Consider the following 229,991-nt stretch of genomic DNA (forward strand, 5'->3'; position numbering starts at 1 on the left):
TTGCGACAATCTTGTTCTTTTTCAAAAAGAAAAAAAAATTTTCAGATTTTTTTATTCTAGTTTGTACATGTAAATAGTATGACAAATTGGAAATATAATTTTGAAAGACTTTCTAAACACAAATATGTTGCACATATTATACATCCCAAGAAAGTAATATGCATTTGTGGTAAAACAATAACACTCAACCGAAAATGGGAAGAAGATTATTTTAACCGTCATGTTCGGCGTTCTGGATGTAAAGCTGATGAAGGACAAAGGACACTTTATAATTGGTTTAAACCAAAAAAAGAGCGACAAATTGAAGAAGCTAAAGATGTTGAAGAAGAAGAAGAATATGATTCTGACGTATATGATAATATGGATGATGATGATCTAATCCAAATTGATGAAACATTAAGCGAAGATCAAATGCAAGAATTATCAGCTATCGAAACTTTAAATATAAATGAAAAAAATACTAAAAAAAGATATTATTGTATTGGTCTCCGATCTGCAGAAATATCAAGATATATTCAGCGAACTCCTGCACAATTTGGTGGTTCTCGTCGTGTTGAGGTTATTGCACGTGAACTTTTTCCAAATTTATTTTCACAGAAATTTAGTAGGAAAAAATTGAATGCAAAACAAAAAAGGCTATTGAATCGTACATTATTTGCAGAATCTGTGTGGAAAATTGATCGAGCAAGTATGCATTATATTCTATTTGTCATAATTAATACATTATTATTAACAATCCTTTTAAATAAGGTAATGCTGTTCGTGCAAAAAGTTGTACTGGAATTTCTGGAAAAGATAATGTGTGTGCTGAATGCTTTGCTATTCGATACAATCAAATTTTATGCAATAAAATTGTTCGTCCCTCACCATTACCTATTAATGTCAAGTTTACTCCGAAACACTATTGGGAAGATAATCCTTTAAAATATTTTCTCCAAAATCTTGATCTTCGTGATATGTGGAATGTACTTAATAATGAATCAGAAAATGTACCAGAAAACCCATGGATTGTTCTTGCTGATAAGGCATTAAAAGGTGCTTTTAAGAATACACCAGCATTTACTGGTCTTTGTGAAGTAATGGGCAATGCAATTGAGAGAAAAATGAAAAACAAAAGCAAAAGAAATTTGAAATATAGTGAAGAGTTTACAAGTTTTCTAGTCATATTAAGAGGATTTAGTACAAGGGCCTTGGATTTGTTTCGCCAAAATTTAGAAGGCAGAACGATTCAGTCAATCCGGTATATTAATTTTTAATTTTTTTTTTAAACTCCAGTAAATAGCAAATTTATATATGGATACGTTAAGAAAATCATTTTATATGCATGTTGTTAATCTTACATAATTTTGATTTTAAATTTCATGTTTATAGACATTTGAGAAGGAATAGTGAAGACCATTTAACCAATCCAGATTTGTGTTTTGAAAATGTTGCTAGGTTTAAGCGGTTAATTGATTCAATTCAATATAATGGTCCAGTAGTAGTGATGACTGATAATACCAAGTTAAAATCTCGTCTTCGATATTCACCTACTTTTGGATGTATTATTGGATCCGTATTTCCTGTAGAAGAGACAAAAATTAATGTGTATGCTGATATTCCCAATATAATTAGTAAAATTAAAAATGAAAAGGCTATTGCTAAAGATGTTCGTGCTTACATGTTACAGGTATTATTAAAATGTTTAAATTTTATTCTTTTAAATTTAATAAGAAAATTAATTTAATATTCTAATGGTAATAGATTCCTTTACCAAAATTTCCGCCTATCGCCGTCGCACTAATACCAAATAAAGGAAATGATAATTCAAAAACTATTAGTCAATTGCATAAGAAGCTTATTCAAGAAATTGCTTTTCAGCTTGAAATCCATATATTATCCATTGGTTCTGATGGTGCTATTACTGAATTTCAAGCACAACAATCAATAATAGATATTCAAACTTCCCAAAGACTTTTTATTCGTGAACCAACATTAAATATTAATTTTTCCTGCCCCATTTTTGATAAGATTGGTCCAGTAGTTCGGGTTCAAGACCCAAAACACGCAAAAAAAACTGCAAGAAACGCGATAATATCTGGAGCTCGGCTTTTAACTTTTGGAATATCTTCAGTCCGATATGATCATCTTCTTACTTTAATTAAACAGCACGATTCAATTATGTACAAAAATGATGTAATCAAATTAGATAAGCAAGACGATGCTGCTGCTTATCGAACTTTTTGTTCTGCAAATTTTAAGCAATGTCTTACACATGATTTTCAAGTAAAAGTAGGAATGGAAGGAACTATAATATATTTATTTATCATGGGTACGTAATATTAAACAAATTAAATTAAAATTGATAATTAATATTATTTAAATTAATTTTTATTTTAAATTAATTAATTTTTTAACTTTTCATAATTAGGAGAAATTGTAGATTGCTATTTAAATCGTACTATTTCACCAATTGAAAGAGTACGTATGGCAATGACAGGTTACTTTTTTCTTCATTTATGGCGCTTTCACATTACAACTCTACACCAAAAATATCCGGACTTTGTATCTATTAAACAAAATTTCCTGGCCGACCAAAGTTTTGCTATTTTTTCTTCTCTCTGTGAATCAATGGTATTACTTGTAAAAGCTCATCGAGACTATTATCCTCAAGTACCTTTTCTTCCTTGGTTGCATGGATCAGAGTCATGCGAGCATTTCTTTGGTGTAGCAAGGTAGATAAATCCGGACTTTGATTTTGCTGAACTTATTCAAATGTTGCCTAAGATTTCACAATACACAAAAGCTCTACGGAATGGAAAGTTAAATTTTGATAAGGAAAGATCAGTACGTGAGGGTATATATATTTAACTATAATTAGTATTATAATTCTAATTATTAATAATAATAACTGAAAAAAAAAATTTTTAGGCTACCTTTTTGACTATACTTCTGAATTGGATAAGCTATCTTTAGAAAAACTTCGCTTATGGCCTAATGACAAGCAAATATCAGATACTATTCATCATTCATATCGTCTCGCTCAAGATCTTGCAGAATATGTTGGCATGATTCAACCATTTGATATCTCTGTTGATATTGATACCTCACAGATCCTTATTGAATCACATGAAATTGATATTTCAAGTTTTGATGTTGACAAGCAATCCCATGATAATAATGATGATGAATACGATTTATCAACTGCTATTGGTGAGGCTTCTTTAGAAATGAAACAAATTGCTGAAACTAGTGATGATAATGGGTGTGAATTCAATGATGATTTTACTGAAGGCCGTTCACAGTTGGATGGAATTGTTAAGCCTCCTGAAAATTTGTATATTTTAAATGATGGGGATAGTGGTAAGCTTTATATTAACAATGAATATAAAAATTATATTTATATTACATTTAATATTAATATTACCATATTTACTACAGTTGATTTATCATGTCGGTATTTATCCTTCAATAAATTGGATTTTGAATTCTTGTATAATCAGCGAAAATTCCATGAATCATATAGTTCAAGACCTCTTGAACGAAAATTTAAAATTGTTGGAGCAAATTCAAGAATAATAACAGAAGATCCAAATTCAATTCAACCAAATATGGCCAGTCATTTTGTTGCATATTTCACTAAAAATGAAAATCCAGAACAAAGATTCATAACTCAAAGGGAAAAACGATGGAAGGATAATCGAAAAAATATTGCTACAACATTAGCACAGTTACACGATCAAGAATTAGCCAAATCTAAAAATGGAAAGAAATTAAATAAAAAAAATGTCCAAGAAAGTTTAATTAAAAGTAAGTTTTTTATATTAGTTTATTAAAGAAATTTATGTTTAAACTATTAACATACATTTTAAAAATAGTTCCAAATATTGAAACTGCAAATATAACTGAAGATTTTCCATTAATAAAGGGAGATTATTTATTTGTTCGATATGGTTCTCAGATGTGCATCGGACGAGTAGAAGCTTTATATTTTGAGGCTTATAATCACCATTGTTATACTGATATGCCTATTAAGGATTTGAACGATATTTCATATATTTCATTACATGTATTTGTTCCTTTACATTTAGAATTATTTACCGATATGGTTAAAGAGGGTTGTTATATACTCACACATCATATTCCTTCAAACATTATATATCATATTAAACAGAATAGAGTAGTAATTTAAGGAAATTTTCTAAGATTAGTTGGAGATGGAAAACAATATTATTTTGATTATTTTGGCAGAAAAGATATTATTGAAAAAATGGTAAAATAGGTTGTTTTTGTAAATGATAAAATTCGTAATACAATAAATCATGTGATCTTGAGGTCTGAAATTTTATTTGCGTATTTTTGCAGGATTTTCAATATCAGGTGTCAATTTTGCGTACCGTTCATATAAAAAACCCTTGCGTACAGCTCATAGTAAATTTTTTTTTCGCCACCTGACCCCTATATGTATATTTCTGGGTCCTATCTTAAACTACTGAAAAAAAAAAATATGAAATAAAAATTAACTTATATTCACCTAAATATATATAGTAACTTAATTTAATAATTAACACTGGTCAAAATCAATGTTATCGGGTACATATCAGATACTGATATGTATGCAATATATGTGATATTATTTAACAATACTACATTTATTTATTTATTTATTTTATGTGAAGTCGGGAGGGAATACAAAATGGGCATGATTCCGCAGTAATACAACCCAACTAAATCCTACCATCGAATTCCAGAGGAGCCGGAACCCAATCTTAACTTCTTGAAAAAAAAGACCTGTACTACTACTACGTCCGATAAAAGTCCAGGCGAACATACTGGGTAAAAGAAAAAAAAGTGGAGAGGACAAGTTCTCTTTCTGAGAAATTTGTGGTACGACACATAAATATATTCTATCCTAAAAATAATATAATTCTGAAATTCGTAGAACTGCTAATAAAAGCGTAGGCTAAACTAGTTTCTGTAATAAAGTCAAAATTTCTGCTAAAACCGCCTTGTTATCTTTATTATTACCCTTTTTCTTTGAGGAATTCTTTGCCTTCTTCTGAGTATTCAGGTGTTTCTTCTTCTGGTTATTATTTTTAGAGACTTCTTTCGAGGATGAAGGTGTATCCTTTTTCTTAGGCTGATTATGATCCAAATTCTTATCAGACTTACCTGACATTTTTGCATTCGGTGTATTTTTAGCCTTCGGTTTACTTTGTGCTTTCTTCAAGGTAGGAATGGAGTGTCGACACCATTTCAACTCCTTACCATCAGGTACGAAAAACTGTGGCGTATCTAAGGCCCTTAGTGTGGTCTCCCAATTCTCGAAATAGGCCACAAGTTTCCTCCTTCCTTTACTTGTTTGAATAATTTTAAATGAGCTAGCACCGCACTTCATTAAAAATTCACATGGTTTACGGTTCATCCACAAGGTAGCCATCATCATATCCTCTGAAATGTTATGAATAACGGCTTGGAACTTTTCACGTTGTTTTCTTTTTCGTAAGGTCCAACTTGCAGGGAACCATCTAACGGGTATACCTCCCAGGTCTGTTGTTTAATATTTGTTAAACTGGGGAAGGCTAAAGGAGGAAAGTGCTATTTTAACTCGAAGAGTCTGGTACTTATGTTGCCGTTTAATAGAACATTTAATAGCGTTCCCCCAAAGTTTTAACTCTGCTAGTATTTTCTGCAGGTTCCAGGTATACAAAATATCGTAAACTATTATGTCTCAGATTCGCTCAAGCTCCTTTCCGACAGCTTCGTATCCTGTCAGTATCTGTATAGCTTCCAGTTTGGATGATTTCTTTCCCTTATGGGAATTTTTGGCTGATGTTTTCACAACAGGTTTTGCCTTTGTTGATTGGTTTGCGACTTGTTTATCATCTGTAACACGCGCCTTTTGTTTATCTTTCTTCCGGGAATTTTCGGGTATCACAGTTTGATCAATAGGGGGTCATTACTATATCAGGCATTGATAGAAGCTTGATAGGTACTGGATCTGGTGGTTTTTGGAATCCTTGGCGTATTAGATCATCTACATTTTGCTCAAGAAACGGTGACGCATCCATTAGGTAATCATCAGTATCCTGAGATTCCCTATCTTCATCGTCATCATCATCGCCCGTATCGCCAAAATTGCAATAGAATTGGGTAGAAAAATTATCCCAAGACTTGGACGCAGCATATAGCGCTATAGAAAATATTAGCGAAAGGTGGTGGGTTGTATATTCGTAGCTTGAGCTTGAGTAGTGAAGTTCGCGGGGTTGGCTGAGTCGCCAAACCTTTCTATCAGTATCTGGACTTTATCTTTAGGTACTGAGGGGTTTTTTTCAAATAAGTCCTTGAGGAAACCGTCCTGTACAAAAGAACTTAAGTGATATGTAACGGTGTTAAAATAATGTTCGTTAAATTTGGAAACGAAGTCTAAAGCTGCGGTGTTCGACTCTTATCCATAGACATTTTTATATTTATGTAATAAAATTTAATAAAGGAAATTATTTTTTTAAAAAAAATTATTACGCAGAAATTTTCATAAAAAATGTATTTGGGAAAGAGTTCTTATTTAACAATACTACATATATCGGTGCCCAATAAGTATAGTAGAAATGTAGAAAATCGGTGACATATATTGTAAACATTATGTATATATCTTATACATATCAGGTAGTCAAATATCAGTCACATATCATAGATTTATCAGATACCCGATATATTATAGTAAAATATCATCAGGATCATTGTACTTTCTCTCCCGTTAGGCTTTGCCCATTTTTTCCTAAGCAGATATGAATGAAAAATATGAGGATTTTTTGCCTTGAGTGATAGTAAAAGGACTTTTGGATGTTATATGAAGTTATTACCGAGGTCTTTAGTTTCGCCTGAACTCCTTACGGCTTATATTGAGTTAGGACCATTATCATGAGTCTTAATAATAATTTAAGATGGCAGTTCCATACAAACGTTCTCCTGGGCTTTCTGAAAGGTTGAAAAGTAGTGTGTCTTGGTTCCTATGCCTTTAAAGTCTAACTGGCCAAGTGGTTCGCAGGCCGGACTGTTATTTCTTGGAAGAAGCTCCTAACTAACGTATTTTTTGTTAGTTAATGTTGTTAACGGGAGAGTTAGTCTTCTAAAATAAGGAGACAGAGTTGAGGTGTATGTTTGGTGATTTTTACTCAAGTTTTTCTTATTGCACTTCGAGTTTTCCTGAGGTTTGTTTTTATTTTTTGCTTTTTATTTTTCTTGGTCATTTTTTTTGGTGTAACCTTATTTTCTTTGGGAGTGAGGGATACTGGAAAATTTGATCGTCATGGTAGTTTGGTGTTACAATTTCAAAATTGATGATCACTCAGGTGATAAGGAGAGTGACAGGTTGGGTACCGCAATTTTTGTAGTATGCTGATCAAAATGGTCACATGTTGGACTATCATTGGATTGACTTATCTAGGTAGATCTTAAGTCGAAGGATTGTTCGCAATGAGGTGGGTGTCCTCCGTTTGGGATCATTTGGAATGAGATGGGTAAAGCTCCGAACGGGTCGGTTTGGTCCGGATTATAGACGGTTCGGATTAGAGCCGAAATCCGTAAGAACTGAACCGAAAAACCGGCGGTTCGGTTCGGTTTAATCCGATTTTTATAAAAATGCGAAAAATCGAATAGCCGGCCATCTAGTGATCGTATAAAGTCGAGCCATATATCATTGGATTCGTCTCGACAAGGCGCGTCGAATGGTGGTGAGATCATGTCTCTAGCATCGATAGACCACACGTTAACCCACGCTAAATGATTTATAAATAATTAGAATTAGCAAGCTATCTATCGGTGCTAGAGACATGATCTTAGCACCATTCGACGCGTCTCAGTGAGACGAATCCAATGAATATAAATTCGTTCGTGTACGACCACTGGATGGCGAATAATATCAAGTTTCGCATTTTTTTAAAATTTTCGAAAGCGTTAAAAATTAAAAATTCCGATACATGAATTTATTCGTCGTCCAATGGTCGTACAAATATGAATTAGGACTCATTGGATTCGTCTCGATGAGACGAGTCGAATGGTGGTAAGATCACGTCTCTAGCATCGATAGATAGCTTGCTAATGCCAATTTTTTATAAATTATTTAGCGTGAATTAACTTACGATCTATTAATGCTAGAGACATGATCTCACCACCATTCGACTCGTCTCATCGAGACGAATCCAATGAGTCCTAATTCATATTTGTACGACCATTGGACGACGAATAAATTCATGTATCGGAATTTTTAATTTTTAACGCTCGAAAATTTTAAAAAATGCGAAACTTGATATTATTCGCCATCCAGTGGTCGTACACGAACGAATTTATATTCATTGGATTCGTCCCACTGAGACGCGTCGAATGGTGCTAAGATCATGTCTCTAGCACCGATAGATAGCTTGCTAATTCCAATTATTTATAAATCATTTAGCGTGGGTTAACGTGTGGTCTATCGATGCTAGAGACATGATCTTACCACCGTTCGACGCGTCTCGTCGAGAGGAATCCAATGATATATAGCTCGACTTTGTACGATCACTAGATGGCTGGCTATTCGATTTTTCGCATTTTTATAAAAAATCGGATTAAACCGAACTGAACCGCCGGTTTTTCGGTTCTAATACCTGAACCGAACCGAACCGAATTTTGAGCCGGTTTCGGATCGGTTCCCCGGTTTGGCCTGAACCATTTGGAGCTTTAGAGGTGGGTGTTCCTTCGGGAATTGCATAACACTAAAAAGCGGTATGTAAAAAATATGTCATGTATACAACCCTTTGTATGTCACGTATGGTGTTGTATACACGTATACGTATAGTTATTTTTTTTACCATACGTACATACATATTTATTATATTATAAATATTTATTTATTTATTTATTTATTTTATGTGAAGCAGGGAGAGAAATACAGTATACAAAGGCATGACTAAATATAGTACAATCTAAACGAATTTACCATTGACTAACAGAGGAGCTGAAAACCAACCCTAACTTCCTGAAAAAAAAGACCTGAACCACTACCACGTCCGATAAAAGTCCAGGCAGACACACTGGGAAAAAATAAAAAAAGTGGAGAGGACAAGTCCTCTTTTCAAGAAATTGTGGCACTACACATAAATATATTCTATCCTAAAAATAATACAATTCTGAAATTTGTAAAACCGCTAATAAAAGCGTAGGCTAAACTAGTTTCTATAATAAAGTTAAAATTTCTGCTAAAACCGCCTTGTTGTCTTTATTATTACGTACCCTTTTTCTTCGAGAAATTCTTTGCCTTCTTCTGAATATTTAGGTGTTTCTTCTCCTGGTTATTATTTTAGAGACTGCTTTCAAGGACGAAGGTTTATTCTTCTTCTTAGGCTGATTACGGTTCAAATTCTTATCAGACTTACCTGACTTTTTCGTATTCAGTGTATTTTTAGCCTTCGGTTTACTTTGTGCTTTCTTCAAGGTAGGAATGGAGTGTCGACACCATTTCAACTCCTTACCATCAGGTACGAAAAACTGTGGCGTATCTAAGGCCCTTAGTGTAGTCTCCCAATTCTCAAAATAGGCCACAAGTTTCCTCCTTCCTTTGCTTGTTTGAATTATTTTAAACGAGCTAGCATCGCACTTTATTAAAAATTCACATGGTTTACGATCCATCCACAAGGTAGCCATCGTCATATCTTCTGGAATGTCATGAATGACAGCTTGGAACTTTTCACGTTGTTTTCTTTTTCGTAAAGTCCAACTCGCAGGGAACCATCTAACGGGTATACCTCCCAGGTCTGTCGTCCAATATTTGTTAAATTGGGGAAGGGCAAATGAGGATAGTGCTATCTTGACTCGAAGAGTCTGATACTTGTGTTGACATTTAACGGAACACTTGATAGTATTACCTCAAAATTTTAACTCTGCTATAATTTTCTGCAGGTCTCAGGTATACGGGATATCGTAAACTATTATGTCTTGGATTCGCTTAAGCTCCTCTCTGACAGCTTCGTATCCTCTCAGTATCTATGTAGCTTCCAGTTCAGATGATTTCTTTTCCTTATGGAAATTTTTGGCCGATGTTTTCACATCAGGTTTTGCCTTCGTTGATTGGTTCGTGATTTGTTTATCAGCTGTAACATGTTCCTTTTGTTTATCTTTCTTCTAGGAGTTTTTGGGTATTACAGTTTGATCAACAGGGTCATTACTAAATCAGGCATTGATGGAAGCTTGATTGGTACTAAATTTGGTGGTTTTTGTAATCTTTGGCGTATAAGATCATCTCCATCAAGCGTTAGTAAAGGTGACTCATCCATCAGATAATCATCAATATTCTGAGATTCTGCATCATCGTCATCATCATCATCACCCATATCGCCAAAATTGCAAAAGAATTGGGTAGAAAAATTATCCCAAGATCTGGACGCAGCATATAGCGCTATAGAAAATATTAGCGAAAGGGTAGTGGGTTGTATATTCATAGTTTGAGCTTGTGAAGTGAAGTTCGCAGGGTTGGCTGACTTGCCAAACTTCTGTATCAGTAACTGGCCTTTATCATTAGGTACTGAGGGGTTTTTTTCAAATAAGTCCTTGAGGAAACCGTCCTGTACAAAAGAACTTAAGTGGTATGTTAAAGTTTGAAAATAAATTTCGTTAAACTTGGAAACGAAGTCTAAAGCTTCTTCGTTAGGTGTTCAGCTCTTATTCATAGACATTTTTATATTTATGTAATAAAATTTAATAAAGGGGATTATTATTTTTTTTAAAAAATTATTACGCAGAAATTTTCGTAAAAAATGTATTCGGGAAAGAGTTATTTGGTGCATCTTATATTATAAATATTAATAAAAATGTACGTATGTATGTATATATAGTGAAAATCATGTGACCATAAATTGTTACAATACAAATGTAACGTAAATTTTTTTTTAAAAAAATTTTTTTATGCCTCGGCAGTTAAAACAGTTTATTTTTACAATTATGTGCTAAAGTGCATGGCGACCATTTAGTCGTCATATTTTAAAAATAAATTATACATTTTTTAAACTTTATTGAAATTTTATAAAAACATTAATTAAACTTTTTGTTTTTACTAAACTTTCTGTTTTTGTTGAAGATTAGCTAATTCCAATGCCTCAACTTCAGCTTCTAGTATTCTAACTTCGATTTCAGCAGTTCGTGCTTTAATAGTACGCTCTCTTAACCCATTTTTCTTTCTTCAATTTATAATTCAAGTATTTCATTATCATTTTCAGAAGGTTCTTTTCTACTTTTTTTTGAAGATTTCCTATTAGTAGAGGGAGAAAGTTTTCTTTTTAATGAGGATTTATTGGATAACTTGTCATTGGTTAAATCAATAACAGATTCTTTATTTTTTTGATTATGAAATCCTATATATATTAAAAAAAGTTAGTTTTTATATAAATTAATAACTGATAATTATTTTTGTGTTTATTATTACCTTTACGTGTTATTGATCCACATGTTCGTTTGATTTCACTTTTATCTATATGTGTATAAGAAACACCTGCTTTATTGTGAATTTCAATCGTTTTATAACACCTTTCATCATATCTTTTTCCCCTTTACAAAATAAAAATGTTTTAATAATTATGTATAATAAAAATTATCAAAGAAAATATAAAATAATTCACCTTAAAATGGCTGATAGTAATTTTAATTGCTTTCCCTCTCTATTTACCATGAAATGAGCTGCTTCTGCATTATTTGTATTTCCTCCACTTTTACGCCAAATCTCATAATCAATATTTGAAATAAATTGATTTAAAGAGGACAATACATATGGTTGTTTATAATATTTTAACTAATCTACGAAAAAAAAATATATTTATTTAAAATAATATATTACTTAATTTATAGTATTAAATAATTTAATATATACCTTCTATTCCATCATCATTTGTATCTTTTATTTGTTGTAACAGAATATTTACTTCATCTTTACTAGATGTATTAGGAATTTGTCTTATTAGATTTTTTGTATTCTTTTCAAATGCTTTATGATGTAAATTACTTGAAAAAAATAAATAAATAAATTAATTAAATTAAATAAATTAATGCAAACATTTAAAGGTTTATAAACTAATAAATTAATAAATACCGTTCAAAGTGCACAAGACAAGATTTAAAAATAAAGGTTAAGTGAGTCTCTTAATCTCTTTTATGATCCAGATTATGTAAAGCTAATCCTAAACCTTTGGCTTGTGCATTATCTAAATCTGCCAAAATACATCCAATACCTTCTTTGTGAATATGTTGAAACTTAATGTGTTGTCCACTTATTTCATAAATTACTTGAAACAAAGATGAAAATAACCTATGATATCCTTCAGCTGTAAAAACATTTGTGAAAACTCTACAAAATGACAATACTTTAAAATAAAAATTATATATATTTAATATATATTTTCTAATATATTTATTAAATTGAATTTAAAAAAAAAAAAATTCACTTACTTAAATGATGATTAGAATCATATGTATTTATTTCAAATTTATTAATCTCTCCTTTTACTCGTTTGAAACTAACATCAATTTGAAACCATTCAAGTGCAATCAACCTTATTTGTAAAAAGATCTAAAAAATAGTAATTATTAATTATATAATTTACAGATGTAAATTAAATTTAAAAACTTACCAATTTTATGAACATAATTAGATAAATTAGAATTTGCTGTTAATACATTATGATATATACCCATTACTCCTTGACCAAATGGATGCAAATTTTTATAGGCTTTTCCTATCAAATAACGTAATTTATCTATATTATTCAATGATACATGTACTTCTGCTAGGATATCTTTGTTAAAATATGCTTTGATTAAATTTCCTATTAATTAATATAGTATATTAAAATATTAATAATACAACAATAATAAAGTATTCACTAAAATTCAATATTATACCTGATATAATAGATCTTGAAGTGGTAGTATCATCCTGATAAATTGCCTGTTCAATTAAAGATTGTAAATTGTTTTAATTCCAGCAGGTGTTCTTTCTGGAGGAGGTGAGGATGGTTGTGAACACCAATACAAATAAGAGCAACAAATGGACATTTAGCAATATTGTGAGGAATAATTTTGATAAATTGTACTAAGCAAGATTTTTCAATTATATCACCGCGGACAGCAGTTCCATTGTTTAAATGAGGAATATCTTAAATTCAAAAATTAGATAATTATATATATGGCACTATATATCAAAATACAATATAAGACTAAATAATTAGATACATTACCACATTTTTTGCATCTACAATTTCTAGGAATTATTATACTACAATTTGCCATTTCTCACGCCTAAAATAATTAATTTAGTTTTTAGTTTTAAAAAAAAGAAAATGCAAAAGATTTAAATTAAGAAGTAGTACTTACAGATGCAGTACCAGAAAATAGATTTTGGAGAAGTGAAATATCTATTTCTTCTGGTTTAATTTTAATAAATCGATGCCATTGATCACCCTGTTTGAATTTATCACATCCAATAAAATATGTAACTATTTGAGTTTAATAATTAGTCATTCTTCCAATACGAGCTCGTCCATCACAAGGTATATTCTCTTTTTTAAAAGGGCAAGAAGATTCTTTTACTGCCAAAAATAAACTAAATAAATTTATAAATCATTAGTTCAAAATAATAAACAAAATCAAAGGAATAATTGTTAATATCTTACGTGTATGTTTTAGCTTCTTTGGAATTAATGTCTTGCTGTTGTGTATACTTTTTAAAAGTTTCTGAATCAAAATCAACGCTACAATGCTCTTGGTTGACAAATTCTTGATCAGTAAACTGACAGAATTTAATGCCCTGGCACATTCTTTTGTCTTTTTTAATTGATATTCCACCAAAAAAGGGACACTCCTTAATATTTGAAGAACCACCTGAACCATTTGTTGAATATTGAATCTTATCATAATAATAGAATTTTAATTAAATATATATATTTGCTATGAAATCAAATTCAATATATACTTACATCTGAAAAGGCATCCATGTGATTCTTCCAACCAGTAACATTGTATATTGTTGCAACTCCCTCCAGTGAGGTTTCTGGGTATTCTACAGGAACAGTTGTATAGATTATTTTTGGAACTTGTAGTTTGGAAGTAAAGAAAGCAACTGTTCCATTATTTTCATCATCTTCACTTTTATCTTCATTAATATCATCTCTATCCTATTTGATTTTATTTATTAGAAAGAATAAAATATTATCTTATTTCACACATTATTTACCTTATCTTTATTAACTATTTTTGCAACATCTGCAAAATCTTCTGCATTATATTCTTCAATATCTGAAAGCTCAATAATAGATGACATTGTAAATTTGTAATTTTGAAAAATGTAAAATTGGAATAAATTGATTTTTTTTAATAAAAAAAGTATTTTGACACGTTACATTATTTAGTACGTGTTTTTGATTTGTGATCAAAAATAAGTTACTATTCAACTACTTACCATATTTATTTAAAATCAAGTTGGATAATTTTTTTTTTTATTTTTTAAGATAAAGACCAGTATTGGGGTTGCACAATACATAGGAACTGGAACCTACAAAGTAAGACCATTATTCCAAATTAATGATCAATCCAACCTCTCGAATGAATCGAAGGGGTTGCCTAGCCTCGCTCCACAAGGAACGCAGGCTTGGCCGCAACTCAAGCTACGAACCAAATAGAACAAAAAAAAAGACATCCAAACACTAATTTAGCGAGAGTTCCCAGTCAAAAAAGAAAAATTAATTAATTCTGCCTATTCTGAATAAAATCTATTATTCTATATAACTACTAAATCTTTAAGAAAAAAAGTAAGAATCGCCAGCATTTAACCAACAGAAATATAGCTATACTAATTTTTGCAGTAAGGATAAAATTTCTGCTAAAACCACCGTGTTATCCTTATTACCTCCTTTATTCCTGGACTTCTTATTGGACTTCAACTTCTGGGATTTGGGATCCTTCAACGGGTCTTTAGTAGAGTTGGCTTGTTTCTTAGCACTAGTCGAGGATTTCTGGTCCTTCTTTTTAAGGTTAACATTACCAGACTGTTGTGCAGTTTTTCTGGGCTTCTTGTCAGGAACATTCTTCGCCTTTTGCTTGGTTGGTGCTTTCTTCAAGGTAAATAAGGAGTGTCAACACCATTTCAACTCCGGAGAATTCTCCCAGAAAGCTTGCGGAGTTCCTAAGGCTTTGAGCGTAGCCTCCCAATTCTCGAAATATCCTACGAGCTTCCTCTTACCTTTACTTGTTTGTATAATTTTAAACGCGCTAGCACCGCACATCGCTAAAAATGATTGTGGTTTTCAGTCTGCCCACAAGGTAGCCATCGTCATGTCAACCGGAATATCGTGAATGACAGCTTGAAACTTTTCACATTGTTTCTTTCTCGTAAAGTCCAACTTGCGGGAAACCATCTCACCGGTATACCTCCCAGGTCAGTCGTCCAGAACTTGGTAAATTGGGGAAGGGTAAATGAGTTTAAAACTATTTTGACTCTAAGAGTCTGATATTTGTGTTGCCGTTTTAATGACAACTTAATAGTTTTGCCCCATAACGTTAATTCTCCTAAGATTTTATCAACATCCCAGGTATACGGAATGTCATATACAATAATGTCTCTGACTTGCTCTTGCTCGTCATCGCTTTCTTTGTATCCTGTCAGTATATGTGTGACCTCAGGTGCGGTAGTTTTTGCCCCCAAAAATAGGGTATTTTGTTTGTCTGGGGTTTGTGCCTCAGGATTTGCTGTAAATGATTGGTGTATGATTTGTTTATCAGCTGTAACACGCGCCTTTTGTTTATCTTTCTTCCGGGAAGTTTCAGGTGTCACAGTATGATCAACAGGAGTCATTTCCACATCTGGCAGTATTGGAGGTGTAACATGTACTGGTTTTGGTGTAGTTTTCGGTGTTGATATGTATGTAGATCCAAATTCGTCTTCAGCAGAGGGACATTTCGACTCTGAGTCACCCATGTCACCAAATCTAGTATAGGCGCGGGTAGCAAAATTATCCCATGACCTGGACGAAGCGTAAAGGGCTATAGAAAATAATAGTGAAAGGGTGGTTGGTTGTATATTCATCGCCGCCGCCTGTTGAGCGAAGTTGTTCAGGTTGGCAGACTCGCCAAACATATCTACTAAAAGCTGTGCTTTATCCACAGGTTGCTATGGGTTTTTATCAAACAAAGTTTTGAGGAAACCGTTCTCAACAAACTGTCCAAGCTGAAATGTTGTATGAGATAGGAACGTTTCCCCTATCAAGTTGGATAATTGATTTATATAGATATAAGGATGTAAAAATTATTAATTATTTTAGTACATTGTGGTCAAATTTTGATTTAAGAATAAAATCAAATTGCTACTTCTTACCATTTTAGATACTAACAATTGTGATTTTATTTAAAATAATCTTTAATAAATAAATTCCAATATTTACAGTGATTTATGGAAAAAGATTCCAATATTATAACAATATAATTGTCGTGATTAAAGTAATAGATCAGTAATCTAAAAAATTACATATTTAATAAATTAACTTAATTTGGTTAATAAATAATTAATAGACCAAGTAATAAATTTTCTCACTCCTATTCAATTTGAATACTGTAAGATTGAAAATTCAGCTAGTTATATAGTTTGATGTTGTACAATAAATCAGATATATCAAATTATCAATTGATTTAACTTGATTTAGCATATTAAAAAAAATACGAATATCATTTTTTTTTAAAACAAAAAATATTGTCTTGTCCCAATTACAATTAGTTTATGATTACATCAACAAAAATTAATTATATTTGTTCTATAACCAGTTTTTATTTTCTCATTATTAATCGTTGAATGCAATGTTTTAAGTCAATTAATTAAAAAACTAATAAAAAAAGATGGTCATATAAGTAGGTTAAATAATAAAAAGGTCATATTTAGTTTTCACGTACATGATAATGAAAGAGATGCTGAAAGATTAATTAAAAAAATTAATGAATAAGCAAAAAAAATGAAAAATTTTATGTAAACAAAAAATCTTCATAAAGTTACAAGTTCAAAGGTCTACCTCAAAAACATTTCAATTATTTGATCCTATTTAGATGACGCCAAGTTAAAGTTAACATTGCAAATTCTTTTTGTTCAGTTTCTAATTCTTAGCATTGCTTAATAGCCTTTGTACCTTTTAATTCTTTTAAGATTGTTAATGTTAAGATTGTTACATGTTTAGTTATAATCTGTTTTTGCTTAATTTATTTTTTTATTTTTGACGTGCTTTTCTTTCTTTAAAACATTAAATTGACAATTTGGGTTTGTTTTTAAAGTACTTTGTTGCAACAAAGCACGTCAAAAAGTTTTTTTTTAAAATTTTTTTTTTTTTTTTTGCTATTTGTATAGCATAATACTGTATAACTGTATAGGTAACAATCTATACACAATAATTTTATTTGTCGATTGTCATGTATGGAATAAAATTGTTACATGTATGATGCACATCACCATACGCTACATACATAGGTGTCTATACGTAATATCTTTTCTATATAATCCTAAAAAGTTTCCCATCAGCTGGACTGCACGACACTAAAAAGTTCCTGGAGGCCTTTGTGAAAATAGGTTTGTTATCCATAGTATGTAGTTAAATAGGAGAAATTGAATTTTATGCGTTTCTGATAGTGCTAATGGTAGCTCGGAGGTTCTTTACCGATTCTAGGAGTGTAGATGGGTTACGTATAGCATAGTCAACTTTACCCATTTTGAAATAGATTTGGGGTAGTAGCTGTAGTTATTTATATAGAGAGGGTGGGGTTTATAATCTTAGCTTTTCTTTATTTGTAATTCTGGAAGATTATTTGTTTTTGTTTTTCTATTAGTTCTGCACTTGTTGTGGTTCTTTTTAGAATACTCTGTATTCTCTAAAGTGACTTATGGCGATTAATTAATAAAATTCAAGTTTCACATGCTTTGTCACTAGTAAAATATCAGCATAGTCGACTTTACCCATTTTGAAATAAATTTGGGGGAGTAGCCGTAGTTATTTATATAGAGAGGGTGGAGTTTATAATCTTAGCTTTTCTTTTATTTGTAATTTTGGAAGATTATTTGTTCTTTGTTTTCTATTAGTTCTGCACTTGTTGCGGTACTTTTTAGAATACTCTGTGTTCTCTAAAGTCACTTCGGCATTAATTAATAAAATTCAAGCTCAAGCTATGTTTGTCTATAGTAAAATATCGTTCTTCTTTTGTCTACTCTAATAGCCAGCTTTATTATAAAACTACGAATTTTGAACTTTGGGCTATTATTGAACGAACCATCCTCTCCAAGAATTTGACTGTTCTTCCAATCAAAGTCAAAGCCCATTCTGGCAACTATTTGAATGATTTTGCCAATTTCTTGGCCAATATTGCTTATACCTCATCATTTAGTATTTTAATCTCTGGCTTGGATCTTGCCTCTGCTCATGATTTTGTCTTAACCTATGATAATGATGTCATCTGCGAGTCTAATCTGAGACATCTTTTTAAACAATATTATCAAACGCAGTTGATGTGTGAGTTATTACATTTAACGCGATTTCACTTCACTTCTTTATTATCATCTAATATAAATTACATTGTTGATTGGGATCTTACGTGGTTTACTTTGAAATTTGAATCTTCTCATGATGCTTCTTTTACCTTTGAACATGCTTCACGGCACCATACCTTCAAATTCTTACTTTTTTTGGATGAATTACCCACGTTGGAAAAGCTTAAAAGAGCACGTCCAGACTTATACATGGACGAATTAACTTACCGTTCCTGTATTGACTGCATGGAAGACTTAATGCACCTCTTTATGTGTAGATGACGTTGTTTGCCTATGCAACAAATTCTCCAAGAAGCCAGAAAACTGGCTGATATTGATCCTACTCCATTTATTACCAAACTCGCCTTTTTTTCATGTTGGTCCTTTTCCTCTACAAATTGGTCCTCCTATGCCTCGATTTATCTATTCCTCGAAATTCTGCGATGAAGGTTGTCACTGCTATCCATAACAATTTTGTTCAAAAATTCAGAAGACGAATTTGGAATCCGCGTTCTTATGACATCTATAGATGGAAAATTTGCGATGAATATTACTTTTAAGTTGAAAACTACTCTTAGGCCATCTAATTTGCCATTGACAACATACACACCTTACTCATCTTTACCACCCCGACCCTATCTTTCCAAGCGTCGCCCCAAGATTTTTCACCTCTACGTGACCTGCATAAAATGTCACCCCACGTCACACCTCACCATTTTCATTTTTTCATAAGTATTCTGGGGACTTTCATGTGAGGGTGGAATTTCACTTAGAAATCTTGGGGTGATGCTGGGTAAATCTCCAACCCTACATGATTCATGTGACTCCAGAACCGATTGGTTAAAGAATTCGATAAAATATGGTTTGCCTTGGTTTAATCACTTTTAGGGTTTTATGGGTCGTCTAATGGTGCTACTTAATAACAGCTTTTGCAGGATGTTATAGTTGGCGCGCTATTCGTTATTTTGTTAGCATAGTTGCTTCTACTTTGATTGGAATATATCAAGGGGGAAGATCTGGGGAAATTTATTGTAATGCGATTATTCTTTTTAGATTAATTTTTACTTTATTTTTTCTTAGGAGACTATATAGCTTTGTTTTTAGTTAGTTTTATTTTTTTATTTTTCTTTTTATTTTTGTAAATTGTAAAGTTTGAATAAATTTAATAAAGATAAGGCTACTATGCCACATTTGCCTATAGTAAAATATCACTACAGATCAGCTCTGTGTTCTCTAAAGTCACTTCGGCATTAATTAATAAAATTCGAGCAAAAGTTTATATTTGTCTATAGTAAAATATCGTGGTTTTCTCTTTTTCTTTTAAAAAGGATTATATCGCTTGCACTATTGCTCTCTTGAATTCTACTCCTTTACGCCTGCTTCAAACCCAACTTTTGAAGCTCCCAAATTTATCTTTGCTTGATGGACGCATTCCTTTATTTGATTACATGATGCCCAAAGCTTTTAAAGCTTATTATCCTATCCTACGTAAATGACAGCTGTTTTATTTATCTCAGCTCGTAACTCCTCAGGTCACCCATTTAATTTCTTGGAAGGCTTATTATAGCAATCTAGTTGGACAATGCAGCCCTGACCACACTCCCTTCTGGTACAAGGACATCCAACGACAAACTACTATTAGTTTTGATTCTAATAATCGTTTAGTCGATGGATATATCATTCCTTTACCTGTGAACAACCCCACATACTTTGACCTTGAATCCTGCCTTTCTTCTCCTCCTACTACTATGAACTGGATTGTCACGTTGGATGAATTTGGTTCTCCCATTTTTGGTAAACAACTTTTGGTCCAACCTGTTCGTGGCATCTGCTCCATTGTACATTGGATTTCTCCTGATTGTGAATCTTCACCTGGTGATATCATTAAACTTCTTCCCTGCCCTGGTTGCGCTGCCCATACTCCTTTACTTCCTTCTAAAAGACGGAATGCTGATTTGACCCTTTGCACACTTACAACATTCGCTCATCCCGCCTACCATTAATGAGCGGATTAGATGTGATACAACCAAAGTGACTACCCCTTTTACTTGGACTGATATAGAAGATGGTGTTCATCTCCATTATAATAGATGGGATATTGCTCCTAATTTCTCCCCTATAGATGCCATTGAGGCTTCTGTTATCCCTACCACTGTTGAATTCTCGGCTGCCGCTGTTTTTGCTAACTCTCCTTTAATTCCTTCCACGGATTCACGTTACTTATTTATTTATTTTATGTGAAGTCGGGAGGGGATACAAAATGGGCATGATTCCGCAGTAATACAACCCAACTAAATCCTACCATCAAATTCCAGAGGAGCCGGAACCCAACCCTAACTTCTTGAAAAAAAAAGACCTGCACTACTACCACGTCTGATAAAAGTCCAGGTGAAAACACTGGGTAAAAGAAAATAAAAGTGGAGAGGACAAGTCCTCTTTCCAAGAAATTTGTGGTATGACACATAAATATATTCTATCCTAAAAATAATACAATTCTGAAATTCGTAGAACCGCTAATAAAAGCGTAGGCTAAACTAGTTTCTGTAATAAAGTCAAAATTTCTGCTAAAACCGCCTTGTTATCTTTATTATTACCCTTTTTCTTTGAGGAATTCTTTGCCTTCTTCTGAGTATTCGGGTGTTTCTTCTCCTGGTTATTATTTTTAGAGACTTCTTTCGAGGATGAAGGTGTATCCTTCTTCTTAGGCTGATTACGATCCAAATTCTTATCAGACTTACCTGACATTTTCGCATTCAGTGTATTTTTAGCCTTCGGTTTACTTTCGAAGGCTTCTTTTCAGCCGTAATTAGTTGTCAACACCATTTCAACTCCTTACCATCAGGTACGAAAAACTGTGGCGTATCTAACGGCCCTTAGTGTGGTCACACCCAATTCTCGAAATAGGCAACAAGTTTCCTCCTTCCTTTACTTGTTTGAATAATTTTAAATGAAATTAGCTACCGCACTTCATTAAAAATTCACATGGTTTACGGTCCATCCACAAGGTAGCCATCGTCATATCCTCCAGAATGTCATGAATAACGGCTTGGAACTTTTCACGTTGTTTTCTTTCTCATAAGGTCCAACTTGCAGGGAACCATCTAATGGGTATACCTCCCAGGTCTGTCATTTAATATTTGTTAAACTGGGGAAGGTTAAAGGAGGAAAGTGCTATTTTGACTCGAAGAGTCTGGTACTTATGTTGGAACATTTAATAGCGTTCCCCCAAAGTTTTAACTCTGCTATAATTTTCTGCAGGTCCCAGGTATACGGGATATCGTAAACTATTATGCCTCACGGATTTGCTCGAAGCTATCTCCCCTGACAGCTTCGTATCCTATCAGGTATCTGTGTAGCCACCAGTTCGGATGATTTCTTTCCTTTATGGGAATTTTTGGCTGATGTTTTCACATCAGGTTTTGCCTTTGTTGATTGGTTCGCGACTTGTTTATCATCTGTAACACACGCCTTTTGTTTATCTTTCTTCCAGGAATTTTCGGGTATCACAGTTTGATCAACAGGGGTCATTACTATATCAGATTATCAGGCATTGATGGAAGCTTGATAGGTACTGGATCTGGTGGTTTTTGGAATCCTTGGCGTATTAGATCATCAACATTTTGCTCAAGAAACGGTGACGCATCCATTAGGTAATCATCAGTATCCTGAGATTCCCTATCTTCGTCGTCATTATCATCGCCCGTATCGCCAAAATTGCAATAGAATTGGGTAGAAAAATTATCCCAAGACTTGGACGCAGCATATAGCACTATAGAAAATATTAGCGAAAGGTGGTGGGTTGTATATTCATAGCTTGAGCTTGAGTAGTGAAGTTCGCGGGGTTGGCTGAGTCGCCAAACCTTTCTATCAGTATCTGGACTTTATCTTTAGGTACTGAGGGGTTTTTTTCAAATAAGTCCTTGAGGAAACCGTCCGCAATACAAAAGAAGCTTAAGTGATATGTAACGGTGTTAAAATAATGTTCGTTAAATTTGGAAACGAAGTCTAAAGCTGCGGTGTTCGACTCTTATCCATAGACATTTTTATATTTATGTAATAAAATTTAATAAAGGAAATTATTTTTTTAAAAAAAATTATTACGCAGAAATTTTCGTAAAAAATGTATTCGGGAAAGAGTTCTTCTCCACGAATTCATGTTATATCTTTTTCACCAATGGATCCCTTATTAGCTTAGGAACTCCTGACATTTCTATGGGCTGTTCTTGGATGCAAATTGTACCAGATGCTGGCTTTCCCAACTCTATTGCTACTTATGCACATGGCATTATTTGGGATAATCCCTCTTCTTCATAAGCTGAAGCTGCTGCTATCTACGCAGTTTTAACTATTTCTCCTCGCGACTCAGAAGTTACTGTTTATACTGACTCACAAACTGTTATTGACAGCCTCTGAGGTTGTTCTTCTTCTATTTACTCTAATAGTTGGCTTTATTATAAAACTACGAACTTCGAACTCTGGGTTATTATTGAGCGAACCATTCTTTCCAAGAATTTGACTGTTCTCCCAGTCAAAGTCAAATCCCATTCTGGCAATTATTTGAATGATTTTGCAAGCATTGTCGCTTACCTATGCAACAAATCCTTCAATCTTATCAAAATCATTTGATTTTTAAAATTCAAGAAGCTGGTAAATTAGCTGATATTGATCCTACCCTGTTCATTGCTAAACTTACTTCCCTTTCATGCTGGTCCTTCTCCTCTACAAATTGGTCCTCTTATACCCTTATTTGTGGCTGTCTGCCCAAGCTCTTTGCCGACTTATTAGTCAATTTATCTGTCCCAAGAAATTCTGCGATGAAGGTTATCGCCGCTATTCACAATAATTTTGTTCAAAAATTCAGAAGACGAATTTGGAATTTGCGTTACTATGACAAAGGTAGATGGAAAAATGTACTCATAAGTTAAAAACTACTCCTTGGCCATCAAATTTGCTAAAGTCTACATACTTGCCTTACCACCTCCGACCTTACACGATTCACGTGACTCCAGAACCAATTGGTTGAAGAACTCAATGAAATATGATTTGCCTTAGTTTAATCACTTTTTGGGTTTTATGGGTCGTCTAATGGTGCTACTGAATAACAGCTTTTGCAGGATGGAGTGTCAATTTTTATAGTGGGCGCGCTATTCGTTATTTTGTTAGCATAGTTGCTTCTACTTTAGTTGGAATATATCAAGGGGAAATTTAGTGTAATGCAATTTTTCTTTTTTAGATTAATTTTTTACTTTATTTTTTCTTAGGAGACTATATAGCTTTGTTTTTGATTAGTTTTATTTTTTATTTTTCTTTTATTTTTGTAAAATTGTAAAGTTTGAATAAATTTAATAAAGATAAAGGCTACTATGCCACGTTTGCCTATAGTAAAATATCAGATAGATATTATACATTTATCAGATAGTGCCAATATATATGTCCGAAGTATATCTAATAGGCTTAATAGGCTAATAGCTATAATTTACTGATATTTAATGCAATAATATGAATGCTAATAAATTTATAATTTAAATTCAATTATAATATTAATTTATTTATTTAATTGTTAATTAATTACAAATAAATAAAATTACAAAAAATCATATAAAAATTATTCTAGCTATATAAAAAATTAGAATTATGTGTATCAAATAATGGGTTCACTTATTTGCTGCATATTTTTATCTGTTTAATATTTAAAAGAAAGAAATAGAAATAGTAAAGTATTTTAGTAATAAAGATATTAGTATGAATAATGTTAAACGAAATTGTTAAAGAAAAGGAATGGTATTAGAAAATGTTAGTAAAAAAAAAGAAAAATAAAATGGATAGAAAATGTTAGTATGTTTAGTAGTATTAGTAGAAACAAATGTTAGATAAAGAGTGTTAAAAAAAATATTAATAATATAAATAAAAATTAGTAAAAAATATGCCTTTATATTTATTCCAGTTTTATTCCACCTCTTTTTTTGAAGTTTGCTATTTAAAGAGAAAATAGATCTGTTTATTATATTTTTTTTAATAAAATAAAAAAATAAATATTTAAGTTACGTTACTCTCATATTCTTCTGAAAATACATTATATCTTCTTTTTCCTTGGATTTACTATATATAAACCAAATTAATATTTGATTAAATTTTTTTAAAAAGAATTACATCCTTGATGCACAGTATCAAAAAATGTCCACCCTTGATGTAGAAGATACTTAGGAACTACCTCTTCTTGCCTATCAGGTACAAGTACCCTACAACTTCATCCCTAAGTAGTCAAAAATCTCAAGTGGTTCCAGATCACAGCGTACTACACAGTGAAATTCGATAAACCGGATCTATCGGTTCCACTAAAAATATCCGGTTTATCAGGATATCCGGTATAGCGAATATATTAAAAATCTATTATACTGAATTTTTTTGAAAAATTCATGCTAATAAAATTAATACACATTATATTTTAATTTTTTATCTTAGTTTTTAGTCATAGAGGTCATGAAAATAAATATAAAATATTTTAATTGAATATATAAGTAATATATAACTTTGGCCGGAATTAAGATTTTTATAATTCTGGCCAAAATTAAGATTTACCGCATCACGTTACTTAAATTTTATTGGTTAATGATCACGTGATCCGGTTTATCGAATCATTTTACTATAGCTGGTTAGAAAATTAATCCGTTTTATCGAATATCGAGCTTTTACTAGTAAACTCCTGGTTCCAGCAAAAAAATCCGGTTTAGGCCCAAATCCAGTTTATCAAAGATCCGGTTTATCGAATTTCACTGTGTACATGATTAGTCTTTGGACATGTTGGGATTTGATGAGTGAGAGAAAAAATAACTAAAAAAAAACTCTTTCCCGAATACATTTTTTACGAAAATTTCTGCGTAATAATTTTTTTTAAAAAATAATCCCCTTTATTAAATTTTATTACATAAATATAAAAATGTCTATGGATAAGAGTCGAACACCGCAAACAGACTTCGTTTCCAAGATTAACGAAATTTATTTTCAAACTTTTACACACCACTTAAGTTCTTTTGTACAGGACGGTTTTCTCAAGGACTTATTTGAAAAAAACCCCTCAGTACCTAAGAATAAAGCCCAGTTACTGATACAGAAGTTTGGCGAAATAGCCAACCCTGCGAATTTTACTTCACAAGCCCAAGCTACGAATATACAACCCACCACCCTTTCGCTAATATTTTCTATAGCGCTATATGCTGCATCCAGGTCTTGGGATAATTTTTCAGCCCAATTCTATTGCAATTTTGGCAATACGGGTGATGATAAATATGACGACGATGATGGATCTCAGAATACTGATGATTATGTAATGGATGAGTCATATCCGCTTGAGTCTGATGAAGATGCTTTTTTATGCCAAGGATTTCAAAAACCACCAAATCCAGTACCTATCAAGCTTCCATCAATGCCCGATATAGTAATGCCCCTGTTGATCAAACTGTAATACCCAAAAATTCCCGGAAGAAAGATAAACAATAGGCGCGTGTTACAGATGATAAACAAGTCGCGAACCAATCAACAAAGGCAAAACCTGATGTGAAAACATCAGCCAAAAATTCTCATAGAGGAAAGAAATCATCTGAACCAGAGGCTACACAGATACTGACAGGACACGAGGCTGTTCTGAGAGGGAGCAAAGAGCGAATCCGAGACATAATAGCACGATATCCCGTATACTCCGACATGCGAGAAAATTTTAGCAGAGCTTAAAACTTTGTAACGCTATTAAATGTTCCGTTAAATAGCAACATAAGATCAGACTCTTCGAGTCAAAATAGCACTTTCCTCTTTTGCCCTTCCCCAGTTTAACAAATATTGGACGACAGACCTGGGAGGTATACCCTTCCTGCAAGTTGGACTTTACGAGAAAGAAAACAACGTGAAAAATTCCAAGCCGTTATTCATGACATTCTGGAGGATATGACGATGGCTACCTTGTGGATGGACCGTAAACCATGTGAATTTTTAATGAAGTGCGGTGCTAGCTCATTTAAAATAATTCAAACAAGTAAAGGAAGAAGGAAACTTGTGGCCTATTTCGAGAATTGGGAGACCACACTAAGGGCCTTAGATACGCCACAGTTTTTCGTACCTGATAGTAAGGAGTTGAAATGGTGTCGACATTCCATTCCTACGCTGAAGAAAGCACAAAGAAACCGAAGGCTAAAAATACACCGAATACGAAAAAGTCAGGTAAGTCTGACAAGAATTTGGAAAGTAATCAGCCTAAGAAGAAGGATAAACCTTCATCCTCGAAAGAGGTCCTTAAAAATAATAACTAGGAGAAGAAACGCCCGATTACTCAGAAGAAGGCAAAGAATTCCTTGAAGAAAAAGGGTCATAATAAAGATAACAAGGCGGTTTTAGCAGAAATTTTGACTTTATTACAGAAGCTAGTTTAGCCTACGCTTTTATTCACGGTTTTACAAATTTCAAAATTGTATTATTTTTAGGATAGAATTTGTTTATGTGTTGCACCACAATTTCTTGGAAAGAGGACTTGTCCTATCCACTTTTTTTCTGCTCCTTTTTTTTACCCAGTGTGTCTGCCTGGATTTCTATCAGACGTGGTAATAGTGCAGGTCTTTTTTTTTTCAGGAAGTTCAGTCGGTTTCTGTCTCACTCTCGGTTGTCGATGGTAGAGAACTTTTTTGGGTCGTATTACTTAGTAATCTATCCCTATAAAATAAAATAAAGAGAAAAAATAATTCCAGTATTAGCATTTTGTAAAGAATAATAAAATAATATTTTTAAGTTAGTTCTTTCTTTAAATTTTTGAAAAAGTTTTGTTTCTTAAAATCATAATATTGTAAAAAAATGCTGGTTGCTACGACTGACGGACAACGACAAATTGTCAAACTACCCCCAGACAATGTCAATAACAGAAAATGTCCAGCCCTATTTCATAACATTTTCCTCTAGGCTAAAGCAAATATTACAAAAGAAATTGCAAATATATTTAACAAGCAATAGATACATGGCCGTTGAAAAATATATTCACATTTATACCACAAAGAAAGACTCAAACCACAACAATATTGTAAAGAAAATATGAAAAATACATGTATATCTTATTTTCATACCTTGCTTAACAGCTCCACTATTTATTTTAAATTGGCTTTTCTCTTTTTTGTATGTGGGTAGGTGGGCATTTGTAAATTTTAATAAGAAAAGAATTGAAAATAAACAAAAAAAAAATCACACGATTTTATCTATTTTTAGATATCACATGCATGTAATCATAATAATTCTAATTGGTTAATATATATCATTAATTGATAAGTTCGGCTTAAGTCGTAAGTAACTTGATTATAACAATGATGATTATTGGAGAATTAAGTTGCAACATTTTTAAACATTTTTAATTTATAATATTATTGATGTAATTATTTATTGATATTGATGAGAATGATGAAAGTGAGGGAAAGGAAATTTCAATAACGATGTAAATCTTAAACAACATGGACGTGACATAATAAAATTACGTTAGCAAATTTATATTTCAAAATAATCTGATTGAATAATCATATGTGATATACATCCAAAATCCAATATGAATAAATTTAGCCGCTACTTTGCATCAGGTATTAATTGATAAATAAGCTTATATTAATTAATAGTCATAATTATGAGTTTTAGCAAATTGTATTGATTTTACAAAGTCATTTTATATTTGAGTAAATTGGTACTTTTTTTTAAATTTAACTTATCCTTTGTTTTTAGCTTTATAAATAATATTTTTAAAAATATTAGTTTCGGGGTCTGGGTCATATTTTGGCCAAAATTAAGTATAATTCCGGCCAAAATTAAGCATAATGCGGGCCAAAAACCGTCCGTTTAGTTTCGCAACATTTATTTTTTAATAACTGATAATTATTTATTTAATTTATTATTTTTATTAATTATTATTTTATCTATAATCTACATATTTTAATTATAAAAATTGGCAGTTTAATTTATATTAATCATTTATTTTTTTATTGATAATAAAAAAAAAGATTAATTATTATTAATTCATATTTTGAGTTTTAGCAAATTAGTATAGATTTGAAATGTGATAATTTGATTTTTAGCAAATTAGGTCTATTTTAGCAGGAGCAAAAAGTACTTAAATTCATGCAGATCAGTTATGAGTTATATATGTGATGTTTGGGGTCCCATTATCACCTACATAGGTCAAAAAAGAATCTATCATACAGGTACATATCGGGAGGACCCTGGATATTACATATATAACTCAGTGGTAACTTTTTCGCAGATTGACCATAAATCGGATCACTGGATACTGAGATAATCGCAAAAAATGGAAAATAAAAAAAGAGCAAATCTGAAATTGGGAAATATGGTTAAATTACCAGATGTCCAGGTACCTGATATGTGTATGATTTTTTAAGTTAAATAATATTCTGAAATTACATGTTTGTTAATTAAAATTTTTTTCCAATTAATCTATTTCGATATTTTCTATAAGCTTATAATAAATAAAATATAACAAAAAAAAAAATTACATTGTTTGCTAAATGCTAGCTAATATTTGGGTTTATGCAGATCAAATCATATTAGATCTGTTCGATCTAAAGTTTTAATCATTCAATTTATTATATAATCTAAGTAAACTTATTTAAGACTAGATTATAATAAATATTACATAAAAAAAAAGAATTATTTTGATTTATGTTTCATATTTTTTTTTCGTTTTGACCTTTTTTTGGTTTTTATTTTTCTTTCTTTTACTAGAATTTGTTCTATTTTGAATTTCTTTTTCATTATTACTTTCATCTTCAATATCATTATCACTATTATCACTATTATCTTCAGTATCATAGTCATATACCGGAATATTAACATTTGAATAGTTAAATCATTCAAGTATTTTCTGATTAAGGTACCAACTTGGTACACCTATGAGTGGCATATTAGATGTATCGTATTTTGATTGACTTGATTGAGCTCTTTTACGTTTTAAAGTTGATGGTTTCTTTTTAATAATTTGACTGTTGGATCAATATTAGTATTTTTAATAAATAAAACAAGACATATACACTATGTGTTTGAACACCATTTCCAAAAAAGTAAATTTGTATGCTGATCATTTAATTATACTAAGAGTATGAACACAGATCAAGTATCAATGCCTGATATAGTAATGACCCTGTTGATCAACTGAAAACTCCCAGAAGAAAGATAAACAAAAGGCGCATGTTACAGATGATAAACAAATCACGAACCAATCAACGAAGGAAAACCTGATGTGAAAACATCAGCCATAAATTCCCATAAGGAAAGAAATCATCTGAACTGGAAGCTACACAGATATCCGACAGGATACGAAACTGTCGGAGAGGAGCAAAGAGCGAATCCGGCATTATAGTTTACGATATCCTGTATATAAGGACTTGCAGAAAATTATAGCAGAGTTAAAACTTTGGGGGAATACTATCAAGTGTTCAGTTAAACGCCAACAAAAGTATCAGACTCTTCGAGTCAAGATAGAACTTTCCTCCTTTGCACCTTTCCCCAGTTTAATAAATATTGACGACAGCACTTTTATAGGATACCCGTTGGGATGGTTCCTGCAAGTTGGACTTTAAGAAAGAAAACAACGTGAAAAGTTCCAAGCCATTATTTACGACATTCCGGCTACTATATGGATGGACCGTAAACCATGTGAATTTTAATGAAGTGCGTACTTTCATTTAAAATAATTCAAACAAGTAAAGGAAGGGAAGGAAACTTGTGGAGGGCCTTATTTTGAATTGGGGAGACCACACTGAAGGGCCTTAGATACGCCACAGTTTTTCGTACCTGATGGTAAGGAGTTGAAATGGTGTCGACACTCCATTCCTACCTTGAAGAAAGCACAAAGTAAACCGAAAGCTAAAAATACACCAAATACGAAAAAGTCAGGTAAGTCTGACAAGAATTTGGATCATAATCAGCTTAAGAAGAAGGATAAACCTTCATCCTCGAAAGAAGTCTCTAAAAATAATAACCAGGAGAAGAAACGCCTGAATACTCAGAAGAAGGCAAAGAATTCCTCGAAGAATAAGGGTAATAATAAAGACAACAAGGCGGTTTTAGCAGAAATTTTGGCTTTATTACAGAAACTAGTTTAGCCTATGCTTTTATTAGCGGTTTTACAAATTTCAGAATTGTATTATTTTTAGGATAGAATATATTTATGTTTAGTGCCACAATTTCTTGAATAGGGGACTTGTCCTCTCCACTTTTTTTTATTTTTCCCAGTGTGTTCGCCTGGCCTTTTATCGGACGTGGTAGTGGTTCAGGTCTTTTTTCTCAGGAAGTTAGGGTCAGTTTCCAGCTCCTCTGGTACTCGATGGTAGATTGATTCATTTAGGTTGTACTTATATCTAGTATATTTAGTCATGCCTTTGTATATTTTCTCTCCCCGCTTCACATAAAATAAATTTTTAGGATAGAATATGTTTATGTGTCGCACCACAATTTCTTGGAAAGAGGACTTGTCCTCTCCACTTTTTTTCCCCTCCTTTTTTTTTTATCCAGTGTGTTCGCCTGGACTGTTATTGGACGTGGTAGTAGTGCAGGTCTTTTTTTTTTTCAAGAAGTTCGGGTTGGCTTCCAGCTTCTCTGGTTGTCGATGGTAGATTTTTGGATAGGTTGTACTTATATAGTCATGCCTTTGTACATTTCTCTACCGGCTTCATATAAAATAAATAAATAAATAAACCAATGAATTTATTTTTAATAAAGTTTAGTAAACTCCATTAACAACACATTAATAAAATCAATTGTGCTACATGTGACATACAAGTTTGTTCTCTACAAATTCTAATGCTTCTAACAACTCAAAAACTTCAACCTAACAACTTACCAATTCTAACTAACATTCTTAATGACCAACAATCCTAACAACATCATTCTAATAATCCTAATTACTTAACAGCTAACATAACGATTCTCACTAATGCTCCTTCCTGACAATCAATAATCCTAATTTCTAACACTCCTAACGCTCCTAATGCTCATAATGCTCCTACTAAATCCTAACGTTCCTAATGCTAACATTATAATAATCTAATAACTCTAACATTAGTTAACGTTATCAAATTTTAACAACTTGAACTCAAAATTTTAATGAATCACGAACCTCTAGCCCAAGATGATTACATCAAGGTTTGGCAAGTTTTAGCATAATGTCCATACTGTTTGCATTTCTTACACTTACGTCCTTTACTACCTTCTGCTGCATTTTCATCGCTATAGATATTGATTTGCTGTGTGTTATTTCTTGATACATGTTTTCCTTTAGAAGAGGATTGCTCAACATTTGATTGCAACCTTTTTGGTGGACGCCCTTTATGTTTAGTAATGTTGGAATTATTAGCATCAAGAATGTAATCTGTTTGCTTTTTGCAAAATTTGTTTTGTATATCACAAAGAAATATTTTTAACATATTAGATAGCTCTTGGTACATGTCAGCTTTAATAGCTGAATCAATAACTTTTTTTGATAATCCAAACAACTCCGCATATATAATTTTGTTTGGTGTTGTTGTTGAACTAGAATTATTGTTTGATATGGATCGAATTGAAAACAAATGTTTAAATGTACCATTAGTAAGAGGAAAATTTTCTTCTGAATTAGTTGTAGAACATAATATAATGGCTGGCATTTGTTGTAAAAGTGCTTCTTGATTGACATGAGGTTCAAGATACCAGCGAGATGGTATAAGAGTTATATGATAGGTAGCTGATTGAGAATAAGTTGCCACACGAAAGAAATGGTGACATATTAAGCCTTTATTTATTAATAAAAGACATGTACACAAATGTGTACCATCATTTAATAACACTACATAATGACCGATGCCTGATGTTCCTGTAGCTCGAACATGCCACACTTCCAATATTGTTTCTTGAATTACATCATTAATCAATGATTTAAAAAGAATTTGTCAAATATCTTGCTCTTGTTCTCGACCAATATGATCTCAATATTAAAACAAAAAAAAAATAAACAGTATTCATTACCTTACCTCTAATAACTGTAGCCAATCCACAATACGATTCAAATCATAACACACAGATTGGTTCATTTGCATTCTCTGTTTTCACAACATAATAGGATAAATATTGCTTAATGATATCATCTGCCCGCCCAAAAAATCTATTATGTAACATCGGTAAACCAACAGTTGGTAAATCGTTACATGCAAGTTCAAATTTTTCAAAATGCTCTTCGCATTTAACATAATCGTTCATGTTAATCACTAAAACACATAAACTATCGACCCTATCATGAATTTGCTTGTTAATAGATTCAATTCTTTGTGTGCTTTGTACACCAGCTGTAAATTGATTACGAATCCATGGGATGGCCCATGACTCTTTATTAATATAAAGAGTATTAGACATGTATTTAGCTGATTCAGGGTATTGTTCAAGTAATTGCACCCATCGAGATTCAAATAACTCTTCACATAACGAATTTCGACAAGTATAAAATTTGTGTTAAAGCGAACCCCCAATTTTCCTTTAAGTTTTTTGCGAAGATTCAAATCGATATGAAAAATACATAACAAATGATTTGTGTTGGGATGTATTTCCTTAATTGCACTGATCAAAGATGGATCTGAGTCAGTAAATATAACTCCGGGATTAACACCTGTTTCTTCAAATAATGTCATTAACATCCATTGAAATGTATCTAATGTTTCATCTTCTATAATCGCGGAAGCTACAATTCTTGTCTTGAAATGATTATCAATGACGATAATAACACAAAGCATCATCCAGAACCGATTGGTATTTGATGTGGTATCCAAAATTATAACGTCATGGAAACTTTCGTATAAAGATTGTTGTTGTGGTGACATCCACAATAGATGGCTCAACTTTCTTGATGAAAGTTCTAAGCGTGGTTTAACAATTCATAATGGATCTAAATCTTTCTGATTTAACAGCCTGATCTGTAACATTTAAGATGCATCTAAACCACCTGGATTGTTTTTTAGCCGAAATTGGTATACTGCATTGTATAAATCTTTTTTAAAGATAGTATTGTCAGGGTAGTCATGCATGAGTAATGGATAAATGGATCCAGAATCCATTCGTCCTTGTATGACATATTTTTTTATGTCGGATAACATTTCTGGAGTTAATTTTCGAAAACGTGGAGCCATTTCTATTATGATCATCAATGAATGAATTAATTTTAACAATATTACTTGTCTTAGGACAAGTAGCATTAATTTTCCATGGGCATTGTCCGATCTTGAACATTCGTAAGTAATATGACGTATTACTTCTCCTTCCATTTGACTAGTCCTAATCTTATAGTTAAATCCTAAAATCATCAATCCAGGTATTAAATTCTTGCCAATTTGTAAAGGTAAGTCCAGTCTTTAACTCTAAATCGTCTATTACTTCTGAATCAGAATCAGAACCATCATCTAAAGAATGTTGCTGCTTGGTTACATCATGCTGATAATGATCACCTCCAAATTCGTCACTAGAATTGAAGTTATACAAAGACCGCTAACAAACAAAATGAAAGTATTAGTGAAAGCAACTAAGCCAGACATAGTTACTAAAAAACCAAAAATTACTTGAGAGAAAGCAGCATCACAGTCCATATTAATATCATCGCGAATTTCTTGTTCTAGTTCTTTTGAATAAGCATTTATACTAACATCTTTTATTTGATCGTAAAGTTGATGATCATTTCTAAACTCATTAAAGTCGTACAAATGTTGAATGGAAAACTAACGAACAAAAAAAAAATAATAGTTGGCAAAAAGCAAAGAAATATGATTAAAGTTGAGCAGAGTTACTAAAAAACAGAAATTTTAGTACTTGAGAAATAGAAGTTTTATAGTTTATATTTCTATCATCATAGATTTCTTGTTCCTCATCAATATCGAATATTAATAGGTTTGATATATCTTGCAACATTTTAATATGTGGTTTTTAACTCTATGAAGCTTTTTTTTGTATTTTTGTAAGACAAACAGAAAGACTGAGAATTTAGAAGGAAAGAAGAGCGAGTAAGTATGACAACATATGTAATTCGCGTAGTAATGATATAAATATACCCGCGTAACGTGTTTATCTAACACAAATCATATGATGAGTGTTTTGCACACTAGTTTTATATAAAAATAAAATAAAATAAAACTAGTGTACGAAACACGCATTTTAATGTGTTTCGCACACTAGTGTACAATAAGAAATCTTCATAAAACAAATAAAATAAAAAATATGAGAACGCCACCATTTATTATGAATGTATATTGATAATGACTTTTGTTTTATAGCTTCCTCAATAATTTCATCATCTTCAACTACTGCAGATTGCATAATAAGCCATTCTTTTCAGGATCAGTTTCTTAAAATTCTCTTACGAGTTGGTACTAATCCTTAAGAATCTTTCGAATCCTTTTTCCAGATACCTAAGAATATATTTATTTTTGCATGCGTTCTTCTTTTCTTTTTCTAATAATGTAATTATAAATCTATTTCATATTAATTAAATATTTACTTACCTCTTGCATTCTTGAATTTTAACTTGCTCTTCTATTGTCTTGTTTAACTCTTTCATCTCCTTGATTTTTAATATTACTTGTACGATGTCTAGAACACCACCATCCATATAACATTTTTAGTAATTTGCTATTCATAATGCTGTATTTTTTATTTACAATCTTATATAGAGGTGGTAGTAGCTTTGTAACTATATTTTCCTTTTGTTTGACCCAAGTTTGTTTCTCATCTATTTTATAGATATCTTTTAATTCTGAATCGACCCATATAAAAACTTCTTGCTATAAATAATAGGCAAACGTAAATAAAATAAAAAAAAATAAATAAATTATAATAAATAATACTTGCTTTAATCGTTTTATATGATGATAAAGATGAATATGAAGAGGAAGCTGATCACTATCTATTATTACTTATATATTTTAGTTGAAATATAAAACTTTGATTGAGAAGAGGAGAAAAAGGTTTGTGTGTAAATTTATATTGATTTCAGAATCATAAAAACACGAAGAACATGAATATGTAAATGATTGCACAATTGCACAAGATGTGTGAACAAGAATTAAACACAAACTGATTCTAATCTAAAAAAAAAACTAACTGCGAACTGATTCTAATCTAAAAAAAATTAAACACGAACTGATTTAATCTAAAAAAGAATTAAATGCAAACTAAGAAAAACGTGACCCTAAAAGAAGAATTGAATGTGTAATTGATCTCAAAAGGTATTGAACGCGAATTCTGATTTTGAAAATAAGCTTCATTTAAATAATTGTAACTTTAACTTTCTTGACAATTTAACAAAATACACTTGCATTTTAGTAAATATATTTTAATAAAATGAATAATAAAAAAAGCAAAACCTCTATCTCTACCTCTGTATCTGATTTAGTAAAATCCAAAAAAACTAAAATCAAAACTTCTGTATCTGATTTGATAAAATCCAAAAAAAGATATCTGTATCCATGTTTTTGTATTCGTTGTGATGGCGCAGAGGTTAATTTTCGCACTCAAGAAAATCACACAAAGGAGAAAAGTTTATGGAACTCAGAGAATGCTAGAAAAAATCAGGCAGATACTATTATAGCGAGAAAATAAAAAAAATCCATTATTATCAGATGCAAATCCTACAAAAATGCGAAAAAGGGCATTAAGTCTTAATCCTAATTCTTTCTAACAAAATAATATCTTTAATCTTTCCAATGAAGAAACTGATTCATCCCAACCAAATAATAATGAAAACATACATATATTATTTTCATCATCACTATTATTGCCAAATCCTTCTTATTTTCATGTTCCAGCACTTGATGAAAACAAGGATAACAATGAATATATATATTATAATGAAGAAGAAGAAAATGATGATGATGAGGATGACGGTAATGAAGATGATGGTGATAAAAATGATGATGATGAGAATGATGGTGATGAGAATGATGGTGATGAGAATAACAGTGATGAGAAAAAAAAAAAACTCTTTCCCGAATACATTTTTTACGAAAATTTCTGCGTAATAATTTTTTTTAAAAAATAATCCCCTTTATTAAATTTTATTACATAAATATAAAAATGTCTATGGATAAGAGCCGAACACCAAACGAAGAAGCTTTAGACTTCGTTTCCTTGTTTAACGAACAATATTTTCACACTGTTACATATCACTTAAGTTCTTTTGTACAGGACGGTTTCTTCAAGGACTTATTTGAAAAAAACCCCTCAGTACCTAAGGATAAAGCCCAGATACTGATAGAAAGGTTTGGCGAATAAGCCAACCCCATGAACTTCACTACACAAGCTCAAGCTACAAATATACAACCTACCACCCTTTCGCTAATATTTTCTATAGTGCTATATGCTGCGTCCAGGTCTTGGGATAATTTTTCTACCCAATTCTATTGCAAATTTGGCGATACTGGTGATGATGATGATGACGAAGATAGGGAATCTCAGGATACTGATGATTACCTAATGGATGCGTCACCGTTTCTTGATCAAGATGTAGATGATCTAATACGCCAAGGATTCCAAAAACCACCAAATCCAGTACCTATCAAGCTTCCATCAATGCCTGATATAGTAATGCCCCCTGTTGATCAAACTGTAATACCTGAAAATTCCCGGAAGAAAGATAAACAAAAGGCGCGTATTACAGATGATAAACAAGTTGCGAACCAATCAACAAAGGCAAAACCTGATGTGAAAACATCAGCCAAAAATTCCCATAAAGGAAAGAAATCATCCGAACTGGAGGCTACACAGATACTGATAGGATACGAAGCTGTCAGAGAGGAGCTTCGAGCGAATCCAAGACATAATAGTTTACGATATCCCGTATACCTGGGACCTGCCAAAAATACTAGCAGAGTTAAAACTTTGGGGAACGCTATTAAATGTTCTGTTAAACGGCAACATAAGTATCAGACTCTTCAAGTCAAAATAGCACTTTCCTCTTTTGCCCTTCCCCAGTTTAATAAATATTGGACGACAGACCTGGGAGGTATATCCATTAGATGGTTCCCTGCGAGTTGAACTTTACGAGAAAGGAAACAACGTGAAAAGTTCCGGAGGATATGACGATGGCTACCTTGTGGATGGACCGTAAACCATGTGAATTTTTAATGAAGTGCGGTGCCAGCTCATTTAAAATTATTCAAACAAGCAAAGGAAGGAGGAAACTTGTGGCCTATTTCGAGAATTGGGAGACCACACTAAGGGCCTTAGATACGCCACAGTTTTTCGTACCTGATGGTAAGTAGTTGAAATGGTGTCGACACTCCATTCCTACCTTGAAGAAAGCACAAAGTAAACCGAAGGCTAAAAATACACTGAATATGAAAACGTCAGGTAAGTCTGATAAGAATTTGGACAGTAATCAGCCTAAGAAGAAGGATAAACCTACATCCTCGAAGAAAGTCCTGAAAAATAATAACCAGGAGGAGAAACACCCAAAGAATCAGAAGAAGGCAAAGAATACCTCGAAGATTAAGGGTGGTAATAAAGATAACAAGGCGGTTTTAGCAGAGATTTTAACTTTATTACAGAAACTAGTTTAGCCTACGCTTTGATTAGCGGTTTTACAAATTTCAGAATTGTATTATTTTTTAGGATAGAATAAGTTTATGTGTATGCATCACAATTTCTTGGAAAGGGGACTTGTCCTCTCCACTTTTTTTCCCCCCCTATTTTTACCCAGTGTGTTCTCCTGGATTATTATCGGTAGTGGTAGTAGTACAGGTCTTTTATTTTCAAGAAGTTCGGGTTGGGCTCCAGCTCCTCTGGAATTCGATGGTAGGATTTAGTTGGGTTGTATTACTTCGGAATCATGCTCAGTTTTGTATCCCTGCCGGCTTCACATAAAATAAATACAGTGATGAGAATGATGGTGATGAGAATGACGGTGATGAGGATAATGGTAATGAGAATGATGGTGATGAGAATGATGATGGTGAAGATGAAGATGATTATAATGAAGAAGAATTTTTTGCATCTCCTGAAATTGATAATGATGAAGTATTTGTGATGGAAAACTTAAGTGATTCTATTAATACTGAAATTATAATATGGTTATTTAAATTTCAACAAAGATTTCGATTACCTCTTGAAGCATTAATAAAATTCTTATATATTATACTTATTCGTTTAAATAAATCGCAAAAAAAATGTTAAATATCTTTCAACCAAAAATGCAGTTAGCTGTATGCAACAATTTTCATGAATTATATAATGTTAAAAATATTGTTGAATACAAAGAAGAAGGAAAAGCTGCTATTGCAAATTTCCTACATGAAGAATTCCCAAATAATCCAGTACCCAGTCATCGTAATAAATGCAATAATCCACTTTCTATTCTTAAAAAAAGAGAAAGTGAAATAATTGTTGAATCTCGTATGATTTACCCTAAACCAAGTATTCGTCAGCAATTGAGTATGTTATACCAATGACCTGGTTTCAAAAATATGCTAAATTATCAGGAATTCAAAGAGAAGGGGTTAATATCTATTCAGATATTTATGATGGTAATGTGTGGAAAACCTTTTCTTTTGATGGTAATCCATTTTTTACATCAGAAACTGCTACCACCAATTTAGGTCTTCTTATTAACCTTAACTGGTTTCAACTGTTTACATATACACAACACAGTACAGGTGCTATATATGCATCTATTTGTAACTTATCAAGATCAGAAAGGAATAAACCTGAAAATATTATATATTTGGATTTTTTGCCAGGTCCAAAAGAGGTGAGATTAGATCGTATTAATCATTATTTAGCTCCTATTGTAGATGAACTTTTAGAGCTCTGGAAGGGCTGGAGGATTCCAAAAACTCACCATTATCCTGATGGTTTAGACATTAAAGTTGCATTAATTGTTGGATCATCAGACATACCAGCCACACGAAAGAAACGTAGTTTTTATAGTGAAGAGTATAGAAAAAATCACTATGGAGGAGATCATAACTATGAGTTAAGTAACGCAGAATCACATAGAAAACATGCATATGAATGGTTGCAATGCAACTCAAAAAATTCTAAGGAATTGCTTCATCTTCCATATATGGATCCCATATGTTTTGCTGTAGTAGATCCAATGCATTGCCTTTTTCTTGGCGTAGCAAAGTGGATAATTAAATCTATTTTGTGAACAACTTCGAGTGGCACAAAATAGAATGGATCATGTTATATTACCATCTGATATTGGCCGTATTTCTCCAAAAATTGCGATTGCTATTTTGTGGGATATGTTGGATGATAATGACAGAAAGATTTTAGGATATTTTGTTTGGGCATGTAATCTTTTGGTAACAAGAATTATTACTGAAAATCATTTAAAAGAAGCACAAGAGAGATTAAAAGATATGGCTTACCTTATAGAAAACACATATGGACCAGAATACATAACAAGTAACATACATTTTGCACTTCACATTTCTGATTGCTGTCGTGATTATGGTCCTATATATAGTTTTTGGCTTTTTCCATTTGAGAGACTTAATAGATATATAGGTAGGGTACTTGATTATTTTATTATCTTCTGGTATCTTTTTTTTTAAAAAAAAAAATTAATAATCTATTATCTTTAGGATTATATCCCAATAGTAACCGAAAGATAGAGCCTAAAAATACTTTGATTGATTATCATCTAACATGTAAATGGACATCTGGCCTTTTAGATGAATCTCTTTGCTTTCTTATAAAAAAAAAAGATGTAGGTAGTTTGGCACTTACAGCAGAAAGAGAAGAGTTACAATATTTCCTATCCATGAAACATAGCATATCCAAAATATATGGTACTGAAGCAATACCAGGTCAACTACTTAAACCATCATATTTAAGAGTTGTTATTCCTTCAGAATTGCAAATGTTTCTATGTAAATGGTATGAAATGTTGTATGAGATGAAATATTAGGATTTATGGACCTACAAATTAACCAGCATGCAAGATTACAAATTGGCTCAGAAATATTTGGAAGGTCATCATGAATAAATTCAACTATTCTTGCGAAATGGAAAGCATTTAGTGATGAAACAATTGACATATATCCAGAAGAGGTTTAATATTACTTTGAATATACACTTAGGTTACCTAAAGGGTCAAGAACTCATCTTTTGGCATACTGTATGTCAAATGGTATAAGAATGCGCCTTCCTCTGATATTTGATTTAAACATAGGTTTATAGAACCAGAATTATCAAATACTGAATTATGGAAGGGTGAATACTATGAGGAAGGTTGTGATTCACTAATAGCGGTCCATAGAATATTGTGTAGAGCCACAAAAATTAGAAATATTTGAGTTGGTAAATAAAATTATATATCAATAATGCCGTTAAATAGAAAATTTAATTTATAAAATTAATTCTGAATTGAATGTATTTTACAATTATACAAACGATAAAACGTGATGAAACATAGTTGACTAAAACATTCCTTACAGCAGATTGCAAAATTGTAAGACCACCCTATGATTTTTTAATTTAAATTTGATATTTTGAATTTTTCAAAAACCAGTAAAAAATCAAGTTAAAAACCTGTTTATTCAACTCCTTAAATAAAAATAGAAATATATCATATGATTCAATATAAATAAATTACTTTAAAATTTATATTAATTTTAAAGAGTTAAAGTTATTACCAAAATAGGTATTTAAACTTGCTTTTTTACTAATTCTTGAAAAATTCAAAATATCAAATTTTCAAATTGAAAATCATAGGGTGGTCTTACAATTTTGCAATCTGCTGTAAGCATTACAAAATAACTAGTCTTGTATTTCTTTATCTTTACTTTCATATTCTTCTTCTTTTTCATCTAATTCCATGTTAGATATCTCAATATTTACTATATGTTAATGCATTTCTTTACATTCAGTGGCAATTTCAAAGATCTTGTTTTATCATTTGGTTTTTCGTAACTAATCATTACCATTAATAGTGTACTTGTAATTTAATACTAACAATACTAACAATACTAATAATATGTTTATTTTTTTTCTTTTTCTTTATTCCTTTATTCTTTTGTTCAATTATTTTGCAGGTATAGAAATATTTATTTATTAATACTAATTATTTTAATATTAACATATTTTTTTTTACCTCTTTGTTACTTTATGTCGTAATACTAACAATACTATCTACGTTTCCTTTTACTTGTACTTTAATATTAACAATAATATCCATATTTCTCTTCTTTTACTGTTTCTTTAACTCTTTTTACCTTAATACTAACAATAATAATAATATTTCTTTTATCTTTATATCTAAGGTTGCTTGCTGAAATCTAGGGGTTTAGGCAAGATGGCATTTCACCGAAAAGCGAAATTCTGCCGAAACTATATTAAAGTTATATTAAAAAACTGGTGAAACTTTGAAGAAAGGCGAAACTGCTGAAACTTATTATAAATGCTAAAACTGCCGAAATTCTGCCGAAACTATAATAAATCTATAGTAAAATTTTGACGAAACTAATTGTAGGATTTTGAAGAGGTTTAGACAAGCAACCTTATTTATATCTAATACTAATGTTACTATAACTGTTTCTCTTCTTTTTACATCTAATAATATTGTTACTCTTTACTTTTTCTTTTTTTACTTTTATGTATTTTGTATATATTAATAAATACTTGTAATTTTTTATGGTTTAATAAAATTATATCTAATAAAACATACATTATATATACTTATAGTACAGAAAATGAAGTATTATTTATCGAAATATTTTGAAATATTACAAAATATTACGTTATCTAAAATCACAGAATATTACTAATCGTTAAATTATGAAGCATTACGCATTATAGAATTTTGAAATATTTTAAAAAGTTGCGAAGTATTACACAGTAAAATTACGGAATATTACGAATCATAAAATTACGAAGCTTTACATATCATAATATTTTGAAATATTTTAAAAAGTTATAAAATATTACACTTACACAAACTTGCAGCAGGTCTAAAAACTTATGAAATATTATGTAAAATTATGAAATATTGTGAACCGCAAAATTATGGAATATTACAAATCATAAAATTACGAAGCTTTACATATCGTAATATTTTAAAATATTTTAAAAAGTTACAAATTATTATGTTTACGCAAACTTGCGGTAGATTTGAAAACTTATGAAATATCATGATGTGTAAACTTACACAACTTTTCGCACTATATAATTTCCTGATGTAATTATATCAATTATTTTGATTATGTGATTTTATAGTTAAGATTTTTTGCTTTTTAAAAAATTCTAGTATGAGACCTTATGCACTTAATATATACTATAAGTCAAGAAACCTTATACCATGCATGTGTATTTTTGACCATTTTACAAGTTTTTTTAATATATCAGAGGGATTTAGAATATCATTTTTAACTTTTATATGTAACATATTATAAAAGTATGATATAATTAAGGTTGCTGGAAAACTAGAGGGTTTTGGCAAGTTGTCGAAATGCCAAAATGGTGAAACTTTGCCAAAACTATATAAAAGTCTTATTAAAAAGTTGGCGAAACTCTGGAGAAAAGCGAAACCTGACGAAACTTATTATAAATGCTGAAACTGCCAAAACCTTGCCAAAACTATAATAAAACTATAGTAAAATCTTGGAGAAACCAATTATAGAATTTTGGAAAGGTTTAGGCAGGCAACCTTAGATATAATACAGGTGCAATAAAAAATAAACCCTTATTTTATTTATTTTATCAAATATTTTTAGAATAAATATATTTGTAACAGCCTGTTACATATCTTATTTGTAACATCCTTTTTTTATTTTTTTTTTAATAATAAATTTAGTATGTGATTTACAAATAAAATTTTTATATGCAAAATTTAATTTGGAAAACTTTTACTTAATGTTTTTAAAAAATTCTTTTGTCTTGGTTACATAACTGATCTTTTGTTTTTGTTTACATTACGCCTGATCTTAAATTTTAATTGGATAAAATTGGAGGTTGTTACAAATAAGATATGTAACAGGCTGTTACAATTAGATTTATCCATATTTTTATTATAAATACTAGTATTAGGATTTTACTCAATTGAAAAGACAGATAGTTTTTGAATAGTTTTTAAATAGTTTGATAGTTAAGAATTGTGTTGTAGTAATTGAGTTATACAAAAAGAGTATTATTTTTAGTAATATAATTCAAGATAGTTAATTTCACAAATAAAAAATTATCTATATTTTTTTTTATCATATCTAAAATCTTATATAATTTTAATGAAAATCTATTTTCTTTAACTGAACATCTAATGTTATTTCATATGATTATTTGTGATTAACTTAAGACTCTTCTATTAAATTAGACTTTAGTTAACCTGGTAAAGCATTAAAGTTTTTTGGTTACTTTAATCATTATCAGGATAACAGTATATTTTAAGAATATTTTGAATATATAAAAAATACTTTTATATTGTAATTTAAATACTTGAGTAAAAAACAAATACATTAAAAGTACATTTTAAATGTATTTTAAGTAGAATTAATTTAACAATAACTGGTAGTTAAATTCACCGGATGGTGAAATTCACCAAATAGTAAATTTTATCATAATATTTAAATATTTAAATTTTTTGTTAAAATAGTGAAATTCACCATGTATAACAATTGTGATACTAATGCATAATGCAATTTTTTTTATTTTTTTTTTAGGAGTGTCCTATGAAAAGTTCTTATACTTAAATATACTTAAAATTTTATTAAAATATACTTAAAATAAATATTAATTTTAATTCGCGATATACTTATAATATACCTAAAATATATCTAAATACTCTTAAAATATATTTTTAATAATATACTTGTTATTTGCCCAAGTACTTAAATTATACTTAACTAAAATTTAAGTACAATATAAGTGTATTTTTATATGGATTAATTTAAAATTCATCTCCGATGAATTTAAAAAAAATTCACTGAGGTGAATTTCACCTTATTTCTGTTGTATTACATAAATTTTTTAATAAATTACACAAACGGCACGGTGAAATTCACCTCAATTTCTATTGTATTACAACAATAAATTATACAATAAATTACACAACAGTATGGTAAAATTCACCTCTGGTGAATTTCATTTTTGTTTAATTTTCGTAACATATAAACTCAACTAACCTTTAATGTTTACTCTACCACCACTTTCCTTCTTTTGTTTTTTTGTGTTCTTTAAAGAAAAGGCCTTTCTTTTCTTAGTAATGAATAACGTTAAATCATTAGCTTATTCAAATAATCATGGTTTATACTCTTTCTCACCATATTTTGAACCTTTTAATAAAAACCTTTCACTATATTCACAACTTTTTAATATAAACTCTTTATCACATAAGTTACTACCATCTGAACTATTTTCTAAGTCTTCTGACCTACTTGCTAAACCACTTTTTGAGTTACTCTCTGAGCTTCCTTCTGAACTACAATCACCTTTTAAGCAGTTTTCTGAACTGATACTTTCTGAACTACTTTTTGAAATACCATCTGAACTACTTCCTGAAATACCATTCAAACCACTTCCCCGAAATACCATCCGAACTACTTCCCCGAAATACCATTCGAACCACTTCCTAAAGACCTTCGAACCACTTCCCGTACTTACTACTTTACTTTCAGAAGCCACCTTCTGAACCACGTTGAACCACGTTTTGAAACATATTTTGAACTAGACGAAAATATAGACTCTTTAGAGCAACCTGATAATTATCAATACAATCTTGATATTGGAGATACTTTGATAACTGAAAGTCTGTTAACATATTTATGCATCAATATTGCTTGAAACGTGGATTTGGATACCAAATCTTCTGAAGTGACAAATAAAGACCAAAATGATCCAACTATCATTCAACACAAATCTTTTCGTTGTTCATCAAGTGGTAATTATGAAGTTCAAAAAATAATTGATCAAAAATCACATCGTTTACATGGTACTATCAAAACAAATTGTGAATGGTATTGTAATTTCACATTTCCCAAAACTGCGCATTGTGTAAAATGTATAATGATAAAAGACGTACATAACTATAAGATAGTAAATCCTTCTCAGGTACCGTATATAATCGCCAGATATTAGCGCTTTAGTGAAGAAATGATGCAAGATCGCCAATTTTTTATAGATTGCAAAGTAGCACTAATTGTAACATTAGAGATGCTTAAAAAAAAGTATCCTCAGCATGTATTCCATAAGCAAGATGTATACAATACAATTTATAAATTATGTCAAAGCAATAATCATGAAAAATCATCAGATTCTACATCATTACTTGATACTCTTTTTGAAAAGGTATCTCAGGATCCAACTTGGAAGGTTTTTGTTCGATATTCTGGTAATGAACATTGTTTATCAGGCGTCACCATCCCAGCAAGAATTGTACTGAAGATTTTCTAATATTGTGCTTAATGATAACACTTGTAAGATCAATAAATTTAATATGTATCTAAATGTATTTATGGTAAAAGATAATTATGGGAGATTTTGAAATATAGCTAATGCGTTGATTGAAGATGAACTTTCATCAACATATGTATGGATACTAAAGTGCTTAATGAAAGCAACAGATAATATTATTTCAAAATCTATTTGGACGGATTTTGAACCTGGACTTATCAATGCTATTTCTCAAGTTTTTCCAAATACACAGTATTTTTTGTGTTTATTTCATATTTGGCAAAATATTATAAAGCATTTGAAGACACCTTTAGGTTCAAATTTTAATAATTTTAGTAAAGCATTTTATTCATGCAGAAATTCATTAAATATAGAGATCTTTGAACAGCGCTGGGAATTTATGATAAAAATATTTCCAGAGTGTCGACGTTATATGATTAGAACACTGTATTTAGTTAGAATGAATTGGGCAAAGCTTATACTTCATTTCAATTTAATGCCAGTATTCAAAGTACACAAAGTGTGGAGTCGTTTAATGGTATTATTAAAAAATCTTTAAATGCCGCTAGTACACTCTATGATGTTCAAGCAGCAATTGATAAAAGGCATAAAGAAAAAATTAAGTATTATCAATTAGTGGACCTTAAAGCAAAATATACATCAATTGGACTCTCACATATTTCATCCCAATTTTTTCAAATGTTGATGTGATTATTGTGAAATTTTTGACATCTCTTATATTATCATTACAACAATTTCAAATTTTGCAATCTTTTACTTATGAGAAACAGATAGCACCTGAGGTATATATTTATTATTTAATAAAGTACAATAGCGTGATATTACAAAAACTTTATTAATTTACTTTTATTATATAGGATCTCAATCTACAATCTAATACTTTAAATGACAATTTTATAGAAGATGTAATTGATGAACCTCAAACAACGCTAAAATCTCTTTAGATGGTATGGATACATCAAGTATCATAGTAGAAGTATGGAAAATTCGTTGAATAGGAGGTTTACTATCTTGTAAAGAAAATTTAGTAGCTCTTTTTCTGATGGAACTCATATATATACATGTATGGAAACTGTCACCAAGGGGATTGTTTGTCGTCATTTTTGGAGAGTAATGCTTTATTCAAGTAATGCAAGGTTTCATATTAGTCTTATACCTGCTAGGTGAAATTTTAATGAAATTGGATGTTGCTCTTGAAAATTCACCAATAATTAAAGCAATAGAATCATCTAGTGAAGCTACAACAGTACTACTGACAGTGGATTTCACTCTTCAAACTTTACAATATTTTCAAGGATTATTTCACAATAAAGAAAATGTTCAACATATTATTCCTCAAAGAAATCGATTTGGAATAGTGTTTTTAACGGCTAAAACTGCAATTAATATTGCATTAGAAACTAAGAGCGATAATGAATTGGTGAAATTACTGAAGAATTTTATTTTAGCTAAACAAAGAAGTTGGAATGGTGGTGATTCAGAAAATAATGTTAATATAGAAAATTCTGAGCATAACGAAAATGATAATGTTATTCCTTTACAACAGCAGTTAATTGATCAGATAACAGATCTTCATGTTACTAGAATTCAAGGAGCTCCTTGTAAAAAAAAAATAAAGAGCGCTATTGAAATGTTAGGAAAAAATAGGGCAATACGTGAAATTACAAGTCAAGTTAATGTACAAGAGACTGATGATGGAGGTGCAATATCGAGATCATAACAAAAATGTTTATTATGCGGAAAACCAGGTCATTATCAGAAAAAATGTCCTGGTAAAAGTAGTATCAGAGAAGAAAACTAATGTTTAAAACTTTTAGTATTATGTATATACAATTTATATATTGTTATGTATGCAAAATATGATACTAGCTAGTTATGTTCATTTAAGACGGCAAAAACTTTATTTTTTACGTTATAATATGAATTTTTTTTTCTTATGATTTTATTTGTATGAAACATTTATTTTTACTTGACCGTTATAATAAATACTTAATAAAAAGAATAAGTATTCATGCTTAAAATGTAAACAATTTAAAATATAAATTTTATTATTTTTAATACAAAAATTTTTTGTGATGCAGTGAATTTTACCTTTCGGTAAGTTTTACCTCTGGTAAGCATTAAAATTGTCCTTTTTATATAACAGATAATTTAAGTACTTAGGCAAATAACAAGTATATTATTAAAAATATATTTTAAGAGTATTTTAGGCATATTTTAGGTATATTATAAGTATATCGCAAATTAAAATTGATACTTATTTTAAGTATATTTTAATAAAATTTTAAATATATTTTAAGTATAAAAACTTTTTATAGGGGTGGCTTTAACGCTTTGATGCTTTAAACATTTGCTTAGACTTTAATGTTGTAAGGTAAGTAGCATTTCGTTTTTTTTTATTTGTTTTTATTTTTTTTTTAACTTGAAAATATTACTAACATTTCCTCTTCTTTTTTTTTAGGAATGGTTGAATGACTCCAGAAATCAATCTGGTCCAGTTTTATAATTAAAGGTATTTTTCATTTTACACTTTTGGTTTCTTTGTTTTTCATATTTCATTTTTACTAACTTTCTTTTATTCTTTTCTTTGCATTTGTTATTTCATTTTTGCTCCATTTCTTTTGCTCTGTCTCTTTACCTATATCTTTTATTTCTTCCTTCTGCCCCATTTTATTCCTTTCGCTCTATTTCTTCACTATGTTCTTTTTATTTCTCCTAGTTTTGCGATCAAAAGTATATTATTTTCATTTGCTTTTAATTTTTTCTTTCGTTCTTTATATTTTGTTTTTATTAACTTTATTTTATCCTTTTTTTTACATTTACCATTTCATTTTTGCTATATTTTTTTCGCTACATTTTTTTGCACTATTTCTTTTATTTTTTCCTTTTGCCCCATTTTGTTCCTTTCACTCCATTTTTTCACTACGCTCTTTTCATTTTTCCTAATTTTACGATCAAAGGTATATTTTTTTATTTTGCTTTTAGTTTCTTCTTACACTTTTTATATTTCATTTTTACTAATTTACTTTATTTTATTCTTTTCTTTATATATATATATATATATATGTGTGTGTGTGTGTGTTTGTCATTTCATTTTTGTTACATTTCTTTTCATCTCATTTCTTTTGCTCTAATCCTTTTGCTTTATTTTTTTCATTCCATTTCTTTTAATTCCATTTCTTTCAATATATTCTTTTCATTCTGTTTTTTTCACTTTATTTTATTTTCATTTTCATTCCTTCCATTTTTATATTTCTTTTCTTTTTTTTTATTTCATCTTCTTTCATTTTATTCTATTCCATTTTCTTTATTTTCTTTTTCTTTCTTTCCTTTCATCTTTTTTCATCCTTCATCAATACTATTATTTCTCATTGGTTTTCTTATTTTTTGTTGTTTTGTTTTATTATTTTCATTATACTTTATCACTTATGATTTTTTTTCACTATTATGCAACTTTTATATTCTTTTCACAAGTTGCAAATAAATTTTATATCTCTTTTTCTACTTTATTTTTCTTATCTTTTTTTGTTATTTACTACTAGTCCTGTTATAAAATCAACTTAAATTAATAAATAAACGTATATGATTCTAAAATTTAGTTTAACATTATAAGTTTAATTAAGGTTACCTGCCGAAACTCATTTGGCCTGGTGCCGAAAGCCGAAACTCTTTTATTAGTGCCAAAACTGCCGAAATGCTGAAACGCCGAAACCTGCCGAAATGCCGAAACTGCTGAAACTATTTGCAAGTTTCAGCATAGTTTCGGCATAGCTAATACTAACATCTTGATATAGTTTCAGCATAATTTCGGCATTCTATAATAATTTTTTTTCATTAATTTAATTCCAATATATATATACGTAATTAAATATTTTATTATATTATTTATTTTATTGTAATAAACCAATTTTTATAAACAATGGTATACTATAAGAAACACACTCATTTCTTCGAAGCAATTAAATAAAACTTTCCATATAAAAAAGTCCGGTAAAAAAAAACAAAAAAAATAGAAGAAACGTTATAACGTTTCTTCAATATATTAAAAAAAAGATTCCTTCCCCTTCCTTAAGCTTACATACCAAGTATCTCAAGTTCGGGTTCTTCAAGTTCCTAGGAGTCCGGTAACCTAAAAAAACAGAAAAAAGAAACGTTAGTACGTTTCTTTAACACAACTTAAACACAGTACCCCCATATACTTACCGAAGACCAGTTCTTCCAGCTCGAGTCCAGTATCCTAAAAAACAGAAAAAAGAAACGTTAGTACGTTTCTTTAACACAATTAAACACAGTACCCCATATACTTACCAAAGATCTGTTCTTCCAAGTTCCTATGAGCCCGTAAACTAAAAAAAAACAGAAAAAAGAAATGTTAAGTACGTTTCTTTAACACAATTAAACACAGTACCCCATATACTTACCAAAGACCGGTTCTTCCAAGTTCCTAGGAGTCCAGTAACCTAAAAACAGAAAAAAGAAACATTAGTACGTTTCTTTAACACAATTAAACACAGTACCCCATATACTTACCGAAGACCGGTTCTTCCAAGTTCCTAGGAGTCCGGTAACCTAAAAAAACAGAAAAAAGAAACGTTAGTACGTTTCTTTAACACAATTAAACACAGTACCCCATATACTTACCAAAGACCAGTTCTTCCAAGTTCCTAGGAGTCCGGTAACCTAAAAAAACAGAAAAAAGAAATGTTAGTACGTTTCTTTAACACAATTTAAACACAGTACCCCATATACTTACCAAAGTCCGGGTTCTTTCAAGTTTCTAGAAGTCCGGTATCCTAAAAAATAAGAAAATAGAAACGTTTGTACGTTTCTTTAATACAATTCAAGAAAAAAATTAAAAAAAATTAACGTTAGTAAAATATACTAACATTAAAATAAAGGGTGGGCGGGCGATCATAAAATTCAACGTTAAATTATCTTTTTAACGTTAAAAAAGTTTTTTTTAAAAAAAAATAACGATAACAGTTTAAAAAACCGTTTTAGATTATCAATGATCAGTTAAAAAACTGATCAGAGCTTAACTGAATTAAGAAATGCCAAAACTATATGTATATCATATGATATACTGTGCCGAAACGCTGAAACAGTTTTGGCAGTTTTGGCAGTTTCGGCATTTTGGCATTTCGGCATTTTCAGTTGCTTGCCGAAACCTAGTTTCGGCAGTTTCGGCAGTTTCGGCATGCCGAAACTCCCTAGTTTCGGCAAGCAACCTTAAGTTTAATATTGTTTTTATAGATTAACATTGCATTTATAAATAAAACAATTTCGTTTATCTGATAAAATTTTTTGTGTAATAATTTATCTTTATATCACATAATCGTTTAATCACAGTAAATAAATTACAAGCAAATTCACTATCAGTTAACATTTTTTTATATTCAAATGAAAAAAATTTGTAAATACATAATATTAAAATTTACCAATTTTACTGGTAAAATTCACCTCTAATAAAATTCACTAGGAGGTGAATTTCACTCCTAGTAAGCGTTAAAATTGTCCTATTTTAAATATAATTTAAGTACTTGAACAACAAAAAACAAATACATTAAAAGTATATTTTAAAAGTATTTTAGGCATATTTTTTAAATATATTATAAGTATATCATGAATTAAAATTAAATATATTTTAATAAAATTTTGAATATATTTTAAATATAAAACCTATTCATAAAAAGGACTTAATAAATGTAAAAATGCTTATCAAACCTATTTTTTCAAAATTTTAGTTTAGTTAAAATTTAATCTGAACCTATTTTTTATAATAAATTTAATTGTATAAACTATTTTTATGCTTTTTTAAAACTAATTATAATTTAAGAAAGTTTCAGATTTACCAATTTTTTTATTAAAAATAAAGTTTTTGAGTTTCAGATTTTTAAATTTTATTGTTAAATGAATTTTAAGAAGTAATGCTACAGTTAAGTGAGAATGATTATTGATTTAGACTTATTTCTGATGTAAGTATATAATAGAATTCTTTATATTTAACATAAAAATGACTAAAAAAAATTTATTAACTATGTTAAGAGGTAATAATTTTACAATATAAAAAGATAAAAAATGGTTAGTAAAATTTCTAATAATGATTTATTGATATATAAAATGCTGATTTAACTTTATTCAACATGATTCATGTATTTATAGGATTTTTTAGTTTGAGTTTTTATAAATTAATTGTAAATTGTTGATCTTTATTATTATTATTTATCTTATAAAATAAAATTATTAAATATTTATTTTAATTATCATAATTATAGGATCCCGGACATCACATATATAACTCACATTTGAGTTTTAGCAAATTCAATCAAAATTAGGTTAAACTCATAATTTTAGATAGAGCAAATTGATTGAAAATTAATTAATAGTCATAATTATGAGTTTTAGTAAATTGTATTGATTTTACAAAGTCATATTTTATATTTGAACAAATTGGTACTTTTTTTTAAATTTAACTTATCCTTTTTTTTTAACTTTATAAATAATATTTTTAAAAATATTAGTTTCGGGGTCCAGGTTATATTTTGGCCAAAATTAAGTATAATTCCGGCCAAAATTAAGCATAATGCGGGCCAAAACCCGTCCGTTTAGTTTCGCAACATTTTATTTTTTAATAATTATTTATTTAATTTATTATTTTTATTAATTATTATTTTATCTATAATCTACATATTTTAATTATAAAAATTGGCAGTTTAATTTATATTAATCATTTATTTTTTTATTGATAATAAAAGAAAAAATCATTAACTCATATTTTGAGTTTTAGCAAATTAGTATAAATTTGAAATGTGATAATTTGATTTTTAGCAAATTAGGTCTATTTAGCAAGAGCAAAAAGTACTTAAATTCATGCAGATCAGTTATGAGTTATATATGTGATGTCCGGGGTCCTATAATTATAGTTAACATTATGTGAAATAGAAAGTGCAAATTATTTTTTAATTTGAATTAAAATTGGATTTATTATAGAAAATGTATAATAATTACTATCTTTTAAAAGGTTTATAATTTCTAAAAAAGGGGGTCGTCTAAAGCGGAGTCAAATCACGTGATTCGATATAATATGAGTGAACTAATTTTTTTATGAATCAAGTTTAACATAAACTTGAAAATCATAAAATAAGTAGTATCTTACCCGCTACTAGCTTAAGGTTAAAAGGTAGATTTTGAATACTGGTTTTCACTTTATATATTAGCAAAAGCTTTTTTGCTGATCATATCCAAAGATGGATAGACAAAAATGAAAAGTCAAATAAATCGAAAACAGCATTCAAAACTCATTTTGTCATTCTAAGTAAACTTGCAGAAAGAGCCAAAATACACTTAGTATATATGTTTAAAAGGTCGTATATATATATTGCGAAAAATTTTATTTAGAAAATAAATTTTTTTCGAAGTCACGTGATTTGACTCCGCTTTAGACGTCCCCTAAAAAAGGTCATAAAATTAGTTCTAAATTTTTTAATAAAGTTCATTCCTCTGAATTTAACATTATACTTTTGAAATTTTTTTTTGAATCTAAATCAAATTATGATTCTAATGTTTGATTCATGATATGGTGTAATTTGATTATTTCTGAAGAATAAAAATGTATTTTGTGAATAACTTTTTTTTATTTTGATTAGGGCAATGAGAACTATTGATTAAAAAAAAATCATTAAAATTAAATTACTAAATTTGAGATAATTATTTTTTAGGTCAAATCAAGTTCAAATCAAATCCGAATTGAATCAAATTTTAGAGAAAAAATTTGATTCATACGGAATACTATATTTGAATAAGTAGTTAAAATTCAGGACCCCGGATATCTAATATAAAGGTCATAATGGACTTTTGGCCAAAAACACCCCTTTTTGCTGAAACTCAAAAAATCGTTTTTTGTAAATATCTCAGCATCTAGTAATTCAATTTTAATGAACTTTTTTTTATTTTGTAGCCCTCATTTAGCTCTACAATTTAAAAAAATGTTCATCAAAATTGGACCACTGGATGCCGAGATATTTACAAAAAACGATTTTTTAAGCCCCTGAAAAATGGGCCAATCTGCCGAAAGTGTGACTTATGACCTGTTTTGGAGATATCCGGGGTCCTTAAAATTCAAATATAAAAATTAAAAATAAAGTTTAAAATTAATAAATAAATATAAATCATATAATATAATAATATATTAATATATTACAGCTAATTGTAAAATTGTACAATTATCTTATAATTTTTCAATTTTTTAATTTAATATTTTTGATTTTTTAAAAATCAGTAAAAATTAAATTTAGAGGATTTTTTTTTAATAATCATATAAACCATTTTTTCCAAGAAATTATCAGTAACTTTTTCATTGAAAAATAGCTTCTGATACTAACAACAGATCACAAGTTGACTATTTAAAAGTCAAACAACTTATTAATAACCTTGGAGATAGTTTTTTTCTTAAATTTTTAAAGGTTGGCTTAAATGTATATAAAGCTGACAATATAAGTGAAGCACATATAGTAGATACCATTAAACTTATTAGCAAAGAAAATTTAGCTTCTTATAAAGTTTTTTTTATAGAGTTCTAAAATATTTTCGCAATCTTTAAAGTAAAAAATCTTAACAAATTTTTTCATATTCTCAACATTTTCAGCTTTTAATTGGTCAGAAAGTTAATGAAATTTGGAAAGAAAGTTTGTTGATATCATCACAACAATCCAATTATACGTCCAGTTTCACAGAAAATGTCTTGATGGATATAAAAATTTTTGCTTATAATAAGTACTAATCACCAATTGATATAGAAGTAATATAAATTGAAAAGAAAGTAGCACAAATCAAAGTGTTATCTGTAACTCTTAAAGTAAATGCCACTCCTTTTACTTCTAAAGAAAAGCTACTAAGCAAGTTTTTATACAGAAATAGTTAAACAGGACTCAAATAGTGACTTCAGTAGATTGAATTCACCTTCTAAAACTAGCTTGACTAGTACTAATCATAAGACTTCTAAGAAACAACTAGTTATACTAGCACCCAAAACTATTAATACTATGATAACTGGATACAAATCTGGAGATAGAAGTTATGTTTGTAAAATTACAGTCTATGACATTCTCTTCAGATAGATTCAACTTAATATACTTAATTACTTAAAAGTCTGAAATTAAGTGATTGTGATTAAATTTAAATTGTAACAGAAATACATTACTATTATCGTATCAGTAAACTTTAACAAAGCAGTATTAGATTTATGAAATAGTAGAGCTTAAATTGCTCTACTTGAAAGTTTACCTATACAATAGTTTTTGGCTAACTAGGATTTTAAGTAAAGAAAAAAATGAGAAAGATTTCAGGTAGTGTTGATAAGAGTTCTTGCTTCTACCACTATTGCATTTTTATATTCAAATAATTCTACTCATTCTATATTTATATCCACAGGATATAAAGCATTTAAATTAATTCAAAATAGAGGCTACTTATTATGAATCATAGGCTAATTTGGATAAAATCATTGGTAAGGCTTTTAGCTTGAATAAATATACTGGTGATTGGAAAAGGTATTATACTTCTAACTTAAAACAAAGAAAAAACTGCCATCAGAAGCTTTTTACATTCCTTTTTTGTTTTCAATATTTTTATAATAATAATATGGTCTATATTAGAGTTAATTTTGTAATTTATTAAGCGTAAATTACAGTATATAGGGACTATAAGGATCCATATTTGTATAGCTTTATAACTGCCCAACTGTGTATACATAGGGTTTCTAAATGTAATGACAAGTAGTTTATTTTGTATAAATAGTCTAGGTAGCTTGCTTATATATGTTCTGTACGTATATTTGTAATAGCTTTGACTTGTTCTTAATAAAAAGTATATATAATATATTTTTATTTTATCTTTTAACAGAATTTAGCATATTAATCTATAACTATTTATTTTAAGTTAAAGATGATATTCCTATTTTTTAATTTAAAAACATTCATATAATCAATAAATTTAGCCAATTAAAACACTTAATATTATATTTAATTTTTATTTATATTTTATTTTATATTTGATTTTATTATTTTTTATATTATCTGATAATTAATATATAAATATATTATCTAATTTAAAATATTTTGTTTTTTTCATTATATAATCCGGTCAAATAATTATATATAGATATACCAAAAAAGTAATTGATTTACTATGTTTATTATTAATTATCATTAATACAATTTAGCTATTTAATAACATTAAAAAGTTAAATTTGTGGCGATAACTGAATAAGATTCAAGATTATATTGTGTCTATATTAGGTACTATTGTTTGTAGTGTTATGTAGTACTATTGTGTACTTGTGGCTATCGTGGCGACTCATGTGGCTGTTCTGTATTAGTATAAGCATATGAATAATGTAGAACAATAGTACCTTTTGAACAAAGACTGGCATTATAAGCTAAAATTTAATAATGATAAAATAAACCTTTACACTATCTATTGATCAAATATTCGCATATTCCGCATGAAAATTGTAAAAAAAATGCCATACATGGAAAACAGTGCAACGAACTGTTTGTGCCAACTGCCAAACCGCCTAAACCTCACCTATCTCGCTTGCAATAAGCTTCTTCTATGCCGAGTCCTTTGTGATTTATGGCCTTGCAAATTTTTGCATTCCAATATGTTTTTACCTGTCATTAATTTAAACTATTAGTTTTTTGATTTAAAATTTTTACCATCTGCTCTTCAATTTTGTAAATATTTTCAATTTTGGTCTTTTAAACAATTCCGCCAATTGTAATTTTTTTGAATTCTTTTTAAGTCCCATACATTTAACTTCATCTGGTTTATTAGTTTGGGCTTTTAGGCCCGCTGTCTTATTTTTTTTTACATAAATACTTTGTTATAAAACAAAGTCATCATGGGAGGTGGAAATATTAAAGTAGTTGTTCGATGTCGACCTTTGAATTCTAGAGGTAAATAAAATTAGGGTGCATTTATACATTTGAGAATTTTATTTATATTTTTATTCTTTGACGATTTAATTAGAAATTGCCCGGGGGGCAAAATGTCTCATTAGAATGGAGGGAAATCAAACGTTTATTACCAGGCCAGATTCAAATGACCCTGGAAATTCTAAAGCTGCTAAACGAGATGGTGTTGAAGATGTGAAATCGTTTACGTTTGATAAATCATATTGGTCTTTTGATAAGAATGATCCAAATTATGCCACCCAAGCAATGTTATATAACGATCTCGGTGAAGAACTTCTCGACCACGCTTTTGAAGGGTACAATACATGTATTTTTGCCTGTAAGTCGCTACACAATTTATTAAATTTAGTCAAAAATTCTGTTTTGAATAAACATAATAACTATCATTGAATTTATACTTTAGACGGTCAAACTGGCGCAGGGAAATCTTATTCTATGGTGTGTACTGTAAAATATTACATGCATAAGTAAAAAACTTTTATTAATTTTTCTAATATTACATGAAAAGATGGGTTATGGAGAAGAGAAAGGCATTATACCTCTCACCTGTTGTGAATTATTTAACCGCATAAATAATAACCAAGATCCTAATCTCACATATCAAGTACAAGTCTCTTATATTGAAATTTACAATGAGCGGGTTAGAGACTTATTAAACCCTAAAAACAAAGGCAATCTTAAAGTCAGAGAACATCCGGCTTTAGGTCCATATGTAGAAGATTTGTCAAAGCTAATAGTTAACTCTTTTAATGATATTGAGAATTTAATGGACGAGGGTAACAAGGTAAAATTTGAAATCATTTAATGATATGAATAATTTTAAGTACCTAAAAATTATGAATTATTAGGCGAGAACAGTAGCTGCAACAAATATGAATGAAACATCAAGTCGGTCGCATGCTGTATTTACCTTATTAGTAACACAGAAAAGGCATGACACTCAAACAAATATGGATACTGAGAAAGTAGCTCGCATTAGGTAAATTAATTTTATATATATTTTTATTTTAATTCATTTAAATTATTAACGTTTTCATAAATTGTATATTAGTCTTGTGGATTTGGCTGGTTCAGAACGTGCTAATTCAACTGGTGCAACTGGAACTCGGCTAAAAGAAGGAGCAAACATCAACAAATCACTAACAACATTGGGTAAAGTTATTGCCTCTTTAGCTGAACAGTCGTCTGGCGATAAAAAAAAGGGCAAGAAAGAAGTTTTTGTCCCATATAGAGATTCTGTATGTTATTTTCATAACTAATGATCTAATTTGTCGTTGAGAATTTTTATTTAACTATATTAATGCATGTTTTTTTAATCAAATTTAAATATGATACATTCAGGTTTTAACTTGGTTGTTGAAAGACAGTTTAGGTGGTAACTCTAAAACCGCCATGATTGCTGCCATTTCTGCAGCTGATTATGATGAAACGCTTAGTACCTTACGTTACGCTGATGCGGCTAAACGTATTAAGAACAAAGCTGTTGTTAACGAAGATCCCAATGCAAGACTCATTCGTGAACTCAAAGAAGAATTACAGATGTTGCGTAGTAAACTTGGCGGCGATGCCTCTTATGATTCAAGTGAACCTTATGATCCCAGTGTTCCTCCTTCTCAACAAGTTGTTGTACTTCAGGATAAAAACGGAAATACTATAAAGAAGACAAAAGAGGAATTAATCGATCAAATTCAAGCTTCTGAAAAATTAATGGATGAAGTTAATGAATCTTGGGCGGAAAAAATACGAAAAACCGAAGAAATCCAAAAAGAACGTGAAAAGACATTGGAAGAACTTGGTATTATGGTTGAAAAGAATGCTGTTGGCGTACATCCTCCTAAGAAAGTACCGCATCTTGTCAATCTCAATGAGGATCCTCTCATGTCAGAATGCTTAGTTTACCAAATAAAACCTGGAAAAACACGAATTGGTCGTCTAGAGTCTGATACTCATTCTGATATACGTTTAAGTGGTGAGAATATAATAGATGAGCATTGTTATTTTGAAAATATAGATGGAGTTGTTACGCTGTATCCTCACGAAGACAGTACGACAATGGTAAATGGCATGCGTATAAATAAACCAAAAAAATTGAAATCCGGGTTTCGTATCATTCTTGGAGATTTCCATGTGTTCCGTTTTAATAATCCTGAAGAAGTTAGGCGCGAACGAGCGAAATCGAAACAACTCAGCATAAGTATTAGTGGACCAATAACTCCAAATGGAAATGGAGAGGATAGCGCTAAAGCACCAGATTCTCCTACATCTACAGCTTCTTTGATGTCAGAAGCGGTCATAGATTGGAACTATGCAAGGAGAGAAGTAGCAATTAATTGTTTAAACTCTGGAACTGATACTAACTTAAATACGCTCGGGACTTTACCAGATGAATATTTACATAGGTTGATGGATGATCTCAAAAAAATTCAAAGTGCTCGGAGAACTCGACCTGATAGTAGAAGTAGTGATTTTGATGATAGCTCTAATGATGAAATATACTCCCAGGATATACCAGCTGAATTAGAAAATAAACTTAAAGTAGTTAAGGATGAAATGCAGCAACAACTTGATTTGCAAAAACAGGAATATAGGGAGAAGTTAGATGAATTAGAAAAATCAACCCTTGAAGCTGATGAATTAAAAGCCGAGAAAGCGCAATTACAAGAAAAACTTGACATGATTCAAAAAGAAATGCAAATGATTCAAGCTCAGGATCAACGCAAAGAGAAAAGATCGTCTCATACTCCCCATGAAGGATACAACTCAGCGCCTGATCCTCCTTATACTGAAGAAGAATTACGTTTAATTCATATGGCCCTCAAGAAATGGAAACGTCAGAGATTCGTACAAATGGCCGAAACAATTCTTAGTAATGCAGTAATATTGAAAGAAGCCAATGTTATAAGTAAAGAACTTGAAAAAAAAATTCTTTATCAATTTACTATTATAGAAGATGAGCCCTACACTAATCCAGTATCATTATGGGAAAGCACAAGTGCACTTAACCAATTTTATAACAACGAGGATTCATCACTGCATGCCTCTAAAAAGCCTTGTGTTGGAGTTAAGGTTATTGACACAAAGAACGATGTTGTTTATGTATGGTCTCTTGACAAGCTTAAAGCTCGTTTACAAAAAATGCGTAATTTATATAATTTCATTGACCGTCCCCAATATAGTAAACATTTCAATTGGGAAGATCCATTTTATGAAAATCCTTGTCCAAGCTTCACCTTCATTGGCAGTGCTAGCGTAGGATTAACATCTTTACTTATGAAAACTGAATATGAACAAAATGCACCTGTAGTTTGCAGATACTCCGGCAAAGTTTATGGGTATTGTAAAGTGCATATTAAATTCCTGACTGATTTTGAGGATACAACCTCAAAAGATCCACAAGTCATTGATAAACAAAAGGAGATTTCTACAAAATTATCAATTGGTAGCCAAGTAGTTTTTGAAGTAACAATTTTGGAACTCACTGGCATAAAAGAATCACAATTCAGCCAAGTTCATGTACAATTTAAGTTATCCTCCTTCGGTAATGTTCATCCTTTAACACAAAGCGAACATATATATGCGACAGATCCTGTAAGTGAATTCGGAAATAATCCAATTACTTATAATTATGAAAAAACTTTAAAGATGGTTGTTTCTCCTGCAATGATGGAAGTGCTTACCAGTGGCACGTTGACATTCGAAGTATTCGGTCATGCAAAACGTTGTATATTGGAGGATATGGAGCGGTGGGATGGTCATAACGAGCGACCACTTCATCGTAGTGTCAATGGAATCGGTTTATCTGAAACTTCAACTTCTAGAGAACGACGTTCTGAGGATGAATTAGTCGCTGAGGAAAAACATGATGTAGTGGCCTGGGTTCAAGTTTGTGAACTTGCTCCAACGGGAGAGTATGTACCGGTACAAGTTCTGTCTCAAAATCCTCTAGATCCCGGTGCTTTCTTTTTACGACAAGGTTTACAACGACGTATTATACTTACATTAACACATAATTCTGGTCAGCAATTTCCTTGGAGTAAAATCACAAAGATGGAAATAGGACGAGTTCGATTATTAGATGGAAAAGGAAGATTATCTGAATCACCAGTACAAAATGATATACAAATGAACCTGTTGCTGGCTCAAAATCCTCAATTTAATGCAGATGGCACTAGCGTGATAATTGCTAAAGCTTCATGGGACAGTACGCTTCATGATTCTATATTTCTTAATAGGACTACTCAATCAAATAGTCGTGTTTTATTAGGTTTAAATTGGCATGTTGAAGCTGAAAAATGTGTTGAACCAATTTCTTTCCATATGGATATTGCAGTGCAAATCCAAGGTCGTGAAGCTCGACCACCATCAAAGTTAATTCAATTGTTAAATCAATCGAAGGTTTTATGGAAAACTAGTGGTCTATTCTCAGTAGTTCTTAAGCCACCCATGACTCGTAAAATTTCTGAACTATGGAGATTAAATACAGCTAATAAATATGTTCGTGGTGAAGAATTTTTGGGTAATTGGAAACCTCGTGGGGTATCACTTGTTAAGGACTATAAAACAATTAGCGAACGTATTCGTAGGTTAGAAGCCGTCGAATGTACGAAGCAAGTTCTTGCTTTACACGGAGCACGCAAAGGATCTTCTGATGAAAAACCTGAAAGTTGTTCTAACTCTGATGATTTGGCCAAAAAAGCTGTTACACTTTGGAATAAAAAGTGGGGTATAAATAAAGAGGTTTTTATCCGTATTATATTATGATTCAACTTAATATAAGTATAAAAGAGAATTCTAATATAACGTTCATTATAATAAATAGATTGTCATAAATCAAGAACCCCCTCTTTCGGGACCGCATCAAGATACAGATTCTTGGAAAACCACCAAACCATCTAAATTGGTTGCACAAGTTCGAATGGTTGCCAAAACGTATGTATATTTTTTTAAACCACTTTTTGTTTTAAACCTAATTATTAATTATCACACTTTATTTACGTAGGGATACAATAACCAAAAAGGGTCATTTACTTACACCGGAAAATGCGGGAGAAAATTGGGTAAAGCGTTGGTTTGTCTTGAGAAGGTACGTTATTTAATTTATATAATCTTATTTTCACGACATTATCCAATTTAAGTTTATATTCTCGGTTTTTATTAGACCGTACCTCTTTATCTATGAGTCTCAAAAAGAAACGGTAGAGCAAGGTGTCATTAATCTCTCATCGGTTAGAGTTGATTATCAAAAATGTACAGAGGAAATGTTACAGGTTCATATTTTTTCTTTTTTTTTTTTGTGGTTCTTTATCATTCTCTTACAATACCTATACACAATATTTTATCTAGCGACAAAATGTATTTGCAATATATACGAATAATAATTCATATATGCTGCAAGCTTCTACAAAGCAGGAGATGGGTGACTGGATTTCAAAGGTATCAATCGCGACACAATCGCAACAATTTGTTGCAAATGATATTATCATTTCGGCTACTGGAGATTAGGATAATTCTTACTTAGACCTCGTTTTCATTTACGTCAGATTGATCAATTTTATCAAATCGATGCGTTGGACCTAAAAAGTAAAACTCCTTCGATGGACAAAGAGTAAATAATTATAATTTTTTATTATGTAAAATTTGTATTAAAATCCTTTCACATTTGATAATTCACGATTATATATATATATTTTTTTTGTTATAATATAGAATAAATTTGTAAACGTAGCCATCGATATTATTTTTTTGATTTAGACTGCTTTTGGTGGATTAAGTATATATATTATTTATTTTATTTTACTTTATTTTTATTTTATTTTATTTATATGTATGAATGTATATGTCATCATACACAAAAAAGAAATTAATATAAAATCGGTACATTTACTTAGACTAATTTTTCAAGTCGTAATAATTTTAAGGTTTAAAATTGTCCGGGCTGAAAATTTCGAATTTTACTATATGAAGATTAAAAATTAATTACACATAACATATTATTTTTGAAAATGTGAATAAAAGTCATATGATAATTATGTATAGTACCTTATCTATTATCTATTCATGTGATCTTAGAATAACTAATGACTTCCATTCACACGATATTTGGCTACGCCAAAAATAAAACTCAATGTGGTAATTGTGGTTATGGGCCGTAGGTACTCATACACAATTCCTACTGTGTCCACATGTTTAGCATTATGAACTCATGGCTTTTTTACAGATACAGAACTTGATAACTAATATAGAATCTATTCAATATTTGATTTGACAAGTCCCTCGTGGGGCAGTGTTGGGTATTTCAATCAACAAAAGGCCTAGAGTTCTTGCAAATGTTTTTTTCCCTTTCAGCTCATCACTGAGCCTTCATTTCATTATTTTTTTTTTGTTTTCTGACATAGAATTTCTCGACCAACGTTAAGAAAACTAATAAATTTTTATTTATAAAATACGAAAGTTTACTTCTTTTTGTACCTTGTTTTTGAAAATTTTATCTTCGACAGGTTTATGTATGTTCAAATTAATTTTAAACCTAAACGCTTTTAAAAACCGACATCAATTTTAACACCAATATTTGTTAATATTTTTTAATATACATGTATATACTTTATTTACTTGTAGCAAAAAAAGTATAGTACCAAAGCGATTTCGTTCGCGGCATAAGAAAATCGCTTATAATAAGCGGGATGTCGCCAACTCAAGCAATTCAGTTGCCAAGTCCGCATCAGATTTTGAACCAAAATTACGAACAATCTAATAATTCTATAACATCGTCTTATCATAGTAACGGCTCTAGTTCTTCTAACAATACGTCTTCAAATAACCACTCAATAATTCAAAGTAAGTTAATTTACAAATAGTAATGCACGGCTTTAAAAAACTATAAAAAATATAATTAATGCTTTGTGTTAAAAATAAGATTCAATATATTTATTTGTATAAGTCAGGTATAAATATTTAAACGCATTGAGATAAAATTTAAAACAATCAGCTAATCATGACTGCCAAATTCTAGCTTATTTAATCAAAAATTAATAAATTTTTTGATTACTAATTAAAAGATACACAGTATACGTCTCCACCAAAACCTACTTTGAATCGCCCGCATTCCCCATCACCATTGTCTATGGAAGCTCCTATGTTGGAATCCAAATATTCTTTTCCTAACCCGACTCCGCCTCATGACACAAATAATAATATGTCATACAAATCGTCACCAACCGACCAAAATAATATGACACCTTCTCCCTCTATTCCTTCACCGACCACAGAACCATTTACTTCTCGTTCACTTGCTCCTCTAGAACCTCAGCATTCCGCTATACCACCTTATTTGACCGCACAAAGACGTGGTTCAATTACCGATCCTTCACTTCATTTATCTGTTCCAAATCCAGAATTGGCTCGACAGTATTCGCAACCTGACATTAACTTTCCATCTACAGGCACAATCTCTTCTGAGCGTCGTGGATCATTTGTGACAGATCAATATCCACCTTCCCCTTCATCATCTCTTTCACGTCCATCTTCAGTTAAAAGTGAGCAATCTTTTTCACCGATGGAAACTCGTAAACTTAGAGACGCATTACCATCTATTAGTGCTAGTGCAAGTCCTATCAAGGATGGTTTTCCTGGTCCATTAATGAATCCAGCGTTTCAAGCACAACTACAACCACGACGTCATTCTATTGCTGTTGGTGAAGTGGTTTCTCCATTAAAACGAAAGAATGTTATCAATGTCCCGGTACCAAGTCATCCAATGAATCCAGATGATTATCCCGTAAAACGACGAGAATCTGTTGGAGATCCAAATATACAGCGTTTATCACTTTATGATCGTAGGAATTCTTACTCTGCTCCATCTAGTCCACCAGCTCCTCCATCATCTTTTATTTCGTCAAATAGCTCGTTGCCAAAACTTAATGTTCAAGATGTAAACACAAGTTTACAATCTCATGCTGAATCATGTTCTATTCATTCTCAGTATAATGATAATGTTTCTGATCATCCAGTATCAAGCAGTGTATCACAAACTCATCTCTCTGAACATAATGATCCTCCACTTGCATATACTCCTTTCAGTAACCCTCGTTTATCTCAAATTGTACAAGAAGAAGTTAGTGCTCCTATATTAGCTCGTCGCGCTTCAATGCCAGTAATGACCTTTCCCTCTCGATTCTCCGATCCTATACAACAAGATGGTACTATGCCGATGGACGTTGACCGTTATCGTGCGCAAGTTTATCCATCTCATCATCATTCATACCATCCTTATGCCTATGATTATCCGGGATATATTCAACAACCGGCTCCTGTAAAGGAAACCCCATATTCTCGTTCTCCTGAATTGAGGATATCACACAAACTGGCTGAACGTAAAAGAAGAAAGGAAATGAAAGAACTTTTTGATGAACTTAGAGATTCATTACCGGTAGATAAAAGCTTAAAGACAAGCAAGTGGGAAATTTTGAGTAAAGGTGCGTAAAAATTCTTTCATTATTTTATTAATTAAATTTAAAATGTTTTTAATTTTTCTTTTCTTTTCTTTTTTAGCCGTTGAGTTCATCAATACTCTTAAACATAATCAAGATGAAATGGCTAAAGAAGTTGAATCATTGAGGCAACAACTCAGTGTATTAAAAGGATGTAGCAACAGGTAAGGTTATTTAAAAAATATATATTTTTGTGAATATTGCAAGTATATCTTACATATATACAATTTTATATTAACTTTCTAGTGAAACAGACACACCATCCACGACATCTTAAGTTTGTGGTAAAAATTCTTATTTTCTTTGGAATTGGGATAAATTGAAACAAACAGGTTTTTATTTATTGCTATTGTTTTACTTCCCAGAGAAAATAAATGTACTATTATCATTGGTTGGTAGTATAATTTTACACTATTTGTATCATAATTTTTCTCGTTAAAAAAAAAAAATTATATATATATATATATACACATATATATGGTACTTTTTTATTATATATATATATTTCTTTGTACATTCTATTCTTTTTTTTTATTTTCCCATTTAACTTTATCCCAGGTCTATATATTTCCCATCCCTTACCTTCAGAATGTAATTACTTTTGTTTTTTAATACATTTTTTTCTTTCTTTCTTTGTTTACGGATCATTAATTTAGATAAAAAGATTTCGTTGTCTTATTTTTTTTTTCATTTGAAATGAACATTTTAACATATCATAAATGATTATATTTCCATCCAAGTTTACCTTTTGTCGTTATTTATTATTAGAGGATAAGTCGCTATTAAATTATTTATTATGTTAACTTGGCTAAATAAAAGAAGCAGCAAAACAAAACAAAAAAAAATATGAAATCGTTTAATGAATTTTATTTTTAATAACAATAAATAAGAAAAATGAATATCTTTCAATAAATAATCATTAGTCCGAAGGACTATATTTCTACGATGTCCGGGATGTCCGTCTGGCAAGTGAATGTCTATTAAAGAATCATATTATAAACATACATATCAAGAATGATATTTTTGCTTCACGCGTGACATTGCACATTGACATTGTACAACAAAAAAACTTTAAATGGCACTTCTGTTTTTTAACTCAAAAAAAATATATATATAAATAAAAGATCTTTCTTTCTTATTCGAGTCTAAGATCTATTTCATTTCTAATATTAATTCATTTTTTAATCGAAGAACGATGACAATGTGCACCTGTATGTGAATGCTCTCCTTTGTGATATAATTAACTAAAATTTACTTCTCGATCAATTATCTATCTGTCCTACAAACTACAAATTCATAAATATTTTTCCGAAACCATTATGTCTCATCAACACGAGAAGAACATTGTTCCATGTGTCATAAGCGCAACATCAATGATTGGCGTGTTGATGTTTATAATGAGAATGCTAGAGTGAGAAATAACGGTAATAGAATTTTGCTAAGATCATACATGTTATCACATGAATTCTGATAACGTAATACCCCGGATTTATTCTGACAATTTTTATCACGATAACGGAAAAAATTCCGATTTTATTCCAATAAAAAATTACCAATTATAGTAAGAAACATTTGATAATTCTAGCCGGCTTACATCTTAATGCAGGCCAACTTAGGTTGCGCTTGACAATAATTTTAGCCAAAAACTGTATAGATATTGCAAAATTGCAAAATCACATTTTTTAATGAGACTTCTATCACAATATAGTCAATAAAATATGCAATAATTATTGGCTAGTTGTCATGTGTTGTAATAAAATTGTTAAAAATCATAAAAATTTTGTTTTATTCCATAATACAGTACCCTCCTATCTGGCTATCCTCTGTACTTTTACTAACCTTCTAGGAACTATTATGTTTACTCATGTATTCTGCTAGCCCTACCTTTTAGGGATTTATTCATTTATTATAAAAATGGAATTTTTCTGGATCTCTGGGGAGTGTTATATGAACTAGCCTAGTCACACTGGCAATTTTTGCATAGTCATGTGATTGCTTTTTATTCATCACAGAGTTTTACTGTTTATATTTATCTGAGGAACTTAGTTTTTTTTGAGTAAGTAAAACCTTATTCATCACCCCCTTATTCATTACTGTTTATTTTCACGTGTTAGTGCATAATGCTGTAATGCGGCCCTGTGTGCAAAATTTTACTGGTGTGGCTAGGGTAGTTGTGTTATATGACTTTGCTGCACATAATTTATCAATTGTGCCCGAAAAAAATAAATGGTCAGTGCTGCAGATTTCTATATTTAGTAAGACCATTATAGCACATAGATATTGCATTATCCTTACCCAATCTTTACATTTGTGGAATAATTGTTACATTAATTCTTATCTTTCCTATCTCTACCTATAACTTAAAGTGTAAATATCATTATGATAAAATAATAGATGATTGTTTGCTTAAGTAAATACTGATACCAGAGATGCACTGGTAAAAAAATAATTTATTTTACATATATCTTACACATATAGGATACTCAAAATGTAGAAAATTTCACACAAATAATACAGGTTTAATGGTGACTATTGTCACAAATTTGCCTGGAATTTTTCTGGCAAATTGAGAATTATCCCAGTAAATTATGGTAAATTGTGTTACAATTTTGGGATAATGGAGGACTTACAATTTGGCAAATTTTATCAAAATGGCATTGTTCCTACAGAATTCCCAATTCAAATATTGAGAAACTTTTCAGTAAATTATCATTAAATTGTAAGAAATTTTAGGCAAATTTTTAGAAATGTTATACAAACGTAATGTAAATTGTGTAAATTTTAGGCAAATTTTTAGTAATTTTATGCAAATGTAATGCAAATTGTGGTGAATCTAGTCAAATTTTTAGTAATATTATGTAAACGAAGTGCAAATTGTGGTGAATTTAATCAAATTTTTAGTAATGTTATGCGAACATAATGCAAATTGTGGTGAATTTTAGTCAAATTTTTAGTAATGTTATGCGAATGAAATGCAAATTGTAGTGAATTTAGTGAATTTTTAGTAATATTATGCAAACATAATGTAAATTGTGGTAAATTTAGATAAATTTTTAGTAATGTTATATAAACATAATGCAAATTGTGGTAAATGTTATACAAACGTAATGTAAATTATGGTGAATTTAGGTAAATTTTTAGTAATGTTATGCAAACATAACACAAATTGTGTAAATTTTAGGCAAATTTTTAGTAATGTTATGCTAAGGATGGAAATTGATTATTGAATCTTTGTAGATTTGATTTTTTGTTTCTTAAAAGATAATCCATTTTAAGCTTTGATAATTAATTCCATAAGGGGCATGCCAGAAATCAGCTGATTTGAAAGGGGGTGGGGGAGTCAAGCTTCAGATCAGGTCTATATATCATGTGATATTTATATATCTAAATATAAATATAAGTAATTTAATTATTTTTATATATAATTACTATAATGCAATTATCTTGGCTTCTAGTGATTTAATTTTAATAAACTTTTTGTTTAATTTATAGCTCTCATTTAGCTCTACAAATCTAGCTTTACAAAACAAAAAAAAGTTTGTTTAAATTGAATCACTAGAAGCCAAGATAATTGTATTTACATTATAATAATTATTATAATGCAATTATCTTGACTTCTAGTGATCCAATTTTAATAACTTTTTTTTTAATTTATAACTCTTATTTAATTCTACAAATATAGCTTTACAAAACAAAAAAAGTTTGTTCAAATTGAATCGCTAGAAGCCAAGATAATTGTATTTATAATTTATATTATAATAATAATTATTATAATGCAATTATTTTAACTTCTAGTGATCCAATTTTAATAAACTTTTTTTTAATTTATAGCTCTTATTTAGCTTTAAAAGTCTAGCTTTACAAAACAAAAAAAAGTTTGCTTAAATTGAATTACTAGAAGCCAAAATAATTATATAATATTAATTATTATATATAATATTTAATATTTAATAGTAATAAGAGGTTAAGGCTACTAATTGAGAGAAATCAGCTGATTTCTGGCATGCTCCTAATCAGTAAATATATAAATTCTGAATTAAAATTGTAAAATCTATTAAGAAATTATATATTGTTACTAATACCCAACTGTATAAATTACTATAACATCATTGCCGATTATTACCGATCATTGCTGATCATTTCATTATTTTTAAAGTTTTAAAGGTCATTATCGATCAATTTTTCTTTTTTAAAAATATTTTAAATCATACACTTTAATTTTGGATGCAATGCTAAATTAATTTTTTTGCTTAATTTCAATTTTTTTTTTTAATAAATGAGATTCGACTTTGATTCAATTATCAATTCCAATCCCTATGTTATACAAATGTAATGCAAATTGTGGTAAAATTTAGGTAAATTTTTAGTAATGACATGCAAATTGCCAAATTTACCAAATTTGAAATAAAAATTATCAAAATATTACATATATTTTGATATTTATTATATGACGATTTTGTGTTTGAACACCATTTCCAAAAAAAGTGTATGAACACGAATCACGTGATTATAATAAAAGTCATATGATAACAAAAGTTCACATTTAAACTAATGAATTAACAATATATTAATAAAATCAATTGTGCTACATGTGACATATAAGTTTGTTCTCTACAAATTCTAAAGCTTGTAATGACTCAAAAACCAACTTAATAACTTACCAATTCTAACTAACATTCTTTATGACCAATGATCCTAACATCATTCTAATGATCCTAATAACTTAACAGCTAACAATTCTAATGATTTTTACTAATGCTCTTTCCTAACAATCAATAATCCTAATTCCTAACACTCCTAATACTCACACTCCTAATACTTCTAATGCTCCTAATGCTCCTACTAAGTCCTAACGTTCCTAATGCTAACATTATAATAATCTAATAACTCCAACAATCTTAATGAAAAATAATGAAATTAGTAAATATTATCAAATTCTAACAACTTAAACTTAAAATTTCAATGAATCACGAACCTTGATGAAAATCTAGCCCAAGATAATTACATCAAGGTTTGGCAAGTTTTAGCATAATATCTGTACTGTTTGCATTTTCCGCACTTACATACGTCCTTTACTACCTTCTGCATTTTTGTCAATTTGCATGCTATTTCTTAAGGCATGCTTATCTTTAGAGGAGGATTGTTCAACATTTGATTGCAACCTTTTTGGTGGATGTCAAACTAAGGTTGCGAGTGAAACCTCATAGTAAATGCGAAACTTGACAAAACTATATTAAAATATTAATAAAAATTTGGCGAAACTTGACTATAAAAATCATATGAAATGACAAAACTATAATAAACTCTTATAAAAAAATTGACAAAACTGAGGTTTAGACATTTTGCCAAATTCAAAAACCAGTTTAGCTCGCAACCTTATCCTTTATACTTGGTGATATTGGGATTGTTAATATCAAGGTAATCTTCTTCATTTGTTTGCTGCTTTTCATTAAATTTATTTTGTATATCATATAGAAATGTTTTAAACATATTAGATAGGTCTCAATACATATCAGCTTTAATAGCTGAATTAATAACCTTTTCTTGATAATTCAAACAACTCTGCATATATAGTTTTATTTGACTTTGTTATTGAATTAGAATGGCATGATATAGATTGAATGGAAAATAAATGGTTGAATATACTATTGGTAATAGAAAGATTTTCGTTTGAATTGTTTATAGAATATAATGTAATAGCTGGTATTTGTTGTAAAAGAGTTTCTTGATTAATATTAGGATTAAGGTACCAATGAGCTGATTAAGGTTACCTGTCTAAATCTCTTCAAAATTCTACGATTAGTTTCTCCAAGATTTTACTATAGTTTTATTATAGTTTCGGCAAGGTTTCAGCAGTTTCAGCATTTATAATAAGTTTTGTCAGGTTTCGCTTTTCTCCAGAGTTTCGCTAACTTTTTAATAAGACTTTCATATAGTTTTGGCAAAGTTTCGCTATTTCGGCATTTCGCCAACTTGCCAAAACTTTCTAGTTTCTCCAGCAACCTTAGAGCTGATATAAGAGTTATATAATATATGGCTGATTGAGAATAAGTAGTAACATGAAAAAAGTGACGACATATTAAGCCTTTATTCATTAATAAAAGACATGTACACAAATGTATACTATTGTTTAATAGCACCATATAATAACCAATGCCTGATGTTCCTGTAGCTCGAATATACCACACTTTCAATACAATTTCTTGAGATACATCTTTAATCAATAATTTGAAAAGAACTTGACGAATATCTTGTTCTTGTTTCTGAAGTCCAATACAAATCTTCTCATTATCGATATCTGTCTAAAAAAACAATCAATATTATATATAAAACAAAAAAAACAAATAATCAATAAGTAACAAAACATACCTCTAATAATTGTTATTAATTCATAATACGATTCAAATCATAGCATACCGATTGATTCATTTGTAATCGCTGCTTTCCTAATATAATAGGAATTAAGTATTGTTTGATATTATCATTTACCTGACCAAAAAACCTATTATGTAACATTAGTAATCCAACAGTTGGTAAAGCATTATGCTTAATTTCAAATTTTTTAAAATATTCTTCGCACTTGACATAATCATTTATATTAATCACCAAATCACATAAAGAGGTAGACTGATCAACTTTATTATGTATTTGCTTATTAATGGATTCTATTCTTTAGGTACTCTGTGTACATAAACCTAATTTGCTAAAAATCAAATTATCACATTTTAAATCTACACTAATTTGCTAAAACTCTAAATATGAATTATAGTAACATTCTAAATAATGTAGATTTAAATTTGCTTAATAAAATATAATTTCAGTTTATTCAAATTATTTGTAAATCGGTAAATTTAATTATCAATTTACCGAAATTAAAAATCTTTTTTTTTTATTATCAATAAAAAAAATAAATAATTAATATAAATTAAACTGTTAATTTTTATAATTTATAATTAAAAATATGTAGATTATAGATAAAATAATAATTAATAAAAATGAAGCTTGCTAATTTGCACTCCAGGTGAAAATCACACGAGGTGATATCACACGAGGTGATATCACTCAGGTGATTTCACCGGTATCTGGCTTATCATGTGATTTTATTATATTAAAAATCTTATTTAATTTTGTATTACCATTAATCATTAAACTATCATACGATTTATTATATTACTAATATTTTTATTAGTCATTGCAGTAGATTAATACATTTAGACGTTGTAAAAAAAATTTTTTTACACTTTTAGATATTCGGACATCTTGGAGCATAATGTCCAACTTGATTACAATTTTTACAACGTCTTTCTTTCTTTTTTCCTCTTGGCTTGCTGCAACATCTTCTTTACGATTTTTATTAGTAGTATTAGTTATATCCTGAATACGCCTTACTTTCTTTTTTTGAGGTTTACCACATGACTTATACCTATTAGGTTGTCGACCTTTATGTCTCACTCGCAATGGATCACTAATATGCATAGAAATTCCATTTTCCTGCTGGTCAGATAGTTCCGACTTTACACTTTCAATAAAATATTCAATTTGATTGACAAATTCATCGACTTTGTCAGTCCAAATAGCCAAATCAAGTGCCTTTTTAGCATATTCCATACCAAACCCATATTTTTGTTTAGGACCTCGAGGTTGTACAATACTAGGAGCTTGCCTAAAATTTGCAAGATGTTGAAATGATAATCGCGGACCTATCTCTAATTTGTTTTCTTCATTTTGGTATACTGATTCTTTATGTTGTTGTTCGATATTATACTTGTTATAATTATACCATCATTGAGAAATAAGAGATATATGAAATTGTGCATTAATTGAATAGGACATAACCTGAAAGAAATGCCTACACACAATTCCTTTATTAATAAGCCAAAGACAGGTACATAAATGCGACCCGTCATCAAGTAAAATGATATGTTGTGGTTCAGATTTTTGTTCACGATGTCTAGTTGCTTTCCATACTTGCCGAATACTATTATGAGGTATATTTTTGATTAATGAAGAAAATAAAGATTGAGGTTGATCATAATCATCCTCTCTGGCCATTTCTTGTTGATAGAAATCATCTACCATCTATAAAAAAAGATGAAAAAAAGGAAAGTATTTTTTTAGCAATTGTCTTTATCATTTTAAACAAGTACTAATCATTTTTCTTATTAACCATTAGCAATATACTTACTTCTAAGAGCGGTAACTAATCTACAATTAATTCCACATCATAACATAACGATTGTGCCATTTGATCGCGTTGTTTTTGAAGAATCTGTGGTGTTAAATATTCTCGCAGAATCTTATCAAGCTCTGAAAAATATTCATCCATAATTGATGGTATTCCTCTAGTAGGAATTTCATTTTTGCATTCGTTTAATATTGCTTTTTTGATTGTTGATCAAATATTTTTTGAACTTCTTTAATAACATCAGTCAAACACAAAGATCTATTTAATCTATCTTTGATTATTTTATTAGTAGACTCTACTCGTTGTGTACTTTAAATTCCCGCTGTAAAATTCTGATTGATAGCATAACAAGCCCAACTACTTTTACAAGGATATAAAGCTCTTGTAAGATATTGTTCACAAGCTGGAAATTCATTAATAAGTGTGTTCCATTTTATTTCAAATGTTTTATGACATAGAGAATTGCGCATTTCTAAGAATCTAGCACGAAAAAGTTCAAATTGATCACTTAATTTTCCTTTAAGATTCTTTTTTAAATTTAAATCTATATGAAAAATACAATGGAAATGGTGTGTTTCTGGATAATTTGTCTTTATGGCTGATATTAAAGCTGGATCAGCATCAGAATATAGGACTGTTGGTATAAAATCACAAGAATTTTTTAATTCTTGTAAAATCCATGTGAAAGTTGCTTCTGTTTTATCTTCCAAAATTGCTGCAGCTACTATTATGTTTCTAAAATTATTATCAACTACAATGATTAGCATTAATATCATATCAAATTGATTAGTTTTAGACGTCGTATCAACAATCACGATATCATGGTATCTTTCATATGCATTAATTTGATCGGGTGACATCCAAAATAATGAATTTAATCTTCTTTCTCTATGATCAAAGCGTGGCTTTATGATCCATCTTGGATCATCATTTTTTTTTAAGTATAGCTCAGTAAGCATTTGACATGCATCATTTTTAATAGGTTTCGCTTGTTTTTTAAATTGTTGAATAGCATTACTTAGATCTTTCTTATTAATCACTTTATTTGGAAATGAGGCTACTAGTAAGTTATATTGAGTTGATATGCCTAATCTTCCCTTAATCATCTAAAACTTTACTTTCTCAAGCATTTTATCTGTCAATTTTTGAAATTTTGGGGCTATCTCGGTAATGCAAGGATTCATATCATGATTATGTATCCCAACTATACTATTAATACGAACACCATTTCCAGATTTAGGAAAAAAAAAATTAATATGCCAAAGACATCCAATCATTTCGGAATCCCTATCCCTTTTATTTTCTTCTAAAATAACCTTTTGGATTTCATGAGTTCAGGCATGTGAACATTCATACGTTCTACGTTTTGTTATTGTACTGTCAGTTGGATCCAGTATATGTTTTTTTTTACGAAAAGAAAATCCCTGTTGCTTTGCATATTCATTAAGGTATGATTCAGCAAGTTCCCATATTTCAAATTCCATCCCTTGATTTAATTCTAATATATTTTCTTCTTCCTCATACTCGCTATCATCATATTCCCATTCTTGATGATTAAAATTTCTATCTTCATCATCTGAAACATCATACCGACGGCTATTTATTTTTTCATCTTCTGAAAAATTATACCTATTTATATCCTCATTTACTGAAACATCTATTTTTCTTACATTTCCTATTTGGGTTTCATTAAGTATATCATGATCTTCAAAAAATAGATTAGAAGAATCATATGGAGAACCATAAAATTCAAATATCGGTAGGTCAGGAGATTCGTATTGATAACCATCAAGTAAGTCTGAACCACTATATGAAGAATCATAATAAGAGTTGAATAACATATCGGGACTATAGGAAAAATTTGGGTTTAAAATATTTTCTATTGTAAGTGGTTTTATTAATAGTTTTAAAGCTTCGTAATTTCGTATAGATTATTATAATTGATATGAATTTGCTTTAGGAAACGATGTTTTAGAAAAACAGAACAAGATACGTGCTTATAAACAGTAAAGATTAAAATTTTTTTTAGAAAATAACACGTTAATGTGTATCAGAATTTTTTCGAAAGAGATGGGCTTAAATGTAAATTACATTATTATATAAACAATGGCAATTTTGTATCACAACCATTTATTATTCATGTAATATTTATCAGGTGTTATCACCTGCCGTAATTATTAAATTTAAATAATTTAATTATCTCCTGAACTATATCAATAAAATTAATCAGGTGATTTCACCTGAATTATATTAAAATTATATAAAATTATCAGGTTAAATCACCTAGGTGAAAATAATTAAAATCACCCTGAGTGTAAATTAGTTATATTCAATAAAAATAATAAATTAAATATAAATAATTGTTAAAAAATAAATGTTGCGAAACTAATCGGACAGTTTTTGGCCCGCATTATGATTAATTTTGGCCGGAATTATACTTAATTTTGGCCAAAATATAGCCCGGACAATTTTTAATTTTTAACACTCAAAAATTTTAAAAAAAATGTGAAACTTGACATTATTCACCATCCAGCGATCATACATAAACGAATTTATATTCATTAAATTCGTTTCACTGAGACGCGTCGAATGGTGCTAAGATCATGTCTCTAGCACTGATAGATAACTTGCTAATTCCTATTATTTATAAATAATTTAGCGTGGATTAACTTGTGATCTATCAATGCTAAAGACGTGATCTTACCACCATTTGACGTGTCTCATTGAGACGAATCTAATGATATATAGCTCGACTTTATACGATTACTAGATGAATGGCTATTCGATTTTTCGCATTTTTATAAAAAATTGGATTAAACTGAATTGAACTTCCGGTTTTTCTGAATCAAATTTTGAGCCAGTTTTGGATCAATTTCCCAGTTTAGCCTAAACCATTCAGAGCTTTAATTAGAGCCAGAAAAGTCTGTATTGACGGGCGTATTTTGAGTTTTGTATGCCCATTCTGGAGCATTTTTAGAGTGTCATGAGATGAGATGATATAATTAGAGATGTGCCATGCACATTATGTATTGCATAATGTGATGCGCATAATGCGTATAATGCGCATGATAAATTTTATGATAATTTATAATATCGTAATGTTGGTAAAAATTATGCCTTAACTCTGGTCAAAATTATAGATTACCGAAAATAGAATTTATAAATAGAGTTTGTATTACATTAGATTTTTCACGAAAAAAAATTTTTTCTTTATTCAACATGCCTCCAGCTAGTCCTATTTGGGCTCACTTTAATAAACTTGGGCATGTGGCTGGTTTTCAGCAAGCCCGGGCACAATGCAAATACTGTAATTATGAAGTAAACGCTGCTGCTAACAAATGTATTGCACATTTAAAAACCTGTTCAAGTGCAAGTATAACAGTTCTTCAAGGATTTTTTGGACCAGATTTTCAACCAAAAATAAAGCAACGTAATAATTCTTATTTACCAACAGAACAAAATAGTATCAATATTATTACAGTTAAAAGACCTATTTCACGATCACAACCATCAATAAATAATTTTGTTAACAGAATATCTTCAGCAGAACAAGATAAATGTGAATTATTATTTGTACAAGCAGTTTACCGATGTGGTTTATTTTTATCATTATCTGAATTAGAACCAATTAAAATCCTTTTTCAAAAACTTCATCCTTGCTTTAAATTACCTTCACGGAAAGCTTTATCAACAACATTACTTGATGATGTATATGATAATACAAAAAATGAAATGAATGAATTGATTAATTCAGCAAATAATATTTGCTTAATTTCTGATGGATGGTAAGATACTTCTTTTAAACTGCTATTTACATTAATTAATGTAATTATCTATTATAATGTAATATTTCTAGGTCAAATATGATGCAGGAACATTGGACTAATTATATAATTACCACACCAAGACCAGTATTTTTCTCTGCTCATCAAACTGGTGAAATTAAACAAACAGGAGAAAACATTGCGGCTGATATTGATAATGTTATATCACAAATTGACCATTCCAAACTTGCAGCAATTATTACTGATAACGCATCCTCAATGAAAAAAGCATAGAAATTTTTAGCTATCAAATATCCGAAAGTAGTTTTCCTTGGCTGTGTAGCTCATTCCTTAAATCTTCTAATTGGTGATATTATGAAACTCCCTTGGGCAAATAATACTATGAAAAAAGGAAAGACAATTGTTAAATACTTCAAATCACATCAAGTTCCATCTGCAATTTTGAAACGATATCAAAATTCCAATTATGATAAGAAAATTTCACTTAAATTACCTGTAAAAACATGATGGGGATCATCAGCTATTTGTCTTAATTCACTTCAGTTAAATCAGCTTGCTATTGAATTAACAATAACAGAATTATCACGTAATCAAACTATTAGAATTGATGATGATGTAAAAAGTATCGTATTAAACGATGAGTTTTGGAAAGATGTTGATAATTTGCTTAAAGTTCTTAATGAACTTGTTATTGGAATTTCTATATTTGAATCAGATACGCCTTGTTTATCTAAAGTAGTAGATTGGTATTACAATCAATTAGAATCATCAGGTAAAATATTGTGTTTTTCTTTAATAAATATAATCAAAAATCTATGTGTTCGATATAGTGGGAAATAATATTAAAAATATCATTGAAAAAAGGTGGAAAAGTATTTACCACCCTGTTATGGAAGTTGCGCACCTATTTGATCCATCATTTCACGAACATCGCCTTACTTCTTATTCAATGAATATAATTTCACAATTTATCCGAAAGTATTATTCAGACAATGCAGCAATTATTTGATTCAAATCTTGAATTATAAGGAAAAAAATGGAGTTTTTGTGAATAAGCTTGCTTGGGAAACTGCTGGTAAAGTTGATCCTATAACTTGGTGGTGTGGAAATTTTAGTTATTCTGCACCTGAACTTACTCAAGTAGCAAAAAAGGTTCTATCTATTCCAACATCATCTGCTGCATCTGAAAGAAATTGGTCAGCTTTTGCATATATTCATGATAAAAAACGAAACTGGTTGAGAGCTGACTGTGTTTTAAAATTAGTATATATTTTTAGTAATTATAAATTACAAATGCCATGAGAAATGCCAGAATGGAAGGGGCTTACAAATGAGTTGAATAAAAATATTTTGTTAGATAGAGAAAATATAGATGGAAGAAGTATAGATGAAATTCAAACTCCAGACGAAAATGTAGAGAGTGATTATGAAGATGAGTGTAGTAGTAATGAAAGTGAAGAAGAGAGTTTTAATGATAATGAAACTGACGATTCTGATATATCTAGTTAATTCAATAAAATAAATAATAAAGATTTTTTTTACATATTTTTAATCTGTATAACGGTGTCATGTGCATAATGCGTATGATGCGCATCATGCGCATCATGTGCATTATAAAATGAAATTTTCACATTTTGCCCATCTCTAGATATAATGGCTTTTGTCATCATAGTTTCTCCCTCTCATTAATTGTGCCATCTGTAGAGAAAATACATGAGTATCTAAGATGTTTCAGAGAAAATTGATAAGCTGTAAAGTCATAAAATCATTAAAACAAATAAAATTAGTTGATGTTTTTAATATATTTTATCATTCAGTTGTTCTTTATCCATTTCTGAGTCTTCAGGTGAATGGTAGCGAGTATCTTTCAGAATGTTTAGGATCTCTGTCTTATCATAATCTTTTATTCAATCGTTATTATGTTTGAAAAGTGAATGTTTAGTATTAATATTGCAATAATTGTAATAGAAAATTAGTATTAAAACGAACAAAGCTTTTACACGAGATAGGAGGCAAAATGAATGATTTGAATGAAGACGAATCAAATAAAAATGAAGCTCTTTTGATAATTCAAGAAACTAGTAAATAAGACATTACCGAAAATATTGAATTATCTCAAGTAAATGTTGACGTTCATCAGACTTTGACATCAAGGTCAGATTTCGGGAATACACAAAGTTATAAATACCTGGGGACATAGATGTTAATTGTTTTTTTTACCTCAGAAGCGCATAAGATATACAAGCCATCCTATGCCTCAATCAACAAGTTTGAATATCGAATCAGATGTATATAATACTAGTAAACAAAACACTGAAATATCTTTGGATAGCGAATCAAATAATGAATCTTACAACGAAATTTTTGAAGATTATTCACCTCCTCCATATTAAGCCAACATGGATGCTGAAGAAAATATGATTGATGATAATTTTTCATGGATTTTATTGTGGATAATAAACTACCATATAATATACAATATCCCAGAAATAGCAACCGAATCTTTAATAAAGTTCATAAAAATAGTTCTAAACGAAATTGATGGTAAAAATTTTAGAACTTTTTCAGATTCTCTTTACCTAGCAAAAAAAGTACTTGGCCTAAAAGACCAATTTCAGAGATTTGTTCATGTACAAAATGCCACAAACTTTATAATAAATAGGATGTAGAAAACTTTTGACAAAATGAGAGTTTATTAGTTATGAAATGCCACCATATTGAGTTTTCAAACTCGTCTCACCAAGATACACGTACTTGTAACATACCTTTATCACGACAAATCAATATTTCAAGAGTTTGAGCTGAATTAAAATACCCATTTTCTGGATTTCAACAACAACTTTTTGATATATTTTGTCGACCTGAATTTGATAAATCTCTTCAACATTAGGCAAATCGATCAAATTTGGATAATATTTTATCTGATATTTATGATGGATGAATATGGAAAGGATTCAAAGATACAAATAACAATGATTCGTTAAATTTTTTCTAAAATGAGGTTGCCAACTCGCATCTTGGCCTCATGTTAAATGTTGACTGATTTTAGCCATTTGATAGAACTAATTATAGTACTGAAGTTATTTATGCAGTTATCTGTAATTTGCTATGTAATATATGATTTAAGTGAGAAATTTGCTGCTCCTTAAAATATTATTAGATCTGAACGAAGTGAGTCTACATAAAATTAATCATTACTTTGCACTAATCGTTAATGAGCTGACATCACTCTGGAAAGGGATTATTCTAAATCGAATATACAAGTATCAGTTAGGAAAAAAAATTTGTGCAGAGTTAATAATAGTATCGTGCAATATACCCGTTGCAAGAAAAATTTGTAGTTATGTTTCTGCATTGGTTTCTTATTATTGATGCTAGAAAAAGGCAAATTATGAGAATCATCAGCATAATTTTGCTGGAATGGGAGATATGGAGGATTGGTTTGTTGCCAGGGATTCAAATGAACATTTCTAAAATACACTTGGCTGGTAACAGTTTAATTCAGACGTATCAAGAAAGAGATTCATTAAACAGACTGGAGTAAGATGATTAGAACTACTTCGCTTACCTTATTTCAACCCAATTCGTTTCACTATTATTGATCCAATGTATTGTTTATTTTTAGGCATTGCAAAAAGGTTGATCAGGAAATCTTAACTTCAAGTATGCTCAATAAAGTTCAAAAGCAAATGAATCAATTTCAAGTTCCAGTCAATTTAGGTCGAATTCCTGGCAAAATCAACTGCAAGAAAGGCTTTTTTAATTTTACAGCTAACTAGTGGTAAAATTTTTTCACAATTTATGCTACAGTATCATTTTGGAAACATCTCTCAACTGAAAATAAAAAATTCTGACTCATTTTGTCAGAATTTGTTTGATATATTGAGATACAATACAGCAGGAATAAAATTACACTGAATCTCCATCTCTTGCTTCATTTGTCCAAATGTTGTCATGATTTTGGTTAATTATATGCGTTTTAGTGTTTTTCATTTGAACGCATGAATGGAATACTCAGTAAGATATACTAGCCTTTATTATTATTATTATTATTATTATTGGTTTTAAATTTTCTTTTAAATACAACCCTTAGGATTATTATCGAATAGTAATAGAAAAATTGAACCAGAACTAATGTATCAATTAATGAATGATAACTGAATTAAAGATATCATTACTTTTAGTGTTCAGATGAAAGGTCTTGAATTACTCTCATTATCAGAAAATGACCAATTCGCTTCAGATGAAATGAAAGGTTTTGGCTAAATTTAAAAAATATCCAGGAATCTACTGTTACTGAATGTGAAGCGTTTTCTGGTGAAATGTTAAGACCTACTTCTGAAAATGTAGTATTATCACAATTGATGCTCGATTTAATGATCAATTATTATATTGCTACATATAAAATGTATAATTTTTAAAAACCATCTGATGCTATAAAGCAAGATGCAATAACTATTCATGTAAAAATGGATAAATTTGGAAGTCATCGTATTGGATCTGAAGTGTTTGGTTTCGCGTTATTATTTTGACACATAAAAAGTTCATATGTATTGGCCAAATTCATAATAACTGATAGAGAAATCGATTGTTATTCTAGACAAGTCCAGTATTATTTTAAGCATGAAATTGACTTGCCAAATGGACCTACTTAGCATTATTTGGCTTTTATTAAATGGTACTGATCAGCAGATATAGCAAATATTCGGTATCATTTTAGTATTGATGATACTGAAGAAACAGAAACATGCAATGTTGAATTATGGAAAACAGATTTTTTTCCTGAAAGTAAGGATTGTATTATTCCAGTACATAATATTCTTTGCCAATTTGTGTCCATTAAATATAAAATTTCTTTTAACTGCAACGCAACTGAATATTTAGCGATAATCCATTAAATTGCAAATTTCACATTTGGTAATTTACTAAAAGCTACTACAGAATTTTTCTTTATAATAATTGTTTAACGAATTTTATGGAATTGGTTATTTAATAATAAATAATACGAATAAATTGATTTACAATAAAATTTGACAAATCTTTAACTTCAGTGTTTTCTTATTTTACTTATATGGGGTCTTTGCAATAGAAAGGTACGAAACTCAAAAAAAAATTCAATTTTACTTTATATGCTAATTATGTTTTTTTACTGAAATAAATGCAAATTTAATATTAATTTAATTTTTGATATTTTTTGAGTTTCGTACCTTTCTATTGTAAAGACCCCAATTATGTCATTATTATTTATTGATATTAATTAATTAAAAAATTGGTTAAAAATTATCAAAAAAGGTTTAAGTCAATCGTTATTATTAATAAAAATCGATAAAAAAAAAGTATTTGTCAATTTATGGTTTTTTTTTATATTACAGCTCAACTAAAAATTAACCAAAAATCAAACAGTTGATTTATGCCAAAATTTTTCTGAATTTTGTAATTAGCCGAATGTGTGATGAATCACATGACAAAGATGATGAACTTTTGACAAAAGGTATTAATGCTGAAAAAAATGATTTCGACAAGTAGATGAATGTTAATAAAAGATGTAATAGAATAAGAATTAAAGAAAAATGTTATTGTAATAAATGCAACAGAAAGTATGTTGATTCAAGAACCAAATAAAAATATTTAATAAGTCTAAGTCTTGATAATGCAACTACTTCAAATGACCCAATGAGTATTGAATCATCATTCGTTAATGAAGAAATCTCTATTGACCTTCAAGAAAGTATATCAACATCAGAAAATTTGTCAACATTTTCTTCGAAAAAGAGAAAACGAAGCAGATATAATACTTATTTGGAGTGTGACACTCAAATGCAAAATATAAATGACAGTGATGATAACAATGACAGTAACGAAGAAACTGATAATTATGGTGATAGTAATGATGGGGATGATAACAATAATAGGGATAGTAATGATGATAAGGATGATAGCGATGATAATGATGATGAGGATGATAGTGATGATGGGGATGATAGTGATGATGGGGATGATAGCGATGATGGGATGATGGGATAATGATGGTGAAGAAACCAACATTTTTGAAGATTTCTCTCCACCAAATTATGATTTTCCAATGAAAATCTGCAAAATATTGAAGATTGGATAATTGTGTTTGTTTTGAGGTATCAAACTAGGTTTTGACTAGCAGATATCGCAATCAATACATTAATTAAATTCATCAAACATATTTTAACAAATTTAAATTATGATCATTTTAAAGATTTTCCTACTTCGTTGTATACTGCAAGAAAGAAATTAGGATTAAAACATCAATTTGTCAATTTTTCCGTATGTCTTTCATGTTACAAATTACATAATATAGATGATGTTAAACAACATACAATCCAACAACACAAAGCAATAAAAAAATGTGGTCATGTACAATTTCCAAATCATCGTTCACTTTGACAATGCAATGCTTCATTATTAAAACAAAAAGAACTAGACAATGGTAAAGTTGTTAATGCGCCATTATTAATTTATCCAATGTCCAGTATAAAAGAGCAACTTTTACAAATGTATCAAAGGCCAAACTTTGAAAAAATCTTAAATTATAGGCTAATAGAAGCGTTAACAACTGAGTCTTATGTGATGTATATAATGGTGAAATTTGAAAGAATTTCTCAAATAGTGGAATAAAGATTTCACTTTGAATTTCTAGTATAGGTTTTTATTTTACAAACTACATTATATTTATTTTTTACATACTTTCTAATACAGTAAGCATTAAAAGAATTGACTTTTATATATAAGAATTATTTGATCTCGCTTTCACCATTTTCTGCTATTGTGAATTCTAAAATTTTATCTGCTTGATTGGAAGTTGTTACTTGATTAGAATTAATATTATCTTCATCAGTGGGTAAGATCAGTGGATCATCTGGTATCTGCATTGTAGTATCCATTTGATTGGAGGTTGTTGCATGATTAGAATTAATTGTAATTTGCTTTCTTCTCACATCTATAACATGATGAAAGGGCTGAAATATGTCTACTTATTTTTCTTGCCACAGGAAACATTATCTTCATTAGTAGGGGTAAGGTCAATTAGTTTAATACCAAAAATATCAGCTTTTGTCTTAATGTATAATTCTACCAATTGAGATTGAAAGGTAACAGTATTTGTTTCCGAATGATACATAAACACATTCTTTTCCAATATTTCATCAGCCTCCTTATCATTATCAAAAAAATCTGTATATGTCATAAAATCAAGCTCTTTGGCTTCCAATAAAGAATTGATAATTTTTCTCACTACTTTATGATATTTTTGTTTTGGATTGATTTGTGCATTTCTAAATTTCTTCTCGGTTTCATCTAAGATTGATTTTTCAATAACTACAAAGAAAAGGAATAAACAATTAACCCAAAGTAAAATTACATAAACTCGTTTAATTCCTACCTTCAAATGATTGTCTAGCTAGAGATTCGTCAGCAACAAATTTTAGATCAACAAAACAACCACCAACTAACTTGTATAACCTTTCTGCTTCTTCATTTTTGACTTTGCGCCTGTTAACTAGATAATGGCATAATGCATTGACTCATCCTTACTAAGATCGCCAATTTCCATCGGTCGCCTAAATGCTCATGACCAGGCACTACGTGCTAAATAGGAATTGTACAATAAGTCACACTATTTTCTTAAAGAGCAAAGACTGAATGATAAAACGATTGATTTTTGTCTGGTTGAAAAATATTTTTGAGGAGATTTACAACTATAGGTTGAAGAAAAATTTCATCATCCAAAATGCCAATTTCAGGTTTAGTGCCTTCTTTTATGGTTTTGATTAGACAACTATTATTGCATTTATTTTAACAAAAAGCGAGACAGAGATCTCCCGTGCAATAGAAACCAGATATAGATAGAAAAATTCCAATAATGCCTAACACAGTGAAAGCCTACAAATAGTGTGAAGGTGATTAATTTCAACAGTAGTCGAAAAAAACAATAAATATGCTTGTACTAGATAGTAGAAGGGGGAAGTGTACTCTTGGGAAGTGTGGAAGGATGAATAGATTGTAATTGACTCCGAAAAGAAACAAAAATAAAAAATAAGATGTAACGTCAAAAGTATAAATATAAATATAAATATATTTTTTTTTTGCATTGCACTCGATGGCTAACGAAGTGGAAGATCTGAATGATTCTGGGAGACATTAGTAAAAAAGTGTTTAGTAATGGTCGAATTCTTTGAATAATACTAATTTTGATGATTGGAATTTCTAATAAGAGTGAACAAATGAAAGTCAAAAAGAAATAAGTTGAAGTAAGTTAAAAAAAGTTGAAAGAGTTTTTTGGTGGTATATATACTTGTAAAAACCTCATCATGACTGATAAAATAGACTCGGTGGCTTGTTATAAGTTTATCAGTAGCGAAAGAAATGAATCGCTTCTCATGAGTAATTATGATTAATTACTATTACGGGGATCATCTTACCACACCATATGTTTATGGTAACACAGGTGATATATTATACAGGTGACAAATAGAGAAAAAAATTCTCATTTTTCGGACTAAAAAAAATAAAGCGCAGTAACTCACTCAATACCGTTATATTATTTTCTCCAAGCCTGAACTCGTTGAAGTAAATATTTGCGAGAAAATTATTGATAACATTAAAGCCTGAACGATATAATACGCAATTAAGGTATGAATATTTCGGCTGTGCAAACTAATGACCATTTTTTATATAGTTTTCTAAGGACCTTACTAATACATTACTAGATCACAGAACGCAAACAACATAAAATTTCGGTAGGGTTAATATTATGAAACGTTATTTACTTTCTGACTGCATGTTTCGTGTAAGTTAACTATCGACAATAACTAGACGCGATATTGAGTCTCACTCAAAAAGTAGTATCATTATTTTATCAATTTTATAGTGTATTGTATGTTGTCAACAAATTTAAACTAGACTCATGGTTAAAAAAGTTTCCTTGATGAGGATAAATGATAATATGAATATAGAAAATCAAATATGCTAATTCATGTGTTTCTTTCAACACGGAAAAATGCGTTCTGTCAACATCAAATTGTCTAGTTCTGGGAAAGCCATTCAGAAACATAATCTCTATCAAAATTAAAGAAAACGAAATGATTGGTGAACTCAAAAGATGTATTAAAGCTGAAAAAGATTACTTCGAAACTGTTGGCGCTACAACATTGAATATTTAAAAAGGATATCAATACCATTGACGCCAGTACTTTTCATCGTTAAACAAGACTTCTTATTGACAAATTCCCCTTTAAAGTGTTAAAATTATCACCCACAGTATATATATCTACACGTCAAGGTCAAGTGACCTCAGATTATAGCGTACAAATACCCATATAGGAAGCAATAATACATTTCCCTGTTTTGATCTTTTCGACAGCAACGAAATATTGTCATATTTTGGAATCAAAGACATTTGGAAAGAAAATCCTCCAAAATCTAATCTTCACGTAGTTGTTAAAATCGAAGGTTAGTGTTGCTTTTTGCTTACGTTGGTTTTCCGTTACAATAAATAACAAAATACTTGCAATCAGTTGTTGCTCTCAACTGTATAATTTCTGGATACCCTTCCGATACGTACTATCCGATTGAAATTTCTGTAGAAAGAAATGTTGGCGAACTTAAGTCTATGATCAAAAAACGATGGAAACCTCTCTAGTCATATTATTTCCAACGAACTAAAACTCATGGCCATAAACATTTCTCCTAATCAGGTTATTACATGTGAGGAAGACAAGTGTGTCATGAAAAACTTGGACAAAATTAAGAGCGTTTTCGCTAATTCAATCTACAATTATAACCCTGACCATCTCCATGTAATGATAAGTTCAAATGCCTGGAAGGAAGTACATTGTAAAGCCATTTATAAAAAAACTGTATATGAGAAGCACGAGAAACAATTCCAGTGGAAGATCACCCACGCAACGGTTACATTAGTCAAATGGAAGGACAAGTTACGCAAGTATTTCTCAGAACTTCATAATATTGAAAAACAGTCTATTAATCTTTATAGGACACATGATGGAAATACCCAAGGGGAATTTATTCGAAGTGATTCCATGCTAGAGCGTATCATGTGGGGAAAGTTTATAGAGTCGATGTTAGTATAATCATCGAAGTTCAACACGAATAGCTACATCAAAATACTAGATTATGTAGACAATTTATTTTTTTGTATTAACGAACAGTTATATTTACGTACAAAAAAATAGAGACTCGCAATGTTAGAATGATAACATAAGGTACGACTCGTCATCTCGGATTATAGTTTTTTTAATGAAGGTTGCATAGAAAATGTAGATCACACTGCAATAAATTTCGTGTTTATTGCGCCCAATCTTTATTAGAGACACTTTAGAAGATTATCTGTTATCTATTAGAGTACACTCAGTGAACAAAGTAGACAATTAGTTTTTGACCACAGATATCAACATATAAAAGGATCCTTCAGTGTACAAGAAACAACAGATTTTATTCAGCCAAAATCACGTAAGTACGCCATGGGTACCTATAAGAGAATCAATCATATTTTAATTTATTATCGTAGCTAAAACTTATTGCAAACATTGCCTTATTCAGTTAGAAAAAATAGAATGCACTTACGATCAGAAGACATAGACTCGTTAACCAGAAAAATAATTTCATTTGTGGAAATTCTACTACAAAGATTTTACGTGAAAATTCGTTCCCGAAAGATATGCGATGAGAGACGCAAGCTGAGTAGTTACCCTTATATTCTGATTTTGAAACCGGTTCCTATGCAAGATTTATTATACATAAAATTTATATAAAAATAGGTTTTACTGATGGTTCTGTAAAATATGATTATGTATCGCATCAGACAATTGCATGCAATAAGCTGTTTCGATTATTATTTATTTATTTTTGTTGGTAATTACTTGGTATACAGTCTGGTATACATGGTCTAAGTAGAACAATAAATAAATTTTGTCTACGTGGGGCATATAGGCAACCATATACAACATCTTTTTACGTTTCTGTTCCCGCAGGTATTTCTCAAGTTGAGTGGTGGTTAAAAGTTTCTTCATCACGCAAAAAAGCGTCAGGGCTCGGAAAGATTCCCCAACGGGTTCCAATGCCTTGAATAAAAGAACGTGGTTGGAAAAAATTGCAATTGCCTTCCAATCGTTTTGCGTTAGATAAGCTTACTCACGAGAACATGGGAGTTTACCAAATTATTGAAGAACTCAAAAAATCTACAAATACGATACGCACAAAGAGAATGGGCCAGCTGGAAGAAATTTTTCGTCGCGTTGATGGGGATGAAAATACGCATAATAGTTATTTGAATAAGACTATTCAGGTTATCATCAGATTATTGTAGTTAAGATAGCGTGTTATGTAATAGATTAGTGTACGAATTTGTAGAAAGTCACAAAAAAGAAAAAATAGTAAAAAATTACCTTAGTTAATACTATAGTCTGAACAAGAAGGAACAATTATCTCGTATTTCTTTTCTATGTAACGATGTTCCTCATTTTTCAGGCGGAGCTTGGGCAAAGCTCAAAACAGCTCAGCTAATAGCACGAAGTTGCTATCTAAAAGATGTGTAGATTATAGACACCTTTATGACTATAGTAATTGTATCCTTTATGTAAGGTATATTTATCTTTATTTTTCGTTATTTAATAAAGTTGATCTTGTGATATTTTTTGTCCTACACAAATCGATAATGATGAAAAGCTAACTAGAAAACTTTAAAAATATTTACGAGATGCATTACAGTATAAAAAGTGTCAACACTTATGATCGAAAAAAACGAAGGTGAGAACAACGAAAACGAGAATTAGAATAACAAAATGAGAACGAGGGTGTTGTCGTGTTTGATGAGGACAAAAAAGGAACGAGATTAAGATTCTTTTTGTAGAGAACTAGTATGAGGATCTATTCCAGAAGATCATAGTCTGGATGAATCATTTCTCGTGTTATCAGATATTCTCGGTTTTCTGAGATCATTTACTTCATTATCTCATAATAGTGTTCACAATAATTGGAGAATTTTGTTCGCATTAGTTCAACAGACCAGATATGTCTCGTGCAGATTGTGAGTTTCGTATGTTTTTATTTGTGATGTCATGAGAAAAAATATTCGCAGCTAGATAAACTAATTAACACTTGTTTGTTAAATTCTGTCCATTCCATTATAGGTAATGTGTCGCCATCACGAAGCATCTCTCTTATCGGAAGGAGAGGAAAAAATAATTAATAAAGTAGATTTTTTTTTAGAAAAAAAAATACGAGATTAAACTTTTGCGACGATACAAAAAATATGAAATAAAAGATTAAACCGAGATGAGTGAATGGCGAAAGGTTGAATAAAATAGTCTGAAATAAATTTTTAATTTTCGAAAAGTGAACCGAAAATGATTTATGGTGGCGAATTAACATGAATACAATTATATGACGAATAAAATGTAAATCTATTATTAATTCAGTAAATTCCACGAATGTGTACATGTGAATTGACCAGATCTACCTTTATTGATACAGGATACAAATAAATTACATGATTTGGCTCGTAGCCGCGAGAAATGATGTAATGTCTAAGGACTTCGTTTACCCACATAATCCCACTCCACGATTCGGTTTTATTGCCCCAATCATCGATATTCTGGATAGAAAAAAATGGTCATCAGCGTCAGTTAGTAGAGCCCCCACCGAAAATTTATGTTGTTCGCATTCCCGTATTGCTAATAAGACCTTCAGAAAACCTGAACGAGGAATTGGATATTCTCTGAAGGCGCAACCGAAATATTCATACCTTATTTGCGTAATGTTTTGCCTTCGTCTCCTATAATTTCATCAACTAGCTTCTTTTTAAGCCATACATTTTTTTTGTTTGGGCTCGGAGATAATGATATTAAGTTGGGTAAATATAAGGTCGGACACTAAAATACAATAGTGTGGAAAATATGAGGAAGGTCGGTAAAAGCTCATAATCATTCAGTCTTTAAGTTTCAGCCATTAAATTCTTACTATGTCTTCCTTCAAAATCATTCAGCTCTTCCACTTCGTTAACTGTCGATGTATATGTATATATTGACACTACACATTTTTGTTTTACTCTTCACCCACACCTCTTCCGAAGAGTCAACTCCGGTACGAGTATATTTGTCGTTTTTGTATATTGTGCAATTGAAATTCTATTTGTGACAAACCTTTTTGGTGTCTGGTGGCCTTGGAATTTCAAGTGACAAGTTTTGTGTCTCGACCTGAAATTATAAAACGTCTCGTAAAGACCTGATCGTTCTATCATGTGATCTGCGACCAGAAAATCCCGGGTTGCGTTGATATCTTTGGACGAGGCACTAAAAGTAAAGATTATTGTTATCATTATATTATTGAAAAATGTACTTATTGATCCAGCTTCTCAATTTTATAGTTGAATTAAAAGATCTAAAGTGGGTAAGACCTTTAAACGTGCTTCTGCTATTTACAAAAAGAAATATGGAAAGCCACCGGTCATATGTCAGCTGTTTGGTTCATAAGAACCCAGAATTCTTGACATTCTCCAGGATGATGCAAAACACAGTGCTGATAACAAAAAGTACATTGTTGTGTTTGTCAGTAGTGAGTGGAACGTACCCGAAGAATGCAATGTAAGTGCCAACAAGGTTTTCTTATTTACAAGCGTATTTGTTGATCGATATTTTTATTCTTAGCCCGTGCATATAAACCAGTGATTGAAATAAATTCTATGAATTTTGTTGGTGGGCGAATTGTGGATTTGAAATCTGTTGCAGATAAGTTTCACGAAGGGCAGTCCTTTGAAGGTATTTTTGGTTTTGATATTTTGCATCTAACGAATTTACGTAATTTTGCTTTGGATTAATTCTTTTTAGATTTAAAAAAGGAAATTGTTGATGCAAAACTCCTTCAAAACTATAAGCATTATGAAATGGGAAAGCGTATCATCAGTGCTCTATCAAAAGAACTTGATCGTACTACATTTGAGAGATTTTTTGATGAACCCGAGGAAGCCAATGAAGTCTTGGAGACAAACGTATTTGCATATCACCCAGAAAAAGATACTTGACTTTTCAGTCGCAGTCAGTAGAATCCTATATTCATTAGAGTTTATGATTTATGTTTTTATGAAATATAGGATTTGCATAGAATTTTACAAAATAATATGTATATTAATTAATAAAGCTTTTATTGCTAATGGTTCATAAGAGCATAAATTTTATTATTTTTCGATAATGTAAAATAATGAGTAGTTAGATGCTATCAAAGAGGGAGGGGTACGCGGATCCTAGGCCATTTAATGCGAGTCGCAGCATCTTTGCTTCTTATAAATTTCTACAGCTAACTTGTTTTGAATTTTTATTTTTAGTAACAATAAATGATCAGCCCAATACAGTATTTTATTAGGTTAAATGGTAATTCATAAGAGGTATAAGATGTGACATTTAAGAAAGTCAATTAACTATCAAAAAAATATATACGTTATATCTTAAGGAAGTTTTTTATTATAATTTTTACGATCTTTCTTATTCGAGTCTAAGAGAAAAATAAAGTCTATTTTCAATTCTAACATTAATTCATTTTTAATCGAATAATAGCACAAAAAAAAAAAAAATATATATATATATATATATAATATATATATAAAATAAAAAAAATTAATTTGAAAAGAACGATAAAAAATAAGGAGGAGAAAATAATTAATAAAGTAAAAAAGAATTATATACAGCGAAATTTTTTTTTTTAGAAATAATAAAAATACGAATTAAAATTTAAATTTTGCGATAATACGAAAAATATGAAATAAAAGATTAAACCCGAAGGAGTAAATAACGAAAGGTTGATGATTAAAACAATTAATAATTTGATAAAATAGTCTTTGAATAAATTTTAATTTTCGAAAAAGTGAACCGAAACGATTTATGGTGGCGAATTAACATGAAAATAAAAAATTTAGTATGTACATACAATTATATGTCGTAAATCTATTATTAATTCAGTAAATTACGGATCTTCATTGAACCAGCCACTGACGAATTAGTCGAATGAATATCACTAATTGCTGGATGTTCATTATAATAATACTCCATTTTAATTTCTCTTTTAATTGATGAATCACTACTTATATTCCATTCAGAACCTGGTCCACTACTTCTCGATTCAACAGGATAAGGTGATATATCTATATGTAAATTGGAATGATCCGACGAAGGATTACTTACATCTGTTGTATCAGTTATATTGAATACATCACATCTTCCAGAATTTGACCCGCTTGCATTCACATTCACACTTGAAGCATAATTTGAAGGTGAAGGAGAAGTTAAATTTGTAAAATTTGGTTCAGATGAATGTCTTTTCGGAACATAAAATTTTTTTTGGGTTAAACTCGATGATAAAGGAGGTGTCATTAAAGACGTAGAAGAGGAAACAGACACTGGAGAGGGAACCGTTAATGTTAAAGGTATTCGTTCTCCATTATTTCCATTATGAGAGGGATAATGATATTGTTGTTGATGATTTAATATATGATGAGGATGATGACGATAAGTACTTTCACTATCATCTTCAACTTCAACCAATCTACCCGCCATATTATTGTCAGATGGAGAAGTATCACTACCACCACTATCATCATCACCAAGTCCTGGTCCACCCATCCCTGGATGTATACCAACACCTACTTCACCAGGTCTACGTTTTTGTACTCCACCCCTCGCAAATACACCATCATGATAAGCAGACATATATTCCGGGTCAATAGTCCAATAACCTCCTTTACCCTTGCTCGCTGCAGATGATGACGTTGAATGACCTAATTCGGTATCTGAACGAGGTACCTTTTTAAAACACTTGTTCAATGAAAGATTATGACGAATTGTGTTCTGTTTGTTTGTTACAAAGATTATAAAATAAGGGGTGGGAAAAAAAAAGAAAAAAGAAAAAATTTGGGTAACACAAGTTAAAATAAATAGAACAACATTACTAAAAAAAATTAAACAAGTTTTTTTTTTCTTTTTTTATAATAATAGGGATTAATCAGGGGTTACCCTAGAACCAGTTTTAGGCCAAGAAAGGGATTGGCGCCCTTTGACTAACCTGCCAACCGGTATCATCCGCTTTGTACAATTGGGGATATCTTTCCATTATCCATTGATAAACTTCACGTAGTGTTAATCGTTTGTCCGGTGAATCTAAAATGGCCTGAGCGATAAGTGATGAATAAGAAAATGGGGGACGTCGTCTTCGTCTAGGAGGTCTATTATTTAGCTCGGGCGTGACAGTTACAAAAGGTTCGGATATAACATTTTGTGTTGTGTGACTTCTTTGAAATGGACGTATCGGAGTATGAGATTGTTGTGTTGATGATGGTTGATGTGTTGATGATGATTGTAAACTATATATCGGGGATGGTTGTTGTTGTGATGAATAATTTTGTTGAAGTTGTTGTGTAGTTCTACGTGGGGACGGTTGTGCACCCGGAGAATTTTGTTGTGGATATTGTGAATAAGAAGAATAAGCAGGTTGAGAATAATAAGTAGTTTGTGGAGATCTCTGCTGTTGTTGATGTTGATAATATGAAGGTTGTGAAAGAGGAGGTTGTGATGGAGGATTTTGAGTAGGAGTTGATGGTTGAGGAAGAGGTGAAGGTAAATAAGTGAATGAGGACGTTGAAGAAGAAGCAGAGTAAGGAGTTGAAGGAGAGTTACGATATTGTTCACTTGAAGGACTTTTATATCCAAAATTATCATAAGAAAGAGTACTGATGGGAGGTAAAGTTGGAAGTGTATTCATATTTGAACGCGGTGACTGGTAAGTAACAGTTAGTTGATGTTCTTCTCGTTCGTGTCGTAAACGCGAAGATAATATAGTAGTCAAAGGTGGTTGTGGTATAGAAGTAGTTGAAGTAGAATAAGTTGTAGAAGAAGCGTTACCAACGTTTGGGTACCGCGACATGTAGTTTATAAAAAAAATAACAACCTTGTCATATATATAGTCCCTCTATATACAAATATTATTATTATATAATTATTTTTTTTTTTTGTTTTTTTATGTAATATATATATAATATATATATATATATGTATTTATATATATATTTATATTTATATTTATATATATTTTTATAAAATAAATAAATAAATTTTTTATTTATTAGTAATTATTATTAAAAATATGCCGAAAATGAAAAAAAAAATTGATGTTGAGGGGGTGGGGGTCCTTTTTAAAAATCAAGATAAAATTGATTCAAAGAGAAGACAAACTTTTCGTGTTGAAGTAAATTTTTTAAGGGGGGATGATATGCATAAATAAACTTTTGAAAAAAAAAATTATAAATACACAAAAAAACTTTGACCCCAACCAAAAAAAGTGAGATAAAAAAATAATAAAAAATAATAAAGAGAAAAAAAAAAAAGAAAAAACTGAAAAAAAATCGGAATTCGGAATGTATCAAGTAAAAATGGCTGAACAACCCAAATTTATATATAAGTTTGTTAAATATTTGTTTATTTATTGACTAATACAGTGTTGTCTACTCCTTCAAGATAAGGAAGTTAAAAAAAAAAAATAGTTTAAAAAAAAAAAATTATAATACATACAATATAAATAATATAAATAAAAAAATAAATAAATAAAATAAATAAATAAATAAATAAATAAATAAATAATAATAATAATACATCATCATAAAGTATGTTTTTAGTTTAATAAACAATTTGTAGCTAATTTTGTATACTATCACGTAGTAAAAAAATATATAAATATCACATAAAACTTAACATATGGAAAATATGTACCACACATTTCTAGTTAAGCGAATCAAAGCCTAAAATTAATAGTTTTTTTCCGGAATTGATATCATAATGAGATTGATTTGCTTGTTTGATAATTATTGTTTGTTATTTATATGAATGAATGAAAAAAGAATAGTACTAAATCAAACGGACAAACCCGATAAACCGCTCAACGGTGGTTTTCCCCGCTTAATATACTTAATTTACCTAAGGATGATCAATCCTTATTACATTTACGCGCGAAAATGGAGTCTTTTATTATTTTATTTTGTAAATGTAAATTAAATAATTAAATAGAATTTCTTTTTTTATTTGTAACAAACAGAATTAAAAAAGGTTGGAAAAAAGTTTGGGCGTAATGGTGATACGATACTTAAGTAATTTTTAATTAAAAGAAAAAAAGTAATATTTATTTTATTTAATAGATGTAATAGGCTCTAAAGATGTTCTAGGCAATCTTATAATTGTGATACAAACCAGCGTAACAAATAAATTATAATATATGAATTGCATGTTTTTTTTTTTTACCTCGTGTGATGTGCAGATATGACTAACATGAAACGTTTGTTTCTTGTAAAGTTGTACTAAAAATTTTAATTATGTTGTGATCATTTTTTGTTTTTTTTTTCTTTTTTCCTTTTTTCACTTATCCCGTACGCAATCCGTCATTCCGATCGCTCACAGTTATAGTAAATTTGGTTGAAATGTTTTTCTGGGAAACAACAAACAATTTTAAACTTCAAAAGAATAATTAATTTTTATCACAGGTTTGAAAACTTGATTTGGTCAAAGTTTATAAATAAATTTTTTTTTTTAAAGATAGCAGATAGGGTTTAAAAGTGGAAATTCCGTAAAATAAAAAAAAAAATAAATAAATAAAATAAATAAAGAAAAAGAAAAAGAAAAAAAAAAGAAAGAAAAAAATAAAATAAAATAAAATAAAATAAATAAATAAATAAATAAATAAATAAATAAATACATATATAATAAATACATACATTTAGTACATATATAATTATATGTATTAATTTTTTTTATTACAATATATATTTCAAGTATTTTATTATATATATATTTTATTATTTAATAACGGAATAAACGCGGACAGTGCGTTAAATGGATTAAAGAAATCAAAGAAACAATAAAAATAATAATAATAAAAAAGTGAACAAACAAACAATTCCTATTAAACAATCACTCATCAAATCACTAAATTAACTTTTATCGGAAAAGAATTACTTGAATCAATATATGCGGTGTTTCTATGCTATTAAATTTGTGTAAATATAGTGTAAAGCCCTATCAGATTTACATAGAATAATAAAATGTGATAAAATAAAAGCTTGTTGATTCGCTCGTAAAATTACTTTCATTTTCACCGCGCATACAAACATAAACATTAAATATGTACATCTAATTAATGTAGCACGTGACTATTTAAAATATACCTGCGCCGTGTGGAGTCACAATTATAATTTCGGGAAAGAATCCCAAGCCAGGTTAGTTAAAGCCGTCATCAGATTTCGCAAATAATAATTTTTTACATTTTACGTTAGAATTTTTTTGGTACGCCCGATTTGTGTCATGCGAAATCATTTACCCCGCTTTTTTTTCCTTTCTAACAACGGCTGTACTACGGACGAAACCGACATGATGGCAAATCCAATCCTAATTTGTAAAAGAAAACAGATCACTTACATTTTTTTTTTTTTTTTTAATGAGTCTCAGTTGGCACCAAAAGGGCACATGTTAAATTTTAATTTACGATATTAAAAAAAACAAACATTTTCTTATCGGAATTTTTTCTCTAATTAATTGTTGCATATAAATTTATCTTTCTTTTCTTATCCAAAATTTTAAATTTGATTATAAACAAACAACTTTGATATTTATAGAAAACAACTGTTAAGTAAAAAATTTACTGCGTCCGGATTTTTTTTTTTTTTATTTTTTATTTTTTTTATTTTTTATTACAATTGATAACCTCATTAGGAAAGAAAGCGTTTTCTCGTTGTCATCATAATTTTGATTGTTATCTTGAATAATCCCGAAAGTGATTTTATTAAAATATATAAAATTTCCTAATTTATAATTATAAATAAAAAAAATTTTTACAATTAATAATTTGTATAATTTGTTATGAAACATTGTTTTAAAAAAATTTCATTTTCACCTCGCTCAAAACGATAACAACAAAATAAAAAAAAAGGTAATGATGATCTTAAGGTCATTGTAACCAATTCATTCACGTGATTATTATATTAACTGTCTATTCACGTGATGTTAATAACGAAAAAAGCCTCGCAAATATTTTTTTTTTTTTAGTCTGTATATACTTGTCAAATATACGTTCTCTATTACTTTTTTTTTTTTTTTTTTTTACGAAACAATGAATAAACGTACTCGTGGAAATAGACCGATCGAGGCTTTTCAGTTTAATCAAAGAGACAATAGCCCTTTAGCGCCACGCGCTATTAAACCGATCGAGGACAACATTGAACGAACACCTGAATATCTTTCCTTCATGAAAAGTTTAGAGGACTTTCATAAATCCCATGGGTAAAAATTGGAAACTAAAAGTTATTTTCCTTCTGGAAACAAGTTTCCAATGAGCCATCTATTTCCTTTAATATTCTAAAGTCACAACTATCTCACTTTTCCTTGAAAATTTTTTGATAAATCAACTTTATTATCAGTACTACCTTACAAAGAGAGCCTGTTTTAGGTTCCAAAAAGTTGGATCTCTATAAAATTTATCGAATGGTAATTGCGAACGGCGGTTGCGAGAAAATTTGTGCCGAGAAAGCATGGAAAAAAATTTGCGAACCTTTCAATTTTCCTCAAACTTGTACAAACAGTGCTTACGTGATGAAGAATGTTTATATTAGATTTTTGGAAGCTTATGAATTAGAAAATCATTGGGGTAAGCCGGTCCCTTATGGAGGTCTACCTCATCGACCTGGTCCTCCAACTCCTCAACCGCAAGAATTATCATCTGCTACTCCTCAAGGTAATATTACTCCACCAAGAAGAGTTAATTCACAAGATAATATGAAAAGTTTACAATCAATGCGTACCATACAAAGTTTACAAAGTGTAAAAGGTATATATATATATATAAAAATTACAAATTTTTATGTTTTTATTAAAAATGTTATATTTAAAATTTTTATTTATAAATTAATTAATTAGATCCTGGAACTCCTGTTGTTCAATCCTATACTAGTTATGATCAACATAGTATTATAATCGATCAAATTATCGATAACGATGAAATAGAAGAAGATGGTATGATATATATATATATATATATATGTTTTCCAAAAGTTTATTTTTTTTTTCAAATTTATTTCAAATAATTTTATTAGGTTCTCTTTTGGGTGGAGGAAATAGTAATCGTATTCTTCTCGCTTTAAAATCTCAGTTACCTAATGAAATTGATTGGGCATTTGAAGTATTGATAGAACTTTCAGAAGATGAAAGTATCACTTTTTACATGGATAAAATCCCCGGACTAATAGATAATCTTCTTACGTTTGTGGCTCCTTTTTATAAGGATATGCGAAAACTTACGGAACTGGCTAATGTGAATATTAAAGAAATGGGAAAAGATTTTGATTATATTGAATCTACGATTAAAGAATATTTTAGTTCACTAGCAAGAATTGAACAATTAAAGCGTATAATGCAAATATTTCTAATGTTTCGAAATCTTTCATTTTTGGAATATAATGCTGAAATGATGGCTACTTATAAGCCATTACGAAGATTCCTTATTGAAGGACTTAATTTACCTGAAATTACTCGTTTTTCGGAGTTAAGATATCATTGTTTGGAAACTGTAGAAAATATGTGTAAATTTATAGTATTGAAAAGTGGAAGGGAAGAACTTCTTTTAACATTACCAAAAATGATTTATTCCAATGATTCTGCTTTAATCATTCGTAGTATTCGAGCCTTGACACTCTTAGCCTCCAACGAAAACAATGTAGAATTCATGCGGGAAATCGATTCTGACATGGTGGAACGTTTAGTCCAATTTTTACTAATCGATGATGATGAAGAATTAATTATTGCTGTATTGGATTGGTTTTATCATTATTCTACTTATGAGGAATCAGCTTGTAAATTAGCTCAAACGGCTCCTGGCAATTTCATACGACTTTTAATAAATTTTTTAAGACATGGAGCAAGTGATGAGAAATTCCTGCAAAATCAAAAACTTCCCGAAAAACGTCCATTCCAAATTCACGGTGAATTTGAAAACTTTTCGGAACCACATCGTACAATAGAATGGTATGCTTTTGTTTCATGATAGAAGAAACCTGATAAACTCGAGATTATATATATATATATATATATATATTTATTTATTTATTTTATTTTATTTTTATTTTTTTTGTTAGGCTAAAAAAGTATTATGAAGAATCTCAATCAGATGGTGTTTTACAAACAGATATTTGGTATGCTTACCGTGATCAATTTACGAATTCATCCGTACCAATGATGCCAGCTGCAGATGTTATTAAGAATGTTAATGTAGCTTTCCCGGATTCTTCTGCAATCATGACAACAACAGCGGATGGAGCATCAAAATATCCTTTCTATTTTTTAGTCTTTTAATTATCAAAGATTTATTTATGTATATATGTATATTTTTTCTTAATTGAAACCTACGTATATGATCCAAGGAATTAAACGAAGAAGATTTCCGGAAGAATTACCTGGAACTGGTATAGATTTATTTTTAATAAATGAGATTATGTTTGATTGTTAATATTTGATTCATATTCTGTTCATTTAGTTCCTACATATCAATGTCGATGGACTGATTGTGAAAATGATGCGTTTCAAATTGATACTGATCTGTATAATCATGTGCTTAATGATCATATTAATAAGGAGCAAGAGATTAATTACAACTGTCACTGGATGGATTGTAAACGTTTCCCTTATGGTTCACCAGATCGGTTAGTCGTTATTGCCCACGTTAAAACTCATTTCCCTGTTGAACCAGAGATTGAATCAGAAGGAAAGAGGCGCAAAGTAAAGACTACGAAATCTTCTGTGAATAAATATGGTAAAAATAATGGTATAATCAACCATAGAATTTATGTATCATCCGATATGAATGGTGATGCTCTCGGAATTCCATTAACAGCATCCTTGATACTTAGAAATTTGTCTGTTTCAAGGAAAAATCTACATTATTTTGCTGCCTATGAACAAGAACTTACAGAGATGTTGGCTAATTGTGTCGGTTTGTCCAAGCATTTAGCCGAAACATTAAGTAATTTGAGATCAGTGTAATATTTGTAATATTGAAGATTTTATAATTCTTTTAAAAATTTAAAATTTTTTTTTTTTTTTTTTAATAAATAAAAATTTTCATTGTATTAAATTATCATCATGCGGATATAGTTAACAATATTTACATTCCATGTGTAAAATTAATTATAGAAATTATAGAAATGTATACTAAACAATATTTAATTTACTTTCAATTTAACCTATTATTTCATAATGCATACTAATGTACACTTAATATATTATCCTAAAATTAAATTCCATTGTTTGATCTTTTTCATTTTTTTTTCAAAAAATTATTGTTTTGTCGAAATATTGTTCATAGTTTATACAATTCGTTCTAATCAGATTTATTTTTTTTTTATTTTTTTTTACTTAATTTAGGAATTAACGAATCGAACGAATCGGATGTTTTTTGAACTTTAGTAGTAATTATAACATTGTATCACATGTAGTACTGTACAATTTTAATTGAGATGATTTGATAACTGATTATCACTTGATATGTTGATTGTTGATTGTTGAGGCTGTTGTAGTATACTATACAAAAATGACACGCGATTTTCATGCTTTAAGCGGCTAGAATAATTTAAGTATTGTTTGTTGTCGATTAATTCCTTATATGGAATTATAAACTTTGTTAATGTATTGTTAATGAATTTGTAGTTTAATTTATTTGCATAACAGATAATTTTAGATCTTTTTTTTTTTCCTTATGATAAAAATTTTATTTATATGATGTACCTCGCCCCATCAAAAAAAAATTTTGAAGATCAAACTTAAAAAAAAAAAATATTAGATTATTCTTCAATATTTTTTCAAAAATAGATATGCGTCATACTAATGTCGATTCCAATTCTCAGCTGCGTTCGGGTAAAAAACTTACCTGGGAAGAATTAGCTCAACATAATAAAGCTGATGACGCCTATGTCGCTATTCGTGGCAATGTCTATGATATCACCAATTTCATAAAGAGACATCCCGGTGGTGAAGATATTTTGCTATTTGCTTCTGGAAGAGATGCAACTCAGGTATATTATTTAATTACTTAAGTATAAGATCCTATTAATATTATCACAGTATGGTTAAAGATTTTTGTAAATTTGTTTATAGGCATTCGAGACATATCATGAACTTGGAAAACCTGATCTAGTCCTTAAGTAATACTATTTTTCTGGATCGGCAAATTTTTAAATTGATACTGACCAGAATATAAATTAATCAAATTCTTGTTATAGAAAATATTTCATCGGAACTTTAATAAGTAATGAATTACCCGTTTTCTTGGAACCGAGCGAGTTTCATCGAACGGTTAAAAAGGTAAATTTTACATATATTAAATGTATATTACCGATGTTGGAACCATTTCTAATGTTTTATTAATAGAGAGTCGAAGAGTATTTTCGAGTAAATCAAATCGATCCAAAGGTAGAGCAAACCAAAATTAAATTTATTTCCTCTTTTTGTCATTCTAATTCTTCTTTTTTTTCATCCAGAATCGAATTACCATTTGGATCCGTTATGCTATTATTTTCGGCGCTTTTATTGGGTCATATAATGCTCAGTTTTTTGTTCCATACATTGTGGAGAGAACATGGTTGCAAATAATATTTGCAATTGTTTTGGGATTTGCGTCTGCTCAAGTATGTATTTAAGACAGTTTTCTGATGAATATATATAAATATTGATATTGATATTGATATATATTGTACATTCTTAATTAGATCGGATTAAATCCCCTTCATGATGCGTCCCATTTTTCAGGTTAGTGTCCTATTTATATTTCTTATTTTTTTAAGAAGCAAAATAATAAGATTGATTTTATTTGTTTCATAGTTACAAATGATCCATTTGTTTGGAAGATACTCAGTGCTACACATGATTTCTTTAATGGAGCGTCAAATCTTGTATGGATGTATCAACATAGTCTTGGTCATCACATTTACACAAACATCGAAGGTGCTGATCCGGATATAGTGACTAGTATGTTATTTGTTAAAAAAAAAGGGTTGATTTTTTATTTTTCATAATTATAATTATTATTATTAAATTTATTGTAGGCGACCCGGATATTCGAAGAATTAAATTAGGACAACGCTGGTATTCTCGTTATATAAACCAACATATATTCGTACCATTCCTTTATGGTTTATTAGCCTTTAAAGTTCGTATTCAAGATATTATTATAGTATATATAGTAGGATCTAATGATAAAATAAGGATAAACCCCCTGAATACTTGGCATACAAGTGTATTTTGGGGTGGAAAAGCATTTTTCATTTTATTTCGAATTATAATTCCTCTAACCATTATATCCGCGTGGAAGGTTGCTACACTTTTCGTGATCACCGATTTGATCACATCTTACTGGTTAGCATTAACATTTCAAGCCAACCATGTTGTGAACGAAGTAGAATGGTAAATAATAAAAGTGAATTTCATGTTCCTTTCTTTAAAAATGAGCGATTATGAATTTTTATTTAATTTTATTGTAGGCCACTTCCTGATGAAAAAGGATTAATTCAAAAAGACTGGGCAGAAATGCAAGTCGTCACCACACAAGATTATGCTCATGATTCATATTTTTGGACATCAATTGTTGGATCATTAAATTATCAAACTGTTCATCATATATTTCCTCAAATTTCTCAACATCGTTATGGCGAAATTACACCTATAGTTAAAGAAACATGTAAAGAATTTGGAATTCCATTTTATTACAAGGAAACTTTTTGGGAAGCGTTTGGATCTCATATTGAACATCTTCGTTTAATGGGGTTACCACCACAGTCAAAAGACGACATTAAATTAGATTAATGACAACAAATTTTTATTATAGAAAGTATATGTACATTATCGTATTTTAAATTTATTTGTATTTTTATATTATAAATAATAATCTAGCTTATTTATTAGGTACAACACATATTTATTTGGTTTGAATATGTAATTTAAAATAGGATATTTTCAATTTTTTAATGCATGACAATAAAACAATGAAAATAACCCCTTTTAAAAATAAAAAAAAATAAAATAAAAAAAAAAAGAAAATTTAATTTGATTCTATAGTATTAGAAGAGGGCCCTCTACCACCTCCGGATAAAGATCTCCAAAAATTTCTAATTGAAAAACCACTTCTCATATAACGATAAAGATGAATTCCAATTCCCCAACTAAAACCTTGAAAGAACGGAAGCAAAATTTGGTGGTGAAAAATATTCATAGCAATCTCACCAAGACTAGAATTTTGTCTATGACGAAAATCTAAATTTTGACGTCTTAATAAAATTTCAGGTATATGGGTACGAGGTAAATGATTCCTATTACTATAACTGTTACTATTGCTATCATTAGCGTTTATATCTACTACTCTATTGGTTGGAGGAGTAAAATCATACAACGTCGGACTTGGTGGATCATCATCTGTTTCTACAGCTTTAGTTATAATAGGTGTTAATTGAATCCTACTTCCATCATAATCTTCATTCTCGTTGTCATCCAAAGGAGCAAGTATTTGTGAACGAGTTTCACCTGGGGCTGGCACAACAGGTAAATCAAGATCAAAGTATTCATTTCGATTCGGGGAATTTGAATTAGAATCCATAACATCTCCTGTAGGCATTGATTCTATGCTATTATTATCCTCGGAATTCTGTGAAGGTGATGAAGGCGTACGAACATCAGGACTAACAAGCATTCCACTAGACATGCTTAAAGAATTTTCTGATGCAGTATCATCACTGGTGTGAATTGAAGATACCATATGATCACTATCACCATTATCTTCCCTATTTACGAATAATAATTCTTGATCGTCATAATCTTGGTGTTCTGATGACTCAATATGTTCCAAGTCTTCTTCATCTTCATCATCTTTTGATTCTTGTTCACTTTGAGTGGTTATAATATTATCATTATCCTCTGTAACCGATAAATTCGGTTCTGTTAAAGGATCATCATTATATTCTTTATTCTTCTCAATTGCAGTTACAGAAAAAGGATCATCAATATATTCTTTATTCTTCTCAATTGCAGTTACAGAATCTGTACTTTGAGATTCCTTGTCCAATAAAGAACCCGTTGAATCTCCTGTATTCTCATTAAGAGAACCCTCGGCAGAAACTGAATTGATTTCAATTTCACTCTTTAAATTACTAATATTATCTTCTTGGCGAGTTGAGGGAATATCCATAATTTTAAAAACTACTTACTGTATCAGTATTGATCATAACATTTCAAGTTCTTAGTTTAACTAACTAACCTTAGTCTTCACTTTTATAATTTCGTATTGTTTGTTACACATGATTTGTACATCGCACGTGAACATATGATTACACACAATACAAAAAAAAAATATAAGCTTCCACTATATCTTGTGCAGTGCAGAACGAAAAGATAAACTTTAAAAAAAAGGAAATAATATACATAAAAATGTCATCCGAAGGATACGAAATTGATATACCTGTAGTCGATGAAGACGACGCAATGCTGATCGATGAAGGTATATTAAATATTATTTACTTAATGTTAAGTAGAATTATCTTGGTTGAAACCAAATATTTTTGTTTTCCTTAGTTATTAGTTTAATATTTACGTTTTATTAAGGTGCTTACGATCAGTTTTCACAGAGCCTCTAACTATTATTATAAAACCAATTTTTCTTTTTTAATTGAATTAATTTATATCTTATATTTATATTTAACCTAATTTATTAGACACTAAACCAGCAGTCAAACGAAAAGGTCGTGGTTTTGTAAACGAATCGAAAGGTAATTTGATCGATTTTTTTTTATTGTTATTTAAAAAAAAAGCAATAAATAGAAATGATATTTTCTTTTAAAAAAAAAATAGAGTCAAGAGATGGAGTAAGATCTGGGGATAAGTATGATCAGTTTGAATCTGCAGCAGATGATGATGCTGCCAGTGGACGCGCTCAAAGATGTAAGGATTTATAAATATTCTGTTGAATTCGTTGTAATTTTTGTTCATTAAATAAATTATCGATTTTCTCATAATTTAAGCTGTTGAAGGATGGATTGTATTAGTCGTAGGTCTTCATGAAGAAACAACAGAAGACGAAATTACGGATAAATTCGCAGATTATGGCGAAATCAAGAATTTACATCTAAATTTAGATCGAAGGACGGGTTTTGTTAAGGTACAAAATAATATTAGGAATAATTAATATTTATACACCGAATAGAATAATAATTTATAATTTAATAGGGATATGCGTTAGTTGAATATGAAACATTTAAAGAGGCAAAAAATGCAATTGATGAAGTTAATGGAACAAAGCTTCTTGGTTCTGTATTACATTGTGATTTCGCTTTTATAAGAGCACCTATTGGAAGTGGAGGTGGTGGTACATCATCCGAGAGAGATTCAAGAGATCGGGCATCTAATAAAAATAGAACGGGAGGTAGACGGCGTGGAAGATCCTCTAGTCCATCAAGAAGACATTAAAATTTAATCATAAAAATTTTATTCATAAAAAATACGATCTATAACAAAAACAAAACATATTTTATCGGAGGTGAGTGAAATTAGTCGCTTATGGTACATAATGTATCAAGAGCGTATTGTAGCAAGTTGCATTTAGTTTATTTATGTTATTAAACCATTTTCATAATTCAAAAATAAATAGAAAAGAAAGCAACAATAAATAAAGTTTTTTGTTAACCACCAAATTCCAAATGACCTTTAACAGCACTACCAACATTAGTTAAATCAATCAAAAAAGTATCATGACCATACATTGAATCTAATTCATAATAAGTAACATCTTCATTTCCACCCATTCTCAAACATTCAGCAATTTCTTTTTGTTGCCAGCAAGGAAATAAGATATCAGATTGTACACCCAATATTAATGAAGGATGTTTTATAATTGATAACCCTTGTACTAAATCTTCCAATTCATTCTTATTTACATTTGATGCTAATGATGAAATATGCTTTCTCTCACTTGTTGATTTTAGAGAAGATTTTGTGAAAGATTCTTTTGACAGTGATGATGACGTATCACATATAACATGATGTGCATCATTATGTGATCTTGCATTAAACAATTTCTTTGTATTTGCAGAACGTAGGCGTTTCAATTTTTCTAGTACGGAACCTGACATGTCAAATATATCCATTGCTTTCGATATGTAAAGTAATGAATTTGGATCATATTGCAAACAAAATCTCTCTCCCTGATGGTCTAAATATGTTTCTATTAGGAAATCAGGGCATAATGCTGGAGATTGCTCTTCGAATTGTCGCTTTCTTCCAAAGCGTTGTTCCCATTCTGGTCCAGATCGATAACTGATAGTGGCAATTTCACGTGCCAATTTCATTCCAACGTGTGGTGGTATAGAATTATAATAGAAACCTTTATTCCAATTCGGATCTGCCATTAAAACTTGTCTTTGTGTATGTCTTAAAGCAATAGAATATGGGTGTGATCGTGCACATGCGGAAATACTAATCAAGCGAGATACACGATCGGGATATAACCAAGCAGAAGCTAAAGATTGCATTCCTCCCATACTAGAACCAACACTTGCATGTAATTTATTAATTCCTAGATGATCTAATAATAAAAATTGAGCTCGGACCATATCAAAAATAGTCAAAATAGGAAATCTTGTTGCGTATTTTTCACCATCAGACGGGTCGATAGATGATGGACCTGTCGATCCATAGCATCCACCAATCACATTGGTACATATAACAAAATATTTATTCGTGTCGATCGAGAGTCCAGGTCCTATAAAATTCTCCCACCACCCAGGCTGAACATTTTTTTCATGACTTTTAGCGTGGCTGCTTCCAGATAATCCAGTTTGAATTAAAATTGCATTGTCTTTTTTTTCGTTTAATTCTCCCCATGTTTCATATGCAATGCCAAGTTCGGGTAAGACACCGCCATAATCACACAAGAACGGTTCGTTATGATGGAAAAGAGAATATCCAGAAACAATTTTGTCATAAGCTGGTTCAGGGCCTCCATCTAAAGATCGAGTACGAGTCGTCAATTGATCTATACATGGAAAACTTAAAGGAGGATTTGAACTTTTTTTCTCCCCCTCGAGTATGTTTGGTGGAAGTTCCTGTTTCTGTTGTTCTAATGAAGGTGGAAATTCAAAGCTACTTAATGGAAGTGCATTATTATCCTTCGAAGAAGTATAAAGACCTATTAATCAATAGATTATGTTATTTATTTATCGTTACTAAAGATAATATCAAAACAACGTACTTGTTCTTCGTATAAATTGTGTTGTTAAATGTTTATGAGTTAATAAATTTGTTGTTCGTTGATCGCGAAATTGTTTTGCAGTTTTTAGACAAATATTATTTGATTTTAGATGATGAAAAATATCGCGAAACAAAGTTGCCATTGCTAAATTAATTAAATTAATAAAAGATTATAATCTCTATTCATATATATAATTTTTTTTCTATACCCTAAATCATTAGTAATCTCGGTCGAAAATCTGGCTATCACGTAATATGTTTATCAAATTATGCCATTTTTGGCGCAGCTTATTAGTCAGAATCCCATAATTCAAATTATTAAATAAAAATTCGGGCATTCTATAGCATAGATTCTACATCGACTGTACTTTACAGGATCTGTATATAGTCAGTCACCCGTCTTTGTTTTCCAACTCAGACACAACGTTAAGGCTGGATGATGAAGTATAGTACTCTATCCGTAAAGGGATGTGTGGAATCAAAGATCTCCAAATTTCCTTCGGGATGTTTGGAGATTATTTGATTCCAGTTGATGAACTTGCCCATAACTTTTCCAGCTATGTGGCGAGGATAGCAGTACAGTCTGACAGTCCTAAAAAAACTTTTTTTGCTATTATTTATCGGGTTTGGGAAGGGAGAAAGAGGAAAAATAATAATCTTTTCTTTTCATTGTGAAAATTTTGCTGGCGAAATACATTAGTTATATGATATACATGATATTACATGAGATAGAACTGATCAATTACAAATAGTAAATTATTTAATATTTTTTTTTTCGTTTGTAAGCCACACCAAAACAGTCTTCATATTATATAAATAAATAAAAATAATTTTTTTTTTTAACGCTGGTCTTAATTCCAATTCTCGTGAATATTAATTTTTGAAAAATTTTTAAGTATTACGTGGCCTTAATATTACCGATATTATTATACCTATCAAACAAAGACAATCAACAAATAGCAATGATATCAATGATTCTACCTAGCTTTCAACAGCAAACTAATTTATCTAAAAGTTCTTCCGGATTTTCTCAAATCCGCTTTGTCATCTTTTTCATTATCGAACAAACTCAAAAGTTCAAATAAAACGCTGTCCGTCTAGAATCAATAATAATATCTTCATAAGATAAATGATTCTGGAGCTTTTCAAGAGGATGAGGTAGTTTATCATTTTATTATTCAAATGTAAACATTTTGTGCTTTGTTTCGTTCTTTATTAAACGTTGGTATAAAGAAAAAGAAAATAACCAGATTCTCATGTTGCAATAACATTTATATATATGCTTTATTTTAGTTATATTTCGAATCTTTGGAATCGCAGGCTTTAGCTGAACCTTCTGAAGTTCCGTACATGATAGCTGGTCGTTTGTTCCTTCAAACTTCACCTGCGTTACCTCCAAATTCAAATTCAAAAAACGAAGTCATCTTTTAGCCAAAATCGTTATGATTTAAGATATTCTTTTATTACTAAACAAAATCTCATATCAAACAATAATAATTTGATATCACAATCGAGAAGAGAGTCATCCTTCATTAATACCAATGGTATTAATAACGGATATATTCAATAGATAGTTTTATTTAATATATAACCCTATATTTTCACGCTCCAGTTTGTCCTCAGTACTCGCATTTTTCCCTGTTCTTCAAGAACCTGGAGCTGACCTGACAATCCTTCTCTGTACGTCTGAGTTGCTGGCCCAGGACCTACTTCCGGATCTTCTTCCCTTTGGTCATTGGTCTGCGAGACCTTTTGTCCTCTGGTCAAAATGAATAACAATAGTACAAATATACAATCCACTAATTTACCAAGTATTACAACAGGTTCACCGAAAAAATTACCTATCAACTCGATGATATCACCTATTATGTTTCAACTTCAATAGCACCGGAATTTGAATCTTGGAAGTAACCTAGTATCTTCCGAAATGATAATATGACCTTCAACAAATATTCTTTCAAGTGTATCTCCTATCACATCTTCTTTAATGGAACTGAAAAAGAAACCCAATCACTACACACGATATCATCAAATCTGATTTCAATAAAACTATGTCAACATTTCCATCCGGAACAATTCATTCAAAGAGTCCAAGTCCAGGTCTTAAACCTAAGTTTTCAGGCATGGCGGACGAGGTTGCTAAAATATTAGCAACCATATCAAATTACCGGAGTATTCTGGAAAGAACAGCACAGTAAGGATATTAAAAGGAATATACGTAATAAATCCGATCATTAATGTAGTAAAATATATATTTTTTTTCTTTAAAAACGGCTATCATAAATTAATTTCTAAGGTCTTTAGGAATTTCGTATCGTCTGATGTTCATTGAAACAGGGTTTGATAAATTGAAAAAAGTTGTACCTTATCAGCCGATTTAAAATAGAAGTATTGATGAAGACGGAAAAATTACTAAAAAGAATAGTGGAAAGCCTAGCGAGAAAACCATTAACAAATTGTTTTATTAAAGAGGGGTATGTTAATAAATTTTCAATAAAAGACCAAAAAGGAAGGGTGAACTTGTTCAGATATTAAGAAACGAGACTGATGAGCTTAAAGCAACAAACAACGAAGAAAATTCTGTTAATAATGGGATTTTTTAATATGAAATTTAAACATTGCAATATCTAGCAATGAAAAAAAATAATATTTATACATGAACATCATTCATTAAGAAATTTGTAAATAGAGAAAAATTCCACATAATCTGCTATTTATTAGTTTTTTGTAACATAATTGCACATTATTCTTTTAACAAGTTAATTAAATTTGGTATTTTCTTTTTAATAAAGTAAATAATACTTAATTAGAAAATCAATGATTATATACATAATAAACATTTTTTTTGTCTGCAAAACGTTTCTAGGTCAATTCATAATACGCATTTTTTATTTAATATTAAAACTTTTTCACTTTTTCTACTTTTTACTAAAGTAAAAGGATAAATAGTAATTGATAATCATTCTTCCTCTTTTTCTATTGACCGTTTGTAAGCTGTGATCTTTTGTTCAATCTTATTTCTTCTCTGTTTAAGATTCAATCGATATTTCTTATACTAAATGGTAGATAATAAATTAGTTACGTATAAAATTGGTTGCTAAAAAATGTAATTAATTTACCTTCTTGGAAGCTTTGTAGTCCTTCTTCTCTGTAGGTTTAAATACAGGATCCGCACGAATATTAGCGTGTGCATCTTTATATACTTTTTCAAGATCATCCGCACCAACCCCAGCTTCAATAAACTTGGAAAATTGTTTTTTAAATTTATCATCATCTTCTTCCTGTAGAATACGCATAAAATCGGCTACATGGCCACCATAAATGTATTTACGAAGGACTTCTGTATCAAGCGTTTTTGATTCGGCATCGTAGCCAGGAAACCGATTTTCACCGTGAGGAATGAAAATACCACCATCACTTGCACCTTTAAGAGCTGCAAACACTTTAGATCCTGTAGATGTACGTTTTAAGCCTACATCCAAGAAAGCTTTAAAAGGGCGTGGAGCATCTTCAAGTTCTTCAATGGGTGCTACTTTACCGTCCGGTTCAGTGATGCCTAGATACTTGTCGGCTAATCCAAGTTTGGTGAGAACTCTTCGAGCTGCAAGCAATCCAGTGGCGTACGCTAATAATATTAAAATGTATTAGAACTAATCAATAAGCCTATAATCTTTTAATCCTTACTTACTTGCGGCCCAATTTGTAAGTCCAATTTTAATACCATATTTTTTTAATTCATGCGAATAAGCGGCCGTTAGGACAAAGTCTCCATCAAGTTTCGCATAAATAATTTGAACAATGACGTCCGTATTGGTGAAACGAACTACTAATCGGTATTTTGGAGAATTATACTTATTCTTTGCCTGTACAACAAGTCTTTTACGAGCATAATAATCGGTCTTGCCCTCTGTGAATCATAAAATAATTTAAAATTAAATATGATAAGATTTACTTGACAAATAGATAAATGAAAATTATTTAATATCTAATTCTCGATCAGATAGGAGCAAAAGACTAAAGACTTTTGATCAACAAAAAAAATTCAGCTGAACTATGATATCATCATTATAGCTAGATTAAAATAAAGTTTTGACTTCCTTTTGTTACTACAAACATGCTCGTGTTTGCAATTGAACTTACCGCGTCTTCTACGATATTTGACCTGGTATCGCTTGAAATAAGCTATTAGATAATAAAATATTATATTAATTATTGTATCAATAAAAATAAATAATAACACAATAAATTAATAATCTACCCTTATTCTTTACTGTCTTGACGAATGGCTAAAAGATTAAAGATTATCATAAGATTTTTGATTAATGCTTATTTTATTAATACGCAAAAATATCCAATTACACAAAAGAATGAATTCAAATCGATGGATGATTAATTTTAATTAAATCAAGAACATTAAAATTTACAAAATTATTATTTTTTTTTCATTATGTTTAATTATTTTGATTCTCTTTCAAATATCTCTCTGATTATCATTCAATATAAAGTGTATTTATATATTTATGAAAACTTACCATGCTGGCGAGGCAATAGACCTATTGGAAGAGGAGGAAAAAAAAAAATCAAAAAAATTTGGTTTTTATGTCACATGTCGGATCTATTGATTAGTCGTATACGTCATGAACGTTGATAATCACGTGATTTTTAAAATCATTTCTAATATAGTATAAACCGCTCAACACAATGTTACATAAACCAAATTTAGCGACACCTGCTTGAATAATGCTCAAATCAAGATGAATGGAATTTATCGCAATGTGTGTTGTGAAGATAATACGGATAATACGTTCGTCCTCCTATTTTTATTTTTTTATTTTTTATTTTTTTTTATTTATTTATTCAAGTGGTTAAAAATAACAAGTCTTCGTTTTTTTTATCTCAATAATTTTGATGATAATCAAATATAGAAATTGTACAAACTACTGAATCCCGTAATTCATGTGACTATGTGAACATGTGAACAATGTCAAGAATGGAAATTCATTTGGTAATTTCATTATCAATTTGTGTTTTCGTGTGTCATTGTTAAAAATAATTTATATAATTTATGTATTGAAGCATATTGAAGCATCCATTTATAAAAAGGAAATTTTTTATCCATGTACTTGTAAAATTATGATCGACATCACGTCTTGTGCACCATAAGTAAAGTTTTGACGGCTGTTTCTCTTTTTTTTTTCTTCCCTATAATAAAGATCGCGACCACTATAGAATATTTTTCTTTCATATAACTTCAAACGTCTTAATAAAGGTTAATAAAGCGAATAGGCGTATATTGATAAATACCATTACAATACCTATAGACTTTACTCCTCGACCTAGGTACTTTAAAAATATGGAGAAATTGATTTTAAACCAGCAGAATAGACCGCGGTTACTAGAAATTATACAGTACATCAAAAGTGCAAAAAACATCGTTGTGATCGTAGGAGCCGGAATAAGCGTGTCAGGCGGTATACCCGTAAGTAAATTTAATTCTGCACGAGCTATTTTAGAAAGGATAAAAGCTTTTATAAAGATATAACGCGCTTTAGAACATAAAAATAAAGGCTGACTGTTTTTGATATAATTATAATTTTGAATTAACTTATGTTAGGACTTCCGGTCCCCCGATGGCCTATTTGCTGAGATAATGAAACAGTATCCCGGTGTCTTCTCTTCGGGTCGCGATTTATTCGATTTATCTAGGATTTTTATATCTTCAAGGTCATTAACGACGTTTTATAAATTTATGGCTTTGTTAAAACAACAAGTCATTAGTGCAAGAGTAACGGCTACACATCATCATTTTGCAAAGCTAAATAATACTAATAAGCTTTTGCGAGTATATTCACAAAACGTTGACAATTTAGAAGAACGTGCTGGACTCACCATAAATGATTGTAATAATATACGGTCTTCCGATCGTATTGTAAAATTACATGGTGAAATTGATAACGTATGGTGTAATATATGTCATAAAACTTTCCCATTTTCGTCGGATGTTATTAATGCATTTAAAGATGGAACCCCCCCAGAATGTCAATATTGTATGGAACAAGGTGAATATCACAATTGTTTGAGATTTAAATTATTGCTATTGAAAATTTTCTCAAGTAAATTTATTTATAGCGGAGAAGGCAAAAATATCCGGGAAAAGAGTTCGAAATCCCAGAAGTCCAATGCTTCCAAGGCCAAATATATTACTGTACAATGATTTTGAAAGGACAGTTGGAGAAGAAATTGGTCGGGTCGCTTATCATGATCAACGTAAAGCTGACTGCCTATTAATAATGGGAACGTCACTTAAAGTTTCTGGATGTAAAAGTTTAGTCAAAGATTTTTCTAAAGCGGTCCACAACAGAGGCGGAAAAGTGATATTCATTAATACGACTGAAGTGGCGACAAATAATTGGGAAGGTGTTATCGACGTTCATATTCAAGGAGCGTCCGACGATTGGGCCGAACTCGTTGAGGCCGAGCTCGAAAAAGAGCCAGCAAACAAGAAAAGAAAACGATCATGCGAAGATGATGGACAGAAAATAAAAGAGGGAAAGCTAAAAAAACTTGCCAATAAAGACGATAAGGTTGTAGGAATTAGGCAAGGGCAGCCAACCCTTCAATTTAAAAAACGAAGTAAGCTTCAAGGTATTAATTTTTTATATATAAATATGCTAATGATAGATTTATAAGTTCTAATTTTCGAAAAAAAAACTAAATTAGAAGGTAAAACAAAGAGGTCCAGAGGTCGAGAAGCAGATGATAATGAAGAGGAGCGGAAAATTACCAGAAAACGACACAAATCCGCTGACAGTGACGATAAAGTTGCGGTAACGAGCAAGGTGAGCCGGAATTCGGGAAGGCGTATTAAAACACAAGGTAAGATTTATATCTAATATGATGGATATATTAAATGGCTGTGCTGAGTTTAAACAAGTTTTTTATTACATTTGTCTTATATATATATATATATATATTTATTTAAAAAAATCACTTTAGAAAATAAGCGAAGACATTAAGAACGTTAGAAATTTCACCCTTTATGATAGGGACATTGTAATTTATAATGTCGCTAATACCATCTTAGTATATAATGTTTGAACAATCAAGTAGGATATTACAATAATATAATGTTGATAGAGATAATTGTTATATAATTTTGAGAAAGTCAAAAGTAACAGTAATATTAATAGTATGATGTCCCCTAAGCTAAATTGATATAAATTAAGGACATTATATTTATATAAGAATAATTTCATGTTGCATAAAATAGAAAGTAGATTAAAATTAATGTGTAAATAATAGTTGTGACGGTTCTGGAAACCAGCACACAAAAAGTAGAAAGTAGAAAACTAGAAAAGCTGTAATAAAGCTTAGAAAAATTAATCGATTTATCATAATAAATATTTTTTTTAGTTAATATTTTGATTGTTGGTAAAATAATATATATTTTTTATATTTTTCCACGTAATTTACATGTATTTTATTCGAAAGATCATCAATGTATTTTGACAATCTTCGGATTATATCGTGCACATAACATCGAATGACAACAAATTCCGATGAAATTTGCTGCGGGTATGTAACATTTTTCAAAGTGGACGTCATCAATATGTTTCAAAAAATTGCCATTTTTGGTTACTGGCTTAAAGCTAGATAGGCATATAAATATACCTTGTGATGAACATTCAGCAAATCACAAGAGTAACTGATTGTTGACGCCCTTCATTCCCATCTACCACTCATTCTCGTTTGACCTCTCCACTTCTTATTGGACTAGAAACCACCAATACCAATACAAGCAGGTAAACTAAAGGCTGTTCACTAGCCAGGAACTTGAACTTCACAATTTCATTGAACTTTCGTTTAATTGGAGTTTACAAAAACTCTATCAAAGTTCAATACTTTGTCTTTACTAATATATATTTATTTTCATAAATTTAAAAAACATGTTTCAGACCAAATTCATCCTACTTTTCAATCATCCTTCTTTTGTGTACAAACATATTCTTTGCGATTCATCAGTTTATTCTAATATAAATGGATATTAAAGAACAACAGCCCGAAACTACTGAAGAACAAAGAGTTGCGGTGGAGGCTCAATCAAATGGCCAACCACAAGAAACCGACCAGCAACAAGACCAGCAGCAACACACAAGATATGATATTGCGTACGCTAATCTAACTCCCCCTAACCAAACTGTAGTTGTTGATCCAGTAAGTTTAATATTTCCTTAAAACGAGAATACGAACTGAAACTTAGATTTATATTCACTTGGTTTTTTTTTGTTAGTCTCTCCAGACTGATCCAACGAAATCATCTGGGTCTTTTGGCGCAGTTAATTATCATCCACCATACAGTTTGGTAAAATAAACATTTTTTAAATTTAATGCGTTTGGTATAATATCGTGTAAAAATTTAGTTTGAACTTTCCATTCAATATTTAGATTATGAGTCCAAGCCCTCATCAGTACGTTATTGGTACTTCCAGTACTCCCCCTGCAGCAACATCGGGAATGGATGAACAGGAAGAACCTCTTTATGTAAATGCTAAACAGGTAATGAAAATATTCTATTATAAAGATTTTTAAAATATCTATTTTTAAATTTTATTTTGAAATTCCTTATCAAATAGTACCACAGAATTTTGAAACGTCGAGCTGCTAGGGCAAAACTTGAAGCAGAAAATAAGATACAGAGGGGACGAAAGGTTCGTCATCTTTACTATCGTTAAAATTTCATCAAATCAATAAATGTCAATCAAACAATTAACATACGTATGTTTTATATATAGAAATACCTCCATGAATCTCGTCATAAACATGCTATGCGACGACCTCGTGGACCAGGTGGTCGCTTTCTCACTGCGGCTGAAATTGCTGAATTAGACCGACAGAAAAAGGAAGAATCGTCTTCTCAATCACAAGACACTCAACAGCAAAACGGTTCTGGAGAACCTTTGAATCAAATCATTCCGACAGTAGAGAACGGTATCAAACAAGAAGTTCACAAATGAGAAAATACTGAAAAAGTCGTATTCTCTCTTTCCTTCACTTATACTGTTAGTTAAAATTATTATTCTTTTTTTTTTAATCATCTAGAGAGAGTTTAAATTTTTTTTTTCTCATATTTTATTTCCTTTTTTTGGAGTGGGCGGAATTTCAGACATTTTTTTTTTTGTTTCAAATACAACTTCATTTATATAGACTTTTTAATACTAGTGATTAGTTACTTATTATAATACGAAGTTCTTTTAAATGTTTATTGAACTGACAATAATTGAATTATTTTCGGTTCCGAGTTTTATACGTTTATAATAACGGATTCTTTTTAATAAAATAATCTCAATTTGAATTAAAAATATTATTATTGATTTTAACATTGAATCATTTTTATTTAAAAAAAACCCTTTAATTTTTTTTCGATAATATTTTACACAGAGAAATTTCTATCTAATGGAATGAGGTATAAAAAAAAAGCGATTTAACATTTATACATTTTGCATATTAAACACAAATGGTTTTGAATGTTCTGAATAAAATGAGGAAGTATCAACATTATTATATGTATTGATATCATTGTTGAGATCTTCGCTACCTTCAACCTTAGTAGGATTGTACTTCAAATAGAAGTTAAGCCCTATAGCAAAAACTAGTGAAATACAAACCAACGGAGGTGCAAGGACATCATCTAATATAAATACATTATTATATAATTGTTATTATTATTATTAATGAACTAAGTTTAACATAAAAATTAAAACTTACCATAAGGACCAGGTTCTCGATTATTGATCATTGTAAGTCTCTTATTATATTTTATTAATGAATATATAAGCGCAGCGACACTAATAATTGCGTAAATAAATCCACACATGTACCCAACTCTATCATCACCACTAGTATTAAATAATGCTAAAGAAAATGAGCCCAACAATACACTAAATCTCATCCAGTGGAAAAAGGTTCTCTCGTTGGCAAAGAAAACTTTTGGTTCCACACGTACGGGCGTAATAATCTTATGCGGCATACTAATATTTGGTGGCAAAATAACTTCTTCGGGTCCTGAACGTTTTTTTCGTTGAAATATTTTACGAATAGTTTTAACACCCATCGGTCTTTGTTGTTCGTCCTCTTCCTCCTCTTCCTCTTCTTCGAGTAAAGAAGCATCTTCGTTACCTCTTGCTTCTTCAATATTATAGTCAACAGCTTTGCCTTTGTTTTTCCTGTCTCTTCTACCACCTACAACTTCGACGTTAATAACGTTTTTTCCTGACATGGTACGCTTTGGACGTGCTACGTGTGAAGTAGATGATTCAGGATAATCCTCCTCCTCCTCTTGTGATTGACGAGCATTCGGTGGTTTTAATATATCTTTATCAATATTTGGTAACTATATATAATAAAAAAAAAATTTAAGTTAAAGCTATCAATGTAGAATGAACAAAATATACAATTAAATTTACGAACCCAATATGGAAGAGAAGGTGCATGGGAAGTAAACACTGTGGCAACTCCGTGAACATATTTCGAAAATTGAGGAGCTTCTTCAACTAAATGACTACTAACTAATTCTTTAACCCAAGCCGGCTCCTGTTCTCCTTCATCTAACTTGAGTTTGACTTCCAATACGGCGAAAGGAAATTTAGCACATTCAGTTGATGGTAATTTACTAAACATATCGCCATCAATATCATTGCGACGCCACTCATCTTCCCCACGACGGCGTGTATTGTCAAAATTATCCTCGCGAACCATATAAAAATCAGTATCGAGTGATATTCTGACATGCTGATCGCCAGGAATTTGAAATGCCATACGGTTATAATAAGTACGAAGAACAGGCGATAAGTTCTTTTCCTTGATGATATCTTGTATATCTTTGATTAGTTTTTGAAATTGTTGAATATCTTCATCTGTTTTTGAAGGATCTTCCTTCATTTTATTGATCGCTTTTTCCATTGCATATTCTCCTTTTAAGAAAGCATTAACATGCTTCTCTTTTATCAAGAATCTCTCCTTGACTTCATCTTCTCCCTGTTCACGTATTTTCCTCTCCACAAAGATGTCTTTGGTGTTCTTTTTATTACCATACCATCGTAACCTTATAATTTGATCACCAGGTTTACGATCAACTTTATCTTGATAAAGTTCAAGCACTTCATTATCGAAATATATAGAAGTAATCGAAGAATCAGTACCAGGTTTATAAACCAAAACGGGAAGATGACGAAGAATAGAAGTTTTAACTTCCATTATATTGTCCTGATGCACCCAATATTTATTCGTTTGAATTAAGGCTCTCTCTTCGGATGTAGAAGGTTTCCATGATGTCGACAAAGCTGAAAAATTAGGGGTGGATGGTCGTACATCGGATTGATCACCTAACCCTTGATGAACAATGTGATACAACCTGGAAAGTTGAACAATTATTGGCTCAAAGGTTTCTTTATAGAATGGGCACGCGTTCAAACGGACGCTGAACATGGCACGCAGATTGTAACTTGTACGTCTAGAAATAAAATAAATAAAACTCATTAGACTCGTAAGCGAATAAATTTGAAAATAATAGTTTTTTTCGCTACCTGTCGTGCTTTTTAATAATTTTCATTATGCCCGTATAATTTAAACGGGCGTATTTTGCGAGCTCATTCAGCTCCTCGGTGATGTCATTAATCTCCCGTTCAACTTCGGCATATCTATCCGGCACATTCATAGAAGGGACATTGCTTATAGATGCGACGGAATTTTCACAATGTTGAACACGACCCTTGATTTCTTCATATTTCGAGTTTTGGAAAGCATAAATCTAACAGAATAGTATAAGAGAAAAAATTGTCAATGAATTAATAATTAGCCATTGATATATACAAATGCTTTCTAATGCCGACCTTTTCCAATTCTTTGTCCAACTTCTCAACAAATTCACTCTCATCTTTTTCCGTATATCCTCCTTCCTTTTTCTCCCCCCGTTTGAGATGTTTTTTTAAACCGTCATAATCAAGATAATATTCATTCCATTCACCGTAGAGGGCCACTCGAAGCTGACTACCGAATTTCATGATTTACAACTGAATTTTTTAAAAAATTAAAGACGGAAACAGCGTACAATTTCTATTAAAAATTATAAATATTATAGTCTTATCGAATTAAATAACCAGAATATATATACGAACAGCTTCCGAATGAATTAAAAATTAATACGCCAAAACCTTTTATACTTTTTTTTTCGACTTATGATGTCGTCGTACAATTGAATTTAACCCACAGTTTATTCATTTATAAAGCTCGTGAAATCAAAATTTTTACGCCTATTTCAGCCTAAACGTTATATAGTGGAATAATCTTACTTCCGATCCAAAAAAAGATTAATCGTTGTTATAAAATAATCTTAACTCTAATAAATAATTCTCACACAAAAAAAAACATATTTGGCATATCAGATATTTGAAAGCAATGTCAATTTACCATCCATGATCATTATTAACTACAAACCAACCTCCAAAAATTTTTTTTTTCGTTTCATAATAATAATGTAAAAAAAAAAAAAAAAAAAAAAAAAAATAAAATAAAATAAAATAAAAAATAATATAATAGTAAAAATTTGTACCAAGAATAACGGTTATAATAAAATAAAGAAATAATATATAAAGATGATATAGATATAAAAAAAATACAATCTACAAAGAAATTATACATTTAGAATTATATTTTACAGAAGTAGCAGGAAGAAATAAGAATTTGTTTTTCAAAATGCGCAAATCCTATGCGAAATTTAAATCAAAGTCATATTTCCTTTGGCTATATTCTGTTAGTTTTATTTTTTTTTTCTTTTATATTTCAATTATTGACCATTTTGCATATTGCCACCGTTATTATTATGAGAATTATTTCCATGACCACCACGGTACCCTCTATAATTATTCCCATATCCTCCACGACCACGACCGCGACCACGCCCACGTGATCGATTATCATATGATCGATCGTCAACTTTATTAATCTTTATTGGTTGTTGTCCAAATGTCTTTTTGTCAAATAAAGGTTAAAAAATTAAAAAAACCGTGATTAAAAAAAAAAATAAATTTAAACAAATAAAAAACTTTTGTTAATACCTGGCCATTTAATTGAATTGCATTTTCTAGTGATGCAGTATCACCAAAATCTACATATGCAAAATTTCTCTGACTGCGTGTTTCGCGATCATGTATCAAACGAACTTTAACGATCTAATTATGTTGAAAAAGATATGTAAATATGTATATTTAATGATTAATTTAAATTTAAATTTTAAATTTAAATTAAAGAATCGTTACCTGAAAACTATAACCTGACTGTGCGAAAAAATCTTTAATATCGTCCTCGCTTACAGGCGGTGTAATGTTACCAAGATAAACAGAAAGTTGGTTTTTCGAATTAGCGCGACGATTATTATTATTATTATTATTATCATATTGACTGCGATTTTGTGGTACAGTCGTATTATTATTATTGGTGCTACTAGGACCTTCTTCGCTGTTTAAACTACTATTAGTTTGAGCTTGGTTTGACTCATTCATATCTGACTGTTTCCAATTTTCTTGTTGCGTTTGTTCAGCCCAATTACTGCCACTTTCCCCATTCCCATTTGCTTGATTAATATTATTTTCTGAAACAGTGGTATTGGCGGTATCGTTATTGCTATTAATTGTAGCTATAGTATCTGTCTGGCTGCTACTACTAACATCACTTCCGGCAACTTTTGATGGAATATGTTTAGAGTTATCAATATTAGTGATAATTTTTTGTGATGTTGAACCTTCGTTTGGAGGAGATGATGACTCATTACTCCATGGTTTCCAATTATTAATCTCATTTGGTGATGTCGTCTGTGTTGGAGACGATGTCTGAGGAGCTAAAATAGGCGATGGTGCAACACCTATGTGTGATTGCTGAGGAACAAGAGCGGGAGAAGGCTGCTGCCATTGTGATGGATTCCTCCTAGTCTGACGATCCATGGGAGAAGGACTGGTAGGAGCACCAATCAGAGTACCTTGTGGTGCACCCGTAATCGGATTAATCGCTGGAGCTCGACGATAAGCGAAATTGAAACCTAAATGTAATTTATGTAATTTGTAAATAATCGATTAAAGAAATTATTACCATTAATATTTTTATGGTTTATAATATTTATCATTATAAAAATTATTCTACAAAGTATTTTGTGTTTACGTTTACGACAAATGATCAATTGGAATACCTTGTGCTTTTATTTCAGCCGAGACTCTGCCTTCTTTGATATCCAACAATACCCAACCAAATGCAGCGTCCGGTAAGTTAAAATTCCACATATTTTTAAATGTGGGTTCTTCTCTGTTAGCCGATGGAACTCTCTCTACAACAGTGAAAGCATTTTGTAAAAGAATTCTCTGAGATTCACTATACATTGATTAATAATCAGGATTTATTAACAACGTATTAAAACAAAAACATGATAAACTATAATCAAACATTAAATAATCCTTACTTGATACATCCTTCAACTTGATTCTTAACAGACTGCCACATCTCATGAAAAGTTTTTCTGGAGCTTTCTAATTTAGCACAGAAATTTGCTTGATCACTTTGTACAGAAAACTCGTTATATGAAATACCGTAACGGAAATGAAGCCCAGCAGAGATAGTAAAATCAGCCTATAAAAAAAGAAAAAATGATTTTTAAAAAATATTTTATATGCAATATTCATTCAGTTAGTATAACAAATCTTACACGTAAAACAACAGATAACTGTGCTAAGAGCCCTTCACGACCGGGACTACCATGTGTGACAAGAACCCTTGTTTCGGTTTGATCGTATACCTGAATTTATAACGTAAGAAATAATTAATGAATAAAATAGAAAATGAGATATTAAATAAACGTTACTTACTTTTTGAGCTGTGTCAACTAATTCACCAATCTGTAAAATAGTCGTCCACATAGTTCCATGTCCTCCGGCAATCGTTGCACTTCCTTTTTTGTAATAATTTATTAAACTAAAGTGTACATTCAAGAGTTACCTTGTTAGATTAATAAAATTGCTTACCTTCGCCATTATCAAAAAGTTTATGATGAACTACAGCACCACCTAATCCGAATAATCTTAAACTTACGCCACCAATGTCAATTACATAAGTATTAGCTTCATCTAAAATATTTAAATTGTGCACTTTGTATTCTCCTGTCCTGAATTTCTCTAAAACGACGACATCCTCGCATGCACCCCATACTGTGTATAATGGAACATCAAGTTTTTTCTTTCCGTCCCTGAATAGTGGAAATTCAGATAAAAGAGGCCCAGGGGACTCAAGAATTACGTTACGTAATTCTTGTGCACTTGTAGAACTATGAAGAAGTTTGATTCTTAATTGTGGAGGTATGATGGTACTATAAGTTACAAGATGCCGTAAAGTTCTAAAAATAATATTATTAGATATGAACTTTATAGTCCCTGTACTAAAAATCGAACAAGCAAAATAAAGATCCATGCTTTAATTACTTATCGCTAATTCTTCCAAGACTACTCTCGTCTGTAAAGGAAAAAATATTTATTTACTTATAGAATACAGTAAATTTAATGATATTTCAGATAACGTACCATAAAATCCGAAATCACCAGAATGAATAATAGCAATGGCACCAGTTTCTTTTGCAAGTTCATTCAATTGAGAAATATTGCCTGTTAATTTGAAATTTTTAATTAATCTTCGACATATTTTTGGACGTGTTTAAATATTGAAAGCAAGATAATCCACACCGATTGGAATTTTACTTACCTCTTACATCTGCAACACAAATAATTCTACCGGCTTCTGTACTGATTAAACCTGCGCTACCTATCGGAAGGTTAGATGTATTAACTGATATGCCATTTGGAATGTTTCGATGTACGTTGACGTGGTTCGTTGAAGGTTGTTCTGATAGAGACGCACCGTAGCCAGGCGAAATCCCTACAAAAAAAAAAGAAGAAAAATAACAATAAAAAATTAGCGCGACTGTTAATAAGTGAGTGCAATATTTTAAAAAATTTAATAAATAATGTCACAAATACCGTTTTGGCCGTTTGTCTGATATGTATTCTGAGCGTAAGTACCGTTCCAGTTACGAGCCTGTGCCGCTGATGTTGAAGCAGAGGCTTGTTCATAGCTTTGCATGTCCTGAGCTGGCATGTTATTATTTTCCCAGTTTTGGTTTACTTGGTTATTATAAGTGTTATATGGTTGATTCGGGTACTGTTGTTGCTCTGTTCGAGCGTATTCTGTCATTATAAGGAAAAATACTTGATCCCAAACTTTATTTCCTTAATAAGTATTTATGCGTTACTTTACTGGAACGAAATGGTTGAGAAACGACAAAATTCTTTGAAAAATATGGAAATTGTATAATACAGAAGATGAACACAAATGTAGGACACTGAAAAAGTCGCGAGAGTACTACGAAGAATCCAGGAGTCGCACAGTCGGTTTAAAAAAACCTAATCTCGTGATGTGTCAATTATCACGTTTACTATATTTACTATTGTTTATTGTTCATTTTATATCACAGCCAAGCCACATAATGAACTTCTAAAGCCACTGTGACAGTGTGACAAATGTGACAAAGCCACAAAAAAAAACAAGAATGCACACAAATCAGGATTGATCGTTACATTGATACTGCGGCGAGAGTCAATTCAAATAATGTTTTATGCCGACTCTCGACTCTAATCGAGGATATCACAAGATCACGCGGAAAAAATTTTTTTTTTTTTTGAACAATAGAAATCAAAAACTTAATTTTTTCCATCGAACAAAAACGGAATGAATATAATGCACAATTGCAAAAATAAACTTTCCATTTAATTGATTTTTGATTTTCACAACAAAGTAATAATAGATGATCGGAATCAATCTTTCGTATCGAAAAAAAAATAAAATTTGTGCAATAATTCGATGAACAAGCCACACTATTACCAAAGAATTATAGTATATAAAGTGTTAGGTTCAATGAAAAAATTTCTATTATAAAAAACTTCTATTACAAATATTATTTCTTTCGTAAGCAACGAAAACGAACAATTATAAGATTGTTGTGGACGTTAAAAAATTTTCTTCCTTTAAATATTCAATTGTTCTCTTTCACCCAAAAATGTAGAAAATGGGGTATGTTGCAGGGGAATTTCAAGATCTATCTACGACAATCACCTGCAGCTCCTCAGCCAATCCAATTTGAACGAAAATAATGACAAAATGTTCAAATGTTTGTTATACCAAGTTTAGAGCCCCCGTTAAAAGAAATTTTACTTTTTTACTTTTTGGTTCACTTTTCTTCAAGCCAAAAAACCACCTTTGTCCATTCGTTCTTTATTTGTAATATAGTTTCAACACAAACTTTAAAAAGTAATAATAACAAAACCCAACAAAATAAGGTTTCTCATATACTTGAAACTTGCAAATATTTTTGCAAGGAGCTATTTATAAAAAATACAATAGTAACTTCCTATTCATTGGTTTACCATATGACTTCAAACCTTGTCAAAGAAGATAATATAGCAGATATCGAATTTACACAGTTGCTTGAAGATTTTAGCTTAGCTTCCAACCTGGATAATATTAGTTCTAATCACGCTGCAACGTCAACAACAGCAGCTCAACAAAATCGAACTTCACCATTCACTATGTCTCCTCTCCTCACCTTAACTCAAAAGGAGAGTGGGAACACGAGAGATTACATTAACGATATTGTTTCTTCGTCCGTTTATCCTCCACCCGCACAGGATCCTCAAAGGGTATTACGTCAAATGATGAGCCTTTGTAAACATATTTATTCAAGAGGTTTAATTGAAGGAAGCGGAAGTGATGTAACAATTAAGGCATTTGATAAAGACTATCATTTACATAGAATCATTCTTTATCAAAATTCATATTTTTCCGTTTTACTCGAAGGTCCGTGGAAAGAAAGTGGGCAAAAAGATATAGAACTTCGATTTGATGATGAAAACATCACACGTGATGCATTTGAAATAGCACTAGGACGTTTATATGGTAGATTAGATGAAGTTATTTTACCTTCACAGGTACTGAGTCTTCTCGCTACTGCATCTTTCCTTGACCTCCAAGATTTATGTGAAATGTGTGTTGAGGTGATATTAAGAGATATTAAAGAAGATACTGTGGTACATTATTTAACTTTTGCAACTTCACATTTTTATGGTACACATTCAGAAAAGATTACGGAATCATGTTTTACTTATCTATGTAGGGAAGGATATGATAATTTGAGGCTTAGGCCTGCTTTTTTGACATTGCCCGCTGAATGGCTTAAGAGGGTGATTGAAAGTGATGCATTCTGGGTACCTAGTGAATATGAAAGGTATTTGTTTGCAAGGGATGTTGTTAGTAAAAGAAGGAAGATTGCGGCAGAACAAAAAAGACATAATTTAGTGTCTTCTTCACTAGTGAATTACACAGATTTAAGTAATTTATCTTCGGACATTTCTTTTCCCACTTCTCCCACATCACCAACAATTACAAATTCTCCCATTAAAGCAAAAAGATTTCCAGATTCGACATTCTCTTATCACACAAGAAGGTCTGCATCAGTTAGCACATTAAGTTCCATATGTTCATCAAATTCTCTGCAGGCTGAAAGCGATGAAGCAATTTATACTGCTATATTCACTTATGCAATATATTATGCTCACATGGCCTTTGAAGAATTAACTGCAATTTCACATGATTGTGACAGTATAACAAATGTCCCATTAGCTCCAGATTATATATTAAAGGACGCTCTATGGCATCAAATAGATTTGCGTAATAAGATTGAAAACGCTGCTGAAACTGATGTAACATTGGGCATATCTTCTTCCGAAATACCTCCTAGTTCGACTGGAGTTCATTTTGAAATCCCATCGGACGATACTACACATATAGGAGAAGCATTGACCGGTTTAGAGGACATGATTGGAGGTGGAACGAAAGCAATGAAGGATGGCGAAGGTAGAGGAAGTGTGGAATATTCATTATTCGCTCCTTTCAGATTCAGTGTTGAATTTGCGGATGTCGCGAAATTAAAAGAAAAACAGCGAGTTTATTCAGGAACAAAATTTTATGCAGGGTAAGTAGAAAATAACGAAAGGGAATTTATGAAATTTTGTTTATTCACTAAAAAATTTTTGATATTTGTAGATCTAATTGGAATATGTATATTCAGAAAATAAAAACTCCCCGTAAAGGTATACAACTTGGAGTATATTTGCACCGTCATTCAATGCCTGATCCAAGTTCATCTTGTGGAAATAATACAAATTCTTCTACAATGGTGAATGGATCATCCACCAATAAGAGTTCACCATCATCATCACCAGGAACCGAAGAAAGATATCGTCAAACTATTCACATGAAAATTAATAACGAAAAAAGTTTTTCAAGATATGCTGATAAGAGAAAAACGGTTAGAACTTGGTTCAAAATTTTTTGTCCTGCCAGAGGTCCTAGCCATGTTTTAACCCAGTTCCAGAGTAGTCCTGATAATTTTGCATTAATGCAAAGTTGGGTAGGTGAATTATTTTATTAATTTTATCTCGTTTCTTTTATTTTAAGTTTTTTATATTTTAGATATGCTCTTTGATTTTATAGGGATGGCGAAGTTCGAGTCTCTGTCAAGATGATTATCTTTTGGACGTTCGTGATTTTGATAGTTCATCATCATCAATAACTAATAATTCTTCTTCAACATTAAAATTTTCTGTTGTAATGGGACATGTATAAAATATGAAATATGGTTAGATTATAGTTATCACTTTTTTATAAAAATATATAATTTATAAATATCTTAGTTTAAATAGAAATCAATTTTTTTTTAATTGTATTATATAGACTAACTAAATCCAACTAAATAAATCACTATAAAGTTAAATTGTTAACCCAATTTTATAAGCATTTCTTTGCCTAGCTCTCTGCCATTTTTTTTGAAAATGTTTAATCAAAATTGCAAACCCGAAAAATAAAAATAAAAAAATAAAAAAAAATTTATTATTTCTTCTTGAATCCAAACTTAAAAGCTGATTTTTGAGTCTAAAAAAATTTTAAATTTTGTTAATTTTTAATAATTATATGTATACTTATATGTACATAAATACCTCTGAATTATCTGCGGACGATTTTCCGATTCCAAATATTAATTTTGATTTTGGCGTACTATTAGGTAAACTTACAGTTTCTGGCACGGTACTATGATTATTTGGTTGATCTATAGTCGTGGTCCAACCGTCGGATTTAAATGCTGATGACGATGATGATGAATTCCATCCACTTGTGTTACTTGTTGTTGTTGCACGTACAAACTTCCAACCACTTTGTTGGCTACTTGTTGAACTAGATGAATTAGAAGATGAACTTATATCTACAGTAGTCCAACCTCCGCCACCTCCTTCTGAACTTCTACTATTTATGGAAGATGAAATGGTGGCGATATTGCTGACTGAATTATTATTAATAATATCTTTATCAATAGATTGTTTGCTGCCTGCTCTTTGAAGTGCAGCTTGTTGCATTCTTGCCAATTCTTTTTCTTCTCTCTTACGTTCCTTTTCTCGTTTTTTATCCAATTTAGCTGTTGGGCGATTACTTTCTTTCATTTCCTTAAATCGCTATAAAAATAATAAAATTATTCATATAATAAAAATGTTTGTCTTTCTTGATAAGAATATTGATAATTATTACCTTACGATGATTATGATCGTACGAACTCAAATGGGTCTCATATTCTGAGATTTTTGTATATTGTTTATCACATAACGCGCAATAAAAAGCTGCATTGATGTTTTCTAATTCCTTTTTGATAGATTCTTGTTTTTGAACTTTATTCTATAATTAAATAATGATTTGAGAAATAAATAATCATTAAAAACTCGTTTTTTTTAAAAAAAAAGAACTCACTTGTCTTTGAACGCGTTCTTCTTCGGTTTCTTCTGCAATTTTTTCACTATCTAAAGCTTTACGTTTTGCGGTGCTAGTAGCATGATAATAATTTTCTTCTTCGAGTTTACCCACGCCTAAACTATCAGATTTAATGTCTATTCGAATTGGTTCTTTTCTACCTATTAATTGTTTAATTAAATCAGGTAAAATCAATAAATAATTAAAAAATTATCAATTATATAAATTGATGCTAATATAAATATTTAACCTTGTTGTGAACTTCCAAGACCTTGACCAGCTTTCCAACCCATTTTCATCAATAATTTATATCCTATATTACTTTCTGGTAAATGCTCATCCATACTTGCCATATCTGTACTCGACAAATCAAGATATGATTGAGGGACATGACCACGAGGAAGTGAAAAAGCATCCTCTTCTTCAAGTAAATAATCATCATTATTTTCGGTTTCCGTCTCATTTTTCTGTTAAAAAACAATATTTTGTGCGGATATAAAATGACATTTTGGAATGATGGGGAGTATAAAGAAAAAAGAGAGGCTAATGGTAATATTATGATACTTTTTTCGTGAACAAATTGTAACTTGAATATAAAAAACGCCTGCTTTTTTTAACGGATTTTTTAATAACTTTTAAACCAAAAAAAATTTTTTTATCAATATAATTTATAGTGAACTAACCTTTTTGCTATGTGTTCCTTTAGGAACTGTTGGATTTCCAGGATCGTACATTATAATTTAATAAATTCTTGAATTCTTGTATAAACTGCGTATCAATAAATTTGATCCATTTTCCTCAATATAATGTCAATACGGCAAGTTTCGTGTAACAATAATAATAAAAATCGACGGGGTGTATGATATTAACGTACGAACTGGCCCGAGTTTTAGAGTTATGCACTTGCACGAGATAGCGTTTAGCATTAAACCCCGGCCAGTTCGTACATAAATATCGTATACACACGTGACCGGTGACATTTAAGGGGATAATTTTGAGGGCAATGTGATGAATATTTTTAGGTCACGTGGGGTAGAAAATTTGTTGGTATTATTGGTGTTACCGGGGAAGATATATATAACTATTAACTACACGTCTAACGCGCTATTCAACTAGAAAATGTCAAACTTTTTTGAATTATCATCAAAACCTTGGACATGTGAAAAAATTGCGGCTCACTACTACTTTGAAGACGATGCTCGTATTTTCGATCGTATTAAAAAAAATCTTACGTTACGTCCTAACATGAAGACGAATTCGCACTGCTAAACAAAACAGCTTGTAACATCCGACTAGAAGGTATGTTTTCTGGAAAGTACTGCCATTAATAGTGACTGAAGGAACCGATATCTAGCTGGGAAACTGCTTGTCGCCTGGCCGAATTTCTTCAAAATACAGAAACCATTTTATGCTTATTTCTGCGAAAATGCTAATTATTGGTCTTTTTTTTTATAACTAAAGTGTGAAAACTTGTTTAGCCTTTGACATGATCGGGGTGAGCTTAATGATTTCTCCGGTTGCTAATCTTTTCAACAAGCACTCATTTCTTCTGTTATACAATATACAGAGAGAAGCTACCATTTCTACTTACACAGATGGAGCAAATCTATGGTGAAGACGATATTAGAGAACTTAAAGGCGTACCTATGGAACCTGAATACAATTTTAAAAAATATTTGAAGCTGATTATGAACCTACGGAGAATAAAATCCATATTTTTCTGTCATCGCAGCCACAACTAAGAGTTGCTAGCTGCATTGGAGAAACTTGAATTTTGTTTGCGAGAATTTCAACATTAGAAGAAGATGCATTGTTCTGCGAGGATGATGTATCTAAAGTAAATTGAAAATCTTTCGCATAGATATTCTTGATAACATTGACCATGTATCATCTTTTAAGCAACCCCTTGATCTGGAAAAGGATGGTGTAAGTATAAAGTTTCAACTTCCATCTGCATATTATCTGAATTCCTTATAACTTTTTTTCGCAATCATGGGCTTACCCGATTATATATTATTTTATATTATTTTGTAGACCAATCCAAGAACCCCAGAAGACAAGGTAGCTGTATTTTCAAAGTGTATAGCCCGCAATGAAAACTCTTTCTCACCTTTAGAATGTGTACAGAAAAGAACCGTTACATTTGAAGAAGAAGAGTCCTCCACCTCAGCCATGTCCTACATCCCAGCTATTCCAGTAGAGTCTCCCACTTCAATCGATCCATCTAATTCAAAATCAGCGGTGCATAACCAACCTCAATATGAAGAGGATCACACCAAGTATATTATAACTAGTGATACAACTAGAATATATATATATATATATATATATATAGGTCAGTATGAATCAACTCGCAAAGATAAATAGTTTGTAAAAATCTCATATAATTTTTTTTTACTATTGCATGTTTATTTAGCGAAAGGACAGGCCGGAAGTGCAAGATAAGTATGAAACGGATGATAATGACGAAGAAAAAACAACTTCAGAAGATAATATTGAATGGAATAAAGGTGAAGAATTGAAGATCATGAGAATAAAAATGATGGTGGAAACGATGATGTTGATAAAGAAACCTGTGCCAAAGTTGCATTTCGTCAATCATTCGAAAAAATACCAGAAACAACAAAGTTAAAATTAAGCTCTGGTAGAGTAGTTGAGGATTTACTTTTTAATTACGTAAAGGACAATGATTACGAAGAGTAAGTATTCAAAAAACTTGGCTTTTTCTATAATTCTAACACTAATACTGTATATCTTTTATATTTTTTAGTCATGCGCATTCTTTTATCATAAATTGTGATAATCAAGGTATTAGAGAGTTGTTCAATGATGAAGAATGGAAAGCATTCCTGATGTTCCATCTAATATTGCAGAAGAAATAGTCAAATACGGAAATAAAAACCTGAGAATTACGTAAGGAAGTAATGACATCATATCTGCCAGACAATGTTCCTTATGATAGTAGCCAACACCACGACTTAGAATGGATTCAAACATCAATAAGAACTATAGTGGGTCTATATGAATATTGGTATACTGTTGCTTTATTTGGAGCTTGTATATACATATTAATGCTAATTTTTTACATATCGGACGTTCCATCATATGCAAGCTCCGAAAGAGCCGTACTAAAAAATGCAAAAAAAATTGACAGGAAGGAAAATAGATGGCATTGTGTATTTGATAGAAAATTACATGAAATGGGAGCGATAGAAGGTATAAGATCTTACACTGGAGTACATGACAAAAAAATATCTAAATATTTTAAATTGCCAAAGACATCACGAGATATGCTAGTTATAGCCGTTGATTATCATGAATAAATTTCAAGTTTTTGGAATTATACACCTTGGACTAAAAATCTTTAAAAAGATCTTCCACTATATGAAGTGCCGAGTAAATTTTCTACTGATGAATTTAAAGATTTTATATATAATATAAGAGATTGCTAGCACAATACTCTCTGGTCATATTATTAAAAGAAAATTTATAAAAAGATTTTAAATGCAAATTTTTAGTTTCAATATACAAATATAAGGTAAAAAGTTTATTTTATTGTATATTTGTTTTAGTATTATTTCTAATCGTCTTGACTTTATTTAATATAGATGATAGTAAAGAATAATATACGAGTTCTATGTATGGAAGCTAATGGAAAACTTTATTGGACGAACTTTTAAACCTCAAAACACTAATTTAAAGAATCACCTACATTAAAAAGTGCATCAGCCAAAGCAATCACAGTAGCGGCATATTTAAAAATGGAAATAATAGCTATTTTATTGGTAAATTACGTGATATATAAAAGAATTATATAATAAATAATATTCAATTATGATTCCATGTAAAACTAGATGGAACAGTCATTACTATTATTTTAAAAGTTTAATTCGATCTAAACAGGCATTAAGAGTAATATAAATTTCTTAAATTTAATATTATTTGATTCATTGTATTTAGTTAATTTATTATTTCTAATAATGTTTTTTAGAATTGGCAATTCGGCATAAGCATTCACAATCTACACCAGTAGAAGCAAGTTCTTTAATATCAAATAATGCCAATGAAATTTATTTGAACAAATTGGTGGGATATAATAGAATCTTTGCAAGAAGTTTTATTACCTTATTGTGGTATTTAAAATAAGCTTCAAAGTGACAAAGCACATCTTTTTTAATTACTTCATGCTTTAAGATATTTTATTCAATTTTGAATCAGTTTTCAGATGTTGTGTTAGGCGAAAAAATGATAGAATGATTAGAAAAACAGTGGTATCAATGGAAGCAGTCATTACCATCCAAAGTATTGGCTTACATATTTCAATCCTAGGATGAAAATTTATCATTTACTACATTGAGATGTTATTTAATAATACTATTACAAAGTATGGTTTCAGAAAAAATCAACCTACTTATTGTTAGATTTTGAGAATTATCACCAAAAAATTGAACCATTTGATGATGAAACTTTTGGTCAATTTGGTGGAAATCAAGTCCTGGAAGTATATTGAAGGTGATTATAAAGAATTGGCTGGTATTGCTTTAAGAATTTTTGGAATCTATATAAATGCTGTTTCAGTAGAATGCTGAATGCATGTGGTTATCTATGGAATTTTACACACAAATCATTGTAACTGATTAAATGTAAGTTTAAATTAATAAATTTGATAATATTTATTTAAAATATATTAATTTAATTATTTTTTTAGAATGACAAAGTTTTATTAATAAGTAAACTTCATGCATCTATTAATTTTTCATTTAGAAAAAAAAAATTGCAAAAAAATGAAGTAAAAGCCTTTTGATTTAAATGCTAAACCAGTTGATGATTCTGCAGAAAATTTACAATAAAATCCTACAGATAATAATAATGAAATTATTGGAGATGAAAATATTATAACTTCTGAACATTGGAAAAATGAATTTGTTTAATAATAATCAATGTTAATAGAAGAAGAGATATCATGATTGGAAGAAGAAGTCTTCACTTTTTCCTATAATAAACTTTATCTTAAAAAGTAATCCAATATAATTTTTATCTTAAAATATTAATAATTAAACAATTAGTATACTAACTATACTTATTGTTCTAATTCAGTTTAATTATAATTAAACTTCAAAAGTACAATCAACTCCCTCTATAATCACTCCCGTTATAGTCACATTCTACTATATAGTTACACCAGTTGAATGTTCAAAACACTTTATTATTAAAATCTATCCTATATAGTCACAATCTATCTATAGTCACTATTATATATACCTATTCTCAAAAATCTTATATTAAAAAAAACCGTTTATAATCACAGTTATATAAAGAATATATAAAATAATTTGGCATCTAATAATTGTACAAAGATGTACCATAGCTTGTTAGAATTGTCTCACTGAGACAAATCAAATGGTGGTATTTTTATCCTTTTACTATCACTGGCTGATGAGTTATTCAACAAAATGTTAAACATCAGCATTATAATATTTCTTGATTTACGTTTACTGCGCCATTTAACATTTTGCTAAATTTCTTGGTACCTTGTGATTATAAAAAGACGATTAATAGCTCATTGGAATCGCCTCATCAAGACGAATCGAATGGTGGTAATCTCATCTTTCTGTGATCAATATTGACGGAGTTACTACTTAAACATTATTTATTATTTTTTAATTTCAGAAATTGATTTAGTGATTGGATTTTGGTGTATCTTATACCATTAGATTCGTTTCATCAAGACGAATTGAATGGTAGTAAGCTCATCTTTCTGTGATCAATATTGACGGAATTACTACTTAAACATTATTTATTATTTTTTAATTTCAGAAATTGATCTAGTGATTGGATTTCGGTGTATCTTATACCATTAGATTCATTTCATCAAAATGAATCGAATGGTAGTAAGCTCATCTTTCTGTGATCAATATTGACGAAGTTACTACTTAAACATTATTTATTATTTTTTAATTTCAGAAATTGATCTAGTGATTGGATTTCAGTGTATCTTATACCATTAGATTCGTCTCATCAAGACGAATCGAATGGTAGTAAGATCATCTCTCTAGGATTAATATTGGCAGAATTATTACACAAAAACCATTTGTTATTTTTTAATTTCAGAAATTAATTTAGTGATTAGATTTTGTTGTATTTTATACCATTAGAACCGTCTCATCAAGACGAATTGAATAGCGGTAAGATCATCTCTCTATGATTAATATTGGCAGAGTTACGATATAATAAAGTTTTAAGCATAATTTTGGCCAGAATTATGATATACAAATATAAGAAATTTTTATATAGTCATATCAGGACTCCACTAACTTATAATAAAGGTTACCGTAGAAAATTGGCCCTTCAATAGTTTTTGCCTTACTTTTCTTAAATTCTATTGGTTAATTAGTTAAAAAGGAAAAAAATCATAACAATGTAACATAAAATTTCCTTTTATAGTAAGATCTGCAAAGAATTTTATATATGATTTTTACCTTAGGCTTGGAGGTGACCTATCTTATAGATAAGCAGGGTTCTGTCCTATTTCTTTATAATCACCAAATATAAACTGTCCCAAATGTGTGACTATAAAGAGAGTTGACTGTATATCTCAAAATAATTTAGAATCAATAAAATATTTTGAAAGGTTAAAAAATGTAATTTTTTTAAATTGAAAATATTAGTAACTAAGGTTGCGGGCTAAACTGATTTTTGAATTTGGCAAAACGTCTAAATCTCAGTTTCGTCAATTTTTTTATAAGAGTTTATTATAGTTTTGTCATTTCATATGATTTTTATAGTCAAGTTTCGCCAAATTTTTATTAATATTTTAATATAGTTTTGTTAAGTTTTGCGTTTACTATGGGGTTTCGCCTGCAACCTTATTAGTAACTATTATTAATATTTTATTTTATTTTTTTTTATTACAAAACCCTTAAAATACTGCAAAATTAATAAAATATACTAAAAGGTAAAATTAATATCTTATAATTACAATTATATAAAAAACATAAAGTTGCAATTATCAAATATGATTAGTAAAATCTAATTGTAACTATATTTCTATGATTAAAAGGTATTTAAAAAATAAAAAAAAGGTTTATTTTAACATTTTTTTTTATTATAGGACTCTTAGGACATTTTGAAATTAATAAAATACCTTAAATTGGTTTAAAAGATATTTATTAAAAAGTAAAAAGAAAGGTTTTTTAAAATTGAAAATATTAATAACTGTTATTAATACTTCATTTTTTTTTTATTGTGAAATCTTCTAAATACTTAAAAATAGCATTAAAAGATATTTAAGGCAATTTTTTTTATTTGAAAATATTTTGCATACTAGTTTCAAAAAATCAATAAAATAATAATATAACATAAATAGATAAAAAATATAATAAAATATTAATATATTATAGTTTAATAAATAGATTTTTAAATTAATAAAATTTACAAATTGCTAATATATTTTTTTATAATCAATTCTATAAATAATGAATTATTTAATAAAAAGTTATCAATCAATATACTGATATGTTAAATAATAAATAATTTATTAAAATTTGATTGTATTTAAAATAATATTCTTATATTAAAAGCTATTGTATTTTGATTTATACTATTAATTGATTATAATTAGCAATATGCATATATTCTCTTACCAATATCTTCAATATCTTTTTAAATTACAATAATAATACCTATTAGCATCTAATTAGATACTGATTTGTTATTATCAAACCAGTAAAAATCAGCATTCTTAATATAGAACCTAGCATTTAAACAGATAGCATTCTTAATATAAAACTTAGTTTATAAATAAAATAAAAATAAGAAGAAAATAAAGGTAATTAAATTAAAAAGTGTGTAGTAATTAGGTAGTAGTAATTAGATTATATATTATAAAGTAATATTCAGATTATAGAGTAGTAATTAAATTATAGAGTAATGATTGGACTTTTTGCAAATAAAGAGGAAAAACTGCTAAAAAAAAAATTTTTTTTTTTAGTTAATGTTAATTCTAGACAAATTACAATATTTGGAGTATTTTTAATACAGTATATAAATATAAATTTAATTTTTCTGGTAGTTTTTCCCCTTTCTATTACAGAGAGTCTATGTTCAGGTTACAAAGTAGTAAAGTAGTATTCAGATTATAGAGTGGTACTATAACCTATTCTACAGTAAGTAATATATTACTTTTTGATATAATTATATTAAATAGTAGTATACCACTATATTAAATATTAAAAAAATATAAAATAAATATTTCAAATATAACTTTTAATTAAAACTTTACTAATAAAAGAATAAATTAAATAAATTTAAGAATAATTTGTATTAATTTAAATAAAAATAATTATGAATTTCATATATAATATTTAAATTGCAACATTAAGCAACTGAAGACTTTTAATATTTTAAAAAATACCAAAAAATATGCAAATTAATCATTTTTATAGCATAAAATTTTCTCAAAATCTCAAGCATTATAAATTCTTATATAATTTTTATATATTGGCTAATCATCTTGGTACTTTAAGAATTTTCTGTTAAAATTATCATAACTAGGCTATAATGTTGTAATTAGGTAGTAAATATAATAATTATACTGTTTAAAAATGGTAGGATACTGGTAGGATACTGGTAGGATTTAATTTTGTACTAAGTTTTATTTGAAAAATAAAACCACCTTTAATAATGGATTATTATGACAAATAAAAGAGCCGATACCGAGACCAATAATTTAAAGATTGATCTACACAACATAGATTTTCATTATAATTAATTAGTCTCGAAATAAAAAAAAAGTAATGTATTTATATTTAGGTTGTACGACTTTTCTATATATATAATGCGATCAAAAAAGTGTACCAATAAAAACAAATACAAAATGTTTAAAATGAATTTGTAAAAAAAATAGAACAAATTACATACTTTTACATATGTTTAATCATCCCTATATTTAACTTTTTTTTTTAAAAAAAAAAATGACGAATCTTTTTATATATTCGTTAATTTTGTGCATTTTCACGAGTTATTGTTATCACATTAAAGAGAATAATTATGTTCGCGTGTGCATAATACGTCGTTTTTGCGTTGTTAGATTAATATGGCTTATAATATTATACCAATCATAACAAGTCCGAAAGGAGTCATAAAATTCCGGCTTATCAAGCACTTTTTTTTTTGATTAATAATACTTTATTGGTACAAAATGGAAGTATTCCATTTTCCGGAAGTTTACAAATTTAATTTGATTACTAAGTTGGATCGGATCAAGCAGATCGGACGTAATTATTATATATAAAGAAATGCTCGATACAAGGGAAAAAAAAAAAAAATTTGAAAATTTAAATTTCATAAATACCAAAAATCCAACCTTTTATTATCGTTTAAAAAATGTCTGTTCAAACAATTGTAATCGTTGGAGGCGGCTATGGGGGTTACGCAGTTGCCCAAAAACTTGCCAGTAAATTTAATAAATCTCAATCTCATCAAATTATTTTAATTGAAAGAAAATCTCATTTTTATCATAGTGTTGCGGGATTAAGAACGGTAGTTGAAGATGGATTTGAAGAGAAAGTATCCATTCCATATGATCACTTATTTGATAAACATGGACAGGGTAAATTAATTCATGGTACTGTAATAAAATTAAACAAAAATGATCTTATTGTAAGAACAAATGATGGAGAAGAACAAAATATCACATTCGAAATCGCCGTGATTGCTACTGGAAGTAATTATCCCCGTCCTGCTAAATTTGACGCAGAGAATAAAGAAGACGGTACTAAAGAGATTATAAGACAACGTGAAGCTGTGAAAAATGCCCAAAAAATTTTAATTGTTGGAGGCGGACCCGTCGGTATTGAATTGGCCGGTGAAATAGCATCCGTTTATGAGAATAAAAAAGAAGTTACACTTGTGCATGGAGAAGACAATTTACTTTCCCCTAATTTCCCGAATAAATTAAGAGATTCACTTGCAAACCAGCTTAAAGATTTAAACGTTAAATTAATTCTTGGGGATAGAATCGATTTTCAAAAAAATAATATCGGAGATGGATTATCGAAATTAACAATTACGACTGAAAAAGAGCAAGTTATTGAATCTGACGTACAATTTGTTGCTATTGGAGCAAAACCAAACACATCATTAGTTGAATCATTAAATGGTTCTTTAGTAGACGAAAATAGTCATTTAGTTAAAGTTAAACCAACTCTCCAATTAGATTTAAATGACGAATATAATCATATCTTTGCTATTGGAGATATCACAAATGTCCCAGAAACCAAATTAGCCTTTAGAGCTGGATTACATGCCGATTTAGTTAGCAAAAATATATCATCCTTTATAGATAATAAAAAATTGGAAGAATATAAACCTATGAAAGAAACTATGTTTGTTACTATAGGAAAGAAAGGTGGTGCAGGCCTTTTACCAATGTTTGGTGGATTGGTTGTCGGATCAATGATGGTTAGAAATTTAAAGGGAAAACATCTTTTTGTTGATAAATATCGGAAAGAACTTAATGCTCCTACACAATGAATTAATTAACTATAATTATTGTGGATAGTATGAATTTTTCTTTTTTTCTTTATAAATTAATCTAATTTTTTAAATATAACCAGTTGTTATTATTAATAATTATATTATAATTAATAAAATCAAACATTATTTTATATAATCATCTATCGCTATAATCGAATTATTCCGTTTATTATTAATAAAATACATTTCATTTAAAAAAGAGCAAATCCCAATACTGTAAACAGTTTAACTAATCAGCATTTTATGATCATACCTATTGAAAAACCAATTCTAAATTCATTTTTTTTTTTAGTAATAATATGTCTTAAATGTGTGAATGCCAATATTGTAACTTGAAAATTGTGCTGTGAGGAATTTATGATATTAAAACTTTAACTCCAAGGTATCAAATATTAATCAGAAGTATTCTTTTAGCCTTTTAAATTCTCTGCAAAGGTGATGCTCACCATAAACCGGAACTTGTATAATTCCCAGTGGGTGTGAGAAATCAATTTCTTTAAGTTACTACAAAAAGATATTTGAGAGAAGTTTTATTCTTTATTGAAAATTAGAAAGAAAATTTCAATAACAAGAGAAAAAAATTTTAAAGTTCTTTTCTCATAAAAAAAAAAAATTTAAACTAAAATTCTTTCAAATAATTAAAGTTATTTGTCAGTATTGCTAAAATTTTAATCCACTCTTATATAGTCAGAATAATTTACTAGGAACACAACTTATTTATAGAAAAAATAAGCATCATCAACTGGTTTTGAGGCAATTTTGCGATTACGAGTACTTCTACGTAATCCTGTTTCTAATGAATTTGATGCTGGAGATGATGTTATTTCTTTCTTTTTTGTGGATGATGAAGGTTTTAATAAAGTAATGTTATTATTATCATCATTATCAAAACTCTCGATATTCTTAAAAGAATTTTGTGGCGATGACGATGACGAGAGTGAAGAATTAGAAATAACTGTTGAAAGATCAGAAGCTTCTTTCTTTGATAAATGAGAATTTGTATAAAATTCATTAATAAAAGCTGTCTAAAATAAAAGAATTTATGAAAAAAGAATAATAAAATGATTAAATACAATGGATTCATAAAAACTTTCTTATTAAATTCTGATATTTCGTATCGATACAATATAATTTACCTTTATACCTTGATGAATATTAGAAATGTTTTCATTCTCTAATTCTTGATTGATAATAATTTTATTTTCCTCACCTTCATTATTAACTATTATATGACTCTCACAGTCATTACCTGCGAAGAAAATATGACAAGTTACAAATATCATTAAATTATAATAAAATAATAATAATAATAATAATAAAATATTACCTTGAAAATTCAATTTATTGTCATTTTCATTTTCAATATTGTCAATAACTAAATTTTGGTTATCTATGTTCATATTATTATTTTCTTTATCAATTAGCACATCATTTTTTTCTTCAACTTCTCGCTGTTGCGGTGTTATACAAGTTGTCGATGATGGTGATGTCAACAAATTTTTTTGTCTGGGAAAATAAATGTAAAATCCTTCTAATAATTCAGGATCATCTTTAAAAAGATTTTTAACAATATCATGACAAAAACTTTCACTGATTTCTTTTCTCTTAAATGATCTCATAGTCTCGCAAAATTCATTAAATATTTTAGGTTTCTTACATCGATTCTTAACTTCTCTTAAATAGGCTAATGCAATTTCTATACCTTTTTCTTGTTTTAAATTTTGATGAGACATTTTTTTTATCTTGTTAAAACAAGAAAGGAGAAATAGTGTAAACAAAAATGATGTACAAAAAAAAAAAAGTTTAGTATTTATATCAAATTTAGTTATTGGTTAATTAAATTTATCTAAATTTCAATTTCGATAAATACTTTTTTGAGAAACAAAAATTGCGTTATGTAATCATGTGACTATATTACGTAATACGATTTTAATAGCGAAATTTATCAAATTTTTAAATACTATAATAATAAGCATAGTTCGTTATATGTCATGAGCATAAACTCGAATCTTTAATAAAGGAGATTTATCCAGTAATATATTGAATAAGTTGGATAAAGGTCACAGGGTATTAGAGATTACTAAAATTGATGATATATGACTATATTAAGTCGTCCCGTTGCTCTGCAGTTTTCATCCGTTTATCCATTTAGCCAATCCTCATTCAATATTTGGACGATTACCGAAATAACAATTCTTTGATTAATCATTATAATTCAAACATTTATAAAAAATCGGACCAAAAGTTGAATGTTGCAACCCAAATGCCAAAATACTCAAATACTGAATTGATTCGTAAAAATTTTTGATTAATTATAAATAAAATGATTTTACATTGAATAGCAAATTAATAATATGGTGAACTAATAATAATCAAACCTTGATAAACCAATTCTCCATATAACGACTCGGTAAACCAAAATTTTCAGCTTTATAATAAGACAATTTTCCCCAAAAATTTTTGTTAAACGGATAATAGTTTCTTAATGGATACTTTCTTTGGTGCTGCTTGTATTGTTACCGCACAGTATATATATATATATATATATAATAGCTCGATACCACCAATCTTACACCTTACTTATTCATCTGATTGAATTTTTATTATAATTTATGCAATAGATGTAAATTTTATATTCTTTTTTAACTTTAATTTCATTTCGAACCTTTTTGATATGAAAATCTATTAATCGGATAATGTCTTGCCTTATTTTTCCGATTTGTTTCTGCCTCTAATCCCATAATTTTCATTATCCCCTGCTTTATAAAGTAACTTATATTCCTTCTTTTCTGTTATTCTTTGAATTTAGCATCACGTACATCAATTATTCATGTTATTTATTGATATCTTTTTATTAGTATAAATAAAATTCACGTGAATGGTGATCTAAAAAACGCGTACATTAATAAGTGTAATAAAGGTCAAATTCAAAAATTTATAAATCAATTCTTGATGTTAAACGCACCATTTTCACAACAATCTTCCAATCTTTCTTCTTTGTTCGATTCTAATATAGTATGTATGTAGCTGTTTATTGTTTACAATAAATATTAAAATTACAATAAGTATTAAATATATTTAGTTTCAAGTGAAGAAATATTCGTTACCACTTTTATAAACTAGAATATTTCGTTCGTCATATGGTCGTCAAGTTTAAAAGGACATATACATTATACAATATAAATAAGAATTTTTTAATATCGAACAAGTATTCTAAGAATTTTTCTGCAAAATTCTCAAAAAAATGACTGCAGTAATTGCAGTATTGCAGTATTTGCAGTATTTTCATGAAAGATTGAAAGATGTAAGGGTTGTGAGTCAACCAAGTAAATAAAAGCAATCAACTATATAAATAGTTAATAGTTTAATATATACTTTTAGATGCATGGGTTGAATCAGATTCTAAAATTCGATTCTCACCTATAAAAAAAGAACATTTTTTTTTTATTTATACTTGGTTGTCCCAACTTAAGTTCTTTATTGGTGTGCTTCGAACAATTTTAATAATAACGACCAACCTCAATGTAACATGTGAAATCAATATAAATCTTTAATCCATGCAGATTTATTTATTAAAAAAATTGATCATCTTTTATCAATAAACTAAATTGGAATTTATTTTAAACATTCATATTCGTTTGTTTTTTTTTCGTGTAATATCATCTTTTTTTGGATTATGTATAATGAATATAATAGCAGATAGTAATAGTACTATATTCAGTATAGCGAAAAGTAATTCGGGTAAATAATTTCCGAGTTTCCTAATCAATTGATTTTCAATAATGATTTTACATCAGGGAACATAAAAAATGTCGCGTTTTAAAAATGATCATCTTATTTAATTAATGAGATTTTATGATCTATTTATTTAATTAATGAGAAGTTCTCCTTGTTTTTAAGGAAAATAATTTAAATATTTAAATATACGCGTTAAGTAATTTTGAACAAATTCATTATTGTTCTTATTTTTCTTATTTTAATCATTATAATTCTTTAATTGTTGAAATTTTTCATAGAACTGCGGTAAACGCCAGAATTATGCTGCGGTAAATGAAGTGCAGTGTATTGTCACAATGAATTACTTCTAGAATTCCACCACTTTTCATGTTGTTTATTTGTCCATCACCCATGTTGTGAAATATCACAACTTTTACAATTTAAGTCAAAATTTATTTTTATACGACAATATTATGAATTTAATGTCACTATGAAGTTCTATTCAATACTAATTTAAGAAATATTTAATTTAATCGTAAGGGAAAATCCGGCAATTTTAATGTTCTGAATGTTCTAAAAAAGGTAAACTAAAGTTTTATTTGGCAATAAGATCGAAAGTTACAATGTTCTCGCAGTAATTATGGGTAAAATTTAACCGATGTATGATTAATTTAATACCAAAAGGGTCCAACTTATGACCGAACCGAAGTAATGTTTGGTAGCACACATCTCATCCGCAATCTCCCCGTCAAAAAAATAATGCGTGGGTTTGATTGAACTTTAAAATAAAACCAATCTAATACTTTTTTCGTTGTATTTTTCCGCAGTATACATAAATAATAAATTAAAAATTTTTTGATTTCCTAATCGTGTGTCAACGTTACACTTTTTAATCATTCCTTTAAAATATTATATGTATATAAATGTCAGCTATTCAGTTCTTTTGTTCTTTACACGGGAGTAAAAAAATTCTTTTTTTCAATGAATTTCTGATTAAATCTTTTTTACCACTCCGGTGAAAAATTAGAATTCTATTTTTGCTCTTAAAGAATTCATAATATTAATCATTGATAATTACCGTCTTGATTTATTTTGATCTTTGAGATCAAGAGACGATAATTATTTAAATATTGCCCTCTCTCTTGTGGAAAAAAAAAAAAATTCTTTTTACGTATATAATAAATTAATAAAATTTAACATGACAGATTTAAAAGATCAAAATAATCCAGAAGTTATACCTAGTGAAACTAGTGAAGAAATTATTGTTAAAGAGAGGTCTACAACTGCTGTGATAACCTCAACTGATTCACCTACAGAAAAATCACAAACATCATCATCCGATGAGAAAACAGTTAATGATGTTGATTTCTCTGTAGTTGATGCTTTACCCCCACAATCAAATAATGATGATATTAATCAAGATGAATCATTAAAATCAACTGAAAAAGGTGAAAAAACAAAAGACAGTAAGAAAAAAGATAAAGATAATAAAAATGATGATAAATTACCTTTCTCTCAATTGTTTCGTTATGCTTCCGCGATTGATAAATTATATATGATACTAGGTATTATTTTTCTTCATAATTACATAAATACTTTGTATTTCTGTTAATTTTACTCATGTTATAATTTAATTTTATTATTTTTATAAGGATCAATTTGTGCATTGGCTAATGGTGTCGCAATTCCACTTATGACAATTATTTTTTCCGATTTCATTCAAGTTTTTATTGCTTTTAACACTGCCTTACTTTCAGGAATTGAGCTTGATTCTAAAAGAACTGAATTAGATGATGGCATTAAAAAGAATTCAATTTACTTTATCATTCTTGGTTGTGGAGTTTTCGTTTGTGCTTATGGTCAAATGTTTTTTTGGATGACTGCTGGTGAAAACCAAGCAAAGAGAATCCGTCAATTATATTACTCTTCAATTCTTCGTCAAGATATAGCTTTCTTTGATACTGTACCAACTGGTGATGTTACCACTCGCATATCTGGTGATGTAAATATTTACCAAGAAGGTATCTCGGAAAAAGTTGGTTTAATCACTCAACAATTTGCTGTCTTCATTTCCGGTTTTGCAATCGCTTACTCCAAAGGTAAGGAAAGTTAATTTTTTTACCCCATTATATGAATATAAAGGTTAATAATAAAATATTGTATTAGGATGGAAACTGTCACTTGTACTTACCGCTATAATTCCACTTCTTGCTATCGCTGGTGGTGTAATGGCCAAAGCCATTTCTGATGATGCTTCTAAAGGGCAAGGTATATTTATTACTGTCATGTTTAAGAGATTATTTCGTAATTTACACGTGAATTGTATGTATAATTCATTCTTATTTTTATAGATTCATACGCTGCAGCCGGGGCTGTTGCTGAACAAGTCTTATCCGGAATTCGAACTGTTATTTCATTCGGTGGTGAGAAACGCGAACTTGCTCGTTACAAGAATAAATTAGATGATGCATATAAAACTGGCGTTAAGAAAGCTTTTATATCTGGTACCGGTCTTGGCGCGATGATGGGTATTATGTTTGGAAGTTATGGCTTGGCTTTCTGGTTTGGAAGTATACTCGTTGTCCGTGGTGAACAAACCGGCGGTGAAGTTTTAAACGTTTTCTTTGCCATTATCATGGGTGGTACGTGATATTATATAACTTTTTGTTTTAAAGAAAGAAATTCTCTTTTTTTTTAAAAAAAAAAATTTTGTTTTCTTTGAATAGCTTTCTCTATTGGAAATGCAGCGCCACATTTCTCGTCTGTGGCAAACGCGTTAGGTGCAGCTAAAAATCTTTTTTCTGTCATTGAAAGAGTTCCTATTATAGATTCATCCTTAAACACAGGCAAAAAAATAAATAAATCCGAGTTTAAAGGACACATCGAATTCAAAAATATCAATTTTCATTATCCATCACGTCCCGATGTACAAGTTTTAAAAGATTTTAGTTTGACAATTGAACCTGGTCAAACTGTTGCTCTTGTTGGTAGTTCAGGAAGTGGTAAATCAACTATTGTTGGTTTATTAGAAAGATTTTACAATCCTATTAGTGGAAGTATTACTTTAGATGGTGAAGATATTAAGAATTTAAATGTTAAATCTTTAAGGACTCAAATTGGTCTAGTAGGTCAAGAACCTGTTCTCTTTCCTGAAAGTATTAAACAAAATGTATTTTGGGGTGCTGATCCTTCTGAAAAAGAACCAACTTTGGACGATGTTATTGAAGCATGTAAGAAATCTAATGCTCATGATTTCATTAATGAATTACCAAAGAAATATGATACTTTAGTTGGTGAAAAGGGTGCTCTATTATCTGGTGGTCAAAAACAACGGTAATAATTTCACTTTTTTACTGCGCCACAAGAAATTTCACACGTTTAATTAATAATATTTTATAAATCATTTATAGTATCGCAATTGCTCGTGCTTTAATTAAAGATCCTCCATTATTACTACTCGACGAAGCTACATCTGCTCTTGATACTGAATCCGAAAGACTTGTACAAACGGCACTCGATAATGCTTCAACAAATCGGACTACAATCGTAATTGCCCATCGTTTATCAACTATTAAACATGCTGATAAAATTGTTGTAATGTCTAAAGGTGAAATCATTGAAATTGGTCGTCATGATGAACTAATTGCCAAAGAAGGTGTTTACTATGGTCTTGTTAGAGCTCAAGAATTAAAAACTGAACAAAATAATGAAGACGACGACGAAAATGATGATGATTCAAGTTTAAGCAGTAAAACTGAGAATGACATAGCTATAAATTTTGATGAAAAACATGAAAAGCATCATAATTTAACTCGTGTAACAACAAAAGCTTCGACTGTAAGATCCGGTGTTAAATCAGAAAAGGAAATCCTTGAAGAATCTGAAAAGGAAAAATTAAACCAAAAAATGCCACTTGCAAGAGTATTTAGAGCAAATTTACCTGAAATATACCTCATAATCATTGGAACTATCGCATCAACTGTTAATGGAGCTATCATGCCACTGTTCTCATTAGTTTTCGCTTCCATTTTAGAAGTATTTTCAAATGTTAATCAGTAAGTAATAAATAAATTAGATAGTTTAACAATTAATAATTAAAATTAAAGATGTTTATCTTTTTTTTTCTTAGACCTGAAAAACTTCGAAGAGATGCAAATTTCTGGGCTGGAATGTTTGGAATTCTTGCTTTGGTTGCATTATTATGCAATTTTTTCCAACTTGCATGTTTCATGATTTCAGCCGAGAGACTTACAAGGAGATTACGTCTCTTAACTTTTGAAGCGCTTATGAAACAAGAAATTGGTTTTTTTGATGATGAAAAGAATGGTACTGGCATCTTGACATCGAAATTGGCTGTAGATGCCAGTAAAATAGAAGGTTTAACTGGTTAGTTGTGTGTTCTATTATCATATAAATTAGTAACAGCATGTTTATTTATATATACAGTCTATTAAAAAAAAAAATCGGTTTATTAGGTTCTTTAATGGGCAATATACTTCAAAATATGGCAAATATCGGGATCGGTCTTGTAAGTCGAAGTTTAATTTATTATTTGAAATTTCCTTAAAAAAGAAATTTATTAATCTACTTTTCAAATAGGGACTCGCGTTTGCCTTTGGCTGGAAACTTACTTTTGTTATCATTGCCGCATCTCCTGTCGTTGCTATTTCTGGATTTTTGGAAATGAAAGCTCTTGCAGGTTTCGGTGCAAAGGTATATGCGTGTGTGCATTTTTTTTTTTGTTTATAAATTTTAGCTAAAAAAAACTTTAAAATTATTAGACGCGTAAAGCTTATGAAGGTACCGGACAAATTGTTCAACAAAGTGTTTCCAATATGAGAACAATTTCAGCTCTTACCAGGGAAGAAACATTCAAAACTATGTACGCTGATGCTATTAGAGAACCTCACAAGATTGCAATTAAAGGATGTATCCTATCATCTGTTGGATTTGGATGTTCTCAAGGTTCATTATACTTTATTTGGTCTCTTGCTTTCTGGTACGGAGGTCAATTAGTTATGTCAGGAGAATACAACGTGTAAGTACCTTCATTTAAAGGAAAAAAAAACGCAATGATATTTATGTATTAACGCTTATTATTTTTGTCCCAAAGTCAACAAATGTTGAGAGTATTATTTGCAGTAGTTTTTTCCGCTATGGCTGTCGGTCAAATGAGGTTATTAGAACACTTATTTAGTTATTCAGTGTTTGACTATTTTTTTTTTTCGAAAAAAATTTCAATATTAATTTTTTTTTTCGCTTTTAATAGTACATTTGCACCAAATACTGCAAAAGCAAAAGTTGCAGCAATTTCAATTTTTGAAGTTCTTGATCGTAAACCAGAAATTGATGCTACGGATAATGAAGGAAAAGATCGACCTACACCAGTTAAAGGAGAAGCAAAATTTGAGGGAGTACATTTTAATTATCCAGCGAGACCTGATGTACACATTCTTAGAGGATTGGATATGTCAATTTATTCTGGTAAAACAATTGCGTTAGTTGGATCATCAGGATCTGGCAAATCAACTGTTATAGCATTATTACTTAGATGGTATGACGTTAATTCTGGAAAAGTTGATGTAGAAAAAGTTGATGTAAAAAATTGGAATCTTGAATATTTAAGATCCAATATTTCATTAGTTGGACAAGAACCTGTATTATTTGATTTAACTATAGGGGAGAATATTGCTTATGGTAAAGAAGGATGTTCACAAGAAGAAATTGAACAAGCATCAAAAAATGCAAATATTTATAATTTTATTACGAGTTTACCTGATAAATATGACACAAGAGTGGGAGAAAAAGGTACCCAATTATCAGGTGGACAAAAACAACGTATAGCTATCGCAAGAGCATTAATTCGGTCACCAAAATTATTATTACTTGATGAAGCCACCTCAGCTTTAGATTCGGAATCCGAAAAAGTAGTGCAAAATGCTTTAGATAAAGCTTCTAAAAATAGAACCACACTTACTATTGCACATCGTTTATCCACTATACAAGATGCTGATTTAATTTTAGTTTGTAAGAAAGGTAAAATTATTGAAAGTGGTAAACATATGGAATTAATTTCACAACAAGGTTTATATTATGAATTAGTTAATAAGCAGACTTTAATAAAAAAGAAATAAATATAGATCATATTCCTTATAAATAGATTAATATTTTAGTAATAATCACTATAATCTCTAGGACATTTTTTTTTCATATAATATTTTAATATTTTTTTCTTAGTAAGATGATATAGCTTGAAAATTTCTTATAGGATTTTTTCTCAAAGTTTAAATAAAAAAGTTTCAATTTAGGGATCAAAAAAAAAATGAATATAAAAAATTATTCGTAATAAATACTAATTGATTTATTTATATGTATTTTAATCCGCGGATATACGGATATACCTTTTAATGGAACGCAGCAAAATAATGATATTAGTAATAAACTCTTTATACAAGCAACTAAATTTACCTGGAATAAGAAAAGCATAATCGTTCAGTACTTCAGTGTGACCCGGTATTGCATTTGTACTACAATTATAACACGAGGTATAAATCTACTTTTTTATCATAAAAGCACACAAAGCATACAGTAATATATATGCACATTATATTAAAGATATTAAATATATAATTATTATAAAAATTATTATATCATTATTATATTATTTATTTGTTATAAATTAAACACAAGATAAATCTTTTCTTGCCGTATTTAATAAATCATTTACCTGATTAATTATATCAACATTTTCAGCACCTTCATTATGTGTAATATTCAAAACTTTTTGAGCGCATTCTAAAATATTAATAGATTCTTTAACAGATTCTAAACCATTTGTAATATCATTCCAATAACATTTTCCCAAAGTAAATAAATGTAAACCAATCATTGGATGATATCTAGGATAAATTATTAAATAAATTGAAAGAATATAATTTCCAAGAATTGTTGATTGATACCATTGTTGTAAATCAATTTTATCATAAAATAATTTTGTAGTAAATGAAAATGAAGAAATATAAAATAAATTTGTTTTTGAATAATTTTGAAATAATATTGAAATTATCTCAGATAATGAATTTATATAATCATTATCTGTCGTATTATTTTTTATATGTGATAATAAATTTGATAATATTAACTTTGTTACTTTAGAAAATTTTGATTCATTTTGTTCTAATTTAGATTCTGATGATACCCAATTTTCAAGTGATGTATTAAAATCTTTTTTCGTAATTTCTTGATCTTTTTCTTCAATTAATTGATCAATTTTAGAAAATATACCAGAACATCTTTCTTGAACAGAACATCTTGAACATTGACATTCAAAGAAATATTTTTCTTGTAACATTTTCTTTCGAGTCACTCTATCTAACGCTACATCAATATAAGAAATATTAATTTCTTCCCCAACATTTATAACTTCGATACATTTAATTATTTGTACTGCACCATCATACATTACGATCGCATTCGGTCGACAAGAATGATTAAACAATGATCCTATTGGGAATCTAAAAAAAAAGGAAACCGATCAGCAAAAAAAAGAATGAAAGAATAAAATAAAATGATTTATACATACGTTCCTTCCCCGTATACAAATAATTGATTATCATGTAAATTAAAATTATTACAATAAAATACACATAAATAATTAATTAAATCATCTTTAGAGATCTTATTGAAATTTAAATTTTCATATGTATTATTAGAAATTTTTTCAAAAGATTTTAAATTATTAATAGATTGTTCTGTTCTATGAGTCATTAATTTTAAGAATGTTTCAAATAAATAATTTTCATTATTATTATTATTATTAAAAAATTTTTCAATTAAAATTGTAACTCTTTTTAACATTTCTTCATCCATATTATTTTTTGATTTTTTATAAAGAGGACAAAGTAATTTATGATGTGATATCCAAGATGATTTTTGACATGATCTATCGCAATAATAAACTCTTTGACATTTTGAACATGTTTGTAAATTATTTTCCTTCTTTTTTAAACATTGATCACATCTAATTTTATTATATGTTAAAATTGGAAATGATATTAAAGGATGTGATATAATTATCGTTTTTCCTATATCAATTTTTTTATTCGTAATTATTGAACGAAATTTATTTTCATTTTCTACTAATGATAATCCATTTTGAGATAAAAAAGTTTCCATTTTTTTTTGAGTCAAAAAAAAAAAATTTTTTTTAAACAGAAATCATTGTTACACGGATCGTGATATCACGTGTGTGGTATATAGCTTATTATCAGTAATTCAGTATCATAAAAAGTATATTTTAACTTATTGTTTCTTTTTACGAACTTCCTACTCTTTCTATGAAAGATACTGTACATTCGACGTTCTCGAAAAGCACATTCCCAAATAATGATCAAATTGGTCAAATCCTCGGATTAATGCATCTAAATTGGGGTGACAAATATTTTTAGGGGTTGTTGAAAATCATTAATAATTGGCGTAACTTACAGAAAAAAAAAAATTTCTGTAAAATGTCTAACGAAGTATCCTCAAAATTAAATTTAATTATTTTAGAATGTTTTGATGATATATTTTCAAATTTTGAAAGGGATACGAAAGCATTATATTCATTTCTTTTAGTTAATCGGTTTTGGTGTAAAATTATAATTCCATTATTATGGAAATATCCATTTTCGATCACATCAAAAGGAAAAGAAATTAAGACATTATCATCATTACTCACCGAGGAAGAAAAATTAGAAATTATTAAAGAAGGAATTAATTTACCACCAAAAGATTTCTCTTCAATGTTATTTAATTATGCTTTATATATAAGAGAATATAATACTTCAACACTTTATCAATCAATTGAAGGATGGTATAAAGAAATTGTTTATAATGATTTTTATTTTAGAATTTCTTATACAACTCGTGTTAAAGCTCAATTAAAAATTATTTTTAAGGTATTTACAAAATTAATCATGAAAAATTCAACCAATATTAAAAATCTTTCCCTTTTATCTCCTATTATTCAAAATGATATACCTGATGTCAATATTTTTATTAATTCTCAACCTGGATTTAAAAACATTGAAAATTTTGAATGGAATATTTCTTTTGATGCTCCTAATTTATTTTTTCTTATAAAATCACTTGAAAATATTTCTCATAACATTCAAGATTTAAGAATTTATGATAGTAATAGAATGTTATATAATATAAGTAACAATGATAATTATATTGATTTAATTGTATCATTAATTAAAGCACAACATAATCTTACTTTTGTTTCATTTGATAGATTTGGTCCTGAGTTTGCCCCTATTCTTAAAATATTATCCATTCATTCAATTTCTTTAACCACTTTACAATTAAGTCATATTTCTAATGGTATATCATTAGCTCCAATTCAACAAATTAAAAATTTACAAAACTTTAGTTTATATAAATGTGATAATTTAAATGAAATTATTTTTAATGATTTTACTAAAACTGATTTTAATTTAAAATCATTAAATATAGGCTTAGTAAAAGAAAATGTTTTTAAATCTTTTCTTAAATTAACTAATAGAAATTTAGAAAAAATTTCCTTTGTTCTTAATAATACTTCAAATAAGATAGATGTTCAAGATCTTTTTATTAGATGTCCAAATATTTTTGATTTAAAAATTATGTTTAGATGTAAAATTGATTTACTTTTTTTATCAATATTGGCAAATAATTTAACATACTTAACACATCTTACTCTTCATACTTATAATCATTATGGAAATGAAATTTTAATTGAATTAAGTAAACCTATTTTACCAAAATTAAAATTTCTTAATATTAGATTACCTGAACTTAATATTTTAAAAAATTATTTAAAAATAACTATTTCACCTTTAGAAAAAATTTTTTTTATTTATAGTAGTAAAATTAATATAGATTATATTAATATTTTATTGGAATTTTCTAAAAAAAAGAAAACTTTAAAAATAATTGGAATTAGTTTAAATTCTGATGATGATAATTTTAAAAATTTTGTAAAAATAACAAAAGATTATTTACGAATTATTAATATTTTTAATAATATATTTATAAAGATCTAGTAGTATTATTTTTATATATTGTTTAAATAATCTTACATTCTGTCAAGTTAATTTATATTAATTATAAGTTTATTAATTAGATTTTTTTTTTATAATATTAAAAAAAAATGTTTATTAATAATTTTAAAATTATTTATTTGGTTATTTTATATAAAATTTTACAATTACTAATTTTTATTTTAGTAAAATTTGAATCAATTTTACTTTTTAAAAAAAGGAATAATTAGAAATAAAGGATTAAAATAAACAAAAGAAATAAATAAAGTTAAATGAAAAAAAATGAAGAAAAATAAAATTTGAACAAAAAGAAATAAAATTAAACAAAAAGAAATAAAAAGAAATAAAAAAAAACAATTAATAAAAAAAAAAAATTAGTTAATATTATTTTAAAATAAAATAATAAGAAAAAAAGTTTTATTTACTTTATTTTTTATAGTTAAAGTTATTTAAAAAGCCATTTCAAAATCAACTAAAAAGAATATAGTTAATAAAAGCAAATATAACAGAAAATAAATAAAATATTATCAGTATTATACTTCTCCGCTAATTAATTACATTGTATTTTGGCAAACGAATCAATTCACTATTTATTATAAAATTACTATGAATTAATTATGTCTGTCAAAATACATTACATCTGTCAAAATAAATTTAATTAGTATTTTGACATTTTGACGAAAAGTATAATCAGTATTTAAATTTTAATAATTGTAAATTATTTTTTTTCTGATTTATATAATTTTTATATCATTATTTATTTTTCTCTAAAGTTTTATTTTATTGCACCGTAATCTATAAATATAAAATTTAATATTATAAGTAAAATACAATAATAATAATATTAAAAAATATATATACATACTAATAAATGATTTTTTTTTTAAAAAAAACAGCTCTTTTAATGCAATTTATATTAAAGGAATTATAATATCAGTAATATACATTTTTTCACTTTATTTATTTATAAATTCAAGTGTAAATACTAAATTTAACTAATTATTTTCTCTAATATAATAATTTAAAATTGTAATATTATATTATTATAATAAATTATAATTCTTACACTATATTAAAAATATTTGTAGTAATTTTTTTAAGTTTTTTATCATTTTTTATTATGTATTAATTTTCTAAGTAAAGTTATTTCATTTTTTTTATAAAATTATAATACAGTCAACTCTCTTTATAGTCACACATTTGGGACAGTCCATATTTGGTGATTATAAAGAGATGTGACTATATAAAAAATTTCTTATATTAGTATATCATAATTCCGGCCAAAAATTAACATAATTTTAGCTAAAATTATACTCAAAACTTTATTGTATCGTAACTCCGCCAATATTAATCGTAGAGAGATGATCTTACCGCCATTCGATTCGTCTTGATGAGACGGTTCTAATGGTATAAAATACATCGAAATCCAATCACTAGATTAATTTCCGAAATTAAAAAATATTAATGGTTTTTGTGTAATAACTCTGCCAATATTGATCCTAGAGAGACAATCTTACTACCATTCGATTCGTCTTAATGCGACGAATCTAATGGTATAAAATACATCGAAATCCAATCACTAGATTAATTTCCGAAATTAAAAAAATATTAATGGTTTTTGTGTAATAACTCTGCCAATATTGATCCTAGAGAGACGATCTTACCGCCATTCGATTCGTCTTGATGAGACGGTTCTAATGGTATAAAATACATCGAAATCCAATCACTATATTAATTTCCGAAATTAAAAAATATTAATGGTTTTTGTGTAATAACTCTGCCAATATTGATCCTAGAGAGACAATCTTACTACCATTCGATTCGTCTTAATGCGACGAATCTAATGGTATAAAATACATCGAAATCCAATCACTAGATCATTTTCCGAAATTAAAAAATATTAAATGGTTTTTAAGTAGTAACTCCGTCAATATTGATCACAGAGAGATGAGCTTACCACCATTCGATTCGTCTTGATGAGGCGATTCCAACGAGCTATTAATCGTCTTTTTACAATCACTAGGTACTGAGAAATTTAGCAAAATGTTAAATGGCGCAGTAAACGTAAATCAAGAAATATAATAATGCCGATGCTTAACATTTTGTTGAATAACTCATCAGCCAGTGATCGCAAAAGGATAAAACTACCACCATTCGATTCATCTCAGTGAGACGATTCTAACAAGCTATGATACATCTTTGTACGATTATTAGATGCCAAGTTATTTAATATATTCTTTATATAACTGTGATTATAAACGGTTCTTTTTAATATAAGATTTTTGAGGATAGGTGTGATAGTGACTATAGATAGATTGTGACTATATAGGATAGTTTTTAATAATAAAGTGTTTTGAACATTCAACTGGTGTGACTATATAGTAGAATGTGACTATAACGGGAGTGACTATAGAGGGAGTTGACTGTATTGTTTTTTAATTAAAAAAGTTTAATAATTATATTTTTTACTGGTTTTCTAAATTGTTTATGTATATTTTTTATTTTTTAATATTAAATTATTATTAATATTATATGATCCTAAATATTAAAAATAAGATTATTTGGCTAAGAATAACTCATTTTAAATAATATCTACCTATTGAGTTACTCATCACTCAACAGTATATAGTAATAATAGTATATAAAATACAATTATATATAATAATAGTAGTTTTTAGATTATTATTTTTATGTATATTTTTCTATTACCTTTTACTTTAATAAAATTGCAAATAAACTGTAATAGAAAAAAAAAATTATTGTTATTACTAATAATTCCATTAGCTAATAAAATTTTCATATTAAATTTTTTAAGATCAAATACTTTTTATATTTTGGTAAAGTTTGATTAAAAGAAAGTTAAATCTTATAAAAATAAAAATTATTAAATTATAAATATTATTATAAGTAATTTTACCTTTTTGAAGGTGTTTTTTATATAATCTATATTTTTTTTTTTATTGCTATTGTAAAATATGAATTAAACCAAAATTAATATATTTGAATTTTAAAAATATATAATATAAATAATATATATACCATTTTAATACTTCTTATCTATCTATACTTTCAAACGAAAGATTAAACTGGCACAATAAAATTTATTAGTTCAGCTGATAATATATTTTATTTTATATTTATGCATGCATATATATCAGAATATGACAATATGTAAAACTATAATTCCCAGACGGCCGTACTGTGAATAATAATTTTACATATCTTTCAAAAAATATTCTTCACTGTTTTCCACAGGCTCAAATATTTTATTAAATAAATGTGCCATCATCATTTAGCATAAATAAAAAATATTTTGAATAATATTAATAAATAATTTACCTGTTTAAGAATATAAGAAAGTTTTCTATTTTATTACCATTAAATAAACCTATATTTTATAAATTATAAAACCATAGAGTTATTAATTTCTATATTCTAAATAAAATTATATTTATCTGCAATATATAATTTTTACTTATCTTAATTTGCTTTAGTATTATAATTTAAAACACCATAATTAATTTGGAATGCCAATTTGGAATGCCATAATCAATTTGGAATGCCAATTTGGAATGCCATAATCAATTTGAGGTGCCATAATTAATTTGGAATGCTATGATAATTTGGGATTTGGGATTTACCTAATATATTTTTGGTAGTATGGTGATTGTAAATAATATTTATTAAAGAAAATTTTTCAAAAAAAAAAAGATTTTAAGAAATAAAAATAAGCAATAAGTAATAATATTAGATTCATACCTGTATTCCAAAAATATATTTCTACTATCTATCCTAGTTGGCTAATATAGAAGCAGATACTTTTGTAAAAAACCCATTTATATAATGGCCAATCTGCATATCAACCATTTTTTGAAACCTTTGGCATTTTGATAAGATGTAGTTACTTTGAATCCTTTATTTTGAATAAGATTTCACAGGATCTTTTCTTAATATATGACCATTCTGTATAACTCTAAGAACTTATTTATAATCTCTGCTTTTGATTATAAATTGGAGTTGTACGAAAATTTGGCTGATAAAGCTGACGATTTTGAATTAATGAGAGGGTGGCATTGTTTGACCATTGAATGTAAAAATTTACAACTCCAATTCCACCATCAATGTAAAGTTGATTGAAGTGTAATTGCCTTCCTTTAAAATTGAAAATACCCATATTTTCATGTATAATTTACCCTCAATATATATTATCCAGTAAATAGTTTACTATAATCTCCATCTCCTTTTCACTTCTCTTTACCAAAATTATTATGATTCACTTACAGCAATGTGTTGATTTATGATAATGTGAATGTGTTTTTTGGGTAAAAGAAAGGTGCAAGATTAAATAAATAAGTATTCAGTATTATTGAAAAAAAAATTAAAATGAAATAATTCTGTTCTTTGTTTTCGAAACTTGTATAAAAAATTCAATAAGAATGATGAATATAATTCAGTAAAAATGAACGACTATTTAAAAGGAGAATCTAACCTGAGAGTTGAAATTTGAGTATATATATAGAAATTCGAGTATATATAAGAAAAACCTATTGTTGTACAAATCAGAGACACTACGCAAATATAGTATAATTACGGGTGTAATAGCAACTGCACCGCGAGTTCGACACGTGAAGATGCTTTATTTGATATACTGCGCCGCAAATGTATCGTTCTTATACGATCAGCTGCTATGTTCTTATACGACGTTATGTCACATAATATAGGTCGTATAAGATAGTATGTCGTACACGTATAAGAACGATACATTTGCTACTGCGCCAGACCTTTGCTGTGCCGTTACATGTGACGAGATTCATGTGATCATGACGAAAGATCAATATGCCAAAATATAACAAGAAGAGTAATATGTTCGTTTTATTTTGTAATATCTTTATAGCCGAAAAATGGTTAGCATCGTGATGACATGTTTCAAGAAGATAGCCGAGTATTAAAATCAGACATACCTTATATTGCTTTGCAAAATATATTCGTTCGTATGATTGTAAATATCGATGATGCATATAATGATAAGTTAGATTGATTTGATTAGTTTCGTTCGATATTATTTTTACTTGCATGAGGTAGATAAAAGGATTCACTAACCAGGACATCACCTTTTTATATCATTCGTAGGATCGAAATTACGTTAATATAATCACATCACGAAATCTGATCAACGTTAATTAAACTTAATGCTATTCATAAGAAAAGAACTTCAACGGTTAACGTTAATTCATACGGCAAATCTTTAGGAAAAAAGGGACTGATGGGTATTTTTCTGATGGTCGAGCATATGTCACAAGGGCGCAGAATAAATTTCGAATACATGTGACACCTGCGGACACCTTAGAAATCTTTAAATTAGTAACTATACTGCATATAAACTTACCTTCACATAAAATAAATACTGCATATAAACTTACGGATCTGATAAAAATTTAGTAACATTTTAAAACAATTTAATTACTAATAATAAATTAGTAGATCCAGCAATTTGGTTTATTAAGAAAGAAATATTTATATAAACTAACCGTATTTATTTATAATAGTACATCGATCAATACTTGGTTATTGTTCAGTTGAGACATCCAATGTTAAAATCGTTATTAGTAACATTTAATTCCTATTGGTCACCACAGTATTCCTAATGACAAAACTATAATTTAATTATTGGAGGGATATCAGTCGAAGATCGAACCCCATCCAATAACTATTTATAAATAAATTTTTATGAGAATCACTAAAAGCTTAACATAATAACGCTACAATATTACATTGTCGTAAACAACTTTGTGGCAGACAACTTTTGTGGCTTGTTGCGTGACACATTGCGCAGTATGCACGAATCTGCACATTAAATCTTTGACACTGGACCGTTAAATCTACCAATGAGTAAAGAATGGTATTAATATGACAACAATGTACATCAAATGGAATAATCATAAAACTTTTTTCAGAGATTTTGATTCTTTATATATAATCGAAATAATTCTTTATGAATCCGGAGTTTCAAGTCCATTCATTAATTTCATTTTCATATTAGGTAATTTAGTTCTTATATTAATTATTATTACTGTGGTCAAGATTGATCAAATCCTTTGTCTTTAATTATTTCATTTAGTCTTTCAAAGAAAGAATACTTTAGAAATTCTTTATATCATAATAAAAAAGAAAAATGGGTATCATTATTATCAAAATAATAAAAAAAAAGAATTGTTATTATTGATAATATGAAACAATTAAATACATAATTACTATCAACAAAAAGCCCGAATGAGGACCAAAATAAACTTTTATTTCCTTTTTGAAAATATTAAGGTAGAAAAAAAGAATTAATGCATAATAATCCTCAGCAAAAAGGTAATCTAAAAAAAGGAATGGAAAAACTAAAATTCCAATTCCAATTAATAAATACATCATCAGCATATGAAGAAGATGAAATACACATATCTAAGGAGTTATTTTTAGAGAATTTTTATTAAGAGGGAGATAAAATAATGATTGACAAAAAAAACTAAAATCGCGGAAAATCGGTGTAACAGCAAACAAATTACGCCATTTACGTCATTCATAATTCAAAAAATGAAGATTTGATTGGGTACGGCATAAAGATTCAACCGAAAAGATATCTAAAAATTAACCGGATGATCCGAATACTGCGGAAAATGAAATTTTTTATTCTTTCAATAAAGAAATGTTTTTCTTTTTTTAAATTTATTAGAATTTTTAATTTTTAAAATACAAATGACAAATTTTGAATTGTTTTTACTTCTTTTTTTTTAAAAAATAAAATAAATAAAAGAATAATAAATTAGTAAAAAAAAAATAAAAAAAAAAGAATAATAATTTAATAAAAGGAAGAAAAAAAAAAAATCATCCAAAAAATATTACATCATTATATGAAGAATGATTTTAAGGAATATTATTGAAAGAATGAAAAACATTTAAGTGGGTTTCTAATCTATATAAATAAAATAAAGTATATTATTAATCCTCGGTAACCTATTAAACACAAATTTACATTTATAGAATGCTTACAAACCCAGCCAGCTTATCAATTCATAATTATTGTATATCTATATACGTTGTATAAAGAAAAATACTATATAACTGATATAATATTATATTATATATACCGTATATATATAATTTTTACTGTAATAAACTTTATACTAATACAAATTAAAACAAACAAAAAAATATTTATCCGATCTGATAACTTTTGCAAATTTTCACGCAGTGATCAATTTTTTTTTTTAGAGGTATGAAGAGATGTTTTTGTAACGGTGTAACCATATGTCATTTGGCATAATTAGAGAATGTTTACTATTATAGAAAAAAAAAAAAGTAACAAAAAAAAACCCCAACAAATTATTAAAAAATATGCAAGATAGATTATTTTTGGGTTGATCTGTACTGCGGTTATTTTAAGAAGATTCTTTAATATTAAAACCGATTTTTTATTTATATTATTATAAATCTATCTTGGCAAAGTAAACATTACTATAAAACTTTAAATTTTTTTAGAACCAATATTTTTACGATCATCGTGTTACCTTGACTGAATAAGTAAATAAATGAAAATTAAATCTCCTATCAAATTTTTTTTAGGGGTGATTTTCATTTCTTTCATTTTTTTTTTTTGGCGTTAATTCATTGATCAATATAATATGAATAAAATAAGAAATACGAATTAATTAGTAAATTTTATGATTTTATGATGTATTTTCGGAAACTAAACTGCGATAATATTTATTCAATTTCCTTTTATATTTTTTAGAGTTTAAAATATGAAATGATATACAACTTACTCTACACATGAATTATGCATGAAACACGAATTAAGATTCACCGCAGAATCAAATGATTTACTAATTGAGTTAATTTGTTCACAAGAAAATTCTTTACATTGTTTTCCCCAAACAATTTATTTCAATATAAAAAATTTTATTATAATAATACGTGTATATATAATATACGTGTATAATATATATTATATACGCATATACATATATAATTATACTGTACATACATATACATATATTATATATACAGCATACCTATTGTATTTTGTACTCTAAATAATTAAAACAAAGAAAATAATTCAAAAATGAATCACAACATTTTCCGCAGTATCCATTGCCAATACGCAGTACATTAACCATAATCAATAAAAACAATGTTATTTATTATAAATCTTAATATATTTTGTATCACAGAAATTTGTCAAATTTTAGAAGTGAAATTCGGAAAAGTGAAATAATTAATTAACCTAATTTAGAGTATTATGAAAGATATTTAATTTTAATCTGATAAAAAAGAATTTAATGGAAGCTTACGACATTTCACGTGTTCATTACGTGTTTAATTTGCATGTTCGCTTTGAATAAAAAAAAATGATGAAAAAGTAAAGTAATTCATTCGAAAGCAAAACATACGTGTTATATAAGGTTTTAATAATCTTTGTTTTTTTTTAATTCTTATTCTTAGATTTTTTTTTGGTGTTTTTTCTTTTTTTTTTCTTTTTTTTTTTAGGATAATTATTTTACACATATATTCTATCTATTAATTAACCGGGAAAAAAAAAAACATATACATACGTAAAAAAAAGGTTAAAAAATAAAGGGGAATTATATACATTCTCAATGTCCTTCATACTATAAAACATATAAAATTCTTAAATATATATATATAAAAACTAAAACTAATAAAATAATCAATTATCAATCGAAATTCTCGCGTAAATAATAATATATTCGTTGATTCGTCTTCATCGTCGTTTTTATTCGTCGTTTTTTCTGAAATTTATTTGCTGTTCGAATATGTTGTCATCAAAATTGATGCTAATCTCGGCATACCACAAAATTCGTTAGTTATTTCGGTATATTCTTCCAAATCACTTTGTAATTCTTGACAAATCATGAAAATATCCCTATTATCATTTATCATAACGCTTGAAGTATCGCGAAAAGGAATAAAAGGCGGTGGATTCCCGAGTTCTAATTGAGGAATGATATTATCGAGAATGTCGCATAACGCAATATCTAAAGTTTCACGTATAATTGGGTTTGGTATCGTTTTAATATTTTGACATGAACAGACAGCTTTGAGCATCCATCTGAGATACTTTCTTGTTTCGGTTGAAACGCTTTGTGCGTCTTCGAACGTTTTCAATTTCAATTTTAAACAATATAAATTTCGTGCTATGTTTTGGATATTTGGTCCGTGAGATCTATTAAGTGGGAATGGATTTGGAATATCCCAAGGTACCCACATCGTATAATTTTCTTGACTCCAATATCCCATAATTTATATTTTTTTATAAAAAAGAAAGTAAGAGACGATTTCGCTCGAAATAATTTTTTTTTTATAATATATATATATCTATATATATATTTTTTTTATTTATCTATATTTAATTAATTTTCGAAGAGAACAACAGAAAAAAGATAAAAAAAGTTGGATATACTTTTGATTGTAATTTTAGTTTGAATTTATATTTTTTTTTTTTCGATTACATCATATCCTTAAAAGGAAGGTATTTCATGTATTATGTGTAACGTTCTAGTTTATTCCATTCTCTTTAAAAACTGAGTCATACTTTTTTTTTTTAAATTCAAATTTCCTCTTTCCGATCCAAGCCGCTTATTATATTAACAAAAATAAAAAAAAAATAATCGGAATCCCCGGAGCTCTCTAAAATTAGTTTATGCATAATAATATAAAAAGTAAAAATACAAAACGTGGTGAATACTTTGTGGCTAGAGTACATTCAGTTAGTACCTTTTTTTTTTTTTTGATTAACATTAAGGAACCGTTATTCAATAATGAAATTTTTTATCATTTTGTAATAAAGTATAAAGTTTTTTCCGCCACTTTTAAGCCACTTTCTAATTTTCATTATATTAAAAAAAAAAAAAAAAAGAGAGGAAAATATATATATATATATTCATCTTTTTACGACTGTATAATTTACACGGATTTTTTTTTAAAAAAAATATTGATTTTTTTATTTCCTAATTTCCCATCAAAAGGAAAGAACATAATAAAAAAAAATTTACAATAAAAAAAATAAATAAAAAAAATCTTTGTTTCACTTGGCAAAAATTCACGGGGGATCCAGTAAACAAATCAATTCATAACAACTGTTATTATAAACCTCGTTAAATAAACATTCGGGTCATATTACGGAAAATTCGGTTAATTATGATACCGATCCGAATCTAATATAGCTATCTAGTAAGCCGAAATTCCATGTCGATTTTCTTTCTTATCTCAAATTACTTCTTCATTTCCAAATTTCCTAAAATTCTTAAAATTTTGTGCGTGTGCAAAAATCATGCTTATAGATTTACTTGGTCATATGCATTTAATTAGGTTATTTTAAAGAAAATTAAATAATAATAATAATAATAATAAAATATTGCACATAATGACACATCTTTTGTAGGTTGTCTAGTCGGTAACGCTAGGGATGTATAAACGGTTTATTCCATTTGATATCTATTAAATAATTCCCATGATCGGGATGTTTAGTGCACGTTATATAATTTTATTTTTTTATTCGTTGAGAGTGTTCAATTTGATTGGTCAAAAAAAAATACTATTAGTCATTTTAGTCAGATTCTTTCAACAATTACGTCATATCAATTTTTTACTGAAAATAGAAAACTGGAATGCCGTATATTAAACTTGATCAAAAACTTTTGATACTCTTTATTTGAAGATTTTTAAATAACAATTATAACTAAAATAAAAAAAAACAATAAAATATATAAATAGAAACTAGACAAGAATGTATTTGAAGAAGATTGTACTTCAGAAAAATTAATCTAGTCGAAATTATTCCACAAAAAAAAAATATATATATAAAGTTTATTCGTTCTAAGTTTATATCAAGGAGTTATTGAGCAAAATTTGTAGTACGTAATTTCTGTTTTGAAATATACTTCTAATTAAATCGCACTTACTTATACTCATTCGAAATAATAACACGCTGCTATTACATTTCAATATCTCCCATCACATATTCTTCATATGACATTCCACTATATATATATATATAACATATATCATTCCATTAGAATCCGATTGTAAACTAAATAAACTACTTTCATTGTTTTAAATTACTTACATTACGTCGCTACCCGAGTCAGAAAATGTATCCAAGGGTTCTTCATCTTGTAAAGGTGCATTAATACTACAAAATAAACATTTTTTTTTTTAAAAAAAAAAGGTGATAAACATAACTATCAGAAAAAAAAAATTTAATTTAATGTGTTACCTTAAACATTTTACAGCGAAAAACAATATTCGTTTTAATTTTTTATTGTAAAAGAAGAAATTGAATGACCATCTATAAAACAAAAATTGGGAAAAAAAGAATAATCAAGTAAGAAGATGAGCTTGTATGTACAGAGGCCCATGCAAATTTGAAGAAATTATCTGAAAAAGTATTCCAAAAAATATGAGTCATTTTTTTGTTACTTAACGAAAAATGATATTAATTTTACATACATAGCACCATCTTCCGCATTCGGGTCAGAATCATTATCGGGATTGAATGAGTAAACACTACATTCGTCTAACTCAATAATCTCATCTATTACCTTCCATAAAGCCAAATTATTGATTATATAAGCATGGCCTAAATTAAATAATGTATTGTTTATATAATTGCAAACCATAGGAACTGACTGATGTTTGGTGAATTGGTCGGGTTTAACGTCACTATAATAAACAAATAAAGGTAAGTTCAGGAAACAACAAATAAATCTATGTGTTAAACACGACATAAAGAGAAATACAAACGAAAAGTCATAATCAGGATAGGACGCGTTTAATGTTGCTATTAAATTAAATAACATCCTGCGAGAAGAAGGTTGATCCATTGGACCAAAAGGTGATATTATGTCGTGAAGAGAATGATTATGGTCAGGTGAAACACTTTCGGAAAGGTCTGAATTCCATTGACTTTCAAGATGCTTATAAAGTTTTTTGTCAACACCCGCAAGTTTGCCTGTAAAAGAGAAAAGAGAAAATACACTTGTTTAAAATGATTTTTTTTTTTTTTTTGGACGATCAGATATGTCAAATATGACAGTGGAAATATGAAAGTCCCAAGTTGTTTTAAATGCATTAACCACTCCGTCACCCCCCATTTTTTACCCTACTTACAGGAGTAGGTCTCTATTCGACCCACAACCCTGCACTCAGGATTTTCAAATACCAACGCGGTATTAATGGGGTCGAGAGAAGCTATATCTAGAAATTTCATATTTTTAAACTTTTAAACTTTTGAAATCTATATTTACAAAAGACTGTATGTATATTATAAAATTAAAAAAATGGTTTAAAAGTTAGAAATATCTAACTTCGCTTAAAACGATTACAGTCAAACCCTTCTTTTAAAATGTACGAAGGGAGTTTTTTTTTCCTTTTTATACGTTAAAAGGAAGGAAAAAAAAAATTTCGGCAAACTTATAAAATAAGAAATAAAAGTAAAATTTATTAAAATAAGAAACAAAAGTAAAGTTACTAAGTATTAAAATAAGAAAGAATGAGAAAATCAGTTTGTTTTTTTGGTGGGAAAGGGATAGAACGGGGGAATTTTTATAAATAAATTCGCTAATCATATGATGCCTTAAACACCGCCCGATACTGCCTTTTTGATAGTTTTGTGAGACTTTGAATTAATTATGTTAAATACTATTAAATGCTAAATTAGGGTTAAACTTAAAACATAGTTCCTGATAAAGAAGTTCACCAGAATGATATCATGCATGTAAATCCTCACTTTTGTAGTAGAGAGGTGAATTTCAAAAAAAAACTGACAATGAACTACGAGAACTTGACTTTGTCGCTTTATGGGAAATTCTAGGCAAGTCTTCAAATTATTATTCTATTTTTCCTATTTTGATTCTTTTGTAGTTCTAAATATGCGATCTTGTATTATTTCTATTAGGAGAAAAATGGTTAACTGAATGCCATTTTTCATTCTTGGGTCTTGTTATAAAGCTAAAGGCCGTGTCTAAAGCTAATATAGAATAACAGGCACGGCGATTTCCATTTCGGGGTTAGATTGTAATAGTAGTTAAGATTATCTGAAGTTGTATCTAAGAGTCCGCTTTGTCTACAAAATTTTTTGATTTCACACGAAAAGTTCCGATTAATTGTTCAGATGATGTTCGAAAAATGTCCGGAAAATATTCCTTGTTTCACAACATAAAAATAGAAATAAAATAAAGAAATAAAGAAAGCCAAGAAAGCCTTTTGGAGTATATGATATATTTTGTACTTATTCTTTATCATTCGATTCTGATATTTGTGGGTTTTTTTTCAGTTGCAAGATTGTCCGTCAACTGAAAAAATGATCATTGCAGATCCTTCATAGATAATCCGCACGGGCATTTTGTGACTTAAATTACCACGGACCAGAAACTAAGTCGTCACACACTTACGTAATCAAAATACACGTTCATCAACGATGAATATTCTTTTTTTCAATACAAACTTAACAAATTTTTTGTGTGATTTATATTTTGTTAATTTGTTTCTATTGATCTTTATATTCTTGGCATTTTTAGTAACAATCATTTTAGTTCAATTTAGTTCGGAAAACTCTTTCTACTCTGTAAAAATTTGTCCGAATATTTCCATGATATCTCATGATATCTCTGTATATGATGAATAATTCTATGATAATTCCGTAAAATACATTTATAACAACAGATACGGGAATGCTATTTGTATGATAATACTGCATTATTATTTGGAACCTAGCAACCTAGCAGCCTATTTTGACCGAGAATCTCACCTGATGTGATATTAGAAGAATGTTGGGAAAATGCGGTCCTAAATTTGGAGTATTATAACTATTTCCATAACACAAATCTTTTAACCATGTACATGTAAATCAGGAAATTCAAACTATAAACAATGCAACCGAGATAATGGTATTTAGTTGGGCGTTAGAATTATGCAAGATATGCAAGATATGGTGAATGGAATAAAAATATTTAAGTTGTGATATGTCAAGCAATTTAACAACAACAAATTAGTGTTTTGCGTCAAAAAAGGAGGATTCTTAACTTATCGAATCTGTCGGATGTAAACCCGAGGGTGCAAACTGCAGACTGTACCCGTTTAGATTTGATTGGTTCAAATGTGGTACAGCTGACTGTATCATCAGCCACAAACTTTTGTGAAACATTTAGAATTAATTTTTCTAATAGATTGCCAGTATAATGAAAAGTCTAAAAATTTAGCTATCTATCAAGAAACTGAATGTTAATATCCTTTACAGTGGTTGAAAAAGTAATTGGAATTGCAACAAATGCAATAAATAAAAAACCAGTAATTAAAATTGCTTCAAATTTTGTAGATTTTTTTATTATTATTTGTATTGAAATTTCAGCTTTTTATCTTATTTTCTTATCTTACGGTAATTCAAAAAAAAAGGTCAAATATTTTATAACCTATAAAAATTCTGAAAATTTTGATACAGCATTTTAAATTATAGCTTATTAAAAGCTGAACAATTATAAATTAAAGTTTATATCATGTTAATTTTATTAAAAAAAAATTTCAGTTATTGAAAAAATTAAAATTAAAGTTTTTTTACTGTATTAATTATTGTAACTCTATTACAACTTGGCTCAACTTTTTTAATATTAGTAAAAAAAGCGAATAAAATTCAAAATTAAATTTAAATTATAATAATTATAAAGGTTATAAAGGATAAAAGAATTATAATAAAATCTATTTAATATTAAATTAATAATATTAAAAATATTTTGTTCCCTCTGTATAATATTAAAATTTTACATTTTATAATAAAAAAAGAAATTCTTAATATATAAACTTTTTAAAAATGTTTACTATATATATTTTTTCTTACTTTGCAAGTTTACTTAAAACATTAAAATGGATTAACTTTTTTTTCAGGTTTTTTTTGTTAAATTGCATAACATATTTAATTTTAGCTAGAATTAAATAATCAATATACAAATATACTTTTTTGAAATAATCTAAATTTACTTTGCTATTAAAATATTTAATTAAAATAAATTAAATATATTTAATTTTTATTAACTTTAATTTTAATTTATAATTAGGTGAATATAGCTCATAATAATTTGTTTGTATGGTATATGAACTTAATATCAATAAAGTATATATAGATAATAGATCATTAAAAAAAAAAAATTTTAATTTATAGAAAAATTAACTAATATAATACTTTTAAATTTTAATAAATCAATTACAGTTAATTTTTAATATTTAAATATAATATTAAATTTTAAATATATTAAAAATTACCAGTAATAATTATCATTGTAGCTAAAAATTATAATTTTAGCTAAAATTAAAAAAAGAAAATAACTATATTTAACTAGAAGAAAAATTTCTTTTCTCTATTATTTATTAGAATTAATTAAATTAAAATTATATTAGAATTAGGTTTATTTATTATAATAAATTACACTTTCATGATCTTTATTTTTATTAATTAATTTGAATTTTTTGTATTAAAAATCCTATTTATCATCTTTTATTTATTATAGGAGAAATTTATCTTTCAGTTAAAATTAGAAATTTTTTTTTAATAAAATATATTATAAATTTTTTTAAATATATAAAATAAATTTAAATAAATCTAAAATTTTTTTTATTTATAAAATCAAACTTTTCTGTTTAGTCAAAATTTAAAATACCAGTTTATAATTTAATCAGAATAACCAAATAATAAATATATTAACAAATATTAATTGTAGATTTGTAAGACAAATAACTCCCTCTATAACACTCCCGTTATAGTCACATTCTACTATATAGTCACACCAGTTGAATGTTCAAAACACTTTATTATTAAAATCTATCCTATATAGTCACAATCTATCTATAGTCACTATCACACCTATTCTCAAAAATCTTATATTAAAAAAAACCGTTTATAATCACAGTTATATAAAGAATATATTAAATAACTTGGCATCTAATAATTGTACAAAGATGTACCATAGCTTGTTAGAATCGTCTCACTGAGACGAATCGAATGGTGGTAGTTTTATCCTTTCATGATTACTGGCTGGTGAGTTATTTAACAAAATGTTAAGCATCGGCATTATTATATTTCTTGATTTACATTTACTGCGCCATTTAACATTTTGCTGAATTTCTCGGTACCTAGTGATTATAAAAAGACGATTAATAGCTCGTTGGAATCCCCTCATCAAGACGAATCGAATGGTGGTAAGCTCATCTCTCTGTAATCAATATTGACGGAGTTACTACTTAAAAACCATTTAATATTTTTTAATTTCAGAAATTGATCTAGTGATTGGATTTCAATGTATTTTATACCATTAGATTTGTCGCATCAAGACGAATCGAATGGTAGTAAGATCGTCTCTCTAGGATCAATATTGGCGAAGTTATTACACAAAAACTATTAATATTTTTTTAACTTTGAAAATTAATCTAGTGATTGAATATCGATGTATTTTATACCATTAGAACCGTCTCATCGAGACGAATCGAATGGCGGTAAGATCATCTCTCTACGATTAATATTGGCTGAGTTACGATACAATAAAGTTTTAAGTATAATTTTGGCCAAAATTATGTTAATTTTTGGCCGGAATTATTATATACTAATATAAGAAATTTTTTATATAGTCACATCTCTTTATAATCACCAAATATGGACTGTTCCAAATGTGTGACTATAAAGAGAGTTGACTGTACTTTTAAAAATTTAGATCAGATTAGAATTTTAGTAATTTGATCTGAATCTAATAAATATTATCTTATGATCTAGTAATTGGATATTAATGATTATTTTTTTGTTTTGTAAATCATATTAAGCTGATCAAAATAAAAAAAAGTTTATTAAAATTAAACTGTTAGATTATGAGATATTTATAAAAAATAGTTTTTTTAATGATTAATTTAGGTTTTACCATATTACTAATTTGATCAAATCAATTTGTTAGAAGCCTTAATTAATTGATATTAACCATAATAAATAATAAAATTTTTTGTAAAGTAAAAAAATAAAAAATTAAAATTTTCAAAATATTTTTTATTTAAATCATTGGGAATGATCATCACTGTTGGTCAGATTTGCTAGTTGATCATTATAATTTCAGTTACTAGTAATTATCACCCCTGATAATAGTTAAAAAAATTCTTTTTTGTAAATTTATATATAAAATAATTATTTAATATATACAGTCAGATTTCCATATAATCATTTAATTAATTTTATTAAAATCAGAAATTAAATTTATCAGAAATTAAAATTCCAGTCAGAATTATAATTATATTAAAATTCTGGCCAAATATAATACTAATTAGAATTACAAATTTAAAATTACAGTTTATAATCCAAAATTATAATTTGTAATTTTTGATTTTTAATTAAAAAATCATAATATATGAGAATCCCACTTACTTTTAATAAAAGTTTCTAAATAAAATTTTAAATTTATTGGTAATTTTACCAACTTTTTTATTTATAATTTTAATAATAATCTTTTAAAATAATTATATTAAATTTTACTTTATATTTTTAGAGACAAATTTTTTAATATTAAAATATTTTATAATAGTTTAATATTATGTATTTATTTAAATAAGATTTTAATTATTATAAAAGTATTAATTTTTTATAAATAATACATTTATTATACAAAAAATAAATATAAAAATTTGTTTATTTTTAATTAACATTAACAAAAATAAAAAAAAAATCATAAGTTTTTTTATTTGCATTTCTTTAACATTTTAGCTTCTACTTTATTTTTATTTTTTATTTTTATTTAACAGTAATAGTTAGCGAATACAAAATTTATAAACATATCAAAAATGAAAAAGTAAAATAAAAAAAATGAACTAAACTATTTAGCTTCTACTTTATATTATCCTTTAAACTGTTTTGCAGAAAATTTGCCTATAATTTTATTTTTTAATTAAAATACTTTTAAGTATTTTAAAATATTTTATTAAATAAACCAATATTTTTGTAATAAATTCTATGATATTTTCTAAGTAAAATAAAAATCAATAGATTATAATAAATAATAATTAAATTTTTAAATTGAAATATCTTTTTATTTATTAATTCTAGAAATATAAAATTATCACTATTTGATGTGTCTTAATGAAAGAATCTAATAGAATAAAAATTGTCTTTATAAATATTATATGGCAGGATATTTTATAAAATCTAAAAATTTAAATTAATATAACTTTCTATTTATCAATTTTAAAGATATAATTTTATTATCATTAAATACATCTTAATAAGAGGAATCTAATAAACTTAATTTTATTTTTCTATAATTACTAAATTTTAAGGTATTTTAAAAATGCAAAAATTTTTAAAATTAATTTTAGTTTTTACAGTTTAAAGGGTATTTTCTAAAAATTTGGCATTTTTTTTTTAAAAAAAAAGAAATATTAACAGTTATATTTTTTAATGAAAACTAATTATATAAATAGATTAGATATTGTTTATTAAATTTTATTTTTTTTTATTCAAAGCAAGATATAATTTTTTTTTTTAACTGCAATGTATTTGAAGGTTTATTAGATTATTAAAAGCTAAAGTATATTACAAAAAGTAATAAAACCCTAAACTAAAATCTAATATAATTGATCTTTAAACTACAGTCCCCTTTTAATATAACGAACCCTATGTTCCAACCGATCAGGGCTTCATTATAAGCAACTTCGTTAACACCATAACAAATTATTTGGTATAGGTATATCGGTCATATAAATCATGTGACTTGTTGATCTGATTACCGATAATTCAATTACTAACATTTTTTTATTTTTTTTTATTGTAGTGAACTTTCTGGACTTCGAAATAGGCACCTAGAACGAGAAGTAAGTGGTGATAACTCATTTTTTTTATTAATTTCATTTAAGAATATTTACTAATGTTCTTTTTTTATTTTTTTTATTGTAGTAAACTTTCCGGACTTTGAAATGGATGTCTGAAATGAGAAGTAAGTGGGGAACTCATTTTTTTTATTAATTTTGTATAACATTATTTACTAATATTTCTTTTTTTATTTTTTTATTGCAGGGAATGCTTCCTGAAGTGTTTTACTTTTTTTTGTAGATTTTAGCTTGAGACTTGAAAATGGAGACCGATGAGTATTTTTAAAGGGTTGGAAGTGGGTTTTTAATTTTTTTATGTAAAAATGTTTATTATAATTTTTTTTTTGTAGGAAATAATTTAATGTTGTTTACAATAACTGACTATATAATAAATAAATAATTATTGTTTTTTAATATGTTAATTTAACTAGAAGTATTCTTTAGGGTCCTATTACCACTGTGATAAATATAAATTAATAACAACTTATATTGAATCCTAATACAACTGAATTAATGTAAATTAACATAATTCTGCCTAAATATTAAATAAAATAGCCAGAATTATCAATTCTAATATGATCCTGATATGATTCTGATCTATAATTTAAATATAAAACACGGGGATGATGTTTAATGTCATACAATATTTTGTGCATCAATCTAATTATTAATAGAATTATTTAATTACATACAATCAAAAACTGCAAAATTTGTCGTTATACTAAAAAAAAAATTCATTATAAAAAAAATCTGTTATATCAAGAGGTATTTTTATATAAGCAATTCATACACTTTACTTCATACTACATTATATGGTAAATAAATAGTAAACTTCGTTATATCAAGATTTTTTTTATATTTAAAATCGGTGCCATACTGGAAATCTGTTATATCGTATTATTTGTTATATAGAGGTTCGCTATATGTAGAGAGGGGGGACTGTACTTATCATATTTAAAAGCACTTTACATATATATTGTTGGATGGAAGTTTTTACTTAAAGGATAGAGTTATTTGAAAATAGCTTATTTTAGCTCTCTTTTTACACAAGGTATCTATAGAATTCACAAAGTAAGATATAATATATACTATATAAAATCAATCACAAAAATGATAACTGATCAAAAGCATTTATTTAATAATATACCATAAATAAAAAATATATATTTGCAATATAAAATCAAATAATTTAAATTATTGCTTATTATTATATAATTGAAGAAAAGATGATTAAAATTATATTTTTATTCATATTATTCACATTATTCATATTGTTGCATTGTTATATTTTTTTTAAAAAAATTTTATTTAGAAAAATAATTTCTAAAATAGCCATTAGCCATTTTTTACAGATTTTCAAATTACCATTTTTTATTAAGTCTTCTGACATGCTTTATATTTCTGAATTTCTGAAACATTTTTAGAAAAATCCTTTAAATATTAACTATTATTCATTACCATTTACTAGGAATTTAATTGTAGTACAGAGATTTCTAATTATTGAATTTATGATTCTAGCCATTATCCTTTACTCCTAAAAATAAAAGTAGAGTTCCAAATGGGTCAGGTCAGGTCAGGTCAGGGTCATATCAGGTTATCTATTTGACCTGACCTGAACTGAAACCTGAAAATTTTCAGGATTTATATTAAAAATATCAAAAAAAATGGTACAAAACATTTTTTTTTGAAATATTGCGATTCAGTTTTTTATATTAAAATCGTATAAAAAGGTGAATCGCAATACCCCAACTAACTTTTTAAATATAAAATCAATATAAAAAAGTGAATTCCGTTACCGCAATTCACTTTTTATATATAAAATCGATATAAAAAAGTGAATTCTGATACCGCAATTCACTTTTTATATATAAAATCGATATAAAAAAGTGAATTCCGATACCGCAATTCACTTTTTATATATAAAATCGATATAAAAAAGTGAATTCTGATATCGCAATTCACTTTTATTATATAAAATCATAGTTTCAGGTCAACAGGTCATTCAGGTTATATTGATGTTCTGATGCTGAATTGCAATTGCTAAACCTGACCTGAAAAATTCAGGTCAACCTGTCAGGTTACCTGAATTTGGTCAACCTGTTCGGAACTCTAAATAAAAGCAATATTTATTATTATTTTTAAAATAAAATAAAAAACTATAGTTTATAGCTATACCATTTTTTTTATATTGAAAGAGCAAAAATAATATACAACATATAAAGCAATCTACAGTGAGCAAGAAATGCTGTAAAATAAGTTCAAATTGACTTGAGATTTTGTTTGACATATTTTCACCTAATTGCAGATTATTTTTTAAAATAAGTTCATTCTATTTAAAAATCTGTTTATAGTATTTTCTAGACTTTTAATGACAGTTAATACAGGAAGGTTTGGGAGATTTGAAACTTCAGTAGATAATTCCTTAAGGGCATTGGAAATAGCTTAAGATTTGGTATAGCCATTTTTAATTTTTCTACTTGAAAAAGGTAGAAGCTTAGTAAAAAGAAGAAAGGGAAACTGGAGTATTTATATATGCAAAGATCACAAAAATAATCAATTATTACTCATTAGATTATTTATTAAAAAGGCAATTAATGTTACAGTCGCTTTTTTAATATACACTGATTACAGTAAGTACATATTTATTATAATAATATATTATACTATAATTAATTTTTAATCTTAAATATTAAAATATTGTATTAAGATAATATACATAGTAAAAACTGATTATTATTAAAGTCCAACCAGTCCGAAAATAATACAGATAATATACAAGTAAAAAAAAAGAATTAAAATACATTGATTACATTGTAGAAATACATTAACTTTCTAAAATACATATATAATTATTAAAATTATTAAATTAATTTGATGAATTCGATGAGGCAGAAGCAGATGAATATACTGAATATACTGATGTCATAGAATTTCTTCTTCCAAGACGAGACTTTGTTTTCTCAAGTTCTTTTTCAAGTCTATTAACGATAAATATGTAAAAGCGTTATTAAATAGGTAATAAATACGCTAAAATAAAATAAAATAAAAATAAATTGACCAAACACGTACTACATTAATTACCTAACAATTCTTTCTTTTGCTTCATGAGCTTCACGTTCTGCGCGTTTCTTACTTAATTGCAAAGAACTTTCAGAACTTTGCTAATTACGATATATTTTAAATAAAACCATTTAATACAAAACCAATCTTATATTCAAAACCTCAAAATAAAATTAATTAGTAAGCTTACCATTTCTTCAATAGTTTCTCTCAACTTTCCAACCTTTTGTTCATATTTGCAAATTTCCTGTTCAAATCTTAGTTTTGACTTATCATTTTCTTCCAATTGAAATTGTAATTCACGTATAGTTCTATTAGCTTTACGTAAATTACTTATAGATTCATTCTTTTCATTTGTTTCATTATTAATTGCTAATGTCAATTCTTCAAGTCTTGTTTCAAGTCTTTTTAGATTTTTTGGTGAAGTACTTAATTTAGTTTCCAATTCAGCTACTTTAGCATTTAGTTCTGTAATCTGTTTTTCCAATATTATCTGTAATAAAAAAAAATTATAAAGTAATAGCTTCAGTAAATTAATTATTTTAATACATATATATAATAAATTATGTTTCTACCTTTGACTTTATTAGCTCTTGGTTCTCTTCTTTTTCTTTTGCCAATTCATTTTGGGAATCCGCCAAACTAGCATCAACTTTTCTCAGTTTCTCACTTAAAGCATTAGCAGCATCTTGATGTTCTTCAACTAATTGTTTCAGATCAAAAACTTCTCTATCTAAGGCTGATAAGTTTTTCTCTGCTACATGTTTATTTTGACTAGCATCATGGTATTGTTCATGGATTTCATCAAGTCTATCTTCAAGATTCTTTTTCAATTTTTCCAATAACATTTTTTGTGTTTCAGTTTCTTCCAATGCCATTTTTAGTTGGCTCATTTCAATTAACAAATTATTAACCTGCGTTTGAAGTTCATCATTAGAAACTGATATTTCATTATATAATTGACTTAATTCAGTAATTTGACCTATCAATTTTTCTCTTTCACCCTCAATTAATAACGGATAACTTTCGTTATTATTAGTTAACAAATCTTTAAGTTTCAAAGATAATTTTTTATTCTCCTCTTGAAGGTTTAACATATTAACTCTATCTAATTCAATTTCCTCATTAAGTTTATTCATTTCAACTTCGTACTTTTTCCTAGTTTGTTCAAGAGTATATTGTGCATCATCAATTTCTTTTCTATATTTTTCTCGTTCTTCCTGAAAATCTTCTTGTATTCTTTGTTGAAGTAAACCAAAATCTGCAATTTCTGCAGCATCACTTTCGGTCTTCGCTTCCAATTCTTTGATATATAATTCAAGAGATTGAACATTTTCTCGAGAAGTCTTTAATTCATTAGTAACATCTGATAATGATGTTTCAAGTTTACTAACTTGATATTTTATTGAGCCTTCAATGGTCTCAAATTTAATTCTAGAAAGTTCTGCAGCCTCAAGTTTTGATTTTATTTCATCTAACTTAATCTTATCCTTTTTTCTCTCTTGAACCTCATCTTCATATTTACTCCTCATTTCTTCAAACTTCTCTTGTAATAACTGATTGGTTTGTTCAAGCTCTAATAATTGATCCTTTGAACCAGGTTTAGTAGAATTATATTCATCAATGTTTTCAGGCTCCTCTGTAAGTCTAATTTTCTGTATCAATTCGTCCTTCTCAAGCGACAAGGATCTTTCATTGTGAAGAAGTTCTTCAAGAGTTATCTTCTCAACTTCCAATTCTACATTAGATGACTCCAACTTCTGTTTTTCCTGTATCTCGTGCTGTACTTTTTCTTCCAATTCTTTTATACGTTCTTTCAATAGTCTAATCTGCTCATCTTTTTTACTTGGTAACATTGGCCTAATTTGGTAGTAAAGCTTCCACCAAGGATTTTGTTTGAGTTTGTTAATTGCTCGTATATTCCTTTGAATAACAAGAGCAGCGGAAGTTTTTTCTGAAAGTTTACTATAATCTTTTCGCGAAAGTTTTCCACGACAATGCGCTTGAAATCTCGTAAACACAAAAGATAATTTTGTATCTCGGACTTCTTCCAATTCAGCCAACTAGTTCCGTATAAATAATTGGTTAAAAATGAATTTAAAATAGATCAGCTAACTTGATTCTAAGGAACAGTACATACCACGCCAGCACGAAAGAAGATTTTACTCAAACCAATACGATATTGGTCACTCTCAAGTTGAAAGGCTTCCAACAATTTCTGTGCAGCTTCTCGTCCATTAACATAGCCATTTGGAAGAATCTTTGGAGCCAAGATTTCATATCTTTGCCTAAATTCAATAAAACCTAATCGGTTAGGAAATCCCGCACGACATATACGAATACCTTCTAGAACACCATTACATCTTAATTGATCTAGCACAAGTGGTACGTTGATTTTTCCAGCCATTTTTTCATCATTAGGCACAATACAACGAACAAAATGAGGATGAGTTGAATAAAGTTGCTGCATTAATGAATGTAATTGTTCTTTATGCCTACGACCAACCGTGCGGAAAACTCCGCGTTTAACACGATTCTTTGTACCATAATCTGTAGTATCACCAAGGAAATCGGTAAAGAGTGAAGCTATATATGGCTGTGAAGAATGCGCCAAAAGTTTAGTAACATTCTCATTAAGAGGATCCTTATTCTTATTAAGCCATCCTGAAGTTGTATATTCCACTTTTGCGGCATAATGGTTGAGAATGAATCCTTGTTGAAATCGAGGTACACCATACTTTGACGATTTATTTTTCCAAATACTATGTAATTTCTCAACAAATGTCTTGTCACTAGCCTTTGGCATAACACATTCTTCGTCTAAACAAGCCAATATACCAACAGGCTGAAATCATAACATAATTAATATAAGAAAGATTTAAATTTTAAAAAAGTGCAATATATATTGACATACTTTAGCTTTTTCAATCAAATCAATTGTTGGTTGTAGGTCTAGTCCGAAATCAATAAAATTCCATTCAATATTTTCGAGTTTGTATTGTTCTTGTTCCAATACAAACATATGTTGATTGAAAAATTGCTGTAATTTTTCGTTGGTATAGTTGATACATAATTGTTCAAATCCATTTGTCTGCAATAATTAAATAAAAATAAATTTGTAAAACTTTCAAAGTAAAAAAAAAAATGCATATGCATATATATATTAAAAACCAACTTTGAATATTTCAAAACCAGCAATGTCTAGAACTCCGATAAAATAAGCTTTATTTGATGGCGTATCAATTGCTTTATTAATTCTTTCAACCAATGCACCAAAGCTTCTCTCATATAATGCCTTTGCCAAAGCCTCAATTGAATACAAAACTTGTTCCTTAGTTCTAGCTTGAGCAACCCACTCGCGACCCGCCTTTACTTGAGGCCTAATAAGTCCTTTTATAAAAGCCTCTGTTGGAATACCCAATACATGACATACTTTTTCAGCTGCAGAAGTGTCCGAAATATAAGCTTGATCGTCTCTTCCGGAAGTTACATTAATATTTCCGAGATGAAGAACAGATGCTATTATACGAAAAAGGTCAATTTGTTCATCTTGTGAAATACCAACAACATTCATGGCGTTCTATAAATAGTTAAATGCATTAGTAAAACAATAATTAAATTATTTTAATATAAATATTATACAAACCAAGAGTATTTCGAATTCAGCAGTATCATCCACACCATCAATATTTTTTTTTGAATGTTTTGTGAACCTATAATCATCCAATGAACCATCCAATAGAAATTTATCTACGTAGAGATGTGAGTAAATAAATTATTTACATTTTAATTATCGTAATTTAAGTGACATACCTTTAATTGTGGGTGAAGCTCCTTTCAACAACTGATAAAATATATGAAAATTTCGTTCCTCAGGCGTCTGATAAGTTACACGTGACTTTTCCAATAAATATCGTTCGATATTCGCACCAGAAATTTGACCAGCCGAACTGAATTCAATACGAATAAATTTACCCTGTACCAAGAAATTGAATTATAAACAATTCTAATTAAAACGGAATATACATATATTATCAAAATGAAAACTTACAAAACGAGAGGAGTTGTTATTTCGAATTGTTTGAGCATTTCCAAAAGCTTCCAATATCGGATTGGCTTGTAGGATTTGTTGTTCGAGTAGTCCATACTTCTTAGTGTTAGCGCTATCACTGGCTATTGTCGCTATATACTGAATAACCTTTTTCGTATTTTCAGTTTTTCCTGCACCAGATTCACCACTATATATATATATAATATTAAATGATGACAAAGATCACTAGATATATAAAAGAAAAGTACTCACGTTATAAGAATAGATTGATTTTCACGCTCTTGTAACATGTCATGATAAGCTGCGTCAGCGACTGCGTAAATATGAGGCGGCATTTCGTACCGTCGTTTATTTTTATAGGATCGTATTATCTCATCCGTGTATATTGGGAGCGGGTGATATGGATTGACGGCAACCAAAAAAAGCCCTGAATATGTCTATTTATGGACATAGATGCGTTAGCGCTATCCGAAATAATAGATTGATTTATATTATAACTTACATATATCATATCAGATAAATATCGTAATCGAAGGTTATGAACTACAGATGATTCATTTAAATGTGTTAAGTCAGCCATGTCTTCCACCTTATCAAATTTAGGTGGATTCATTTTTTCTGTTTCGTTCACATTAACAACACGGGACTAAATTATAATTAAGTAAAAAATATAATAAATATAACAATTCATTGAAAAATAGTTGTTAGAGCGAAATAAATCATTGGATTTACCGAATTATCATTAAAGTGGACTTCCACTTTTTCGCCCATTTCCTTCGTTATGTAACCGGCGATATATCCCGCTTCTTTATCCTCGACCCAAACCCATTTTTTTTCATTGAAAGCAGCATGGGCTACGACGTCAACTACTCCTGCACCACGAGAACTGGTTGAAAATCGTCGAAAAACTTCTCCGCCGGGCAAATATGTAGAACTTTTTCGTGAATTTTGTGTCGTCATTGATAAGTGAAATATATATATGATAAGTGAAATATATATATAACAAGAGGATATTTTTCTTTTCTTTAAACGGTTAAATATAATCGTGGTTTACACAACAAGAAGGAAATTGCAAAAAACCAAAGGGGTAAGAATAATGACTTCAAAGACGGAAAATTTGTAAAAAAAGTTATTTATTTATAGATTTTGATTATAGGTATATTCCTAAGGGGGTTTGTTTATTATCATAAGATCCTTGCCATATTTGTGGAATTTAGAACACTTGGTCAGGACTCAGGAGAACTATGACGTACTGGACTTTCCTCTCCACGCGTTTTTATAACACTTTAAATTTCAACACCCGACTTTGAAGAATATTCTTAATTCTTTTTATTATAAAATATAATATGTTTATAACAAATATAACAAATATAACAAATATAATAACAAATATATCAGATGTGAATGAACTTTTTTTTTTGTATAACAGAGAGGTTATAGCATTCATTTTCACTGATTTTCCATAAATAAAAATTCGAATCTCGAATATTCTGAATAATCACGTCACAGTCGTCACACGTTAATCTTCCTTTTTATAAAGTTATACGCTATTTAAATCATAATAGCATCCATATGGTTTCCATTTTATCATCGGCATTGTTAATCTTTCTAGCCTATTTGGAAACTAGTATGAATAATGATTAAAATTAGAATATAGGGCTGGCATAATATGGTCCAGCTGGCATTAAGTGTGGCGCACGATGAGTGACAAATAAATTTCGCTTAACTTCAAAATCAAAAATAGGTAGAGCGTAAAGGGTGTGAAACGGTGTTACGCAAATACACCTTATACGGTTACGCAGGGGAAAATTGCACTTTTAATGAAATGCCGCCAAGTTTATCCAAAGCCATTAACGGTTTTCTTTTTTTTTGAATATCATGTTAGGTAAACCGTGAATATTTAAAAAATATACTTATCACTCTCAAAGGTACGAAATAATTTTAAGTTTTATACGTAAAATTGTCTTTATTAAAAGGTTTCGCCCTGCATTATTTCTTACTGAAATATTCATACTTAGTTATAATAAATTAACTTTATGGACGGCAGATAAAATTTATTATATTAATATAGGAATATATTAAGAGGTATGTTTCGATTTTGACTTTTATAATTGAATATCTCGATTAGGGGATCATATAATATCGAATTTATTTATGGATTCAAAGTTTAATTTTTGAATCTTACGGGTCTCGAAGAAAAATTTTGGGAATGATCCTAGAGTTTTTTATGTTCAATTTGTAGGATTATGTTTAATGACATTTTTTTCGCGTAATTTTTATTATAATGAACTATTTACAATTTCATAATTTTTTATTATTTTAATTTAGCTCTTTACTTATGGTCTTTTCCAGTAATCATAATACTTAAATAAAAAAAAATTAATCATCTTATGATATATTAAATCTAATAATAATAATTATAATTTATCAGTTAATCATTGCAACATGATATCCGAATCATTATCAGATCATATTGATCAAAATACATTAATTAAAGACTTGGATGTTGTAAATAGCCAGGAAAATGAACTTAATAAGACGCCGGAAGTAAATAACAATAACTTAAAATTTGAAAAAAATGATAATGAAAGCGATACTTCATCAGAAAAACAGTCCGATAAAGCAAAAACCAAAACAATTAATGTAATCTCAACTCTACAAGATAAAAGTATAGTTTCCGAAAATGTAATGCAACCAACTTTATCATCTAGTATGGGACCAGTAGAATTATTCCAATATTTTGTTTCATCAACACCAAGAATGCTTTTTATATTATATTTACTTATTATTTTCACTTGGAGTTATTTACAAAGATCTCCTTTACTATTACTTGTTCTTGGTGTAGCATTCGGTTATATGCTTAGGGCAAATACAGTTACAAATGAAATAAAGGAAAAAATCGTTATGGTAAAAGACACAAATATATCGAGGAATTTAAGTTCAGAGGTAAATTTTAGAGATAACTTTGTATTTGAATATTTATTATATTACTATCTAATATGTATATGTATTTTTTTTAATTGAAGGCCTTAAAATCAGCAGAAAAAGTTAAGATGACAGAGCTAGCAATTACAGCTAATATCGATAAATCTTTAGATAAAGTGTTTAAATATATTATACGTGATATAGTGGACTTCTATTATAGTCCAATAAATCCTAACGAATGTCCAGAATTTTCAAATCAAGTTAGAAATGCTATGAATGTAATGGCAATGAATTTATCTTTATGTTTCCAAAATTTAGATAAAGTAGAATTAGGCGTTATGTCGAGCTTTGCAATTTCAAACACATTTATAGTTCATTTGGTATGTATATAACTCTTGTTGCGTATATTAATTTGTCATCTAGATATTAATAAATTAATTATTATCATCATCATTATTTAGCGAGAATATAGAAAATTTATAGTGACAAATACACCTTTAAGTGTCTATTGTAGCCAAAATGAATCTTCTGTTCTTACACAGTCAACAAATAGAGTAGCACAAGCACAAATCCTTCGTTCAGTATCTCATTTGATGCTTATAAGACTATTACCTTCATCAGAAATTCATAGTCATATTTTAATGACCTTTTTATCTGATTTGTGGGCCAATCTAATTTTTCAAGCAACACTCAATACTATTTGTGACCCTGACTGGATTAATCGTACCATTGTTGAATATCTAACGGATATCTCTCCAATAGATGCAATTGATGAGCACGAAGCTACTCTATTCCATGAATTGGCAAATTCGATAGAAGCGGCTGAATTAGCTGAAAAATTAGAACAACAACAACCTTCTGATTCATCTAACTTTGTAAACCCCGCACCTACAGTACCTCATGAGTCTTCAGGTGAAAATCGGACGTCTATTTCGAGTAATGGTTCAACGACTACTCAACTAAATCAATCATTAGCTACACTAATGCAAAAAAATTTGTCTGCTGATTCTAAAACAGAAATCAGCAATGAACCAATAGAATCAGTTGAAGAAAATCATGCAGAATCTAAAAATGAAATTACAGTTAAGGAAAACGTTTCACCAGCGGTATCTCCTACAGTTTCTCCTACAGTTTCTCCTACAGTTTCTCCTAATTGCTTATTTTCGCGGTCCAATAAATCAATTAATTTACAAAATATTTTAAATAATCGGGGAGAAACTTTTGCGGAATTTATGGCTTTTCTAGAGGAAAGAGAATCGGCCAATTTACTAAGGTTTTGGCTTCAGGCAGATTCATTTCGGAAAATAGCAACTCAAGAAGTTGATGTTAATCTGATTCAAGAGGATGCTTTAGGAATATTTAAAACTTATTTTGGTAATACCGCAACATATCATGTAGTTGTTGTTGAAGAGGGATTGGTTGAACAATGTGTTACGGAGATATTGAAAGCACCGTCAAGTAATTGTTTTATGATGTTACAAGAATACGTTTTTGTCGTTTTGGAGAGAAATTATTTTGATGATTTCATAAAATCTATGAAAACTCAGGGTGAAGACATGAGTTTCTTGATTAAAGATGAACACCCACCTGATAAATCAAGCTCCTTATCGGAAGAAACATCAATTGAAGAAAAGGTTTTAAACCGACCAAACACATTGGGTGATTCCGTTTTATCTTCAACTTCGGAATTCCTTGATAATAGTTTACCTAGGGAAAATGATTCTGAACATTTGCAAGCCAATCCAAGAAGACGATCTATGTCTTGGTCAAATGGCATATCGGTTGAGGCTCTGGGAGAATTGACTAAAAATATTTCTGAAAATTCCGATGCAAAGCCTTATGAAGTTGACGACACGACGGAGAGTAATCGCGAATTATTAATTGACCAATCAAAACCTCCGATGATGGATTTAACGGGAATACGTATAAGAATGACTGAAGTTTCTGAGGCGCCGAATAAGTATATTGTTTTAACAAAATCTTTAGGTTATATGATTGAAGTTGAGCAACCTGGATCAACAGGATGGATTATGACACGAAGTTATACAGATTTTGAAAAAATGCATCAATCTTTAGTACAAGCTTTTCCTAAAGTCGATAAAGTGACAATGCCTCGGCTAAAGTTTAAAAAAAATCATGAGGCTTGCGAAGCATTAGAAAGATATTTGAATATTTTACTAAGTGATGTTATACTTTGTGAAAGTGATGCTTTACAAAAGTTTATGAAAAGAGATGGGTTACCAAAAAAGAACTCGGAGATGCCTAATTTGAAAAAAACAAGAGGATTGTCAATCTTATCAGCAAAATCTATGTCTATGGTGAATCTTTTAACTAATAATAGCGATTCAAAGAATCAACATGATAAACGGAATCAAAGTTATGATGAAGCATTTTTACCGAAAAAATCCTCCGAGATATTAAGGTCATCGGAAGCAGCTTTTAAGAAAATTTCCGACTTTTTACCAAGAATTTCCACAGAATTATCAAAGATTCCTGAAGAATTATATGGAAAGAATTCGTCTTCTACAATGGTTACACAACCCAGCATCGAAACAGTTAATTCAACAGCATGGGGATCTAATCGAACCACCCCAACATCTACAAGTGAAAGTGATACATCTTCAATTGTTATGGTGGATGCTCCTTCAAATCGATCTTCAATTGCAGATAATGATGCTACATCAGACTCAGATGATACAAATTTAATATCAAAACATCGAGTAAGACCAAATAAACAATTAACAGGTCAAGATATTGATCTTTTAATTGATACAATTTTTGCCGTAGTCGAAGAAATATTTGATTTATCAGTTAAATCTCAGTGGCATCTTCGTAGGACTGTATTATCAGTTCTAAGAGAGGTTGTTAGAAGATCATATACGGAAGCAATTAAAACTTCATTTTTAATGTATATTGATACTTTATCCACTGAAGAAAAGGTGACATCTATAATTGACAATTTTACAAATTCGTTTTGGCCAAATGGCACTTGGACAGGAACATCATCTTTACGCACTGAAGAAGAGAAATTAAAAACAAAAGAGGAAGTAAAAAAATTACTTTTACAAAAAGTTGTACCAAGTTCAATAAAACAAGTTATGGGATTTGAAAATTCTCGGATTATGATTGGTAGATTAGTTGATGGATTTTTAGCTGAAAAAGAAGTTATTAGGGGTATGGGTGTTAATATATTGGAAAGTATTATAAAACTTATTATTGCTGAATAATTTAGTCTTTTTTAATGTAGATAAATTTAAGAATGTTAAGTATACATATATATATTTTTTTTTTTTTTTTTTTTTTTTTTTTTTTTTTTTTTTTTTTTTTTAAAAAAAAAAAAAAAAAAAAAAAAAAAAAAAAAAAAAAAAAAAAAAAAATTTTTTTTTTTAAAAAAAAAATTTATTAGAATTAGAATATAATCAAGTTATAGTATTTCAGTTTGGCCTTTATTAGTTTATAATTTACTTACTTTGAAATTAATCAAAATATTCATTTAAAATATATTTAAATTAGAATGGGATGAATTTATAATCTAGTAATATCAAAGTTTAAACTATTATAACTATTATAATTACCTTAATAGTATGGCCAATTTTATAATTATTATCAGATATTAATAAAAAGAAAATTATTTTAATTTTTTTCAGTAAAATAAATAAAAACTATTATATTAATACTTTTATAAATATTATATGATAAATATCTTTTAATATCAATTTTAGCAAATATAGTTTAAATATGCTTTTAATAAAAAAAAAATTCAACAAATTAAATTTAATATAATTTAAAAGTAAAATTTTAATTATAGAAAATTTCTTAAATTATACTAGGTATTCATATCTTTTCCAGTAATACTAACAAATTTCTACTTCACATAACTTAAAAATATTTATTACTATTATTACATCCATAACATTTTTACTATTTATATTTATTTAAAAGACAGTTTTTTTTATCTTCCAAAATTATTTTTTTTTACATCTTTTTAAATATCACTAGTCATGTAAAAGTAGAATTTTAATTATAAAATTATTGGTATAATAATAGTAAATAAATGCTTATACATATATCATGTGATTAAAAAGTTATATAAAAAAATTTTTAATAAATATAATTTTTAAAATATACAGTATATGTATTTTTATTTATTCTATAAATTTATATTACATTTATTTGTTTTTATTTTTTCCTTTCAAATTTAACTTATAATATATAATTCATGAATAGTAAAATTGGTTTAAATAATACCAAATAAAATGGAGTGATACAAAAAGTTGATTGGTGACTGATTGATGCCTGATTTTTCACTTTTTGACTTGTGTAAATTTGATGCTACTAAAATATTAAGACGATTTTAATGTTCATTAGGAATGAAATTTACCAGAGGGTTATATTTTACCAGAAGTAAATTTCACTAGATAAAATTATAAAATTTCACCATATTATGTGACTACAAATTTTATTAAAAAAATTTCTTTAATGAATAAAACTGAGTACAAACTTGCAAAATTTTATTAACAAAAAGTTTTTTTTAAATTATAGAAAATTTAACTTTAATTAATCCTACACACTATTTCCATCACTATTTATTCCAATAATTTTTGCTTATTGTAATACACTCCTTTATAATGTAATTAAAATTATCAATTAATAATAATGCGCATTATTATAAAATTTTATAAATAAACAAGAGAGTAAAATGGATAATAGAAGATAGATAAAAAGAAATAAAATAAATGATAAAAAAAAAATGAAATAAATAACAAAAATTAAAGGAAAAAATAGTAGCAAAAAATGAAAAAAATGATGTAAAAAATAGGGAGTGAAATGAATGATAAAAAACTATATAGAAGTGGAAAAAATAATGAAAAAAAATAGGTGCAAAAGTGATGCGTGATGAAAAATGACATAGAAGTAAAAATGATGATTGATATTGGCATGAAAGTAAAAATGATGATGGAAATAGGCATGGGAGCGAAAGTGATGATGAAAAATCAGTGTAGAAGCAAAAACAATAACAAAAATTGGCATAGGAGTGAAAGGGATAATTGAAATCAGCATGAAAACAAAAGTGATAACAGAAATTGGTATAGAAGTGAAAGTGATGATGAAAATTGATATGGAAGCAAAAGTAATGACAAAAATTGGCATGAGAGCGAAAGTAATGATAAAAATTAGTGTTGGAGTAGAAATGATAACGAAAAATAGCATAGATGTAAAAATAATAATAGAATTCGGTATGGGAGTAAAAAATGATAATGGAAATTGGCATAAGAGCAAAAATGATAATGTCAAATAATATATATGCAGAATGATAATAGAAATCGGTATAGAAGCAAAAGGGATGATAGGAAATAAAGGAAATAATATAGAAAATGAAAAGGAAACAAATAGGAAAAAAAAGGAATAAAAAGATTATAGAAAAAAAGAATACTGATTAGTATCATTTTAGTAACAGAAAACAATTGAATAAAACAGTAAAAGGATGAGTTCTACCTTAAATTCCCTGAAGTCATTTAAATAGGATCCCAGACATCTCTTATAGAACTTACAACTGACTTTTTGCCAAAAAAGGCCCAATTTGCTCTTTTTTATTTTCCGTTTTTGCGATTATCTCAGTATCCAGTAATCTGATTCATGCAGAATATTTTTATTTTGTAGAGCTCAATGAGAACTATAAAACAAAAAAAAAATTCATACAAATTAGACTACTGGATGCTGAGATAATCGCAAAAAACTGATTTTTTTTTGTGAAATTTAGGTCAATCTGCGAAAAAGTTGCCACTGAGTTGTATATGTAATGTCTGGGGTTCTACTTAAATTATCATTATCTAAAGAAGAAAAAATTAGCAAAGTAAAGTAACAAAAAAAAATAAAAAAATCCAAGTTGTCTTGGAAAAAAACAAAAAACGCATGTAAAAAATATTTTGCATAGTACAAATTCACCTGGTAAATTTCACTGAAGTAAAATTTAAAATTTTTAATGTATTGCAGATCATAGTGAAATTTAAACTCGTTGAATTTTTTAAATTCAGTGGTAATTTTTAAATTAATCCAAAATATTATTATATTTTCTGAAACAATATAATAAAAATCAAAATTATATAATTAATTAATTATATCACATTTAAAAAATCTAAATAATAAACTTATTCCGAATAATTAGTCAATAATATGATGACTATCTCTCTAAGTTTATTATCTCGTTGGAGTTTTGGTACCTTTTGATATGTTCATGCCTATGATTTTACAATTTTGTATTATTCTTGAGATCAAAAAATAATTCGATTATTGGCCATATATGAGTTATTCAAAGTAATTATTATATTTTTTCATGAACTTACCAGTATTAAGTGATAGATATATTTTCAGCTTATATGGTATTTTTTGCGAAATATTATTAGTGCAAATTAGTGTGAATGAGGACAAGAGTAAAAAAGAATTTTATTTGTAAAAAAATATTGAGGTAGGGTATACATCATAGGTGCAATAATCACCTAATCACTACGCCTCTCTAACCGTGAACACTTATCATCTGAAATAACGTTACATTTTTTATATATATTAGATTGGCTCAGATAAAGATGTTAGTTTACTTTGTAAACACACATCATTACACGTGATTCATTTCTCATATACTGATAAAATAATAATAATACTTTATTTATGAAATAAAGAATATTGCCAGAGCAACTGATACATAAAAAAATAGCGCAACGAAAACACTGCTCACTACTAGGATGTTTGAATTTTTAAATAAATTATAATATGAATATTTTTTTCAGAAAGTTGCTTAAGAAAATAATCAAAAATATTGAGCATTGAAATCAACGTCTGTTCTTCATTCTGTCTCCTACTATTCATGCTTATCATCACTCCTTTAGCATTAACTAATGCTAGCACTTTATCTGAATTTAAGGAAATTCAAATTCAGTAATTGGAATATTATTAAATTAGGGAGTATATTCTTTTTTAATTTGTGATTTGAGAGAATGGACAGATTTTTTGTTATTAATTTTAATTGTAATGACATGTTGTTATGTAATTCTCCCAACTGAATTACTAGGAATAATAAGACAATTAAGCCTGATTTCTGACATTTTGCTTTTTCTAAATGTAAATGTTTATAGTGAATAAAGTTTCATTCATACAGATGCAATAATCCTTTGAAACATTTTTTTCTAAAAATATACAAAAAATATATTACCTTAAAATTTTGTGAAAAAGTTAGCTGAACTTCCATATACACCTATATGCTTTAAAAAAGTTAAGGAGATATGAGTCATGATTAACATTGTCATATGATGCCAGGAGCTTTATGGCTGAAGGTATTAAAGCAAAAGCATATGTAAATAGAATCTTCATACCTTTTTACATGTAGATTTATCAGAAAGAAACATAGTTGATCTTACGCCTGGTGATCTTGAAATTGTGAGTCCCTCAATCTTTTACAACATATGCTTTTGCCATCACTATTTACTTTTAGAGCTGGTTTTGTGTTGCAATTAAACCTCCTTTTACATTTTTCTCACATTTGTTTGGAGAAAAAAAGATAGAAGCAAATATATAAAATTAATATATCACACAAATCCTGCCTGATGATTGGCTATTACATCATTGCGCAGAAATCTGTGCTAAGTCTTCTGAGCTGGTGATCACTTCTCCGAGGTTGATGAGCAGTATTCTGAACTCAGAAATTTTCACATAAATATATTACTTTATTATAACAATCATAGCAAATAATAATAATAATTCTAAAACGCTTGATTAATTATATGAAGTGCTATTATATTAGAAGAAGGATATAATAGCTATTCAGGAAAAACTTGGTATTAGTGGCAATGCAAATCAAATGGCAAATATCAAAGCGAAATGGTGAAAAATACCTGCTGATTCATATGAGTTGTTGTTAGATTTGATGGAGGATATAATACGAGACTTAGGATTAATAGCAATCCCATTCTAGAAGAGACGCTCTAAAGCAATAAAGCTTATGAAACTTCTACGAATATTTCATATGGAAAAATATTTAATTTGCTTTTATGTTTAGAAGACGATATAGTGACAATTTAGTAGGAGTTCGATCCGATTTTTTAGAGATAATCCAGATCAAATTCGGATTCCCTTTAATGTATTTGCCAAATCTGGATAATAATTCAGATTTGAAAATTTTATGGATAATCCGTAAGTTCCAGATCAACCCGACCATCAAATTTAAAAAAATCAAAATTTATTATTTTTATTAATTTATATTTCGCAAAAATAAATTATTTTAAATATTATAATTAATTTTCATTTAATAATTTTAAAAATTATACTTTTTAAAACTTTATTGAAGCAACTTTATTGAAAAAACTTTACTGAAAAAATTTTATTTAAGAAACTGAAACCCTTAATCTATCTCAATATGACTCGTTTCATCATCCCATTCTGATGCAAAAACATGCATTGTATTAAGATTTCTTTTTAAAAAAAGCATTTTAGCTGCCAAATTTGTATTTAAACTTGTCCTTTTAGTATTAATAAGATTTCCGGCATCTGAAAATAACCGTTCACTTGATACCGACGTTGCTGGTACTGCAAGATACTTTCAGGCAATTCTGGCAAGTTTTGAAAACATTTGTAATCGTAATTTCCACCAATCTAAAGGATTTTCAGTTTCCAATGCTAATGGTAATGACAAATAATTTGTAATTTCATCAATAATTGGTGTATTTGGATATGATTTATCCCCTCTTTTATTTTTCATTTGCCGCTGTTGATGATACTCTTTATGTGAATGCATAGAAGATTATGCATTAAGTGGAGTTGATGGATTGTTTAATGGTTCAGATGTTGATGTTTCTACTCCACCCAATTCACTGCGGAGTTTTTGGACAATTCGTTGTTTCTCATCAGTCATCATCTAGAAAATCTAAGTTTTTATAACGAGAATCTAATAAAGCTGCCATTAAGCCAAGATCGTTTGGAATATCCCAGTAATATATCAATGCATTGTAAATATTTTGTTTTATTTTTTCCAAAATACTTACTGTATTTAATGGATTTTTAATTGAAATCTTCTTTTTTGTAATATTATTTATAACTTCATCGTCATTAAAGTCAGTCTGTTGTATTTCTAGGGCTTTCGATCCAAATATGGTATACTCATTCAAAAAATCATCATTATTTGACAGTACTTCAGTAGCTAAATCAAAAATCATTTCTTTAATTATTGGAATAACTCAGCTTAAAGTAATATATGAATTTCCAGAAAATTCACGAGTTGCTTCTTCAAATGGCATTAGCAAATCAACAAGTTGGTCCAGCAACTCCCATTCATCATTCGTAAGTAACAATCTCTTCAATCTATTTTCATCTTTTTTGATTTCACGATCTGTTGATGTGAATAAATCGGCCTGAAGTTGAGTAATAGCATCCTTTAAAAAAAATAAACGATCCTACGCATAGTACAATGAATTCCAACGTGTAGATACATCTTGAATACAACGCAAAATATCTGTATAGTCAAGTTTTCTCTGCACCTGCTCTAATCTTTCCACTTATTTTTGATATTGAAAAAAATTAATTAGTCTCCTTGCGCATGCTACCAAAATTTCTGCTGGAGCTAATCCCTTTCCAATTGCCAACTGGAGAGTGTGTGCTGTACAAGGAAAACGTCAGATATTTTCACATCCATTTTTCTGATTCAATAAAGGAAAAATTACTACCATATTAGATCCATTATCCATTGTGATTGAAGTCACTTGATTTCCAAGATTCCATGTTTCAATACACTTATGAAGTTCATTGGCAATAATGTTACTAGTATGTGGAGAAGGAACATATTTATTTTCTAGCATTGTATCTTTGATTTCAAATTTTGACGTAATCCAAGTTGCAGTAACTCCTAAATACCCATGCTTGGCTCTACTGGACTAGAGATCAATTGTAAGAGAAACATTCTCAGCAGTTTCGGTAAGGAGATTCTGCAAATTTTCCTGATTAAACTTGTAACTCTTAACAACCATTGTTCTAATTTTTTTTTCTCCTGGAATAATGAAGGAAGGATCGAATTCTGCCATTTTTTCTTTATAGGCTTCATTAGTAACTGCAGAAAGGGGTTGATTTGTAAGTAACATCTATTTAAGGGTTGCTTCTTCACGTCTTTTTTGAATATGTTTAGGATGAGGTTTATGATTTTGTGCAAAATCAGTAATTTTAGAGTTGCGTGGCTAAAAATTAACAATATGACAGTATTTAAAAAAAATTTAATGAATACATAACGGTCAACAGCTGTATTTACCTTTTTTGAAATATCTGCATCATCAGATGATACAATGTTATGTTTGTCTCTAAGATGCACGATAAGATTGCCTGTTGAACTTCCACTCTTTCCGCACTTATATTCTTGGCCACATTTTATACTACTTCCGTCTAAAATATTGCAAATTCGAATGTCTTCACCTTTATCATTAACCTCCTTTTCAAAATATTCCTGAGTAAATGATGGTTTTTTACGCTTATATTTACTATTAATCTCAGGAAGCTCAACTCCTTTGCCTAGATAAAAAACAATTACATCAATAAAATAAATAATAATTTATTGCAATTTATAATTTTAAAATTTAAACTTTAGTACCTTTTTCTTTGTTTCCTGAAGATATTGTGAAAAAGGAAAGGGTTCTTTGAACGACAGGTAGTTTTCTAGTAACTACTGGTTCATGCAAAATTTCTGAACTTCCAGGTGTTTCGATTTGCTGTTCCAAGATAACATCTGGTATTTCAAAGTTAAAATCTTCATCAGGATAAAAATCTGAACTATCTGCCATAGTAAAGGTTTTAAAATTCAGAAAAAAAAATAGCAAAGTCCCGTAAGGGGCTAAAGGAATGAAATAGGAATGGTTTGAGGGCAAAAGGAACATGATAAAAATAGGGTCCAAAATGAGAAAAATGAATTGCAAAAAAAAAATAAATTTAATGCTAAGATTAAAAGACTGACATAATTTTAAAATTTTTTTAATTTTTTTTTTCGATCCTTTTAATTTATATTATTACAATCCAGATTATAATCCGGATGATCTGCAATCCTTAATCCGATAAATTTATGGATCCATCTGTCAGAAATCATCGGATAAGGATATCCAATTTTTATTCAGATGAGCGGATCAATCTGAATTTACCAGATTACGGATCGAACCCCTACAATTTAGGATGAACTCAGTATTATTGGTTTATATTCTAATCAAGAAAGGGCAGAAGAAGTCAATGAAAAAGTAAGAGCATATTTCCAAAAGTTTGAGGAATTCCATGGTCCATTAGAAGATGATCCAGATGTGAATTTAAGGATGGTAAAGTCCTAGGTCCTGGACCTAAAGACCTGGTCCTAAGACCTAGTCTGCAGATCTTTAAGTCTAAGCGGACCAGGTCCTAAAAAGTCCTAATCATTATATATAAACATTAAATGTGTAGGTTATGAGAGATCTATATAAAATTATATTATGTTTAAATTATATATGTATAAATTGTAAATTTGATTTTAAGTAATAATAAATTATAAAAAATGCACTGCAATATTGCAATACAATTTTTATATTGATTTTATATAAAAAAAGTGAGTTGCGATATTGCGATTTACATTTTTATATTAAAATCATATAAAAAGGTGAATCGCGATACGGCAACTCACTTTTTTTATATAAAATCAATATAAAAAAGTGAATTGCAATACCGCAACTCACTTTTTTTAATATAAAATCAATATAAAAAAGTGAATCGCAATACCGCAAATCACTTTTTTTATATTTAGTTATCATTAAATTCATAAAATCTATAAATAACTTAGTCAGGATCAGGTCCTGGGACCAGGTCCAGGACTGGTCCTAACAGGACCTGGTCCGCAGGTCCGTTCAATAGGACTTATAAGTCCCAGGACCAGGACCGGACCAGGACCGACCTAACCATCCCTAGGTGTGATATTACCGAAATATGGTGAAATGGGAGTAGAGAAAATTAGGGTTACTGGAGAGGGACTTCCGCTATTTCCAAATCTTACTCCTCAACAATTGCACGAAACATTCGTCAAAAATTTACCAATTAACATCGGTAATCAGTGCCCATGTCTAAAACTGGTTAGCTAATCTACATTTTTTTGTCACACAGGAGGCTCAGCAAAAAATCTCCCGAGCCGGGCACTTCTCCGGACTAGCTAGTACCACCATTCTGTAGAGTGCTATGATAATTCCTGATTAAGAAGGAAATAAAATGAGCCTGTCTAAGATAACCACTATATGTGGCAATAAGATCGGGAACAATCTTATCCCTAAAAAACTTAATATGAATGAATTAAGTTGGTCTACCGCTTTTTACCTAATATTACCGCACCCTTCCAGATCAAGATATTTTAAATTGAGACATAAACGAGCAATTTGCCCAATAGTAAAATCGGTAATTTTGCAAAAGCTAAGGTCAAGATGTTTAAGCATTGGGCAAGAATAAATAATGTTACAAATCGATATTTCAGTAAACTCTCTGTTTAGATATTCTAATTTATGACATGACTGCGCTATTGCAGATAGACCTTTATCAGTTATCGGTTTAGAAGTAAAGTTTTTATTGAGATCCAATTCAATGTCGCCCAAATTTAGATACTTCAAATTTGGATATGTGTTCTTCAATTTACATTTGGGCGGAATATTTTTTATATAGAATTTCACTTGGTTTGATTAAATAAATCATATTAATACGTACTAAAAAAAATGTATCATACGTCACCATAAAAATAATATGTTTCTCACGATTATATTTGTAACAATCGTTTATACACCTATTTAGTTATGCAATCGTGATATTGCGATATCGAAAAAAATTATGTGCAGACTTTCAGCAGTAGTAACAACTTCGAGGTTATATTTCATTAGAAATTTCATTAGAAAAAGATAAGTCCTTTTTTTAATTTATAACATACGAATTGACTAAATGTATACTGGTTTTTTACACTACACGCTACTATAATAAGCTTGATTCTAAAAACTTTTGTTGATTAATGAAAAAAAAATTTCTCCTTAAAAATTATATTGGCGTTTGAAAAAAAATAACACAATTTTTTCTATTAATTCCTATTAAAATAAAAATCACTCGTACGTTGAGTGATTCATTTTTAGAATTAGTTCAATTGATTTTATCAATTGATGTCTAAATTTAGTATTAATTTTCTTGATGAGATCAAATCGTAAATCGATAAGCCACCCGATTAGCCAATCGTACAACATGATATAAATAAAAAATATTTTGATTAGTTTTAATAAATTGGAGAATCGCAATGTAAAAGTAATGATTATTATTATTCTGATAAATGTAATTGTTGCATCGGGTGATTTATTAACCATGCATCAGTATATTAGAATCAATAAACCGATATACCCAAACAATTTCTCTTTTTTTTCTTTCTTTCCAATTATGTCAAATCCTTTTGAATACATTCGCAATAGAGGTATATTTTTTCCTCAAGTAAAATTTTGTGAATCTTGCGACAGTTTTTAAAGTATAACCATATTCTTATTGTAGTACAACAACACAACATTAATCAACTTGCAAGAATTTGTAACCAAGGTATTTGAACGCTAGAAGTTTTGATGATTTATTGCATAAAGTTTTAATGAGTTTGTTAAATAGTATTATAAAAAAATTTATTGCAGACCAGTTATTTCTTCACTATTTAATATATATGTTTAGATCTTCCTGCAATCCTTCAAGATCCTCACATTGCTATTCTTGTTTTTAAAGTATCAAAAAAATTTAGTGATATGCCTGCCATTGTAATCCAGTGGAATAACGGCGGTTTTAATGATGTGCCCATATCACCCAATAATCGAAACGGTATTGCTGGACAGAACAAAAATGCAATAATCAACTTTTTGACAGCAAATGGAGCAGTAAATTATCATGATACCGTTTTCTTGTTTAGAGATGGTCCAGCACTTGCCACATGTGAACATAATCTACCTCAATGGTATGAGAAATTTTATTAATATATATTTATAACTATTTAACTTCAGATAACACATTTTTTCTTTCCCTTATTTACAAAAGGGTCCGTCATCAGACTGCAATTCCTGATGTATGTACCGCAGCAATTAGAGTTAATTGTATAACTGTCAAAGGTTTATGTGGTGGAAGTCGAATTGAATTTGAACCTTTTGATCAAGCGTTTAATAGATAATTGTAACATGAAAGGATCATAAAGATGTATTACATTATTAATATATAATTTCGTCAAAGCTATAACAAAATTTATTTGCATTAACATCTTTATGAGCTTAAATATAAAAAAACAATATTTTTTACAATCTAAATTTTCAAATATAGAGTAAACTTTAAATGATCAGATGCGATTTGTGAATTAAAAAATATTCTTATGCTGTTCAGAGAAAAAGGGGTTGGGATAGATAGAATTAATAAGTTAGTCACTTATAGCGCAAGTAATATTTCTAGATTAAATAATACTCAAATTCAAAATATTATAGATTATGTGGATGATCGGGTTCATGTAATTTCGAAAACCATTACCAATGGTAACGATCAGAGTCATGTGACTTTTGCAGAAATGATTTCATCAGTCACATCTCAAACAAGTAGGACTAATTCAACTTTTGACTGCATCTATTTTCGCAACAAAACATTGGATCAATATTCTACTTTATATAGGGAATTTAGTAGTGAAAATTTTGATTATTACGGAATTACTGATGAGAAATTATGTCCATTATGCAAGTTGGGGCATGGTGAAGAAGAAAGTATAGAAGGTAGATATACATCTGAATCTTACTTTATTAAATGTGAACAGCGTAAAATTGAGGGAAGCAAACTTGAGCCAGTTCATAATTGTTCAATCGGCTTTTTTTGGTCATGTTACACTAATCTTTATGATCAAAGTTGTTATGGCTTTGTTTATTTTTGTCAGTATTTTTGTCTACTCAACCAAAACGACCTATATTTTTGGTGGTTCACATTGAACGGTTAGTTGATAAATTTATTGGTCTGAATTTTTAGTGCAACCAACCAAATATCCCGTTCAATCAATTATGAACTGGCCTATTCTAATTTGATTAAAAAACTAATTTATTGTTATTGCTAAATATAAAATCAAAGTAGGTGTAAAATGAATTATTATTATTTAATTTTTAATAATTCAGGGTTAAATATTAAATTAACAAAAATTTTGTTTACTTTATTACATTTAAAAGTGTGATTTTTTTGGTTATTAATGTAAATATTAATCATTAATTAAAGTAATTTTTAAAAATACAAAAAATATTTGTTATATTGTCATTTCCAAAGTATTTTTAGAACAATTTTTGTCACATTATTTATCAAATATTCACATAACTAATGCCACAGTAAATTGTTATAACTCCGGCTAGAAAGTCACGTGAAAGTTTGTTGGTGTAATTATACAAAATGACAATATATTTCTCTATTTTTAGTGAATTACCTGTTATGCGGTAATATTATTCTTTGTAATTCTCTATTTTTTCCTTTTTTTTTGTTATAGATGTGTAAATTCAATCATATTGTTACATTAAATTTGATTGAACCAATTAATTATATTTGTTTGGTATTTGTTTACGTCGTGCTGAATTTAAAACAAACTTATATAAATTATTTTCACATTGCAATTTTTTTTTTTTCAAAATTCTTTTTTTTCCATTGATTTTATTATTTCCTAACTTTGTAAGTTGGATATAATACTGTTTATGCGCATTGAATGATTTTACATCTTATTTAATACTAAGACTTTTACAAAAGACGAATAAAATAAAAAGATATAAAAATTATGTCCGGACTCTCTCTCATTGAAAAGCTCCGTGAACTCGAACAATGTAAACACCTTCTGACTAGTAAAGAATATAAAACAACAAAAAGAGCGATCTTGGATCAATTTATTGGAGGTAGGTTAAAGTTAACATCTTTGTATGAATAAGATTGATATTATTTATTTATTCGATGTGATTTTTCTTCATTTTGCATATTTATAATCTCACGAAACTTTATAATAAAAGTTGAGAGACAAAAAACATTCTTTAAAAAATTGTATGAAAAGGCGTGCCGGGTCGGTATAATCTTCATTCGACATTTGGTATTTCCTATTCTTACCAGCATAGGAGTATCCTTGCTGGGAGGACCGGTCGCCGGAGTTGCTGCGGGTTTAATTGCGAGCGCCTTTTAAAACCCTCCATTTTATAGTCCAAGCCAAATCCTTAATGCTTTGAATTTTTCAGCATTCAACAATTCATATACGTATGAAAACAATTTACTGAAAGTTATTACTTAATAGTAATTAATATACATATAAAAACATTTTACTGAAAGTTATTACTTAATAGTGATAGAGAAATTTTTTTTTTTAAAAAAAAAACAAGGTGCTTGCAAATAGATGCTTAAACTTTTGCTTTGTATTCTTTATAGTACTTGTACATCACGCTACCCTGCGTCATATTTAAATAAATCAGTATCTCTTGTAATACGTCTTGTTTTTCACATTCTTCCTGTATTCTGTAAATAAAATGACACTCCACACTCTCATTCAAAAGATAAAAAACTAACAATGATTTGTGTATCTTGGCGTTTTAGAATCAATTCATTTTCTAACTTTATATGTTGTATAATGTATTAAGATAAAATTGGTTAGAAAAATTAATTTAATAATAAGCGTGGTAATTTACGTAATTGTTGCGGTCTGTAGATCTGTTATTTAAGGCTGATTGACAACCCTGACCCACATTTTAAGCGGAAATCCTTTTTACTACGCAAAAAAAGCAAGGAATACAATGTCGGAATTATTTAATATAACATCTCATGATTTAGATGAAGAAAATACACAAGAAGGAAGTAAAGCAAGAAATTGTGGCATGTAAATTTTATTTTTAATAAATTTATTATAAAAAAGCTTCATTTAAACTCGTTTCAAACTTACTTAATTAATTCGTTCTTTAGTTGTAAGAAACAAGTATCAAAATATACTTGTCCTCGATGTGATATTAAATATTGTTCTTTAGATTGTTATAAAAATGAGGTAAGATTTATTTTACACTTTAAGATATTTAAGATGAATACTTTTTTTTTAAATAGATACTAAATATCCTTGTTCTATTTAGATTCATTCACATTGCACGGAATCTTTTTATAAAGATAATGTGATTGAAGAAATAAAATCTCAACGTGTAGATGATGATCAAAAACAAAAAATGTTAAATATGTTGAATAAATTTGAAAAAGAAAATGATGAGATGGCAAGGGAAGAAATGGAATCAAACGATAAAGGTAGGAAATTGGTTAAGATTAAATAAATTAAAAAACAAGGAGTAATATATAATATATAAACACCTCTCCTTTAAAGATTTAGTTGATAACGATATATCAGAGCGATTTAGAGATATTGATCTTGGTAAGAATGATTTGATTGATTTTGATAAATTTTTTTTTTTATAATCAATATTATTTAACTAATTAATATATTATAGCTTCTGCAGATTTTGATACAGTTTGGAGTAAATTAACGCCAGCAGAAAAAGAAGAATTTGAACAAAAATATGTTAATGGAAAATCAGATCTTTCAGAATTATCAGATGAATTACTTTTATGGAAACCATGGTGGGAAATAACGACAGAATATAATAATCGTAAAAAAGAAGTTTTATCATCAAAAATAATTGAATTAAACGAAGATGAAAATGATCTCGAATATGAGAGTGATGATAGTGGTGGTGATCTTGCTGATAGACCCCTTATTATAACGGATATTAAGAATTTAGAAGATTTAATTAAAACAACTCCAAATCCTGCAATATCCTTAAATTTATTAAATATACTGTATCCTTTCTGCATGATATTATGTTGCACGATTATGATATTTTATTATCTTAACCAAAAATTTTTGATCTTTTAAATAGATATGCTTATGCATATACTTGTCGCACTTTTAATGGGGATATTTTTGAACATCCTGAAGAATCTTGTAAGGTATTATGGGATTTATCACCCATTTTAGCAAATAATGACAATCTGGTATATGAAAGTATTTCTCAAGCTATTGCTGCAAGTTCTTCGTTAACTTTTCAGGTTTGATTAAATTTAATTTTTTTTATTTTTGATTCATTTAATCGACTTTAATCGATTTTTTTTTTAGAATCCTATTTATAGTCAACCGCAAGAGTTTTCATATCTTATTTTAGATGATATCGTTAATTTACTTTCTTCAACCAACAATGTTTTGGCGGCTTTGTCAGATCTATATAGATTATTTCAACAAGTTGGAAGTGAAACGATAACAAAAAAGTCTGCTAGACAAAGAAAGATTGAACAAAGATTATTTTCAACGGAAAAGAAGATTTACTTTTATATAGTATATGTTAATTATTTGTCTCAACAACTAGGTTCATCATTTTTAGAAGCTTTAAGAGAAGGTATAGAATTAGAAAGGCAAGAACAGTTAAAAGAAATAAAGGATTATAAGAGAGATCAAAAAACTATTGAAATGTTAATGAAGAATGAAAATAAGCAAGAAATCAATCTAATTCAGGAAATTTAAATTAAATGATTTGAGAAGGTATTTTATTTAGAATAAGTAAACTATCATATAATTAACCATCTAGTCAACCTTATCATAATTATTACAAACATTAAATATAGTAATTTTATGTTAATGATTAATTTTTTTTTATAAATTGTTCGATATATATTTTTCGATATATATTAATAAAATAATTTGATAATAAACCAATATAAGAATAATACTTTTATACTAAGATATTGTTTCTACATATAATCAATGTCAATATATATTTAGTTAATGGATAATAGATCTCTATAATGTTTATCACAGTATGGTTTTCCCTCAGAAACGTAATAATATGAACTAAAAAAAGGTTCTTTACAAGTCTATAAAAAAAAAGGAGAAAAATTAACAAAACAAATAAATTAATTAATAAGCAAATGGCATAAAAAAAAAAAATTTACAAACCATGCAAACAAAGCACTCTCTATGCCACATTCCTTCTAAAGCGCTCATAAATTCTCCTCTAATACCTTCATTGCATCCTTTACACTTAGGAGCTAAATTATTTTTTTTTAAAAAAAAAAAATATTATATATATTTTTCCCTCAAAAAGAAACGATTATAATACTAACCAAATAATTTCATCCAATCTTTTTCACAATATGGAAAACCTTCATGAACCATGAAACCATTCTCAAAAGGATTACCACATTCTCTACAAAAGAAATGCTCCGGGTGCCATGATTTTCCAAGGGCATTTATAGCTTGCTATTAAATAGATTATTATGAAAATATTTTAGTTAATATAAATTCGAATAAAAAATTAAGTAATATAAATTCAAATTATTCAAATTAAAACTTACTCCTTCAATAGGTGTTTCACAGTATCCACATTTAGGACTAAATAATTCATGAAAATCCAAGTGACAATAAGGGACACCATCCTTTTCAAAGAATGCTACATGTTCTAAAGTGATACCACACTTTTTACAAACAAAATGATCAGGATGCCATTTTTTACCCATAGCAGATAATACATGACCCGATATAGCCTTTCCACAGGAAGCACAATGTAATGAAGAAGTTGGCCGAATTGTTTGTCTATTATTTGATGGTAAAGATGTTAAAGGTTCTCCCGCGTTTTTATTTTGTAAAGGAGGAGGAGGAGGGGAAGAAGAAGAAGAAGGAGGAGAAGGAAGTTCTTTATCTTTTTCAAATTTATTTAAAGGAGGAAATTTTTGTTGAGCTTCATCATAACGAGCATTCCAATTTATATCGGAACGATTTTGTAATTCTTGTATTGTTGAATCACGTTGTTTTTTATTTGAAGCTATTTCAAATTGTTCTTGTTTCGGTGAAGGTTGAATGACTGGCTTCTTTATGCTCGGTGTTCTGGAAGCAGCACTATAAGATGATTTAAAGGCAGCGGACAAAACATAACTTCCTTTTGTTGGATCATCAGCTCCTTTTGCAGATGGAATATTATTATTATTACCTTTAGATTGAGGAGGAGAAGGAGTAGTAGTAGTGTTGGTAGTATTAGTGGCGGTAGTGGTGGTGGTGGTGGTAGTAGTAGGTTTAAATGATAATTTAGTTTCCATAGGATAAGAAAGATCATTAACTATATCATCAATACTTTTATAATTTGACCTTTTTTCATCATTACTAATATTAGAAGTAACAGTTGATTTAGTTGAAGAATTATCTGAAATTGAATCATTTATTGTTGATTCAATAATTGGAGCAGGTTTAATTTCATTTAATGAAGAATTCTTATTATTTTCCATAATATTATTACTAAAAACTGAAGCTCTAGGTGAAGTAGTAGCAGTTAAACTACTTCTCTTAGAAGTAGGAGGAGATCTTGGTCCATGAAGAGCTCCAACTTTTCTTTCATCAGTTGATATTGATGAAGAACTAATTGCTGATGCACTTAATGGTCTAGTTGGAGACTTTAAAGAAGTAGTTTTTGGATTCTTTGATGCTAAATCTTTTACGTATTTGTCTATAATACGAAAATATAAAATATTAATAAAAAAAAACAAAGATCTTTACATAAAAAAAAGAGAGTTTTGTCTTACCAAGTTGTTCTTTCGTTAAGAATGACATATTGAAATTCAAAAAAAAAATAAAACTGAGAATTATGAAGAAAATAACGAGATTTTAATTTAATATTTATTTATTTTAAAAAAAATCGAATGGAGATCTATGATATCACAATTCCTCGGCAATTAAAACCAATTTGAGCCAAGGTTAATAATAAAATTAAAATTTGACTTGGCCACGATTTTATTCTTTACCTTGATAAGGTAAAGGAGTCATGGCGCATGAGATGACCCTATTTTTCATTAAGGAACATAAGAAAGCATTACGTCATAGTTTTTTTTTAGTAAATGACTTTTATCCCGTAAAATTCCAGTGAATTCCGCAGTTTTAATTTTGTTTCTACAAAAGGTTAATAAGTTATACGGAAAATCTCGATGTAACACTTACTTTAATTTTTTTAATTGATGATTTACATATGATTGAGAAACAAAAGCCAGTATTTTAAGTATTTTAAGGAAAGAATGTTGCAAAGAAAAAATATATATACAGTAATCGAGATAATTGACTAATACTTTTAAAATAGCGAAGGCGTTTTTTTACCAAAATTTACAAATTTTTAAATATTATACTAGACTATATCTAATGTACGAAAAAAAAACCAGATTTCATATAAAGTATGGTACATACGCTATGTTTATGGGAGAGGATGCACTATCATAATACATAATAACTACATTTGATTGGATTAATAATCAATTATACCAAAAAAAATATGATGATTTACAAAATGAAATAGTAATAAAATATTGAATAAAAATAAAAATATAAAAAGCTGAAGAAAAAATAAAAATAAAAAAATAAATATATTCTGAACCAAATTTTTGTTTCAAGGAGATGATCTTTTCATTTTAAGGAGAACATTTACATTTACTAATAATATCAGATGTTTATCAATCACTTTTAGAAAGAAAAACAAGAATTTTGAAAATTTTCTCTCCTTGCTGCATACCAACAGCGCATTATCTATCATATATCTCAAAAGGATTCAAGGAAGGGTATTCAAAAGGGTGCAGTATTCACCATCTAAAAATGAAATAGTTAAGAAATGTATATAGATGCTCAATATAGTAAATAATATTCATATCTTGTTTACTTGTTATATATTGAATATACCTTATTAATTATATTATTTCAAATTCAAATTGTTCTGTATTAAGAAAGTAATTGTTTGGATAAAAAAACCAATTATATTTATTCTTGTAATTATATATAAAAAAAGAACCTTTAATAGGAACTTGAGGTTGGAAAAAATATGCTTTTATTTTAAATTTGTAAATCATTACCTATTTTTTTATACTGTTTTACTCTCCGAAGTTCCAGAAATTTCATTAAAGTAATTAGGTACGTAAAAATCTTGTTACCTTTTTTAATCCTTTACAGTATTAAAAATAAAGAACAATGTAAACTTATTGCAGCGGAAAATTATGATAATAATAAATAATCATATATTTTTTACTTTTTTTATACTAAACTTTAGTCTTCCCGAATTTTTCGGCCTTTATTCTTGTATTATTAAAGGCTTTGCGTACGATTTACTAAAATTGGTTACATTTATAAAAAGCCCCCAATTTTTTTTCACAAGTATTTATTCATTTTTTATCTTTTTTTCATGTAATTTTTTCCCTTTTTCTTAAATAAAAAAAAATCAAAAAAAAAAAAAATCAAAAAAAATCAAAAAAAAAATTTTTCCAAGTCTTTTTTTAAAAAAATAAACAAGAAACAAAAAAATTTATTTTTTTAATTTTTCTCTCTCTATAACAACAAAAAAAGAGTGAAAAAAGTATTAAAAATATAAACATCTTTTCTTTTTTGTTTATTTTTTTACAATTTTTTTTTTGAAAAAAGAAAAAAGGAAAAAGAAAAATATTTTAAAAAGAAAAAAAATATTTTTTTTTTGTTTTTTCTTTTTTAAAAAAAAAAATTTTATTACTTATATTATACATATAAATTTATACATACATTATTTTTTTTCCGAAAACATGTATAACAACAATTCAAATCAAATGTACCCTTCCAATATGCACGCAAGTCGTTCGGCCGTGGATGCTCTATTAAAAGATTTAGGGGCCGAGCCACTTTTTTCTTCTATTAACGATCCTCCTCCCGGTATTCCTGTTTCTTATAACAATTATAATCCCGTTCAATCATCGGAACAAAATGCTTTCTCTGAAGCTTTTATATCTCTGTTACAAAGAATTAATCAACAAAACGCTCAAAATTTACCAAATACACAAAACATACAAAACATACAAAACTTACAAAATCAACAGCAATTACATAATTCTTCACAGATTTTTGGTCAAAGTATACAACAACAACAGCAACAACAAAATCAGAATTTAAATTCAAATCAAGTTGGTCTTCCAAATCCAATATCAATACTGAATGAAATGCATCAAAGAAATAGAGGATCTAGTATTCCACCAAAATATTCTTTTACTATCGATCCTAATACTGGAAATTTTTATTGTCAACTTGAAGTTTTTGGTAAGGTATTTAAGACGGAACGTCCAACTTTAAGAAAACAACAAGCAAAAGAAGAAGCTGCTTTAATGGCTTTACGAAATCTCGTGAATGAAAATAATTCATCTGATGGCAATAGAAGGGTTTTAGGTTCTGATATAATGAAACTTTATGAACCTTCTTTTAGTAATTATCCTGAGAATCGTACCGAAATTATTTCAAAGTCTGAAAGTTGGTATAGAAAACAATTAAATGAGTTCCCCGGAAAACAACCTCGTGTGATACTTTTGGAATTTTGCCAAATGCATCGTTTATCGACTCCTTCATATCAACCTCTCAATGATTATAATGGCCATACTTATTATGAATGTAGTGTAGGGGATAGACGTTTTAAAAGTGATAAATCATTTGTAAAATCAAGTGAAGCAAAAGATTATGTAGCTCATATCGCATTTGAAATTTTATTTAAAGAAATGTGTGAAAAAGAACGTAGGAATGATGTGGGACAAGTTGATACTAGATCAATTTTAAATTTTATTGAAAATCATATTACATCAAGTCCTAGTTCAAATATTAATAGTTCTCATTCAAATTTTGGTAGTCCTCTTTCAAATATTAGTCCTCATTCAAATCTTGGTAGTCCTCATTCAAATCTTAGTAGTCCTCTTTCAAATCTTGGTAGTCCTCTTTCAAATCTTAGTCCTCATTCAAATCTCAATAGTCCTCATTCAAATCTTGGTAGTTCTCATTCAAACATTAGTAGTCCTCATTCACTTATGAATAGTTCACATTCTGATGTTAAATTGAATGTTGGTAGTTCACATTTAAATGTCACTAATCCTTATTCGAATTTTGGTTATTCTCCTAATCCTCCTCCTCATTTAAATAATTCAAGCCTCACCGGTCTACATAACCCGCAATCAGGTGTCACCAATTCACATTTGAATATGGGTAGCCTGCATACAGCCATCAATAATCTACATTCGGGTCTGAGTAACCCACATTCAAGTGTCACCAATCCACATAACCCACATTCAAGTGCACATAATCCTTATTCAAGTGTCACCAATCCACATAATCCACAATCAAGTATCACTAGTTCGCACTTTAATATGAACACTAATCCACATTTGAGCATGGGTGGTCCACATTCAAACGTCAATAATTCTTCACATTTGACTATGGACAGCCCACGCTCAAATGTTGATAGTTCATTTGCTACGAACATCACTAGTCCACATTCACACTTGAATAGTTCTTACCTGAATGTTAATAATCCACATACGAACAATAATAGTTCACATCTGAATGAGATTACTGCCAGCCTGGTGTTACCTAATTATAGCCATGAAGTTTCAAATATCAAAATTGAAGAATCAAATCCATTAAGCCCGCAAAGTATGGACATACCAATCATCAAACCAGAAGAAAGTAATATAAGAGATCAGCTACAAACTGCATCATCACCAATTTCTTATCATCCTTATCGTACAGTTGGAAGGGAAAGATTTCCGCAAAATCCATCGTACAATAATAATCAATTCATAAAAAAGAATACTGGATTTTGCAAAAAATTTACAAGTTTATTATATGAGATGTCCCAATCAAAACGTTGGACACCACCGGAGTTTAATTTTGAAAATGGAATTAATGGATTTATCTGTGTATGTAGTGTACAGGATTATATGTTTAGAGGTAAAGCATGTTCAAGAAAGGCGGATGCCAAAGAATCTGCTGCTGAAGAAGCTTATCGATTTCTGGCCAGAAATAACAGGGGTTAAATTTTTTTTTTTTTTTGTCAAAAACTTTTTACTATTCTTATTAGAAGGTTTAAAGCGAAAGAAATTCATATCATTAAAATAATAAAATTAAATTTACTGCTTTTATTTGGTAAATTTATTATTACAATAATTCTATTAATATAATTAAATATAAGAATGTATCACATGTGTTCATTTACGTGATCATAATAATTTTAAAGCCAAAAATAAAAAAAAATAAAAATATTCAATTAAATAATTTTTTGGGAGTAAAATTTTAACCTCTCATAAGTAAAGCGCGACTTAAATAAATCCATAAATCAATTCTTTAAAAGAATATTTTAAGATCCTTGCTCTACACATAAACCGGATCACCGGATGAACTTTTCCAAAGCTTCCAGAACCAATTTCCTGAAAATTGTTACCGGAGTTGGTTCTGGAATAAATTTCTAATAGCTTAGTAAATTTTGAGAAATTTTTATGGGTCATTTCAAAATTGACATTAATAACCTAAAATGGGTTGAATAGGCTATTAGAAGTTTTTCTCGTCCTTCTAGAACGGATTATTATATAAATTTATTTCGATGTGAATTTCTTGACATATCAAACATTCTCAACTGAACCAGCAGTCGAATTTGATTCATTTCTTGAAAGATCAACAATCCAAGACATGATCAGATTCATAAATAGGGTCACCTCCACTTAAACGACTTCTAGCGATCCCTTTACTAATAAATTTTATTCACTATAAGTATAACCCATTAAATACAAATATACCATAATTTAATCAATAACCATTCTTTTTGATTTCACTAATTTCGTTTCTTCGCGTTTATTTACAAAGCCTCTCAACCAATTCGTTCCATTAGAAAATTCCAATACCTAGCGTGAGAAATCATTGTTTTTTCAGAGAAATTTATTGTTATAGAAATAAAACAAATAAATTTGATATTATTTAATTGATTGACAATTTATTATAATCATGACGAATATGACGAATTATATAAATACGATGATGTTACACATTTTTAAATAATGGAGGTTTTTAAGAAAGTTCTTTTTTGTAAATATCATTGTGTCAATCGTAATAAAATTTGAACTAGAGGATTTGATGTTTCCATGGTTTATTTTTAGGTTAACACAAAAGAGTAAAGAAGATTTCTCAAATTTAATATATCTATAAATAATTCATGCATATTCTAATTATCCTTTAACTAAATATGCATTCTTAATTCCTAATATAACACAAATCCCCTTTAATAGTAAAGAAGAAAAAAAAATTTTTAATTATCAGTTCGATTTTTTTTTAATATAAATATCATTAATTCAATTTTTTATTTTAACCAATTTCTTCCAAAATCCTAATTAAAAGATGGCAGATAATTTTCCACCAGAATTGTCATTTGACAATTATAAACTTTTGTCCGATTTATTATTAATTTCATTTATATTATTATCATTTCATTCCCCAAGATCTCTTCTTCATTTAATTATTTTAATTATCATAATAATTTGTTTTATAATTCAACCTATAATATATAAAGGAAAATATTCAGCAATTGTACATTCAAGAGTATCATCATTTGCTATAACATTCGGATTTAAAATGTGTATTTGGTTAAAAAATTTTGTCAATATAACTCACAATACAACCGTCTCTGATTTTCAACCATTTTTATATACTTTATTTTATTGGAGGAAAAATGTTACGAGCGGGAAAAAAGATGATTTTCAACCTACAAATAAACTAATCATTAAAAATATTTTAGAAAGGATCGTATTCATGTTTATTAAATGGATAATTTATGAAGGTTGTTTTATATTAGTAGATATGTATTCAAATATAAATGAGATTCCGCCTTCTCCTTATTTTTTTAGAATATTTGATATGTTTATAAGTGGTAAATCCCCTATTACTATTAAATTATTATTACTTTGTTCTTTATACATGGTACTTGTTTATTTTATTATGAGTTTAACTTATGATCAATTTCTTTTAATTACTGGAATCATTTTACTTTTCTTAAATATTATTTTTCCTTTCCTATCTGACACCAATATCACCTTTTTTAAAAGGAAAATAATTACTATTAGAAGATGGTGTATCTCATTTTTATTTGATACACAATATATATTTAATTCACCATGGTTATCAACATCTCCAAGAGAATTTTGGAGTTATAGATGGAATACATTTTATAATGAAATTTGGAAAGAATTAGGATATATTCCTTTACATAATTATTTAATCACTTCTCATTCTTTTTCTTCTAATAACAAAAAGAAATTAATAAAAATGATGGGAGTTTTAGGAGCATTTTTTATTAGTGGTATATTACATGAATATTTATTATGGACAGAAACAAACAAATTAACTTTAGAACAATTCAATTTCTTTTTATTTCATGGTATAATTTTTATTATTTGGGAATTTATTTCAATTAAAAATGATTTTAAAGGTAGAATTATTTTATTTTTAATCTTATTTTTTAGTTTACCTTCTATGATTGAACCTTATCTTAGATATGAACAATGGATAATACCATCTTATTTCATAAATATTAATAGAATTTCTTCTTAATGTATAAGTTATTTTAATTTATTTTTAATAATAATATAGATATTATTTTTATATTTTTTTATAATTTATTTAAATGATAATTAAAATAAATAAATAATAAATAATAAAAAATAATAATCTTATATAATTAAAGTATTTAACTTAACATTACCCAGAAAAATAATTATAAAATAATTAAATATTTTGTAATAATCTATTTTATAATTTATTTATGATATAATAGTTTGTTTTTTTTTTCTTTTTCTTTATAATACATTTTTTATTTTTATTTATTTTATTTTTTTATAATATATTATATTAGTGTTTTTTTTTATATAATAAATTGTTAAAGTTACTACAAAAAAAATATTGATAATAACTTTTAAATAATATATTAATTGTTATTTTAAAAGTAAGCAATATTCTTTTTTTAATTAACTACTGGTGAATATAAAATTAATCTTAAATTAATTTATTAATTTTAGAAATCATCTGTACATTTTTTTTATATTTATATTTTTTTATTACATAATTTCATATAAAGTTTTTTCAGTAAGTTTCTTAAAAAATAAAGTTTTTAAAATTAAATAATAAAGTTTAAAACTGTGATTTTTTAATTGTATAAATTTTATTAAATATTACAAAGGTTATATTGTATAAAAAATTTGTATTATTATATATATATAATATGAAATTTTACTATGAAAATCATTATAAATTTAATATACAGTCAGATCTTTATATACCGATATAATATATACCGATATTTACTTATACCGATAATTTTAATTTTCCCATTTTTCAACTAATAAAAAAATTTTATTATATTAATGTTTTATATGATTTTACGATATAACGTTATTCAATACTATTTCTTTATCCCTCATATAGTAACGTATATATAGATCTGATTTATATACCAATATATTAATTATTTAAGGTTAGATTACATAAATGAAGTTATGCAATTTTTTCTACTTCTAATTCTTGATGTAATTATATTGATTGTAATTATATAATTGATACAATTTTAATCCCTAATGTAATACATAATTGATACAATTTTATTAATAAATTTTTTAAATTTTATAAATGTAGATTAAAGTTGTTTATATATATTAAAATATTTTATACCAATATTAATTATGTTATTTATAATAATATCGGCATATAAAATTTTTTTTATAAACCAATAATTTGATATACCGATGCTTTTTTCTAAAAATAATAATATTAGTATATAGAAGTTTGACTGTATAATAAAAAAATTCTATTTATACCTAATGGATATTATATTCTAGTTATATGATATATAGCAAATATAATTAAAAATAAAAAATCTATTAATAAATTGACATTAATAAATAGTAGATGTGATCATTGGTAGACTGGTATAGCAAGTCCTAGAAATGGTTACTAACTCAAGTTGAAACTATTACTCTATTACATAGTTCATCAGAGTGTGATGGAAGACTGTTGCCAAAGGTCCTATAGCATTTTAGTATTCAGGTAGCCCTTTGAGGTTATAATGGTAGAGGTAAAATTACCAACCACCATATGGTAGTCTACTAATTTGATAGAACTGTGAACATATTACAGTCGACTCTAACCTTATGGTAATATGAAGATTGTGGTAGTATTTGGCAAACTAACATATTATCCTTAAGAAATAGGAAGAGGTTAAAAGGTAAGTTTAGGATCTCTAAGATATTTTTAAAGGACGCTTTAAATCTTTTTTTAGAAAGCGAAGTCTTTTATCTTTAAATAGAATAACAAGATTAATAACCACAGTACCGCTAATAGATTAGTTTTTCACTACTTGTAATTGTTTACTTTTATTATGTTTTTTGTTATTAGTTACTTATCTCTCAGAAATAAAATAAAATAAATAAATAATAATTTGATACTAAATATTGAATTATTATAAATATTAATTAAATATATTAAAAATTAAAGAATAGTACTTAAATAACAACTGTAATTCAAACTGGTCTAACTGAAAACTCCTCATATTATTAAAATAAGTCACACTATAGCCTAAAATAAAGTTTACATATAAAATTCTTTAAAGATTCTACTATAAAAGAAAATTTATGTTATATTATTATAATTTTTTTCCTTTTTGGTTAATTAACCAACAGAATTTAAGCAAATTCTAAAGTAAAGTTTCATATAAAAGTAAAATTTCTATCAGTAACATATCTTAATAATAAGCAAAATCCTTATAATTGGGCTTAAAAGCAGTCATTTGAGCCATTATTTAAATATATTTAAAATAATATTAAAATTTACTTTTTATTAGAAACTATATATACTGTATTTAACTATTTTTAATATTTTTCTAAGATTTATGTAAATTTCTAATACAGTCTGACTCTCGTATAATCATACCCTATGTAGTCACACTTCTTTATAAGCACCCATTTTTGTAAAATAGGATTTTGGTACTATTAAATTACCTCCATATTAGCTATAATCACTATCACATAAAATTCTTAAATGATATATTACTTTTATTAGTCAATAAACCTCTCGTAATCACATAGTTTTTATTGGTGTATCAATTTGATTTTATAACATAATTGATCATTCAATTTGTAATATATTAAATCATATAAATTCGCAGCAATAGATCATTGCTTAACATAAAGACACAAAAAACTCTCACTATGTCTCCTATTAGATTCCAACTAAAACAATGCTGCACAATTGTAAGTAATGATGTTAAACATCAGATATGTGAGTAGTCGACAGCAAATAAGAGCAAGAGACATGAAAATATTGCAAACCACTTCAATGAAAAGTGTCCTAATTTGAATATTGAAAGGAGTACAATTTCAAAGATTCTGGCACAAAATGACAGGTGAAAAGCAATAAATACTGAAGATTCAGTTCAAATATTTAGACATAAAAAAGTCATGTTTCTGGATATGAACATGCAATGACCTATGACGGTTAACATAACAGCTGGTGGTGTAATATTAACAGATTTATTAATAAAAGAAAAAGCAAGAACCTTTGGCGAAGCTTTTAATATTTAAGAAGAAGATTTGTCTTTTTCTAATGACTGGTTATATAAGTTTAAAAAATGTAATAATATTCATAAATACTGTATACACAGGAAATCAGGAAGTGCACTATTAGCATCTCTTTCAGAAGAGTGAGCAAGGTTACAAGAAGTATTAGGTTGATATTCTCTTAACTGTATCTACAACATTGATGAAATGGTAAGTTTTCTCTTTTTTTTTTATTGAAAATTAAATGGAAAGTGTTAAAAAAACATTAATCAGAATGTAGCAGAACATTTTATATATCGATCATCTGCATAATCCCAATTAAATACATGCATAATGCATAATTTAGAAATTAGGAATGCGTATAATGAACTTTATGAACAAAAATTAATTTTTTTTATTCCTTAAGGACTTTTTTACTATATGTCACCAAGTGAAACACTTTCATCAAAGTCAGTTTCCGGTTAAAAGAAGGACAAAATTGAGTTACTGTTCTTTTTAGCGTTAATGTGACAGGAACTGACAAGTTAAAGTTGTGGGTAATTGGAAATTTAAAGCATCCAAGATTTCTTTCAAAGGTTAATTTGGAACGTCTTCCTGTCTATTATTAAGGTAATCCTAAAGCATGGATGAACTCATCAGTTTTTGAAGAAGTTTTTCATGAAATGGATAGATGCTTTAGAATTCAAGATAAAAAAATCTTGCTTTCATATAGGCTGATTTGTTTTTACTCTGCATTAAAAAGAGTTATTGAATTGAATTTCACAATTTTTGTTACTCAAAATTGTTTTGTAATACCAAAAAATCATCTGATTAATGATCACTTGACTAAATAATAAGTTGAGCAAAAATTTACATTTGCGAAACTTAAATTATTAAATGTAAAAAAGCTGTAAAAAAACTTATTTCATTAATAAAAAACCCATTTTTCATATATATGGAATTTTTAACATATATTATTAAAAAGTAAATATATTTTAATAAAATATAAAGTAAAATAAAAATTTATATAGTCTTAGTAGCTATAAATGTTTATAAAAGTACTCTCCATTAATATTGATGCTACAAATATGAAATACATATCATTAGAATCCTCTCAATGAATTGAATCCAATCATATAAAGAATTAAAGATCATAAAAATCAAATTATTGGATGCAGAGTTTGTTAACTTTGAATTTTAATATTATTGTTTACTATAAAATCATATGACTATAACGTAATTTTGACCATTTTGACTTTTGGAGAAACCCAAATCAAAATTATTTTGATCATTTTGACCATTTCAAAGGTTAAAATTAACCAATTTCTATTTCATGTATAGTATCATAAGAGAAATAAAAAACAGTAATCTCAAGAATACAAACCTAGAAAACTGGTATAACTGCCATTTATGGAATATAATATTTGACCGAATATTCAGAAATGTACAGGTAATGGCTATTATCAGATAATTTTTTACCTTTAAAAAGTAGCTTTTTTTGGTCTGACTAGATTTTTTTTACAATTAAAAAGGAAAAATACAAATGTGTTGATAGCAACGCATAAAAATAAAAAAGCTAAAAAAAAACTAGAGGAATATCAGAAAATTGGATGTAAAGGAGATTGGATACTTAGAATTGTAAACAATAGTAACAAAAATGGATTTAGGATGAAAGAAGTGGATAAAAATTAGACAAATAGATAGATATAAAACAAAATGCCTCAAGAAAATTGGCTTAAAACTTCCCAAAACGCTAAAAGATATGTTAATAAATTTTTGCAAGAATCTATCAGATATTTATTGCTGACCAATAATTTAATTTTATAATATGTCTTATAATATTATTATTGATATATTTCAACAATCTGAAAAGATACATTTGCAAATTTTATTGTAATAACCTTATGGAAGTATTAGATATAGTTGAAAAAATTTGATTCAATTTTGACAATATTGGCATCTGTTTTAATTGCAAAAGTTAGTTGTATATTTTTCATTTTATATATATTTTAACTTACAAAACTGATATATTTGTAAATGTTATCTGCAATCTGAATAACAATAGAAATGGCTTAAACAAAAAGACAAACTAACAAATCATCATTTAAGGAAGGACTCTGGACATCACATATATAACTCATAACTGATCTGCATGAATTTAGTACTTTTTGCTTTTGCTAAAATAAATCTAATTTGCTAAAAATCAAATTAAAAGGCCGATCATTGTACTTTCTTTCCCATTAGGCTTTGCCCATTTTTTCCCAAGAAGACATAGATGAAAAATATGATGATTTTTTGCCTTGAGTAATAGTAAAAGGACTTTTCAATATTATATGAAGTTATTACTGAGGTCTTTAGTTTCGCTTGAACTCCTTATGGCTTATATTGAGTTAGGACCATTATCATAAGTCTTGGAGTTACCAACAATAATATAAGATGGCAGTTCCATACAAACGTTCCCCTGGGCTTTCTAAAAAGTTAAAAAGTAGTACGTCTTGATTCTTACGCCTTTAAAGTCTAATTGGCCAAATGGTTCACAGGCTGGATCATTATTTCTTGGAAGAAGCTCTTGACTAACGTATTTCTTGCTAGTTGATGTTGTTAACGGGGGAGTTAGTCTTCTAAAATAAGGAGACAGAGTTGAGGTGTATGTTTGGTATTTTTTACTCAAGTTTTTCTCATTGTACTTTGAGTTTTCCTAAGGTTTATGTTTTTATTTTTTGCTTTTTGTTTTTCTTGGTCGCTTTTTTTCAGTATAACTTATTTTCTTTGGGGAATGGGGGATACTGGAAAATTTAATCGTCATGGTAGCTTGGTGTTACATTTCAAAATCGATGATCAGATAGATGATAAAAGGGGTGACAGGTTGAGTACTGCAGTTTTTGTAGTATGCCGATCATGGTAGTCACATATTAGACTATTATTGGATTGACTTATCTAGGTAGATCTTAGGCTGATTGATCGTTCGCAATAAGGTGAATGTTTTCTGTTAAGGATTGTTTAAAATGAGGTGGGTGTCCCTAGAGTTCCGAACAGATTACCAAATTCAGGTAACCTGACAGGTTAACCTGAATTTTTCAGTTCAGGTTTAGCAATTGCAATTCAGTATCAGTTCAGATTGTAACATCAATATAACCTGAATGACCTGTTGACCTGAAACTATGATTTTATATAATAAGTGAGTTATGGTATTATAATTTACTTTTTATATTGATTTTATATAATAAAAGTGAGTTGTGATATTAGAATTCACTTTTTTATATTGATTTTATATATAAAAAGTAAATTGTGGTATCAGAATTCACTTTTTTATATCGATTTTATATAATAAAAGTGAATTGCAGTATCAGAATTCATTTTTTATATCAATTTTATATAATAAAAGTGAATTGTGGTATCAGAATTCACTTTTTTATATTGATTTTATATATAAAAAGTGAATTGCAGTATCAGAATTCACTTTTTTTATATTGAAAAGTTAGTTGTAGTATTGCGATTTACCTTTTTATACGATTTTAATATAAAAAACTGAATCGCAATATTTCAAAAAAAATGTTTTGCACCATTTTTTTTTTTGATATTTTAATATAAATCCTGAAAATCAGTTCAGGTCAGGTCAAACAGATAATCTGATATAACCTGACCTGACCTGACCTGAAAAAAAATTTCAGGTCAGGTTTATCAATTAACCTGACCTGATCTGACCCATTTGGAACTCTAGGTGTCCCTTTTGGGATTGCATGACACTAAAAAGTTCCCTTAGCGGCTGGACTGCATGACACTAAAAAGTTCCCTAAGGTCTTTGTGAAATAGGTTTATTATTCATAATATGTAGTCAAATAGAGGAATTGAATTTTGTGCGTTTTTGATGGTGCTAATAGTATTTGGCAATAGGGTTCTTTGATCTTTAAATGTAGCAGAGGGGTCTTGCTGGGTACGTATGGCATAGTCGACTTTACCTTATTTGAGATATAACTTGGGGAAGTAGCCATAGTTATTTATATAGAGAAGGTGTTAGGTTTATAATCTTAGCATTTCCTTTTATGTATTTCTTGGAAGATTATTTGTTTTTGTATTAGTTAGTTCTGCACTTTGTTGCAGTTATTTCTTGAATATCTGGTATTCTCTAAAGTAACTTGTGGCAAAAATTAATAAAATTCAAGGGCATACCTTTTATGAACGAACTAAAAATCAAATTATCATATTTTAAATCTATACTAATTTGCTAAAACTCAAAATATGAGTAATAGTAAAATTCTAAATAATATAGGTTTAAATTTGCTTAATAAAGTATAATTTCAGTTTATTCAAATTATTTGTAAATTAGTAAATTTAATTGTTAATTTACTAAAATTAACAGTCTTTTTTTTTTATTATCAATAAAAAAATAAATAATTAATATAAATTAAACTGTTAATTTTTATAATCTATATAATTAAAAAAATTTGTAACGTTTAGATTACCTGTATAAATAAATTCCAAATTGTGCAACATTACTTCTATTGGCCAGTTTTATTACGTGACGTTAAAAAAAGTGACGATAATATAATTCCAGTCAAATCCTGGTGCGAAGCAACAGGTTACAACTAGTTTACAATTAAAAATATATAGATTATAGATAAAAATAATAATTAATAAAAATAATAAATTAAATATAAATAATTATTAAAAAATAAAATGTTGTGAAACTAATCAGACAGTTTTTAGCCTGCATTATGCTTAATTTTGACCAGAATTATATTTAATTTTAGTCAAAATATAACCTGAACCCTGAAACTTATATTTTTAAAAATATTACCTATAAAAGTTAAAAAAAAAAGTTTTAAAAAAAGTACCAATTTGCTCAAATATAAAATATGACTGTAAAATTAACACAATTTGCTAAAACTCATAATTATGACTATTAATTAATTTTCAATCAATTTGCTCTATCTAAAATTATGAATTTAATCTAATTTTAATTGAATTTGCTAAAACTCAAATATGAGTTATATATGTAATGTCCGGAGTCCTTTTAAGGGTACAGAGTACCAAAAATGACCTTAAGAGAAAGATTATCACCAGATGCTTGCATATATATCAACTCTGAAAAAAGTAAAAATATGTGTCAAAGTGAATGATAAATGGGCATGCGTCAATTAAAAATGGGAAATCTACTTCAAAACCAAATTTGAGGTTTTTGGCTTATATTGTGTAAACTAAGATTGCTTGCCAAAACCTCTCCAAAATCCTGCGATAAATTTCGGCAAGATTTTACTATATGTTTACTATAGTTTCGGCAGGGTTTCGGCATTTTGGCAAAGTTTCAGCAGGATTTTTAATATGATTTAATATAGTTTTGGCATTTTCCGTATAGGTTTCGGCAGTTATTAAGAAGGTTTCGGCAAGCAACCTTAATGTAAACCATCAATGTACACTATTTTCACTTAATATTGTATGCCGATAAGCATAATAAATTATTGAAATAAAATCAAATAACTGAAATATGCTATAGGGACGATCATTTGATTATTTAACAATCATTGACTTATTTAGCAATAGCATGACGTAAATGATGAAGGTAAAGTCACATGATATGGATAAAAGTTTAGCCACCAAATTTCCCTTTAACTGACACACGAAAGTAAAATGTTTTTTTTTGCAAATAAATTAATTTCATTTTTCTCAAAATGATAAAAATGTTGATTTTCCCCTTTTTAACTGACACACGCCCAAATGATTATGGCCAATATTACTATACCCTGGATTTCTGAATTCTATTCCATTAATTTAATTCTTTGGCAAAATGGAAACTCTTATCCTATTAAAAATATTTTTTATAAGTTTCAATAAAAAATGATTTTACATCATGTAAACTGAAATTAATTGCAAAATGCAGACCGTATACAGTCAAACCTTAATATAACAAACTCTTGATATAGTGAATTTTTCAGACAACTATAATAAATTTTCCCTTGCTATAACAAATTAACCAATCAAATCTCTTAAAATCTTCACTATAGCCCTATAGCGAAGTTAAGGTTTAGAACCTAGGGTTCGTTATAATAAGGGTTGACTGTAGTAAAATTAATATGAATTAAGACAGAATATCCTGATCATAAAGTAAATTGTGATGCAGTAAAATTATATAAGCAAGAATTAATATATATAAATCTCTCCAGTCTGTAGAGATTGTGAAGTATAGATTTAAAATTTTTTTTAGAAAAAGTAAATTTTGTGATACAATAAAGTATATGAATTATAATAATCTATCAGAATTGTAAATTTAGAATTTTTCAAGAAAAATAGTGATATAAAAGAAAAGTTATAAAAAAGAGATTAAATAATATCCCATAATTTTTGGAAAAGATAAAAATAAGGGGTTAATCCATATAAAATTAAATATTAAAATAAAAAAACAATAATAAATTATTTTATCATTAATCATTAATGATAAAAAATAAATATTATATTATTCTTTTTGATATTAAATATTAATCTTTTTGTATATATAACTCTTAAAAAATTATAAAAATAAGAAAAATAACAATGCATTAATATTTTTTTGCAGGTCAAAAAAAAAAAACATTTTTGTCATACATAATCATATATATTTTGATCAAGTCAAGAAGTAATATGAGAAGGATTAAGATCATAATTTTTATATCCTTTATGATATTTATTATTACACAAACTATTTATTATATGATTTATAATGATCACATAAAGAATGTGTCTATTTGGCATAAAATTTACAAAAATGTTTCTTTAATACTACTCTAACATAATAAGAAACTGATTTTTATTCTTGCAAAAGTTACTTTAAACATGAATTTTAACCTATTATATAATATATAATTTATATAATAATATAACTGTTGTAACTGTATGTATAGAGATTATTAATTTTTAAAAAAAAGCAATATCTTTATTATTATTATTGTTATTTAATAAGGAAAAAATTTTATTACATTTTCAATTTATTTTATATTATTTACTATTACCAGTAATTTATATTGTTAATTTATTCACATTTTGTCTCTTCCATCCCTTCTTCCTTATCTTTGATAATTTTATCATTTCATTTTTACTTTTATAAAAATTTTCACAATAAATATACCTCTTATTATAGCAAGCTAAATAATATAATAAGCTGAATAATAACTATAGCTATAGACAAGTATTACACTATCATCATTCATTTAAAGTTTATAATAGTCATATAATTTTAATTGTGATAGATGTGATGTACTGTATGCTATTGATAAATAGTGTAAATCTACTTCTTTTTTTAAGATAACTAGTTTATACCTCTTTAGTTTTTTTTTTCTATTGCTGTATATATCAGAATATTATTATTTTGATTGCAAAATATATTATTAAAATATTTTAACAGAAAGGCTTATTTTAATTGATAGAAAATTGAGTTTAGTTGAATTGTAAGGATAATGATAAGTTTTACAATATGTATCTTTAAATATTGAATCAAAAAAAATGTGTTAATTTGAATTTTACAATTATTACATATTGGTATTTACCAATAACATAGTCTGTTTTATAATATTTTTAATGGTTGCATTTGATAATATATTTACTCTCAATTATAAGTATTTTCAATATAATAATCATTAAAACATAATAAATATTTTTCGATCGCATCAGCAAATAGCTAGATGATGGATATCTTACCAATAGAATAGATTTGATAAGAATATAAAAGAAGTTTTATTGTAATTTTTTATTTTTTATCATAATGCAAAGGTCTAAATGCAAAACACAGTTTCTACATATTTTTCAAATAAATTAAACCTAAATAAAATTGCATAAACATCAAATATAGTAGAAATTAAATTATCTAATAAATCAATTGCTGTTCGATATTCAACATCCTTACATGTTAAATTAAATTTTTGCATAATTTTATTTTTAATTTTAAGCCACTCACTTCATGCAAATTTTAGAAAAAGATTAATTTGCCATGATATGGCAATTTTGGCAACTACTAAAAATATAAAAGGTGCAGAAAATTGGTATATTTTTTTTTTCATTTTATTATTGTTTTTAATTATTTTATTCTTATTTCTTTAGAAATAGTCTTTTTTTTAGGATAATAATTGGAATAGAGATAAATAAAAAGTAAATATATGCAGATCGGATGTAATTAAAAAATGTTCTCTTCTTTTTATGATAGAATATTATTAATCAAGCCAACCTGAATTAAGTCAAGTATTAATTTAAACTCAGATTAACTCAACTCATTGACTTATTTGAAATATTAGGTATCAGTTCTGATTTTTAGGTTTAGATATATAGATGAACTTTAAAAATTTTATTTTTTTAAAAAAATTATTTAACCTTTTTTTTTCTTTTATTTTGTAGGTATCAGATTCAACATGAACTTTAAATAAGTAAGTTTTAAAGAAATTTGAAAAACTTCTTATTTTTTAAAAAATTTATTTAATTTTTTTTAAAATCTAACTTTTTTTTTTTATTTTATAGATATCAGTTTTGGCTTTTGCATGACATATTAGATAGGTAAATTTTGAAGTTTGCAAAACTTTTTTATTTTTTAAAAATTTTTTTCTTTTATTTGTAAATGTTAGTTTCAATTCTTAAATGTTAAATAGGTGAGTTTAAAGTTTCATTTCAAAATTTCTTTGATTTTTTTTAAAAATTAATTAACATTCTTTTATTTTATAGATATTGGATTTAGATTTTTGAATGTTAGATAGGTGGATTTTAAAGTTTCATTTTAAAACTTTTTAATTTTTTTAAAATTAATTTAACATTTTTCTTTTATTTTATAGATATTGGGTTTAGATTCTTAAATGTTAGATAGATGAATTTTGAAGTTTTCTTCTTTAATATTTTTTTTAAAATTAATTTAACATTTTTCTTTTATTTGTAAATATTGGCTTTGATTCTTGAATGCTGGATAAGTGAATTTTGAAGTTATGTTTTAGAACTTCTTTAATTTTTTTTTTTATTTGTAGATATCAGCTTTGATTCTTGAATGTTAAGGTAAGTTTTGAAGGTTTATTTTGAAACTAATTTTTTTTAATATTTTTTTCTTTTATTTTATAGATATCAGTTTTAGACTCTTGAGGTGTGTTTCAAAGTTTTGTTTTAAAACTAATTTCTTTTTAAATTTTATTTAACATTTTTTCTTTTATTTTATAGATATCAGTTTTAGATTATTAGATGTTGGATAGTTGGATTTTGAAGTTTTATTTTGAAACTTTTTTTCAATTTTTTTTTAACTTTTTTTCTTTTACTTGTAGATGTCAGCTTCGATTCTTTAATTTTGGATAGATGAGTTTTGAAGTTTCATTTCAAACCTTTTTTATTTTTTTTTAAATCTTTATTTTTTTAAAAAATTTATTAGTTTTTTTTTCTTTTATTTGTAGATATCAGCTTTGATTCTAGAGTATCAGATATGTGAGTTTCAAAGTTTCACAAAACTTTAATTTTTTTAAAAATTAATTTAACATTTTTTTCTTTTATTTGTAGATATCGGCTTCGTTGGATAGGATGAATTTTGAAACTTTAAAAAATATTAATTATAGACATGATAGCATGAAATTAACAGATCTTTTAACGAAACTTTACTTACATTTCGTTTTTTTCTTTCATTTTTTTTAGGTGACCAGTTAGTTCTTCAGATCTTTGGATATGTAAATTTCTTTTGTAGATATAATATATAGGATATTAGATAGGATATTAGATAGGATATCGTTAATGAAAAAATTCTTTAGTGAAATAGTAATAAATACTGTAACTCTGTAAGTATTGGAAAAATGAGTGTTGGTAAAATGAGTATTGGTAAAATGAGTGTTGGTAAAATAAGTGTTGGTAAAATAAGTGTCGGTAAAATGAACCAGACCCTTTTCTGCTGAACAACACGATAACCTGCCTTTTTTTTATTCATGTTTAAAAGATTCATGATATTTCGATAGCGCGTCTACACTTTTAGATTACCTAAACGAATACAATGCGAACCTTTTGATCAGAGAATAGGGCTTTACCTTAAATTTCTCGAAGTAATTGCTAATAATGAAACAGTTAAAAAACGCGAACGAGCACAGATTCTACTACACAGATATAAAGAGGCAAGCTAAGAGGCAAGCTTAGAGCTTTTTTTAAATTAAAAATAAAGGGTTTGGTGGCGTGGCAGGATCTAGAAGGTTGCCTGACGTTTAAGACTAAAGCTGACCTAACAATGGCACAGAGTAGAAGGTTGCTTAACGTTCAAGGCTAAAAGCTGACCTGATGAGATAGGAATAGATGAGGAATCGAGAAGATGTTGGTTAAATTAATTACTGATCTCGCCCCTTCCTTTTTAGGTGATCGGCCAGACCATAGACAGGTGAGAAAATGGGAGAAAAATCATGCTCTGTCGATCGAAGGTGGTGAAACACCGGTTCACGTCCACAATCCAACATTTGCAGAAATTGGGAAATGCCGATTTCACATTGAACTCATCATCAAGTTTGGAAGGGGGGTACCAACACAATATATGGAGTCCTATCATTGGCCCAGTATTTCGTAATTTAGAGATAGATCTGATAAGGGGAAGGTATGAGTACATATCTAATGATAGAAAAAACGGCAGTGATGATGATACAAATTGTAAGGAAGATCGTAAGAAGATTGGAAGGAAAAGAGATGGATCTTAGACTGAATGGGGATAGATTAGAATTTGGGCGGGAAAGAAGTGGGAAGGAAAATATATATTACTGACAGCTTGAAACTGAGTAAGATGTTCAGAGAAATGCTAGTACAGCTTGCAACAGAATGCGAGAATAATGAACAAATCGTTAGAAAATTACGGACCATTAGAATATTGCATAGTGCCAATCGATTTAAACTCCTTACTATGGATATTCCAAAGGGGTATATCTTTCGACTTTCACGAAGTTGCCAGTCACATAAATGATCCACCATTAGCATTTATGCTCAAAGAGCAAAAGCAATGGTTACGCAAACATTATAATTGGTGCAAGAAAAGAATATAATCTTGACGATCTTTATGATGATAATGAAAGTTAATGGATCAGAACGATAACGGGTAGTTCCTCGATTTGATACTCATATCCATGCTTTCATTCTCATTATAGAGATCAGGATATGAATTTCCACCATACAGATCTGACTAAGGGAAGAGAAAGGGATAAAAATGTTAAAATGTTCAATTTGGTAAAGGTGTTGATGACGTATACCTTCCCCAACAAATTACTTTAATAAACTCCCAGAATAGCTAACAGTTTAGTTAAATTATATTTAAATTATATTTAATTTGAATTTAATTTATTTAATTTATATAGCAGAAAAATTAGTATTCCTTATACGTAAGCATTTGTATATCTGCCCACATGGCCACTGTATATTCTATATGCGTTAATGATCACTGCTAAATATATTATAAATTATCTGATAAATGTTTTGTGTTTAACGTTCAGACTACACCTTTGTGACATGCGTGTCCGTTAGAAAAATTAGATTTTTTACTCCGCACTTCATTTTTGCCTTCATATATTAGTAAAGCATTTGTTATATACTGTGGCCCGCAAAATATAAAAATATGTAGGCCGATTGTCATATTTTATTTATGCTCTAGGAGTAGAACACTGAATTTAGCTCTCATTCAAAGTACTCTTCATCTTACCCTCGTGGTACTTGTTTGGATATCGATCTCTTGCCAATATTTATCCTTAAGAGACATATAAGTCATATTTTCTCATTTAAAGCTATTATTTAAGATATGATCATCATATGATCATCAACATGTGCCTTAGATTACATAGATATACCAAAATAGTAGATCTTATATTACGAATTGCGACATATTCCGTAACGTTCTACAAATGACGAAGCTGCCTGATATAGTTCTGATTTAAACTTTAATTTAACCATAGAAAGATGGAATAATCTTTTCATTTTTTTTAATCAACTTTTTTTTATAATATTGTTTTTATTGTATAGTAGTAGTATTTTAAGGAGGATATAAAGTATCATATTTTTAGCTAAATAAGGGAATTAAAATTACACCCCTTGTAATACGTACTCAAAATAAGCTGTATACGTATACAGTATATTCTGCCAAGAATCAACTATAAATAAGCTGCATCATCTCAATAATAAAATGAATTAAAGCAACATGGATGAATCTATTGAAAGGTGTGTATCATATTTAATTTCTCATCAAGTGAATTGTAATTATAATTTTAATATTTCTTGTTTGAATTTATCCTAGAGGGCTAAAAAAACCCGAGAACGATGATGTAGCCAAGGTACAAACGACAGAAACGACAAAAACCACGGAAACCACAAAAGTTGTAAAGGATGAAGATGATGGTATAACCAAGGATAAAACATTAGTGACTGAAACCACTACTACAACAACTGAAAAAACAGAATCCGGTACAACATTTTATACACAAATTAAAAGTAAATTCGAACAAGTATTTCACGAATTTATTCCCGAGAGTTTACAAAATAATCGCAAAGTTGTTCATGCATTTGATAATTTAAGAGAGAATGTATTAAAAAAGACTAATGATAAGTCAATTAATCCTGAAATTGAATGGGATGCTGAAGTTAGAAAATCTAATGAATTATGTGAGGATGAAAAAAAATTCTTGAAAGAAAGAAAAGAATTTATAAAAGAAGCTTTTGCTAAATATGTTGGAGTTGGTATTGAAGAAATTCATGTTGATGATATTCCCGTGATCGCATTTGCTGGAAGTGGTGGTGGATTTAGGGCTATGATTGCCACCACAGGTAAAATATTTCTCTTATAATTATAAACCATTGTTATTATTTACTAAAATGATAAATATATAACAGCTTATGTGAGAGCATTGCAAGATTCTGGATTATACGATTGTGGCATTTATTTTAGTGGTAAGTAAATAAAGAATTATTAAATAATTATTAAACACGAAATTTTAATCACTATTTTATCTAATTTTTCTTAGGCCTAAGTGGAAGTTGTTGGAATTTAGCAACTCAATATTCTTCAATATGCGCCACAAAAGAAAATCCTGTTCAGGCTTTATTGGATTTTTTTAAAGAAAATTTAACACATAATATAGCAAGCCCTAAAGGATTGTTAAAAGCTTTATCAAATAATTCATCACCTGAAACGGCAGTTGAATTGGTATTTGGTGGATTAGTTGAAAAAAAAGCAGAAGGTTTGGATTTACATGTGGTTGATGTTTATGGATCTTTATTGGGAGCTAGAATTTTAGTTGGACATGATCCGGAATCTCAACGTCTGGATTTTAAATTAAGTCAACAAAGACGATTTATAGAGGGAGGTAAACAAATGATGCCTATTTATACTGCGTAAGTAATACTTTATTTAATTCTAAAATCTTTTTGGAGGAAAACGTTAAGATTATTTAAATTTTTAGTATTCATCATAATCGACCTTGGAAGGATTCGTTGGATGAAAAGGCATCAGCATTTGTGGAAAATTATGAGCAAGTGTGGACTGAATATAGTAAGAAGAAGGATCATATGGCTTGGTATGAATTTACCCCATTTGAAGTAGGTTGTGACGAACAAGCTGGTAAGCACGCATACAAATTCTATCTAGTTTAAATTTCTTAAATTTCTTTAATTTAAAATGTAAAATCCTTTGTTTTTTTCTAGCATGGGTACCTACGTGGGCTTTGGGTCGTAAATTTGAATTCGGAAAGAATGTTAATCGTTTACCAGAAATAAATTTATGCCAATTAATTGGGTATGTTGAGAAAGAATTATAATTTTCAATTAAAAATTTACGATACTTATTTCCTGTTTTTCGTAGAATAATGGGTGCAGCACCAAGTGCTCCTATTTATATTGATGTTCGACAATTTGAGCACTTCTTACCTGAAGGTTGGCTGAAGACAGAATGGAAAAGATTATATGAAGGGGTATGTGTGACTCACAAGAAGAATTAATTCCTTTATTCTTCCGTTTAGATACTTAACGCTAAATTACTTCTTTTTCAAATTTACAGGCTATGGAAGATCTTGGAGAAGAAGGAAGATGGAAATTCGAAGGACACCATTTAGTTCCGACAGCGGAAGTATATAATCATATATATCATTTAAATCCTCCACCATATGAACTTGGGTTAGTGAATAACCAAATTCTAGAATTGATCGATGCCGGTGCATCAAACGATTTGCCATTATACCCATTGGTTCATCCAAGTAGAGAAGTGGATATAATCATAGGATTTGATTGTTCAAGCCAAATTATCAATCATGATTTTTTTGAACAAGAACAATCAGTTTTCACTTCACGTAAAGGAATAACAAAAGTAGCACGTGATGTGGAAAATAAATACTGTGAAGTTTATGATTATGTACCAAATGGCAAGTCTGATGGATACACGACTCCTGCCGTTTATCATAGTACATTCTGTTATTTGCCTTACTTACCTAATGATAAAGTTGATAAAACTTTTGTACCTAGTACCGCTAAATTTGCTTCTTTTGCTAATTTTACTTACACTCCTGATCAAATTGATTTAATGGTTAGACTGGCTAAGCAAAATTGGTTGGAAGTTGAAGAAAAAGTTAAAGGTGTCGTTATTGACGCTTGGAAGAAGAAAAGGGATAAAAGATTGAGTAATTCCAAGTAAAATGAATTTATAATATTTATTTTTATTAATTTATTATTTATATTTATATTTATAAAAAATTTTATAACAAACTGCATATACATATATTGGATTGCTTAAGTAGGAATCAACAGTGATAACTATTAGATTACGAATTCAGAAGTTGTTTTATTGTAAATGCACAGCATCAACCGATAAAATTAATTATTCTCATAACCTTAATTGTTGTAATGTCTTATCCAAAGCTTCCGTTTATTGATATTTCAGCTTTACTTTACGATAATCACTTAGAACTAACAAGTAACAATCGCTTGAATTGATAATTTAGCGCACAAATTTTTGTGATACTCTTACGGTACAACACCGAACACGTACGCGCTTATATAAAAAAGATATAAAATTTGGATGAAGATAAACTTAATAAATTTTTTATTGGTTTTTGTGTATGATAAATCTAATAGCATGTGGTGTTGTTTATTTTTCCCACAACCATAATGTGCAGATTGTTAAAGATAAAATACTACTTCATAAATGTTTATAAATGTAAACTATTAAAAAAAGACACATTTAAATAACATTAATTGAGTGTTTTGCTTCTTTGTTGTGTAGCTATCTTCATCATCAAGCCGTACTTTCATCGGTACTAGAAGAATTTAATTGTAATGCCCGTTTATTTCTTTTTATATTTCTTTTCCACAACTAAAAAAAAAATGAAAGGGTTAACCAAAATATAATCGACGATTCCTGTGAAACATTAGCTTAAACTATTCTAGACCTGATTCGCAGAAGCAACCCTTTCTTTAAATGCCATCATCTGCAAGTTTTGTTATGTCATCGCAAGAATAATTTATGGATCCAATTTTTCGAACTATGTAAAGGGCTGAACAGTAGATACAACAATATGTCATTTCACAATATAATTGCGAACATGTTTTTGAGTCTGTCCTGAATTATTGTCCGAATTTATTGGTTTTTCTTGTTATGTTTTAGCTTTAAATCCAAAGGCTAGTTGTTCCTAGTATCGTCTCAAACATCAAGAAAGCAGTCCTAGGGACTGTTTCACTATCATCTTTTTCTGACCCTTTTCCGTTCCTTCGATTGCCCTCGATGATGTCGAGGACGAACTTTTTCATTTCTTGTAGCTTCCTTTTTAGTGGACGAGTGAACCGGCAAGAGCTTTATTTCTATTCATTTCGCATATTCACCATTCATGTCGTTCATTCTCCAATTTATATTGTTCATTTCTCCCATTCAAATCGTTCATTCTCTCATTCATCCATCTCATATAGTCATATGTATCATTCATTCTCTTATCCATATCGTTCATTCCCGTTCATTCTCTCGTCAATATCGTATAGTTCCCTCTCTTATCCATATTCTCGTTCATGTCATTCATATCGGACTTAAATTCCGTAAACTCGCGATTTAAAAAGTTAATTTGGTTTTTGCGAACTCTCAGTTCTTGTTGAATTTTCTGCTTACGAATGTGACGTGATAAGGCGCGTCCTTGTGGCTATTTGTTTATTTAAAAAAAGAACCACAAAAATATTATATGGAATGCAGGATGGCACTGTTCAAGAGGGAAACACTTATCATGATGAGTAATGATTCTTGAAACAAACATTATGATATTATTTAGACTATTGCTTTATAGAAATTTAGAATTAAAGAGATTGGAAAAGAATTTTGGAGAAACTGAAAAAAAAAAACGAAAGATGATCATTTTACTGAAAATTTTACAAGTTATATCACATGACATTATATGAAGCATTTGTAATGGACGTGATGATTGATGAATAAAATTCGGTAATTTGATATCAGTATTGAGATTATATATGATGATTTAAAATTTATATTTTTATCTTATTTTTTTTGGTTTTTTATAAACATCTGTTATATTTACTCTGATATGCAAAAATTATACAGATAAAAACGAAAACAAACTAAAATATGAATCAAGAGAAAGGAGCCAAAAAAAAAAAGAAGAAAATAAATCCCTTTCATAAATTCTGCAAATCCTTCAACTTTCTTCGTATTCTTCTATCTAAATAAGAACTCCAGTAACTCACCATCCTATTATTCAATGATGAATACTTCTCTTGCGAAATGCGAAACCTAGGCAATATGTATTTAAATACCAAAAGAAATTTTTGCTGAAGAACATACTGAACAAATTTGCAATTGTTCAAAATAATAACCTGCCAAAGCGAAGCGAAGGGAAGTACGGAACTTTTTTACAAGATTTAAATTCAATGTATAATATAATTCCGGTCTATGAAAAAATTTCTGAACAAACTAAGACATGTGATCTATTTTATTAATAATCTTATTACTAGAAATTAATTCCAACAATACCACCTTTTATATACTTAGAAATAAGTTAATGTGATATTTAATGGAATTTTAAAATGAATATCGCAGATACCTAAAGTTCATTTCAATATTGTACGCAAATAAATATTGATGAAAATATGATCCTATAAAGCCTTGCGATAAATAATGATACTGTATGATAGAACAAAAATAATATAATTCATTATTTGGTCTTATATTTGCAAATTATTAATATAGAGTATGGAGAATATCAGAATATCCCGATTTTATCCCATTCTTAAACGGGTTGATCTATTCTCCTATTTAGAATACCTGTCAAATTGCATCATGTCTTTATGTGATTTCAAAGTTATTTCAAAGTATAACAGAAAAGGTTTTTTATATTAAATATTTTATTATATTTTTAACATAAAGATAATTAAGATTTCCGTAGTGTAGTTTATTAATAAACAAGCAGAACAGCAGACCAAAGAGCAGATACGATTGAACAAATTGTGTTAAATCTAACAAATCATTCATCATCACATTGAATATTAAGTTGTCAGTAAAAAAATCCATAAACTATTAATAAGTATTAGTAACGATGCTAATAATATATTTCACAAAAGAACTTAACCGAAAGGAAGTTAATTATGATCATAAAAAAAAAAATACAATATAAAGTTTGCCGCAATACCAACGAAACTT

General features: G+C 28.5%; 51 protein-coding genes across 55 annotated transcripts; 29 read left to right on the forward strand and 22 right to left on the reverse strand.

Moving 5' to 3' along the window:
* Positions 1 to 3,047: 3,047 nt before the first annotated feature.
* OCT59_003123 (uncharacterized protein) lies at positions 3,048 to 3,496 on the forward strand (the record flags this gene model as incomplete). Its single annotated transcript, XM_066145413.1, has 2 exons — positions 3,048 to 3,342; positions 3,483 to 3,496. The coding sequence occupies 2 exons, from the start codon at positions 3,048 to 3,050 to the stop codon at positions 3,494 to 3,496; spliced, it is 309 nt and encodes a 102-aa protein (XP_065996137.1).
* Positions 3,497 to 11,196: 7,700 nt separating this feature from the next.
* OCT59_003124 (uncharacterized protein) lies at positions 11,197 to 13,290 on the reverse strand (the record flags this gene model as incomplete). Its single annotated transcript, XM_066145414.1, has 10 exons — positions 11,197 to 11,363; positions 11,435 to 11,556; positions 11,675 to 11,714; positions 11,876 to 11,989; positions 12,189 to 12,365; positions 12,451 to 12,571; positions 12,679 to 12,827; positions 12,904 to 12,949; positions 13,026 to 13,156; positions 13,239 to 13,290. The coding sequence occupies 10 exons, from the start codon at positions 13,288 to 13,290 to the stop codon at positions 11,197 to 11,199; spliced, it is 1,119 nt and encodes a 372-aa protein (XP_065996138.1).
* Positions 13,291 to 13,506: 216 nt separating this feature from the next.
* OCT59_003125 (uncharacterized protein) lies at positions 13,507 to 14,320 on the reverse strand (the record flags this gene model as incomplete). Its single annotated transcript, XM_066145415.1, has 3 exons — positions 13,507 to 13,603; positions 13,674 to 13,906; positions 14,234 to 14,320. The coding sequence occupies 3 exons, from the start codon at positions 14,318 to 14,320 to the stop codon at positions 13,507 to 13,509; spliced, it is 417 nt and encodes a 138-aa protein (XP_065996139.1).
* A 19,572-nt stretch (positions 14,321 to 33,892) lies between these two features.
* OCT59_003126 (uncharacterized protein) lies at positions 33,893 to 34,507 on the reverse strand (the record flags this gene model as incomplete). Its single annotated transcript, XM_066145416.1, has 3 exons — positions 33,893 to 34,090; positions 34,162 to 34,317; positions 34,409 to 34,507. The coding sequence occupies 3 exons, from the start codon at positions 34,505 to 34,507 to the stop codon at positions 33,893 to 33,895; spliced, it is 453 nt and encodes a 150-aa protein (XP_065996140.1).
* Positions 34,508 to 44,824: 10,317 nt separating this feature from the next.
* Positions 44,825 to 45,432, reverse strand: OCT59_003127 (uncharacterized protein; the record flags this gene model as incomplete). The annotated part of the gene is made up of 2 exons (XM_066145417.1): positions 44,825 to 45,250; positions 45,319 to 45,432. 2 exons carry the CDS (start codon positions 45,430 to 45,432, stop codon positions 44,825 to 44,827), a joined length of 540 nt encoding a protein of 179 aa, XP_065996141.1.
* A 1,739-nt stretch (positions 45,433 to 47,171) lies between these two features.
* OCT59_003128 (uncharacterized protein) lies at positions 47,172 to 47,717 on the forward strand (the record flags this gene model as incomplete). The annotated part of the gene is made up of 1 exon (XM_025329817.2): positions 47,172 to 47,717. The coding sequence occupies one exon, from the start codon at positions 47,172 to 47,174 to the stop codon at positions 47,715 to 47,717; it is 546 nt and encodes a 181-aa protein (XP_025179514.2).
* A 9,180-nt stretch (positions 47,718 to 56,897) lies between these two features.
* On the forward strand, positions 56,898 to 62,876 carry OCT59_003129 (uncharacterized protein; the record flags this gene model as incomplete). Of its 2 annotated transcripts, XM_066145419.1 has the most annotated exons (13): positions 56,898 to 56,952; positions 57,026 to 57,289; positions 57,374 to 57,408; positions 57,479 to 57,754; positions 57,819 to 57,949; positions 58,022 to 58,208; positions 58,312 to 61,707; positions 61,790 to 61,899; positions 61,970 to 62,053; positions 62,129 to 62,237; positions 62,314 to 62,403; positions 62,511 to 62,575; positions 62,677 to 62,876. In XM_066145419.1, 13 exons carry the CDS (start codon positions 56,898 to 56,900, stop codon positions 62,687 to 62,689), a joined length of 4,815 nt encoding a protein of 1,604 aa, XP_065996143.1. In that variant the 3' UTR covers positions 62,690 to 62,876. The 2 variants fall into 2 exon arrangements, with proteins under 2 accessions (XP_065996143.1, XP_065996142.1); XM_066145418.1 differs by having other exon boundaries at positions 62,314 to 62,876.
* A 458-nt stretch (positions 62,877 to 63,334) lies between these two features.
* On the forward strand, positions 63,335 to 66,148 carry OCT59_003130 (uncharacterized protein). Of its 2 annotated transcripts, none has more exons than XM_066145420.1 (5): positions 63,335 to 63,473; positions 63,586 to 63,804; positions 64,026 to 65,441; positions 65,518 to 65,620; positions 65,703 to 66,148. In XM_066145420.1, the coding sequence occupies exons 2-5, from the start codon at positions 63,651 to 63,653 to the stop codon at positions 65,731 to 65,733; spliced, it is 1,704 nt and encodes a 567-aa protein (XP_065996144.1). In that variant the 5' UTR covers positions 63,335 to 63,473; positions 63,586 to 63,650; the 3' UTR covers positions 65,734 to 66,148. The 2 variants fall into 2 exon arrangements, with proteins under 2 accessions (XP_065996144.1, XP_065996145.1); XM_066145421.1 differs by having other exon boundaries at positions 65,711 to 66,148.
* A 6,493-nt stretch (positions 66,149 to 72,641) lies between these two features.
* Positions 72,642 to 73,782, reverse strand: OCT59_003131 (uncharacterized protein; the record flags this gene model as incomplete). Its single annotated transcript, XM_066145422.1, has 3 exons — positions 72,642 to 73,220; positions 73,425 to 73,535; positions 73,666 to 73,782. The coding sequence occupies 3 exons, from the start codon at positions 73,780 to 73,782 to the stop codon at positions 72,642 to 72,644; spliced, it is 807 nt and encodes a 268-aa protein (XP_065996146.1).
* Positions 73,783 to 74,975: 1,193 nt separating this feature from the next.
* Positions 74,976 to 75,482, reverse strand: OCT59_003132 (uncharacterized protein; the record flags this gene model as incomplete). The annotated part of the gene is made up of 1 exon (XM_025316895.2): positions 74,976 to 75,482. One exon carries the CDS (start codon positions 75,480 to 75,482, stop codon positions 74,976 to 74,978), a length of 507 nt encoding a protein of 168 aa, XP_025179511.2.
* A 3,249-nt stretch (positions 75,483 to 78,731) lies between these two features.
* On the forward strand, positions 78,732 to 78,935 carry OCT59_003133 (uncharacterized protein; the record flags this gene model as incomplete). The annotated part of the gene is made up of 1 exon (XM_066145423.1): positions 78,732 to 78,935. One exon carries the CDS (start codon positions 78,732 to 78,734, stop codon positions 78,933 to 78,935), a length of 204 nt encoding a protein of 67 aa, XP_065996147.1.
* Positions 78,936 to 82,871: 3,936 nt separating this feature from the next.
* On the forward strand, positions 82,872 to 83,450 carry OCT59_003134 (uncharacterized protein; the record flags this gene model as incomplete). The annotated part of the gene is made up of 2 exons (XM_066145424.1): positions 82,872 to 82,948; positions 83,063 to 83,450. 2 exons carry the CDS (start codon positions 82,872 to 82,874, stop codon positions 83,448 to 83,450), a joined length of 465 nt encoding a protein of 154 aa, XP_065996148.1.
* A 740-nt stretch (positions 83,451 to 84,190) lies between these two features.
* On the reverse strand, positions 84,191 to 84,933 carry OCT59_003135 (uncharacterized protein; the record flags this gene model as incomplete). Its single annotated transcript, XM_066145425.1, has 4 exons — positions 84,191 to 84,396; positions 84,495 to 84,773; positions 84,838 to 84,855; positions 84,909 to 84,933. 4 exons carry the CDS (start codon positions 84,931 to 84,933, stop codon positions 84,191 to 84,193), a joined length of 528 nt encoding a protein of 175 aa, XP_065996149.1.
* A 2,191-nt stretch (positions 84,934 to 87,124) lies between these two features.
* On the forward strand, positions 87,125 to 88,979 carry OCT59_003136 (uncharacterized protein; the record flags this gene model as incomplete). The annotated part of the gene is made up of 7 exons (XM_066145426.1): positions 87,125 to 87,537; positions 87,829 to 87,926; positions 88,017 to 88,157; positions 88,235 to 88,328; positions 88,407 to 88,447; positions 88,550 to 88,761; positions 88,944 to 88,979. The coding sequence occupies 7 exons, from the start codon at positions 87,125 to 87,127 to the stop codon at positions 88,977 to 88,979; spliced, it is 1,035 nt and encodes a 344-aa protein (XP_065996150.1).
* A 910-nt stretch (positions 88,980 to 89,889) lies between these two features.
* Positions 89,890 to 90,455, reverse strand: OCT59_003137 (uncharacterized protein; the record flags this gene model as incomplete). Its single annotated transcript, XM_066145427.1, has 4 exons — positions 89,890 to 90,069; positions 90,220 to 90,240; positions 90,287 to 90,346; positions 90,435 to 90,455. The coding sequence occupies 4 exons, from the start codon at positions 90,453 to 90,455 to the stop codon at positions 89,890 to 89,892; spliced, it is 282 nt and encodes a 93-aa protein (XP_065996151.1).
* A 595-nt stretch (positions 90,456 to 91,050) lies between these two features.
* Positions 91,051 to 91,494, forward strand: OCT59_003138 (uncharacterized protein; the record flags this gene model as incomplete). Its single annotated transcript, XM_025316891.2, has 3 exons — positions 91,051 to 91,057; positions 91,121 to 91,231; positions 91,301 to 91,494. 3 exons carry the CDS (start codon positions 91,051 to 91,053, stop codon positions 91,492 to 91,494), a joined length of 312 nt encoding a protein of 103 aa, XP_025179506.1.
* A 409-nt stretch (positions 91,495 to 91,903) lies between these two features.
* Positions 91,904 to 94,382, reverse strand: OCT59_003139 (uncharacterized protein; the record flags this gene model as incomplete). The annotated part of the gene is made up of 2 exons (XM_025316890.2): positions 91,904 to 93,310; positions 93,525 to 94,382. The coding sequence occupies 2 exons, from the start codon at positions 94,380 to 94,382 to the stop codon at positions 92,417 to 92,419; spliced, it is 1,752 nt and encodes a 583-aa protein (XP_025179505.1). The 3' UTR covers positions 91,904 to 92,416.
* A 3,228-nt stretch (positions 94,383 to 97,610) lies between these two features.
* Positions 97,611 to 100,531, forward strand: OCT59_003140 (uncharacterized protein; the record flags this gene model as incomplete). Its single annotated transcript, XM_025323485.2, has 7 exons — positions 97,611 to 97,780; positions 97,918 to 98,324; positions 98,414 to 98,509; positions 98,590 to 99,517; positions 99,628 to 99,816; positions 99,899 to 99,954; positions 100,026 to 100,531. The coding sequence occupies 7 exons, from the start codon at positions 97,611 to 97,613 to the stop codon at positions 100,529 to 100,531; spliced, it is 2,352 nt and encodes a 783-aa protein (XP_025179504.1).
* Positions 100,532 to 101,197: 666 nt separating this feature from the next.
* Positions 101,198 to 103,544, forward strand: OCT59_003141 (sphingolipid delta-4 desaturase). Its single transcript, XM_025325796.2, has 10 exons — positions 101,198 to 101,559; positions 101,642 to 101,688; positions 101,767 to 101,848; positions 101,915 to 101,956; positions 102,025 to 102,171; positions 102,253 to 102,292; positions 102,365 to 102,511; positions 102,589 to 102,946; positions 103,024 to 103,376; positions 103,445 to 103,544. The coding sequence occupies exons 1-9, from the start codon at positions 101,359 to 101,361 to the stop codon at positions 103,343 to 103,345; spliced, it is 1,386 nt and encodes a 461-aa protein (XP_025179503.1). The 5' UTR covers positions 101,198 to 101,358; the 3' UTR covers positions 103,346 to 103,376; positions 103,445 to 103,544.
* OCT59_003142 (uncharacterized protein) lies at positions 103,443 to 104,932 on the reverse strand. The gene has a single exon (XM_025330329.2). It carries the CDS (start codon positions 104,718 to 104,720, stop codon positions 103,581 to 103,583), a length of 1,140 nt encoding a protein of 379 aa, XP_025179502.1. The 5' UTR covers positions 104,721 to 104,932; the 3' UTR covers positions 103,443 to 103,580.
* OCT59_003143 (uncharacterized protein) lies at positions 104,887 to 106,217 on the forward strand. Its single transcript, XM_066145429.1, has 6 exons — positions 104,887 to 105,029; positions 105,244 to 105,297; positions 105,380 to 105,469; positions 105,550 to 105,686; positions 105,755 to 106,064; positions 106,176 to 106,217. Exons 1-5 carry the CDS (start codon positions 104,960 to 104,962, stop codon positions 105,992 to 105,994), a joined length of 591 nt encoding a protein of 196 aa, XP_065996152.1. The 5' UTR covers positions 104,887 to 104,959; the 3' UTR covers positions 105,995 to 106,064; positions 106,176 to 106,217.
* OCT59_003144 (uncharacterized protein) lies at positions 106,071 to 107,916 on the reverse strand (the record flags this gene model as incomplete). Its single annotated transcript, XM_025316888.2, has 2 exons — positions 106,071 to 107,711; positions 107,775 to 107,916. 2 exons carry the CDS (start codon positions 107,914 to 107,916, stop codon positions 106,207 to 106,209), a joined length of 1,647 nt encoding a protein of 548 aa, XP_025179500.1. The 3' UTR covers positions 106,071 to 106,206.
* A 1,908-nt stretch (positions 107,917 to 109,824) lies between these two features.
* Positions 109,825 to 110,154, forward strand: OCT59_003145 (uncharacterized protein; the record flags this gene model as incomplete). The annotated part of the gene is made up of 2 exons (XM_066145430.1): positions 109,825 to 109,967; positions 110,070 to 110,154. 2 exons carry the CDS (start codon positions 109,825 to 109,827, stop codon positions 110,152 to 110,154), a joined length of 228 nt encoding a protein of 75 aa, XP_065996153.1.
* A 297-nt stretch (positions 110,155 to 110,451) lies between these two features.
* OCT59_003146 (60S ribosomal protein uL18) lies at positions 110,452 to 112,372 on the reverse strand. The gene is made up of 6 exons (XM_025316887.2): positions 112,306 to 112,372; positions 112,032 to 112,059; positions 111,914 to 111,955; positions 111,462 to 111,680; positions 110,893 to 111,398; positions 110,452 to 110,828 (listed from the first exon to the last, which is right to left on the reverse strand). The coding sequence occupies exons 1-6, from the start codon at positions 112,306 to 112,308 to the stop codon at positions 110,733 to 110,735; spliced, it is 894 nt and encodes a 297-aa protein (XP_025179499.1). The 5' UTR covers positions 112,309 to 112,372; the 3' UTR covers positions 110,452 to 110,732.
* A 605-nt stretch (positions 112,373 to 112,977) lies between these two features.
* OCT59_003147 (uncharacterized protein) lies at positions 112,978 to 114,789 on the forward strand (the record flags this gene model as incomplete). The annotated part of the gene is made up of 5 exons (XM_066145431.1): positions 112,978 to 113,252; positions 113,388 to 113,832; positions 113,903 to 114,418; positions 114,494 to 114,649; positions 114,770 to 114,789. Exons 1-5 carry the CDS (start codon positions 113,127 to 113,129, stop codon positions 114,787 to 114,789), a joined length of 1,263 nt encoding a protein of 420 aa, XP_065996154.1. The 5' UTR covers positions 112,978 to 113,126.
* An 815-nt stretch (positions 114,790 to 115,604) lies between these two features.
* OCT59_003148 (uncharacterized protein) lies at positions 115,605 to 117,127 on the forward strand. Its single transcript, XM_066145432.1, has 5 exons — positions 115,605 to 115,987; positions 116,073 to 116,135; positions 116,219 to 116,329; positions 116,407 to 116,481; positions 116,566 to 117,127. Exons 1-5 carry the CDS (start codon positions 115,811 to 115,813, stop codon positions 116,785 to 116,787), a joined length of 648 nt encoding a protein of 215 aa, XP_065996155.1. The 5' UTR covers positions 115,605 to 115,810; the 3' UTR covers positions 116,788 to 117,127.
* A 7-nt stretch (positions 117,128 to 117,134) lies between these two features.
* Positions 117,135 to 119,953, reverse strand: OCT59_003149 (uncharacterized protein). 2 transcript variants are annotated; one of them, XM_025316884.2, is made up of 5 exons: positions 119,662 to 119,953; positions 119,356 to 119,579; positions 118,241 to 119,282; positions 117,539 to 118,163; positions 117,135 to 117,461 (listed from the first exon to the last, which is right to left on the reverse strand). In XM_025316884.2, the coding sequence occupies exons 1-5, from the start codon at positions 119,830 to 119,832 to the stop codon at positions 117,262 to 117,264; spliced, it is 2,262 nt and encodes a 753-aa protein (XP_025179496.1). In that variant the 5' UTR covers positions 119,833 to 119,953; the 3' UTR covers positions 117,135 to 117,261. The 2 variants fall into 2 exon arrangements, with proteins under 2 accessions (XP_025179496.1, XP_065996156.1); XM_066145433.1 differs by having other exon boundaries at positions 119,356 to 119,953.
* A 292-nt stretch (positions 119,954 to 120,245) lies between these two features.
* OCT59_003150 (uncharacterized protein) lies at positions 120,246 to 124,054 on the reverse strand (the record flags this gene model as incomplete). The annotated part of the gene is made up of 12 exons (XM_025316883.2): positions 120,246 to 120,797; positions 120,886 to 120,999; positions 121,087 to 121,862; positions 122,010 to 122,188; positions 122,277 to 122,443; positions 122,520 to 122,609; positions 122,680 to 122,762; positions 122,836 to 123,203; positions 123,289 to 123,319; positions 123,388 to 123,468; positions 123,566 to 123,739; positions 123,841 to 124,054. The coding sequence occupies 12 exons, from the start codon at positions 124,052 to 124,054 to the stop codon at positions 120,615 to 120,617; spliced, it is 2,460 nt and encodes an 819-aa protein (XP_025179495.1). The 3' UTR covers positions 120,246 to 120,614.
* Positions 124,055 to 125,054: 1,000 nt separating this feature from the next.
* Positions 125,055 to 127,704, forward strand: OCT59_003151 (uncharacterized protein). The gene is made up of 3 exons (XM_025316882.2): positions 125,055 to 126,887; positions 126,959 to 127,325; positions 127,409 to 127,704. Exons 1-3 carry the CDS (start codon positions 125,287 to 125,289, stop codon positions 127,538 to 127,540), a joined length of 2,100 nt encoding a protein of 699 aa, XP_025179494.2. The 5' UTR covers positions 125,055 to 125,286; the 3' UTR covers positions 127,541 to 127,704.
* A 2,492-nt stretch (positions 127,705 to 130,196) lies between these two features.
* On the forward strand, positions 130,197 to 131,592 carry OCT59_003152 (uncharacterized protein; the record flags this gene model as incomplete). Its single annotated transcript, XM_066145434.1, has 7 exons — positions 130,197 to 130,205; positions 130,278 to 130,321; positions 130,549 to 130,636; positions 130,745 to 130,771; positions 130,838 to 130,989; positions 131,227 to 131,409; positions 131,481 to 131,592. 7 exons carry the CDS (start codon positions 130,197 to 130,199, stop codon positions 131,590 to 131,592), a joined length of 615 nt encoding a protein of 204 aa, XP_065996157.1.
* Positions 131,593 to 131,634: 42 nt separating this feature from the next.
* Positions 131,635 to 132,856, forward strand: OCT59_003153 (uncharacterized protein; the record flags this gene model as incomplete). The annotated part of the gene is made up of 5 exons (XM_066145435.1): positions 131,635 to 131,926; positions 132,229 to 132,248; positions 132,319 to 132,349; positions 132,614 to 132,622; positions 132,702 to 132,856. 5 exons carry the CDS (start codon positions 131,635 to 131,637, stop codon positions 132,854 to 132,856), a joined length of 507 nt encoding a protein of 168 aa, XP_065996158.1.
* Positions 132,857 to 138,024: 5,168 nt separating this feature from the next.
* Positions 138,025 to 139,387, forward strand: OCT59_003154 (uncharacterized protein). The gene has a single exon (XM_025316880.2). The coding sequence runs from the start codon at positions 138,095 to 138,097 to the stop codon at positions 139,241 to 139,243; it is 1,149 nt and encodes a 382-aa protein (XP_025179490.1). The 5' UTR covers positions 138,025 to 138,094; the 3' UTR covers positions 139,244 to 139,387.
* Positions 139,388 to 139,959: 572 nt separating this feature from the next.
* On the reverse strand, positions 139,960 to 141,018 carry OCT59_003155 (uncharacterized protein; the record flags this gene model as incomplete). Its single annotated transcript, XM_025316879.2, has 3 exons — positions 140,574 to 141,018; positions 140,383 to 140,495; positions 139,960 to 140,271 (listed from the first exon to the last, which is right to left on the reverse strand). The coding sequence occupies exons 1-3, from the start codon at positions 140,977 to 140,979 to the stop codon at positions 139,960 to 139,962; spliced, it is 831 nt and encodes a 276-aa protein (XP_025179489.1). The 5' UTR covers positions 140,980 to 141,018.
* A 429-nt stretch (positions 141,019 to 141,447) lies between these two features.
* Positions 141,448 to 141,987, reverse strand: OCT59_003156 (uncharacterized protein; the record flags this gene model as incomplete). The annotated part of the gene is made up of 3 exons (XM_066145436.1): positions 141,448 to 141,528; positions 141,625 to 141,674; positions 141,912 to 141,987. 3 exons carry the CDS (start codon positions 141,985 to 141,987, stop codon positions 141,448 to 141,450), a joined length of 207 nt encoding a protein of 68 aa, XP_065996159.1.
* Positions 141,988 to 143,519: 1,532 nt separating this feature from the next.
* Positions 143,520 to 149,276, forward strand: OCT59_003157 (uncharacterized protein). Its single transcript, XM_066145437.1, has 12 exons — positions 143,520 to 144,528; positions 144,616 to 145,062; positions 145,130 to 145,231; positions 145,315 to 145,605; positions 145,690 to 146,296; positions 146,374 to 147,018; positions 147,093 to 147,349; positions 147,439 to 147,491; positions 147,563 to 147,676; positions 147,745 to 148,001; positions 148,077 to 148,139; positions 148,233 to 149,276. The coding sequence occupies exons 1-12, from the start codon at positions 144,162 to 144,164 to the stop codon at positions 149,095 to 149,097; spliced, it is 4,068 nt and encodes a 1,355-aa protein (XP_065996160.1). The 5' UTR covers positions 143,520 to 144,161; the 3' UTR covers positions 149,098 to 149,276.
* Positions 149,277 to 149,516: 240 nt separating this feature from the next.
* Positions 149,517 to 151,314, reverse strand: OCT59_003158 (uncharacterized protein; the record flags this gene model as incomplete). Its single annotated transcript, XM_025325795.2, has 3 exons — positions 150,546 to 151,314; positions 149,691 to 150,477; positions 149,517 to 149,519 (listed from the first exon to the last, which is right to left on the reverse strand). Exons 1-3 carry the CDS (start codon positions 151,136 to 151,138, stop codon positions 149,517 to 149,519), a joined length of 1,383 nt encoding a protein of 460 aa, XP_025179487.2. The 5' UTR covers positions 151,139 to 151,314.
* Positions 151,315 to 151,467: 153 nt separating this feature from the next.
* On the forward strand, positions 151,468 to 153,030 carry OCT59_003159 (uncharacterized protein; the record flags this gene model as incomplete). Its single annotated transcript, XM_025331965.2, has 1 exon — positions 151,468 to 153,030. Exon 1 carries the CDS (start codon positions 151,471 to 151,473, stop codon positions 153,028 to 153,030), a length of 1,560 nt encoding a protein of 519 aa, XP_025179486.1. The 5' UTR covers positions 151,468 to 151,470.
* Positions 153,031 to 161,829: 8,799 nt separating this feature from the next.
* On the reverse strand, positions 161,830 to 162,330 carry OCT59_003160 (uncharacterized protein; the record flags this gene model as incomplete). The annotated part of the gene is made up of 1 exon (XM_025316877.2): positions 161,830 to 162,330. The coding sequence occupies one exon, from the start codon at positions 162,328 to 162,330 to the stop codon at positions 161,830 to 161,832; it is 501 nt and encodes a 166-aa protein (XP_025179485.1).
* A 1,696-nt stretch (positions 162,331 to 164,026) lies between these two features.
* On the reverse strand, positions 164,027 to 165,301 carry OCT59_003161 (uncharacterized protein; the record flags this gene model as incomplete). Its single annotated transcript, XM_066145438.1, has 7 exons — positions 164,027 to 164,072; positions 164,159 to 164,224; positions 164,309 to 164,380; positions 164,542 to 164,633; positions 164,709 to 164,754; positions 164,836 to 165,043; positions 165,202 to 165,301. The coding sequence occupies 7 exons, from the start codon at positions 165,299 to 165,301 to the stop codon at positions 164,027 to 164,029; spliced, it is 630 nt and encodes a 209-aa protein (XP_065996161.1).
* Positions 165,302 to 174,531: 9,230 nt separating this feature from the next.
* On the reverse strand, positions 174,532 to 180,133 carry OCT59_003162 (uncharacterized protein). The gene is made up of 13 exons (XM_025316874.2): positions 179,762 to 180,133; positions 179,532 to 179,675; positions 179,282 to 179,466; positions 179,030 to 179,216; positions 178,792 to 178,954; positions 178,625 to 178,728; positions 178,154 to 178,558; positions 177,893 to 178,069; positions 177,119 to 177,823; positions 175,554 to 177,041; positions 175,169 to 175,471; positions 174,988 to 175,079; positions 174,532 to 174,896 (listed from the first exon to the last, which is right to left on the reverse strand). The coding sequence occupies exons 1-12, from the start codon at positions 179,987 to 179,989 to the stop codon at positions 174,996 to 174,998; spliced, it is 4,173 nt and encodes a 1,390-aa protein (XP_025179482.1). The 5' UTR covers positions 179,990 to 180,133; the 3' UTR covers positions 174,532 to 174,896; positions 174,988 to 174,995.
* Positions 180,134 to 180,912: 779 nt separating this feature from the next.
* Positions 180,913 to 185,181, forward strand: OCT59_003163 (uncharacterized protein; the record flags this gene model as incomplete). Its single annotated transcript, XM_025325794.2, has 5 exons — positions 180,913 to 180,957; positions 181,077 to 181,114; positions 181,461 to 181,975; positions 182,056 to 182,334; positions 182,416 to 185,181. Exons 3-5 carry the CDS (start codon positions 181,475 to 181,477, stop codon positions 185,179 to 185,181), a joined length of 3,546 nt encoding a protein of 1,181 aa, XP_025179481.1. The 5' UTR covers positions 180,913 to 180,957; positions 181,077 to 181,114; positions 181,461 to 181,474.
* Positions 185,182 to 187,013: 1,832 nt separating this feature from the next.
* OCT59_003164 (uncharacterized protein) lies at positions 187,014 to 187,253 on the forward strand (the record flags this gene model as incomplete). Its single annotated transcript, XM_066145439.1, has 1 exon — positions 187,014 to 187,253. One exon carries the CDS (start codon positions 187,014 to 187,016, stop codon positions 187,251 to 187,253), a length of 240 nt encoding a protein of 79 aa, XP_065996162.1.
* An 8,138-nt stretch (positions 187,254 to 195,391) lies between these two features.
* Positions 195,392 to 196,154, forward strand: OCT59_003165 (uncharacterized protein; the record flags this gene model as incomplete). Its single annotated transcript, XM_025316873.2, has 4 exons — positions 195,392 to 195,425; positions 195,500 to 195,544; positions 195,719 to 195,944; positions 196,025 to 196,154. The coding sequence occupies 4 exons, from the start codon at positions 195,392 to 195,394 to the stop codon at positions 196,152 to 196,154; spliced, it is 435 nt and encodes a 144-aa protein (XP_025179479.2).
* A 195-nt stretch (positions 196,155 to 196,349) lies between these two features.
* On the forward strand, positions 196,350 to 196,955 carry OCT59_003166 (uncharacterized protein; the record flags this gene model as incomplete). Its single annotated transcript, XM_025308499.2, has 1 exon — positions 196,350 to 196,955. The coding sequence occupies one exon, from the start codon at positions 196,350 to 196,352 to the stop codon at positions 196,953 to 196,955; it is 606 nt and encodes a 201-aa protein (XP_025179478.1).
* Positions 196,956 to 197,534: 579 nt separating this feature from the next.
* OCT59_003167 (uncharacterized protein) lies at positions 197,535 to 198,471 on the forward strand. The gene is made up of 2 exons (XM_066145440.1): positions 197,535 to 197,883; positions 197,995 to 198,471. Exons 1-2 carry the CDS (start codon positions 197,769 to 197,771, stop codon positions 198,159 to 198,161), a joined length of 282 nt encoding a protein of 93 aa, XP_065996163.1. The 5' UTR covers positions 197,535 to 197,768; the 3' UTR covers positions 198,162 to 198,471.
* A 250-nt stretch (positions 198,472 to 198,721) lies between these two features.
* On the forward strand, positions 198,722 to 200,704 carry OCT59_003168 (uncharacterized protein). Of its 2 annotated transcripts, none has more exons than XM_066145442.1 (7): positions 198,722 to 198,841; positions 198,929 to 199,007; positions 199,090 to 199,255; positions 199,332 to 199,379; positions 199,456 to 199,804; positions 199,885 to 200,053; positions 200,121 to 200,704. In XM_066145442.1, the coding sequence occupies exons 3-7, from the start codon at positions 199,180 to 199,182 to the stop codon at positions 200,520 to 200,522; spliced, it is 1,044 nt and encodes a 347-aa protein (XP_065996165.1). In that variant the 5' UTR covers positions 198,722 to 198,841; positions 198,929 to 199,007; positions 199,090 to 199,179; the 3' UTR covers positions 200,523 to 200,704. The 2 variants fall into 2 exon arrangements, with proteins under 2 accessions (XP_065996165.1, XP_065996164.1); XM_066145441.1 differs by having other exon boundaries at positions 198,727 to 198,845; positions 199,465 to 199,804.
* Positions 200,521 to 202,644, reverse strand: OCT59_003169 (uncharacterized protein). Its single transcript, XM_025316871.2, has 5 exons — positions 202,571 to 202,644; positions 201,353 to 202,494; positions 201,122 to 201,257; positions 200,955 to 201,046; positions 200,521 to 200,872 (listed from the first exon to the last, which is right to left on the reverse strand). The coding sequence occupies exons 1-5, from the start codon at positions 202,596 to 202,598 to the stop codon at positions 200,777 to 200,779; spliced, it is 1,494 nt and encodes a 497-aa protein (XP_025179475.1). The 5' UTR covers positions 202,599 to 202,644; the 3' UTR covers positions 200,521 to 200,776.
* Positions 202,645 to 204,180: 1,536 nt separating this feature from the next.
* On the forward strand, positions 204,181 to 207,071 carry OCT59_003170 (uncharacterized protein). The gene has a single exon (XM_066145443.1). The coding sequence runs from the start codon at positions 204,575 to 204,577 to the stop codon at positions 206,837 to 206,839; it is 2,265 nt and encodes a 754-aa protein (XP_065996166.1). The 5' UTR covers positions 204,181 to 204,574; the 3' UTR covers positions 206,840 to 207,071.
* An 852-nt stretch (positions 207,072 to 207,923) lies between these two features.
* OCT59_003171 (uncharacterized protein) lies at positions 207,924 to 209,399 on the forward strand (the record flags this gene model as incomplete). The annotated part of the gene is made up of 1 exon (XM_025325792.2): positions 207,924 to 209,399. The coding sequence occupies exon 1, from the start codon at positions 208,191 to 208,193 to the stop codon at positions 209,397 to 209,399; it is 1,209 nt and encodes a 402-aa protein (XP_025179473.1). The 5' UTR covers positions 207,924 to 208,190.
* Positions 209,400 to 221,806: 12,407 nt separating this feature from the next.
* OCT59_003172 (uncharacterized protein) lies at positions 221,807 to 222,795 on the reverse strand (the record flags this gene model as incomplete). Its single annotated transcript, XM_066145444.1, has 4 exons — positions 221,807 to 221,897; positions 221,967 to 222,035; positions 222,379 to 222,400; positions 222,711 to 222,795. 4 exons carry the CDS (start codon positions 222,793 to 222,795, stop codon positions 221,807 to 221,809), a joined length of 267 nt encoding a protein of 88 aa, XP_065996167.1.
* Positions 222,796 to 224,502: 1,707 nt separating this feature from the next.
* On the forward strand, positions 224,503 to 227,142 carry OCT59_003173 (uncharacterized protein). The gene is made up of 8 exons (XM_066145445.1): positions 224,503 to 224,530; positions 224,609 to 225,133; positions 225,200 to 225,256; positions 225,331 to 225,700; positions 225,769 to 225,926; positions 226,010 to 226,100; positions 226,167 to 226,275; positions 226,362 to 227,142. Exons 1-8 carry the CDS (start codon positions 224,515 to 224,517, stop codon positions 226,989 to 226,991), a joined length of 1,956 nt encoding a protein of 651 aa, XP_065996168.1. The 5' UTR covers positions 224,503 to 224,514; the 3' UTR covers positions 226,992 to 227,142.
* The last annotated feature ends 2,849 nt before the right edge of the window (positions 227,143 to 229,991 follow it).

Source organism: Rhizophagus irregularis, chromosome 11 (genome assembly GCF_026210795.1).
Source record: "Rhizophagus irregularis chromosome 11, complete sequence".
NCBI classification, from domain to species: Eukaryota; Fungi; Glomeromycota; class Glomeromycetes; order Glomerales; family Glomeraceae; genus Rhizophagus; species Rhizophagus irregularis.

Bases quoted from the DNA above. Each gene is read 5' to 3' on its own strand.
- OCT59_003157 (XM_066145437.1), top strand. From the start codon at position 144,162: ATGACAGATTTAAAAGATCAAAATAATCCAGAAGTTATACCTAGTGAA. The intron at 147,019-147,092 runs GTAAGTAATAAA...TTTTTTTCTTAG, and splicing joins GTATTTTCAAATGTTAATCA to ACCTGAAAAACTTCGAAGAG. The intron at 147,492-147,562 runs GTAAGTCGAAGT...CTTTTCAAATAG, and splicing joins CAAATATCGGGATCGGTCTT to GGACTCGCGTTTGCCTTTGG.
- OCT59_003151 (XM_025316882.2), top strand. From the start codon at position 125,287: ATGACTTCAAACCTTGTCAAAGAAGATAATATAGCAGATATCGAATTT. The intron at 126,888-126,958 runs GTAAGTAGAAAA...TGATATTTGTAG, and splicing joins GGAACAAAATTTTATGCAGG to ATCTAATTGGAATATGTATA. The intron at 127,326-127,408 runs GTAGGTGAATTA...TTGATTTTATAG, and splicing joins TTGCATTAATGCAAAGTTGG to GGATGGCGAAGTTCGAGTCT.
- OCT59_003141 (XM_025325796.2), top strand. From the start codon at position 101,359: ATGCGTCATACTAATGTCGATTCCAATTCTCAGCTGCGTTCGGGTAAA. The intron at 102,172-102,252 runs GTATGTATTTAA...ATTCTTAATTAG, and splicing joins TGGGATTTGCGTCTGCTCAA to ATCGGATTAAATCCCCTTCA. The intron at 102,947-103,023 runs GTAAATAATAAA...ATTTTATTGTAG, and splicing joins GTTGTGAACGAAGTAGAATG to GCCACTTCCTGATGAAAAAG.
- OCT59_003169 (XM_025316871.2), bottom strand. From the start codon at position 202,598: ATGTCATTCTTAACGAAAGAACAACTTG. The intron at 202,495-202,570 runs GTAAGACAAAAC...TTCGTATTATAG, and splicing joins CTTAACGAAAGAACAACTTG to ACAAATACGTAAAAGATTTA. The intron at 200,873-200,954 runs GTTTGTAAATTT...TTTTTTTTATAG, and splicing joins GAGAGTGCTTTGTTTGCATG to ACTTGTAAAGAACCTTTTTT.
- OCT59_003168 (XM_066145441.1), top strand. From the start codon at position 198,763: ATGTCGGAATTATTTAATATAACATCTCATGATTTAGATGAAGAAAAT. The intron at 199,256-199,331 runs GTAGGAAATTGG...TCTCCTTTAAAG, and splicing joins AATGGAATCAAACGATAAAG to ATTTAGTTGATAACGATATA. The intron at 199,805-199,884 runs GTATCCTTTCTG...TCTTTTAAATAG, and splicing joins TTAAATTTATTAAATATACT to ATATGCTTATGCATATACTT.
- OCT59_003154 (XM_025316880.2), top strand. From the start codon at position 138,095: ATGTCTGTTCAAACAATTGTAATCGTTGGAGGCGGCTATGGGGGTTAC.
- OCT59_003167 (XM_066145440.1), top strand. From the start codon at position 197,769: ATGTCCGGACTCTCTCTCATTGAAAAGCTCCGTGAACTCGAACAATGT. The intron at 197,884-197,994 runs GTAGGTTAAAGT...TTATAATAAAAG, and splicing joins CTTGGATCAATTTATTGGAG to TTGAGAGACAAAAAACATTC.
- OCT59_003143 (XM_066145429.1), top strand. From the start codon at position 104,960: ATGTCATCCGAAGGATACGAAATTGATATACCTGTAGTCGATGAAGAC. The intron at 105,470-105,549 runs GTAAGGATTTAT...TCATAATTTAAG, and splicing joins CAGTGGACGCGCTCAAAGAT to CTGTTGAAGGATGGATTGTA. The intron at 105,687-105,754 runs GTACAAAATAAT...ATAATTTAATAG, and splicing joins GAAGGACGGGTTTTGTTAAG to GGATATGCGTTAGTTGAATA.
- OCT59_003162 (XM_025316874.2), bottom strand. From the start codon at position 179,989: ATGACGACACAAAATTCACGAAAAAGTTCTACATATTTGCCCGGCGGA. The intron at 179,217-179,281 runs GTGAGTACTTTT...ATATATATATAG, and splicing joins AATCAATCTATTCTTATAAC to TGGTGAATCTGGTGCAGGAA. The intron at 175,080-175,168 runs GTAAGCTTACTA...TATCGTAATTAG, and splicing joins GAGAAACTATTGAAGAAATG to CAAAGTTCTGAAAGTTCTTT.
- OCT59_003148 (XM_066145432.1), top strand. From the start codon at position 115,811: ATGGATATTAAAGAACAACAGCCCGAAACTACTGAAGAACAAAGAGTT. The intron at 116,330-116,406 runs GTAATGAAAATA...CTTATCAAATAG, and splicing joins TTTATGTAAATGCTAAACAG to TACCACAGAATTTTGAAACG. The intron at 116,482-116,565 runs GTTCGTCATCTT...TTTTATATATAG, and splicing joins AGATACAGAGGGGACGAAAG to AAATACCTCCATGAATCTCG.
- OCT59_003146 (XM_025316887.2), bottom strand. The intron at 111,681-111,913 runs GTAAGTTCAATT...TATGATTCACAG, and splicing joins CAAATATCGTAGAAGACGCG to AGGGCAAGACCGATTATTAT. The intron at 111,399-111,461 runs GTAAGTAAGGAT...TAATATTATTAG, and splicing joins ACTTACAAATTGGGCCGCAA to CGTACGCCACTGGATTGCTT.
- OCT59_003142 (XM_025330329.2), bottom strand. From the start codon at position 104,720: ATGGATATTCCCTCAACTCGCCAAGAAGATAATATTAGTAATTTAAAG.
- OCT59_003149 (XM_025316884.2), bottom strand. From the start codon at position 119,832: ATGAAATTCGGTAGTCAGCTTCGAGTGGCCCTCTACGGTGAATGGAAT. The intron at 119,580-119,661 runs GTCGGCATTAGA...CTATTCTGTTAG, and splicing joins TGGACAAAGAATTGGAAAAG to ATTTATGCTTTCCAAAACTC. The intron at 119,283-119,355 runs GTAGCGAAAAAA...TTTTATTTCTAG, and splicing joins ATTATTAAAAAGCACGACAG to ACGTACAAGTTACAATCTGC.
- OCT59_003130 (XM_066145421.1), top strand. From the start codon at position 63,651: ATGTCGCCAACTCAAGCAATTCAGTTGCCAAGTCCGCATCAGATTTTG. The intron at 63,805-64,025 runs GTAAGTTAATTT...ACTAATTAAAAG, and splicing joins TAACCACTCAATAATTCAAA to ATACACAGTATACGTCTCCA. The intron at 65,442-65,517 runs GTGCGTAAAAAT...TTTCTTTTTTAG, and splicing joins GTGGGAAATTTTGAGTAAAG to CCGTTGAGTTCATCAATACT.
- OCT59_003173 (XM_066145445.1), top strand. The intron at 225,257-225,330 runs GTAAGTAAATAA...AATTTTTCTTAG, and splicing joins TTGTGGCATTTATTTTAGTG to GCCTAAGTGGAAGTTGTTGG. The intron at 226,276-226,361 runs GTATGTGTGACT...TCAAATTTACAG, and splicing joins GGAAAAGATTATATGAAGGG to GCTATGGAAGATCTTGGAGA.
- OCT59_003170 (XM_066145443.1), top strand. From the start codon at position 204,575: ATGTATAACAACAATTCAAATCAAATGTACCCTTCCAATATGCACGCA.